Source organism: Colletotrichum destructivum, chromosome 11 (assembly GCF_034447905.1).
Source record: "Colletotrichum destructivum chromosome 11, complete sequence".
In the NCBI taxonomy this organism is placed as follows: Eukaryota; Fungi; Ascomycota; class Sordariomycetes; order Glomerellales; family Glomerellaceae; genus Colletotrichum; species Colletotrichum destructivum.
In genome coordinates this window covers 1-265744 of record NC_085906.1, presented here as the reverse complement: position 1 = coordinate 265744, position 265744 = coordinate 1, and the positions used below count along the sequence as shown (strand labels likewise).

Genomic DNA, 265744 nt, shown 5'->3' with positions numbered 1-265744 from the left:
TCAGCAAAAAAGCGAATATTTAGGACTCAGGTTCATGCACATGGTGTTCAAGCTCATGAATGCATCCGCAAAACCCGCCACCTTTTCCTGACGAAGTTTTTCTTTCCTCCCATAAGCTCATACAGATGAGTACTCGACGGTTTCTTGCATTGTCGGACATTATGTATTTCCTACTCTTTGGCGCCACTGGCGGACCTTCAAGCATGGCGTATCCTAAATACTCCTTTAAGGTCACACAGCAGTAGCCCTCGTTCGTACCTCTGACGGCCTCACTCCTCGTCCTAGCCTCACCGTCGTCATTGGCTCGCCACTATCAGAGGCCGAAATAGAAACAACACTCTCCGTGGCGTCTTACCTGACACCTTCTACTGCTATTATCACGCTGAAAACCGTGTGCAAGTCAAATAGCCCTATCGCACTTCAGATTTCACCTCCTCCGTTCCTTGCCGACTCGTACGCCAATGTTTGCGAGATTCTAGAGCATGCCGGCATTTATCGCATTGTGGTGATGTCGACAGCAGGTGTCGGGGACTTATAATCTAACCTACCGTGGCTGTCCAAGGCCTTCATAGGTTGGACAAACATCAAGTACGCATTCGAGGATCATAGCCTCGTAGACAATATATCGCAGGAGGTCCTGCACAGCCTCTGTGGCTGGTGCAATAGTGGCTGGTGGACGCAAAGCGCTTACTAAGCTTTAGTAAGCGCTCCCTATTGCACTTTGTCTGCAAGCCGGCCGGCTACAGCAGCATTTTTAGCCTTAGTTAAGCATACGCGCATAATCGACATTCTAAGTGTGTCTAGTGTGTCGAGATTCCTGGTTGAGGTTGCAGTAGAAGGACTCTTCATCAAAAGTGTAGTGAATGTCAGGAATTGATGCCGCTGACAGAGCGGTGGAATTGTAGCATTATTCTTTGGGGACTGCTGCGATGGAAAAACCTAGGGGACTTATTCGGTGAAATAGTTAACAGGAAAAACCACCAGTAGGCAACGGAATTTGAGACCTTGAAATCCTGCGCTGCTCTCCTATTCACAGAAAGTAACAACTGCTGCAGGATGTGTAGGCTTAGGGAAATATCCATGTTCAGATCAGCAAATCACCGGCAACCATTATCATGACTGTAGCAACTTTTAGACCGAAGATTCAGCTGTAAGAATGTATTCACTTAATGAGGGCTCTTTGCAAGCGTAAGCAGTCTGCTGAGCCCTGTGGAACTCGAGTTTCTTATCTAGTAAGCTTTCGTAGGGGTGGCAGAGCCGTGGCCGTGGCCGTGGCTACCACGAGTTCCGGTAGCCCGGACGCGGGTCTGGAAGCCAGAGGGAGCATTGCCACCACCGAAGCTGGGGAACCCGGTGGGAAGTATATCGTCGAGGCCAGCACCCTTGCCAACACCTGGTAGTTCGGTAGGAATCGCGTTGTTCTTTTCGCTGTCGTCGTAGGCTCTGGTAGGGTTTGCATTTCCTTTGTTGTTTCCACCCAGAAGGTCAGTTGGGAGAATGTCGTCAATCCCGTTTCCAACAGGGAGCCCGGTTGGAAGAATGTTGCCCTTGTTGCCACCCAGAAGACCGGTAGGAAGGATGCCGTCGAACCCCTTTCCAATGCCACCACCAGGGAGCCCGGTTGGGAGGATGTTGCCCTTGTCACCACCCAGAAGATCGGTGGGAAGTATGCCATCAATCTCACTTCCAAATTGACCACCAGGGAGACCAGTTGGGAGGATGTTGCCTTTGTTACCACCGCCAAGGAGTCCAGTCGGAAGGATGCCATCAAGCCCACTTCCAATGTCACCACCAGGGAGACCAGTTGGGAGGATGTTGCCCTTGTTACCACCGCCAAGAAGTCCGGTTGGGAGAACATCGCCAAACCCATCTCCGCCAGCACCACCATAGGCTTTGGTAGGGCTTGCGTCACCCTTGTTGTTTCCACCCAAGAGTCCAGTTGGGAGGATGCCTTTTATCCCTCCTCCGTTACCAATTTCAGGGAGTCCGGTGGGGAGGAAGCCGCCAATGCCGTTATCATCACCGCCGCCGCCGCCCCCGCTGGTAGGGGCTTTGTTGGGGGTTTCAAATCCGCCCCTATGGGCGAAAGCGCCAGCCGAGAAGGCAGTGAGAGCGGTAGCGAAAACGAAGACCTTCATCTTGACAGTTGTGGGGTTGAATTGATGCTGGTTGGTTGGTTGGTTTCTTGGAAGATATTGACAAGGAACGGAAAGAGTTTGGGTAAATGGAGAACTTGTTCTCAAGAATGAACGAAAGAGAAGACTTGCTTCAAAGTGACAATGATCGACTGGAGTAAGATGGGATGGAATGGTAAGAAGAAGTAACGTCTTGGACAGAGCAAAGTTTCCACCTTATATATAGTCGATGTTCATGAGCGCGCAGATTCCGACTGGTGAGCCGCCATGGTGGCGTCGACTGATTTAGCAAAACATGTCGAAATTGAAGCTGGAAAGCTTGTTTGCGCCATCAATGGGATGGCCGATATGAACATCCACCCAAAACAGAGTCAGAGAAATTCGTGTTTTGTGACTTCCCATCCCCAGGTCTATACTTCAGGGGCTTCCACCATTTTGCTCCTGTGCGAGACTCGAGGGAAGACTTTGACAGGTGAATCATCTAGCCTTACTGCATTCGACCAAGAAACATCAGTGGTGAGGAGAATGAGTGTCTGGTATAAGTGCCGTTAATCCCGTACAAGCTCCTTCTACGGATGAAAAGGGATTCAGTGGTGAGACAATGGATGTAGCGCATGTAGACGGCCCAGGTGGTGGAGCTGCGCGATTTGATCCTTTCTGCACAAATCGAGGGAACAATGAACGACGGATCGTCCCTTGAACTCGGAGTTTTGATTGACGTCTGCGTGTGGCTGAGAGTTGAGGTTTGCCCCAATTTCCCATTCAATCCACTCTCCAGCGAAAATCGCAGAGAAGAGGATCAGTGGCGGTTTCGGGACCCATGCAAGCCTAAGACGAAACCAGCAAACTGGTCCCTCACTTTCCAACCATGGGCAACTGCTGTAGAAACACTTGTGGCTGTTCATCATTAAATGATGGTCTGGGGGGCATTTATGCTTCTTGCTCTTTTGAGCTTAGTTTGTCGTCTAGTCTTATTTATCCGCTTCAAACGCTGCTAGACCTTCAATATATAACATTGGGCATTGATGTGTTGGGTGTTTTGCCTAAGCTTGCTAGATGATCGTGGCTGACACCAGAGAACCGTAGACTTACGCAGAGTTGACTATGGTATTTCAAATACAACAGCATACTATTGTCGGCTGCTTGTTTGGCTGGCTGGATGCGATAATGCAGATAATAATAGCTTGGTATTTAAGGAGTTGAATAGAGGTCGAACCACATTAGCTAGCCACAGCCCGATATATTTTCAAATGTACTACTTTTATCATTGATTCGAAACTTGCTTCGCTGAAGTAGTCGGCCAATATTCGAAGGCTCGGGTGATGGTTGGCAGGCAGATGCAACACGCGCTATATGGGCATCAGCTCTTCCGAAGGCATGCTGCAAGGTAAGATGGCAGCTTTAGGTTGGAGGTGATGAGACGCAGCGAGGTCATATGTGAGCTTTGATGCGGCTGGGACCTAGTTTGATGTCTACAATACATCTCTCGTCGTTGATCCGTCTTTTCTTACAACTGCTTCACGCGCTGCGTTGTCGGATTGACTTAGGTAGGCAACGGTGTAGGCTATCGGCTCTTTGTAGGCATGCCTCCCATCTTCAAACCCCCTCGCCGCTTCAGGCACAAGAATTCGGTTTCACCAGAATGTAACTTCAACGACATCACCAAATTTCATCATCAGCGTCGTATCCTATCCCTATCTTGCGTTTCTGCCCGCATAGGAATGTGACTCGCACGAAACGCTCTTGGAAGGTGGTTCGTATTGCAACGCAGATGTAAAGATTTAGAAACATGCTGTGTGGGTGGGATGGCTAAGGGAATCTGCAAGTTTGTCTTGGAATGTTCCAGTGGGACTGTGGCTTTGGTGTCCTCTCGAGATACGTGTACCAAAAGCCTGTCCGGGTTGCCGCCTCGAAGAGCCACAGCCGGTCCGGGTCGCTGGTGCCTTCCGGCCCCCTGAGATTTTCCCACAGACAGGGAGGAACAGAGCCGGGTCACCGTTTACTTCGTTTCGCTCACTTCGGTGCTTGTTCGTAAAGAACCGGTTTCATCTGGACCAAACACAATTCCTTTTTTCTCATAGTGAGCGGGCGGGCTCTTAATGTTCTGAGATACGGGATGGGTCTGTGGCCCTGCGGACCTAAAGGCTGGTTCGCGGTTACTTGAGCGTTAGGATGCACTGAAATCAATGGCTAATAACGGAAATCTTTTTGCAAAACCTGATTTCCCTTTCAACTTCTCCTTAAATTGCATTGCTGAGCGTCGGTGCTATGGATGCGTTAGCGCTGGATTGAGACTGCTTCTTGCTCTAGTTTTCTCCAAGTCTGCACACCAACCGGGATTGCAGGTTTTCACCATGGCCCAGGGAAAGATTGAACAGAGTATTGGTGCAATTGGATGATGAGAGTTTGAAACCTACAGTCAGTCCTCCTTATGGTTTCTAGGTCAAGGACTATAAAACTTCCCTCTATCTTGCTGTTGATATCCGGATCACCTTTGGTGAAGTACAGTACATAATATTCACATAATGTACTTCATTGTGGCAGATGAAACTATACGGATTCTCCACCAGCTCTGGAGATATACTCTCTCAACCACCCAGTCCAAATTCCACTTTATCTATCACAACAACTTCTACAAGTAATATCACCACTTTTACAATGACCGTTGCTATCGCGAGATAATTAAGTATCCCCTTATTCCCTAGTTAATGTAACACTTGCAAAGAATGGTACACTTGACGGACCGACGTGCCTTGCCTAAATTAAGCATTAGGAAGTAACTGACGAATCGTCCCTAAACTGTCTTGGGAAAGGTTACTAGGGCTGCATTCAACTTGAGGCATTCGTTTAGGCCGGCTAAATAACTATTGGGTTATTGTGTTTAAAAATGTAACTTCTTTATCTATACCTAAAGGTAAATTTTACCACATGTGACTATGAGAGCTACTCTTTTTGCGGCAGAGAAAACTAAAGCATTCCATTCCCTATTCCTACCCTATGTTATTTTAATATACACAAGGTGTTAAATTAGCAATCTACACGACAAGTTGCACTGCTATGCTTGTAGCTGTTGCAATCATATGGCCAAGCAACAACAACCATGCAGTGAGCTTGCTCTGCTCCTTTTTCTTCTTTTCAAGCTCCTCCAAAAGTTTCTTTTTTTCTTCTTCAGTGTCTTGTAGCTCCTTTTGATCCTCGTCGTTCTGTTCCGATTCTGTTTTGCCGCCTAGTTTCTTTAGTAGGCTCTCATACCTGTTTGTGTTTGCCTCAATCTCTGCCTCCTTTGTCTCCGTAGCCAGCTTCGCCCTTTCCAACTCGTCCTTAAGCCGCAAAATCTCCCGGCTGTACTTTTCCCTGTTCTCCTCGTGCAGCTCCGCGACACTCACTTGCATGGCCTTTTGTCCATCCTCGATGAGGTGTTGCTGCTTCTCGAGCTCTTTCCGTTGCTCGAGCAGGGCCGTCTGCCACTCGACGTCCTGTTCGTCCATGGCGACCCTGTTCTCGTCGCGTAAACGCTGCAGTTGCTTTTCAAACATGTCGCGAATCTTGTTCAGCTCGCGGTCCACCTCTTGACCTGCCGCAGTGCGCTCCAAACGCTTCTGTTCATCGACGAGCTCGCGCTGGATCTGCAGCGTGGCAGGACCGTGTGCCTCCTTCTCCGACATGAGCAGGTCGATAACCTCGAATGCCGAATCGCAGTTGTGCCATCGCCGAACTGGGCTCCCCCTCGTGGCCATCTCGGCCCAGAAGCCACCATCACCAATCAACTCGTGCTCCCGCCGTTTCGCCACGCCAAAGTTCTCCTTGGACCACATGCTCGTAGCCAAGACAACGTGCTTGTATGCGTTCTCGCCGCAGAGTTCTTTGAACATACGCAGGTTCCGGAGAGCGGAGCCCGTCATGCGGTTGTCGGATATGCGATGCAGGTATATGATGCCCGCAAGCTTCTTGCCGTCCTCGTACATTCTGGACATGCGGGCTGCGATCTCACGCAGCACCTCCGTATCGGCGGAAAAAGTGTCGTCGAATCCCGGCGTGTCGAGGAGCTCGATCCGACCGTGGACTTCATGATCCAAGTAGTAGGCGGCTGTGAGCTTCGTTTCTGTCTCATGATAGCCCGGAGTCAGAGTGTGCACACCAAGAAACGACAATGAGACAAGAGAAGAAACAAAAAAACCAACTTCATGGCCCTGCGCTACATACCAGACTTGAGGGTGTGGCCTATGATGATATTTTTGTTGTTGACAAGCTCGGATATGAAGGTGCTCTTCCCTGCCCCTGTCACGCCCATTACAGCAATGATGGGCCTGGTAGCGAATTAGTAAGAAATGCTGTGAGATATAAGCTGTAAGTCATTAGGAGATCAAGTCTTACCAATCCTCGCCTGTCCCCTCGAATACGACTGGAATATCGTTGCTCGCTAATTCTTGTGTTGAGCTCATGTTGACGGTTGGTGTCTAATGTTGTCTCCGTGTTGTTAAGTACTCAGCTTGCATGATGTGTCCCTCCGCGTGTGGTCTGGAGGGGCTTGCCCAATAAATAAATCAGCTTCAGCTGGCCTGATTTCCTCCGTCTGACAGCCAGTCTAACCCAGGTTCTCTTGAATTTCCATCTACGAGCCCTTGTTCCCATCAGGCTGCGCTTCCGTCCTTGCCTGCCCTGCAGGCTTACGCCAGCCTAAATCAGAACCCACCACCAATCTTTCTGGAGCCTAGTTGTTGCTACAAAAGTATGAAAATATCACATACTTACCAATCACTATTTCTCGAAGTCACTCCCTAGGTGTGCGTTACATACCTCTCCTCCTCGTTCTATCAAGGTTGCCGGTCAGCATGGAATACGGTCCGGTAATTCCTATACGAGGGCGGATGACTGCAAAGCCACCCGGAGTGCATCCGAGCCTTGTCTATTTAAAGCCCATCTAAAGTACCCCCGACCCCCGGACTGACCCTAGTGACAAGTCTTATCTGTTGGAGGGTACCAGTACTTCAGGTCAACTGCATCCTGGAGCCTTGTACAACCCTCCTGCACGCCTTTACATGGAGTCAAAGCCAGTGAGATAGGCCTGCATGGCTGTGTAGTGCTTTATCCGAAGGATTTTGAAGGCTGAGCTGGGCTGTGGTCGCAAAGCACACTAGACTCCATTAAAATTATGCGGTTGGTCTGCCCTTGCTAAGCAAATGTAAGTAGGTAATAGACAAGATTAATACATCAAGGTACGGTCTACCGTCTGCACAAGGCTGAGCAAAAAATCACACATTCACTTGAGGACGGCAGATGGAGCTGGCGGACGATTGTACAGAAATAGGACTAGCATTGCGGCTGGATTAGGCTGAATGGGCACACCTATACCACGGGCGGAACATTGTAGGGTTCTTGGCATGCATAGAGACGCGCGGAGACCCCGTTGTGCCCCCAAACCTCCGTTATTGCCTTCGGCCTTGGTAATTTCTTAGATAGGCAGGTAATTAAACACAACAAGTACTCAAGATCTCAATACTTAATGGGTACATCTGGTAAAGTGCTTGCATGGATTGTAATTCCACCAACCACTGCCTGAGCCGTACACATTCGTCTTGTCCTAGCTATCCGCCTGCTTATACACAGAAACGTCACACAATCGGACCCATCGACATTCTTATGGCTTGAAAAGAGACCACTGTTAGAGTTGCCTTGCTACATTCTGTTCTGCAAACAAGCTCTCGTCTTCATCTCTCCCGACCTGCCGCTACGAAGATGCCATCCACCACAATGCAACCAGTAGCCAGCCGTTTTCCCTTTATCGAGACATTCTCACACGCCGTCTCTTCTCAGGAGAACTCCGGGCAGCGCGCAAGCACGCTCATACCCGCAAAGGTTCTGGTCAACCTCTCTGGCAATGTACGCCGCGACCTCCACTACGTCTCCCGACTACAGGAGGACGTTGATGAGAAGCTTAAGAGCTGCTCCCAGTACCACACCACCTGGATCCAAGAGGTGCGGCGCGACGCGTCCCAGGCCTTACTCGACTTCAACTCGTACCTCGAGCACAAGATGCCTGCCAGCGGCAACGGCGGCGCGCCTCCTAAAATCAAAAAAGTCATAAAGAACAGCAGAAAAATGGCAAGTCTCGAGAGACAGCTGAATGCCGCGCATGCAGGTCTCGTTGGTATCATGGGCTTTATGCAAATGCTGGGGTTTAAGAGCGGAACCTTGCTCATCAATCCTACTCAGACTCTGTAGACAGGTTTCTTGTAGTGGAATGATATGCCAAGATTGTGTGATGTGTCAAGAATTGAAAGGCGCTGTAAAGATGTAATATTTCTTTTCCCCTAAGAGCGATCAGAGCCTACCTTTAATTCATAGTTAGTGGATAAGATCTATAATGTGCTGTCTATTCACTCTTCTCTTTTTTTCTCCCCTTTTTCTTCACGTGTCTCACACAGGCAGGCTTCTTTTTCCCCTTTGCCTCTCAATAAATCTCATAATAGGGAATATCTTTGACATTTTAGTAGTTTATCACAAAGACTAAATTAAGAAAAGTGAGGCTCATCGAATTATCTGTGCCGGATAATGACTCAGAAAGGCAAAATGTCTGCTTGTTTCATAGTCACAGTAGTGACAAGAGAAGCATTAGGCCCGTACAGGCTGGACAATGACAGACTCGTGCTTCGGCTCTCTTGACCCTGGCTGCACCCTCCGCTGTCTGATGCCGGGAAACACAATCAAGGTATTCTCGGAGGACCGATCACGCTGCTCACCACTGGGATGCCAAAAGAAGCTCGTGGGGTTGCTCTGCTCAAACATGTGCAACCCTAACAGGGTGCCCTTGGCGACAACGTCCGCCAGCGAGTTGACCTCACTGGCTACTTCGGGCTCGGAATGGCGCAGAAGTAGTGGATTGAGAGCGTCGTGGATTGTCTTTGCTGTCTCTTGAATGGATGGGAACAGAGGGCCGGCTGCTAACGAGGCGATATTGGAGGTCTGATATGTTGTGGATATCAGGTTCATTGTCATGGCACGCCAGATATTGTGCATAAGGGGCACGTTGTCTAGGTCAAGAAAAGCTTGAGGTTAGTTGAAGTAGGTATATCTGAGGATAACGGAGAAAGGCTCAAGATCTAAATGCAGCCAAAAAAACTAAAAACTTACGATTTTGCTTTCCGCTAGCCACGATGTCTTGGTATGACCGTAAGACGTTCTTTGGAAGCAGGCTTGTCTCGGCAGCGGTCTCGGGATTGACTCCGTTGGCGATGATACGAGCAATAAACATACGCAATCCACTGTAACGGCTTGTTTTGTCGCGTAGCAGGCGGTGCCAGGGCGCGTTGTGTCCAGCCAGTATATTCAGCTGCTCAGTCGCGGGAAGAATTTGGCCGCCAGCCCCTCTCAGATCACTGACTAGATCTGCATGGTTTTCGAGGTAGTTCTTGATGCTGATGTTCCACTGCAAAGCTTCTTGCTTGAACTCGGTATGCGTGATGGGCGCTGGGAGCTTTTCAAAAACACGCGTCAAACTGTTGGTTGATGAAGGCGCCAAGGGTATGGCGCCGCCGCCACCTTGGCTTCGGCTGCCAGGCTGACCTCGCGCGTATCTTCTGAAGCAGAATAACCCTAGTGCCAGAGCAAGAAGGGCACCGGCAAAGAGACAACCGAAAGCCAGACCGACCGCCGGTCCCGTGGCTAGTCCTGGATCGCCAGGATAGGGGCAGTTGGAGCCTGCGGTAGGAATGCCGGACGAGGTTGTTGATGCAGAGTCTGACCCAAGAACCAACGTGGAGCTTATAGAAGTATTTGACGTGGCGATTGACCATGAAGAACTTGATGTTGGAGTCGATGGGAGAACGATATCCAATGCAACAGAGCCACCTATTGAGCTCCAGGTAAGTGAAACTGGTTCGGCAGTGCCGCCGGCAGGTGGAACATATATCGTTCGAGTCGTATTGCTAGATGTTGCAGTATTCTCTAATTTATAGAAAAGACTGCACAATGGTATTGCCGTCGTCGTAACCGGTGTGGGAGTTGGTGGTGCAACGGCATGCAATGTCAACTGGCCAGCAGATGCAGGCCATGTTGTATCAAATGTTTTGGCATGGTCTGATATCGTGAAATTAGAAGCGGTGGATGTTAGCCCATACAACGTAAAATAAATGATGCATACTGGCGCTACCGTCGCCATTCTGACCGCTCTGCACTTTGGAATTTTGTTGTATTGATAGGATTTCGACGACGAACGCAAAGGCATGTGCAGAAGAAAACGACAAAGCCCAGATGCCAGAAGAGCACGAAGTTCGGGGGGATCCAAGACTACCCTTTCATGAGCAAAGCAAGCCCATGGTGATCAGGCTAGCCATTCACCGTCCTTACATTTTTGCGGGAAAAACGACTGCTAGGGTACATACATATATACATGCCGAGTAGCTGACATGGGCTGAATTGGGGGCGCTTCTCGATGTGACATTTGGGTCGCCGCATGCTGACCTGCGTCGGGCGAAAACACAGTTCTCACCAACCATTTGCGACTCCGGTCAAGATAACGCATTTGTAATGCACCAATAAAGCATGCAGCGCGCGCGCGTGTGTGTTCTGTGTAGGGGCCTACCTACTACTTGACGGCATCATACTATGCCAAGCTGTCCATCGCATCACACAGGTACAGCCCAGTTGCGGCTTGCCGTATATTTTTGTTTGACGCGATCCAAGAGAGCCCGAGATTCGATCGACAGCAAAAGCTCGATGTTGCATGCCAGGCCTGGCAGACGCCTGGATCTTTCCCGGTGGCAGCTTTACCAACTTGAGTAACATTTCCGCCGCCTTTCAACTCCCCTTACACCAATTTACTGTACCCAATCCTCAGCTCGACGATTATGTAGCGCCAAAAGCTATGTGTCAAGAGGAAGACCGATATCCGGACCAATGCCAGGATCCAGCCGCGCCGACTGCGGAAGGATTCTTATAAGCAGTGTAGCCCTCAAATGCGGATGGCAATCTTTCAGTCCGCCACCTCTTGACCTTTATCAGCTTCTTTTTTGAAACAACCACAGTTGTTGCAGAGACGCAGATCCATACTGAACGATGGAACGAATCCTTTGGCCGCGGCGTGTACACGGGAACCGGGCTCCCGATGTCATTATTGGCATAGATGTTGGAATGTGCTGTGCGTACTACTAAATCCCACTTCTCATCATCACGAACAAGCCAGTGCTAATTCATAGGGCTGTCGTTGCCACACCAACAGACACCAAGGTTGCCTACACTATCAGACACGATGACGATTTTGGCGTCATCAATGCGATTCAAAACTGGCCAAAAATGGGTGGTAAAGAGGATGAAGCAGACTATGTGCCTACATTGTTGGGTTACGAGAAGGGCCACGTCATCATGCAAGAGGCACCTCAATTCGTTGGTTTCCCTCGTAAGGAAGACGAAAAGAATCCAGACATGAAGTTCTACAAGTGGTTCAAGAAGGACTTCCCCGCCAACCTCTCATCCAAGGACCGGGACGCTGGACCGCTCTGGCCAAGGACTTCTGGTGACACCGAGACCTATGTTCTGTACAGAATCTTCCTTGACGAACTGTACGCGTCTATTGAGTCAGTCCTCTCCCCTATGTTGCAGAGGAATGGATTGGACTGGAACCTTGCGCAAATCGAGTTTATTTTCAGCGTACCGGCCACCTGGAACCGACCCAATGAGACCTTGGGCATGGTTGCCGACAGCCTGAAGATGGTTGCCAAAGAAGCGAGGTTCGAAGGTGATAGACGCGTTGTCAAAATTGCCATGAAAGAACCCGAGGCTGCCGCAGCGTATGCTCTCGCCACGCATGAAGATTTAGTACAGGTCAGTCGTCCCAAAACATAGACCATGACAACGTAATGAGCCAACACCAAGGGGACGTACAGAGCGGGAAAACCATCTTGATAGTCGATGCCGGTGGCGGCACCACGGTCAGTAGTCAATACCCTCTTTTTTCAGAGTTTCATTTCCGACTCTTTAAGACTCTTCTGACAGATTTCGTCATCTAGGATCTCTGCCTACTCAAGATGGGACAGTCCAGGGGCCTACAATTCGAAATGGACCCATTGAGCGCCCCGATGGGAGAAGACTTGGGCGCCACCCATATCGACCGCGGCTTTGAGGATCTGACCGTGAGAAAGCTGATATGTCTTCACGAGGAGGCGAAGATACAGAAAGAGTGGAACATTAAAGAGATGGCTCGACAGATGCGGGATTCGCCTGAATTCCAAAACTTCAAGGGGTTGTTGAACCTGGACAAGGCTAGAAGCCACCATTTCTTCACGGTACCACTACCGGAATCCTGTGCCATCGACTTGCCTCAAGACACACAAGTTTACGGGGTAGTCAATGATTCGATGAAATTCAAGTGGTTGGTGATGCCCGCTGGCGCCTCTCCAAATTTCTATTATTACTCTATTCTCCAGCTCAAGAACTAACCAGGGACGATCTTCACAGGAGCGAGCTAGCCAACATCTTCGACACAGTCATCCAAGACCGTTCCTTCATCCGAAAAGGTCGACCTGAAACTTTGCCGGGCTTGAACAAGCTGATTCAGCGAGCACGAGACGAGTTGCGGTATCGCGGCAATGGCCACGGTGGCTCCAGGTCACCAAACAATGCCACAGACGACGTTTCGGTCATACTGATGTCCGGAGGTCTTGGCCGATCCGAATACATCACGCAGAGAATCTCCGAGTACCTTGCTCAACAAGAGGACACCCTTGGCCCAGCGCCAGAAGTGCGCATAATTGACGAGCCGCAGTTGTGTGTATGCAAGGGCCTGCTGAAGAACAGGCTCTACACAATCTTTCGCACGCAGAAGTGCAACGGCAACTACGGCATCCTAGAGTACAAACCGTACAAAAAGTTTTATCTAACGCATTTTTTAGCCAACCAAGGTAACCATGTGAAGGAAATAGGCGGTAATCGATACAAGGAAGAAGTCAAGTGGTTAATACAGAAGGTAAGCGAAGAGTAATCCAAGTGTGCTTGATGCGGTGCATTTCTTGACCTTCTCTCTTGATCTCTTTTTCTTCTGCTCACATAAACTGACCGGAGCTTCAGGGTGACAAAATTCTCGAGGAGCCTGTCAGGCATACCTGTTTCCTGGAACAGTTCCGCGAAAATAGTGAAAAGCCGCACATTACGCTCATAGTCTCAGAAGACTCAAGAGGCCAACGGTTTCCCAGTCATGGCAAGACATGTCCATATCCAAGTCACATTGGGGGGTTGCAATATGCTGGAGATGATCCAATGCTAACCAACGTGTCGTTTCAACCAGATAACTTCCTCTGCAAAATCGAGTTTGATAAACCGCTGGATTACAACCCAAGAGTAAAGAAGCTTTACTGTGAGGTGGAACTGATATTCAATGTTGCTTCTCTCATGGTGAACTGCTGTGAGTAATTCCTTGCCCAGATACGGTCCATATAATTTTTGACATTGGCTAACTGAGACATACAGGGTCACCGAGTGAGCCGGGGAGGCGAACACTCGTCGGGAAGTACAACGGAGATTATGGTCACTTCAGAACGCGAGAGTCCAGATGATGGTTACTTTTGCAGATCAAGCACGGGCAAGTTTGGAGTTTATGATGCGAATAACGCTTGGCCTCTATGAACCCCGACTAACGGGCTGAGTCATCGCCTACTGGCTGCTGTAACACTCTGAAATGCGAATGGACGTGTGTGGTGCACTGAGAGCCTCATCCGCGCTTCTGCAAGACCAATGCTATTGCTGGCTAGGTGAATAATACTACAATCCGTCCTCTTGGCTGCATCGACCCCAGAGCCTAATATCCGGTAGATCATCCACTGATACATGGGGTAAGAGGCCTGGCACCGCCACTTTGAAAGTTTCTCCGATAAGTGACTACGAGGGGTGAGATTAGGGAGTTGTCTGACATCTCTTGAGGGTCCGAAAACCCTTGTCATCCAGATGCATTAACTATTGACTGTTTGGTAATGAACCGATGAGGCTTGCATCCACGCTGACAAACAAAAAAGCAAGCAAACATACCTACTTGATAAGAGGAGGCTGGCTTTGAGTGTGGCAGCCTCAACTTTCATTAGCCATGTGCAGACGGTCCCATGTGGCCTTGCTAGTCGTCTGATTGGGTTACCTACCCTCCAAGCAAGCACCGCTATCTACGGAGTACTGCGCGCATATCCTACGCATTCAACCATTGGAGGATCTGGCCCTCTCGATGTAGGTGTCACAGAGTGGATGCTGACGAAAGTGCAAAAGAGTAATTACGCTACGGCCCCTGTCTTGTTTCTCCCTACACTTCCAACGTCCCTTACGTACTTTTCACAGATGCATCGGACTCGTGTTCGGAGGTGACATATCCATGTACCTAACTACTTCTAGCAGAGTATATTTACCTGTTCACACCCTGGCCTTCGGCATATCGGGCAGACGCAGCTCCATCAGGCATGTTGATTGCTCACCCTCTATTTATGGTCTCGGACCGCATTTGGGGCCCCGTGACCCAGTCAACACCAAAATAGAATGTCTTTATCGGTATTCCGGCTATGATTGGCAAGCCTGATTTCAACAACCCTCCTTGCCCCAGATACAGAGTAAGAGCTAAGGCTTCCAGAGGGCCTGCAGGCAACTATCACTTAGCTAGCTACCTTGTTATCGGAGCAGCACATCGGCTGCATGTTTGCCGTCATGACAAAGTCTTCAACGGTGGTTTGGCCGGATATTAGCACAGAGGCAAGCGATGTTGGACATTTTCACATCACACACGTATGTACCATTCGCAATGAGGTTGGCTGGTGTTAATTTGTAATACTGGAGTCCCGCAGCTCTTTTCTTAGCACTAGACTATGCTACTGTACCCTGCAATCTAAGCTGAGAAGCTGATGAGATTTCATTTTCTTTCTTGCCTGGCAACTTGATTTCTTCTTTGCCAGCCCCGTGTGCAAACCCTCAGGAGTGTCCTATGCGCTCTTCTTTGCTCTGTCCTGGGATCCCTCTGGCGTCAAACACACACGCGCCTCCTTTGTCTCAACAAGCCAGTGTTGGTGAAATTAGGTAGTACACTAATTCTCCTAGATTTTCCTTGTTGCCCTGCTGGTTCAGAGACCCTTTTGCCCTTTTCCCCGCATAGCTTGCGACCTAGTTAATGCAATCATGGAAGAATTCAGTCCGAGAATGGAGGACGACAACCTCTCGCAATCGAGTCCGCCCACCGAAACGGATCTATCATCCGTTCGAAATGGCCATGAACCGAGAGACACAGACATATTTCTGGCCGTGTTCGGGGTGACTGGGGTCGGAAAGAGCTCCCTGGTTTCTCATCTCACCACAGACAAGAACAAGCCCGAGGTCGGACACAAACTGGATTCCTGTGAGTTCAAGCAGTCAACACAGCTCGATCACAATTCTGCCTGTATCTACAAAGATTCTGATGTGCCGTTGCCCCATATCTAGGTACCCAAGATGTGAAAGTCTACCAGTACGCCTATTCTGCCACTCGCAACATCTATATCATCGATACTCCTGGTTTCAACGACACATACAGGACAGACAAGAGTGTCCTACGATCCTTGGTGGCTTGGCTCTCTTTGACGTACAAGAACAATATTCGTCTTCATGGAATTCTTTATTTGCATCGCATCACCGATGTGCGAATGCAAGGCTCCGCCAAGAGTAGTATGACTCTGTTTCGCCAGCTGTGCGGCGCTGACAACCTCAATCGCGTCGTTCTTGTGACCACCATGTGGAACAAACTCGAAGATGACCAGATCGGTGTGTCAAGGGAAAAAGAACTCGTTGAAAACAAACAGTTTTGGGGCTGCATGGTGGAAAGAGGAAGCCAGGTCGAGCGCTTCTACGACACTGTCGAATCTGCCCAAAAGCTTATCGACATCTTCCTTCCACAAGGCCACGAACAGTCAAATGGACCCCCACCGCAAATGGAGCTGGCAATTCAACGCGAGATGGTGGATCAGCACAAGGCTCTCGAAAGCACCTCGGCCGGACAAGAAGTGTGCAACAGGTTGGACCACGAAGAAGCGGAAATCAGGACCTGCATTGCGGAATACCATGCAGAGATGCATCGGCTACGGGAGGAAAGAGGCCTCAACAAGCTCCAGGAGCTTGAAGATCTCGAGAAGCAGATCAGGATTGCAAAAAGCAATCGTGAAAGAATTTTACATCACAGGCAGGCCGAGATGAAAAAGTCAATGGAAACACTGATAAGAGATAATTTTGACAAGGATGACGTGGAGCCGGAGGAGGAAAAGAAGAAGAGGCTCGCAAAGGAATACGTCGTCGTAGGGGAGTTTGATGCGCAACCTGACTACGCCGGAGGCCTTATTTCCACAATCACAAGCACACGCAGTGGTCAAAACAGTAACCGGCCCAGCTTCCTTAGCCTTCATCAAGTCATTTCACCAGGAACTTCGCAAGTAATGGGTCAGCGATGGTCTAAAGGGGATCGGAAGGACATCAGCGTCAGCATGAGTCTACGGGGCAAATATTGCTCCCTCATTGGCCCTGCGTTCAGCAAGTCGTGAGTTCTGACCATTCTCCTCTCTCTTAGCTACTCCTCTATCCTATATTTGTTTCTTTTTCTCTTCTTTGATTTTACTTTCGTCAGTGTGTCAATGGACGGGAAAGAGCTGACAGTGTGAGGAAAGATATCTTCCACCATCCACGAGAAACAGTGTGGTGAGGTTACAAGAATCGAAGAGCATTCGAATGGTAAACGTCATCCTCGGAGAGAAGTCATCGTACTATGCCCATTACCATCAAGGACGGGTATTCAGAAAATGCTTTTGTGAGTACTGTTCAGAAGATATCTTTGTCGAACCCCTCCCTCCCTAAGCATGGATCTCGGGAGCAATCTTTTTTCCTAACCAAACCCAACTCCCATAACAGACCACGGATCTCTACGAAACACCTATCCAGAGCTCTACAGCTTCATCGGCAGGGATAGCAATACTAGTTGCCCGACTGTAATCTCACTAGGTCCGCAGGGAAGCTACTTCATCAATGTGGCCGGGAGAAAGTCCATGCAATGCCACCCCAACGCAATTCTACCCGAAAGCATTTCCACTCGAGACATTAGGCGACTATGGTGGGGTATTGACGGTTCGTATATCCTGGAACGAGAAGATGATCAGCTCCACTGGCAGTTGCGCGGAAATTACGGCGGTCTCGAGAGCGTATTGTTGGAAACAGAGCAATGCAGGGTCAAGGTGAGTACTTGCCTGACATCAGTATAACATCCATGAAGATCGTGACCATGAGAGCTGACCAAGAGCGATGGGGTATGGAAATTTATAGGAACTGGCTTTGGACATTGAAAATCCCAACGCTTTTGCTCTCATTACGACTCAGGGGTCCGTTGTTAATGAGGGCTCGGCCAACGTGGTTCACAGCTATTTTGGGGAATTTGCAACGCAGCATTTCGGATCTAGAATAACGAGTGAAGGCAGCTATCAAGTTTACAGCCAGGGCACATCAGCTGTCTACGAGTTGCCTGAATAAGTCATTTACATAGAGACGTCTCCTGTTTCTCATAGCACACAGATTTGTAGATATTTTCAGGCAGTTTCCTCTGTTTATTCACACTACAGACTCTTTCTCTAACTCTAAAGACTAGTAGAGAAATATATCAAAGAAATTTCTTATAACTATTAGTCGATTGCGGGTTGAAAAGTGGTTTCGTGATATCTTTAGTCTAGATGAGTGCAAAATCTATAGATAAGTGCAGAATCTATAGAAAAGAATGCAATTAGAGCTAATCTAATCTATTATTTCCTAGCAAAGTTATAGAAGTTTAGAGTAGTAAATAGCTTCTACAAATAAAACTCTCTAGGGCATGCAAAAATTAGCTTTTGCAGTATGCACATGGTAGACGCTTTGATAGCTAAATTAAATTTCTGCCTGCGCTTGGGATCCGACGCATCAGTCTTGAAGCCGGCGAGAGTCTGGCACAGCGCCGTTTTAATACTGTTACAGGTAATTATAATAAAAGTAAGGCGGATTGCCGACTCGGACGGTGCCGAAACGCCCTGCATCGGATGGCCGTTTTCGAGGCGGGGGTAGTAACATGTACGGAGGCACTCGTGGTGGCCGCTACCAAGCGGAGAGCGTACTGGAGCCGAGCAGAGTTGACGCGGCCCTGCAGTCGGTAGTAAAAGGCATTATTGCAGGCCGCCGGATTGTCCGAGTGCTTGTGCACGAACCAGAAGCGCGACTGCGCGACCGATATTGGGGCCTCTCTGATTATGAAAGGCTCGGGTACTATGTCTTTTGCGTCTTGAGTCGTATTCCCGGCTTCATCCCCGCCATCGTCTGAAGAGGAGGCCGTCTCCTTGGGCGACTCAAACTCGGATCCAGATTTGTCGACGACGGCGCTGCTATTGTTGCTGCTGTTGCCGCTGCTATCTGCTGAGATGGCATTCGAGTCGACAGTGATGTTGGCAGCCTGCGTGGTAGGTTTGTTGGGACATGATCAACGACCTCGCCGACCTTCTCAACCCCCTTGTTGGACGCCTTGGGCTCATCCGCCCCAGGAGGCAACTCCTTGCGGTTCGTGAGCAAATTATTGGCCGCCGTGACCGATATTTTTAACACCGTTTCGCCGCCCAAGATCTTGACGATAGACACCTCCCTGTCGAGCTGTTTGGGGAACCACGTCCGGATCTCGATCGCCACCAGCGAATCGATGCCCAGGTCGATAATAGGACGCTCCAGACCGTTGTTCTTGTGCACCACGCCGACCAGCAGCTGCAGCATCGTCTCAAGCCTGGCCCCGAAAGCCGCCGTCACGATTGCAACGGCATCGTCCTCCGTTTCAGCACTATCAACTTGCTCGCGCACGCCGGCAGTCCCAGGGCGGCCGCCGTTGGCGTGCTAGTACTGTTCCTATTGCAAGTCAGTCGACAGGGCGCTATATAGAATAAAAAGGCTAATCTAATAGGTAGTTACTCGTATTAACTTTATATTCTATAGCCCCCCATTGAGTATGTAGCAGAGGCGATGACACGGAGGCGCAGGCATAGGTCATCAGGCACTACAAAATTGAGCGATTTGCAAAGTCGGAGCACACCATGGTCAACATTTTGACTGACAATACATATGAAGTGACACGACAGCTCTAGTCCAGACTATCATGCACAGCACACTGGTATTGGCGCACCCGAGAACCTGGCACGGCCGCGCAGGCGGAGCCCCATTTAAGCGCCGAGAAGTGGGGCCGAGCCGGCAGAATGCGGCTCCGTGCTCTGCTACCATCCCGGCAACCCCCTAAAAAGGAAACCGACTATGCTCTGCGAGCCTGTCGTTTCAAAAAACACAAGAAAGCCTCCTAGTTAGAGTAGCGTTCTTGTGCAGGCAAAAGCGTGTCCTTGAGGCTGCGGGTGGCGTGCAGCACATGTTGGCTGCGATGACGCCCTGCTTAATGTCAAGTGTGTGCGGTATGCGACGCGGTCAACAGCAGCAAGCTTTCTCTGCAGCGGCTGGAAAGAAGCCAGGTGAGACTTCGGTGAAGGTATGTGCGCCGCCTAGTGCTTATACCTACAGGCTAGTGCGCAACATACGGCGTGAACCAGCCGGAACTCACCCCCCCTGTGTCAACGTATTCGCGGTCTACAGCGCAGCGACAATCTTAGAGCCGTCAAATTGACGCACCTCATACGGACGAGTATGTGCAGACCCTGCGGGTCCAGGTCGAGATGGTGCGCAAAGGCGTTGAGAAAATACGCCTGTGATGCCATGGCAAGCTGTCTGATCCCCCCGGAGGCACAGCAACACTCTCGCCTCTTCTAGAACGCGCCTGATGTACACCACAGAGCCAAACGTTCCGTTGTCGCGTTGTAGCCCGCCTGTTGACAAGCTAGAAAGATATAGGGGGTGTGAAAGCGCGCTGCTGTTGGTCTCGCCTGAACTTTCGAATTTCCACTGGGCCTGCTAACGTAATACGCACCCAGAAACCAGACCCATTCTATCCCGGTGGCAGAGCATCAAAAACCTGACGAGAAGCATTGCAGGTCCGGCCAAAGATGTGCCGCAGTTCACGCCTCGATGCTGCGTCGGAAGAACGGCGACGCGACTGCAAGCTCGCGACCCATGGTAGCCCATTGCGCGCCTTGGCCTGTGGAGATGCCAAGGATGCCCGGCGCCTCTGCTGGGTTGATGAGGTGCGGAGTGGAGCCAATATTGCTGCTGGCAGCCTTTTGTAGTGCTGCTGTGACTCAATACGAACAAGGCTATAGCGCGTAGTACATCTTGCCTAGTTCTGCCTGTGTTTATATTTAGCATAGTGTTAGATAGAGTATACTCCTCCTAAGCACAAGAGTACTCTATAAGAAAGAATAAGTAAAAAAGCTGTTATATAAGCTAAATAAAGTAAATAGTTATTTTACTACAGTTCTATCCATAATAGCAGCTGTAATTAGTCTTTCACAATATGCTTAAAAATAAAGAATTATAGTAACTAGTTTATTTAATAGGTAGTTTCCTTTAGGGTAATAGTCTATATAATATAAATCAATGTCCTAAAATAGGTAGAGATGCTAGCATTCTAAGCTGCATAAGTACTACTTTATCTTATAATCTAACTAGTAAATAGGAGATAGTCTAATTTAGTTTAGAATATCTTGTAAGTTAGGACCCCTTCTATTACAGACTATAATTAAGTATGCTGCAGACTTATTCTAAGCTCTAAGTAATTATATAAAAAAAACTTATAAATGTGTTACTATTTTGTGTGAATACTATCCTAAGACTAAGGTTTCTCTAAATAAAATTGCAGTGTGTAATAAAAGCTTCTTAGGCTCAAATTGCAGACTTATACTTCTTCTATGTACCATTTCTTAGATAAAATACCTTCTAAGCGTCTTTAACAGTAAATCTCATATTCATACTGCCAACTAACGTATTAGTTTCAGGCAAAGCAAAACCTAGTCTAAGGCCCCAGACAGCAACTTCTGTTATCTTCTTTAGGCCTAACTCCGTTTTATGCTGGATAAGCATCCAAGACAAAGCACTGCCCCAGACAGACCCAAGAATAGCTTGACCCTGCTTTGCTTCCATAGAGAAAACAATCTTCTTAGCATAGCTTGGCATCCTCTTATGCCCGGCTTCCCTTAATGCATCTACTACAATCTTGTACGTTGCGTCATGAACGACGTGAGATATAAACATAAGTTTAAGGGTTTTAGGATCGACATTTTTAGTTTTGCAGGCATCGATCCACTGGAAGAATGCGATATCCGACAGTTTGTCCAACTCAGGAACGTTACCAATGTTCCATTCCTGGTTTCTAGCCGTTGGACTGAAGTTGTCTACAAAAATAATGGCGCCGGAGGCTGGAACAAGCACGTTGGAGTAGGAAGACATCGTAGGCTGAGAGCGAAGGTCAGCAGCGGATTCGCAGCAGTCAAACCATAGGACAAACGAAAATAAGAAAAAGGCTTCTGAGTCCATTGCTCACCTTCTTCTTATCTTTCCCGAATTTTCTATCATGTCTGTAGTTGTACACGCCCGCTTTTGTCTGATCGACTTGATGGTACTTGTCCGCGAAGGCGTTGTCGAGGTCTGTGCCGTATTCGGGTACCTTGAGGATTTCAAGTTTCAGGCGCTTGACGGCGGAGTCGGTGAACTTGAAGAGTGGTTGAACATCACCGGTATTCTTCTTGTAAGGGTACCAGAATATGTATCTAGTTCAGCCGTTCGGTTTCAGGTCGCTTGGGTCCTTGAAAGGGCTTGCAACGGTAACCCCTCCATTAAACTCGGCCGCCTTCTCGTCCTCTAAGGGGAACAGTTTATTGAAATACTGGCCCTTTTTTACGCGCCCTTCGTAGCTTTGGTCGAACGTCAGGAACCTAACTCCGTTCCGCTTGGTAGGGACGAGGGCGGCGGTAGGTGAGGCGTTAATTAATAGTACGTGAAGCAAAAAGAACAAGAGCAAATATCGAATGTTCCCTAATAAAGAAGAAGAAGGAGTATTAGCCATTATAGCGGAAGTGACACTGCTAAAAGCTGGTAGGATGGATGGTGGCAGAGCAAAAACGTGTGTAAGCGTGGTTGTTACAATGTAAGTACGCGTTACTACAACGCAGACAAGAGTGTTCTTAAATGCAGACAGGGTCCACAAACGAGCCTCAAGAGTAATTAAAATTATTGATTCGCTTAATTATGTAAGACAATATTCCAGTTCAGGGACAACCGTTGTTGCATTGCAGGTAGTCGATTTCGATTCCTATTTTAAGAGAGTTTAGAGAGCGTGCATTAGAAGTGATCTTAGTCAGGAACTCTAATTGATTATCTAGGGTGGGTGCAATAAACCTGCATTAACGCTAAGCTCGGCAATATGCGATTAAAAGGGGCAAAGACACCTACCTACCCTACTGCCAGCTTTAACAATTCTGCTACTAGTTTCTACACAAACGTATAGAAAGTAACAGGATGTAGGAGTATTTTATTTACTGTGCAGCCTACTACCATCACACTCTCTAGGGCAATTAAAACCTTGCGCCAAAGTCTCTATTAGAGGCTGCAGTTACTATAAAATAGCTTTTTGTAAACATGCAATAGTGGCTTGTACAAAGCAAGTGATGGATGGATCTGCTAATTGAAACTCTAATTAAAATATTGTTGCTGACTACTACACTTTTAATTCTTGGACAGCCCTTATAAGCTGCATATAATGCGCCGCAAGGCCATCGCACCCGTGTTCGCCACCCCTCTAGTCATGTCCTGTGAACGTTTATACGAGGCCTTAGTGCAAAGACTGCTTGTGAGGTTCCGCGCTGTTAAGGGTACGAATAGCATCTTAACATGTAATTCAATTTATTTACTTATTAATTAAAGACCCTGAACCAAGCGTTCCTTTATAAGTACAGCTGACGTGTGGCTTGTCTGCGAATTTTGTTGGATCTGCTTTCCGATGTCTAGCAATCGACGTAACGTGCACTACAAACCTCGGCTACGACTTCAGGTTCGCCGACGTCAAGGACTTTGAGCATGATATGTTCATGATCGCGAGGACTCTGGGCCGCATGAAGATGGTTAGTTGCCATATCGGGCGCTGGTTCTTTGGCGTGATGCGAGCTCCCGCAAAATGGGCCAAACGCGTAGAGCTGGCCAGCCCTGGCATGATTTGTGTCTTGGTAAGTCTTGCTGTATATATTCATCTTAAGTCTCTTCTCTTAATAGCTTGTCATGATCGGTACAAGGGGGGGGGGCTGCGAGTCAGTCCTGAAACTCGGTCCGAGAGGTAGATGCCCTCAAGACGGGTATAGATACCCTGCCTTCGTCCTGTATCTCCATTCTAGAGGAATAGACGCTTCTGATCCTTGTTTCACCTACGCTATGTTCATCACATAGCTAATACGACATGTGTTTTCTTGAGTAGTTGATCGACAAGGCTATCGCGGACCAGTATCGTGCTGCAACGGCTGCCGCAACCCCAGATTAAAATGCTGCCGCCAGCGTCAGTGACAGTGGTTTTACATCGAATGTCGAGCATATTCTCAAGTCAAGTTTTCCAGCTTACCAGAAGGGGTTGACGCGAGTGGTGAACGAGGTCTAGCTCTGCATCAACACAGGAATCAACACAGACGGACACGCCATTGCATTTGCAACATTCATGTTGCTCAATCACCCCGAGAAGCTCGCACGACTCAAGAAAGAAATTTCAGAATGCGAAAAAGTCTCAGCAGACTCCTTAGCTATCAAGAGCTCAAAGAGATCAACAGATTGCACGCTGTCGTACAGGAAGCGTTCCTCATGAGCCATTCTGTTGCCGGCCGGTTGTTGGGAACAGCCCCCGACAACGAGATCAACTTCAGAGACTTGATAATTCCCAAGGGTGTAACTGTATCTTTTTCAAAGTACGACACCTACCTGGATCCCAAGATCTTCCCCAAACCGCACATCTCTAACCGGTCGCTTGACCCGAACGAGCGGAAGCGCCTACGCAAGTATGTCAACAACTCTGGACGCGGGACGCTCGCTGTGTATGGATGGACATAGCGAATATTAGATCTTACTTGACTCTAGGGCGTCTATGTTCCCCTCGGCTGGCTTTAATCTAGCATTCCATGATGCGCTGTATAAAATGATGTCGCCTTCTATACCGACTTCTTTAGGACATTCCCTAAGAGCGTTTCCAATCATATCAAGGCCACAGTAGCCTAGATTAGTTAAAGCATAGGTTTGCAGAGAATGAAATAAGGATACGTAGTCTAAAGAAATAATTTCTATAAAGTCACTACTAGTTACTAACTACAAAAGCCTCTAGATGCATTGTATAGGATAAATGCTTCTATACTTATGTAGCTACTAGTACTACTACCTGTAAAGAAGGGGCCTTACAAGCACATTACAAAATCACCACTACTACTACTACTACTACTACTACTACTACTACTACTACTACTACTACTACTACTACTACTACTACTAACATTGCGCTTTTTTCACTTTGCGCTTGCTATGCTTTGTCTGCAGCTTAAAGATTCTCTAGTTAGATAGACGTGCTGCCATCACTACTAAGTCTATGTCCTGCCGTTGCCATCCAAGTCGCCGTCCAAATCGAACTGCCAGGAGCCGTGCCGCCGCCGCCGCCTATGTGCGCACCACTGTCTGACGCCTTGGACTGAACGCAGTGCCTCCGCCGAATAGTTTACTTCTAAGAGTTCTACCTTGATATCTATGACGTAGCAGTGCGCTGTCAGCTACCAGCTAATTACACCTCTGTACCTATAGCAGATCCCTAGTAGTAAAGCTTTGAATTTTATGTCTTAGCCTTATGCCTAAGCCCAAGGGTGTTAAGGTAGCAGTATTATTGCCAACAGCAATGCGGTAGTAATACAAATCTATACTCTATAAAGAGAAAAGACGCCTAACGCCTAATGTTAGCTTTTGCCTAAGGTAAGAGGAACTTTTACTTCATGTTGACAAAGGATAAGTGGATAAAGAGGAAGCATTCTAATATAAGCTCTAAGTTAGTATTCTAATTTTATTGTAGCTTAAAGAGTAGATGCATGTACTTCTACCAGCCCTAAGAGATAAGTAGTGTTAGGAGTTAGAGGAGGAAGTTAAAATATTAGCTAGATGATGCTTGTAGCCTGATAGTAAGACAACGTAGTAGGGAGACAGACTGCTACTAGATCTTTGCTTGCTATAGAGGGAGCCTTTGCAAAGAAACATATTACGCTTAACAGCTAATGTGTTGATAACTAATATAGACCTTGAAGCTTATGCCTTAGTAGATAAAGATTGTTAGAAGCAACGTTAGACAGTAGATAAGTCTGATGGAGGATAGTGACTTAAGTTTGTCCTATTAGGGATAGGTTCTTCAGGTGTAACAGTTGTATATGCTGATGTATTCAACAGACAGCATGTTTTCTCTGCAATGGAAATTGCTGGGCGTGGGTATCGCCGAGGGCGCGCATGGTTTCGAGGCATTTGCGGCGGTGGCACCGGAAGCAAGGGGCGAACGTGTGGGGCCGGGCCGAGCCGGGCCTCCTTCCGGCTTCCGGCGATCACCATCGTTATCATTTCGCTGGTCTTTAGGTGTCGTAAGCTGTCTAAGAGGATCTCTCTCTGATCTTACATTGGAAACGGATTCGGTCCTAGCTTGCAAGTTATCTGGTCGCAAACGTTTCAACACCTCTTCATACTCTCCTTTCATCGAACTTTTCAACTCATCTCGCGAGGACGTGAGCTCTAGAACTCTCTCGCAGAGACGAGGTTAAAGATAAAGGTGCTAAATTAGATGATTAGGCTGCAATGAGATGGTTCCATCTTCGACCAACGGAGCGTTGTGACCCTTGAGGACGAGGAGGGTGTCAGCTGTCGCATCGATTTCCTTCATATTTAGTGCTGTGATTGTTCAATTAGAAAAGGAACTCAGTGAAGCCCCTGAGAGAGTTGAGCAATGCTAGAACACGGAGACATGTAATGGAATCATATTGTTACATTGTGAATACATTTTAAGGCTTAAGAGGTTCACAAAGAACCGCCGCTCTTGCCTCCACAGCTACACACCTTCCACGACACCACATAAAACACACCAAAAGGTTACTTGATAATTAATTTTTCTCTGTTCCAGATTTCTGCTTGCGGCGCCCTATCTAGGTTTTTGGTTTGGGTCTTGGAGGCAATTCTGATGAGACATTCCTAATGCTTCGCAGTTGGACCACGAGTGCGGGACAGGGAAGAATCGCAGCGTTACGCACGACTGTAAACTGTCCTGAGTCGTATCTTAGTTAAATCATGCTTGTACCTAGGCTGCGGGTGTCAGCTGCAAACACAATCGACCATACGGTTTCAGTTCAGGAGCGAGTGACGGGGAACAGGTTTACATTCTCGATGCTCCGACGAGACAAATGAATATATATATATCTCCTACAACCACATAGTAGTTTAGTTCTTTGCCAACCATCTTAGGCTATCATTCTACATTAAGCCACCAACAAAACACTTGAATGTATCGCTAAGTCTATCCTACTCATCAATATGTTTCCACGTTATATGCTAACTTATCCAACCTAGGTTTGGGCATTGGTGAGCCCTGTTGAGTCTCAATGTCGTATCCCGTTATTGGATTCCGAGTCGAATGCCATGATGAAAACTCCGGGTCTTTTAATCGCACCTTGTACGATGGGCACATGATACCGAGGACGCAATGTGAAGGCAACAATACACTTATTGACGCCCATCTCTCATGGTCTCCTGTAACCAAGCCCTAAATCTCCTCCTAGAGCTCGTGGGAAAGGGCTAAGGGTTGGCGGGAATGGTTAATACGTATCAAGTCAGCCCACCAAGTCGTTATCATCGCAGCTTGGCTAGAAAATCTCCCACACATCCACGACGCAAAAGAAAAAGCCGAGGACCACGGCTATTCTGCAGTTAGGGGTCTTAACTCAAGAAGATGTGTTTGGAATCATTGTTATGAACATCTTCTTTATGGGGGTATTTCAGCAGACGACTACAGTATTCTTGCGTGTTTTTGGGGAGATGAGACAACGACCCAGATAGTGTCATTGTCTCCTTTTCCAGGTGAAACGTCTAGATATTTAGCTGTAATTCCAACGGGAACCTCTATGAGCACCAAAAGCGGCGATTTGACAGAAGAGCTAGAGCCTGAAGTCTGCAATAATATTGGTGTGCGGAACGAGAGGAAACTTTGTTACCTCGCGCTTGTTCTTTGTGACTTTTAGGGGTCCTATAGGACGTCAGGGGAATGACTGGTTTCCAGGATCCTAATACCTTTATCAGCGTAGGAGGTCGTGCAAAATAATACATCGAACATTAGATAAAGAAAGCAATAGGGAACATTACTAAAACTAGCAAGTCTGCGACCTATACTGACATTTTTCCAGGTGACAGCTTGGCAAAGTATTCAAGTAAGCAACTGTGCGATTCAAATTAAACATGACAGCGAGTCGATGAGTGATCTAAGGTATAGTGACCCTTAGTCAAACGATCTCACTAAACGTCCGTAAATAATTCGAGGTCGGACAAGGGTATTACCTGTGTCTGATAGAAACTACTTGGGTAACTCAAAGTCGGTTGAACCGACATCTTCGGCAAGCACGAATACGGCATCGAGCGCATTCGTAGATATACAGTGGTAATGAATCATGGCACTCCTCACATCGGTGAGCGCCACCACGGCTTCTCCATGTATCGTGCCTGCACTGGTGGTTTATGACTAGGTTGTGCGCTTCTCTTTCTACTTGTCGAGCCCTTACTTCGGGATTATTGAAGTGAGCGTTGGCGTTGCGATTCACAATGGCATTAGCACGAGCATAAAGCCGCTCCTCGTTCCACTGAGCGCAGTCGCAAGACTTCCATCGATTGCCACATACGTAGCAGAACTGCGCTCCGCAGCGGCAGGCTAGGTAGTAATGTAAGCTTAACTTGTGTGTATAGATGTTCTGGGTACTATGGCTCACTCATGTGGTTACACCCATGCTCCAACTCCACGATTGTTCGGCAAGAGAAGCATCGCTGCCAGCCGTTTGCGGCGGCAATCCGGAGCAGATCCTGAGTCAAGGTGTCCTGAGCACAGTCTTGGTCCTTGTGCTCAGCGCCCTTACACATGACACAGGTCCTATGCCTGCATCGTTGACAAACTGCAGTATCGGCTTTGATGAACTCTTTCGGTATGAATGTCGAGCACGTTGGCCTATGGCAGTACGTCCGGTTGGGCGTCGAGAGTTCCTCCGCTTTGGCTTGAAATTCCCCAACTAACTTTGAGGAAAGAAACTGCCGATTATCGTTCACAGGAATGGGGCGTCCGCAGCATCTTGGAGGGTATAGCGACTCATCCGTAAGTGATGTTTCAAAGAGCGTCTGTAGGCAGTCTCGACAGTACTCGTGGCTACATGGACAGCGTGCTAGGTCGGTAGCAATGCAATTGCTGAGGCAACTGTTACATTGCCTCTTCTCCCGTTTCACTGATTTGGCTGCGTCCGTCGTTTGCCCTCTGGATGCCGCCCATGTCGATGACTCGGCCTGGTCTAACACATCATCATAGCCATCCGTAGATACAAAGAGGGATCTGAGTTTGCTCAATAATTCTTCATCTACATCCGTAGAAGGTTCCCCCTGTGTAGAATCAGTAGAGGAATCTTCATTAAGCTGCCCGCCGCGGCTGAGACGAAGGGCAACTTCTCTATCCTGTGCGGCTTGCTTCTCCTGATTTACGAGGATGGAGACAAGACGCCCGTCGAGCTGATTGGCCTTTGCCATGCTTTTACACATGCATCTATCCGAGACGAGGAGGATGTGAGATTTGAGCTCCGACTCGTAAGCCTCAGCGGCGAGTTCTGCGTCGGAAATTTTGTCTTGTCTATTTTTTCCCTTGCTACTTCTTTTAACACTCTCCAGGTCCTCGAGTTGTACCTGGAGGACGAGATGGAGTGTCTCATCATCGACGTCGCCACACAGCATTGCTGGCTGACGATCAAAATTGAGTGTACTTGAAAAAAAGTTTGGAAGTTTACTAAAACAAACAAAAATCGACTTTTGATTTCGATCAAATCTAAGTGCAGACTGTATCTGTCTACTCGCGAGGGGTGAGAACACGTTAGAACATCTACGGAAGAAGAGCGGCAGATTCGTTACTTAAATAGATTGTCTCTCCTTCGCAAGAATATAAAGAAATGGAGTTCGCCGGACCAAAAAGAACAAACCAGAGATAAGAAGGTAAAGAGTCCAAGACTGATGGCTATCAACGTTCTTATCGAGCTACATACTTTTGGCTGGTTTCAAACCTGTTTGGTACAAGTATGGCCTCCTGCATGACACCCTTCCAAGGCAAATGCAATTGCAAAGCATTTTTTATTGACAGGTACAAGGCTCTAGGGGTTTTCCCAGTACCCGATGAAGTATACTGTAAACGAACTTTGTGAATCTGACGATCTTCACAATACATGATGTAAGTTGCAACTCCGCCCTCTCGAAAAGGGCTTGGTGGTATGTAAAGTTAAGATTATGGTTTTCGTCAGCATAAATACAAAAATTTCTTTTCTCACTTTGAGTTTGAGTTCTACAAGTCAGGAGTTTTTGAATACAGTGCTTACCTAAGAGTGCGAATACCTGTACTTTAATGGATGATATCCTAGCGCAAAGGCTGCCTGGATCGAGGTGAAGATAAGGAGGAGTAAGGTTTCTTGATTTGTGATTGCCGTCCTTCTGTGTCTTGTTGGTACTGCTGGATGTGCAATACTCTAGAGCTATCACCACTGATTGTGAAAAATACAGTAAGAGATATTGTGCTTCTAGCTATTTTTGTTCAATCTTGTGATTCATTGAAATGATGTACTGTGGGCACAAATGCTGTTGCTGACGTAGGCGCCAGATCGGATTGCCTACATCGTTTTTCACAATGAATTTAACTAACGTCTGAGTAACTTGGATGTGGCAAGAGCCATCGATGCTGTTGCTTCCACCGATAAGGATAAGGGGCCACAGTCGGCCGTAACTGCATCACACTACCAGTTTAATCTTGAGGCTACTCTTATAGGCTATTTTGCAGGAGCATGGGGTAGTCATCAATACAGGCAAAGTAGATGAAAGCACAGTTGACAACTAAACATAGTCTGTTGCGCCTACCAACCTGACATGCATACATCCATCGGTATCTCAGTTGAACGTCGTGATGCACCAGAGCTGGACGCGCACGACGCGGTCACTAGCTACGAAAGCTACTAGACGCGTCGCGTGGAGTGAATGCTTCTATAGTTAGCTAATTGCCTGCACCTCCACACTGTGAAGAAGGGACCCTGAAAGCACGTCACAAATCACAAACGAATTGAACTTAGTAAATCTATTGACGGGGCTATGCGGTCTGCCAAACAACTAAAGCGTGGCCCGGCTGAGCATAGGCGGGACGACCACCGCCTAATGATCTCCCTCAACGGATATTGTCGCCCGTCCCGGCATATTCTTGCAGCTCTCGCTTATCTACTCCCCTGTCTCCGAGACTCGGACACCCTCTGGGACCTCGGCGGGTCGGGGGACGTCTTGCTTTGCCCCACGTAGACCTAGTTTTGGTGGACACTATCCCGAATACCGCTTGCTATCACCTACTGCCAACTATGAAGTAGCCAAAATGACTGTTGAGAAGTTTCTTTCGATGAAAAGCGCATCCTTTGCACAGCGTTCTCTAAGTGACTTCCAAACATTCAGATGGTGTCATCAGGTGGGTCACAAGTCTGTCTGCACAGGATGCTGAGCCATAAATAAACACGGCCGTAGTAGTAAGAATGCCTTGCGGTGTGGCACAGGCTTGCCCATCGCACGAGCTACGAGACTTTGACACAAGGTTCTTTGATGAGCTGGCCAGCAAGCGAAGCCTAGCCGGATGGAATAGATATGAATATAGATATAGAGCGCATTGTGCAGCACGTTTGAGCAACGAGAATTACTCTCCTCTCTGTAGCACGAAATCCTTCGTTGAGAACAACACATGCAAATATCCTAAAAGCTTCAACTGAGATTGTTGAGTGTCTATGTTGTTGTTGTTGTTGTATTTAACGCCATGGCGGCAAGGTTGGAACCCTTGTCGCAGACCTCCCGAAGGGTATGTGGCGTGGAGAGCCGTGGGCTAGGACTATGTACTTCATACATCGCCCTTCCTTTCGTCCTCCAAATCCTGCCTGATGGCTACTATGCCTTCTATCTGTCCCTGGTTCCCGCTGGTTCCCCAGTTTCATTGCTTCCCGTCTATTTCCCTTTAGGGGTTGAGTTGGCTGTCTAGATCCCGTGCCGAAGCCCGTTCCCTAGTAGCGTGGACAGATCTTCCGGAAGAAGTTTGTCACGTGCAGGAAGGCCTCAAAGCCTTTTGGGTCAGTCATTAGTCCCTTGAAGTATCGTTCAAGAGACCCCATAGGTCCTATGGGGTCGAGCGGACCAGTTGGGTAGAGGGTGGGCCACTGCTGCCTCCTCGCCAGGGTCGCTGGGCAGTAGACCAGATGATCTACTTCCTTTGCCTCCCCGCAGGAGCAGGTTAGCAAAGCTTCGGTGTGGTTAAAGCGTCGGTGATAGTGTTCAAAGTCCCCGTGGCCCGACCGGGCCGCTAAGAGGTGGTGAAGGGTGCTCCGTGGTAGGGCGAGTTCGGGAGGGCAGGAGAAGTGTAAGCTCAGTCCAAGCTGGGTGTAGCGTTCTGTCGCCTCTTTACCCCACCACTGTCTGTACTGGTTTCGCAATCGTTCTCTACCAAGCCTCTTGATCCCGGAGAGTGTAGCTAGTTGGCCTAGCGGGACTGGCAGCGCTGTGCCCTCCTTGGCTAGCCGGTCCGCCTCTTCGTTGCCCTTAATCCCCTCGTGCCCTGGCGCCCAGTGGGTGTGGATGTTGTATATCCTAGCAGCAGCTTGGATCTCGAGAACCGCTGCTTGCGAGGTGTCTGGGGCCTCGCCCCGTATTCCTTGGATGACACTGGTGTTGTCGATGCAGATGTGTATGGGTTGGCCTTGGGAGGTTAAGAGGGCCCGCCGGAGTCCTATCCTCGCCCCTTCAGCCTCAGCGTCGAACACCTCTGCTAGACCGAGTCGGCCGCAGCCCTGGGCCACGCGCCTGTTGCTGCGGTAGATGACAAACCCATATCCTGTGGCTCCGTTCGTCGCTTTGGAGCCATCGGAAAAGACAACCATGTGGCTGTCTGGTACGGTCTTTAGCCAGGCCTGGAAAGCTTTGGCTGCTTCTTTCTTAGTCTGCAGGACTATGAGGTCTTGTGAGCCTGGGAGGTGCTGCGGTTGGATGAGTGCTGGTCTCGGGCATTTTGGTGCAAGGTCTGCAGTCCGTTGGAGCTTCGTCTGCTGCCGCCCTCGTTGGGAGAGCCTCGGGACAAGAGGGTGTTGTAGATCGACCTTCTTTAGACGTGCTGCAAAGCGTAGGCGGACTCCTTCTAGAGCCACCTTGCTTGGTGGTAGTCCAGCATCCCTAAGGAGGCTGCGCGTTGGGGTTGTTTTCCAGGCCGGCAGGATAGCCCTTGCTGCCGTCGTGATGACCCTTTCGAGCTTGATTGCAAGACCCTTCTGGCCTGTAGTGACTTCATCTATCGGGAGAGAAACATTGCGGCCGCTATCGATGGCTCTGCCAGGGGCTGGCTTGGTCATGCCTCCATACCAGGTCTCAGCCCCGTAGAGGGCGATTGGCAGGACGCAGGAGATCACAGCCTTGCGTACAGCAGCGGCTGGGAGCCCGCCTTTTGTGTTTGTCAGGTGTCTAAGATGTTGGGCCGCCTTCGTCGCCGCAGCCAGCTTTGTTTCAACATGGTGTCGGAAAGAAAGCCTCTTGTCGAACCAGACCCCTAGCCAACGTATGGGCTTCGTTGATGCTACGATTCTAAGGTGTCTCGCCTTGATCTCTGGCAGATCTCTTTGCTGATTATGTTTCCTTGTGAAGTGGATAGCCTCGGACTTCTTTGGGTCAAAAGCGACCTTGTTCTCCGTTCCCCAGTCGAGGATACGTGTGATCTCTTGGCCGAGGCTCGCAGCATTACTCTCAAGGGAAGGGCCCATAGCCAGAAGGCCGATGTCGTCTGCGTACCCGAACCGAAGCTTCGGGTCTTCTGCTAAGATGTCTGCGATGTAAAGCAGGAAGAGAATAGGAGACAGCGGGGAGCCCTGGGGCAGCCCGCAAGCCAGGGGGAAGTCCTCTGTTGTTGCGTCCTCCAGCCTGACTCTGGCTGTTCGGTTTGAAGCAAAGTGGAATATCAGTTTGGCCAGGCTGTGAGGCCAGCCTTGTTGGCGTAGCCGGACAATCAGCCGGTTCCGAAGGACAGAGTCAAAAGCCCCTTGGACGTCCATCGTCACCAATGTAGCTGTGAGCCCTTTGTCAAGGGCCATTTCGATGTCGTGGGCGAGGCAGGTGGTTAGGTCAACCGCTGACCTGCCAAGTAGAGCCCCTATTTGTTGTGGGCTGGTCACCCCTTCTAGGATGGTAAGGTAGGACATTCTTCTGGCTATCAGCCTCTCGAGACCTTTCCCAAGACAAGATAGCAGGGCTATTGGCCGCCAAGATCCGGCTTTTGAGAAGTCTGCTTTCCCTACTTTCTGGATCATAGCGACCTCTGCTCTGCGGAAAGGCTGGGGGAAGTAACCCGTCTGTATGCAGGCCTGGAACAGTTGTCTGACAGGCTCGGATACAAGGTTCCAGCAAGCCTGAAGCAGCCGTGTTGTGATCCCGTCGATGCCAGGGGTCGTGGTCTTTGTCAGGGTAGCCTCCCTCAGCTCTTCTTTACTGATGGCATCATGCCAGGGTATCCGTCGTCGAGAGACCGTAGGGACGTCGAACGGGTCTCCGGGCAGGTCATCCTGTGCACTGAACCTCTGTAGGAGGGCTCTTCGGAGTGCCTGGGCCTTAGCCTGAGTGTCGTTGATCGTCTGGCCCTCCACTACCAGAGGGGGGGCTTTGAGCCCTAGGCTAGCCTTTCGCCAGCCCATAATCTTGTAGAGTTCTTGGTCCGAGGTAACTCCTTCGATCTTAGCAGCCCAGTAGGCCCGCTTAGCTTTCCTGACTGTACTCAAGAAGACCTTCTGCTCTTCGAGGGTAGCGAGACGTGGGGTCTGCTCTAGTTCTTGGGCTTGTCGGCAGCAGGCCTCGCGGTACGTTCGGTGGGCTTCTGCGCACTCTTGTGTCCACCAAGGGGCCCCCTTCCCATGCTTTCCTCGATTCTTTCCTACAGCCTGGACAGCCGTGGAGAGAAGGTCGACTAGTCGTTCCGCTTGGGTGTCCAACTCGGCAGGGGTAGGTGCGTTCTGGAGGGTAGGTAAGACTAAGACTCCTGCTCTGATCAGGTCTCTAAACCGGGGTAGGGCCGAGTCTGGGACTGATAGTGACCGTGGTTGATCTGTCTGTTGTTGTCGGTGCCTATGAAGCGGGATTGTTGAGACAATTGCTTGATGATCGGCCCCTGGGTGAAGGTGTGGGCTGACCACTGCGTGTGCGAGCGGAATGTTCGAGAAGGTAAGGTCAAGTACATGGCCTTGGGCATGGGTCGCAGTCCCTGTCTCGCCGATGAAAGACAGGCCGTGGCCATCTGCCCAGTCTGCTATGTCGTCCCCCCTATTCCTGTTCCTCGATCCGGGCTCCCAGGAGTAGTGATGAGCGTTCACGTCCCCTGCCACAAGGACTCTTTCTGGCGGCCTGTATCCTAGGAGGGTTGTGGTCGTGTGACTGTGGGGATCTCCTGGTTGCCTGTATACGTTAACCACAGTAATTTCGTTGTTAACTGTGATCCATAAGATGTCCCTTGTCTGTGCGGGCCTCTGCTGCTGGGCCTTCCACTTCCTCCCTTTCCGTATGTAGGTCATTACCCTAGGTCTGGTCTCCCTGTCCTTCCAGGAATCCACTGGGACGTAGGAATCGAACCCTGGGTGTGTGTTGATTTGCATTTTGTCAACATAGCCTATCCAGGGTTCCTGGACCAGTATAATGTCGATCAGCTCAGCCCAGCAGAGCTCCAGGAAAGCTGTATGTGCTGGCGACTGCTTCCCTACGTTGCACTGAGCTATGCGTAGCACCTGTGGAGAGGCCTGCTTCGGCCTACGTCTCCGAGTCGAGTTCCAGGTGGGTGTAGGCATTAGCAACGTTGTAATCCGGTTTCTGGGCTACCCTCTGACTCCTGCTCAAGAGAGGTAGGATAGCGCGGTTAGTCTGGTTAGTCTGGGGAGGACCCTCGGCATCCTCGGGCTCATCCTCACTCATGCTGCTACTATCGGTGTCCCTGTCCCCGAGGCACACAATTGAGCTCTCGGAAGGTGTCCTTTTGCGTGGCCGCTTGGAGCCGGGCGGTTGATCCTGGTCGGTGGGAGGGAGATCCCCAGGCTGTTGGGTGCTGTTCCGAGAGGCGCTTAGGCCGGCCTCATAGAGGGCGTCATAGGCCTTCTGTCCAACCTTGCGGATCCGAGCCCGCTCCTTCCGGTCTGGGAGGGCAGGGATGCCGTTCATCGTCATAGGCCTAGCTGGGCAATTCTTGTGGCTAGCCTGGAACGGGCCGCAACAGTTCGCACACTTCGGTTTAGCTGTACAGGGCCCAGTCTCGTGCGAGTCTGAAGGTCTGCTGCAGTTGTTGCAGAGCGGCTGTCGGTTGCAGTAGCTGTTTGAGTGGTAGCCCTGGCAGCCGGGGTCGTGTCTGATGAGCGTCTTCCTCTTCTGAATGAGTTGGGACCTGCTGCTTTGGTTGAACAGTCTGAAGGGCTGTACCTCTGTTAGGAATGAGATGACCCAAGAGACTTCGTTCGTAATGGGGTTCGGCCCAAGGCGGGATTGCCGGGCCCGGGTGGGCTTCAGTCTTGTCTGGGCAAAGACCTCGTCTTCGATCAAGGTGGCTGGGTCCAGGGCGTCCCCATCAACGCTCCACAGTTTGGCTGGGCAGCGCGGGACGACGTAGGTAAACCACTTTATCGGGGTCTCTATCTTGTAAGCCCCTAAGCAGCCCGCTAGTTTTTGCTTGTCCGCGAGGAGGCCTTGCTGGATCTGCTTGTTTGACGGCCTCAGTGAGTATCCGGTCGCAATGTGGTAGATATGAGGGATATCTGCCAGTTGGAGGTCGAAGGTTCGGCAAACTGTCTGGCGGAGGGCAAAGGGAGCGTTCTTTCGGGCAGCCGACAGGCCCTCCTCCGGGATGCGGGCGAAGACCCGGAGGTCCTCTTTCGGTTGAGGTTGGGGCTGGGGTGGGGCCTGGGATCTTGTCTGGGGTCTGGCCTGCGGGCGGGTCGGAGCCCGGTGGGGGTCTGGAGCTGTACCTGGTGCCGAGGCCGTGACGGCGGCCCAGCTCCGGCTCAGTGGCGGAGCATGTTCCTTGTTGATGAGCTTCTTTAGGGCTTGGATCACATAGGCCGTAGCCTCTTTCGCGATCTGCTTCCTGGGGCCCTCAAAGCTGGAGACGACATTATCAACAGACTGCGCGATGGTTAAGAAGACGTCCTTGCGGGCCTCATAGTGCCTGGCCTCCTCGTCCAGGGCGGACAAGACAGAGCCAGTGGCGGTCCTACCAGTGGCTGGAGTTGAGATCGGAGTCCCCTTTGCCGTTGGGGGGGCTGGATTGAAGGTGTTAGGCTGGCTTCCCGCGAGACTGGGCCGGAGTGGCTGAGTCTCGGTATTGCGGCGGCGTTTAGCCCTTGGTGGAGAGGTTGGCTCTGGAGGTGGCCCAGAGCCCCGATCGGGGCCGGCCGGTGAGGCCGGCAGCGGTCCGATGCCCGCCGGAGGCTGTGAGGCCATCGCGGAAGGGCTCCGGAGCAGAGAAGTGAAGAGTTTTCGGCTGTTAAGGATTCTAGTGGTTCATCACCTGATTCACTAACAGCGGATGCCAAGAAAAATTAGGCGAGAGAGAAGTTGTGTTGAGTGTCTAAGAGATGCACTAATTACTATAATTACTACTTGCATCTTGGACGTGTCTATTGCTTCGTCAGATTGCACAGCAGTGAGTCTCGACAATACAAGACAATCAGTAAAACTAAACTTAGTCAACCAATGATGTGCACAGCGAAGTGATACCGCCGAGGTTGTGGCACTAGACGCAATTGGCGCTCACAGGCCCCGGTGGACCAGATTCAACTTCCTCACAGCTGTACCTTGCGTTACTCGGTGGAGTGGGGGCACCGAACCGACGCGGAGCGGGCCCGTCTGGTGTGGGACCGGATCCCGGATCGGGCAAGGTGAACGGCTCGGCCTGCCTGAAGCCATCACGACAGACTCCACCATTTATCTTGCATCATCAAACCAACAGTTTGTTCAAATGTTCAGGGGCCAAAAAGTACTTTCTCAACAAAGAAACTCTGGTAGATTGTATTATTTATCTCAGCATCACCAGTGTCCCAACTTCCCTTCAATAGTAATTTATTCATGCTTGTGTAACATGACCGCCCCCCTCTGCAATCATTGCCAACCCACGCTGAATCAACTTCAACCCGTCTTGTTGTTTAACTTTCGCTTTTGTTGCATGTAAGCGCGCCTCGAGACTGTGAAGAGCTGCATTTGACTGTCTTGCGGCGTCTACTGCAGCTCGGTAACGTCAAGCACCCACATTTGGCCCCCCCCCACATTTAGCCCCCCCAAAAACGAGGGCATTCCTACCAACATCAGTATGTTTAATTAATTACTAACTAGGCCTAGATGCTACTATAATACAGCTTTTAGCTTTACTAGGTATATTAGACTTACTAGATCTATCTGTAATATCTTCTTTTTTGCTAGCCTTAACTTAGGCCTTCTAGATGTCCTTAATGTTGGTGAACTTAGTGTTTAGATCTAGTTAGACTACCTTTCTTTTCCTAACTGCAGTGCTTATAACCTTTGCCTGCAGAAGCTCTAGCTTATGCTAGGCAGTAGCTAGCTTATATACCTGCTTACTAAAGCCTTTTTTTACCTTTATAAACAGAAGGCATTAAGTAGAGGCATTATTATCTAGCTCTATGAATAGCTTTAGTTAGCTAGCTAGATCCTTTATCTTCCTTAGCGTTAACTATGCTACTGCAGATAATGCAGATGCCTATCCTTTAGCTTCTTTACTTCTAGACTGCCCTTTGCAGGCCTGATCTAATGGCCTTAGTGTTAATAGGAGCATTAAAGGGCTTATAAGGGGCTTAGCTATAGAGATAGGCTATAGGCTAGTATATTTCTAACTACTTTTAATGTTATCTATTATTAAGCCTGCTAGATAAGCCTTCTAATAACAGCCTATAAAGTTCCTCTTGCCTACAATAGTAGAATTATTCTACTAACTAAGGTATTTAAGCTCCTTCCTATAGGCTGCCTTTATAAGGCTAAAGACTAACTAATTAAGTAGCTAAAGGATATAGGAGGTATGTAGTAGTAGGAATAAGAGATAGATGTTATTAATATAATATATCTACATAAATTCTGTTATTATGTAACTCCTATAGCTATTAACAACTAGCAGTCTAGCCTCCTTACCTTAGGAGGTAGTCTAAGGGATAGTCTAAGGGATAAAGACCTTCTGCAGCTATTTAACTGCAGTGTTGTCTGTAGTCTATCTATTTTCTGTTGCAGTAAACTGCTATCCTTTATAAGGGCTAAGATCTAAAGGAAACTACTGCTACTAGACTATCTTACCCTTATATATAATAAGGGGATTTAGGGCATAGCCTATAGCAGAGATGCACTTAATAATAGACACCTATACCCTTAATCTAGGCTGTTTCTTGCAGACAGACTTCATCTTAGCTATCCCTAGCACCAGCCTATTAGATCCCTAGCCCTTAAGGATACTAGTCTCATCTATGTTATATCTATTAGCTAGTTTAATGCCTTTAATCTCTAGTATAGCAAGGAGTTTAAACTAGTCCTTAATAACCTTAGTAGATGCTTTATTAATACATCTAGAGTCTATAGGGCGACTTCTCTAGACCTTAATTAATAGGTTTCTTCTTTTAAAGCCTTAGATCTATTGCTTTCCTAAAGGATCTATATCCCCTATAGTATAAAGGATCCTTTCTGCAAATACCTTTACCTGCTAATAGGTTAGAGCAAGCCTAAGGGCATGCTAGATTTGCACCTATTTAGCCAGCTTAGCCTCCTAATTAGGGGAAAGCCTCTAAAGGTCAGAAAATGCAGCTACCCTTGCTTAGGTGCCTTAGAGTTGATAACGAAGTGTTAATCTTAGGATCCCCTATTTAGAGGATGCCTTGTAGATAGACTGGCTATTAGCAACAGCATCTAAGGCCTAGTTGACCTTATACTTAGTGTATTAGCCTATAAGGACTAGAAAAGGGTATATAGAAAAGATAAAGCCATTTGGTTGAGAACTGTGAATGTTGTAATGTAATGAAGTTGGAGAAAACAGGAGGCTGGTGTTACGGTCGGCTTTCTGTGGTAGTGTCTATTAGCAGAAGCTGAGGCAATAAAGCTAGGGAACAGTGCTGTAAGTTGTGCTAGAAGGATTAGGTCTTTAGAGGATACAGTAATCAGTTATATACCTAACAAAGGGCTTTGTAACGTTAGTTACTAGTAAAGGGTGCTAAGAGTATCTAAGGGGATAATTACAAAGTTAATTGCTAAAGAGCTATAGAAGTCTATCCTTAAGTTTATCTAAGTTTATCCTATATATAAGTCCTATGTACTTATTGCTAAGGTTCTAGCTTATACCTATTTACTAGTAATCTAATGTTACGACCCGTCAAACATAACAGGACCAGGGGACGCCCCCCACAGGGCACCTGGCGGTTACAAACAAGTTATACCTGCAGACACAGGAAACCAGGGTGCACTCCCCCAGCGCAGAAGAACTATAATGCAAGGTCACGTGGAGATAAGGAAGTGAGCAACTGATTATGCGTAAGCACGATTGATCACAACGTGAGCGCTTATGCGCCCTACTTTAAGTAATTACTCTATACAACACCTAGATTACTAGTAATTAGGTGTAAGCTAGAACCTTAGCAATAAGCACACAGGACTTATATATAGGATGGACTTAGACGGACTTAAGGACAGACTTCTATAGCTCTCTAGCAATCAACTTTATAATTATCCCCTTAAATACTCTTAGCACCCTTTACTAGTGACTAACGTTACAAGCCCTTTGTTAAGTATACAACTAATTACTATATCCTCTAAAGACCTAATCCTTTTAGTACAACTTACAGCACTATTCCCTAGCTTTATTGCCTCAGCTTCTGCTAATAGACACTACTACAGAAAGCCAACTGTAACACTTTAATTGCTCCTATTTAGTAAGTTAACCCTACAAAGCTAACAAACAGTATTAACAAGATGGCTACTTATTACACTCCTACCTTAAGCTCCAGCTCCTAAGGCCAGCAACAGGCTAGAAACCTTACCTAGGAGCTAGCTGAGAACCAGGCTATAGAGGACTTCTGTCTACCTAAACTCTAGCCTAACACTAACAGAAAAGTCTCTCTTACTAGCAAAGTCTACAACTAGATTTGCGCTAAGCTAGGATAAAACAACAACAACCTAGCCACTACTTAAAAGCTTATTAACAAACTTATAGAACAAACTAAGATTCTAAAGAACAAAGCAGACTAAGCTACATCCCTCTAGCAGGAGGTTTAGACCCTACAAGCTATAGCTAACATTATCTAGACCTCTGTAGATAGATGTAAGAAACTTAAGCTTAACTTACCTACTACCTATAATAGAACCTTAGGAACACTTAAGGGATTCTTTATCTAAGTTAAAAACTATTAGAATTTCTACTAAAGAAACTTTTGTAGTAGAACTAAGAAAGTCATCTACGCTACAACCTTCTTATAAGGATAAGCCCTTTAATAGTTTAAACCCTTCCTTAAAGAATACCTTAACAATAAGACCTTTAACTATTGTTCTAGCAAAGTTAGGGACATATTTGCTAATTTCTAAGGATTTAAAGATGCCTTAAAATCCCTATTCTAGGATCCTGATGAATCACAACAAGCAGAAAGAGACTTAGCTTACCTACGCTAGACTAAGTCTGCTACTACCTACGCTGCAGAATTTAGAAGACTCTGCGCTTAGCTTAAGCTTACTAAAGACACTAAGATCTTTATGTTCTACAGCAACTTAAAGGATGAAGTCAAGGATAAGATTGTTAAGCTTAATTGCCTAGAAGACTTCCTTTAGTACGCTAAACTTGCTATTAAGATTAACAACTGCCTCTATAAACAATGTAAAGAGAAAGGCAAGAAGCAAGCCCTAGCTAACTTAGCTAGAAAGTACTAATAGCAACCCTAACAACAATTCTAGCAAAATCACCCTTAATGCAACAGACAAGCTGAGCACCCTAGAGGAAACTACTGGCAGAACAACCAGAATTGCAACAGCACTGCCTACAGACACTACAGCAGGCCTATAGACCTTAGCGTAGCCTAGAAAGACAATAAGGCATAAGACTTTAAGTGCTACAACTGCAACAAGCTAGGATATATAGCTAGAGAATGCTAACAACCTAAGAAGCAGCAATTCTAACTAATACCTAAGAAAGGCTAACAAATTAACATTGCTAATAAAGACACCCCCTACGCCTTACTCTTATAGACTGCATGCTACAACAACAACTGCCTTACCTACTAAGATAGCAAAGAACAATTAAGATAGTATCCTAAGACCCCCTAGACTCTAGCTATAACTAGGTTAGGCTATAAGAAAACAGGGATATACAAAACCCCTAAGGAACACTAATAATAGTATGTTAACATCCTACAATAAGCCTGCAGGATTGCAACCTACTAAAAGATCTTTAATGTAAGGAAAGGACTTAAGAAGGATAATACCCCTAAGAAGAAGGAAGCCTAAGAACAACTAAGAACCCTTGCTATAATGCAAAAGGGCCCTAACTAAAAACTTACATGCAAAATCAATAAACAACTTAATAAGATGCTCTAGACAGAACAGCTTAAAGAAGTCAAGAGACCAGCCCTTTAAGGCCTAATAACATTAGACAGCAAGATCGACATCACTGCGCTTAACTAAGTTGCAGCAGCCAACCTAAGAGATCTACAAACATGGACCCCCCAAGAAAGGGAAGCGTACGAACGCGCTGCAAGCAACCACCTGCAAGGGTCAGACAGCTTGAACTACAATTTAGAAGAAACAACTAACTACAGAATCATCCCTAGTTAGTACTACAAGACCTACATTGCATCTAGCTCTAAAGAAGAGAACCTAGAACCCCTAAAGCAACTAGAATACTAGATTATCTACCTTAAGAATAACAACTAGTTAGTTTAGTTTTATAGGACAGCATATAAGAAGAACTACCTACCTACACTACTTATACTAGGAGACTACCTCCTACTAAACCCTAACTATAAGGACTATAAAGACCTCTTTTAGGCAGAATGTCTGGATGACAACTGCAAGATATACAGAAAGGGTAAGAAGAAGTTCTACTTCTACCCTTAATAATATACAGAAGAACCTATTTAGGATGTCTACCTATGCAGATAACTCCTATTCTAGATAATGCAATACTACAAGGAAGGAAACATTGCAACCTTCACCCTAGACCCTAAATACCCTATGTCGTGCTACAACAACAACAAGGGATAGCAGGAATGCAAACACAACAAATGCCTCATCTACTCTAAAGCCAAGGCAAAGGCCTAGCAAAAGGCACAAAAGAAAGAAGCTTAACAGTTAAAAAACTAATGACGCCTACAACAGAAGGGCAACGTACGGCAACAACCCATAAGACCCTATGTGCAACCTACAACGCAGCACATTTCGACCTGGACATCGAGATCCAAGGACAACAGACGCGCGCAATCATTGACAGCAGCGCCCAAGGAAACTTCATCTCACCCTAATTGGTGAATGAACGACAGATACCATGGCAAAAGAAAGAACGCCCGTACGCGTTACAGACGGTCGAAGGAGAACAAGTTAAGTACGGTGGCGGACTTATTGTTTTAGAGATAGTGCACCTCCCTTTGCAAGTTCATAACCAGAAAGAGGAACTCTAATTCAACATTACAGAAATAGGAGACATTAACGTTATCCTAGGAATTACATAGTTATAGAAGCACAACCTACAAATAGATTAGAGAACTAGCTAACTCTAATAGTTAGATTTAGTTACTAAGCAGCACTGCAAGAGTTAGGCCTTAAACAAATTCTTTAGAGCACCTCTTAACGACATAAGAAACACAAAGAACACACAATACATCGCCTATCTCAGGGAGATACAGCCTTCCAAGACGGTAGCCCTGGCAGCATCAGATCAGGGATCAGATCCACTCCTAGCTATTCTAGAGGAGTACCAGAAGTACGAAAAGCTGTTTGCCCCAGAATTAGAAACAGGCTTACCAGAGCATAGACCTTACAATCACAAGATCCCTCTTATTAAAGGCTCCTACCTAAAGTTCTATCTAATATATAGACTTAATAAAATAGAACGCAAGGCACTTAATAAGTACCTTAATAAGAACCTTAAGAAAGGATACATTAAGCCTTTTAAGTTATTAGTAGAATACTTTATCCTATTTGTGCTAAAAAAGAATAGTAAGTTACAATTATGCGTTGACTACTAACAGCTTAACAGCATTACAAAGAAGAATTATTATCTACTACTACTTATCTTAGAACTCTAAGATTTGCTACATAAAGCAAACTAGTTTACAGCTTTTAACCTTAAAGAAGCCTACAACTTAATTAGAATAAAGGCAGGTAAAGAATAGAAAACAGCGTTCTAAACACACAAAAGACTTTTTAAGTACCTTGTTATGCCCTTTAGACTTACTAATGCACCTGCTACCTTTTAAACAATAATTAACTACATCCTTAGCAAATTTATTAACATCTTTATTGTTATCTACCTTAACAACATCCTTATCTTCTTACCTACCCTCAAGCTACACAAGAAATACATACACAAAGTCCTTTAGAAGCTTTAAGACGCTAAGCTACTAGTAGAAGCAGAGAAATGTAAATTCCACAGCAAGAAAGTTGATTTTCTAGGATACACTATTACACTAGGACAAATTAAGATAGAAGCAAAGAAAGTACAAGCAGTCAAGGACTAGCCTACACCCTAGAACGTTAAGGACGTCTAGTTGTTCCTAGGATTTATTAACTTTTATTAATAATTCCTTAAAGGTTACGCAGGAAAAGTTTAGTGCATCTAGAACCTTACACAAAAAGACACCCTATTTAAATAGACTAAAGAACGCAACAATGCATTCAAAGGAGTCAAGCAACAAGTTACCTTAGAACCTGTTACTTAAATCCCTAACCTAAGCAAACCTTTTAAAGTCAAGACTAATGCCTTAGACTTTGCTATAGGCAGACAACTTAGACAACGCAACAAAGAAGGAAGACTACACCCTTATGCCTTCTTCTTAAAAGCATTTTACAGACTAGAATTAAACTACTAGATATACAATAAAGAACTTATAGCAATTATTAAAGCATTCTATAAGTAGAGACTACAACTATCTAGTATAAAACACAAAGTTCTTATATACACAGATCATAAGAACCTTACACATTTCACAACCTCCAAGAACCTGAACAAACGACAAGTCAGATGGTTAGAATTCCTCTTAGAATACAACTTTTAGATTATCTACAGGAAAGGAACTAATAATAGCAGAGCTAACGCTTTTAGCAGAAGGATGGATTACAAAGTTCCTATCCCTAAGGAAACACAGGTCATCCTTAAGACAGATAAGAATAAAGACCTTATCCTAGCACAAAAACTCCTTATAATCGCTAGACAAGTTATAGTTAGCACAACCAACAAAATAACGCATAAGATAATTAGAGAAATTTATAGTACTTAAGCATATAGTCACTAAGGAGTTACTAAGACCTAGAAACAAATTTAACAACACTACAACTAAAGAGTAATGCAACAAGATGTAGCAGATGCAATCTAGGATTGCAACCTCTGCAAGAAAAGCAAAAACAGTCCACACAAACCCTATAGACAGATTCAGCTACTGCTAGTACTACTAGCAGCATAGCATTTAATCTCTTTAGACTTTATCATTAAACTACCTAAGTCAAAAGAACCACTTACAAAAGTCTATTACAATAGCATTTTAGTTATTGTAGACTAACTTACTAAATACGCTTACTTTATTCTATACCTAGAAGTAAGTACAGCAGAAGACCTTGCGTACACGTTTTTAAAATACATTATTAGCAACCACAGACTACCTAACGAAATTGTATTAGACAGAGATAAGCTGTTTACTTTAAAGTTTTAGAAATCTCTAATTTTGCAACTTAGTGCAGACTACAAACTATCTACCTCTTTCTACCTACAGACTAACAGCTAGACTAAATAAATCAACTAGATACTTAAATAGTACCTATAATGCTATGTTAACTACAACTAAGACAACTAGGTACTACTATTACCTACAGCCTAGTTTGCCTACAACAGCGCAGTTAGAGAAAGCATACTATACTCCCTATTCTACCTAAACTACAGATTTAAACTTACTGCATATAGAGAACTATACAAAGGACTATAGGCCCTAAAGGCTGTAGCTAAGATTAACAAAATTTGCAAAATCTAAACAAACGTCTCCTAAAATTTAGAATTTGTTAGAGAATAAATAAGAAAGTACGCCAACACTTCAAGGATTAGAGGACCATCCTTAGAAGAGGGAGATAGCGCCTACCTTATACAACAAAATATTAAAACTAAACAACCTAGCAATAAGTTAGACTACAAAAAACTTAGACCTTTTAAAATCATCCAAAAGGTTTTAATAGTTAACTACAAACTTAAGCTACCTAATATAATAAAAATCCACCTAGTCTTTTATATTGCACTTCTTAAACTAGCACTATGCAGATTACATACTAAAGACTGCATTATTATAGAACCTAACAAACTAGAGTATAAAGTCAAACAAATTATTAACTATAGAAACAAAGATAGTTATAATAAATATCTTATTAAATAGAAAGGCTACAGATATAAAGACAACTTATAGGAACTAGTCAAGAACTTCTAACACTCCTAGGTACTGCTAAGGGAGTACTAAAATTAAAGTTAGCTAACTCTAGATCCTTAAACACTGCCTCCTAGTTAATAACCCTAAAGGCGCTACTAGCCTATGCCTCCTTAGCTACAACCAACTTAAAAGAGAATGCAGCAGAATCTACAGATTTACTATCTAGGATCTTCTAACCCTTTTTAAACACTATTTGCTTTGCTTTGTAAATACGCTCCAGTTTTGCAAGCAACTTATTTATTTTAGCCTAAGCCTAATGCAGCGCATCTGCTCTTTATTAAAAAATTAATTCCTCTAACTCCTCTTTATGCTTAAGATAATTAGACTTATTTAAAAGACAATCTACTATTACAAAACAGATTAGCATAATAAGGAAACAAGAATAAAAAGAATACTTATATTTACAAATTGCATTTGCTAACGCATTATAAGAATAACTACAGCAAACGCACTTAAAATATTTTAATTTACTAGCTAGCATCTTATAGCAACAACTAGCTAACTAACAATATAAACAAGGTATAACTTTAAAACCAAACTCCTTAATTTCAAGCGCAAGCTTTAGATAACATTGTGTAGAAGAGCCCTTAGCGTAGGAATTGCTGTGCAACATTTTGTTAGTACAAAAGAAGAACACTTGACGCCATCCTAGCCTAGACAGTAGAGGACCTAACCTACTTATGTGGTTTAGGGACCAAACCTTTGGAGGAGAGACCTAATGTTACAACCTGTTAAATATAATAGGACTGTAACGGGCTGGGCCCGTATGAGGCCTTGCTGGATATCGCGGCCACGGGCGACCCCGGGTCAGGCCCACCACGGAATCCACGATGCCGACAATCCGATGGCCAGTGCGGCATGGGCCGCATGGCCCTGATCAGGCCGCTGCGAGGCGGAGATTTGTTGTTCTTCCCTTCTAATCCTCATCTGAGGATACTCGTAGTAGTCGCCATAGCCTGTTGCAAATACACACGCCTTGGACCGTTACAAGGACTAGGGGATACCCCCTACAGGGCACCTAGCAGTTACAAACAAGTTATACCTGCAGACATAGGAAACCAGGGTGCACTCCTCTAGCGCAAAAGAACTATAATGTAAGGTTACATAGAGATAAGGAAGTAAGCAACTAATTATGCGTAAGCATAATTAATCACAACGTAAGCGCTTATACACCCTACTTTAAGTAATTACTTTATACAACACCTAGATTACTAGTAATTAGGTGTAAGCTAGAACCTTAGCAATAAGCATATAGGACTTATATATAGGATGGACTTAGATAGACTTAAGGACAGACTCCCATAGCTCTCTAGCAATTAACTTTATAATTATCCCCTTAGATACTCTTAGCACCCTTTACTAGTGACTAACGTTACAAGCCCTTTGTTAAGTATACAACTGATTACTGTATCCTCTAAAGACCTGATCCTTTCAGCACGACTTACAGCACTGTTCCCCAGCTTCATTGCCTCAGCTTCTGCTAATAGACACTACCACAGAAAGCCAACCGTAACATCTAAGTGTTATTATAAAGTAATTACTTAAAGTAGGGTGCATAAGCGCTTATATTATAATTAATTATGCTTACGCACAATTAGTTGCTTACTTCTTTATCTCTATGTAACCTTACATTATAGTTCTTCTGCGCTAGAGGAGTGCACCCTAGTTTCCTATATCTGCAGTATATAACTTATTTGTAACTATTAGGTGCCCTATAGGGGCATCCCTTAGTCCTATTATGTTTAATAGGTTGTAACATTAGGTCTCTCCTCCAAAGGTTTAGTCCCTAAACTACATAAGTAGGTTAGGTCCCCTGCTGTCTAGGCTAAGATAGCATTAAGTGTTCTTCTTTTGTACTAACAAAATGTTGTATAGCAATTCCTACGCTAAAGGCTCTTCTACACAATATTACCTAAAGCTTGCGCTTAAAATTAAAGAGCTTAGTTTTAAAGTTATACCTTATTTATATTATTAGTTAGCTAGTTGTTGCTATAAGATGCTAGCTAGAAAATTAAAATATTTTAAGTGCATTTACTATAGTTATTCCTATAATGTATTAGCAAATGTAATTTGCAAATATAAGTATTCTCTTTTATTTTTATTTCCTTATAATGCTAATCTATTTGCAATAGTAGATTATCTTTTAAATAAGTCTAATTATCTTAAGCGTAAAGAGGAGTTAAAGGAATTAATTTTTTAATAAAGAGCAGATGCGCTTTATTAGGCTTAGGCTAAAATAGATAAGTTGCTTACAAAACTAAAGCATATTTGCAAGGTAAAGCAAATAGTGTTTAAGAAGGGTTAGGAGATCCTAGATAGTAAATCTATAGATTCTGCTGCATTCTCTTCTAAGTTAGTTGTAGCTAAGGAGGCATAGGCTAGTAGCGCCTTTAGGGTTGTCAACTAGGAGGCAGTGTTTAAGGATCTAGAGTTAGCTAACTTTAATTTTAGTACTCCCTTAGTAGTACCTAGGAGTATTAAAGGTTTTTAACTAGTTCTTATAAGTTGTCTTTATGTCTATAGCCTTTCTATTTAATAAGGTATTTATTATAACTATCTTTATTCCTATAGTTAATAATTTATTTAACTTTATACTCTAGTTTATTAGGTTCTACAATAATGCAGTCTTTAGTATATAATCTGCATAGTGCTAGTTTAAGTAGTGCAATATAAAAGACTAGGTAGATTTTTATTATATTAGGTAGCTTTAGCTTATAGTTAACTAGTAAGACCTTTTTAAGGATTTTAAAAGATCTAAGTTTTTTGTAGTCTAACTTATTGCTAGGTTGCTTAGTTTTAATATTTTGTTGTATAAGGTAGGCGCTATCTCCTTCTTCTAAGGATGGTCCTCTAATCCTTAAAGTGTTAGCATACTTTTTTATTTGTTCTCTAATAAATTCTAAATCTTAGGAGACATTTATCTAGATTTTATGTATTTTGTTAATTTTAGCTACAGCTTTTAGGGCTTATAGTCCTTTGCGTAGTTCTCTATATGCTGTAGGTTTAAATCTGTAGTTTAGGTAGAATAGGGAGTAGAGAGTGCTTTCTCTAACTGCACTGTTGTAGGCAAACTAGGCTGTAGGTAATAGTAATACCTAGTTATCTTAGTTGTAGTTAATATAGCATTGTAGATACTGTTCTAGTATCTAGTTAATTTATTTAGTTTAACTATTAGTCTATAGGTAAAAAGAGGTTAACAGTTTGTAGTCTACACTAAGTTGTAAAATTAGTAATTTCTAAAACTTTAAAGTAAACAGCTTATCTCTATCTAATACAATTTCATTAGGTAGTCTGTAGTTGCTAATAATGTATTTTAAAAATGTATACATAAGGTCTTCTGCTATACTTATTTCTAGGTATAGGATAAAGTAAGCGTATTTAGTAAGTTAGTTAACTATAACTAATATATTATTATAATAGACCTTTATAAGTAGTTCTCTTAACTTTAGTAGTTTAATAATAAAGTCTAAAGAGATTAAGTACTATGCTGCTAGAGGTGCTAGCAGTAGCTGGATTAGTCTGTAGGGCTTATGCAGGCTGTTCTTACTTTTCTTATAGAGGTTGCAATCCTAGATTGTATTTACTACATCTTATTACATTACTTGTTAGTTGTAGTATTATTAAATTTGTTTCTAGGTCTTAGTAACTCCTTAGTAGCTATATGCTTAAGCACTATAAATCTCTCTAATTATCTTATGCGTTATTTTGTTAGTTATACTAACTATAACTTATCTAGCAATTATAAGGAGCTTCTGTGCTAGAACAAAGTTACTATTCTTATCTGTTTTAAGGATAACTTATGTTTCCTCTAGGATAGGAACTTTATAATCTATCCTTCTACTAAAAGCGTTAGCTCTGCTGTTGTTAGTTCCTTTTCTGTAGATAATCTAAAAGTTGTATTCTAAGAGGAATTCTAACTATCTAACTTATTATTTGTTTAGGTTTTTAGAGGTTGTAAAATGTATAAGGTTCTTATAATTTATATACACAAGAACTTTATGTTTTATACTAGATAGTTATAGTCTTTATTTGTAGAATGCTTTAATAATTACTATAAGTTCTTTATTGTAGATCTAGTAGTTTAATTCTAGTCTATAAAATGCTTTTAAGAAGAAGGCATAAGGGTGTAGTCTTCCTTCTTTATTGCATTAACTAAGTTATCTGCTTATAGCAAAGTCAGAGGCATTAGTCTTAACTTCAAAAGGTTTGTTTAGGTTAGGGATTTAAGTAACAGGTTTTAAGCTAACCTGTTGCTTAGCTTTCTTAAATGCGTTGTTGCATTCCTTTGTCTATTTAAATAGGGTGTCCTTCTGTGTAAGGTTCTAGATGCATTATACGTTTCCTATGTAATTTTTAAGGAATTATTAATAGAAATTAACAAATCCTAGGAACAATTAGACATCCTTAACGTTCTGTAGTATAGGCTAGTCCCTAACTGCTTATACTTTCTTTGTTTCTATCTTAATTTATCCTAAGGTAATAGTATATCTTAGGAAATTAACTTTCTTACTGTAGAATTTGCATTTCTCTACTTCTATTAGTAGCTTAGCGTCTTAGAGCTTCTAAAGGACTTTGTGTATGTGTTCCTTATGTAGCTTAAGGGTAGGTAAGAAGATAAGGATGTTATTAAGGTAGATAATAATAAAGATATTAATAAATTTGCTAAAGATGTAGTTAATTATTATCTAAAAGGTAGTAGGTGTATTAGTAAGTCTAAAGGGTATAATAAGGTACTTAAAAAGTCCTTTGTATGTTTAGAACGCTGTTTTCTATTCTTTACCTACCTTTATTCTAATTAAGTTGTAGGCTCCTTTAAGGTTAAGAGCTGTAAACTAGTTTGCTCTATGTAGCAAATCTCAGAGTTCTAAGATAAGTAGTAGTAGGTAATAATTCTTCTTTGTAATGCTATTAAGCTGTTAGTAGTTAATATATAGTTGTAACTTGCTATTCTTTTTTAGTATAAATAGGATAAAGTATCCTACTAATAACTTAGAGGGCCTAATATATCCTTTCTTAAGGTTCTTATTAAGGTATTTATTAAGTGCCTTACGTTCTATTTTATTAAGTTTATATATTAGATAGAACTTTAGGTAGGAGCCTTTAATAAGAGGGATCTTGTAATTATAAGGTCTATGCTCTAGTAAGCCTGTTTCTAATTCTAAGGCAAACAGCTTTTTGTACTTCTAGTACTCCTCTAGAATAGCTAGAAGTAGATCTAATCCCTGATCTAATGCTGCTAGGGCTACCGTCTTAGAAGGCTGTATCTCCTAGAGGTAGGCTACATATTGTATTTATTATATAGTGTTGTTAAGAGGTGCTCTAAAAGATTTATTTAAGGCCTAGCTCTTGTAGTGCTGCTTAGTAACTAAATCTAACTATTAGAGTTAGCTAGTTCTCTAATCTATTTGTAGGTTGTGCTTTTGTAACTATATAATTCCTAAGATAACGTTAATATCTCCTATCTCTATAATATTAAATTAGAGTTCCTCTTTCTAGTTATAAACTTACAAAAGGAGGTACACTATCTCTAAAACAATAAGTCTGCTACTATACTTAACTTATTCTCCTTTAACTATCTGTAATGCATATAAGCGTTCTTTTTTCTGCTATAGTATTTGTTATTTATTTACTAATTTAAGCAAGATAAAGTTTCCTTAGGTGCTGCTATTAATAATTGCATGCATCTGTTGTCCTTAGATCTTAATATCTAAGTTAAAATGTGCTGCATTATAAGTTGCATATAGGGTCTTATAGTTTGTTGCTATATGTTACCCTTTTGTTGTAGGCATCTTTAGTTTTTTAACTATTAAGTCCTTTTCTTTTGTACCTTCTGCTAGGCTTACGCCTTAGCTTTAGAGTAAATAAAGCATTTATTGTATTTGCATTCTTACTATCCCTTATTATTATTATAGCATAATATAAGGTATTTAGGGTCTAAGGTAAAGGTTGTAATGTTTCTTTCCTTATAGTATTGCATTATCTAGAATAGGAGTTGTCTGCATAGGTAAACATCCTAAATAGGTTTTTCTATATATTATTAAAGGTAGAAGTAGAACTTCTTCTTACCCTTTCTATATATCTTGCAGTTGTTATCTAAACATTCTACCTAAAAGAGGTCTATGTAGTCCTTATAGTTAGGGTTTAGTAGGAGGTAGTCTTTAGGTATAAGTAGTGTAAGTAGATAGTTCTTTTTATATGCTATCCTATAAAACTAGACTAACTAGTTGTTATCCTTAGGGTAGATAATCTAGTATTCTTATTGTTTTAGGGGTTTTAGGTTTTCTTCTTTAGAGCTAGATGTAATATAGGTCTTATAGTATTAACTAAGTGTAATCCTATAGTTAGGTGTATCTTCTAAATTATAGTCTAAGCTGTCTAGCCTTTGTAGGTAGTTGCTTGCAGCACGTTTGTATGCTTTTCTTTATTAGGGGGTCTATGTTTGTAGGTCTTAAGGGTTGTCTGCTGCAACTTAGTTAAGCGTAGTAATCTCAATCCCTCCTCCTGGTGTTACTAGTCCTTAGAGTGTAGGTCTCTTAACTTCTTTAAGTTGTCCTGCCTAAAGCATTTTATTAAGTTGCTTATTAATTTTGTGTGTAAGCTTCTAACTAGGGCCCCTGCACATTATTGTAAGGGTCTTTAGTTGTTCTTAGGTTTTCTTTTTCTTAGGGGTGTTATCCTTCTTAAGTCCTTTCCTTGCATTAAGGATCTTTTAGTAAATAGCAATCCTACAGGCTTGTTGTAAAACGTTAATACATTATTATTAGTGTTCCTTAGGGGTTTTATATATCCCTATCTTCTTATAGCCTAACTAGGTTATAGCTAGAGTCTAGGGGGTCTTAGGGTACTATCCTAATTGTTCTTTGCTGTCTTAGTAGGTAAGGCAGTTATTGTTATAGCATGCAGTCTATAAGAGTAAGGCGTAAGGGGTGTCTTTATTAGCAATATTAATTTATTAGCCTTTCTTAGGTACTAGTTAGAATTGCTGCTTCTTAGGTTGTTAGCATTCTCTAGCTATATATCCTAGTTTGTTGCAGTTGTAGCACTTAAAGTCTTATGCCTTATTGTCTTTCTAGGCTACACTAAGGTCTATAGGCCTGCTGTAGTGTCTATAGGTAGTGCTGTTGCAATTCTAGTTGTTCTGCTAGTAGTTTCCTCTAGGGCGCTTAGCTTGTTTGTTGCGCTAAGGGTAATTTTGCTAGAATTGTTGTTAAGGTTGCTATTAGTACTTTCTAGCTAAGTTAGCTAAAGCTTACTTCTTGCCTTTCTTTTTACGTTATTTATAGAGGCAGTTGTTAATCTTAATAGTAAGTTTAGCATACTAAAGGAAGTCTTTTAGGTAATTAAGCTTAATAATCTTATCTTTGACTTCATCCTTTAAGTTGCTGTAGAACATAAAGATCTTAGTGTCTTTAGTAAGCTTAAGCTAGGTGCAAAGTCTTCTAAATTCTGCTGCATAGGTAGTAGCAGATTTAGTCTAGCGTAAGTAGGCTAAGTCTCTTTCTACTTATTGTAATTTATTAGGATCCTAGAATAGGGATTTTAAGGCGTCTTTAAATCCTTAGAAATTAGCAAATATATCCCTAACTTTGCTAGAGCAATAGTTAAGGGTCTTATTATTAAGATACTCTTTAAGGAAGGGTTTAAACTACTAAAGGGCTTATCCTTATAAGAAGGTTGCAGCATAGATAACTCTTTTAGTTCTACTGCAAAAGTTTCTCTAGTAGAAATTCTAATAGTTCTTAACTTAGATAAGGAATCCCTTAAGTGTCCCTAAAGTTCTATTATAGGTAATAGGTAAGTTAAGCTTAAGTTTCTTACGTCTATCTACAGGGGTTTAGATAATGTTGCCTATAGCTTAGAGGGTTTAGACCTCCTGCTAAAAGGATGTAGCTTAGTCTGCTTTATTCTTTAGAATCTTAGTTTGTTCTATAAGTTTGTTAATAAGTTTCTAAGTAGTAGTTAGGTTATTGTTGTTTTATCCTAGTTTAGCGTAAATCTAGTTATAGACTTTGCTAGTAAAAAAGACTTCTCTATTAGTATTAGGTTAAAGTTTAGGTAGATAGAAGTCCTCTATAGTCTAGTTCTTAGCTAACTCCTAGGTAAGGTTCCTAGCTTATTGCTAGCCCTAAGAGCTAGGGCTAGAAGTAGGAGTATAATAAGTAGCTATTTTGTTAATACTATTTGTTAGCTTTATAAGGTTAACTTACTAAACAGGAGCAATTAAAGTGTTACAGTTAGCTTTCTATAGTAGTATCTATTAGCAGAAGCTAAGGTAATAAAGCTAGGGAATAGTGCTGTAAGTTGTGCTAAAAGGATTAGGTCTTTAGAGGATATAGTAATCAGTTATATACCTAACAAAGGGCTTTATAACATTAGTCACTAGTAAAGGGTGCTAAGAGTATCTAAGGGGATAATTACAAAGTTAATTACTAAAGAGCTATAGAAGTCTATCCTTAAGTTTATCTAAGTTTATCCTATATATAAGTCCTATATGCTTGTTGCTAAAGTTCTAGCTTACACCTGTTTACTAGTAATCTAGGTGTTGTTATAAAGTAATTACTTAAAGTAGGGCGCATAAGCGCTTACGTTATAATCAATTGTGCTTACGCACAATCAGTTGCTTACTTCTTTATCTCCACGTAACCTTACATTATAGTTCTTCTGCGCTGGAGGAGTGCACCCTGGTTTCCTGTGTCTGCGGTGTATAACTTGTTCGTAACCGCCAGGTGCCCTGTAGGGGCGTCCCCTGGTCCTGTTATGTTTGACGGGTCGTAACAGCTGGTGGTGGTGGTGAGGCATTTTTGGGGGGGCCAAATGTGGGGGGGGGCCAAATGTGGGTGCTTGACGTTATTCAGCTTTGGCGGCAGTCAGCGCAGCGCGACTTTCATCAAGAGGGACTGGACGGAATCCGGCGCCGACAAGCATCAAGGACGCAGTGTCGCTGATTTTGTTGGCCACGACGGCGAGTTCGGCCCTGTGAGCGACACGGACTGTACTTGCGGTGTCGCCATCAGCGTCAGGAACAGTCGTCTCGTTGCCTGTCGTCGTCGCCTTGTGCGCGGCCGCCATAATGGAAGCCAGAAACCCCGCAGCATCGTGCAGCGACTTTTGCTTTTCAATACTGATGTAAGCGTCTCGAACCCTGATCTCATCGTCGCGGACTTGCTATTGGTGCGCTGCTAGTTGTGACTCGGCGGCCTGGACATCTGCTCGGGCGGCCTCGAGTTCCGCTTCAGGTATCAGCTGGGAGGCACACCACGCAGCATCCCTTTCAAGTTTCGTAGTCTTGAAAGGCGGCGGCGGCGCGCTGTGGTCTGTCTCTGAGCCGGCATCGCTGCACAACCCTGCTTTTCGCTTGCGGGCTGCTACTGTCCCAACGGGTGAGCTTGGTGGATGCTCGCCACGGCGTGTGGTGTATTTTTGGCAGATAACGGCAAGCCGGCCTGGGCCAGTTACCATGTTGGCAAGTGTTTTTCGCTCGACGGCAATATAGAAGCGCTCCGGAAATGGTCGGCTGGCAGCAAGGAAACGCACCATAGCAGCCACGTGTATACCGCAGCTGTGGCCATCATTCTGACGTGGGCACGCCTGTGAGATTGGTTAGATTACCATCAACAGGGTAACTACGTGAGAGGGGCAGGGAAAGAACACTGCAGGCGGGCGCAACTTACTGCGTCAACAAACTCGAGTTGTTGAGTTGGAAAGACGCGGGGAGCAAGGGCTGTCAACAATGCGCGGGCTTGCTTGGTACGTTGCTGGTCGGGAACGGAGTCCAAGTGTGTAATATTGACCTTCGTCCGGTCGGCTTGCAAGATGGCCAAGGTCCAATGAGGGGTACCCTTTTTGTGGTGTAGTGGGATGTATATTGAATGGGACTGGATGCCAGGCTCGAGCCCGAGATGGCGCAGTAGTTTGAAGGAAGGCTCGGTGGGAGATTCAATGTCGAGGGCTAGGCTGTACATGACGGTGACTTTGTGTGAGGGCTGAGGCTTCGTGTAGTAGTTAACCACAACCCGGATCAAGGCGTCGACCACATCATCAGTGAGCCAGGCGTCCTGACTGAGCTGCTGTTGGATCTTGGTGAAGAGCTCTTGGGCCAAATGGTCGATGGTTGTTGTGTCGGCCTTCGGGGCGGGAATGTCATTCGAGTTCAGCAACTCGCCCTTTGTCGCGTCCTCGTCCTTCCTGACCTTGTCCGTCTCGGGGTGCCCTGCTACCACACTAGAGTCTTGTAGTGGATGCTGTGGTGATGGGGCTGGCGACGTGCCTTTGCCTTTGTGCTCACCTGCACTATTATTGCTTGCAAGAACGATTCTTTTCTCCTCGGCAACAACTGTGCTTTGCTGCTGACTTGAGCGGCGCAGCTTCCTAATGGCGACATCCCAATGGTGAAGGCTGGCGAGGACATCTCCCGGCCTTCTGGGCGTTTCCTTGGCATCGTCGGTGTTCTGGATAGGTGAAGGGAATGCTGGGAAGTCGTCGTCATCGTCACCGTTTGAATCACGCAACGGAGACATTTCGAAACTGTTCTCGCCACCGCTGAACAATGAGCCAGCGTCTCGAGGTGCTTCAACCGAGTCTTGATCCGAATCGGCGATACTCTGGTCATCATCTAGCAGCAAAGACCCCGTTGCGGGCGAGTCAGCCGACCCACACTTGTCCGCCTCCACGTCTTCTTGTTCTTGTTCGTCTTCGCCACGGTCCGCAACTGGGGCCATGCCATCGACCCGGAGATCCATGGCCTTCTTTGCGTCTTCGGCAGCCCGAAGGTTGAGTGTTGGAGGATCCGAAACTTTCATGGTCGCTTCGTACAACTCCCCCCCGGGTTGCCAGAGGCTATCGAGAGGGAGCCGGATGCTGAGGGCCGAGATGGTGATGCTTCGGATGCAGCCGACAAAGTTCAGCCCGGGGGGAACTGACCGTTTGTAGTATGGTGAGCGCAGCCATGCCGTCCGGCCATTCCAGGTCGCGTCAAGAAAGCTTATGTATTTCTCCCTCCGACTTGCCGCATTCATTGCTCGCTTCTGGACCTTGAGCTGCGATTCAAGGGTTGCTTTCTGATCGGCGCTCAAGGCAGCAACGGCGCAGTCGCGGGCGGCCTGGATCTTTGGAAGCTGGAGGGCAAGTTCGACTCGTACGTCAGCATGTCTCGTTCGGGGGTATCCTGCGATCGAGGTATGAACGAGACGGGCGAGCTCGTTGGAGGTGGCGACGTCTTCTTCAATGATGTTACAGACGAGATCTTGGACCTAGGAGCGATCGGTCAGTTCTCGAGCTTGAGAGAGAGTGAGAGAGAGGCATTATCGGGCAGGGAAGGCACAGGGGAAAACAATGACACAATTACTGACCAGCGGGTGTTTTGAGTCCGGAAGGGCCACAGTGTTGATGGCGTCGGCGTACCTCTCGTGAGAGTCAGGAGGGCGCGGCAGGGCCGTTGGACCAGGCGCTGGCGGAGGAGTATGTCGCGGTAATGCTGCTTGAGGGGGAGGCGATTGAAGCCGAGAAGGGGAGACGGGCATTGGCTTGGGGCAGCGGTATGCAGCGATGAATGATGGACGACGATGATGCGACGACGGCGTAGCCCGGTTGGTAGCAATGCGGTGAGGACTCGCTGGGCTTGGGAGCCTCGGCGGACGCGGTATTCATAATGACGGGTGTCCGGAGGAAGGGGCAAGCAGGGCAGGCAGGCAAGCACCGAGCTGGTGACAATTGAAGATTGACGCTGAAAGATAGACGAAGGGAATATTGGAGACTAGAGGAAAGATGGAAGCTAACAAGCACAGCAAGGCAGGTGCAGTTCAAGTCGTTGCTTGTGCAGGTGCAGAATCTCCGCATTTAAAACACATGTTGTGGCCTTAAATGCTGATTGACACTTAAGGCAGGGAACTATTGATTTAAGGCATTAATCTTAATCTTTCCCTCCCTAGTCGAATGAGAGGGCTGTTGTGAATGGCATGCATACCTTTTGGCTGGCCCTCCTGTTTCACATGGTCAACCAGCCAGTGCGATCTGCTTGACATATGTGACTTGAGTCCTCGTCTTCCGTCTTCTCTGCAGTTCCAGGACAACCGACATGGAGGACGCAGCACACCCAAATTTAGCCAAGCAGATTAGAACATGCTTCGCGCTTAGCGCAAACCCATCGCCACCTTGCCAAGTTAAGGAGAATGTCAAGCCGGCCGACCTCATCAGGCAAGCCAATCTCGAACAGGACATTCAGCCGGCCTGGTCTCAGAAGCGCGTCTTCAACCATATCCCTACGATTCATCGTTCCGATGACGAGAATGTTTCCCAGCTGATTGACGCTATCGAGAATTGGTTGACATCGAATCGCGACGTGCCCGCAATAATCGAACCCCAGATGAGCCGCCGCGTCTTCTGGTGGGTCCGCTTACACACACTCTCGACCGCGCCTGTCGGCACCGTGTGTTCGATCTCCCCTTCTCCATCCGGGACTACCAGATCACTGTCAGAATGTACACGCCAACATCAACGACCGTGACATCGCCGTCCGCTGCGCCGCCGAGTACTTGCTCGAGGAACCCGACGAGCCCCGGCCCCGATCCCGGCCTCGCCCCACCGGCGGCGTCTCCGCCGCCCTGCAGATCGTCTACTGCTGCGCCAGATCCAGTCCGAGAGATCCCCATACAACACCACACGCTCCACCACGACTTCGACACGCACATTTTGACAGCGCCCGCCCTCTCTCCCCTACTGTCACTAGCGCTGGGTGGCTATATACACACGATTTACAATTACAGCCTCGCAGTGCTGTACACCAGCCGACCAAAGAGACCGTCGCCGGCCCTGCGGGCGACTAGAAGGTGATTGTCGTGCATCGTAGCACGCTGCGCATGGTCAGAGGGACGAGTTTCTCAGTGTGTGCTTACATCAGCAAGCACCCAGAGTTTAAGAGCATTGCGGTAAGTATCTCTAGCCCCCCGTGCTGTCTTGTCGATTTGTACCTCTAGAGTCTACTTACTTGAACTAGTTATTCTGCTAGTATGCATATAGGTTTTGTGTATTAACGTTGCTTAGAGGGTCGAAAGACGTTCAGCACCCAAGCAAGGATGCGTAGTACCTGGCGCCGCAGGCGTAGAGGCCGGTCTCATTGTCACGCCGCTACTGCAGCGAAGCGGCGGTGTCTCCGGCGCGCCTCGACGTCAGACTTGCAAGCTAAAAGCACTGATACGCCGAAAAGGTTGCACTCTTTGTACGAGTTGACCTGGACCTTGCCTACCAAGGTTTTCTGCCTTTTACAACCGCATCTAGTCTGTCATCTTCCACACTTGTGCGTCGAGGGCTTGGTGGTCACTGACTATACATTCCTTGTCCGTGGCATGTCCCTGTCTGCAAGGCTCAACTGCTGAAAGTCGGTGCCTCGGCCATTGAAATGGTTGATGTTAACCATAATATCTCCTGGCTCGTCCTGGTCATCCTCCCTAGCCATGGGCATGCTGCATGCTCAGTACGAACCAAGTTTAAACGCAAAGTTTTCAGTTCCCCCTCGGACGACGGTACCCCGAATCTTGCCGGACAGATTATGATGCTCGACTACCCGATATAGGCCGACAAGGCTGGCTTCAGCCGCACAAGCCAGTCCGCAGATAAATGAAACGATTTAGCACTCACAGACGTAGTGCTTAACTCTTTGCGTCGAGTAACCCACCGACTCGCTAACCTTGCGCCCATGTTAGCTAAAGCTACTGCCTCTTCTAGGGCGTCTTAGACAACCTGAACACGGTTCTTATTGGTGTTCATCATTCAAAAACCTGCACGACGCCGTAGTCGCTCTCGGCCGTCGTGACGTTCAAGGCGGCATCTATGCTCTCGATAGGCAATAGGTTGTATATTCATCCACCTGGACCGCCAAGGTACACTCCCAGAGGCATCCCGAGACCCCTTTAGGCCAAAGAAGGTCTCGCAAGCACGCTTGAGGATATGCACGGGGGGATTAGTATTGCCTTTGTTACCATCTCTCCACAAGACCTCAGCTGACAGGATCAAGGCGCTTTGATTTTGATCCAGGTCGAAAAAGCCACAACCGCTGGGTATCATATTATCCAGGGAGCTTTTCTAGAACACGATGTCTTTCTAGATAACTAGGACCTTTCTTATGCAATTCTTTCGAGGGCAAGTTGCTATTTTTTTTTTTGAAAATGGAAAATACTTCGAACAATTCGACGGGCAGGCAATTCAAGAGCTCTCAGCTCCAGTAATACAAACCCTAGTCTGTCGTCCAGGCTGGATGGTTCCTCCTACGGCTCGCAGGCCAACACTCTTCAGCCTCAACATCAAGCACTGGTGCTGTTAGGGAGTCATCAATATGGGAAAGACATGTCGAAGCCGGGACAGGTTTGTAGTAGTTTTCAAGATTGACTTCTGCGTCAACAACCTTCATGTAGCTAGTCTCAGTGTAGATAACATAGTGTTTCTGTTCAGAGGCACAGGTCTCAGCCATGCAGCGCTAAATGCTACGCCTGCCCATATGTTGCACATGTTTAGACTTGGTGACATCTCCGGTGGGATTGATCTCTAGTATATGGTCGTGCCCAAGAGGCAGATTCTTTTGCCTTCGCTCGTGATGGGCGATGAGCGACTTGCTTGGCTGTACCCGGAAGGCCGCCGGTAGCTCGGGGGGGGGGGGCTCTTTGCGGTTCTGATGAGAATTATATTGTAAAAGATTCTTTAGGGACTGTTTACAGCGTGTTGGGGATGACTTATTGATCCTTTCCGTAAAACCTAGAATGAAGTTCTCTCCCTTACTCTTGAATTGCTCCTTTGCATTATGAAGCGGCTCTGCGAGGGTTCTCCCATTTATAATCTGCGATGCCTTTAATAGGGATTTGCTTTACCCCTAACTCTTTTGACATGTACATGCCTGAAGCGATAAGAGCCCAGTTCTCTGCATTTTCAGCAGCCTTCCGTGCCCCCTTCTTCCGATCTGACGGCTCCACCTGCTTCATTGACTTATCGTGATAACCTCGAGCCAACTTGTAGCACAGCGGTGCGTTATGAACAATGTCGTCAGTAACAAATCTAAAATTTGTTCTTAGTTAGAAACATTTGCTAAATACGCCTAAACCTTTAAGGATGTATTACTTACAGCTCTTCTTCAGCTTCTCGACCAAGCAGCTTCTTAATCGGCATTGCCACATAGGTTGTATGCGTGAGTTCATGCAGGATCACATTGGCTCTTGAGTTGCTGACGTCCTGCATGTTTACCCTTCCAGACCATCTGTCCGTATAAAGAGGGTAATTGCCTATTGCCTTTTTGTATCGTTCTAGATGGTCTTGTGTCGACCAACTAGGCTCAAAAAACAACTTGCAAAATGACACAATAGGGTCTGTAGTCCCATCCAACTTTGTGACTGTTACTGCAGCTGATGAGGCCCTTACCCTGCCGCAATATTCGCCGCCGCATCTGATAGTAAACTTGTTGTCCATGTGGAATCCATCCAGCATTGCTGCAATGCGAGTGAAGACCTCCTTGCCCGTGTTTTCAAGTTCCTTCTTATCAAAGGCAGTCGGCTCTTGGAACGCATGGAAGTAAGGATACTTGGTGAGTTTTTCAGCTGCGAATTCGGCTGCTTTCTTGGCGATGTCTATCTCTTTGAGGATGATTTCGGTTTGTGCTGCATTGCACCCGGGCATGATCTTGAACGTGCGTGGCGTAACATGGCTCTGGACTTGCCTAGCAATGACAAGTAAAAGTAACTGCTGAAGCAGTAAAAAGAGGCGCATTGTAAAAAGAGGGAAATGAAAATTAGGTTGTTGGTATTTGTCAATTGAGTGTATTTCGAAGGGGGCGAGTTGTAAGCTTTGGAATTGCTAGCTGAGCAGACAGTTTCTTCCTGTTGTCTTCTGGGCAGGTGGCTTTTATAGTAGTTATTGATTCTCTACTACTGTAGCTGCAGGGATTAATTTTTCTCGTTAGATAGACGGTTATAGTGAAGACCTAATTGAATTAGCATCAATTCTTGGGCGTATGTTGTTCGCTTTCCCGATGTGTCGTCAGTCTGATCTGACAAGGGCAGGGCTAGTCAGGCCAGCTGCGCGATCCCCGCTGAGCACTGTCATCTGTCGTCTTTAATGATCAGTAAGCTTATACTTAATTTCCGCTTCGGTGTTTCCGGAGACTGACTATTTATTTGCTGTTTGTCCGCTGTTTTTCATGCATGCAAATTAGCGAATGATAGAGGGAAACACAGACCACCATTTGAACGCTAACTTTAAGTTGATTATGTGAACAACTCACGGTAGCCCCGAGTTCGAATATCGGTGTCTGTGTCTTTTTGCTTTTCTCGTTGACTTGTATCAAAATTAAATCGACTGTCGAACAAGAGACGACTGTCCATATCGTCCCCTCCGCCCTCTCTGATGCTCCCAACGGGGCTTCTTCAATCGTTCCGTGTCTCCACTCCCCGTCGAGGCAAGCTTTTCACGTACAAGATTTAGTTCAGCTTCTGGGGCTAAGGTACTAGATAAACTCTTACTTAACTTTGCCAAGGCCTGCCCGCGCCACACCCCACTATCATGGAGCTACTCTACCGCTGCAGCACTGTATTGCCTTTCCTTGTTGTCTTCTGTTCTCTTAGGTCACTTGTGGCATCGCTAGACATCAGTCATGTCGCACCGGGTGGCTTTAATGCCTTATCCCTAGGACGTATAGTCGTATGACGAGGTTAGAAACGGGTCCATCCCTTACTTTCAACTATCTGGATGGCTGCAAACTTCGTTAAAGGCCTAACTTGTTTCAACAGAAGCTGCCAATATCCTGACATGCCTGGAACGAACTTGTGGACTGCATACAGGGATCAAGGTTACAGGCATAGGTACAAAAGCTCTGGAATCTGGGATAGTTTCGCCGAGCCAAGAAACTGTATTCTAAAGTAAGCATAATATTCAGCGTTCTTAGGGTCGGGGCCCTAACTGGATCACCAATGGCCGAGGTACTGTTATCTGATAGAGTTGGACGGTTCTTACGTTGGCGCGCAGGCATTCGCAGGTGCGAATCTCGCAGTCAGATGTGCATTTCTGTTTGCAACGAAGGAAGTTACAAGAAGAAGCATGCCTCTCTATGGACGGGAGTGTAACTATCTTGGGATGTGCTGTATCTACGCGCGCAGACTGTGGATGTCGACCCTCGCCACTGATGACCAGGGCTTTCGCGGGCATTGAAGTCCCACCGAGTGGGAATTGTGGCACTGCAAACCCCATTGGGGAGGTGTGTGATCACCTCGAAGTGGGCACACCTTGGCTTTCATGGGGCTCTGCGGACTCGATGGACTCAAATCTGACTGCGGCTTCTCTCTACATACACTGAATCCATAGACTAAGGACGCTTCACGAAGAGTCCCCTGATGAGCGGCCGTGCATGTGACAGCCATGCTCCATCTACACTGACTGTCCTCCCTTGACCCCGATGGAATCTCCATTCCCCCCATGCTCAGACTCCTGCACGCACCCCTTGTAGACATTGAAGCAATGGGCGCTCCGTTCTCGGGGTCCGTTCTCGGGGCATTCGGTCCGGCCACTATCAGGAGAAACTGCAACGATGATTCGACTTTCAGAGTAGGTCCGCGGCTTCTCGGATGCAAGACTCAATCTTGTGCAGCGGCAGCTGGATCGGGGCGGGGCGGGACCTATTAGGTTTTGGCGGTTAGCGAAAAATGCGACGCCATACAACGAACGCAGGCAATGTCTCATGAGAGAGGGGAGAGTCACGCACCTGTCGTATCTTGGGGGACGGATGTACTGCGTCGGCAGCTTCGTCGCATCGCCGACAAAGTCGGAGGGGAAAAGCTTTAGGCAAGCGTTCGGCCGGGTGACAGGGGTCCATTTCATGATCCTTTTGACGCGGATTCCATTTCCGTCGTCGTCCTCGACCGCCACCTAGGCGGCGACGACGCAGCGGTCCATGTCGTCCAGAACGGCAGCCGCCATTTGGTGCAATCGGTCTGCCGCATCCTCGGTCTGGATGTTGTGGTATGGAATCTTGATGCCGAAGGCCAATCGGACCTGGCCGCCAGGCATCCTAATGAAGCTCTGCAGCCTCTCGCGAAGCGCCTTCTCGGTTTTCGGGTTCGCGTGAGAGACCTCAAAGATGGTGTGCGGGACGACAGGTCGTTCCTGGGGCGTCGCGGCAGACCAGGAGCCGTCGGGGTAGAGGGTTTCGACAGCGCGCTGGCCGAGCGAGTAGAGCTTGTAATCAGGCAGGGCGGCGTCGAAGATGGGGTTTACCTCGTCGTACACCATGTGACCGATGTGCTCTTGTATGTAGCCGTGGATTGGACCTTGGCTCATCTTCAATCGGAGGGTCGCGAGGTTGTTTTCGGGAAGGACCTCGAGTTCGGTTCGGAGCTTTGTGAGGACGATGGTCGAGTCTTGAGCTAGGAGAGGGAGGAGTCGGCGGTAGGCGACCTGGGAGAAGGGCATGGAAGCGTTCGAGCAGCTGCAGGGAGGGCTGCTTCCATGACGGCCGGTAAGGACGCAAGCTGCAGCATTGCGAGCCATGTCGATTGCGTCGGACACGACAGGGTCGATTTCGATGCAGTGGTAGTCCATCTCTCTATAGCAGCTGAGAGTGCAGAGAGGTTAGCGCTTGGTGCATCTGCGGAAGTGAGGAGAATAGGAGGGTTCAGTGTTCTTGTACTTTGGAGTATGTGTGTTGCGCAGAGCAGCCAGCAGCCAGCAGCAGTAGCAGCAGAAGATGATTGTTTCGTTCTTGAAATGTGAAGAAGAGAGGAGAGAGCAGAGAGGGTCGCGTGGAAGAGGGAGGGCGCCTTTGGTGTGGTGTGTGGTGTGTATTGGTAATGTAGTGTGTAGTGTGTAGTGTGTAATGTGTAATGTGTAATGTGTAATGTGTAATGTGTAATGTGTAATGTGTAATGTGTAATGTGTAATGTGTAATGTATATGCACACGTGAGGTAGGTACCTAGGTACCTTAGGTAAACATAGGTAGGCAAACAAAGGAAGGTGCGTTGACTGATAGGATAAGATCTTGCACTTGCCTTCCTTGTCTTGCCTTCACTTTCAACCTCCATGTCTGCAAGAGTCTCTTGTACTGCTTTAAAAGATGCAACCAAAGGCTGCTTAAGTAAGCAAGTAGCTACCATCCATAATCCGTCCATTTGACTCACTCCTTGTGTTCTCATTTGTGTAGGATGCTTTTAAGTTCCCCTATTCCAAGGTTTACTGTTTGTTCTTACATTGGAGGTATCACCAAAGTGCTTGGAGCCTCAGTTGTACCAGGCATAAACCCTGGTCACATTGCATAGGAAACCTTGGCTTGCTTGCTTGCTTGCTTGCTTGTGTGTAACATTTAGGACATGTGTGCTTCTGCGTCCTCCTCCCCTGATTGTGGAAGATTGATTCTATTGCATACAGCCTTTGGTTGATTCTTTGGCGAAATGGGCGCCGGCCTTGGCTTGTACTCTCGTGTTGTGACCAGAGGTTGACGTGCGACATTACCAGGAAGGCCTCGGTCTACGACGTTTCTTTAAAGCTTCGTGGCCATCATGATTTGGCTGGGTCCTCTGAGGTCTTCCAAACTCATCTACATTGCAGTCATGCACTAAGTTGACAAAATTTACAATGTCGTCGTTGTGGAAGCCCTCGACCATTATGTGGTCGTAATCAACAACTTGGGTGTTTGGAGAATGTCGGCTCAATAGACGAACCTTTCAGCCGACCTTTTACGATTAGATCTCGGAAGAGATTCAAAAGGTCTTGGGCTACTCTTAATGCTTCGCCATAGCTCTCCGAGCGGACTTCGTTAAGCGACGTCTATCAACGCCACGGCTTTTTAGGTGCCGGACATCTCCCTGAGTACGCCGACTCGAAGAACGCTCGAAATTTTTCTTCTTGCCACTTCCATCAGCCAGCTTGTGCCGCACATTTGGTCCTGTAAACTGGAATAAACGCCGTAGACAGGAAAGCCTTGTCTTGTCCTATGAGAGCGTCTAGCAACAGTCCAAGGGTCGAATTTTTGCAACTTTACGTTGCTACTTGCCGCCACATCCATCAACCAAACCCGCCGCATCCTGCAGGACCCACGAGCAATGGCGTCTTCGGCTTGACGTTCGCTTCTGTGCAGCCTCAAGATGACTACGCCGTAGACATAAGATGGCAAGAAACACCACATATCCGTCACAAACCCTTTGCCAACATCAATGCCAACGACCTCTCTCCTCGGTGGCACAGCAAAGGCATTTAATGATGCTCCCGCTGCCTGCAAACACGACGACTACGACGACGACGACGACGACGACGACGATGCGCGCCTCAGGAAGCGCCTTCTGGACATGGATATGGGAAACTAGCATGGGATACGGACGTGAAGTATGAAGAGCAGTTTTAGCCATCACCACTACCTCCCGCCACCACCAGCAGCAATAGCAGCATGTAGCGCCCTACTTTGCCAAGGGGGGGGGGGGGGGGGCTGTCAAAATTCGCACAAATCCACGAAGGCTGATACCAAAGTCCGGCAGCTGTGTATTGTAAAAGGGATGATGAGGTAGACCACGGACGATTTCCACAGGGAGTTGAAAACTAAGTATCAAGTGTTGTTGCTGATTCCCTTCGCCCCTAACTGCAAAAGCTTGGGGGGTTGTTCCTTGTCCCGGTAGGATTTGGGCCGAAGGCGTTGGCTCCGAAGTGGCCCGGGCCCCACCCCGAAGGTTTCCCCGCACTAGCGCCGAAAATAGGGCCTTGACAGGACCCGAGCGGGGAGTTGACCGGAGGCAGCCCCGGAATAGAACTTGGAGGAGACACACCTATCAACGTCAACATTTTACTTCATTCGTTCGTCTTCAATTTGCACCAGTTGAATTTTCTAGTCCACCCCAAAGGTCTCATCTCCCTGCACGGACGCTGAAATTAGTTCGTCCAACATGTCCATTGGCTGAAAGAGTCTGCATGCTGGAGCTACTAACTACGCTTACCAATCCAAGGTGTTTTCAAAACGGCTTTCCTCCAAATTGCGTAGTTCAATATGTGGCATCCGTATAATGCAGCGTGGAGCAGGGGCGCCTGGACACACCTGGGGGATGACTAGTACTACGTTATACTTAGTCAGACGTAGATATCATGCCTTTTGCATGGGCTAATTAAGGGATAGGCTGCAAGCCTTGGGCGATGCTCTGGAATGCAGCGTTGGCACACAAGGGATGAAATCCTCCCTCTTGGGAAAACTCTTTAAAACCTCACTCAAAGTCCTTCGCCTTTCCCCCATGGGCCCATGAGGATCCGTTCTAGAGGCCGCTTCAGTCGCAGCCCTACTCCCACAATATAACCACATCATGGGCATCATCGGAGGGTACCCGGCACGGCGCTTCAGCCGCTTCACTAATACGGCTGCTGTGGGCGTCTTTTTCCTGTTCCTGTGGGTGTTTCGTGAAGAGCTGTGCCTCGACCGCGCTGGCATGGATTCGAGCCTTACATGGATTCCGCGACTATCCCACCAGGACGTCTATGACTTGGAGCCGATCAATTCCGACGTCATTCGGGCGGTTTGCGACAAGACAGAGTGGGATGCGGAGAAGGCGATGCGGGTTGTGTTTACATGCGACAACAACGTCGGCGGAATCGGCAACATCCGCAATTCGATCTTGAACTGCGTGCGATACACGATGCTGGCTGGGGGCTCGTTGGTCATGCCGCGCATCTTTGAGCGCAACGACTCGGACATCTCCCACATCCGGACGGGGCGGCGACAGGAGATGGAGTACCTCTTCGACAGACAGCACTTCATCGACTCGCTGCACCTCTCGTGCCCTCAGCTGCAGCTCTACAACGACACGGACGAGGTCTACGAATCCCTGGGCCCGGCGCGAACATGGTCCCTCGGCCTCTTCCCGGAATCCCTCGTCGACGAAGAGCATGTTGCCAGCACGGGTATTGCGGAACCGGAAAAGTGGCAGTCTCAGCTGTACCGGTGGCTCGACGAGATCAACAACACCACCGACGTCGCGCCGACCGGGCGTCCCACGCAGGGCCCAATGATGGTGGACCTCGGCCGGTCGTACCTCACGTACCCGATCAACAGCGACGGCGAGGTCTTCGCGACGACATTTGGCACCATCCTCGAGTTCCGCGCAGATGTCCGGCGGCTCGCGAGCGCCACGATCCTCAGCATCAACAGGCACTTTTTCGGCGCGCACCTGCGCACCGAGAAGGACGCACTCGACAGCTGGAACCCGGCCGACCCGATGTGGGAGTGGTCCGAGTACAGCAAGCAGACGGACGCCTTCTTTGACCAGGCGGGTCGGTCGGGCCTCTCGGTCATGTACGTCGCGTCCGGGAACGAGACGCAGGTGGCGATGCTCGAGGCGGACGCGGTGCCGCGTGGGGTGCGGGTCGTGACGAAGCAGGACCTGCTGACGGGGAAGAACCGCAAAAGACTAGATGCGTTGACGTGGGATCAAAAGGGCATGATTGACTTTCTGGTCATGTTGGGAGCAGCGCAATTCGGAGGCGTGGGACACTCGAGTTTTGCATGGAACGTGGCGCTGAAGAGGCATCTTTTTTCCAAAGAGACTTCCAAGGAGAAGGACGCGTTCCTAAAGGGGCCACAGATGCTCAGTGATGACTTGAGTCAGATTTATGGCGTGCCAGGGAAGTACCCCGAGTATGCGGCATGTTTGTGGCCATGATACATCCGTACTGTTGCAGCTAAGGTGTATTAGTTGAAAGAAAGACAGTTTCTTGTTCATGCATAATAACTGAAGATGCATTCTAACATTGTCAAAAAGGCTTAGCAAATGCCCGTAAACAGGAGGCTAGCGGAGAGAGGTATTTTGATCCTACCTGCCTGTATTGTCTGGGAGACGTCCACCTCGAGACCAGCCGGACCCACGGGTCGATTGCGTGCGAAGACCAGCCCTGATCGGGAAGAATTTGGCCCTGCGCACCGTCATCGCCGAGAAGGGGAGAGGCCGATCGGGAGAGCTCTTCGAGGTGAGACAGCCTGTCTTAGGTCGCCTTGCGCATGAGCTTGTTGAATTATTGATGGAGCGTCGAATGAACCACGCTCTAGGGCATTTTAAATCGAACGTGGCCCTAGTTGGGGTAGTATTCGATGCTGATTTGGGAACCAGCAAAGCCATTCGAGCGCAGCTTATTATGGATGAGCTTGAGAGAGGTTCGGGATGGCGGAAAGAGACTGTGGGACCACCGCCAGCATCACTACCAGCACCACCTGTGACCAAAGTTTGAATGGGTGAAGTCGAAGTGGTCGTGTCTCTGGAGCTGGCAGAGGAGAGCTGGGTGACGGTGTTGAGAATTTCCTCGAGACCTGCAGAGACTTCGACCTCGGTTATGCTGGTGTTGGAGGGAGGAGCAGCATCATCATTAGGTCTGCGGGAGCCCTGCATACTAGGAGCCATCCTGTCCTTGGTGGCCGATAAGAGTGCGCGCTAGACGATGAGAATAACCGTCAGCCTTCATTGCCTGCTTGCATCGTGAAGGGTGTCACCAAGGGTAAGCAGGCACCTTCCTTTATATCGAACGGATACGGATACACCGAACGGAAAAAGCCTGCTTAGTAGGACGCACCCAGAATCTCTGGGTGCGTCCTATGTATGGTACTTCCTGGGCGTCAGGTATTCTCAACAGTCTGATATACTAATCAGGAAGACCTCCTACCACCAAGTCAAATTTTACCAGTATGGGCCGTCGATCAAGTTACTAGTATTATACAGTCTCCAGCTCAAACAACAAAATCAGCTCTATTGCATTCATCCCGCTGAGCTCCCAGGTCCTTAAAACGCCTCTTGGCGTCGTATTGCTTCACATACACACGCAGGCTTTGACGTTTTCATTCTGTTATTTCCCCCTCAGCCCTATCGAATGTTCAAGTCCTATCTTCATGAAATCTTACAGGAATCTGCTTTGGAGCGCTGGTGAGATTGTAAGAGTGAATGGGCTGCGTTTCAGGATCACAGTTCTCAACTTGATCGAACCGTTGCAATAGTCTTGTCAAGACATATGCCGCCTCGGTCAGTGCGAACTGCTGTCCCAGGCAGATACGAGGGCCACCATTGAAGGGAAGGTAGTCCCATCCGGGCTTCCTGTTAGCCCAACGATCCGGGTTGAATGTTTCCGCGTCGTCACCCCAAATGTCCTTTCTACGATGCATCGCATATACAGAGTAACCGATTTCCGTGCCTTTCTTGACAAAAACGGAACCGAGGCCGTCTGTGCCACCTCCTTTAGGTAGTGTTGTATCGCGAGCAGCTTGGCGTGCGTTGAGGGGCACCGGGGGGAAAAGGCGCAGTGTTTCTTTTAGTGTATGCTGGAGATAGACGCAAGATTTTAAAGTCTCAAAAGAGATATCTCGGGGTTGCTTGTAGGTGCCAAAGGTAGTGATGATCGTCTCTCGCAATTTCCGGTAAACCTTGGGATTACGGGACAGATTCCAGAATGCCCAGCCCAGTAAGCCGGCTGTGGTGTCTCTGCCAGCAAGTAGTAAGTGCAAGAGCTGGTTTCGAACCTGAATAGGGTCGGTCATGGACTCGACGAGCTCGTACAAGAACACATATGTGTTTCTAGCCTTCCTGGTGGTGTCCTGGATGTCCTTGCGTTGCAAAGCATCGTGGACAAAGCGGTCCACGAATTTGTGAATTTCAAGGATGTCCTCTCGGAAGCTTTTGGGATTGTACAGCCAGTAGAGTCCGGATAATCGGGTGCGGATTCCCAGGACAGCCGTACAGCGATCAAACGCGTCAACAATCGAGCGCAAATCCGAGTCTCCTGTACCAGAACTAGTCTGGATCTGGGAGTGAACACTGGTACCAAAAAGGAACTCAGTGGCGGTATCAATTGTGAAGCGGAAAAAAAGAGGCTTCATGTCAATAACTGAGGTCCATCCTGAGGAGTCTGTTCTCAACGATTGCATCATAAGTTTGAAATGGGTTTCTTCGAGCTCAAGGTCTGCGACCTGCGCACGAGCAAATTGCGGTCGAAGAAGCGCTCGAGAATGTTCCCTTTTTCACTTGTTAGTATGTCACAGAGAAAGTGTCTCAAGAGAGACGTCTACCAACATACCAAAACTTGCCGTCTGCAGTAAAGATCCCGCCACCTAACAAAGGTGCAAAATTGTCCCGCCGAATTGGCCCAATCTCGAAGTCATGGAACTGGGTTGCGAGAATAGCCTGGATGTTGAGAGGATCGATTGTCATGATCTGTTTGGTGCCCAAAATGGTCTGCTCGTAGGTATGATCTTTCTGCTCTCTGTAGATCTTCAGATACTCGGTCGGAACCTGACCTTTCCAGTCTGCACTAAGCAGCCTTGCAATATGGTCGATGCCACCCAGACGTTTGTTGATTCTAACTGGCGCACGCTGACAACCGAGGCGCTTCTCACTTTGTGAATGGAGGCTGGCCGTCAGCATTCGCTGCAAAAACCAAAAAACCGCAAACGGGACCAGGAGGTAGGCTCCGAATCTCGCGAGGTACCACATTGTGCAGTGAAACAACGGTTCAAAGAGTGTGTGCACTAAATTCGTACGGATATTTGTTTGCGTGGACAGTGGTGTGAGAATATTTACATGGACTGCGGCGATGGGAGTGGTGGGGGGGTCAGTCAGGCTTTAAGTCCACTAAGCAACACTCTCCCACCCTGTAGGTTAAGTAAGTTTATCCGAGATTGCCGGAGCACGTAGGTTTGTGTGACTGAATTGGTTCGCGACCAGTTTACAGTTCGCCGAATTGGCTAGCGCCCAGCACAGCACAGCACAGCACAGCACAGCACAGCACAGCACAGCACAGCACAGCACAGCACCGCACAGCACAGCACAGCACAGCACAGCACAGCACAGCACATCGAGCACGATCGCAATCTTGGTGTCTCTTGGACTTGGCAAGAAAAACGGGCCAGGAAACTAACTTGCCGTGTTTGCCGGTCGGAAATCACGGCTCCGAAGGTTCATCGCGAATGCGCTCCGATCCACAATTCCCGGTGTCGGCGGCTGTTGAGGCCCGGCACCGACATTTTTTGAATTTCTTTAGTTACCTCATCAGCAGAGTCAAGTAAAGTCAGGTCAACCCACACGCTTTGGGACACTGTCCACACGCGCAAACACCTAAAACTCATATTCCCCTCTCATCACCATCACCACCCTCCAACTTCAACCCATCACAACAAAATAGCAGCCTTATCTTTAGTCACCGCACTACATCCTCTTGAACATCCGTCTACCGCCACCATTTTTCCCGCCCTTGCTGGAGGAGCAGGCACCACTCTTGACGGGGTTGTTAGTCTTGACGGGGGTGTTGGTCTCAACGGTGTTGTTGTTCCCTTCACTGGACGAGCCGCTGCACTGGAATGGACGCGGTCCTATATATCATTAGAACACAATGCAATCAGAGAGCGGGGACTGGATTTCAAGAGATGTCGTACCAGGAACACTATAGCTGGACGGGTATGGCTTTCCAAAATTGTTCCAGATCATGACGGTGACACCAGGGTCATTTGCCTGTCCCTTGTGTTAGTCTCGAGCGCTTCAAGTCTACAATGACCTACATACCTTATACACTCCAGGGATTGAGACAGTAGTTGGTGTTTCAGCGCCGGTGCCACCAGTTACACGGACTTGCGCGCATTCCATCTTGCATAGTAAGTCAGCACACGATGTTTTATTGATCGAAGAATATACCCACATAGAACTGTGCGTCGCCAGGCTTGGAGGCCGAATGCAAGGCGAGAATCTCGAAGCGGACAAGGTAGTCCCCGTTGGCGATGCATTTGGGAACAGTTGCCTTTTGAATCCCACCAGCAGCAATCTGCATTCGTGTTAGTAGGGTACGTACGTCGTCAGGCTAAATCTCGACCGAGATGTTGTGAATCTGGGAGCACGAGGGCGGAAAGCATACCAGATTGTCAACGCCCCATTTGCCTACACCATGGAATTAGTCAAGCCCTCCAGAGCCATATTTTCATGTCAGGAAATCACAAACCATTGGTGTAGCCATCTTCGGAGATCTTGAACCAACCATCGCCAGGGCCAGAAGATGGGTTCTTGGTTGCATCGGACACCTTCTTCATCCACACAGACACTGGTCCCTGTTTTTTTTTTTTTTTGAGGTAAGTCGTGTGGCTGAACTGAGGTCATGGGGATTCCAGTTTTAAGTACCTTGTGAGAAGAATCGATTACTTTGTTGTCGGCAAATTCATCAGGCCCAGTGCCTGATAAAGGTGGCGATTAGTAATCTCGCTTTTCTGCTTGCAGTATCGAGCACGTACTTGTCAATGTGTGAAGCCATGCTCCCGTCACTTCAGAGCCCGCCTCAACGGTGTGAACGTCTGAAGAAGATGTAAAATATCCTACGGGAGCGCCGTTACAAGCCATCGAGTTCGAATTCACGTCGGAAATAAACTGGAACATGAGGATTAGTCCTTTTTTTTTTTTTTTTTTTCGAGAAGCGCAGTGTTTTTTTTTTTTCTGGTTCATACCGAGTCATCTGCTGGCATGTAGATGCCCGATCCCTGCGGGTGTCCGTTGAATGATTGCATAATAGTATGCGCCAATGCCACGGTGGCCAGGGGGGGAAGAAGGTGTAGTCTCATCTTCAAATTCGTGCTGTAGCAAACGAGAGAGTTTTGAATGGGAAAGTTGGAATGAGAATCTTAAATAACAAACTTAACGAATGGAAATCTTGAAAGAGAATCTTAAATGAGTGTCTGAGAAGCTTCAAGCAACCGGTGCTGGCCTACAAGTAAGCTTCACTGTTGATCGATGGCAAAGGCAGGCTCTTATATAGATTGACAGAAGTGAACTCGACTTCTTTTGCAACATGTCATTGAGCTTAAGCGAGCCACAATCAAATGAAAATTTCAATGCTGTTGCAATGTGGATGGTCTTCCCCCCCTTGTTACACATCACTGGCGGCTTGAATCTGTGTTGCGGATTTATTGATGATTATGTGGCGGCCCATTGGCTTGAAACACCCTCTTTAACACATAACAGTTCACACATCGCCACCTGGCAAACTGTTAGGAAGGTGTTACTAGCTCTAATCTTGCCGTTATTATCGATAGATGGCGACCTGACGAGGTTGTAGGTAGAAAATCTTGCACCTCTGCCAGGTATCTTCCCTGCTAATTCAATCCCCTAGTGATCAAGGTACTTTGCGACATTTCACTCCAGAAGGGCGTACTACATTGACCCTCCCCATGTAACCTGGCATAAAAGTACCACACTGTAAAGTGAGATGCGTCCATTTGCCCAATCTAGACTTCGCTGCATCGCGCTCGGCTAAGGCGCGGCGAAGCATTCGAGACACGTAGTTCACCCGTGAGTAATTTCGGTTCCTGTTCATTTTGAGATGCCTGTCGTTCCCTTCTTGAACCGCACCAAGGACAGAATTCTCAATTGGCCGCGGGCCCTATCTATTGCTCACCTACACCGATTTTGCTGCCACCCCCTTATGCCTACACGGCAGCGCACAATGGCAGACATCGACACACGCGATCTATATCGATTTTGCCGACACATCACCAAATGGCCGGGAGGCGTTTCAGCCTGAGACTATTTCCACAGGGCTTTGGTTAAGGAACTGTTGTCAGGCGTCCTGCAGCTCGTCTGAGGTCACTAATGGGCGCACCGCCGACGATGAACTGCTGCTGTCACCGCCGCTCAAGCTCCCCGTGCCGGGGTTGCAAGCAGTTCACAGGGTCACTGTTACAGCAGTCACAAACTTCACCGCGACAAGGGACTTTTCAGTATCACATGGTCGACGAGGTCGGGGTTTTAGGGGCAGTTTAGGGTACCGCACTGTAAGACATTAGCAGCAGAGTATGGCTCGTGTCAATCTAGGATGCAGCTCACCTAACGTACCCTGTCCTTAGTAGCCTAACCAATATAGGGACCAGGCATACCGGGCGAAGCTTTGAGAGATTACGCGCTAAGAAGGGGGGTATTGTTAAATTGGAGGGCAAAGAAGCACACGGATATTCGGGCTTGGCTGGCTTCGGTTGTTCTCCTTAGTGTGTGAGTCAGGACTGGGGCGGCATACAAGCCGCCGTCTGTTGAGCAAGGCGCACTAACAACCTGCCAACAAGTACACATCCGACTTGGTCTTGGTCTTGTCTATATTTCTTCGTCCTTTTAACGCCTCCCTCATCACCCGCCTCAGTTGCAGCTACACTGCAGTACCCAATCCCTGCGACCCCTAGCTGAATGGCGTATCAGGTATCTCGGACTATTTCTTTTTGACTGACAGTTGTGACAGCAATCTGTACCCTATATGACTAAACTTAAGATGGCGACCACAACAACTATGCACGGTTGACTAATCATGGTCTACCTAGGGTGAAGTTGTGCTGTGGACTTGCTGAGGAGCGAGTCTGCGTATACGATGGAGCACGTGCTGATATTAACCGCTCTACCCATGTAAGTTAAGTGACAGCCGGCACGAGCACATCGCTTAGCACGCGCGCACGTAAGAACCACAAAAGGTCTGCTTCTTTTGCCGACGCTAGAATATCTCTCCACCACAGCCTTTGCGTTCACGACGGTGCACGCGGCGGCCTATAACGACTTGTCATTTTCTACAAAGGCCAATCCAGATTGTATGGTGGTGATTGGTGTAAGTCAAACCATCCACTCTCAGGCCCACCCCCCCAAAGTGTATCAACTGGAATAAGCGTATTCCCCTCAACACCATTCCCGTTCAAGTAACTATTGCCGCGGACGTAAAATCCAGCTTTAGCGACATGAGACGAGTCAGTGAGGCTGGCATTCCCATGTCCGCTACTTCTACGGACGCAATGGTTGGTCAACTTCTGACTTCCCAAGAAGCGAGACTAGAAAAGACCAAGCTTACATTGGACTAGGTGGCTCCATCGTATTCATGTCGCCTACATCATGGGGTTTGTTGCCGCTAATACTTGGACTTAACCGATGGACGTGCCGCGTTATCCTTATTCACGACGGGCCGGATCTCGGCATTCTGGGCAACGGAGTCAAGCGTTTGGCGAGCGGAAAAAAACAGAAGGAAAAAAAAAAAAAAAAAAAAAAACCGCACAACTGTCGCCAATAACAACTGACAAGGCAAACCGAAAAATCCCTTCGAGGGTCATCCCAGACTGGCCATTGTTCACTGCGGCGCTTCCAGCTGTTTCCCGCCGGGCTCCGACCTCCAGCCTGGGCCCTCAGCGTGTCTCACAACCCCTAAATCCTTACCCTGTGTGCCCCTCGCCTGGAGCCCTCCGAATGGCTAGCACAATGGCTAGGTAAAAATATTGCTGTGGCCCCTGTTACTTACACCGAAGTGTGTCAGCAGGCGCGTAATTTCCATTAACGTCAAGCACCCACATTTGGCCCCCCCCCACATTTGGCCCCCCCCCACATTTGGCCCCCCCAAAAACGAGGGCATTCCCACCAACATCAGTATGTTCAATTAATTACTGACTAGGCCTAGATGCCACTACAATACAGCTTTCAGCTTCACTAGGTATATCAGACTTGCTGGATCCATCTGTAATATCCTCTTTTTCGCCAGCCTCAACTTAGGCCTTCTAGATGTCCTTAATGTTAGCAAACTTAGTGTTTAAATCCAGCTAGACTGCCTTTCTTTTCCTAACTGCAGTGCTTGTAACCTTTACTTGCAGAAGCTCTAGCTTATGCTAGGTAGTAGCTAGCTTATATGCCTGCTTACTAAAGCCTTTTTTTACCTTTATAAACAGAAGGCGTTAAGTAGAGGCATTATTATCCAGCTCTATAAATAGCTTCAGTTAGCCAGCCAGATCCTTCATCTTCCTTAGCGTTAACTATACTACTGCAGATAACGCAGATGCCTATCCTTTAGCTTCTTTACTTCTAGACTACCTTTTGCAGGCCTAATCTAATAGCCCTAGTGTTAATAGGAGCATTAAAGGGCTTATAAGGGGCTTAGCTATAGAGACAGGCTATAGGCTAGTATATTTCTAACTACTTTTAATGTTATCTATTATTAAGCCTGCTAGATAAGCCTTCTAATAACAGCCTATAAAGTTCCTCTTACCTATAATAGTAGAATTATTCCACTAACTAAAGTATCTAAGCTCCTTCCTATAAACTGCCTTCACAAAGCTAAAGACTAACTAGTTAAGTAGCTAAAGGATATAGGAGGTATATAGTAGTAAAAATAAGAGATAGACGTTATTAATATAACATATCTATATAAATTCTATTGTTATGTAACTCCTATAGCTATTAATAACTAGCAGTCTAGCCTCCTTACCCTAGGAGGCAGTCTAAAGGATAGTCTAAGGGATAAAGACCTTCTGCAGCCATTTAACTATAGTATTGTCTGTAGTCTATCTATTTTCTATTGCAGTAAACTACTATCCTTTATAAAGGCTAAGATCTAGAGGAAACTACTACTGCTAGACTATCTTACCCTTATATATAATAAGGGGATTTAAGGTATAGCCTATAGCAGAGATGCACTTAATAATAGATACCTATACCCTTAATCTAGGCTGTTTCTTATAGACAGACTTTATCTCAGCTATCCCTAGCACTAGCCCATTAGATCCCTAGCCCTTAAGGATACTAGTCTTATCTATGTTATATCTGTTAGCTAGTTTAATACCCTTAATCTCTAGTATAGCAAGGAGTTTAAACTAGTCCTTAATAACCTTAGTAGATGCTCTATTAATACATCTAAAGTCTATAGGGCAACTTCTTTAGACCTTAATTAATAGGTTTCTTCTTTTAAAGCCTTAGATCTATTGCTTTCCTAAAGGATCTATATCCCCTATAGTATAAAGGATCCTTTCTACAAATACCTTTACCTGCTAATAGGTTAGAGCAAGCCTAAGGGCATGCTGGATTTGCACCTATTCAGCTAGCTTAGCCTCCTAATTAAAGGAAAGCCTCTAAAGGTCAGAAAATGCAGCTACCCTTGCTTAGGTGCCTTAAAGTTAATAACAAAGTGTTAATCTTAGGATCCCCTATTTAGAGGATGCCTTATAGATAGACTAGCCATTAGCAACAGCATCTAAAGCCTAGTTAACCTCATACTTAGTGTATTAGCCTATAAAGACTAGAAAAGGGTATATAGAAAAGATAAAGCCATTTGGTTAAGAACTGTGAATGTTGTAATGTGATGAAGTTGGAGAAAACAGGAGGCTGGTGGTGGTGGTGAGGCATTTTTGGGGGGGCCAAATGTGGGGGGGGGCCAAATGTGGGTGCTTGACGTTAGAGCCTGAAAGCAGTTTAGGGCTGGCAAGCAGCTTGGAAGTGGTTTGAGCCGTGCATGAACGGACGATCTCCATCTGGTCTCTGAACGTTTGTAGAGAGAGGGAATCGCTGCTGGGGGAGCTCCCTCGCTTCGGGAGAGGACCATCTTGGCTTTATAGATAAAGTGGGATAGGAAGCGGACGAACATGAACGGCAGGGGCATATCTTTTGGTGCTCTGAAGTCATCATTCGAGCCGATGGGCCAACTATCATTCCATGCATGCAATGACGCCTGGTTGCTTTGAGTCGGTGGACAAAACTTCCGAGGGGCGGTTCTTCCGTGGGTTCTTCCGTCAGAGGAGCAGGGTCGCATCCAACATCACGAACCATGGTACATTACAGATTGTCAGAGTTTTAACAATAGCTCATCAAGAGGTATATGTATTTGGTCTCGAGTGGAGTCATGGACTAAGAACAAAAAAGAAAAAAAGTGTACAGAGTGAAGTTGTCAAGCAAACTTGACATTAGAGACATCAGACCCGGCATGAGTGCGTTGTGTTTGGCATCAGAGTCCCCGCGGCGAGGGACGGAATACGAGCCTCGCTTAGATGCGGACGGAGAGGCGAGCAATACGGCTTATGCGTTTCATGGCCCTGAGAGCCCTCTTCCTGTAGCAATCGTTGTCCTCCTCGGTGGTGGCGGAAGTGGCGGGAGTGGCGGGAGTCTCCTTAGCCTCAACCGCAGGGACGCTGGGTGCCAGCGCGTTGTTACCCGCGCCCTCCATGGCGCGAACACTTTCTGCCCAGTCCGAGGTGCCGTTCTCCGGGTCGGGGTCGGCGGGAGTGCAGGCCTGGGCGCGGCCTGGGCCGCCGACGGGCTGCCACTCGCGCTTGTCAGTGGCGGCCATGAGGTTCTCGGCGGCTTCGGGGAGCCAGCCGTTGATGAAGTCGCCGTGGAAGCTGTACGAGGGCCCGCTGGCGAGTTCCAGGGGCGCGACACCGTTCCAGCTGCCGGCGGCGGACACGTCGTAGCGAACGGAGAAGCGCAGCTGGGGGATGCGCTTCATGCCGGTTGGGCACCAGTTGCTGTTTTGGCGGTGCTCGCCGCCAGAGTAGGCGGTCGCCATGGTGGCTGGGTTGAAGCAGTCTTGGAAGGTCAGGATGGCCTGGAGGCGGCCGCGGTCGCAGGTGGACGTGGGGAAGGCCGAGGCGTCCTTGGTGCCTTGGCCGCCGCCGACATTGCAGAACCATTCGAGCCTAGAGCGGGCGTCGACGTCGGCCTGGGAGTTGGCGTCGGCGTTGCCGGCGACGACCTTGAAGTCTTGGGGGAAGGTGACCTCAGCATCGCCAATGTTGTTGTAGTAGGCCTTGAAGGAGAGGGGCTCGATGGGGATGCGGTTCTCGTTCTTGACGCCGTACAGGGTCGGGATCCAGTAGATGGACAAGTCGTTGGGATTGTCGTTGGTATTGCAGCCCGTCTGTGCCTCGGCGCTGGTCTTTGTATTGACAGTGACCTGGTCCGAGCCGAAGAAGGTGTGCATGTGGCTGGTATACTGGCCGGGCTGGACGATAGGGTCGATGTTCTTGCGAAAGGCGACCTTGGCGTTGATCTGGTGGTACGCCTGGGCGGTGCTCGCGAGGGCGAGAGCGGTGATGAGGAAAGACATTGTCATCATGGAATGGGGTCTGGTGTTATTGGGAGCTTGGGAAGGATTGTGTCGACAAAGTGTTCAACTGTATTTTCGAGGGTTCAATAGTATGTTGCACAGCAACGAGTAAAAAGAAGCGAATGAATGAGAGAAAAAGATCCAGAGAGTGAAAGATTCTCTGGTAGGAAAAAGAATGATAGAAAGATGGAACGGGAGATCTCGACTCTGTTGCGACGGCTGAAGCCGCCTCCTGTACTTTTGTATTCCACGATGATGGCCCCCAACATGGCCGGACCGCCTTTGACGATGCCCATCTCCTCGCCTCCCCAGGGTGTCTTTGGGAAGCCTGTAGTCACCCTACTGTAGATTCGGAATTCGCGGCACAAGGCCAACGCTGGGTTTTGATGGCCAAGACATAGCTGGATATTAGGAACCGAGCCTCCAGTCTCACATAGGCGACACTTAGGTCGGCTTTCTCGGGTTCATGTACTACCTATGGGTATAGTGCATTAGCGCACTCTATCCAAACCGCCGAAGCGGCTTTGCGAGGAGAGGGCCGGCCTACTAAGGCTTAGTTTATCCCGAGTGTGTAGCTTGTCGTGCCGCGCACTATATACTCGAAACGCCAACAACGACCTAGAACTAGAGCTAGTCCTCGGACATCTGTCGAAAGGCTTTAGCGCCCCCGCTCTAAAAGACTTGGCGGCGCTCGGCTGCAATCATAATAGGAGGTAGGTTCCCAGATCCGGCTTGGCCCCAAGTTTAGCACGTGGGGCCCCTTAGAGCTTATATAGGTAAGTAAAAGCCTCTTATTGTGTCTACCCCCGCATATAACCTTATGACTTATAGAATTACAGTAATCCCACTAAGGGAAATTGACTATCAGGCCACAGCAGGCTGCTAGAAGTACTCTCAGCGGGGATGTGAGGGTTGGGGTGGGCAGAAAATACCTGGCAGGGAGCTTTTTCTTTTGTCGGATACCATCGTATGTACCTGCAGAACAGATCATCCACATCCTTAGGGCCCAGTGACGGATGTGGGTGAGCTTCCCTTCATCTGGATGGCGGGTCAGCTACCCATGCGGCAGGGTTTCCAGGTCGATGACCAGGAACTGTAAAGAGGCATGAGGCTCCTCTCACTTCGCCGCCTTTGAGCTGCCATTTGAATGCCAGAGGTAAAAAATACACAGTTCCAGAAAAGGGAAGTTTACCAAGGTGTAAAGAAACTCAAGAATGCCATATTAAGCGATGAAACATTTATGTGGGTTTAAATACAAGGCGGTTGGATTGGAAAAAAAAAAAGAAAAACAAAAAGAAGAGAACGCAAGATATCTCAGACTCGGGAGCTTTACAGGTGGCAGCTACAGCACAATAAACGGTACGTGTGCGTTTTTGTTACTCCTTTACCTCAAACTTTAATCTCAAGAGCTCCTTCGAATTCTTCCACGCAATCTTCTCCCAATCTTCGTCACTAACAAGCCCACTCGCCTTCAACCGCTCCATAAACCCCCTTGCCACCCCGTACTCGGCAAACGGATAGTCGCAGCTGAACAAGATTCTCTCGATCTTGGTCTCTTGCAACAGACAGGCCATCGGCGCAAGCGAAAACATCCCGCTCGTCGTAATCCAAATGTTCCCATCCCAAACCTCTCTCAGCCCGCGCTTAGGTGTCTCGGAGGCAGGCCACAGCCTGATGATGCGGTCAAGCATGAAAGGTAACATCTCACCCATATGTCCGATGATGATCTTGACCTTGGGGAATTTGTCGAATATGCCGGCCGCATACAGACGGAGGATGTGGACGCCTATACGGGAATGCCAGCCCCAGCACCCTAACCCTATGGCCTTCTCAAATTTGGCGTCATAAGGTCCTTTGAAGTTGACTTCCGTTTCGGCCTCGGGTGAAAAGGTTGGGTGAATATAGATGGGCACATCTAGCTCCTGAGCCGCTTCCCATAACGGATAGAACTGCGGCGAATCAAAGAAGCTTCCATCATCAAGGTGGTTTGGCGTCAACGCGCCTACAAAGCCCAGATCCTGCACGCATCGGCGCAATTCAGTTGCCGCCTTGGAAGGGTCGTTGAGGGGCAAAAGCGCAAAGGCAGCGTAGCGGTCGAGATGCTGGACGATCTTGGAGTAGGTATCATCGTTGATAGCTTTGCAGGCTTCCGGCTCAGGAATCACCTGCAGATGGGAAAGGACTGTCATAGCGACGGATGCACTGGCCATGTCTTGAAGTCGTGCTGGACCAATGTCGGCGAGCTTCTTTGGTATAATAGGACCGTATTCCTGGGAGCTAGGACGAACGTATATGCCCCGTCGCTCAGGAGCGAGGGGCGAAAAGAAATGCTCTTCAATTCCGATAAGAGGCGTCATCATGTAAATTTGAGTAAGATTGTCTTTGTGAGGGTGTGACTGAGTCGGTGTGTGAGTGAAAATGGTTTTCAAGCGGTTGTCTGTAGACTCTTTTATACCAAAGGATAGTAGGAAACTCCTGGGAATGCATCACAAGTGTTCGGTGTCGGCTCATTAATCGGCTCTGTTGTGTGATAACGTCGATGAGTATATACTAAAGCGACTAGGAGTATTTACTTCATAGAACTCCAGTGCCTCTATGCCAGGCCCGGGGCGGTAGTTATAGTTGGGCCGAGCCCGTGCCGACAGCCATCAACATACCGGGCCCGAGGAGGTAGCAGTTGTGTTAAGCAACAGCTTGACAACCATCAATGTTCCTAATAGGTTCATGGTCCCCGTGAGTGCCACTGACCAAAAACATTCCTCTGACGCGTCGCCGCATCGTACACCAGACTAATTTCATACATTTTGATGGAGATAGCCCTTCAGTTATGTTTGCCAGAACAAGATGAATTTAGCCTCACAGAGCCACCAGACATATCCTCGGACGGCTGTCTTTCTCCTGAATACGACAATGAATCACATGATACCCGTATTCTGTCAATTGCTATGCTTGATGAATGAATTTCCCCCATTCCAGTCAAGCGGGATTCTGTCTTGTATTTACTACTCATCGACAGCTCGTGCATATCGCTGTGGCTAGGAAATGCAGTTCCAGCACCCTTTTACCCAGAAGCTGGCGTCAATCCAACAAGTACTGCTAGCACCCACACTGTAAGGAGGTGTAGCCTGCGTCCACTTGACTTTGAAGCTACAGTTGTCTTCACAGCTTAATTAGTGCGAGTATCTTGGGAAACCTGGGTAAATGCCCAGGCAAGAAAGTTTAGACAGCCACGTACTTCCCGGACTCTCCGAGACAAAAGCGGATATCACGGCCCGTCCTATACCATCAAAGCTTGACTTCTTGCTTGACCCAACCTAGCGGCCACATCTGAGCACGCACGCACAACCTAGCACAGCAAAAGTCCGTCTGCCGGCCCTCCCTCCTTCTTTGCACAATCGTGGATGGGACCCGATGCGGGCTTTTCATTCGCAGTCGCACTTTTTCATGGAAGAAAATAGAGACCAGGGGCTTGTAATCCAAAGGCCGAATTTCCATCTTTTACTTTCGGACTTTGCTCTTTTACCATCTCTCCGCCCCAAACAGCCCAACTGCGCTTTAAACCCCCTTTGGTGGATAAGCACTTTGAAGCTTGCCCAACCCATGTTACTAGTTTATGAGATTCTTCCGTGATGTCCATGTTGAAGATCTGTCGGCCAGCTATAACAAATGAACTTCGGACAAACCCTCCTGCATTCGCGCCCCATATCGGCCTCGGCGCACCATTGAGCGCCGACCGGCTGCTAATGACTCGGTAGGTTCAGACGCCTTGGTGCAGAGCGTTGAAACTGCCGACGATGCGGGCACATGACGTCATTCTCATCACCATATTTCCTAAGTTGCGGCTCGATGAACGGACTTGGATGTTAAAGAAAAACGCCGCTTCCGTTTTGCATTACCTCTGGCTGATGGCGACGGATATGAATAAAGGTTTTCCTCTTCATCGAGTATATAAACCATTTGATCCAGTCTCTCTCACCTGTGACATGAGTAGCTGTCTCTAACACTCTTCACTGAATCAAAACCAAACCATCATCGGATTCCAACATACCCGTAAACTGAATACCACTGTCGCATGACACCAATATCTACTTCTCAACAACACACCATGAACGCGCCGCAATACGGAAAGCGCTTGATTCCCCAAGTACTTGACGAGATCGCCAACACAGATCCCGACGCGGAAATCTTCTCGGTGCCTCGCTCATCCGACCCCAAGGATGGATGGAAGAAAGTGACCTACTGGCAGGTTGCGAACGCGGTAAACCGCATAGCTCAGCTGATTGTCGGCAAAAGGGGCAGGCCTGAACCGGGGACCTTTCCCACGCTCACCTATATCGGACCCAGCGATGTGCGCTACGCAATTTTCACAATCGCCTGTATCAAGGCAGGGTACAAGGTGGGTGCGCTCCTTATGAGAACGTACTCAAGCTGACCATATGCAGGCCTTGTTAATCTCACCCAGAAATTCTCACAAGGGTCAGATGAATCTTTTGGAGCAGACAGACTGCAACATCATCTGCTGCGACTCATCCTTCGACGATGTTGTCCAGCCTCTGGCAAAAGAGCGTCAAATGGACATAATTGTGGTCAGCTCTGCTGAAGCTTGGCTTGAAGACACTGAGGTGTACACGCATTTCCCTTACATCAAGACCTTTGAAGAGGCCAAGATGGACCCAGTTGTTGTGCTCCATACAAGCGGTAGTACTGGCCTGCCGAAGCCTGTTGTTCTCCGCGTTGCTATGATTGCTGTTGGCGATGCTTTTCACAACCTCGCAGACTTTATGGGTTCCATGAACTGCATCAAGTCCATCACGCTTGGCGAGCGCCTCTTCCTGCCAATGCCTCTATTTCACGCTGCTGGGTGCTGCATGTCAATCTTGGCCGCCATCTACTGGAAACACCCTGTTGCCCTTGGCTTTACAAATCGTCCTTTAACACCGCAGACTGTTCTCGACGCTCTTCAGTACGCCCATGTCGACAATGTTATATTGCCCCCCTCGATATTAGAAGAGATGGCTAGCATGCCTGAGGGCGTTGACTGGTTGAAAAAGATGAAGAGGGTGCATTTTGGCGGCGGTAACCTCGCCCGTGATGCTGGGAACCTGCTTACCAAGGCCGAAGTCCCTGTATCCAGCCTTATTGCGTCCACTGAGTACCTGTCCTTCCCAGAATCCTTGGAAAAAAACTTATCTAACCATTAATTAGGACCGGTGTTCTGCCGTATTTCTTCCAGAAGAACCTAAGTCTCTGGCAATGGTTCATTATTGACTCAGACTGCATGGGAGTCAACTGGCGCCGAGTTACCGAAGAGGAAGATATCTACGAACAAATTATCGTGCGCAAGGATAAAGAGGACCCTCTTCAGGGTATCTTTTACACTTTTCCTGAGGCTAGGGAGTATAGTACGAAGGATCTGTACTGCAAGCATCCCACGCTGCCTAACCACTGGAGGTACTATGGTCGAGCTGATAACATTATCATCTTATCCAACGGTGAGAAGTTAAACCCTTTAACTATTGAGGAAATTGTTACAGGTCATCCGAGAGTCAAAGGCGCCATCGTTGCTGGAGCTATGCGCTTCCAGCCTCTCCTCATTATTGAGCCTATGGAGGGCATCAAGTCTGGGGAGGAGGAGAAGCTCATTGACGATATCTGGCCACTGGTTGTTAAGGCCAACAAAGAGACTGTTGCTCATGGCCAGATTAGTCGCCAGTTCATCATCGTCACCTCCGCCAAGAAACCCTTTCCCCGCGCTGGAAAGGGTACTATACAGCGACAAATGGCTTTGAAACTTTACAATGATGAGATCAATGAATGGTATGAGAAAGCTGAGGATAACACGGAATTTGTTCCAGTCGATGTCGATATCGACATCACCTCTCAGCAGGCTCTGACCAGCTCTATCGAGAAACTCTTCCAGCACAGCCTTGGTAGCAGAGCCTTGTCTGCCGACACCGATTTCTTCAATGCTGGAATCGACTCTATGCAAATAATCAACGCCTCCCGTATCCTCCGCCATGGACTCAAGGCTGCCGGTGCCAACATCTCCGCGGACACAATCGCCACCCGTGTTATATACGGGCACCCAACCCCTAGACAGTTGTCCGCCTACCTTATCGACTGCATCAGAAAACAAGCTGACGACAATACTACGACGACAGCCGAGGATGGTTCCGGCCGCCCCAACCACGATGTGGCCGTCATGGAGTCGCTGATTCAGGAGTACACCCGCGATTTGCCCCAGATGCACGACAGCAAGCCCGCGCCCAACGACCAGGGCCAGACCATTCTTATCACTGGTACAACAGGTTCTCTCGGGTCTTACATGCTCGACTTCATGGAGTCCAACCCTGCAGTAACAAAAGTTATCTGTCTCAACCGCCGGAACGATGGCTACGAACGCCAGATGAAGATAAGTGCCGAGCGTGGACTCAACACCAACTGGAAAAAGACCGAATTCCTCTGCGCAGACTTGTCAAAGAGCAATCTTGGCCTCAAGCCCGATGTTTACAATAGACTTCTAAAAGAAGCCGACCGCATTATCCACAACGCCTGGCCTGTCAACTTCAATATCTCCTTGGAATCCTTCACGCCGCATATTCGCGGCGTCCGCCACTTTATCGACTTCTCCCTCCATGCCACCAAGAATGTGCCTATTATATTCATCAGTAGTATTGGCACTGTTAACTGTTGGGCTGGACCTAGCCCAGTTCCTGAGGAGAAGCTTGTGGACTTGTCTCTGCCAACAGGCGGCTATGGACGCTCTAAGCTAGTCAGCTCTCTGATTCTCGATGAGGCAACTCAGCGTTCTGGCGTTCCAACCGCCATCATTCGTGTTGGTCAAATTGCTGGTCCTCAGTCCAAGTCCGGTTGCTGGAATCGTCAAGAATGGCTGCCGTCCATTGTCGCTAGTTCAGTCTATCTTGGAATCTTACCCAAGGACCTTGGCGACGAGAGCATGGTCAACTGGACGCCGGTTGAGGGCATTGCCAACTTGATACTCGAAGTCTCGGGAATTGCTACGCCCACCCCTCTACAGAAAATCAACGGGTACTTTCACGGCGTCAATCCCCGCACTATCGAATGGGAGAAGCTTGCAGTCGCGATCAAGTCCTTTTACGGTGACCGCATAAAGAACCTTGTCTCATTCAAGGAGTGGTCTAAAGCCTTGGAGGAGAGTGCGTCCTTGGCAAAAGATGTTGAAAAGAACCCTGGGATAAAGTTGCTCGATTTCTACCAAGATTTAGCTTCTGGCGGGGGGTCTGTTAAGTTGTCGATGGAGCGTACTATGGAACAGAGCAGAACGATGAAGGAGATGCAGGCTGTAACTCCAGAGCTGGTGCAGAACTGGTGTAGACAGTGGGGATTCTAATTGACGAAAGGGTGTATGTAGGCTGCATTGTGTGCAATGGATCTGCGTCTAACATAATTGAGGCTGAGAAAATAACTTGAGAAGTTCCGAAATCCAGTAAGCTCCTCACATCTGCGTAGTAGCAAAAATGCCAACAGTAAAAAGTGGAAGGGTGTTTGGTTTGCATTAGCTCAACGACAGCAAAATCCAGACTCAACTCGCTCTGCCATGATACGTTATTCTGACTCCTTGTGAAAATCTCCTATTTTTTGTATGCTTGTTGTACAAATCGCGAGGATAGTATGTCTATCAGAAGTGAAGTAGCTATTCTAAAGATGAACTATACAGTCATACTTTGTTTCATCTTCACATACACGAGATGTCTCTACAACGACCAAATCATCAGATCCCTCTTTCAGCGAAGCAATTAAACCATCTATGCTTTCATCAACGCTTCCCACCACTTCATCCAAGAGTATAATTTTGGGTGACTGTAGCAACACTCTTGCTACGCTTAGCAGTACTGTTTGATGCCGGGACAAGAAGTCTGACGACAGGTCGCTATCAATCCCCTCTTCATCTAATTGGCCCTCCCACAGACCTACCTGGCGCAACTTGTCCTTGATCTGTTCATCGGTCGCCTGATGCATGGGATCCACGTGATCTCGAACCGTTCTGCCCGGAAGAAATAGCGGCTCCTGCGGTACAACTCCTATGCGCGCATGGAGCTCACAGTCGTCAAGTGTCCGGATGTCCTTACCGCCCACGAGCACGGAGCCTTTCTCGATGTGTAGTAGACCCAGTAGGGCTAGTAAAACAGTTGACTTGCCACTGCCGCTGGCACCACAAATACCAACCGTCTGACCATCACGGGCCATGAGAGAAAAGTCCTTCAGCACAGCAGGTCCTCCCTGAACGTATGAGGCCGTGACTCCGCGAAACTCCACAGCTGCACCGTTGTGCTCCACTTTCTCTTCGTGGATGGCCTGCCGCGATGTGTCTGAGACGCTGCGAGACTCAGGCGCCCACATCGCTTCGCTGGCGTGCTTAATGCGAACAAGTGATCCCATGGCTGATCCCAACTCTGTCCAGGCCATAGTGAAGCTCCGCATCGTGACGCTGAGGCTCATGACGTTGATTAGCGCTACCGCTATGAACCCGCTCCCGGTACTGCCACGTGTTGCCATCGCCGTTGCCACGATGATGACCGCTATGGCAGCAACGCAGAGGTCCAAGACAAGGGCGAGCCATCGCTTCAGGCAGAAGAAAAGGTACATTGGTCGTTGGGTCCCTTCGATTAGACCGCTGGCCACCTCCTCAGCTTTCTCCCGGGCCCTAAAGGCGCGGATGGTTACAAGGCCGTCCAGAGTCTCTATCACGTGCAAGCAAAGATATGCTCTAGATGATAGCTCAAGAAGACGAAGCTGACGAGCTGTGCGAAGGTAGACCATTTGTATTAGCCAAAGAAGGATCATCGTTGCCAGAACAACAATCACAAAGTAATAGTTTGCCGCCATGACGAAGCCCAGTTGCGCCAACATCGATGCTAGTTCTGAGTAAGATAGTTAGATTTCCCCAACTAATGACAATTCCGACCGAGTACCACTGACCTTGCACCATGTTGCTGAGGTGTCTTGTCAATTCGCCATCAATGATGGTGAAGTCCTGGGTAAATCTTCACATGTGTCAGCACCGACAATGTAGGTGATTTTTTTTGCATGGTGCCTTCTGCGTACCGATTGATAATCGAGTTACTACTCGTCCTAGTCAGGATCCCGAAAGGAGCTTTACATAGTGCCGTCAACAACTGATGATGGAGTGATGATCCGGCTACTGGAACACATCTTTGCAGAAGAACCCAGGTGGAAACAGCCAAGCCGACGAGGGCCAATGCACTGAGGCCCCAGTACTCCGCCAAGTGAACCTTGGACTCGCCACCGTCGTGGTCTCGGATGGCCTCGCTTTCAGACCATTGTTTGAGAACAACGTCTTTTAAGTTTTGTAAGCTAGGATCAATAATAAAAAGGAGGAAAACATAAGGCAGGGGGACATGTGTGGAGCTAAACTTACCAGTGAAGCGATGCCCAAGAGTGAACGCAATTGCGGCCGTTAAAAACGGGATCAGATATTGCAAACCGGCAGCGCGGAAATAGAACTTTCCGATAACCCACTCTCCAATCTTGAGCATCTCAATGTGTGTTTTAGCTTCCTCTTCCGCTTCTGATTCTTGGGGATTCGTCTCCTGTTCGATGCGGATGGGCTGGTGCGTTTTAGTCTCGCCCGGCCGGGATAAGTGCTGCGCGGTTGGAGGCGCCGTTTCGCCCCGATGCAGTTGATCCTCATCTGTGTTCCCGAGATGGATGACACGGTCCGCACGCTGCGAAAGTTGATCTGGGAACATGTTGAATAAGCGGCACCGGCGCAGCTAGATGTAGCACGAGTTTTTGCTTACCGGTGGCGCAAGTGACAATGACGATGCAGCCTCGCTTACAGAGTAACCCGTCCCGTCCCAGCAACGCAGAGGAAACCAGAGCTCGGGACTGTTGATCTAGCCCTGCGAGGGGGTCGTCTAGTAGTAGTATAGGCTTTTGCGAATAGACAGCTCGCGCCAAAGCAATTGACTTTTTCTGACTTAAACTCAGGTGAACTCCAGCCGCGTTGGTTGCAGTCATGTCATTTGATGGCAAGGTGTTCAATACGGCCTCGAGCCCGCAGGTATTCAGAACAGTTGTATACCACTCAGCATCAAAGTCGTGAGATCCAACAATGATGTCACAGATCATTTGGTTGGGGAGCCAGGGTGTCTGCGAGCAGAACGCAAGGCTACCCCTCTCCACCACCATCTCTTCCGCCTCACATACAGCAGTTTCGCCAAGAAGGCCAAGAAGAAACGTTGATTTCCCAGACCCAGGTGGCCCAACGACGGCGAGAAATTGGTTGGGATGGAGCGTTACGTTGTCAATACGGACAGTAAACGTCCCGTCGGCTGGTCCCCACCCAAACCGCCCATTCCGCACGTAGAGTCGTTGATGGCGAGGCGCTTTAGGAGTGGAGACAGGGCGGGGTGGATCCTCTTTTGCGCGAGAACCCGGGTCTGAAAGGAAGTCTTCGATCCGACCAAGACAAACAAAGGAGAAGGCAAGATACGGAGCAAGCTGATAGAGATAGATAAGAGGCTCCGATAAGAGGGAAAGGAGCCCAAGGGTTTCGAAAACGCGTGAAAGATTGGCCAATGAAGCCTTGTCGGACACATAAATCACTGTGAAAGTAATGGCCGGGGTCAATATCATCGGTACGAACGCTATTGTGGGGGGTTAACCATATATAAGGCAGTGAGTGTACCGGTAAAGGAGTAGTACTCACAAACAATAACTGCGGCAATCGTCATCCACCGGTACTGTTTCAACAAGAACAGCTCCTTGTCACGCCATTCTTGTACGCGCGCGGCGATAACCTCCAAGCAGCCGGTCATGCGTAGCGCCCTGAGGTTCTGTAGCACGCCTGCAGTTGCATCGAGTCGAGACTCCATGGCCGCCATGCACAGCGCCTGGCGCGTTCGTGACAACCTCGAGATGCCGAAGGAAGCTGTTCCGGCTACCGCGGCCACCGCCAACGGGATCACAAACACAACCCCCAGGTTGCGATACAGCAGCCATAGAGCGATGGCGGCCTGCAAAGCGTTGGCCCAAAGCTCGTGGCACGATTCCAGTCCGGCAATGGCCTTCTCGACGTCACCGCTCACGAGCGTGATTATCCGCCCCTTGGTGGTGGTGGCCTTGTCTGCATCGAGGAATAGGGCCTTTTGGAAAATGGCTCCTATAAGCACACCGCGCGTCTGGAATATGCTTCGGTCAACCCAATGCCAGTACCATCCCGTGGAGATGGCGATGCCGACATAGACGGCAACGTACGCCGCAATAATAGGACCACGGAGCTCGTCGGGTGCGGCCGGATCCGACGAGTGTCTGGAAAGAAAAGTGGTTACAACATTGAGAAGAAGAGGTTGGCAAACGACGAAGAGGATTTGCAAGGTTCGAGGCAAGACGGGTTTGACAAAGGACCAGGTAAGTGATGACAAGAGAAGCTTGGGTAGGGAAAATGTCTTGTTGTTGTTGTTGTTGTTGTTGTTGTTGTTGTTGTTGTTGCTGTTGTTGTCGGGAGGACGACGACCTTCAACATGGGCCGACGCAAGAGCATTATTGAACTTGGCCATCACATGTGTCTGGCTCATCCGACTGTCCAGGTAAAACAAGTCGTTCATCGAAAGGGCATGGCGGTAGCCTTGCCTAAGTAACGGAGTTAACCAGGCGAAGAGACGTTGGCTGAAGACGCTGTTGAGGTCCTGCGGCGATTTGTGGCCCTCGTGGAGTTCGCCAGCCGTTGGAAGGCGTTGCGCTTCAACAAACAGGAGAATTAGTTGGGTCAACAATGTCGCCATCAGGATGGCCGGAAGGGCGACTTGATAGTAAGACCGCACCATCCACAGGGTTCTTGCTCGCACAGCGTCCGTGATGACAGACGCGGACAGGTACACAAGCAAGACATTGCAAGGCCTCGTACGTGAGCGCTGCGTGTGGAAGGAGAAGCCAGCACAGAGCACTGCGCACACGAGGTAAACAACACCCGCAAAAGTTGTGCCGCGGGTTCTTGCAATAACCAAGGCTCTCCAGGTGGAGAAGAATGCCACGCGAAGGCAAATGTGTAGAGCATGAAGCACCTGGACTGGTCAGTCTGGGCAAGTAAAAATTGGTCTCCTGGCAGCAGAAACCCGGTGCTTACAGCTTTGACGGGCGAGGGCGGTCGATGGGGTGGCTGTTTTCTCTCGTTTTTGGGTAGCCGGAATAAACTTGCGTGGAGGACTTGCAATAGGGTGCTGAGAATGAAAACGATACCGGGCAGTGCGGTCAGAAACATTTCCTCAAACAGAATAGTAAAGTCCCCAGATCTTGTCGCCAAGTGTAGCTTCACATCAAGCGTGTTGTCCTCTTCGGGTCTATACTGCGACATCTTGCTCACGAGGCTGGCTGGTGGGCTATAACGTTTGAAAGTTTTTGCTGCAGTAGACGATGCAAGAATTGATGGGTATTGCAAATCAAGAGCATGGGGGGCAAGGTCAGGAAGGCCTGCAAGCCGTCTTGAATTTTGGATCAAGCTTGACTGATATGACAACATGAGCAGGACAACAAAGTCGCCTGACTCAACCAATCTCTTGCTAGTGCGAACTATATTACATATCATGGTTGCGTATGAAACTTTCATGCCCCTGTTCTGTGTGACTGCCGATATCCAAAAGGAACCTGGTCTGAGATATTTTCAGGTTAGGTGGGATGCCCCATAAAGCTGGACATGGGTCAAGCTTCTGTCAATGAATGGTGCTTGTAAATCATGCATTCTTGCCCAGTATAAAGTCATCATGGTAGGCCCCGGAACATCTACATCAAGCACTTCAGTGGTCTGTCTACATTCACAAAATGACTCTGCTTGAACCTCTTTTCTTGGCACTCTCAATTGGGTTAGCACACTTTAGCAGCGCGGGTGTTGTCAATCGAGATGGTGAACTACATATCAAATGGGGCGCTGACGTACGGGCTCCCTCTCATCTCTCACCACTTCCTTTGCTGACGAGAATGGGTGTTGTGTTTCTAGTGGGGGTTTTCAGGGATATCAACATTTGGTCAGCTCCCTTATACGAAATGTCTAACAGACTCACGAGAGGCATTTGATATTGCTGTCATCGGCCTGCCTTTCGACACTGGAACGACATACCGACCTGGTAAGCGAATACGTTTGTCACTCTGATGTTGGGCTCCGCCAGCTTTAATTAACTCTCGTGAAGGTGCCCGTTTTGGCCCTCGTGCGATTCGTGCAGCTTCGGGACGACATATGATCAGTCGAGGGTTTAATCCCAGCACCGGGAACAACCCATACACGTCATGGGCAACGATATTAGACTGTACGTTCGCTGTTCTACTGGGGGTTAGATAGATGCCCTAGCTGATGACTTTCTCGAGATACTAGGCGGTGACATTGCGGTGACGCCGACCGATAACGTCGTCGCAGTGCAACAAATGACAGAAGGGTTGACGGAGCTCCTTCAACGCCAGCCCGTGTCGGGGAAGCTCGAGCATCCCCTCTTGGTTCTTCTCGGCGGCGACCACCTCATTGCTTTGCCAGCGCTTCGCGCACTTCGCGCTACCTATGGCACCCCCGTGACCCTTCTGCATTTCGACTCGCACCTGGACACGCTCAACCCGTCCGTCTATCCCCAGGCTTGGACTTCGGACGTGTCGGCTGTCAATCACGGTACTGTGTTCTACCACGCCGCCAAAGAGGGCCTGTTGGTAAACGGCTCCATGCACGTCGGCGTCAATACGCGTCTCAGTGGCTCCACCTGGAGTGACTACGAGTCCGACGCGGACAGCGGCTTCTTGCGAATCCCAGCGAGCGACATTGATGACATCGGCACTAGAGGCGTAATCGCCAAGATTCAAGACGCCATCAAGCCCGGCACACGGGTCTACCTGAGCATCGACATCGATGTCCTGGACCCGTCGTTCGCACCAGGGACCGGGGCGCCGGAACCGGGGGGGTGGACCACGCGCGAGCTTTTGACCATTCTACGAGGTTGTCGCAACTTTGACATTGTTGGAGCCGATGTTGTCGAGGTTGTTCCCGCCTACGACACACCTGGCGGCGACACGGCTTTCGTGGCTGCCGCGTTGGTTTATGAGATAATATCCGGCATGGTCCAATATCGTCTGCAGCCTGTCGAACAGGCAGTTGACCCAACGGCAAGTTCGCCTTTGGAAACCAGCAACGATGAGGGCCATGGTGGTTTCCATACGGATTTAGGGGCAATTAGTATACTCGAGCTATAAGCCGGTTCTCCTCCCCTGCCACACACCTATAGAGTCAATACTAACTACTACTATCATCACTTCCTTTCTTTCCCATTGCAAGCGATCTGTAGATAGCTACATGGAGTACTTCTTCTCACTCTGCAAACTTCTTTCATCATCGGGATTTGGAAAATAATCATCACGTAACGTTCTTGACGCCAACAAAACCCCGCCCAAACACTCCAAGGCGTGACGGGTGCGATGCGCCACATCAACACAGCACATGTTTTTCAGCCCACAGATGATGCGGCCATCACTCACACAAAAACCAACCCAGGCATCAAAAGTGTATTGTCAAAAAGTATTGATGTATCTGACGCGCAAAGAAGCCAATCCCTATCAAGTACACACAAGGTTCGACATTGAACATGTCCATGGGAATGAGTGGACGGACGTATTTCGAATCATCACACCTGGGCTGGACTTTCAAACCCGTAGGTGAGCTTCAGCTTCATCTGGTTGTACTGCAGCGACGTCATCTGCTCGTACCTATGCTCGCCGTTTTCGAATCCGGGCAGTGACCCAACCTTGGCTTCGCGGTCAGCCTTTGCAAAGAAGGCGACGGACGTGCGCTCCGGAACGAACTCGTCTCGGTCGCCTTCACCGTCATCCTTCTTCAGGGCCGGCGGTAGGGTAACGAGGTGGTTGACGGAGCGGAAATAGTTGTTGGACCAGCGCTGCAGGACATCGCCGGCGTTGACAAGCAGCTCGTGGGGGGAATCGCAAGTGACGGGGAAGAATTGTCCCAGATCACTCTGGTCCTCAATCTCCAAGCCCCCAACGCCATCCTGGAACAGCAGGGTCAACGTGCCGAAGTCGGAGTGGGGTGAGATGCGGTTGCAGTGGCCCCCGGGCGGACGCAAGAGGGATGCTTTCGTGGCCGGATAGTAGTTGATGCGGCACTCGGAAACGCTGTCCTGGCAGAATCGCCTAAAGTCGGGGTTGAACCCAAGCAAGGCGCTACAACCGAGCTCAAGCGCCTCGAGCAAGATCAGGTGCTCTCTTCTGCACTCATCATAGAAGCGCTCCATGTCATCTTTGAAGCCCGGAAGATCCTCTTCTGGCAGCCACATGTTTTCGAACAAAGGGTCATGGGGATTGCCCATATCGAACGCTTCCTAATGCAAGTCAGCGGTCATGTCCTCAGGAGCACGACTGTAGTCGGGTGACAAAGCACAACCTTGATGTCGAGAACAGCTGGCTTGTCGGTCACCGGCATAGCTCCTTTCTCATGGTCCGTGATGGTGGAAACAGTCTCTCTGCCGACTTCACTCCAGCCCTGTTGTATCTGTGAGACCAAGTCTGAAGCATGCCCTTGGAAAACGGCTCGTGTTTCCACTACTCACGCGGTGCGGGTTATGTTGTGGTGGGTGTTTAATCTTGGACTTAACAGCTACGGGAAGCTTGAAGAATTTGTCACACTGCGCGATAAGTCGTCAGCAATGGACACCATTGGGTGCCGTATACTGGCCAAAATACCTGACCAAATACACGATCCAATGTATCTATCGAGATGTTGTGCTTAGGAAGCCTGCAGAAGCCGGTTTCGTGGATGGATTGGACCAACTCGCACGCAACTTGTCGTCTCTGTGACTGATCTCCCGTAGTGAAGATGGTGAGATCCACGCTACGCGGGTGCTTGCGTGACTTGATTCCGGTGATTGCCATTGTTAGTGGGTTGACTCGTTGATGTGAGTGGTGGTAAACCGGCTGGAGGCGGGGACCATCGACATTGAATCAACCAATGTTTCTGTAATGGTCTATGGACAAGTTCGTTTTATTTCTACTGCCGCCATGCCGGCCCAGAGGACGAAGCACTAATCTTCTCGGTGGGTAATCATTTGCTTGATGGCACCCTACCGGCGGTCTGAACACTATGTAGGTCAGGCTTTTTGGGAAACTCTAACAAATACCGCGCGTCACAGATCAGCGACGAGAGGGTTCGACGAAGCAGAAACCTTCCTTCGGTATTACAAGGTACGGTACATCGTAGGTTTTGCCTGCGGGTCACGTATCGCGCAGGATTCGCCTGACTCGCCTTGCCCTTGTCGGATCGGACTGGCGGCACGTCCGTCTAGGAAGCAAACAGCATACGTCTGTTAGTAGCTTAATATACTGATGCCGAGTCAAGTGTGGCTGCACCTTTACAGTCTACTTGACCCACGGGGAAAACTTTTGCCTGCAACCACAGTAGGCACTAGCTAGTTGTCTAGTGAGGCATTTTTAGGTTGCCCGGTCCTGAGTGCTCAACGGGGAAGAAGCATGGATGCATCGGAAGGAAACATGAACTTGAAAAATGCTTGGCATACTTCAAAGAGGAGATTCCCACTCTGTTAGGTATGCATGTAGGCCTGGGCGGGGTCTCCCTGCGCAAGCACGAGACGAGAGAGAAAGTCTAGTAAGGTCTCCGCAAGTGATCGAAAGGTTTCTCCTTTCGCCTGTCATATTTCGGCGAAGAGCAATGGTGGTTGATATAACACACCTCACACCGCCTCACAGTACTAACTGCTTCTTCACTTATTCACCAAGCAAAGGGAACAACCCGTGAGAACCATTCTAGCCAGCAAGTTGTACAGTCATGCCCCCCAACCGCGAGCCGTTGGCCCGCTCAGGAGCACTCGATGACCTGGAATGGCGTGATTTGACACCCGTGATCGGAAGGGAGTTCCCCAAAGCACAACTCAAGGACATCATGACTAGCGACGCAATGCTCCGCGACCTCGCTATCAATGTCTCGGAGAGAAATGTGGTGTTTTTCCGGAATCAGACGATCAACGCCAGCGACATGAAAATAATCGCTCAAAAACTCGGGGAACTAACAGGGAAGCCCCCGACGTCCAAGGTGAGTGAGTGTGCCTGTCACCAACTGCTCATTTTCAACCCCAGTTGCACTAAGCGCGAACAGTTGCACCGCCATACCCTCTCCAACAGCAAGAGGGGCGACGAGACAGACGAAGGCACCGTGGACGACGAGGTTACCGTCATCTCCAACAAGGTTAGCACTTCTGTTCAGTACAGTTATTCCCTCACAGCACACCTCGGCCTAACTCACCATCCTCTCTAGACCGGAGCCGAGTTCTTCCACGAAGAGCCGGATCGTCTTGCTAGCGAGGGCTGGCATTCGGACATTAGCACGGAAAGGATCCCTTCCGACTATGCCATATTCAAAATGCGCAAGCTTCCCAATGATTCGGGTGCAGGGGGCGACACCCTGTGGGCGTCGGGGTATGAGGCCTTTGACCGTCTCTCAAAGCCTTTGAAGCGTCTCGCCGAGGGCCTGACAGCTACGCATTTCGACGACGTTTTATGCGACATCGGCCGCAAGACCCCAGAGAAGATGTTATCAGAGAACAGAGGATCCCCTGAGAACCATGGTCTGGACTTTGAGGTGTCCCAGTAAGACCCTCCCCCCCCCCCCCCCCCCCTTTTCCTCCCTCTCAGCCCACCAAGAACTCCGAATAACCGCAGATCCTAGCCCCGTTGTCAGAACGAATCCAGTAACGAACTGGAAGTCACTTTATGGGGCTTGTGGACAGATCGCACCTGGCAAGATCGATGGAGTTCCCAGCCGCGAAAGCGATATGTTGAAGCAATTCTGTAAGAGGACTCTGGCAGACGAAAGCGAGAATATGAGCAGAGAGCGAGCTACATACTAATGTCCTCTTCTTTTTTCCTCCACAGTTCTCGACCTCATTGCCATGAATCACGACCTCCAAGTTCGGTGGCGTTGGTCCGAGAATGATGTGGCTATTTGGGACAAGTAAGACCTCACCCCCCACCATCAAATGAGTCTCTGTAACAATGACTAAAAAACTTCAATCAGTCGTTCCACATTTCATACCGCCACGTTGTATGTCAATAGAATTAGGTATTTCTTGTATCCGTTGCTGACGATGCCAGTGATTACTGCGGCTTGCGGTTGGCACAGAGGGTCGCCTCTGTTGGAGAGAAACCCTACTATGACCCATCGTCTGTCTCGCGTAGGGAACATCTCAGACGACAATCCGAGGCAGAGAAAACAAAGGTTTGAAAGGGTTCATAGGAGACTTGACAGGTCGGTGCAAAGCAACATTTTTTCACGCGAGTGTCATTGACCTCTTGTCTAGACTTGTAAGGAGGCAAAATCTACATCGGGATGTTGGGCTTCCAGAGCAGTTTCACGAGCAGTGACAGAAAAGCGGGTAATGCGGCTAGCTGGATCCGCCCTGGATGCTATCATGAGTTCACTGGAATTGCCGAACAGCCGTATAGAGTGTTACGCAGGCACGTCGCTATCCCACATAAAGTACCTGATTTTTAAACACGGGGGTAGACCAATTAGGTAATTACGTTGTACCTAGAAACTTTGGTCCGGTGTTCAGCAGTAGTCGAACTCTATTAATCAGGGGTATGATTGACTTCTCTGATAGGCAGTAAGTTTTAAATTCTGAACACCGTAAAGATGTTCTATAACGGCATAATTGCCGCACTTAGGGTTGTGTATCCACTTTTGCGGCAAGATTACAACTCCAAGTGTACAGCTGCGGAGGCAAGTGATGCTGCACCTTTACGTTCTACCCAACATAATGATGAACTTTAACTTACGGTAACACCAATCTCGGCTAGACCAAGATACGAGTATGCATGTAGAAGTCTACTCTTCAGAACCTTTAATCTTGAAAGATTAAATGAACCTTGACTCGGCTCTTTGAAAGTCTATTGTACCACCACTCAGCTCCAAGACCCTTGCACAGAGTTGGGTAGGGCTGGGGAACAAGAAGCTTCTTAGTTCCGGATATCCGGATAAAGTTTAGCGTGAAGTAGTGTGAAACAAACAAGGTTCTGGATCCCGGTTGGTGGGGCTAAATTGCCCGATTTGGAACTATTCGCTCGACCTCCTTTTTAGAATCACACGCCCCCAAAGCCAGCGTCGGGTACCGAGACAATACATCCATTACTTGCTCGGATTTGACTTGCTTCCATTCCCACATGCGCACAAACTTTCTATCAGGAAGAATTTCACCCTACTTGCTACAGGCGCGGCACTAACCTGAACTGGCGGCGGGGCAGATCGTTGCTCCCCGGTTTTATTGGTTGAGATTAGTCAACATCCTGTCTAAAGCAAGGCAGGTTGAGGTGATTGAGATCAAGCTTGCAGGATGCAAGCAAGGTACTGATTTGGACGGGCCAGGGATGTTCCATTCTGATATTTCTATTAGATGAGGACCTCTTACGATGCCTAAAAGCAACTTAAGCTCTTATCTTTGTATTCTTATATCAACTATAGCAGATATTTCTGACTTTCTATCTTTTATAGCTTTACTAATATTCCGCCCTATTATTTAGAGCCTATAAAGGTAAAAACACTAATAATAGTAGGTTTACTCTTATTTACTAGCTACTTATGATAGGCTATACTTCTTTAGACTATTTCAATGAATTATTAATTATAAGGACTAGACAACTATTATAGAAAAGGGACGTCTTAGGTCTAAAATGTATATTTAAGCCTTAGAGCTTTTAGCAATACATTTCTAAAATATTAATATTACAGTAAGGAGGTATTATTCTATAATAAACCACTGTAAGTAATAAACACAGCAATTTGTATAAATTCTACATAGATGTACAGGTTTATACTAAGCTTTAAAATTAATTTAAAAAGAACCTATCTGTATACTAATATTAGCATAATCTACTACATTAGCTAAAAGTTATTTTTAAATGTATACTAGTATACTTAAGTTAGTAAGACTTATAAGCTTTAGAGTAGTAGGTTTAGTAGTCTTCAGGTAACGTACCGTAATATATCTATAGACTAGTTGTCTCTTACTGTATGTTTTTAAAATGTTTACTAGTTTAGGGCTAGTTATAGTTAGTTATAGTTAGAGATACATATCTTATAATACTAGACACTTAAGGTTTTCTTAAAATTACCTTAACCTCCCTGTCTTTTTATAAAAAAAGCTCTGGGGCCTGTCTGGTTTGTATAATTAAAAAGGGAAGGGCAGGTTGAGCTGATAAAAACTTCCTGTGCATGCATTCTTAAACTGCTGAAGCTGGTAGTTCACCTGCCTCATTGCTTTAAATGCATAAAACAGAGCTCCTAGCCTGTCAAATAGAGAGAAACACAATTGCCAAGCTTGGTTCCTAGCATCTAGGTTGACTATTTCAGTAGCTGCCACTGCTAGCAAACAACTCATCTGTCTCCAACGCTTGTCACAAGAACTCATTATAGATGCCTCGACCCAACATGAGCTTCTCAATTTCTCATCAGACGCAATCATCTTCTAAAACTCACCCACATGTTGACCGGTTGGAAGCATGCTCCGCTGCGGCGTGGGAAATACTCGCCTCTCTATACAACGGCCTGCCCGAGGCCAACGGCTCACCGCTGCCGAGAGAGACGGGGCCTTTGGACATGGACTCGGTCACCGCGTTCTCGACGGACTTGAATACAAGAGGACTGTCTCTTGGGGGCAGAAGCGGCAAAGACCGCATTGCTTCACAGTTTGACCATATTTTGCGCCAACTGCTTGCCGGGACCTCGCCCACGTCGGACCAGTTTACTCTTCTCTGCGAAGAAGACAGGCGCCTCATCGCGGCACTGAACCGTGATGCTCCGCCGCAGACTTGTAGCACGATCCCCGCCAGCATCTCTCGGCGCGCAAACCTCGACCCTCGAGCAACGGCGGTCGAAGGACCGGATGCCGTGCTCACGTTCGCCGAGCTCGAAGCCGCTAGCACACATCTCTCCCTGATCCTTCGAGGCCGCGGCGTGGGACCAGAGACGGCCGTCCTGTTCTACTGCGCCAAGGAAGCCCGCTCCGTTGTGGGCTTTGCTGCCGTCTTGAAGCTTGGGGCCATCGCCGTGCCACTCGACCCGTCGTATCCGCCGAGTCGACAAGCCGCCATTGCCGAACGGGTTGGTGCCACGCTGGCCTTGGTTGCGCCGGCATACCTCGATCAATTCCTCAAGAACCTGCCGAGTGTCCAGAATCTAGTCATCCCAGACTGTGCGAGTCTGCTTGTAGCAGAAGTTGCGTCGCTGGAAGGCGTCTCGTCGCTTCCAGAGCCCACCGATACGGCCTTTATCCTGTTCACGTCTGGCAGCACCGGAGCTCCCAAGGGCGTTGTTCTGGACCACTGTGCCATATGCACCTCGGCCAGCACCCACGCCGCCGTCCAGAAGATATCCACGAAAACCCGCGCTCTGCAGTTCTCGGCATTCACTTTCGACGTGAGCGTCTACGACATCTGGTCGACGCTGATCCGCGGGGGATGCGTCTGTCTCGTCCCCGTGGCGGAATGCCTCAACAATCTGGCCGGCGTTATCAACTCGCACCGCATCAGCTTCGCCGCGTTGACGCCGGCTCTGATCTCAACGCTATCTCCCCTCGACGTGCCCGGCCTTGAGGCGATGACTGTGGTGGGTGAGGGTCCGACGAGGGATCTCATTGAGACGTGGGCTCCCAAGCTGCATCTCGTCAACGGATACGGGTCCACCGAGGCCTCGACCTGCGCCCCGGCCGTCATGATGCCCGGCACCCGTGCTGACTGGATAGGGTGCGCCGTGGGTGCGCGGGCATGGATCGTCGACCCCGAAGACCACCGGAAGCTTGTTCCTCTTGGTGCCGTTGGTGAGCTTGTCATCGAAGGCTCCATTGTCGCAAGGGGATACCTCGATGACGAGGCCGAGACCTCGGCCAAGTTCATCAAGCCCCCCGCGTGGTGCCCTAGGTCCACGTCTCGCATGTATCTGACCGGAGATCTGGTGAGATGCTACGACGAAACCGACGGAGGCATGGTGTTCTGCGGCCGCAAAGACCACATGCTGAAATTGAACGGCAGGAGGATCGAGCCCGGCGAGGTCGAGTACAGGGTCCGCAACAGCGTTCAATACCCGGCTCTCGCCGCGGCGCAAGTCATCGGCGAGGACCAACCGCGTCTTGCAGTGTTCATGACCAAGGGCACTTCGACGAGTATCAACCCAGGCGAGGAAATCGTGCTGCCGATGACCAGTGATCTCCGGCTCGGGTTCCTGCGCCTCCGCCAACGCCTCCGAGAAAGCCTACCATCGTACATGGTTCCCTCCGTCTACGTGCCCCTGTCCAGCATGCCGGTGCTTCTCTCTCGCAAAACCGATCGGAGGACTCTCGTGGCGCTCGGAAGCAGCCTGACGCCCGAGCAGCTTCATGCGTACTCCCTGGGAGGGGAGCGCAAGGGGTCGAAGAACCTGGAGAGCGCGGAGCAACTTCTACTGGCGGCGCTTTGGGCCAAGGTCCTGGGCGCTCCGGACCCTCCCCAGCATACGGAGGACGATTTCTTTGCCTTTGGAGGAGACTCGATTGCCGCTATTCGCCTGGTGGCGGAGGCGTCCAAGGCGAACAAGATGATGTCGGTCGAGGATGTCTTCCTGAACCCGAGCCTAGGGTCGATGGCGAGCGCCATCCGCCCACTGTCGGAGCAGGATGAACCGAAAGGTAGAGGGGGCACCGATACCGGCGGCAGCTGCTCGGATGGTGTGCATCGGGAGACTCTCCTCGCAGAGGCCGCTGTTGCGTGCGACGTCTCCTTGGACAAGGTCCAAGACGTGTATGCTGCCACGCCTTTCCAGGAGGCCATGTTGGCCATCTCCGCCCATCGACCGGGGTCATACGTTCGTAGCGCCGTCTTTGAGTTGCCGGACTCGATTGATCTCGACCGGTTCATCCTGGCGTGGCAAGTGGCGTACGAGAGATATCCGATCCTGAGAACGAGGATCTTCCAGGTCGGCGAGACAAGGTCGTTTTCCGCCGTCGTCCAAGAACCGTTCGCCGTCACTTATTTTGACAGCCTCCAAGACGTTCCGTCGCTTCCAACAACGGGATCGAACATGCCGCTTGTGAAGTTTGGAGTCTCCAAGAGGGCTCGGCTTTTCGCGTGGATATCACATCATGCCACCCACGACGGTAAGTCATGTGTCTCTAGCTATTTTTGTTTTTTGTTTTTTGTCATTCATGCCTTTTTACACTCGCAGGCGCCATGGGCATTAACTAATATGGATAACCTTGTTGTCGTTGTTGCTCTCCAGGCTGGTCTGATGCTCTCATTCTGGAGACGGTAGCGAGCGCCTACCGTGATCCCTCAAGTGTAGAGGCCTTGCCGGCACCGCCGTCAGCCAAGGGATTTGCCGATCATTGCGTCGAGGTCGCGCTTCGGCCTCAAACGGCCGCGTTCTGGGAGAAGCAGCTACAACGGCGACCGGGAGAGGAGCCATGTCACTATCCCCGGATGCGCCAGAACGCGGCGACACGTCCCGACGGACTGCTCACTTACACCATCAGGACGCCGCCGCCGCCGCCGCCGCCGCAGCAGCAGCAGCAGCAGCAGCAGCAGCAGTCCGGCATCCCGGGATCCGAGAGAACCGAGGGCATCACCGCCGCCAACTTGATCAAGGCCGCGTGGGCCCTCGTGCTGTCCTGCTACACGGGCAGCAACGATGTCGTCTACGGTTCCGTGACCAACGGCCGCACGGCTCCCATTCGCGATATCCAACGGCTGGCGACCCCTACGCTGGCCACCGTACCGTTGCGCTTTCGGCTCAACACCGATCAACGGGTCTCGTCCTTCCTGAAGGCGACCCAGAGGGACTCGGCACGCATGATGCCGTTCGAGCAAACGGGGATGCAGAACATCAAGAGAATGTGCGACGACCCGGGCGCCGGGGAGTACACCAGCTTGCTGGTTATCCATCCGGACCAGCAGGATTCTCTCAAGGCCTTTGCCAGCTCGCTGGGCATTGCCCGGGTGCACGACGACACCACCAGCCGGCCCGGTTTCCACTCTCATCCCATCACCATCGACTGCTTTCTACGGGCCCACGGCGCGGCGGACCTCCGCGTGTCCTACGACTCGACCATGACGTCTCCCGCTCAGATGACGCGCCTCCTGGAGGTTCTCGACGGGGTGGTATGTCAGTTCCGCCGAGCCGCCTGCGTCCCCGGCTCAGACTCGGACTTGTTGCTCGGCGAGGTGGACCTCCTGCCGGCCTGTCATGCCGAAACCATCTGGCGCTGGAACGCAGACGTGCCGCCGGCCGAGAAGACGACCCTGCATGAGATGGTGGCCGCCCAGTCGCGCGCGCGGCCGCCGGATAGCCTCGCCCTGGTCGGCCCGGACAAGTCGTACACGTTCGCCGAGTTGGATCTGGCTTCCACCCGCCTGGCCGGGCGCCTCCGGGACCGCGTGGGAGTGCGACCCGGGACCGTCGTGCCCCTCTGCTTCGAGAAGAGCGCCCTCGCCGTCGTTTCCATGCTCACCGTGCTGAAGTGCGGCGCAACGTTCGTGTCCGTATCGCATCCCGCCGCTGAAACCGGCGCGTATCCGGCGCGGCGGGTGAAGGCCATCCTGGACTCGGTCGCGTCTGACTTTGTCTTGTGCTGCGACGAGCCGGACGCCGAGTTCTGTGCGGAGGTCCTCGGAGTGAAGGGGGTCAAGATGGCCGCTGAGTTGGCCGAGGGCTCGAAGCCGGACCCCAATCCACCAGCAGCATCTGATCGTCTGGTCAATGTCTCACCGGAGGATATCGCGTACATCATGACAACATCAGTAAGAAGACCCCCCCCCCCCCCCCCCCCTCCGTCTCCCTCTCCGTCTCCGTCTCCGTCTCCCTCCGTCTCCCTCCCTCTCCCCTTACTTATCCAAGGTCTGCCGTCTGCGACGGTTCAAAGATGGAAACAACCAAACGTTGATTCTCATTCGTTTTGCCTAGGGTTCGACCGGTGTTCCCAAATGCTGCCGCGTGAGCCATCGGGCCATATGCACCAGCATCCTCGCCCAGGGCCGCGCCATGGACGTTGGGCCTGGTACGCGCGGGTACCAGTTCAGTGCCTACACGTTCGACACCAGCATCGCCGACATCTTCACCCCGCTCGCAAACGGCGGCTGTGTCGTGATCCCGTCCGAGTCCGAACGTCTCGGCGACCTGGCCGGGAGCATCGTCCGGCTCGACGCCAACTTCGCCTTCCTCACGCCCACCGTCATCGGGCTCCTGGCCCCCGGCGACGTCCCGTGCCTCAAGACGCTCGCCCCGACGGGCGAGGCCATCAACCGCTCCGTCATATCCCGGTGGACCGGCAGGGCGGCGGTCCGGCTGGTGAATGCCTACGGGCCCGCCGAGACGGCCGTGATATGCAGCGCCGGGGATGTGACGCGGGATCCCGGAAAGGTCAACTCCATTGGCCGGGCCGTCGGGTCGGCGCTATGGCTGGCGTCCCCGAGCAACCCCGACGCTCTCGTGCCGATCGGGTGTGTGGGAGAGATTCTGGTCGAAGGGCCGATCGTGGCCAGCGGCTACCTCAACGAGCCGGACAAGACAGCGGCCGTCTTCCTCCCCGGCACGCGGTGGTTGTCGGAGGGGGTCGCCTCGGGCCGCCGTCGCAGGGACAACGGGGACATGGTCTACCGGACCGGGGACTTGGCCACGTACAACGATGACGGGTCCATCAGCTACATTGGTCGAAAGGACTCCCAGGTGAAGATCAACGGGCAGCGCGTGGAGCTTGGCGAGATCGAGCATCATCTCGGAACCCTGGTCAAAGGGCGACCCGTCGCCGTGGTTGCCGTGAAACGGGGGGTTGATGCTAGTGCCTCGTTGAGGATAGTGGCCTTCATCCCACGAGCGGGCGCGGCGCCTATCGATGGGCAGGACGAAGAAGCCCTCGTACTCCCCATGACCCCGGCTTTCGCCGCTGAAGCCCGGGATCTCTCCAGCCGGCTGATGGGGACCCTGCCGGCGTACATGGTGCCCTCGAGCTTCATCCCCCTGTCCTACATGCCCAAGGCAGAGGCATCCCAGAAGATGGACCGCAAAACGCTCCAGCAGCACGCGATGGCCCTCTCGGAGGAGAGCTTCATGCAGTATTACTGCGAGCTGGAAGGGGAGGAGGGCTGCTCCGAGCCCCCACTGGGAGAGGCAGAACGCCAGCTCTCATCCATGTGGGAGACTGTCCTAGGCAAGAAGACGTTTGGTTCTTTCAGACGACAAGACTCTTTTCTCCGTGCCGGCGGCGATTCCATCTCGGCCATGAAGCTGTCTCGAATGGCTCGCGCCCGAGGCTACCGCCTGGACGTCCGAGATATCCTGGTCAGCAACAGACTCTGCGACATGGCTTCGCTGCTGTCGTCGTCGTCGTCGTCGTCGTCGAAGAAACCGTTGCCTCCTCGACGGGATTCGTCGGCGCCGAGCCTGGCGACCAAGGAGCTCCGTTCCGAGGCGGCTCGGCAGTGCCGTGTGCCGGTCGACCGGATCCGGAGCATCTGCGCTTGCTCGGCCCTGCAGGCGTCCATGTTCGCCTCTTCCGTCGGGAAATCGTCCACCTACGTCAGCCGGAACGTCTTCAAGCGCATCAGAGGAGGAGGAGCCGGCGGCGGCGACTTCTCCACGGGGCGGTTCGTCGCTGCGTGGGACACGGCCGTGGCGGCCATGCCCATCCTGTCGACGCGCATCGTCGAGGACGAGTCGGGGCTGTTCCGCCAGGTCGTGCTGGCTCCGGCTCCCGTCGAGATCTCGAGGTACTCTGGCAGTCTCGCGGAGTGGCTGGCCGAGGACGGCAAAGTCGTCGTCGCGGCCGGGGCGCCTCTCTCCAGGTATGCCTTGGTCCAGCAACAACAAGCCGACGACGACATGTACTTTGTCTGGACGTTGCACCACTGCCTCTATGACGGTCCGACGTACGAGATGATGCTCGCCGTCGTGAACGAGGCATATCAAGGTCGCATAGTCACCAGGACATCGCCCTTTTCGCGCTTCATCGAATACGTCTCGGGGAGTGCAGCAAAGGAGAGGGCGGCCCTCTTTTGGCGGAAACGACTGTATAATTCCAGTGCCACAACCATACGCCGCCGAAGAGGGGGGACGGGGACCCCAGAGCAGCCGGGTCGTGCCTCGGGGGGCTATTCTCACTTGGACGTTGACCTTGATACGTCGTCACCGTTGTCCTCGTCATCCTCGTCATCCTCGTCATCATCCTCATCGGACATCCTCCCATCCACTTTGCTCAGCGCCGGTCTCGCCCTCGTCCTCTCCCGCTACACCACCGCATCGGATGTGACCTTTGGGACGGTCCGGAGTGGTCGAGACATTGCCCTGGACGACGTCGAGACCATCCTCGGCCCCACCATCGCCACCGTGCCGACCAGGATCCGATGGTCCCCGGGTGAAGCCGTCGAGAGCTTCCTGCGCCGCGTCCAACACGAGGCCGCCGAGGTCATCCCGCATCAGCACCTGGGACTGCAGGAGATCGGCAGCGTCGCCGGCTACGGGGCATGCGCATTCGACGTATTGCTGGTGGTGCAGCAGCAGAAGGCCGAGGCGCATGATGGCCGCCGCCAGGCTCCGTCCCCGCCGCCGCCGCCGCAGCTCGTCGGCCACGAGCAGATGACGACCGCCTTGACGGACTTTCACACACACCCGTTGAACCTCGAGTGCTTCGTCGGCCCGGGTCGTCGGACACGCGTGGCCGCGCAGTACCAAGCCGATGTCATCCCGCACGAGGAGCTGCGGCTCCTCTTGCACCAGCTCGACTTCGTAGTCCAACAACTGCGTGACCGTGACGGCCCGAGACAAGGTCGCAGCGTGGGCGACGTCCATCTGACGAGTCCGCACGAGAGGGAGAGGATAGTGGCCTTGAGCGGAGGACAGGTTGCCCCCGTCGAGGTGACGACGGCGGACATGTTTCGCCTACAAGCGTTACGCCTCCCAAGGTCCCCGGCTGTCCTGGGCCACGGATGCTCCTTGACGTACGCAGAGCTCGACAGACGGAGCGATGCCCTGTCGCAGCATCTCATCAACACCACCACCACCACCACCACCAACACTGGGGGGGCAGCGTGTCCAGACGACGGCGACGGACACCAGCGCTATATCGGGCTTCTGTTTGAGAAATCCCCCCTGTACGTCCTCGCCCTGCTGGCCGTGCTCAAGACGCCACGGACGGCCTTCGTCCCGCTGGACGTTGCCTGGCCGGACGCCAGAGTCTTGGCCGTGACGGGACGGCTGGGCATGGAGCATGTACTGGTCTCCGAGGCCCAGCTGGATCGCATCTCCTCTCTAGACCCGGGACGAGGACGACGACTACGCCCGATCGTCGTGTCGGCTTCGTCTTTCGGGGGGAGCCCCAAGTCGTCGTCGTCATCGTCGTCGTCGTTGTCCGAGGAGGGCTTACCTAGTGGTCGGCGGCGGGTGCCTCCATCACCGGCCCCGAACGATGTTTCGTACCTCTTGTTCACCTCGGGCAGCACCGGGGACCCCAAAGGCGTCGTCATCGAGGAGGCCAGTCTGGCGACCAGCCTGGCGAGCCGCAGCAAGGCCATGGACGTGTCTCGGCACACGCGCACCCTGCAGTATGCGAGCCACGGCTTCGACGCCTCGCTGGATGAGATACTGCTGCCCCTGGTCGCCGGCGGCAGCGTTGTGGTCCCGACGCTCGATGACGTCCGGGACGACATAGCCGCCGTCATCCGCGCGTGGCACGTCAACTTTGCCCTTCTCACGCCCACGGTGGCGCGGTTCATGTCGCCCGCCGACGTCGCGGGGTCTCTCCGCAGTCTCGTCCTGCTCGGCGAGCCGATGACGGCCGAGATCATGGATACGTGGCGGGACGCGGTGAAGGCGCTCTTCAACGGGTACGGGCCGAGCGAGTGTTCCATCGCCGCGACCGTCCAGCGGCACTCGTCCGCCAACGCCGACTTGGACGTGAACAACATCGGGAGACCGTACGGGTGCCGCGTGTGGATCACGGACGCCAAAGACAACCACCACGGGCGGCTAGTACCGTTCGGGTGCGTCGGCCAGATCTGCATCGAGGGTCCCATCGTGGGCCGGGGATACTTTGGCGAGGCGGGAGACCGTGGTGACAACCACGCTGACGCCTTTGTCGAGGAGGACGGCGTCCAGTTGGGGGGCCATGGCCACCGTGTAGGCCGTCTGTACAGGACGGGCGATCTCGGAACGCTGAACCTCGACGGCTCCGTCACCATTGTTGGGAGAATGGACAGGCAGGCAAAGCTGAGGGGCCAACGGCTCGAGCTGGACGAAATCACGGCCCAAATCAGAGCGAGCAAGGAGGTCCCGGAGCATTGCGGTCTGGTCGTCGACGTCGTCAGGGTCGGAGGACAAGGAGGAGGAGGAGGAGGCGCCGGCTCCTCTGACATGCTGGCCACCTTTTTCTGCCTCGAGAACCGCCGCCAAAGAACAGACAGCCCTCTGCTTCTCGCTTGTTCCGACACCTTCACCTCGTCCATGAGACGCCTCCAGAGCCATCTCAAGGGCGTCCTCGTCGAGTACATGGTCCCGGCCTTGTACGTGCCCGTTTCACACATCCCCGTCAACTCAAGCGGCAAGACGGACCGGAAAGGCCTCGGCCGTCTCGTTGCCGACTTGGCCCCACGCGACCTAACCCCCTATTTCCTGGGCGAATCACGACCGAAACAGCTTCCTCGTACCGCAGAGGAATCCAAGCTGCGGCGACTGTGGTCCCGTGTCCTTGCCGTCCCGGAACAAGACATTGGCGTAGAGGACGACTGGTTCAAACTCGGTGGTCACTCGGTGAACGCGGTCCAGCTGGCGTCTCTGGCGCGTTCGGACGAGGGGTGGACCTTGGGTGTTCGTGCCATCTTCCGTTGTCCGAAGCTCGAGGACATGGCCTCGGCCTTGACCATGCCGTCGACATCGCACGCATCGTCCAAGCAAGATACGTCCAAGCAAGACATGACGACGACGACGACGATGACGACGAGGGGGCCGCCGCCGCCGCCGCCGCCGTTCTCCCTCCTCGACTCCACGACGGCCCAGACGGCAAAGCTGGCGGCGGCTCGGCACTGCGCCGGCGTGGGCATCGACATGGTGCAGGATGTGTTGCCCTGCAGCCCCCTCCAGGAAGCCATGTTGACCACGTCCCTACGGAAGACGGGTTCCTATACGAACGTGTTTGCGTTCCGGATGCCCGCGCATGTCCAAGCCGGCCGGCTCCAGGCCGCCTGCCGGGCCCTCGTGGCAACACATGAGATATTGAGAACCCGCTTCTTCCTCTTGGACGACGACGACGACGACAGACTGGCCCAGGCTGTCGTGAGCCCCGAAGCCGCATTCTCGTGGACGCAAATCGAAGCCCGGAGCCTGCGAGATGTGCTGGCGCGGCAACGCAGTGTTACTGCTGCTGCTGGTGGTGCTGCCACCGGCGACGTCTTCGGGGTTCTCCTGTCTCGTTTCCTCGAGGTGCGCTCCAAAGACGACGGCAACTTCTTTTGCTGGGTCATCCACCACGCGCTGTACGACGGCCGTTCCATGTCCATCATGCTCCGTCAGCTCGAATGGGCTTACAACGGGCGTGGACTCGGCCCGTCGCTCTCCTTCTCCCACTACATCTCATGGTGCCGGCGGCGTGACGCCGTCACGGCCGGAGACGACGGGGCCGGCCCCGGAGGTAGCCAGCGGTTCTGGGCGTCGTATCTCCGAGGCGCCAAGACGTGCCGTCTTCTCCTCTCGGGCGACGACGACGACGACGACGACGACGACGACGCGGGGCCCGAACCCAACAGCACGCTATACCGCTCCGTATCACTTCGCCACGGCGGCAACGTCTTCCTCCCCCACGGTGTCACTGATGCGACCGTCCTCCGCGCGGCCTGGGGACTGGTCCTCTCCGTCTATACCAACTCTCTCGACGTCTGCTGGGGCATGACGCTGTCGGGCCGCGACGGCGACCTCGACGGCCTCGTAGACATGGTCGCTCCTACGCTTGCCACCGTCCCCGTCCGCGTCGTCATCTCCCCAGACGAAGCCCTTGAGGATTTCCTGGGCCGCATCCAACGGGAGGCGGGTGATATGATGGGCTTCGAGCACGAGGGCGTCCAGAACATTGCCAAGATGTCGTCAGACGCGGCGACGGCATGCCGTTTCGACACGCGGCAAGTCATCACACTCCAGGCCGCCGCCGCCGAGGGCACAGCGGAGCATCTGCTGCTGGGGATGACGCCCGTTCCCGAAAGCGAGCTGGGGACTGAGAGGGTGAATCACATGGACTCGGCTCTAGTCCTCGAGTGCACCGTCGCAGCGGCGGCGGCAGACGCGGCGGAGGACCTCCATCTGAGCTTGACGTTTGACGACAAGCTCCTCTCCCGCGAGGACGTGGAGGCCCTGATGGACACCTTTGAGTTTGTCGTGCGGCAGCTGGGCGAGAGCAGCAGCGGCACCAAGACCGTGGGAGACGTCGAGTTTGTCCCACCGCACCTGCGAGTTCCTCAAGTGGTGAGGGAGGAGGCAGCGGCGGCGGCGGTGGCGGCGGCGGCGCTCTGTGACTATCGTGAGGTCCGGGGTCCCGAGACGGCCGACTGGGAGAAGGTTTGGCGCAACCTGCTCACAACAACAACAGCAACATCAACAACAACAGCAACAACAACAACAACAACAACAACAGCACCGTCCTTGGTCATCGTCTCGCCGAGCAACAAGAAGAAGATGGTGCCGCGAGGCGCTGTCGGACAGCTCTGCATCATACTCCAAGAGGGAAAGGAAGTCAAGATGATGAAGGAGGAGGATCTAACACCCGTCGAGAACGGTCCCTGGGCAGCTGGGCCATGCTTCGCCACCGGATATCTGGCACGCACCGTCTTCGGGGGTCGTCAACTGCACGTCCTCGGATTGGCAGAGAACCAGCGTCATGTTGACGGCCATCTCGTGGTTCTTGACGAGGTCGAAGACGCCGTGAGGAAGCATCTGCCCGGCGGCGCAACAGTCACGGCGGAAGTCGTCCTCCCAGGCGGCCCGAAACAAGGGCAAAGAAAACCCATGCTCGTTGCTTTTATTGGAAAAGGCCTCATCCGTAACGGAGACTACTACGACGACGACGAGGCACGCAGCCTCGCTCTCAGGGCCAAGGAAGAGATGCTCCTGGGACGTATACCCCGTCGTCTTGTTCCTTCGGCCTTTGTTCTTCTCGATGACTTGGCTTACCTGGCGTGCGGGCACAAGGAACAACAACAACAACAACAAGAGCAGCCCGACAGACGTAAGCTGCGAGAATACGCAGGCGGTCTACCGCGGTCCAGCTTTCTGGGCTTGACACCAAGCAACAACGACGACGACGACGACGACGACGACGACGACGACGACGCCGAGATACCAAAAGGTGGAAGGGTGCTTGACGACGACGCCGAACGTCTTCTTGCCGGAGTGTGGGCCGAGGTCCTCGGTGTCGAACCGAGCAGAATCAGCAGCTCTTCGACCTTCATGGGCTTGGGCGGCGATTCTATTGCTGCCATGCGCATGATGGCCCGTTTGCAGACAAGAGGCTTCCGGCTCGCGATGAGGGACATAATGCGGCGCCAGACTCTGTCTGCTCTCGCCGCGTTGATGCAAAAGGCCACGGCCGCGGTCGTCGTTCAGCAAGACTCGCAGAATGGTGGTGCTAGGGGGAACGACGACGACGACGACGACGACAACGACAACAACACTCAGGTAGCGGCGGTGATGCCGGTGCCGGTGCCGGTGCCGCTATCGCCAATGCAGAGGCTCTTCTTCTCACTTTCGCCTCCGGGATGTCACCATTTCAACCAGAGCCTCCTGCTTCATCTTCCCGGATCGGTGAGCCTGCCGAAACTCCAACAGGCGTTGGAGAGCCTCGTTGCCCGTCACGACTCTCTGCGAGCCCGGTTCCGACGAGACGAGGCCGGGAGCTGGCGGCAAGATATCACCCGGGCGCCGCAACTGTCGATGGACGTCGCAGTCTCCAAGATGGCCGATGAAGACGACGGTGGCGTACTGCAGAACGAGCTGGCAAGTGTACAGCAGGGCTTGGATATACAGAACGGACCCGTGTTCTCGGCACGCGTGCTGGAGAAGCCGGACGGGAAACGACTGTTCTTCCTGGTGGCCCATCATCTCGTCGTTGATCTCGTTTCCTGGCGTGTCATCGTCGATGACCTGCAGCTGCTCCTCGCCGGAGAGCCCATCATCATCACTGCTCCAACAACATCCCTCTCATGGGGTGCCTGGTGCCGCGCTCAGGCGGTCCAACTGTCGGCCGGCGGCGGCGGCGGCGAGACACTGCTTCGACGACACGAGGCCCAGGTGCTGGAGGCGTTGCGGTTCTGGGGGATGCAGGACAATCCCAACGTGTTTGCCGACGTCCAGTCGAGCTCGGTGACGATGGACAAGGCGTTGACAGACGTGTTCCTCGACGCCGCGAACCGGCCCTTGCGGACGGAGCCGGTCGAGATACTGGCCACCTCGCTCATGGCATCGTTCCTCGACGTCTTTCAACAGCAGCGGCGGCAGCGGCAGCAGGAAGTCACCATCTTTCTCGAAGGCCACGGGCGCGATCTGTTCCCCGAGCTGGACGTATCCCAGACGGTGGGATGGTTCACCACGTTGTTCCCGCTCAGGCTACACGCAGCCGTCGGCGGCTCGTTCACCGAGCGCCTCCGCCGAGTCAAGGACGACCGGCGGATGAAGTCGCGTGCGGCAATGCTCGACTGGGCTCGGATCCTCTTCCGAGAGAACAACAACAACAACAGCAGTGGTGGTGGTGGTGGTGATGATGGTGGTTTTGCGATGCCAATAGAAATCCTGCTCAACTACGGAGGAAAGGTTACGAGTCTCGACCAGACGACGGGGCCACTCCTGAGCGTCACGGATCCGACGACCGACTTCTCTCTGGGCGACGTTAGCCCCGACATGGCGCGCATGGCCCTCATTGAGATATCTGCCGTGGTCGAGGGGGACCAGCTGCGCCTGTCGATGCGGCACAACCGCCGCATGAATCGCCAGGACGGGGTGAGACGCTGGTTCCGGGAATGGATCAACACGCTGGAGACGCAGCTACGCGTGCTGGCGGGAGGTCTAGAGGAGAGCATGACGCTGGCGGACGTGCCTCTGCTATCACTCGACTACGACGATCTCGCCCGGCTCGAACTCGCCGAGCTGCCGGCGCGCGGGCTCTCCGTCGCCGACATCGAAGACATGTACCCGTGCTCGGCCTTGCAGCAGGGCATCTTGATGAGCCAGGACAAGGGCGTCGGCGACTACATGACACGGGTGGCGTGGGAGGTGCGTGGAGTCGCTGCTCGGCCGGACGAGGGGGACTTGGAGCGCGCATGGCTGGCGGTTGTCGACCGGCACGATTCCCTACGCACCGTCTTCCTCGATAACCCGCCCTACTACACCCAGGCGGTTCTCAAGACGACGAGGACAAGACCCGAGATTCGCCATGTCCGTCTCCAGAGCAACGACGACGACGACAACAACAACAACGTGTTCACCAAACAAAACCTGCTGGCCTTGGCCCCCTCGGCACTCGACATGAAGAAAGGCCGGGGCGTCACGCCTCCGCACTGTCTCTCCATCGTCACGACTTCGGACGACGACGACGACGACGACGACGACGACGACGTGAACCGCCGCCGTGTAGGCCTCGTGCTCAGCATCAGCCACGCCGTCGCCGACGGGGACTCGATAGACGTCCTCGTCCGGGAGCTGGAGCTCGCGTGCGCCGGCAAGCTTCCCCACGGCCCGGGGCCGTCCTACAGGGACTTCATCGCCCTCCACATGCAAGGCAGGGAGGCATCCGCCGCGTACTGGAGAAGCTACCTCCAGTCCGCGACGCCCTGCCTGTTTCCGGGCCGGTCCGACGGGTCGAACGATGCCTCCTCGCCGGGGGCGCGGCCGGACGAGACGCCCGTCCCCGCCGCCGTCATCGACGCCGACCTGGACTTCTCTGCCGCCTTACACGGCTTCTGCCGGCGCAGCGCCGTGACCCTCAGCGACGTGGCGCATGTTGCCTGGGCCGCCGTGCTCCGCGTCTACACGGGCTGTGAGGCCCCGACGTTCGGCTACCTCTACTCGGGCCGCGGGGCGGACCTGGCCGGTGTCGAGCACGCGGTGGGCGCCTACGTCGCCATGCTGGTGAGCCGCGTTCCGCTCGACGACGACCTGCCGCTCGACGAGGCGGCGCAGCGCGCGCACGACGCGTCGATCCAGGCCCTGCAGCACGCCCACTGCTCGCTGGCCGGCATCCAGCACGAACTCGGCCTCGGGGCGCTCTTCAACACGGGCATCTCCCTCCGGCGAAGGAACACGGCCGAGGGTTCCGGGACGACGACGACGACGACGACGACGACGACGACGACTGCCGTCTCCCTGCAACTGATGGAATCCCTGGATGCTACCGAGTACGACATGGCCATCACGGTGGCTGTCGACGACGACGACGACGACGCCGTGTCCGTCTCGCTCGCGTACCGGGCCGAAGCCGTGGCCTGGTTCCAGGCCGACAAAGCCCTCGCCTTGTTCGTCCGCGCCCTGGGAATCATCGCCCTCGAACCACCCTCGGACGGCGGCGTGCGGCACCTCGTCGCACGTCTCGCGAGGGAGGCATCGGGCGCCGATGGCTGGCGGCACGTCGTCCCCGGCAAGCCGACGGGCCACTCCGTCGCCAGCCTCTTCGCGTCCCAGGCGGAGGCGGCCGCCCCGGACGCCCCTGCAGTGCACGCCTGGGACGGCCTGTTGACGTACGCCGAGCTGCGTCGTGTTTGCCACGGCGTCGCCGCGCAGCTGGTGTCCCGCGGGGTCCGGCCCGGCAATACGGTGCCCGTCTGCTTCGACAAGTCGCTGTGGTATGTCGTGGCGGTGCTCGGAGTCTTGCTATCGGGTGCCGGGTTCGTCCCGTTGGATCCGGCGCTGCCGCAGGCGGCCGTGGATCACATCCTACGGTCCGTCTCGGCCGGCGTTGCCATCACGTCCCCCCGATACGAGTCCAGAGTACGCTCCGGGCTCGCCGACCAAAGCGGCGGCGGCGGCGGCGGCGTCATCGTTCTCCCGGACATGCTCCCTGCAGGGAACGACGACGACGACGACGACGACGACGACGACATGCCACCGTCAACGCGTGGCATAGACCTCGACGCCACCGCCTATGTCATCTTCACCTCCGGCAGCACCGGGTCTCCGAAGGGAGTGGCCGTCAGCCACGGCGCCCTGGCGAGCAGCTGCGCCGCGCGCCGTGCGCCCATGGGGTTCACTCCGGACAGCCGCGTGCTGCAGTTCGCGTCGAGCGCCTTCGACGTCTCGGTCGACGAGATCGTCTTGACCCTCACCTCGGGCGGCTGCGTGTGCGTGCCGTCCGATGAGGCGCGCAGCGATGACCTCGCCGGCGCCATGGCGGCCATGAAGGTCAACACGGCCATGCTGACGCCGTCCGTGGCGCGGCTGTTGCTTCACCTCGCCCCCGACGCGATCCCTACGCTCCGACATGTCATCCTCGGCGGCGAAAAGGTCGCCCGTCAGGACCTCGCCGCCTGGTCCGGTCGCGTGGCCAGGCTCGACATCGTCTACGGTCTGACCGAGTGCGCCGTGGCTTCGGTGCTCATGCCCTTCGTCAAGGGGCCGGAGGCGGCCGGTTGCCTCGGGAGGCCCGTCGGCTGCGCCGTGTGGCTCGTCGATCCCGCCGACGAGCATCGGCTGGTGCCCGACGGGTGTACCGGCGAGATGCTGATCGAGGGCCCGGTGCTTGCATCGGGGTACCTGGGAGATCCCGAAAGGACGGCGTCCGCCTTCATATCCGGTCCCGGCTGGGCTACCGATGATAGCAGCAGCAGCAGCAGCAGCAGCAGCAGCAGCAGCCGTCGCCGCCGCCGCTTCTTCCGCACCGGCGATCTGGCCTGGCGAGACGGCGGCGGAGTGCTGCACTTTGAGGGTCGCAGAGATCACCAGATGAAGCTCCGCGGACTGCGCATCGAGGCCGAGGATATCGAAGGACACGTTGCGCGGAGCTGGCCGCGACCCGGGCGCCGGGCCTTTGTTGACGTTGTAATATCGCGTGACGACGGATCAGGCCGTCTCCGGGATATGCTGGTCGCCCTGATAGACGACGGCGGTTCTCCGACCGGGTCGGACTTGGAAGAGTCGGCTGCGCTGCACACGAGCCCCTTGACAGAAGAGTTTCGACAGGCGGCCAAAGAGACGCGGAGACGGCTGCTCGAGGTGGTTTCCGCCTACATGGTTCCGACTCTCTTCATCCCCATCAACCACATGCCCATGTCGGTCTCAGGCAAGACGGATAGAAAACGGCTGAAGAAACTGTTACAGACGCTCTCGATGGATGAACAAATGCGTGCTCTCCATCTCCTCCCGAAGAAACGGAATCGCCCCGGACTCGAACCGCTCAACGATGGCGTCGGGACGGAGACGAGGACGGAGACGGAGACGGAGACGGAGACGGAGACCGAAGGCTGTCTGAAAGCCACGTGGGCTCGTGTGCTTGGCTCCGGCTCCGGCTCCGGCTCCGGCGGCGGCGGCGAGGAGATTGATTTGGACTCCCATTTCTTCCAGATTGGCGGCGATTCCATGACGGCATTGCGGTTGTCGTCCGCTTTACGCGCCGACGGGTTCCGTCTGCCAGTCTCTGCCATCTTCAAGACGCCGGTGCTTCGAGATATGGCCGAGGCGATGACGAGGTGGGAAAGCCCGGCAAAGGCCGAGCAGCCCATGCCGGAGGAGGAGGTGGAGGAGGAGGAGGACTACGGGTGGTCCGGAACTGCAACTGCAACTGCACCGACATCTCTGCTTGACCCACGCTTCGAAGACGTCTTCCCGACGACCGAGTTCCAGTCCTGGTGCGTCAACTGCTGTCTCGCCGATCCGCGGGCCTACATGACATACTTCGCCATGGATGTCCTGGGCCCGCTTGACCCTGTCCGCCTAAGAGCTGCTATCCAGAAAACCGTCCTTCACTTGCCCATTCTCCGGACCGTCTTCCTTTCGAAGAACGGCGATATCTTCCAAGCCGTCCTTCGTAGCCAAGAAACCCCGATCCTTGCCCTTGCGGAACTTGATCGTCACTTCCAGGCCGAGTTGCAAACCATGGCGGCTAAGGACCTGGCAGTCGCCGACGCAGCAAAGTCACCGTTTCGACTCGGTACTCCCGTCACGGGGTTCACCCTCATATCCGATCCCGTCCGTCAAACCGCCTGCCTGGTCATGCGTCTCTCTCACGCCCAATACGACGCGTCGTCCTTCTCCGCCATGCTCGAAACCTTGCGTTGCGCTTACTCCGGCACTCCGCTGCCGGCAGCCTCGAGCCTCAGACACCACGTTGTCGGCGAAACAAGAGGGTCCAGCGGTCGGCGGGCGCGTGAGCACTGGCGTTCCCTCCTGGGTGGCGGTGGTGGTGGTGGTAGCAAACCGACGAGGGTTCTCCGCAACCGCCAGTCTCTCGCGGCTTCTTATCCGGATCGTCTGTTCACCTGCACCATCCCGCTAAGAATACCCCTTACCGGCTATCCAACGTCCTCACCGGCCGGTTTCACTACGGCAACCCTTCTCAACGCCGCCTGGGCTCTCGTTCTGGCCCGGCTTTCGGCCTCGTCTGATGTGCTCTTCGGTCTCGTCGTTTCCGGCCGCGACGGCGCCACATTGCCGCCCGTCGCCGGACCCGTCATGAACTACGTGCCCATGCGCGTGCGGTTGCGGCGCGGGTGGACGGCGGCCGACGTCCTGCTTGCGGTGCAGCGTCAGTTCGCGGATGGGCTGCCTTTCCACGGCGGGCCGGTGTTCGGGCCCGAGGACGACTCGGACGCGCGCCGCGACGTGTTCAGTTCGGTCCTGCAGTTCCAAAACAGCGAGGTCGAGGCGGCCGTGGCAGGCGACGTCGCGCTCGGCGACGACGTGGTGGTCAGGGCCGTCCGCGCCATCGGGAACGAAGCCTTCCTCGGCTGCGCGGACGTTTTTGTTTTTGCCGAGGCTCGCAAGGGCTCCTTGAAAGTGTCCTTCTCATACGCGGGTCGTGTCGTGCCCAAAGACATAGTGGAGAGAATGGCGGAGGAGTTGGAGAGCGCTGTTGGCTTGATCGTGGCCGAACACACCAGATGCCAACCGATTCCTGACGTTGCTAGCTTGGATCCAATCTTGCCTTGCTAAGAGCACCCATTACCAGAAGAAGGGGGGGTTTTTTCAGTCTGCTTAGGTAGGTTCGAGGGTTAAGGGGGAAAGATGGATAGTTTAGTCAAGGTAAAAAGGGCAAACTATGGACAGTCGGTGTTTATTCTGTTTCCAAGGACCGCGACTCCGGAGCCGGCAACATAACCCCACCACTGCAAGAGGCCGAAACCCGGGACGGGCCGGACCCGGTCCGACTGGGCTACTTGGAGACGCTGGCAAAGGAAAAAAAGCAGTAGACAGGCGCCTGGCCCAATGAAATCGATGCGGACATAACATGGAGTCCACATCATCATGCAGCGCGTTGTAAGAGATGAGAGTTGTTGCTTCTCTCCTAGCATAGCATGAACGCGTCCTCACCGTGGATGACATGGATGTCGACATCCTCCCGGCTTCCATTATAAAAGTCAAAAATCCAAAGAAATACGCTACTACTTGTGCCAGGTAGGCGATTCAAACGTCCTTTTACAAGGAGGTGGGAACAAAAGATGCTCGCCCAAATGCTCGAGATATCCGACAACAGTGGCGGTTAGAAAGGGGGACCCTCGCCGATCTCGCCACCAGCTTCAAACCACACAAACAGTGCCTGCCAAAGGACCAGCGCGACAAATTCGTCAAAGACGAGGCACCCGACAACCTTGACGACAAGTTGAAGTACGAGGTTGGAGAGGCCCTCGCCAAGGCGCGCAGCAGCAAGGGCCCTTCGAAGCTCACCAACGTGCTTGCGGACTACGCCACCGAGGGCAAAAGGGACCTTTCCAAGCTCACCAGCCGTCTCAGGCCAAGGGCGGGCAAGATCTCTGTCCTTTTCGAGGCTGACGAAGATTTAGAACGCTATCGACTAACTTTTTCTCGTGGTTACCTACCGCCTCCACCAGCGGCTACCGAAATCATTCCGACACTGAAAAGCGCGGGTTTGAACAGCGCGAAATTCGTCAAATGTCAATAAACAGTGTCTCTAATTGTCTGTTATGTCAATCTTAAAAGTCGTAGGTGAGTCAAGATCTGTAGATAATCTTTGGTAGATACTGTTACGCATTTCGTGCTCGGTCTCGGTCAAATACCAACTGAAAGGTTTAAATTAATTAACACTATAACAAGCTTCATTATAGTTGCAGGGAAAAGTGTTTTCCCGTATGAAACCCTGTAGAACAGGTCGTTTGTAAAGATGCAGCCACACTCAACTTAGTATTAGGACATCCGGAGCATATTGACACAAATTGTCCGGATCCCTCCGGGTTATGGTCTGCAATATGTCTCTAAACTTTCACCTACAGTAGTATTTAAGAGATCAAGGTCCGGTCCTTTTTCAACTTTTTAGAAGCTCAACAGACACAGAAAAACATTCGTCACTCTCAAAATCAACAAAGTCTTCAGTCTTACCACCTACCTATTTTTCCTTCTTTTCAAGACGCAAAAATGAACTTCAAGGTCGCTCTTACCCTACTCTTCACCTCTGTAGCCCTGGCGGTTCCAGGCAATATTCATCACGTCGGCAACGTCCTTGCTCGTGATCCTCAAATGGATACCAGAAGTCCTCCTGCACCGAGCTGCTGTTCGTTAATTCCTGGTCTTTGCCAAGTTAGCTGCGTAAGTTCCTACTACTCTAAGCTTGCTATACTACTAAGACTATGCTAATTGGTGTGTTGCAGTGCCCTGGAGTATGTAAAGCTCTTATTTCAAGCTTTAGGTTACTTACTAATGTATTTTGATTTAGGGCTGTCCCTAAATTGGCTGCTAGCCTGCCTACTCTAAGATAGATGTTTTGTAGAGTACTCTTATATTTAGGAGGAGCATACTCTATCATACACTATGCTATTTACAATGTGTAGAAGCTTTCTATATAGGTTGTAGGCTACTTGGAACACAGTGTATCCAATCGAATGCTACTGCAGAATCTACGTAACGCCCCTAAAAGCATACGTTTCCAATAAAGCCCTTATTAAAGCAACAGCTTAAGAATTTATCGTTGTTGGCTGCGATACTAGGAACGCACTCAAGGTTGGAGTCACCACCCATTGTCCCTAATCCATTACAACAGTCTCGAGTGGCAGCTCCGCTATCACAATAGCATTGGGACCGTTTCGTTCTGTACCACGTGGTGATTAGTACTTCTGAGATAAACTCAAGCTGGATAGGGAATAGAATAAGGAAAGCCTACATACAGATTGTGAGAAGACCTTGCAGTAACCAAGCTGTCAGGTACAGCAGCTGCAGCTGCACTCAAGAAAAACAGAGACGTAGTAAGGCCTGTAGAGATCTTCATAGTGACAGTTGGGAGTGTAAGATAGAAGGCTGCAAGAAGCAGATAAGTGTGTAACCGAAAGAGTTTGTAAAAAGGCGTAGGACTAAGGACGTTTAGAAACCTCTGCTAGGAGAGATGAACAAGTAAAAGAGGGGGTAAACATTAGTTATATATACCACAATATCAACAAAACTGTTGAAACTACAATTGCTAGAAAGGGAAATTACCAATCCTACTTGTGCGTATCACTTAGTCCCAGAACTGGACTAGGACAAAAAAAAAAGATGTAATAGGTTGCTCTACCTTGCATTTGTTACCTAAGTCATCCTAGGTTAGTGAATTGATTTCGTAAGATAGGGGGTTTAATTCGTTTCTGCAGTCTGGCGACCCTGCTGGGGTCGTCCGCCTGATCGTGTGGTTTCCGCGGCTTCCGTGGCTAGGCCTGCCTGCGCTGCAGCCCGAGGTCCAAACGTGCCGGCATAAGATGTAGGATCGGCGACATTCGCATGAACCGGATCCGGGCTAGACCGGGGCCAGTCCAGCGGGCGGCATCTCCACTCGGCCCGTACAGCCTTCAGTGTCCCGTTCGTCAGATTTCAGACACCATAGAATAACCTGTTGTCTTGACTTGACAGAGGGAATGTTAGCGCCTGCTTGTTATCTGTAATCCCACTAGACCGTTTTTTCTTTCAAAAACGGGGTCACCAGGCATTAATAATTTCGACTGGCTTTAGTTACCTTCACTTCCACTTTTACCGTCCAGTGGGGCCGAATATCAATCGACTGAGAACTTGTAAACTTAAACTTCAATATCGCGAGTCAGTTACTGTGTCTTTGTGCGGTTGGAATATTGTCGTACTGAAGCGAGTCAATAACCTAAAGGCGGGGCCTAAAAAAGTAAAACAATGGTATGACGACGATAAAAAAGACCTGTTTACTAATCTCATAAAAAGGTTTACACCTGCATTTAGGTTCCACCTACGTCCCGCTTGTTTCCAGTGTGTAGGACCCTCTCCTGAGTCCCGAGTGAGTTGTTCAGTCTCCCCAGTCCATCTTAGGTAAACAATGTCTTTCCCTATTTCTCTTGAAGCCAATATTGTCTTGATCTCGTCGATATCAGACGTAGATATAGCCTAAATAACATCCTCTGTTACATAAAACCAAGGTTAAGCAAAACTTTGCCACGCATTGTATCCTATCTGTAACCGTCTCTGTTATAAAGGATATTTTAATGAAAGCAGATACTGCAACGTAAAGCAAAGAACTGCTCCTACTGAAATTGGGTCTCTTAACAATCTTAGAAGAGGTACACTAGTGTAACATAGCAGCAGAGACCTACTCATTGCTGTCGTCAACAGGAAGCCTCCGACCAGCGGCGGAAGGTCTCGACTGTCACATCAGTGCGCGGAGAGTCCGTCTCGAGTCAGCGCTGAAGGGCACTAAGGCCCTTGTTCAAACGCTTGTGGACATGACTGGCACCGGCACGGGCGGAAACCGGAATCGGCTCTCGGAAATTATTCTGGTCCCCGCTGTCCCGTCGGACATTGGGCAGAGGCCCCTCGCAGACCAGGAGAGGCATCTCGCTCGCCAACAGCATCCGTTCTCGCCTTCTCGACCTCGGCCGCCAAAGCCGCCGGCCGCCAGCCACAACACGCAATAATTCCACATCTTTTCATCTCCGCAACCCGCTGGGCTTGGGGACATGCCGCCTTGCCCCCGCTGCAAGCCAAGAGTCCGTCGCCATCTCCACACACAGCCGTGTCATCAACCTACGCTCTGAAAGTTCCTGCTAGTCCGTTTTTACAATCCCACGCCCACGGTTCTACACCTATAATTAATTTCTTCACACATGCCCATGAGCACCATATTGTCTTGAATATGTCCCCAGAACACTTGCTTATGAGCATGTGCTTAAATCTAGATAGAAGGGAGATGGACCTGCGTGATCTCATCGGCTCAGCCATTTCGCTGTTTTTACGTTCCCATCAGAATCCGGCTGGGCACCTAACAGTCAGCATTCAGGTCTTGCCTGTCCAGAATCTCATAGTACAGCGCGACAACGTGCAGATTACAGTCGAATAAGACGAGGTGATTGACCCGATTGACAGTGAAAGCAAGAAGTCTAACGACACCGGGTGCGTCTACACATTATCTCGGACTGGAATGCTAACATTGCGGTCCAGTTGGTAAGGACAAAGACCTCGAATAAGATGTTTTACTTGCCTACAGTTGACAAGTCTGACCACAGACCCATTATAGACTCCCAATGCACAGTTAGAATCTCCAGCACCATCAACGTCGTCAGGTCCGTCACCCTCGACAAATTGCAGCTTCTTGACCCTCTTCTCCATGTCTTGATTCTCCACCATCAACCAGATCAACTGGTTCTTCAGCTCTGCGGTCGTGTTGGTCTTCAACAATTCTATCGCAAGGTTCGCCATCACCTTCTCAATGCACGTCTGTCTTGTCCACCTCAACGTACTTATTCTCCTTCGTCTCCATATTGGACACATCTATTTCGTTTGCCTACGTGAAGTTCCCACGAGATCTTCTGACGGCTGCAGAATAAGCTTTGCTACACGCCAAGAGACTACATCAAGGATCTAGTTTATGCAAAACTTGCCGGCTTCAGCTGTTGCGCCCGTGCAGGTTACAGGACTGACTAGTAATAAGCTTTAAAACCTCAATCGGTCTATCAATTTCAAGCCGTTAAACAAATATAAATTCAACAATAACTCTCACTTGGAATAGCAGATTTTGCATTACTTATCATTTGTGCACATTGATCTACTATTCTTTTCTAAAAGCTTCTTAGTACTACTGCCTTATTGTATGTAGATCTTTAAGGTGTAAGCATGGCTAGAACCATTGACTAACTGTTGCGCTAGGAACGAACCTATCAAGACACCAGCAGCACTACAGAAACGCATTCTTTAACCATGCAGTTCTCTAAAATTACTATCGCTCTCGCCTCTGCCGTCATGTACGCTGCTGCTGTCAGCGCGGCTTGCGAACAGATCAAGTGCGACGGAACATGCGGCCAAGGCGGTGCTAAGGCAAACTTTTGCGGTTCTATTCAATGCAACGATCTAAGCAAGGGCACAATCACATGCTGCGACAATGTGCGGTGTGATCAGTAGAGTTGTTCAATTGGAGGTCATAACACACACGAAGGGCGCTACAGAGACCCTCAGAGATAGGATTTATCGGCTGGATCGGCCGGCTGCTCGGCGGCAGCGAAGGGCCTGCCTCGGGCTTCTCATCCCGGGCAGTGGGCTTCGTAGGGGCCGAGGGCTTAGTCGGACGGCATGGCGCAGCCAAAGCGCACGAGAATGGGTACGCAGATAACACACTCAATATACGCACAATTGACCCATTACTATTATTCTCACGAACGTGCCTAGGTTGTGGGCCGACTGGGTTCCTCTGACGCGCCCAAACACCCTGCTGCTCCTCCCGGCACATTTCCCACCCAGTCCACATCTCACAGTCGGTCCATCATTCCCCGACAAGGCGAAAGGAACATCAGCAGAGCATCGTTATCGACAGCATCCATAATCACTGCAACGACATAATCGACCATGCTCAAGAAGCAGTCGTCGAAAAGGAGATGAAGAAGTAGGCGGGGATGTTGAGCACCTCAGGCGTCATCGACAAGCAGATGAAGTAGGAGTACATTGCCGTCGTTGAGGAGTACATAGAGAGATGTAGCTTAGGGTTACCATCACAATGACAGAAAGGTTCGCCTCCTAGATCAAGGGCATGCTGGTGGTGATAAATGGCGACATTAGGGGTCTACGCTAAGGAGACCGTCCTAGTTGGCTTGTTGACGGTGAGGAACCACGGCACCAGGATTAACTAGAAGACGTACATGTTGTTGACGTCCAGCGCTGCCTCGACCAAGCAAAACAACAAGATCACTTTTATCTCCATGGGAGTGGCGGCGGAGCAAGAAGTCGGAGATTGCCTCCAGGGTTTCCCAGACGCAGGGGAAGATCTAGCCTACAGGGGTTTGGGGCCCAAAGACAACAACAGAGACCCCCAAGGGCTGCCTCAAGACCTCGAGCTGCCCCAACAGGGGAGCACTAGCCGTCCAAGTTGACCGGACAATCGTCTGATCGGCGTCCTGAATGTGTAGGCTGAGTTCGCCCACAAGACGAGCAATGTTTTTCTCATTCGCGCAAGTCGAGTACTCTGTGTGGCAAGACGTCGATGAGGTCAGGAGCAAAACTCCAGAGAAGGGCATCATGACCATGGGACAGGTCTCGGGAGAGAGAGAGAGAGAGAGAGAAATAGAGAGACCTACCGCTGGAAGCGTGTTTTGCGAGCTCATCTCTGTTGTCAAGGATGAGATGGTACAGACCGTGTAGTTGCTTCAGGCTCCACCGAGCATCATTTCGCATGTAGTTGCATTGCCACAACGTGCGCGCCTCAGTCACGGCGTCGTGGAGCTTCTTCGACATGTCTGATTCAACAAAGAAGTTGTAAGATTTATAGAGTGTACGTTACGTTGAGTAGCAGCTTTGAGCTGGTATAAAGAGTAGACACTGGGCGTCTCTCTCTGACATGACATCTAGGCTCTGCCGTCGAATCTGCCCGTAACCCTTTAGAGCCATGGCATATTATTGATTCGAGTTTGCACTGGGCCCCTCCCACCAATGATGATGTCTATGGAAAGATGATGGCTCAGACTTGGGAACTCTCCCACATGTGCAACAATCAATTCGTTTGGGGGTCTTGGAGGATATAAAGCGAAAGCTGTTAAAGGCTTGATGAGGATTCCTACATAGATTACAGATTGTTCTCACCTTCATATAAATAAAACTTTGAATCACTTAGTTAGGGTTTTGACCACAACTACTATTAAAGCGAGTGATTATTACTACTTATAGCCTCTCTCCTCCCTTACGCATCATTGCTGCTTGATGGAAGCCCTTCAACGCCCCTTCCAAGATCCTCCTCTAGAGCTTGTCTGCCAAGGCTGATCTTTTGGCAGTCCTGCAGAACAAACACCATGCGAGCCCATTTATTTTCACTCGGGTTCCTCCATGCATGCATAGTGCTTCTCTGCACAGCCACGTCTCCGCGGTGCATGAGCTCGGTGTCGCCCGAGTCCATCACCAGCTCGATGGAACCTTCAAGAACCACGCCGTAATCCACACTCTGAGTCCGGTGCATCATACAATCGAACACGGGGGCGAAATCGGCAATACGGCAGACGGTGTCGTTCTGGTTGACGAGGCCTAGAGTGTTACTACCCATGAGATGGTCATGCTTTTTGATGTCGAAGTCGTGATCCAAGGACGCCGGGAACTCCGAGGTTGTATAAGCAACGTTAAAGGCCATGGTCTTGTCGTCGTAGACGGTCCATGGGGGCTGGCGTTTTTCCTGGATGACGGCCTTGCCGCTGGTTTGGTCATGTCCTGTCAAGTAGACACTCGGCTTGCGAAGGTCAGAAATAGAGTCGGCCTGGGTGTTGCTCGATGGCGCCATTGTTTGATATGATGCGGACGGATGCAGAAAGAAGTGTTGAGAGGGGGGGGGGGGGGGGTCAAAGCATATGTCTCTGGGCGCAAGCAGACTCAACTACGGTGTGTGTGTGACGTACGGTGCCGTTGGGAGGAAGGACATGATACGCAGGGAGAGAGATATATAAGCATAGAAGGGGCATTTATCGTGCCGCAGGTTGAAATGAACTTGAAAAGCCGGCAATTTGGGGCGTCCCATATAGCAAAACGTGATTCAAGCAATAATGTTGCGAACGGCCATCTCCAGCCGGGAACATCCATATGGATTGGACCACTATCTGTTTGATAGGGTCCCCCCTTCCCCCTCTCCCCCCCGCGTCTGCCCCAGCGAGCTAAATAAACCCCCGCCCGAGCCGAACCCGGCTTTCTCCGGTCCCCGGGCCCCGCCACACGTCCGAGGCACCGTCTAACCTTTTTCAAGTTTCGGGCCTCCACTAGTGGCAACACTCACAGAAGAGGGATCTAAACGCGTGCCCCAGATTCAATCAAGTACAAAGAAGCACCCACCACGTCGCCAATCCATGACTTTCGATTGATAAGTACAAGTTTGGATCGCCAGGACGACTTGTTCTTTTGAGTGGCCTATAGGTTCTAGCAATCCTCTGTGGCTTTTGTGTATCCAAATATGGCTCTGATTCCAGATCTTTTGGCGTCCTCCGGCGATACACCCTTTACCATTCACAACATTCCCTTCGGCGTCATCTCTTCCAACAGCCAGACAACCCCCAGGTGTGCAACTGCCATTGGCGAATACGCTATCGACTTGGTTGCCTTTGCCGCCGAGGGTCGCCTTGGCCATGTCCTGGGACCAGCTGCCGAGACCATATTTTCTCAGGTACGCGAAGAGGAGAGGAGAGAGAGAGAAATAGGCAAAATAGGAGAGAGATTTGCCCGCTTTCCCCTCTCCAGAACTGCCTCAAATCAGAGTCCAACAGATCATTCCAATTCTGACTATGCTCTTACAAGCCGTGCTTGAACACTTTTGCCGCGTTGGGCCGCGCGACCCGCCGCGCCGTCCGCGACGTTCTGATCCAAAGCATAAGAGCGAATGATGTCCCATCACAATGTCTAATCCCACTGGCCAACATCACCATGCATTTGCCGTTTCAGATTGGGGGATTCTCGGATTTTTACTGCTCTCTGGAGCACGTGCAGAATGTAAGCTGGCCGGGCCACCTTCCCTTTCTCTCTGTGGCATTTACAGGACCCCAGGAAGCATTCCATGGTAAAAAGTGCTCGCTGACAACACCAAGTGTTCGCCCATGGCAGCTGGTGTGGCCATCCCTGATAACTGGTTCTACGCGCCCTCTGTGTATAACTCACGGGTGTCTAGTGTCGTCCCGTCTCCGCAACCCATCCGGAGACCCAGGGGCGTGTACTACGACGGCGACGGCAACCCCACATATGGCCCCTCGCGAGAAGTTGACTACGAGCTTGAGATGGGCGTCTTTGTCTCGAAACCGGTCAAGCATGGGGAGGAACTTGCCATCGAACACGTTGAGGAGCACATCTTTGGCTTCGTGCTGCTGAACGACTGGTCCTCGCGAGACCTTCAGATCTTTGAGATGAAGCCGCTTGGACCTTTCCACAGCAAGGGTTCGTCATGTCCCAGACTGCTGCTTCAGAAGCAAATTATTGACTTGGCAAACCGCCTTCCAGGTTTCGGGACCTCAATCTCGCCATGGGTAATCACCTTGGAGGCCCTAGAACCGTTCAGATGCCCCCCAAAGACAACACAAAGCCCGGCCCCGTTTGATCACCTCAAGTGGCCAGGATCGAACGGAACATTCGACGTTCATCTCGAGGTTGACCTGATTCGGAAGTTACGCTCTACATCTCTCCAACGACATTGATAAAAAATTGCACGGCTGAGGCAAAATGATGATCCAGGCAGCGGCAAGACGCATCACATGGCATCCAGCAATCTTCGTTATCTTTACTGGACGCCCTTCCAACAGCTCGCGCACCATGCATCCGCGGCGTGCGGTCTTGGCTCGGGAGACTTAATCGGCACCGGAACGATTTCTGGCGACGTAAGTATTGCCACCTCCGCTGACTTCACACTGTGGCCTCTCTCTCCTTGCCGAATGCTGACTAGAGGGCTCGACTGTCGGGCCACTCCAGCATGTTGACTCTGGCGGAAAGAAGACCGAGCTGGGCTGTCTATATGAAGCAACCCAGGCAGGGTCAAAGGATGTCGAGCTAGCCGACGGCACCCGCATGCAGTACTTGCAGGACGGTGATGAGATAGTACTGAGAGGCTTCTGCGGGCAGCGAGATGGTAACAGGCCCTACATTGGTTTTGGTGAGTGCCGAGGAATACTTCTGCCTGCACGTAAGCAGAAGGTAGGTTAGATGTAAGCACAAAAGTGATGGCTATACTGTCGTGATGGGTGCAGACGCCCTAGATAAGCCGAATTCGTTTCACTGCAAGTGTAGTTTCACTTTTGCGCCATTCATCACATATACAAAACAGTAGAAGAGTTAGATAGAGCAGTTACTAGAGTTTGGATTGCTCTAGCTATTTTTAAGATTTCTTTTGTCTTCGATCTTTAGCACTATTATTAATAGTACAGAAAGGCCTTAAAGTAGTTATAGGAAACGCATGTACATACTTGCGCGTCCACTCTAAAAATCATTTACAAGAATGTATATTGTAGACTTAGTATCTTAATATTCCTTACCTGCTGTAACCAGGGCATTCTATGTCTTACAAGGGCATAAGTAAGTTACTTACAGCGCTATTAGAGGTTAGTACCTCTTACCTCTAGTAGAGTGTTCTTAATATCCCTATCTAACTACCTAACTCTAGGTTAGACGATATCAATGCTTTAGTCTAGGTGGAGGCAGGGGAGGGGAGGCGAGTTCATTGTGCGAATTAAAACAATAGGGGAGGGGGGTTGTTTAGCATTTCCCTGCACAATACTTCGGATCCTTAGGGAGTAGAAGGAGAAAAGGAGGAGGGGGTTGTTTATAGGCTTCTTACTGTAACTACAAGACAGTTACAAGATCTACTAGTATAGTAAAGGGTTATACTACTACTCTATTGTTACTTATTTCTATACTGCTTACTATAACGTGGTTGATAAGCTCGGCGATCAGACAAGCTCGGCGATCACCCAACCGCAACCACAGCACATTTCCAACTAATAAGCAACACCCAGGAAATCAATTGAATTCCAACTAATGGAGGTCCTCTTCCTCAGATATTTCTTCGACAAATTGACATGTTCGCGCATTATGACCGGTGTTCCCACAGACGCCACACCGCCGTTGGCCCGTCTCAGTCCTCGGTCGGCGACCACTACTCCGGCGCGTTTCCTCCTCAATCTGAGCTGTCGCCTCTCTCTGTGATTGAAGGTCCTCTGCCTCAGCTATAGTAAGACTTCCTCCTTGTTTGAGACGGGTTTTCTTAGCCCTCCTGCGTCGGCTAAGCAGGTTATTCTCCTCTCGAAGGATCTGGACCTCCGACCTTAATAAGGCAATCTGGTGCATAAATCCTCGCGCTCCCTTTGATAAATGCTCTACAGCTTCAATAATTGAAGTTGGGGAGCTATTCTGATGGCGGGATATCCTCCTTTTAATGAGTTCAGACTGAGAAGATGCTTCTGTTGGGTTGTTTGGCGTCTGAGAAGTCCACGCAGGGGGTGTTGTTGGGAGGGACCCTGGAGGTGTTGGAGTGTGTAACTTGACATCAAGCTTTGAAAGCACACTTTCTGCGCTTAGAGGGACAAGCCCTGCTCCTCTGAATCCTCCCTGAATGTTATTTTCCGTGATAGCTTGCGTGAAAGCCTTACGAAACGCAGGGAAGAAGTCTTCTTTCGCAATATGCGTATTACCCCGGCGTATCTTATCCTCAATTTGTCGACCGTATGCCGTCTTTAGTGGCCCAAAACACCCAACGTCCAAGGGCTGAAGCAAGTGAGACGAATGAGCCGGCATGCAGAGTGTGACGATACTGTTTTTCTTGCAATATATCTCAAAGTCGGCGGCGTGGTGACTTTCGTGCCCATCGACGATAAGGAGGCGATGACTACCACTTGCACGCAGTTTTGAATGCCGATCAAAGTGCCGTAGCCAATCTAGGCCTCTTTCGTTTGTTGTCCACCCATTTTCAGACGTTGCAATGACCCAGTCGCGTGGGAGACCGGTTTCAGTATACCAGGTGGAGAGGTGATATTGGCCCGCAACGATGATGTACGGCGGAACGCTGTAGCCTGACGAACTAATGGCCTGAATGACTGTAACCCATTCACGATTGCCAGGCTGCATCATTCTCGTATTTGACCGCCTTTCGGCACTAGTGACGACCATTCCGGATGCAATCTGGCCCATCATAAAACCAGTCTCGTCAAAGTTGTAGATGTCGGAGTCCACGATGCCGTATTTCGCGATTGTGTTCGCCACAAGGCGAAACCACGCGTTTATCGCGCCTGCATCTTCGCATTGGGCCCTCTTATAGTCGTACTTACGAAAAAAGCGCGTCCGAAGCTGTGGTTGTCGCTTGACGAAGTTTGAAGCCCAGCGCTTCCCAACTGGGGGTGCGTCGCGGTCGGCAAGCAGTCGATTAGCCATATCTTCCACACCACTGAGGCGAGGAGGAAACGATCGGGAATCCAGGTCTAGAATGTACTCAACTAGCTTCTCCTCTTCAAGCGCAGTCAAATTTCGTAAGCTAGGCAATACGTCGCGTCGTGACAGCTTTCCCTTAATTCGGTCGCGTAACGTTGAGTAGGGTACTGAGTAGATCCGGCATGCGGCTCTTATACTAAGATTTTCAGTTTGTTTGATTGCCTGGATAGCTAAGTTCAATTAAGCTTCTTTATTCATAAGGGACATTGCTGAGTATAGTGTGATGTGTACGTAAAGGTGAAAGATTAGTTTATCCGGTCGGGTGATCGCCGAGCTTGTCTGATCGCCGAGCTTATCAACCACGTTATATGTAAATACATATTACACTAATGTCGTGAAGCAGAACTGCTTCGTAGGTCATGTTGGATAACACGAGTCACGCGAAGGTGTCACGTGACTGATCTCACGGGTATTTCAACCCGAACCAACAGGTAGGATAGATCTTAGAAAGATCAACCACTGTTCACTCTCTCATTCCTAGACGTATAGTGCTCATCACAACTAATTCACGCACTAAAGCTACAGTAAAATCTTAAGCTGTCAGCTCCAGGGGCCTTAAAGACTTGGTATTCTTTCTGGAAATTTAGGTAAGCAATATAGGCCTGCTCTTATTAGTTACTACTGTAAAACATAGCCTTCAGTATTTAAGGGGGTAATAACTACGTTGTCTGCTATACCTACATTTACAGCTTCCTGTCAGAGAAGCTATAACATTAGTCACAGGGAAAGTCCCCCTATTTATGGCTCTCTAAAACAGTCCTCACACGTGCCTATCCACGTGCCTATATGTATATATAGGCTATATCTCACTCACTTCATACTTCCTAGAATTAAGCATCTTTTACTCCTTTTCTCCGATGGCTACAGTGTGCTCTACCTCATGATGTCTCGTGACAACATCCTCCCTCTTCCTTCTTGTACAGTCTTCTATATTACATCTTTTTCTTCGATAGCACTCTTTGTTGCCGTCGGCAAATGTCTAGCTAGGAGTCTTTTAACCCTACCACTGCAACTCATTCAGGTATTTTCTTTCTTTTCTTGATCTAATCAATAAATACTCAACCTTGAAATCCCTATCTACTTCCACCCTTTCCACACCCCTTCCACGATCCATATTGCCAGCCACGAAGCGGCCTGCGACGCATCAGTTCGAAAAATGTTTCGGAATCGTTTTGGATATCGGCATCGTTGGCGCAGGCATCGCCGGGCTGACGGCGGCGGCCATGTTGATCCGATTGAGACAGAGTGTCCGCAAGTACACCATCACCAATCGATTACCTTCCATCATAATTCCTTGACAGGAAAGCATCGATAGTACTAGCCATGCTAATCTATACATGTCGGCCTCACAGGTGTACGAGCGATCTCGCTTCGCAAACGAGCTGGGAGCCGCCGTCAACGTCAGCCCCAATGCTGCCCCGGTCCTGGACGCCATCGGCTTTGACCGGAAAAGGGCCAGACTGGTGAAAGTGATGGAGGGGAAGCAGTTTGATGGTGCCACCCTAGAGACGAATTCGAGCGGTAGATACGACGACTTCAAGTCCAGGTTCCACGCCCCGTGGTATTTTTCTTTCTCACCGGGTTGATTTACACAACGAACTCAAAAGACTCGCCCTGGATCCCCCCGACGGCGTTACCCCCGCCACTCTGCACCTGTCTTCGCCCGTCGCGTCCATCGACTGTGAGGCCGGCCTCTTGAAGCTTCAAGATGGGACCGAGCTACAGAAAGACCTCATTGTAGGCACTGGTGGTCTTCACGTAAGTATATACCCAGTCAGCAGTCACCACCTACCGTCATAAACCAGACCACCTGTGGAAAAACCCTTCTGACAAATATTATGCACCCGCCTTTAGTCCGTCGTGGCCCGTAGCGTTCTCGGCACCGACTTCCCTGTCGGCGTCGTAAACGAGTGCGCGTATCGGTTCCTCATTCCAACCTCCAAGCTTCTCGGCAACCCAATCACCAAGCCTCTCTTCCAGGAAGACGTGGAGACCTTTCATGTTGTCACGGGTTCCGACAGGAGGCTGGTTTGATATCCGTGCAGAGAGTCAATAGTCCCACCCCACAACCATCACGAAGTATAGTCAGCTGCTTTCGGCGCCGTGTACTCTTGATTTTGACTGATAGGCTTGAGCCTTCCACCAGTAGCCATGTACAAAACTTTGTTGCCTTGCACCAGAGTTCTGTGTACAAAAAGGGCCTGGCTGCAAATGAAGGTAGGAAGATGTGACACAGTCCCGAGGGTGTGCGGTTGATGTTGTTTTGGCGAGCCGGGGGGCTAACACGCTTTGCTCACAGACTGGCACGGAGGAGGCAATGTCGACGACTTGTTGGAGACATACTCTGGGTTCCACCCTTCCCTGGTTGAGATTTGCCGGTGAGTAGAGGGATATAGCCACTCGCCCGACTACGCAAGCTTGTGGCTCAAAACCCTACGTGATTTGTCTGACATGGCCGCGGGATGGATTAGCAACGCCGAGGATCTGAAGCTGTGGCGGCATGCGTACCGTGGGCCCATTCGTCAGTGGGCCCGCGGCAAGGCAATTCTCATCGGAGACGCTGCTCATCCGATGCTTCCACGTAAGTTGGATATTGGTTCCCGGTTTGTTTTCGTATCACGAGAGATACCCGGTTGTCGTATGTGGTTCGTCATCTTCACAGTATCCTCCATTCTCTGAAGAATGTGATGTGCACCTTTAAGATTTGATAAGTTGAGCAGCCTTCGAAGAGTGATGCGTTGCAAGCGTTTCTCTTGCCTGCCCCAAGTTGCAGTCCTGACTCCCGTGAAGATGCAAGGTAGGTACCGAGACTTTGGCAATATCACCGCCCTCCGACTTTCAGCGGATGTAGTCTGTTGTGACATCACTATAAGCGCAGCAGACCAACACTCCAAATACCAGTTGCGGAAGACACGACAACAGTCTCATTTCCTCCCCCCACAGCAATACCGTACTCGCCAGCCCGCCCTGCGAAAAGCCTAAGACTCCAACTATTTTGACGTGCTAGCTCTCCAGCTGCCAGTCCTGCACCGCCATCTTGATGGCTTCGTTGAACACAGCAATTTCACCTCCGGTGTCGGTTGCTCCCTTGCGAAAGCAAGAGTAAAACGACTTCATTCCGGCAAAGAAGGGGAGAACATCTGGACCGGGGACGGCAACGTGGATTCCGGTGGCGAACACGAACTCAAAATCCTTCTTGAGAGCTGCATGGAAACCACGGAGCTGGAAACGGGATATATCGGGGGAAGCACCGCCGCTATGAATGCAGAGGATGGCCCGCGACGGCGACCCTTTCAGTGATGTAGACCATTGCGACTGTGTTTTTACGGGTATTTCTCTGCGCGTAGGTAGAAATTTAAGATGGAGATGAAACCCTGCTTCAGAATGGACAAGATTTATAAAAACAATGCAGTGAGTAAGTGGTGGGTAAGTTTTTTTGGGGCTGGAAGTCTGGGTGGACAGGTGAGGAGAGCAATGCTCGAGAGATGTTTATGTGCGTCGATGAGTGTATTGTATCGGATGAAAGAGAGTACAAGCCTACGGAGGCTTTAAACAAGGTACCTGGACCGATTGCAGTGGGGCAAGATAGATTCAAGGAAGAGAGCACCGTATTACTTTCACCCAAGTCCTTCATTCCCCGGCTTTTTCCCGATCATTATCAGCGTCATGTCGCCTAACGAGCCCATTGTTGTTGTTTGAAGTGCTTGCAGGTTTCCGGTAGGTGTTGATATCCCAGCGAAGTTATGAGAACTCCTGAAAGAACCGAAGGACTTGCAATCTGAAGTTCCGGAGGAGAGATCCAACATCGATGCACTTCACCATTCCGATAGCTCTCACCACGACAGGACCAATGCCCGTCACGGATACTTTCTCAATGAGACACCCCAGGCTTTTAATGCTTCATTCTTCAACATTTAAACTGGCGAGGCGGAGAGCATAGATCTGGAGCAGCAGTTGCTCCTAGAAACCACCTATGATGCTGTGGCCGCGGCTGGATACAGAGTACACGATCTTTGCAGGTCAGATACCGCAGTGTACGTCGGCGTTATGACTCACGACTTCGAGCTCGTTAAAGTCAAAGACACAAGCTACAGCCTAACGTACTTCGCAATGGGTGCCGCCACAAGTATCGCGTCGCACCGTCTATTATACTTTTTTGACTGGCACGGTCCAAGTGTAAGTAATGCTGCTTGGTTGAATACAACACGGCTACCGTATCAATGTTTTCAAGGTGATCATAACAACCATAGATGACGCATCGATACTGCATGCAGTTCCTCTCTGGTTGCGGTGCATCTCGCGGTGCAACAGCTAAGGAGCGGATCGAGCAAGACAGCCATCACAGCTGACTCCAATTCGATATTATCTCTAAGTAGGTCCACAGCCTTTCCTGGAAGTGGGATGACTCGGCAAGACTTACACTGCATCTTTCATAGTGAGTCACATCACGGAGAGCAAGCTGAATATGCTTTCACCTACGGGCAGATTCCGAATTTGGGATACTGCAGCCGATGGGTACGCGAGAGGTGTAAATCTTGTCCCTCTCATTCATTGCCTGTTGTATATGACCTACGAGGCTACCCTACCACAGCGGAGTAACCATAATATTGACTCCACCATCGAACTTTCACTGACCAAGTATGCGATGTTCTGTCAACAGGAAAGTGTCGTCACTGTGGTTCTGAAGACGCTTAGCCAAGCACTGCTTGATGACGACTCCATTGGATGTGTCATCCGTGAAACGGGCATCAACCAAGACGGACGCACACAACCGTCATCACAATGCCGAGCCATGTTGCGCTGGAGGTCCTAATTCGCGAGACCCATGCCCGGGCTGGTGTAGACGTCGCGCAAGCTGAAGACCGCTGCCAATTCTTTGAAGCTCATGGTAGGTATCAAGCACGAGCGTGGAACTGGAACGTCTACTTACCTTGGACTCACAGGAACTGGATGGCTGGCAGGTGATCCTCAGGAAGCTAAAGCCATCTCAAGAGCTTTTTTTAGCAGCCAGGTTAAAAAAACGCCATGTCAGAAAACGCCAGCTCAGAACCCAACTTACGCTCCTCCACCATAACCAGACAGGAGAGGCCCCTTCTCCTAGGTGTGTTCACTGGCCAGGGCGCTCAATGGCCTGGCATGATAATATCGCTGATCTTGGCGATACCCCATGTCCGCGACATCGTGGTTGAGCTTGCCCACTCGCTTCAGACATTGCCTGTTGGATTCCTCGCTCAAGGACGAGGCCTCTAATCAACACGGCGAACACGTACGACAAGGGTAACGTTTTGGCTGGAGATGCCACTGTCTTCTCCACGCGACGACAAGCAAGTCTTCTATTGCATTGAGAATTTGTTCTTGCAGCCACTGTCCAAGCCGTCCGAGGCTGACGACCATAAAGCTTTCATCAAGACGGTATGGGGCCCCTTGAAGCCTGAGGCACTCCTGGGCAATCTGGAACTCTAGGTTACTGAGCAGGACAAGCAAGTGATTCCTATTGTTGAGCGTATCTGCTACTTCTACATGAAGGACTGAGTCAGCCAGTTCACAGAAGAAGATCGCGCCACCGCTACGCTGCCTCACCAGAGGTATCTCTACTGGAATGGGCACGTCTTGGTCAAGGTGAGCGAGGGAACCTGGCACGACTGGCACAATCCATCTTGGGAGTCAGATACTCGCAGAGGGATCGAGTAGCTGGTTGTAGAGTAAGTTATGGAACTTTTCCCTGTCCGGTGTTGGCACTGATTGTTGCTAACGACACACGTATGCCGCAGGAACTCCTACCACCCTCACGTCAAGATGGTCAAGAGGGAGAGCGAGAACACTCTGTCGACCATTCGGGATAAGAGCAACCCGTTCCTATGAATGGACCATGACGGACTACTGACGGAGTTCTACACGAGCTACTTGACTAGTGGTCCTGGCTGGCTGGCTATACGGTCAGGAACCTGTCGGCCAGTTTTGTTATTGCTATCAGACGATGGACTTCTTTGAGATTGGTAGGTTCGTCCTTGGAAACCTACCGTGTTATTACTGGTTCATTCTTCTGTGCCAAGTAAGCTCTTACCTATACAAAGGTGGCGGTACTGCTTTGGCAACGAAGTACATCTTGGACATTCTGCAGCTGGGTTTCAACAGCTACACATTCATCGATATTTTTCTAGCGTCTTTTCTTCTTCTTTTTTTCTTTTTTGTTTTGGATTGAGAAGGCCTAAGAGCAACTTTCAGCACACAAGGACCGCATAATCTTCTAGAAGCTTGACATTACAAAGAAGCCTGAATAGAAAAGCTTCAAGCTACACTCATACAACTTAATCATTGTCTCCTCTTTCCTCCATGCTACCCCGAGCCTGGCGCAGACAATGACGAACGTGCAGCCTCTTCTAAAGCCTGGCGGCCATGTTGTTCTGCTTAAAGCCACTCACTGTAACAGCACTTGTGTTGGCTCCCTGTTTAGTTTATTCTTGGACTAGTGGGCTGGAATTGACGAGGGCTGTGATGTAGACCCCTTTGCGGATATCAACCAGTGGGACGTCATCTTAAAGCAAACTTAGGCGACGGCTCGACCACGCAGAACTTCCTCGACAAGGTTGGCCAGCTATACGACGGTAAGCAACTTGCAGCGCCGCCGCAGTACTCCAACTTCGACGCGCGGCAGCGATCCGACGTTCAAAGCGGCCAGATGGACGCCGACCCCAACCGTGCTAGCATCCAGGACGTCTCGACCATGGGCTTCTTCGCCATCCTACTCCCCGTCCGTCTGGCGCCCTTCGAGCCCGCGCAGACCCTTGCTGACGAACTCGAAGCCGTTAAGGAGCGCCTGCGGCAGGCAATGCAGCACGCACGCGTCCCCTACGCCGTCGAGCAGGGACGCCTCGGCCTCGTGTCCTCGTCGGCGGATCTATCCCATGCGTCGCTGTTCCAGGTCGTCTTCGACTACAGACAAAAGCTGCTGCGGATACTTGACGGCTGGGTGTTATTTCAGCACACGGAGCTGCCATTCACTATCTGCACTCCGCAGCCCGAATACGCTCTCAGAGTCCGGGTTGCCATCGTCCCTCGGGCCGGGAACGTAGTGGCTCCACTTGATCTTCGGTTTGCCCGTGCAACGCGAAGACGATTGGAGTGAAACTCCCGGGCAATCACACCTCGCCTAGGAGCGCCTACCAATACTGTGTAGGTAGTCATGAAGGGTTGGTGAAGTGTTACTTTCTTAACCCAAAATTGGAACATAAAGCATATCGCACTACATTGCATTGTAACCTGACACTGCAATTATCATAAGCGATAGCTTGATGTCTAAAACGTGTGCCTCGCACAAGAGACGGGAGGAATGGGTGAGCGGCCGTGGGTGGGCCGAGTAAGCGCTCTCAGAATCGCAATCTTCTCGGTGCCCAACCTCTCCGGGCCTCCGGGCCTCCGGGAAGCTCATTCGAGATGACAACTCCCTGCGCCCCCTCATCCCAAGGCGCAACGACACGGACTCGGAGCGCCAAGATCGGGCATTGGAGCACTCTTCGGACATTTGTCTAATATTCTTGCAAACTTGGTGCCTTATCACATAAACCCGGCGGTCATCAGCAGAAGTCCTGTTCCGAATCGGCTGCGTAAACAGGCCCAGCTCGCAATGCCAAACACCGGCAAACCAAACTCCAATTGCTATCTCAGTCGCCAGAGGAGGGCCAAAGTAAGGAATCACACCCCCCCCACCCCCCCCCCCCCCCCCGGACCCCTCGTCGGCGGCGAAACCTGTTCTCCGTCTCCGTTCCGGCTAACACCGGTTTAAAGTGCGATCTGGCTCGACCTAGGTGCCAGAGATGTGTCAAATACGGGGTTGAGTGCCGAAGTGTCACAGACCCTGAATTCGGTCTTTCAGCAGCCGCCGCGAAGTACCAATCAATGCACCGGAAACGGATGCCCTCCGACGGCAAATCGAACGCGAAATGACGATTTTACGCTAGAAAATGTAGTTTGAGAAACGCACTTCTGTCTGAACTCTGTATGTCGGTATATGATGCCACAAACCGGGGTTGGGCGCGGAGCTTTCGGCCTAACGGCCGAGCTCGTGCTGAGCAACGCGGAGGTCGCGGATGCCGCAGCAACTCAACGCCACGCGGTATATCTCAAGCGAAGAAAGAAAATGGTCAGTGCACAATTTCTTCTTACTAATGAGAACCTAATCCTAAATCAAATCTGTTCCTAATATCAGGTTCCCAATAGTTAGGAGGCTTCGCTCTACCGCGGATTCCGATTCTGATGAGTTTTTTACGACCAAGGCAGTAGGCAGGGTGCTAGCCGATACAACCGAAGTACGCAGAAGAGGAGATCATAAGGCAGAGATTCCTAGACTAAAGCTTTTACGTTGTGGCGCAGCTGGTTGTCCTGATCTATTCGTAGCGTAAGGAGGAGGGTCAGCCTACTGCGGACTCCGCGGAGTCTCGGCGCTGGATCTGACATACAGAAGCCGGCGTAGCTATAGAGCATAAAACAGGGGATGGCCATGCAGATGCATCATTACTGAAGCATTTGCTTCGTGGCGCAGTCGGTTGCCCTAACCTGCTCGTAGTAAGAACGTAACACCTAGGACTTCTTGAGAAATCTCTAGTGGAGGCTTACCGTGATTTTCTACCATATTCGAGTCGGGACAGAAGGCTTTTCTTACGATCCGTAATTAAATAGACTTAGTTATCTATGCCTAGATAGCTAAATTGCAATTTAATAAACTTCTGCCTGAGTAATGTGTGGTTCAATAGGAGTTTGCAGAGACAGAAAGAAAATTATATAAACCCTAACTATTTGGTTTTTAATGTTGAGCAGATATTTTTTTTCACTACCACTTTTACACCAAATACCAACCCTTATCCTATCTGCTTAGCTTCACAGATTTTCTCTGCGTTAGTACTTCAAAACATTAAAATACATTGTAAGCTTCTTACTAACTTAAAATACTTAGCAAAATGGTTAACCCTACCGTCCTTGTCACTACGATCCTTGCTACCGCCGCACATGCGTGGACATGGGGTAAATGTACCGGAACCCAACAGTGCACACCGGCTCACGCAGCTGGACCTTACTCTCCCAACTACGCCGACCTCCAGCGTGCCGACAATGGTTACTGGTACTCCCAACAGACCGACGGTGTCATTATCGACCCTAATGGATGGTATGACCCTGCAAACGGGTTTTGGGTGCTCAGTGTGTGGAATGGCCCTGCGACCCAGAGCTATTGGTCATCGCCTGATCAAAAGCCCTGCTGCCTCCCCAACGAGGTTGGCACTGGAATCACCGGGGCCTCAGTTACAGGTTCGGCCGCTTGAAGACGCAACTACATTCTACAGTACCGAACCAGTAGTCTGAATTCACCGCTGCCTACATTCTCACCACATCAGATGCAAAGTATCTTCAGACCTGCAAGCCAGCACTGTGGCTACCACCTTGTATCCAAGATGAAATAGATCCTACTACTCTTCCGCCTAGTATCTAGAACAGGGCTAAGGTCAAATTTTATCAAATGCAAATTAAAAGCTGTTGCAAGAGGAGATGAGCTCGCAGGAAACTGGACGCTGCAATATCCGTGTGTTCACGTTCAGAATCAGACTCGTGCCAAACGACAGTTGGCTTCTGTAACCCTAACCCTAAGGCCTCTACAGGCACAATGTCATCTTCAGCATGAACTTTTCGACCAAATAGACCTATGTGCAGCCGCAAAGCAGGCCTTAAATGCAAAATGTCTAAAAGCAAGCCACAAACAATATCGTGTTAAATAGACAACACTTTTGCCACTACTACAGGCAAGCCCTAATCCACTAGACAAAGTACAGCAACCGCGCCTGAATAACTAACACTAACAATACTACTGTTAGCACCTCCTAGGTTTACTATTACCTATATCAAAGTTTCCTCGACATCCGAGTCCTGAACTATGTTGGCGGGTTGGCTACTACTAAATTTAGAAAAGAATACACACTTGGCAGGAGAGAGGTTCACTTGAACCGCACAACATCACTAAAGCTTTGCTCCAGCTAGGACAGTTCTAGGTAGTTTTCCATGCTTTAACCGGTCGCCACAGTCTTAAATATGTGTTTAGTGTCAGATTCCTACGACCTAGGAGGTACTCCTCTATTGACGGATATTTTCGCGTCAGGAACATCTTGCAACCGAGTTCCATCATCTATGACCTCAATCATGCATGATAAGCTTGGAATTAATTATTACCATACTCCAGCGGCAGCCGTTTTTAGCTGCATGGCCTGTAGTTACTAGATAGTTAGGAATTTCAAGAGAGAGAGAGAGAGAGAGGGGTGGTTTGAAATACTGGCTATCAAGCGAATCGAGACGTATGGCCTAAAGGATATTGGAACATTACTGCCCTCTGTTGGTTTTCCTTTTGCGACGATTGCTTCAGTGTCCTATGTAGGCACAAACGTATATCTTCCCCAAATCCTGACAATTCAAATCACCTCAAGGAGCGTGGTGCTGGCCTCGATATTCCTCTAGCGTTGAGTATATCCGTCATAGTATGAGCTCCCTCTGGTGTAGGTAGTTGGCTGGATGCCAAAAGTTAGCCTTTAACGGAGTTACGCTGTGAACACGTTAATGTCGGTACTTGAGGTAGAAAGTCAGTTCCAGGAGACAGCATACCTTGTGTAACCCTCCTGGACAGTCCAAGCATCGTTTCCGGGTGCCGCTTCCTCAACTTGTCGATGCACATCAGCTAACCGGGGCATCCATTTGAAGTACCTATTCAGATGTCCCCTGCTGCCCGCAACCTGGTTATACTTTTCGTTGCCGCTGCACAGCTCCTCATTGACCCCCTCACCAACCTTCTTCTCGTTATCCTCGTTACATATCTCTCCATGAACCTCCTGAAAAGAGCTACCGTCGCCCCAGTAATTTTGAAAGATCCCCGTGTAAAGCGTCTTATGGTTCTCTATGCCTTCGACAAGCGGCACGTTGACGCTGTAAAGATCCACTTCATCCCCTAAGGGCCACGAATGGTAGAGTTTCTCGATGACTTTGACCGAGTGCCTTGCCGCCCCGTCAATGACCTCAGGATTATGATTTTGTGATGACGAGGCAAAACTGATGGCGATTGCTTTCCGCTTGCACATTGCGGCTTCGAGCGCGGCCCCTAGTGTCCCTGAGCTAAGCCCAAAAACGGCAGTTGTATTACCCCCGTAATTAGGCCCGCTAACCACGATATCAATGGGCCCTCGCCCCTGAAAGAAGTGGTATAGACCGATCTGTACACACGAAGCTGGTGTCCCGTCGATGAGGGTCCACTCATCAGCGCTGACTAGAGACAATTCACTTGAGGCGGTATCCTCAGTAGCGTGAAGGTCCGCGGAAGGGTAGTAACTGGATGTCTCGACTATTTTCCCGATCATATGAGCCTTGCCAATCCAGGAGCGTTGGGTATGTGGTAGGCAGACGGAGACCACGTGACCGGCTTTTTGGAGATAATGGACGAGGGAACGAATATAGGGGGAAGAATTCGGCGACGGAGGACCGTCGTCGTTCGTGACGAGAATATGCATCTTGGATGCGAGAAGCGTATCTATTGTTGGGCTAAAAGCGTTGACGAGGGTTGATGAGAGAAGGTCAAGCCTTCATAAGTTATGAGTGTGAAAAAAGTAATTAGCTACTTGATAAGGCAGTGGTGGGATCTGGCTATAAATAATGCTCGGAGTTTCTCCAAATTCTGGCCAAAAACCGGATGAGTCAAGGAGCGCCTTGTTAACCCTAAGGGGCTTCGTTTCTGGCCCATGAGGCGGCCTTCAGTGATGTACGTGTCATATGAGGATAGTGAATAAAGCTGAAGTTTACATCTGGTACCTAAGGGTAAAATCGGGCATTTACGCGTTTAGCGGTCATGTACGCGTTTACGAGAAAGAGGGTATCCCATCAAGTGCGAATGGACCTCATTTTTGCCAAGGTCGGGATCGACCAATTGGATTCATGGATTAGCACTTTCAACCTAACAAAGAGCTTAGAAAACAAGGCTTTCAGAGTAAAAGTGGATACAAAACTGGAGATTCTCGGTCTCGAGGTCCATTCGCATTCGATGGGATATGTCATAGGACAAAACTGAGTGGACGCGGCTGCGCGCGGCTCCCGGGAAAGTTGGGGCTTTGGATTAGCATGCAGGAGCCTGCATCCGAGCGGTTGATGCACGAGGAAAGTGTCCTTTTACTAGTTGCTGACTAGGACTTCTGACACGCTTGTGAAAGGAGGACTTAGTCATACTACACTGAACCTGTGTTAAAGTAGGCGTTGTTCTCGGCCCGTGGTTAGACAGGTTCGAAACCTTGGCACTGAGTAGGTGACGTAATGAAGGGAAGCAGGAAAACACACCAGCAATTATGCCTGTGCAGAGCATCGGTGTGTCTTGGTCTTTTTCGCCGGTAGGCATAGGATGGGTTCCTTGGCCTTGCCGCAGGAAACCAAGTAGTATCTATCACCAACCTAGGTTCGTTGCAAACATCGATCTTATGAGTGAGAAGAAAACACATTGTTTGGAAAGTCATTTGTACTTCAAGCGCATGACAGACGACCATTTGTTGTGATTAGCCATGCTCTGATCACAACCTCCACGAAACATCTCTCCGGCTTGGCACGGGCTGTTAGTGTCATGCTAAGGAGGGGCCCCAGTTCCCGCGGTTTGCCGCCGCGCGCTGGGGCAGATTAGCTATACGCTAATCAAACCCTTAACAACGCACATTTTCCCCTCGATTCGAGCCGACGATTATTCAACCTAACGAGCCGCCGCCGACTTGACATCGCCTTCCGCAGGCTAGATGAAGTCTTCCTGGTAGGGCAGGAAGCAGAGGTTCCATCTAGCCTCCCGAAGGAGCCGGGCGAACTTCATTCCCGGCGCAAGCGGCACTTCCGGGCCCAAATTGAACACCACCGATCGACTTTTCGACTTCGCTCCCTCAACACCTTTTCCCCTCAAACGATCGAAGACCCCCTCGAAAAGACAAACAGACACTAGGGTTGCTGTGTATAGCCACGGTAATACACGGCTGTGCTTGTTACAGAGCCTAACAGCAAACCCTACAACCTATCCTCACGAGGTTTCGCCCCTTGTGGTTTCCCTCGTGGCGGTATAACCTATCACGATATGCTTCGGACGGCTACTGGGACGTTGTGTAAACCAGCAGCCTGCGGGCTCTGGGTCGAAGGAGAGGAAATACCGGCGGAATCGCGGTTTAGGGACGACCAGAGCACTGTCTCGGGCAAGCCAGCGGCACCCAGAGACAGCTCGAACACATAGTTGCCTCTAGGCACGACTTGGAGGACGATTTGGACTGTATCTAGTGGTAGTTATAGGCCTACGGCTCTCCACGCCACATACCCTTCGGGAGGTCTGCCGCAAGGGCGGTTGCGCTCTTGCCGCCATGGCGTAAAATACAACAACAACAACAACAACAACAACATGCTCTGATCAAAACGTGCTAGGAATCAGAGAAAAATTGGAAAACGCACAGGAGATTACCAGTATGCTGCGCTAGTATCCAATTGAATCACCCTGCTCCTCCGCACGAAACTAACTAGCCGCACGAGAACCCTTAGGTTCATGATTCTTCTATCGCTTTGACTGCGCAAGACGGAATAAAGAAATGAAAAATGCATATTGGTCACGAAGAAGGGGAAATGGGAACCGTTGTTCCGTCGGTTTCCCCCTAGAACGTCAGGACAACTACTATCTTGTATTTCTTTAACTCTTTTTGAATGTTTTCGAAAACCAATCCAGGACATTCCTTTTGCTTTCAGCACTAGCAGATGTTACAAACTTGCCCAACACTGAAAGCCTCTCTTGGTTAACCTCATGATCCCTCTTCGACACGATCGACTTGTATATGCCTTGTGCCGGGTAAGCAAATATACCGATTGTGGCTGCAAAATGTTAGTCCTTTTTCGAACCTCTGGATCCCGGGCAATACTGGCCTGTTCCCGACTTGGTAACGAGGCCAATGCTTCCTTTACCAAGACCTTTCATGAAGCCTACGGCACCTTCAGCCTTTGCTCCCTTGTACGGCTCTGTAACCAGTCCTGAAACTCCGTTGTACAGCCCCAATCCCAGTGCCTGGCATTATATCTAGATGTTAGTAACTGCAACTTAATGAGGAGGTGAAAGACTAAGACCAAGACTAAGGATCAATGCATAACTAACCTTTCCGCCAACCACGGCGCCACTTTTCCAGTCCTTCACCTTACCATAGTCATCGGCTTCCTCTCCGTAAAGCTTTGGGACATTCCTCAACCCTTCCGCAAACGCCAGCGGCATGTCCAGTAGCGCTCCCTTGGTCATTGCTCCATATACTTTACCAAGACTCTTCCCGGCTGCCAGAGCCGCAGCTCCGCTAGCACTTGCCTTCGAGCCTTGTGCTCCATCTGTTTGCGATTGCTCACGATGCTTCTTGTACTCCTTGAAGGGATCAATGAAGGTACCCCCAAAGGCAACTGTCATATCTGTCAGAGTTCCAAGCACGGATGAGGCGCCTCCCGTCAACGGATCCCAACGCTGGACGTCGGTGTCATAGAATCGGACGCGTAGGCTGCAAAGGGGCAAGTAGTCAGCTATTGTAATTACAGGGTACACTGTTATAGAATTCGCCCCAACTTACGGCTCCAGGTCTGACTTCTTCATCTTCTTTTCAGAGAGGAGCGTCGCTGCTGCTTGGTCGGATAGCTTCACAACGTGCCCCTTCTTTTTGTACAACCAGGTGGCAGACAGGTGCGGTAACGCATCACATATCAAAGCGTTGACTGGCAGGTTACGATGAAGGGACTGGACAGCGCTGTCGACCCCATTTTCGATACGCATCTTCAGTGCAACCTCTTCAGCGGCGCGATGGGCTTGATCTGAGAGACAGTACCGCAAAGCATCGACAAGTTTGTCGGTGGAGAGTGTCTTATGTTGGATTGGTTTCGAACCGGCTCCAATAGAGGCTACTACTCCTCCCCAAAAAGGCTGGCTAGCAGGGGATTTTTCATCAGCACACGACATCGGCTGTCTTTACATGTGATTTTGATTGACTTACTCCCCAAAAAAGGGTACAATGATTGTTGGTCGGGCATTGATCAAGCCACAAGCAGTCGTGCCGGCGCCACCATGGTGCACTACCACCGATACCCTTTTGAAGAGCCATTCTAGTGTGTGCGTTAATCATTAGTGATAGTCAATTTGTGGAATGAGTTGGTTTGCTTACCATGCGGGCAATCCCCAAGATAGAATACTTGGGGTGTGTTTGGATTATTGCCTCCAAGTTTGCTCCAGCCCCTAGAGATAATGACACGGACACCGCATCTACTAGCCGCCTCGAGTATGACATTGGTCAACCTTTGTGGATCATCAATGACGATACTTCCAAAGCCTACATAAACCGGAGTAGTTCCAGCGCGTAGGAAGGTGTCTAGATCCGATGGAGGGTTGTAGATAGGTTCATCCCGCAGAAAGAAGCCACAGACGTCTGTTCCACCGCAAACCGTCAGTTATTGCCTCTAAAACTACCTCATTCTACTTTTCCATAGACTTACCGATCTCTTGGCCCCAATCTGCAGGTTTTGGAATAATCGCAGGAGACCAACAATATGTGTGAGGAATTTTCAGGTAGGTCGTGATACCGGGCCCCATGCTTGCCTGGATGCTGTCTAGACCTAAACTTCTTCGACGCCAATCATTTATGACGTCGCCTAGCCTGTGATTGTGCAACTATCAGTAAGATGAGCTTCAAGTTCCACATACCATACAGACATACCCTTGCCATGTCATCGTCTCAACCACTCCATACGAAAGCCAATTTGCTGTGGACGGTTCCGTATTGTTGTTCTGCAGGTTGGCTAGTGGATGAGGGAAAGCCCTGGTGGCTGACCAAGGCATTGTGAACATGATGTGAACTGGAACTCCAAGTGCTTGAGCGCAGTGAACATGCGCAAAGCTGGGAGGGTTGGCGATGATAGCATTGGCTACAAAGGGCTCGTTGGTCAAAGGGTCTGGACGGAAACATGCCTCCCAGCACCCCTGTAGCATTTCTCCCATCATTCGACGCTTTCTACCGATGTCCCCGCCACGAAGTGACTCTAAAGACGGAATGAGACCGGGATTACGAACCATGTACTGCTCGAGTTAGGATGATTGATGCTTCCCCATTCGAAGGACCGCCAACGTTACTTACCGCCATCAAATCAGCCGGATCACCCCCGATAGGATAGAACTCTAAACCGGAGTCTCTCACGAAGCCAGCAAAATTGTCGTGCGTCGCAAGGCGAACACGGTGACCATACCGACGCAAAGCCGAACCATAGGCGATAAAAGGCTGGACGTCGCCTGTTATTCAACGTTAGAGAAGTGGGTTTTAGACAACGCTTTATCTGGTTTCCATGTACTAAGACAACCACTGTCGAGCAGTTGTTTACTAAGCGCGATGGCTTGCCTCATGTGCAAAGTTCTGAAATTGCTCCAAGCTGTAGACAGCTGCAGCATAGCAGGCCACATTGTGATGCAGAGGAAGTTGTTGAAAAGGGATTGTAACGAACCTCGACTTCCCACTACCTGTATAACCAAATTGAGACGCGGACATGCTGGCCCTGGCTTTTGAGAGTGGGACTCCGGATCCTCTTGCACAATCGGCGGGGATGGAGAATATCGTGGAAGGAGAGAAGCTAGTTGCTCAGGGTTCTTGGATGAAAACGAGATGGATATCCTTCCGTCGCCTATAGTTCGTAAGCAAAATCTGACTACTTCACAACACTTCTGCTTGCGGTTGGAATGTATACCTGTGATAGCCGCTGAACTGTCGACAGATTCGCCAGCGAAGTGAAGCTCGTAGGGAGGCGGCGGGGCATCGTATGCATCTTGGTAGTCGTGATCGTATGATGTGCTGCTTAATTCAGCTGTTCTGGGACCCCCGCCAGCTTTTGACGTAGGTGACATATTCGAGTCGTTGCAGTTCACCGTCGTCTGGCAAGTAGAACAACTTAGCTTCAGCAAGACCATAGGAAACGTCAGCAATTTTAATACCACTCTAACGACATGTCTCACCCTTTGCCTGTATACGAAACCGCGTATTCGTTGCCCGCGGATTCCAGTCCCCATATTTCTGGAACTCCCGAATGCAGAGCAAATTTCTAATTGTCCAGATGCAGAACCTACGGGAGGCTGAAGCAAAAACAATGATTGGCATCAATAAGCTGATTGGTTATCGCGCTACAATGGTCGCTGCATTCTGAATCTAGTTTTTCTTGGCTGCCGAAGTCTGGAGATAATTTCATAGTGGCGGGCTTTCGCTAAGCCCTAGCGACGAAAAAAATAAAAGCACAGGAAAAAGGAGGCATGATGGGTTTCAATTTGCACTTATCGTGGCTGCGTTTGTCCAAAAGGCTCTTGAGGTCGTTTGAGCAAAAATGCTTCCGACAATCAATGACCAACTGAACTGGCTATCTCAGCAATATCATCTTCGTCTTTGTAGTCACTTCCTTAAGCTTTTGGTTCAAGCCTTGCATATTTGTATGCTCTTTTAGTGCTCTTTTTGAGACAATTAGTTTTTTGCACAAACATGATATATAGCAGCCAATTTAGCACATTAATCATTTGGATAAGTAACAGAAAGACAACAAGGTCTACATAATTATTTAAAGAATCTGTATTCTTCCCTTTCGAAATACATTGCGCACTTGAGCGCTTTGACCAGCGTGCCGGGTTCAAACTGAGAAGCGGTTGTCTGAATGCTATGTGGTTTGCAAGTGCGAAATGAATGGCACATCTCCTCTGGTTGTACGTAGAAGCAGATGTTTTGGGTGAGAACAAGGGGAGGCACTTTTCGATTACGGATTATTGAATGAACAGGAAGAGACCCGTGACAATTTTGACATTTGTCCGCAAAGAAGTCAAGGCTTACGTTTGTTTTCCGAATGAACCAGATTAGTGACGCCGGTTTTGGGGCTCAGCAAGTCCATCAGGCGCCTCAAATTTTGCATGGGCTGTAAAAGCCACCAATCAAATAGGTCATTGGATGGCAGGAACCATCCAGATAAGTATACGAAACCGCGTACACGAGATGCAAGGGTACACCATACCCTACAACACCAGACGAAACGCGATGACCCTCCTGCCGGGGTTCGTTACGAAGGCTTGATCCGACAGGGATTTTGGGAATCTCAAATCTGGCCAGAATTTCCAATGGAGATGGCACTGGCACCCAACATACCGATGGCCTCTACTTACAAATCCCAAACGGCTGAGCCGAAACCCAGGCTCATGAACCCCGCTATGGCTCTCTGCACCCCTTGCGCAGCCACATGGAGTCTCTTGGCTATCCGAAGGCAGAAACAAACAACGGCAACATAGAAAGAACATTCTGCATATACGAAGGACGCGTATTCGGAGGTAAGAGAGTGATGAGAAAACTCTGTTTTCGACTACGCGGAGTCGCCAGTCCTACTCGGGCATTAAGTAACATTGCCCTACAATGTCGCAGGCGCAACTCATCTTCTTACCACCCCTAAGCTCTCCCTGGGAAAGATGTTCCATTCAAGGTCCAGTACAAATATGTGAATGACCCTCGCCTGAGTACAACTTCTCTTCCAACTTCTCTCTCGCCTAATTTTTCTTGGCATCCGCTGTTAGTGAATCAGGTGATGAACCACTAGAATCCTTAACAGCCGAAAACTCTTCACTTCTCTGCTCCGGAGCCCTTCCGCGATGGCCTCACAGCCTCCGGCGGGCATCGGACCGCTGCCGGCCTCACCGGCCGGCCCCGATCGGGGCTCTGGGCCACCTCCAGAGCCAACCTCTCCACCAAGGGCTAAACGCCGCCGCAATACCGAGACTCAGCCACTCCGGCCCAGTCTCGCGGGAAGCCAGCCTAACACCTTCAATCCAGCCCCCCCAACGGCAAAGGGGACTCCGATCTCAACTCCAGCCACTGGTAGGACCGCCACTGGCTCTGTCTTGTCCGCCCTGGACGAGGAGGCCAGGCACTATGAGGCCCGCAAGGACGTCTTCTTAACCATCGCGCAGTCTGTTGATAATGTCGTCTCCAGCTTTGAGGGCCCCAGGAAGCAGATCGCGAAAGAGGCTACGGCCTATGTGATCCAAGCCCTAAAGAAGCTCATCAACAAGGAACATGCTCCGCCACTGAGCCGGAGCTGGGCCGCCGTCACGGCCTCGGCACCAGGTACAGCTCCAGACCCCCACCGGGCTCCGACCCGCCCGCAGGCCAGACCCCAGACAAGATCCCAGGCCCCACCCCAGCCCCAACCTCAACCGAAAGAGGACCTCCGGGTCTTCGCCCGCATCCCGGAGGAGGGCCTGTCGGCTGCCCGAAAGAACGCTCCCTTTGCCCTCCGCCAGACAGTTTGCCGAACCTTCGACCTCCAACTGGCAGATATCCCTCATATCTACCACATTGCGACCGGATACTCACTGAGGCCGTCAAACAAGCAGATCCAGCAAGGCCTCCTCGCGGACAAGCAAAAACTAGCGGGCTGCTTAGGGGCTTACAAGATAGAGACCCCGATAAAGTGGTTTACCTACGTCGTCCCGCGCTGCCCAGCCAAACTGTGGAGCGTTGATGGGGACGCCCTGGACCCAGCCACCTTGATCGAAGACGAGGTCTTTGCCCAGACAAGACTGAAGCCCACCCGGGCCCGGCAATCCCGCCTTGGGCCGAACCCCATTACGAACGAAGTCTCTTGGGTCATCTCATTCCTAACAGAGGTACAGCCCTTCAGACTGTTCAACCAAAGCAGCAGGTCCCAACTCATTCAGAAGAGGAAGACGCTCATCAGACACGACCCCGGCTGCCAGGGCTACCACTCAAACAGCTACTGCAACCGACAGCCGCTCTGCAACAACTGCAGCAGACCTTCAGACTCGCACGAGACTGGGCCCTGTACAGCTAAACCGAAGTGTGCGAACTGTTGCGGCCCGTTCCAGGCTAGCCACAAGAATTGCCCAGCCAGGCCTATGACGATGAACGGCATCCCTGCCCTCCCAGACCGGAAGGAGCGGGCTCGGATCCGCAAGGTTGGACAGAAGGCCTATGACGCCCTCTATGAGGCCGGCCTAAGCGCCTCTCGGAACAGCACCCAACAGCCTGGGGATCTCCCTCCCACCGACCAGGATCAACCGCCCGGCTCCAAGCGGCCACGCAAAAGGACACCTTCCGAGAGCTCAATTGTGTGCCTCGGGGACAGGGACACCGATAGTAGCAGCATGAGTGAGGATGAGCCCGAGGATGCCGAGGGTCCTCCCCAGACTAACCAGACTAACCGCGCTATCCTACCTCTCTTGAGCAGGAGTCAGAGGGTAGCCCAGAAACCGGATTACAACGTTGCTAATGCCTACACCCACCTGGAACTCGACTCGGAGACGTAGGCCGAAGCAGGCCTCTCCACAGGTGCTACGCATAGCTCAGTGCAACGTAGGGAAGCAGTCGCCAGCACATACAGCTTTCCTGGAGCTCTGCTGGGCTGAGCTGATCGACATTATACTGGTCCAGGAACCCTGGATAGGCTATGTTGACAAAATGCAAATCAACACACACCCAGGGTTCGATTCCTACGTCCCAGTGGATTCCTGGAAGGACAGGGAGACCAGACCTAGGGTAATGACCTACATACGGAAAGGGAGGAAGTGGAAGGCCCAGCAGCAGAGGCCCGCACAGACAAGGGACATCTTATGGATCACAGTTAACAACGAAATTACTGTGGTTAACGTATACAGGCAACCAGGAGATCCCCACAGTCACACGACCACAACCCTCCTAGGATACAGGCCGCCAGAAAGAGTCCTTGTGGCAGGGGACGTGAACGCTCATCACTACTCCTGGGAGCCCGGATCGAGGAACAGGAATAGGGGGGACGACATAGCAGACTGGGCAGATGGCCACGGCCTGTCTTTCATCGGCGAGACAGGGACTGCGACCCATGCCCAAGGCCATGTACTTGACCTTACCTTCTCGAACATTCCGCTCGCACACGCAGTGGTCAGCCCACACCTTCACCCAGGGGCCGATCATCAAGCAATTGTCTCAACAATCCCGCTTCATAGGCACCGACAACAACAGACAGATCAACCACGGTCACTATCAGTCCCAGACTCGGCCCTACCCCGGTTTAGAGACCTGATCAGAGCAGGAGTCTTAGTCTTACCTACCCTCCAGAACGCACCTACCCCTGCCGAGTTGGACACCCAAGCGGAACGACTAGTCGACCTTCTCTCCACGGCTGTCCAGGCTGTAGGAAAGAATCGAGGAAAGCATGGGAAGGGGGCCCCTTGGTGGACACAAGAGTGCGCAGAAGCCCACCGAACGTACCGCGAGGCCTGCTGCCGACAAGCCCAAGAACTAGAGCAGACCCCACGTCTCGCTACCCTCGAAGAGCAGAAGGTCTTCTTGAGTACAGTCAGGAAAGCTAAGCGGGCCTACTGGGCTGCTAAGATCGAAGGAGTTACCTCGGACCAAGAACTCTACAAGATTATGGGCTGGCGAAAGGCTAGCCTAGGGCTCAAAGCCCCCCCTCTGGTAGTGGAGGGCCAGACGATCAACGACACTCAGGCTAAGGCCCAGGCACTCCGAAGAGCCCTCCTACAGAGGTTCAGTGCACAGGATGACCTGCCCGGAGACCCGTTCGACGTCCCTACGGTCTCTCGACGACGGATACCCTGGCATGATGCCATCAGTAAAGAAGAGCTGAGGGAGGCTACCCTGACAAAGACCACGACCCCTGGCATCGACGGGATCACAACACGGCTGCTTCAGGCTTGCTGGAACCTTGTATCCGAGCCTGTCAGACAACTGTTCCAGGCCTGCATACAGACGGGTTACTTCCCCCAGCCTTTCCGCAGAGCAGAGGTCGCTATGATCCAGAAAGTAGGGAAAGCAGACTTCTCAAAAGCCGGATCTTGGCGGCCAATAGCCCTGCTATCTTGTCTTGGGAAAGGTCTCGAGAGGCTGATAGCCAGAAGAATGTCCTACCTTACCATCCTAGAAGGGGTGACCAGCCCACAACAAATAGGGGCTCTACTTGGCAGGTCAGCGGTTGACCTAACCACCTGCCTCGCCCACGACATCGAAATGGCCCTTGACAAAGGGCTCACAGCTACATTGGTGACGATGGACGTCCAAGGGGCTTTTGACTCTGTCCTTCGGAACCGGCTGATTGTCCGGCTACGCCAACAAGGCTGGCCTCACAGCCTGGCCAAACTGATATTCCACTTTGCTTCAAACCGAACAGCCAGAGTCAGGCTGGAGGACGCAACAACAGAGGACTTCCCCCTGGCTTGCGGGCTGCCCCAGGGCTCCCCGCTGTCTCCTATTCTCTTCCTGCTTTACATCGCAGACATCTTAGCAGAAGACCCGAAGCTTCGGTTCGGGTACGCAGACGACATCGGCCTTCTGGCTATGGGCCCTTCCCTTGAGAGTAATGCTGCGAGCCTCGGCCAAGAGATCACACGTATCCTCGACTGGGGAACGGAGAACAAGGTCGCTTTTGACCCAAAGAAGTCCGAGGCTATCCACTTCACAAGGAAACATAATCAGCAAAGAGATCTGCCAGAGATCAAGGCGAGACACCTTAGAATCGTAGCATCAACGAAGCCCATACGTTGGCTAGGGGTCTGGTTCGACAAGAGGCTTTCTTTCCGACACCATGTTGAAACAAAGCTGGCTGCGGCGACGAAGGCGGCCCAACATCTTAGACACCTGACAAACACAAAAGGCGGGCTCCCAGCCGCTGCTGTACGCAAGGCTGTGATCTCCTGCGTCCTGCCAATCGCCCTCTACGGGGCTGAGACCTGGTATGGAGGCATGACCAAGCCAGCCCCTGGCAGAGCCATCGATAGCGGCCGCAATGTTTCTCTCCCGATAGATGAAGTCACTACAGGCCAGAAGGGTCTTGCAATCAAGCTCGAAAGGGTCATCACGACGGCAGCAAGGGCTATCCTGCCGGCCTGGAAAACAACCCCAACGCGCAGCCTCCTTAGGGATGCTGGACTACCACCAAGCAAGGTGGCTCTAGAAGGAGTCCGCCTACGCTTTGCAGCACGTCTAAAGAAGGTCGATCTACAACACCCTCTTGTCCCGAGGCTCTCCCAACGAGGGCGGCAGCAGACGAAGCTCCAACGGACTGCAGACCTTGCACCAAAATGCCCGAGACCAGCACTCATCCAACCGCAGCACCTCCCAGGCTCACAAGACCTCATAGTCCTGCAGACTAAGAAAGAAGCAGCCAAAGCTTTCCAGGCCTGGCTAAAGACCGTACCAGACAGCCACATGGTTGTCTTTTCCGATGGCTCCAAAGCGACGAACGGAGCCACAGGATATGGGTTTGTCATCTACCGCAGCAACAGGCGCGTGGCCCAGGGCTGCGGCCGACTCGGTCTAGCAGAGGTGTTCGACGCTGAGGCTGAAGGGGCGAGGATAGGACTCCGGCGGGCCCTCTTAACCTCCCAAGGCCAACCCATACACATCTGCATCGACAACACCAGTGTCATCCAAGGAATACGGGGCGAGGCCCCAGACACCTCGCAAGCAGCGGTTCTCGAGATCCAAGCTGCTGCTAGGATATACAACATCCACACCCACTGGGCGCCAGGGCACGAGGGGATTAAGGGCAACGAAGAGGCGGACCGGCTAGCCAAGGAGGGCACAGCGCTGCCAGTCCCGCTAGGCCAACTAGCTACACTCTCCGGGATCAAGAGGCTTGGTAGAGAACGATTGCGAAACCAGTACAGACAGTGGTGGGGTAAAGAGGCGACAGAACGCTACACCCAGCTTGGACTGAGCTTACACTTCTCCTGCCCTCCCGAACTCGCCCTACCACGGAGCACCCTTCACCACCTCTTAGCGGCCCGGTCGGGCCACGGGGACTTTGAACACTATCACCGACGCTTTAACCACACCGAAGCTTTGCTAACCTGCTCCTGCGGGGAGGCAAAGGAAGTAGATCATCTGGTCTACTGCCCAGCGACCCTGGCGAGGAGGCAGCAGTGGCCCACCCTCTACCCAACTGGTCCGCTCGACCCCATAGGACCTATGGGGTCTCTTGAACGATACTTCAAGGGACTAATGACTGACCCAAAAGGCTTTGAGGCCTTCCTGCACGTGACAAACTTCTTCCGGAAGATCTGTCCACGCTACTAGGGAACGGGCTTCGGCACGGGATCTAGACAGCCAACTCAACCCCTAAAGGGAAATAGACGGGAAGCAATGAAACTGGGGAACCAGCGGGAACCAGGGACAGATAGAAGGCATAGTAGCCATCAGGCAGGATTTGGAGGACGAAAGGAAGGGCGATGTATGAAGTACATAGTCCTAGCCCACGGCTCTCCACGCCACATACCCTTCGGGAGGTCTGCGACAAGGGTTCCAACCTTGCCGCCATGGCGTTAAATACAACAACAACAACAACAACAACAACAACTACAACTTCTCTTCCTCTACTGAAATTTTTCTCTCTCGCCAACTTCTGCTGCGACTCTTGCATGCTTCTTCGTCTTTGTTTAGCTCCTTCTATATCTAGGCAACCAACAGCATTAGAGGGAACTCTTCGCGTTCTTAGCAGCTTGGATTCGAAAACTTCCCGACCAAAGGAAACACCCTAGTTGTCTCGACAGAAAATCATCAAGTCAACGAGCTTCATTACCTGTAGCAACATGTACGACTTTGGCCACCATTCGTCCTTGATGATGGAAGCAAGAGCTTCCGCCGCACAAGACGAACCTATTTTCAAACTATACCATTACAATCCAACCATTGCTGGTGCCATCATTTTCGTTGTTTTATTCGTCGGAACAACAGGATTTCACTTCTATCAACTTTCACGGTCTCGTTGCTGGTTCATGATCCCTTTCGCCCTTGGGGGAATCCGTGTGTTTTCTCATCTCCAATACACCTTAACCAAGCCTGAAATCCGCTAATCTCTCCCCTTATAGTGGAACTAATTGGCTACGCGGCCCGCGCCCGCTCCGGCCAAGAGTCACCAGACTGGACACTAGTCCCTTACATTATCCAGGCTCTCCTCATTCTCGTCGCTCCAGCCTTATTCGCCGCTACGATTTATATGGAGCTTGGCCGTATTGTAACTTTGATAGACGGGGAAGACCTGACTCTCATTCGCAAGGCATGGATGACCAAGCTTTTTGTGTGCGGCGACATACTGTCATTCATGGTCCAAAGTTCAGGTATGTGAGACAAGTAGCCATTTCCTAGCCTGGCAAATCTCAGACTTTGCGTATAACTAACAGTTTTTGACTAGGCGGTGGCCTTCAGGCCACTGGTGGAGCGTCAATGATGACCACTGGCGCAAACATCACCGTCGCGGGCCTCTTTATTCAGCTTCTTTTCTTCGGCCTTTTCATCGTTGTCGCTGTTGCTTTCTATGTGAAAGTCTGTCAATATCCTACAGCTTCGTCTCACAAAGTCGCCTGGAAGAAGCACATGGTAGCTCTCTTCATTGCCAGCTTGCTTATCATGGTGCGCTCTGTGTTTAGGGTGGCTGAATACCTGCAGGGCTTTGATGGTTACTTGCTCAGTCACGAAGCATACCTATATGGTTTTGATGCTTTGCTGATGTGGCTCACCATGGTACTTCTCAACTGGATTCATCCTGCCGAGATCCTTGCTTTACGTTTGCGGCACATAAGAAAACAGGCTGATTACGTCATGGACGACGTTCCCAGCGGACACCACAGACTGAGGTCGGATCTGGCGTAGCGGCGATCGTTGAACTTTCTTGCTTAGCCTATGTAAAATGGACTTTTCTACTTACAATGATACAAAGTAAGGCAAACATTTGCGTCAATTCGATGCGTGGGTGAAGTAGGTAGGTACTACTTTGATATTGGGCTAGATAATCCAGCACATAATGCTTTGCTCAAGCACCTCCTAAGATCATGAAGAGTTTTCTCTAATCCGCGTCGACTTATACCGTCCTAATTCCACGTCATCCAAATTCGTCCCATTGTTCACAGACTAGGCTTGGATATAATACTCACAAGAAAAGCTTGGCCGAGGCTGGACCCACAGAGAAACAGGGATGACCAGGCAAGGGAAATGTGAGCGTTTTGAGACTAGTAGTAGCCGGCTCCGCCACGTCAGACACGCGGCATTTACACGGGGGGGGGTTCCGATGCGAGCTGGATCCGTCAAATTCTAGAGGCTTTAAATCTGCCCCTCTCGCTAGAAACGCTTACTTTTCGGAAACCAAAAATTGTCCGCGTTTAAATGGTGACCAGTGGTAATCAGAAACCCATTCTCGTGGAAAAGATTGCCCGAATAAAAAACAGCAGCTTTGCGGTTGTATCCTTTCCACCAATGGTCGGCCTACGGCGTCATCACAAAAAATCTCGCAATGGTTGTCATGAATGCAAACGAAGGAAAGTCAAGGTACATTTCGCCCTCTCGCTCACCTTTTCATCTTTCTTTTCGGCCGCATAAACGTCGAGAACGCAAAAAAAAAAAATTCTCACCCCAGCTCACCGAGTAACGCAGTGCGATGAAAAACGACCGTCCTGCTTCCACTGCTCGAGGCTTCACCTTCCTTGTAGTTTAGCAACGACAGGCACGTCGTCAGCTGCTACGACTTCACAAAGCCCTTCTGAAGGGTTCCTCACATCATTCGACAGGACAGGCATATCTCAAGATGCCGTGAATACAGCTATTGACGACGACTTTCTAAGTTTCGGTGTTGCGGTCGACGCTGGAAGGGTTCCTCTTTGGCCTCTCAACGAGTCGAAGGGCCGGGAATTAGAACTCATGCACCATTACTCTACCTATACCTGCAATACTCTTGCTCTGCGAGAGGACATGAAGCACGTCTGGAGAGTTGTTATTCCTCGAGAAGGTTATTCTCATCCCTTCGTCATGGATGGCATTCTTGCGTTATCTGCATTGCATAAAGCCTATCTGATCCCGAGCGACCGAGAAGCATACCTTACAATTGCTGCACATCACCAATCGTTGGGTCTGGAGGGTTTCAGACCGCTTTTGACCAATGTCACGGAGCAAAATTGGAAGCCCGTGTTCTGCTACGCTACTGTTGTAGCACTCTATGTTTGCTTACTCCCTGCAAGATCAGACAAGGGACAATTGTCAGCTCCGGTTGCCAATACCCTAGAAATGATCCGCTTTGTAAGAGGCATTCGATCTGTTCTCCAGCCGTTTATCGAACACCTTCCACGGTCAAATTTTGCTCCGCTGGCTCAGGGCGTCTGGATAGTCCAATCATGTGAGATATCAGACTAGTAGGTTACAATGCTACCGCCTATTTATCTTAACTAACATCGAGTACCAGTGATCCGCCCTTGGAGCAATCCCTTTTGCCGCGAGATACATTTGACGCTTTGAGACGCCTTGGATCCTTCTTCCGCCACGACCCACAGTTGACAGCCCCTCAGGACTACGAAGCGGCCGTGTCTGAGCTGATGTTCTCAGCCAAGCTTATGGCCAGCGCCGGTCTGCATATTGAATGTGGCATGGTCTTATCCTGGCCCTATGTCTTGCCTGCAAGTATACTAGCTGACATCCAAGAGCTCAACCCTTACGCGTTGGTCCTCCTGTCCTACTTCTCTGCTTTCTTGGCTATCATGGGAACTAGATTCTGGGTCCTTGAGGGATGGGGAACGCAGCTTCTTAAAGATATCGAGGCTTTACTAAAGGATCTTCCGCCGTTTCATGAGATCTTGACGTGGCCAAAAGAGCAGGTATCAAGGCTGAACGGAATCTCTTGATCAACAACTTCAGTGTAAAAAGAAGAAGAACGAGACAGGATCCTCATTATTGCAGCTTTCCCTTTGTGCTGCGATTAGGAACCATGACCCGCTCCTGACAGATCCACCGTACTTGACTCGTAGTAGCTGTTGGTCTCTCTGCGCCCTGGAAAGTATTGTCTGAGGGCATAGTTTTCTGTGGTGCGTTTTTTCCCCCTTCCCAGGTGATACAGGAGTATTTGAACGGAACGAAACAAAAGTCGATGTTAATGTCTTCGGCAAAGCCCTTAGCCTGGGTGTAACGAGAATAATTTCAAGGACTAAGTTGTTTCAAAGATAGATCACTAAGTATTGTATAATTCACAAAATTTATTACCAGTTGAGCATCCAATCTGTGTAAACTGTAAAAGTCTGAGGAGCATACTTCCCCGAGCTTCAGCGGCGTGACTTACATGCCGATTGAAGATCTCTACAATACTAAGGACGGAAAAAATAGTGGACCTCCTACCATGCCAGAGAAAATTTGGAGGAAGGTCTACACTGAGCCGATCCAGGAAATGGTCGATGCGGTGCAGTCTTGTAGCTGGTGGGTAAGGTAGTATTCCTCAAACAGACCAAACGTGTTGGAAAGTCCAAGAGTGCAAAAGAAGATGCTGGCAGCGCCGGCCGCGACCATCCGGGCTCGTGAACCGCCATCAAGTGTCACTCCAAAAGCCGGTGAGGCTTTCTCAGTGTCATTGATGGGAGACCTTAGTCCTCGCCCAGGCACTCTGACATGTCGACGCAACTCGCGGGCCGGCAGAGACGGACGTCTTCACCTCCTGAATACGCGCCTACGCCATCTCCGACCAGGACAACACCGGTGCCTGGATCCGCCGCCACTGGCTGCGCCTCTTCTACACCGCCTCGGTGCGCCCCTTCAACCGATACGCCCTTGCTGCTCGGAGCGGCATCTCGGGAGAGCAGTAATACAACTTCCCCTGTCTCGCCGACGGCCACGTCGTGTCCCCGTCCTGGATCGCCGCCAACATCCAGTTCGCCGGCGCCCTCGGGGCCGTGTATCCCGACACCGACTTCATCGTCGAGGGCGACACCCCGTCCCTGCTCTATCTCATCCCCAACGGCCTGTCCGATCCAGAGTATCCCGAGTGGGGTTCCTGGGGCAGCCGATACGGCCCAGTCAACTACGGCGAAGGCCATTATGCCGAGTTCGTCGACGCGGTCCGGTCCGACGACGGCAAAGTCGTCATGGGCTCGCACCTCACCATCTGGCGCTGGCGTGGTGCCTTCCAGAACGACTTCGCAGCCCGCATGAACTGGGGAGTAGCCGATTCCTTCGCCCGGGGCCGACACCCACCAATGGCCGTCGTCAACGGCGACCGGTCGCGTGACGTGCTGAAGATGGATGTCGTCGCGGGGCAGAAGATTGTTCTCGATGCCTCCGAATCCTGTGACCCGGACGGCGAGCGGCTGACGTACAAATGGTGGCAATATCTCGATCCGACGTCGACGCAGAACAAGCCCTTCAAGACCGTGCCGCGGCTTGGGCTGAGCGGGATCAATGTAACCAAGATTACGGTGACGATACCGGAGGAGAAGGACTTGAGGAAACAAGGGAGAAACCAGCATCCAGAGGAGGATAAACACTTGCACCTGATTCTTGAGGTTTTGAACGGGAGCTGGTTGCGTATCGGCGGGTTGTCTTCACCAAAGTCGCTTCAGCCGTCGAGACGACAAGGCACGATGAATTGTAAAAAGTCTTAAGCATGGGAAAACCTCGGATGGGAAAGTGTTTACATCTTCTGTTGTACGTATAGACTGTCAAAACAGCTTAAAAATATGACATTTAATAAACACCAAGTCACAAGGCGACTCGCAAATCCTGCCTCCGAGGGCCTCCGAGGGCCTCCGTAGTGTCTTTCACGTGCGTGATAGCCTCTAATTCAATATGACCTAACCGCTGAAAGCTCGGAGGTCCTTAATGTTGGTGCCAACTTCGTCAGGCAGGCAGCATGCAGAGCCGGTGTTTGCGATCCAGGAAGTTTGCGCGTAAGCGTCATTCTTGCTAAAAACGTCGAGGTATTTTTTGTCATGAGCGTATTGGTAGTATCCCTGAGGCGACACAAAGATCCCGGTTTCTTTGTGAGCGTACCAATACCCGTCGCTACTATCGAAGATGAAATCGACTTGACCGCTAGTGTAGAGTTGGCCAGACATGATGACCTTATTTTGAAGGCAAGGGTCGGCGTTGCGGCAATTGTTCCAGGTGAACCCGTAAGAGGTAGTAGCCAGAGCGGCTGTAATGAGAAGAGTAAGATTGACCATTGTGCTGGAGTGCTTTTCTAGACTCTTAGTTAAGACCTTCAATTTGTATTTAAAGTTGCACTTACGTTGCACAAAGTAGCAGGAGACTTTGCAGTATTTAAGGTAGTATGTAAAGTTAGTTGTTGTGATGGAATAATTTCCTCTGTAGAAAGCGCTGTTGAGTTACATTTTATAAGTTTCCCTACTGTTCAGTTGTCTCCTTAGAGAGCTTGGACTAGGTCATCTCAACAATGATTGGCTCCGACGGACTTTAGGAATATTTCTAGTTCTCCGTTCATATTGACTCCAGAAAGTCTATGTTCCACGGCAATCTATATCCGGCTAAGCCTTAGAAGCAAAACTGCTCCGCCCCACGTCGCTTTGTTGTTAGAATAGAACCAAATGTTCCTAAATTACGCACTAAGCTATTTATCTATTTCAAACAGGTCAAGATAGCCAACTTCGCCACGAAGCAAAAGCTTCAATAATACAAAGTCTAACTTATTTTCTCATTTTCTGCAATGTATTGTCACGCCAGAAAATACCTAAACTAGTTAAGGCTGTAACACTGCCTTGTAGGGTTATTCTGTCTAATGTAAATTTCTCTTCTGCTCTCCTTGTTTCATCTTCTGGTCTCCGCCCCTTGTGTCTCATAGTCCAGCTGTGTCGTTACAGATCACTATGCATGGTTTGCATAGTTACCTACTCTCTCCACCTGGTACCTAACAACTCAGCGATTCCGGCGATGCCGACAGATCCCGGGTTGCCCGGCAAAGCTCAACGGTTCCAGAGATCCAGCTGCCCAGCCGTCCAGCCAGTTAGAACAACTCCGACGATTCCGGCAGAGCCCAGGAATGGTCTGCTATGCCCCGGCACGGATTTCGGGGCCAGATAGGTTGAAAAGAAAGGGGGGCGATGGCGCGATATTAAGTCCGACGAGACAATCATGAAATCATTTTTGTAGCCTTCTAAACACTCTCTCTACATAAAACACGAAAAATATAAATGCTAACGATAGGAAAGAAAATGCAATTACTAGCTTAAAGGTAGAGCGCTCCTCTAGCCAAGGAGAAGATCTAGCTAGAAGTGTCTATTAGTAAAAGTTAAGCTAAGTTAGTCTTGTCCACTACTCCCTATCTGCCCGCTTGTACTAAGGCCGCGCATCACCCATCTCTCCTGCTCCCGAAATCGATTCCCCTACATTTCCTTAAAAATTACACAATCTCCTACCCTGTCATCAATATGTAGGCGATAGCTTTCATGATTATGTCAGGCCTTATAATTACCGGCATCGTCATTGAGGCCACCGCGCTCAAGTCCTTCTGGCAGCTGGTCTTAGGCCACATTGTCGTCTACTCGGGCATTAGTTTAGCCTCCAACTGTGTGCCTATGTACATTTCCGAGACCTCCCCGGGCTGGGTGCGAGGCACGTTGCGACAGTTACTCGTTATGCTGACCCTTTATATGTTAACCTATCCTTAAGAAGCCTTCCTAGCTCTTTACAATTTCTTCACGTTATTTAGTACATCCCTGGCCATTCTTGTGTTGTATGCGTTGAATAGCCGCAGCGACCCGTACCAATACCTGTAAGTTAGAACTTACCAACATTAACATTAAACACCTGTAGTACTATTTATATAACAGCCTCTCCTAATAGTCTAGCCGGTTCACAGTATCGTCATTCTCTGCCAACTTATCGTTCCTAGTAGATATATCCCCTTCTAGTTCTTTCTCCCTAAGTTGCCCTGCTACCTTATCTACTGCAGCCGTTTTGATAAAGCTGAGGTGGTCCTCCGCTCCCTCTCCAACCACCCGGAAACGGTTCCTCAAGACATTAAGTTTCTCAAGGCCCAGATCGAGGAGCAACGCGAGAATTACGCCGTCGTGACGGTCCTCTACTGCATCCGCGGAACCAACCTCCGCCGCACCGTCATCGCCATGAGCGTGCAGATCCTCCAGTAGGCCCAGGGTGTTTATTTGACACAAACCTTCATCGTGACGTTCATCCAGAAGCTGGTCTTTCCCGACGCCCTTCGCGCCAATGGCATGGTCACCGGCTGCGGCTCCTCCGTACACATCATCTTCTTGACTTTTAATAAGATAGATCGTCACAAGTCGCTGTCGTAGGGCGCCATTGGTTTCGCAGCGTGCATGATTGCCACAGGCGCCGCCGCGACCCAAGACCTCTCGGGGAAGTGCCCAGCTACCGTGACCAACGCCTCGGTCTCTCTGTTGATTTTGTGGTATTGAATTTTCGGCTTCACCTGGGGCCCCGGTGCGTGGGTCACCGCCGCCGAGGCTGGCACTGGCCAGCTATGAGAACGCATGCTGTTCCATGCATCTAGTTATTTCCCAAGTAGCACCTTGCAACTATTGCATTTAAGCTACCTCCCTTTGCTGCATTATATAGCTGACTTGTAGCTACCACTTTCAACATCTATCATCCCAGGTGTATGTCCACCGTCGCCTCTAGTGCGAAGATGATCTCGCCTCTTCCTTGCCATCTCTAAACGTTCTTCCCACCCCTCCGCTGTGTCTGGGCATCCATCCCCTGTCTCGGGGTTCCACGGCATCTGCTCTCCAGATCCAATCCCACCCTGACGGACAACATCCGTCCCCCAAAGACCAGACACCCAGAACTTCGTATCCTTTGGTAGTAGTGGCGTCTGGCAACCCCAACTATCGCCATCCCACAACGCGGTCTCGGCGATGAGGATCTCCTCCTGCAAGGCAAGAAGCCACTCGTGGATGGCACACACGGCCTCGCCAAGGGTGACACAGGGCTTCTCCTGCACTTGAATGAAGAGCTTCGGCTCCTTGGTCATGAACAAGTACGGCTGACGCCTGCACTTCTCGTAGCGGCAGCGGAACTTCGTGACGCCTGCGCGCTTAGCCTCGTCGACCTCGGCCCAGTCAAAGTCGTGCAGCTCCGTCATCCTTTCGCTAACCGCAAGGAAATCGTCAAAGATGCCAACGGATGCCGTGATGTGGGAGAGGAGTGGGTAGGTGGCAGGCAGCGAGGCCACGGGGTGGAACGTCTTGGAACCGTCGGGGTTCTCAGTCACGAACGGTTCCCGGTTCTCGAACGCCTCGCCTGGTGTAGCCGTGCTGTCGAGGACGGTGATGTCCTTGAGGGGTCCGAAGATCGGCCAGACAAGGAGCAGGGCTTCGAGGCATTCAAAGGCGGCGGACTGGACTTTGTTCCAAAAGTCTTCAGAATGCTCGTCAGACTGGGGGAGCACTGTGCGTTCAGTTATGTTCTTTGGTGAGTAGACGATGTCGAAACGGGCCTCTCCTGTAGAAGACATAGTATGATTCCTGTCGACTGCGACGTCTCTGAAAGGATAATTAGAAAAGAAGGCAAGAAAATCAAAAAAATGCTAACAGGATGACTGTCTAAGAGGAAGAGGGGAAGGCACCTGGAGAAGAATTATGCCCCTTCCTATTCCACACCCCTAGTACTGATAGATCGTTTTTAGTAGAGTACTGATAACTTAGCTATAAACACTAGGCGCCCCATAAAGTATGCCCTAATGCTATCATATTCATTAGATTTTAACAATAGACTTGGATTTCATTCTGTGGGTTGAATCGCTCGTACATCTTCTATAAATGTAAATAGGTACTGTAGATCTTATATTACCAATGTATATAATTATCTTCTAACCTAATATGCCATAAAATAAGATTCCTGACATCCCTGACGAAAATCCCCAGGTGAAGTCAATTACTTGTGCCTTTTTAAAGTCAAAGCTACCTGTAGGCGTGCACATTCCTGAGTTATCTCCCCCTGAAGTCTGCTTGCAAACATTCTCCGTAAATCCGCGAAGATTTGCAGTTAGAATGCGAGGTGGTTCGATAACATATGTTCTACTAGTGCCTGATACCCCAGTTTTAGTTAGAATAAACATGTAAGTAAAATCTAAAGAAACAGGAGAAGAGACGAATAAAGCTTACTCCGAAGTTCACCAGATACAGAACTACCCTTAAAGTTCTGCAAGAGTGATATTGAAGCACTAAAGTCTTCGACCCCTGTAAAGAACCTATAGCCGATATTTCTGTATCCGTATTGGCCTCTAGTCCCGATGTTGTCCTCCCTCGGGGGTGTAGAAGGTGCGCAGAGAGCTGAGGGAATATCGGCATTATTTTCACGCACTCTTATAGGGAGGCAAGTAGTCAGGTCAGGACAAAGTCCAAATCTAATGTAGAGTTGCCCGAAGTGAGGTGGCCCTTGGGGAAATTGACAGTTGTCGCGGAATGCTCTGGGCCCGATGTGTGCTCGGCACACACGACCTCTCCAGTGCTCCCTAGCATCGCATGCGACGACATCTGGGGCCACAATACGTCGTTGTAATATACCATCGCGCTTGTTGAGGGCTTCAAGCTGACTAGACAAGTTGCTAAAATAAAAGAGAACACTGTCAACAAAATCTTTAGGTATAGAGGGGGTAGAGGTAGAGGTAGAGGGCAGAGTGAAATTAGTAGGTAAGAGAACTAGTACGTGAGTACTGAGAATAATGAATGTAATGAGTAGCGAGAGAATGCTAGCAGGAGGAGGATAAAAGTAGGTTACAGACAGCATATTGTATTACTAGTTGAGCTTTATATTCCTGCAGTATGGATATTTAGGCTTAAGAGGAGAGAAATCTTCTAAGGAAGCAGAAAAGGATTAATATGTATATAAAAGATTTTGAAAATTAGAGTTCATATCTTAAGAGTATAAGTTGAAACTAAGTGAACTTTCAGCACAATAAAGCAAAAGAAATTTTATGTTTCCCCTAGTTTTTGCATTAATAATATAAAAAGGGTTGAAACTATAAAAGAACGCGTAATCTCACACACCCCAATAGCAGTCGAGCAACTTTGCTGCACTCTACGATTACTCGTGCGTTAGAGGGCGCATGGGCCCACAACACACTCTTCGCCCTGGTGTAGGTTTTGTTGTGTGGCCCATGCGCCACTCTAACGAACGGGTACGCATTCTGCCATGCATGTTCCAGTAAAACGCTGCTATTTAGTCTACGGCAGATGGGAATCCTGTGCCGCGGGTTAATGCTGCGTTAGAGGAGAAGATGCCTTGCCTGCAGTTACCCGGATATGCAGGTCTCAGCCTTCACATGCTACAGCAAACTAACTTTCATAAGCTGAACGCGCGTCCCTCTAATCTCCTTCCTGCCACCGTCTTTAGTTCACGTATATCCATGCTAAACTATCTAGATTGCTAACTATCCCATCGGCGAGAAGGCTTCAAAATGCGAGGAAACCAATCAAAATAAGCCAAGGTACCGAAAGTCTAACTATTATCACAACTAAGATATCCTAATAGCTCTTAAGGCTTTGAGTGCCTGATGCTCTAGCAGCCTTAGTAGTGCAGTTTAGTGGCCTCAGGTGAGTAGCTGAAGTGCAGAGAAAAAATGGAGATTGGAGCCTTCTCGCCGTTGAGGGGATACTCGAAATCAATTGCTGAAGCCCTGTTTTTGCAGCCACGATGTAGTGCTCTAGCAGTAGAAGCAGACTAATAACCTAGGTTGCTCTTAGATGCATTATATCCATGGGTGTCAGCTTGCTGTCAACTCCGCGCTTACATTAAGGCACAATCTAGTAACGATACATTGACAGGCAACTGCTGCCCCTGTTTCCGCACCATTGCGTGCATGGTCCCGTTATGTAACTGAAGTTCGGTAGAATCTGTGTTGTCGCTAGAGAGAAGCTGCGCTATGGCGACGTTGTTAGCCCATTTCATGAACTCGAAGATGCCGAAATCCATGTTCGCCGCCGAGCGGCGCCTCGGAATGGAATTTGGTGTGACCTTTTTGTCCACGCCCTCTCAACCCCGGCGTCGTTGATAAGCAAGCGCGCAGCAGGCTCTGAGAAGCCGCTGTAAGATAACCGCAGGAAGAAAAGACCCTCCTTGCTTGCACTCGCTCGCTTGTCTGCGTCTTTCTTTCTACTCGGGATGCCGTTTGCCTTGACAATGATCAGGCGCAGCTGGTTGTGGATGAGGCCCTGCCAGTTCTGCTCGCTGGCCACGCTAACGCATTCCCCGGTGGGCGCGCACCGCGTCAGCGCCGCGTCGCCGTCGCCATTGATGCCCGCACCACCTTCAACCCATAATACATAAAGGAACTCGTCGCAGCTGTACCGCAGTCCCAAAGGGATAGCTGCGCTGCCGTCGGCCGGCCAGTAACTCTTAATCGTCTGTTCGCCAGGGACAAGAGGGTGTTTGAGCTCTATATAGTACTACTTGCCTTAGCAGGCATCAAGCAGGAAGCGCATACGAGTTAGCTATCTCTATTCCAGACACAAGTAGAAGAACCTCTACTGTTTAGAGGTGTCTGCAGGTAAGGACTTACTGTTCAAGCAGACATAGTAGTACCAGCCTTTACCCTCCTTCTTATAGCGTATGTTCTCAAAGTCAAAGGTGAAAACCGCAAGCCAGTTGCAATCTTGGCCCGCCAGCGTGTTGAAGTAGTTGCGGGCGTTCTGTCAGATAGCGGACATCCAGTAGCAGTTGTAGTTTAATCAGACCACCTTAGTGCCGAGCCCAACAACGTTTAACTATGCACCGGAGTCAAGGGGCCGCCACTTGGTGGTGGGATTGCGTTTGCACTGGCGTTCTATGTCCACTTTTGGTTGAACTGGGCATTAGCTGACGCAAGAAAAGATGCAGCTGCAAGAAAGAAGATGACATTTCTGGAAGAACATGGTGCGGTGCTCTTGGAGTGTGAGGGGGAAGAAACAGAAGGACTTCTTAGAGATAACTATCCACTTGTAACTAACTGGATATCCTAAGGGCTGCAGGCAGAGTAGACAGACAAACAGTGTCATTAAAGCTAGAGATGCTTAGTTTAAGCTCATTAGAGTATTATAAGAATATATCTAGGAAGACTTATTCAAGAGTCGCTAGACTGAAGATGCATAATCTTCGCTTCATAAGCTAAGCATGGCAATTTCCTTAAGAAGAGTTTATCCCCGTGCCAGCCTTCTAATTTGGCGAAAATTACATCTCCTAAACGAACGAAGGCGAGCGAGGGAGCTTTGTATTAGTGTGAAGGAACTGCTAACAACAAAGGCCATGCGGTGGATTCCCTGGTCCTACTAACAAGTCAGCTGAGACCAGCTGTGTTGACTAGGGTAGAAGGATGGCATGAAATGGATTACAAGAATGTCCCAACATCATTCACCAGATTCGGAATTGTCGACTACAGTCAGGGCATCTGCGAGTTTTATGCAAGGGGTAGAAGAGGTAGTAAGGCGCATTTGGTTGTCTCATCTTCCATCCGACTCTCTCCTTATCTCTTCTCACCCTTGGGTGAATTCTGACTGAGGCTAAAGAAGTCCTCAAAGCCGAGATAACTTTGATTCTTCACCTTGTCCACTTCAGTCAACTGGTAGACGTCCACAACATCTTCACGTGCTTCACTGCTCGGAACGCCAAAGCCATACATTACTCCTCAACGCCGAAAGCATTCCTCCTTGCTAACCCTAAGCTCATCTACCCTATTGCGCTGTCGCAGATGATTTCCAGCCCATGACCTGGCAACGAAGCGCTCAGGGTGATATGACTTGTCGTTACGAAATTGAGACATCTGCTGATATCAGCGCTGCTTCATGCGCGATGTACGCAGCCACGTACGGCGTCAATACCGACACGTTCATGTGGAGGAACTTGAGCTTGACAGCGTCTGCCCCAACATCCAGCCGAACACCAAGTATTGTGTCAATGGCTGTGCGTTTCTCCTTTAACAGTCCTCCATCTCCTCCTCCTCCTCTTATTCTTCCTCTTTTTCCTCTTCTTCTTCTTCATCACGGCGGAATTCTCACAGTGGGGTCTCTCAGTCAGGGTCTAGTCTAGGTTAGTTAGAAAGGCACAGCAGGCCCGGCGGCTTCTAAAGTAGCCTTTAAGTACATTACACTCTCTAATTCAATATAACATACTACTTTTAACAGTGGTTACACCCCCTCTACGGCAGTACGCGCCTTACATGCGCGGGGTGCCTGTTCGTTAGAGTTACACACGTGCCACAACAAACACTGCGCCACTGCGCCTCAGTACCACAGCGTGTTGTTTGCTGGGCGGAGAGTGTGTTGTGTGGCCCCTGCGCCCTGTTACGCACGAGTACATACGCTGAAACTTTCAACTCCCTCCTACAATCTTTCTTGCCGGGCTTTTGGGCGGTTCTTGAACATCGATTAGCCCTCTACACATTATATTACCCACAATGCTGCCAATCCAACTCCTAGGCATTTACAGGCAGTACAAGCAGGATACTGACTCGGTTGCCTTATGGCTTGCCTCTACTGCCAAGGCCTGCGGCTATGCCAACCTCTATCAGGTACAGGCACCAAAGAGCGGACGATTGAAGGGCAAGCAAAGAACCAAGGCTCGTGGTGACGACAAGGCCAAGCAAGGACCCAGGCCGGCGGACAAGAAGACTACAAGGCATGTCATTGCCATCAAGGACTTCCTGCCACTCGCCGAGTTCATCGCTAGTCGCTAAGATCCGGCCGTGTCGGTGCCGGCTGTCTTTTTCACCACGATTGACCGCCTTATTCAACTCCGGTCTGGATTCGGCGGCAGGTTGAGCGAGAACGGACTTGACCTGGATCCCGAGTCCGATGAACGGCATGGATACTTTGTTAGTATTTTGATGGCGGTCAGAGAGGCGTTGCGGCCGGAAACTGCGTTTGCAACGACATCTACGACGGAGACCGATGCTGCCGTAGAAACCGGCAATACTGCACCGAATGATTCATCCAAGGATCTCAGCAACCGGTTTGCCGCCCTGTCCGTCGACAAGCCGTCCCAGGCTTTCCTTGAAGCATTTTGCAATGCGCCTCATGAGAGACCGGCACCGCGCGATGAAGACCCAGCGTCTTACAAAGCCGAACCCCAGACTTCCATCAAGGATGTTTTGTTTGCCTTTAATGTTCTAGTCAACAACCTGCACAGGATTTGGTCTCAGATCAAGCAGATCTGGTCCAATTACTGCGACGGCAAGTGTGATCTTGCTGCTGCTGCTGTTGCTACAAATACGGCTATCTCTGTTGCTTGCAGGATGATTAAAGAAGTTGCTCCTCTTTTGGACGCGCAGGACAAAGGCGTTTCAGGTGTTCTTAACATATTCTATCTTATAATCTGCCTCTAGAACGTATATACAGCAGAACAGGTCTACCTTGCTAATAGTAAGGATAATTTTAACTACAACACATACGACATAGCTAACTAATGCTACATAGTCGCCTTTTAACTCTTATAAGGCTTTACTAACGTCCTTAAACCTCACTATATTCCCTTAGTTAATAAAGGCATGTTAGCAAATACAACACTAATAGTGATTGTGCCTTAAAGACAGGCTAAGAAAAGTTTTAGGAAGATATAGTACTTTTACTAGAATTCTTTACAGAACTTGTTACTGTTATTTGATTAATCCCTAACTACCTAGTTGAGGACGAGTTTCTGCGCGAAATAAGAAGATTTAATAAGGCGCCTGTTGTTTCTTTCTTGCTTATCTTTACTGCCTAGGTCTTTCTAGACATTTATTACACGATGTGTGCTGCTACTTGACGCAGCTTTAAGGAAATAATTTAAGAGGCCACTGTAATAGATAACTTGTTGGGATGCTACCTGAAGTTTTACAAACGTTTAAAGATCGACTATTAGCTGGCCTCTAATGACCACGCGCTGCAAGAGCTTAGTTGTTGGATAAAATGGATGGGTAAAGACCTGGTACACGGCGCTAAGGCGAGAGAGTATACACAAATGGGCAGGCCTGTGCCCCCTGAGATGGAGGCTCATTGTATCTTAATCTACTTCTCTGTTTTAAGCAGTCTTTTCCTCTTCTGTCTTTGCAATAAGATGTACAAAGTTGGTCTTGCCGTCGCTAATGCTTAGGGTTCCATTACATACACCGCTTACCTATATAATGCCTTGCAGCGGAGCTGCCTGTTGAACGGCCTGTGGCCTAATATAGAGGTCATGCTCTCTATGCTTAGCGACTCCAGTTTCTAGGTGGGGGGTGAGCGCCTAGAGACGATTGAGGACTGTTTTCGGAAATTCTGTCTCTAGATGGGTGTTTCGGCTGCCTCCTTCACAAAGAACTGCTGACGAAATGCTGCCGCTGCCTTGCGCGCTGGTCTACAAGGTATCAAGGACGGTGCCCCTGTGTCGTCCATGTTCAAGACCCAGGTCTGCTCTAAGGCTGATGTTGAGTGGACGCCTGAGCTGCTTGATGACATTGTCGCGCGCAGCGCCTATCAGCAGGAGGGCTTGGTTGACAACGGAGATCTGATTATGACGCAAATCGACGATCCACAAGAGCTCAGGGCGAGGAATCAACTTTGGCAGCAAAAGGCCAACGCTGGGTCCGCCAGGAAAGACTGGGCTGCCAGTGGCCTTGCCCCTGAGGAACTTATTACTACACTTGTTAAGGCACTGAACTGCAAGTCTTACAAGATAGCGTCCCCCTACCTAGTAATGCATTGCTGGTGCTGGAGCCTCCTTTGATCGGTTAAAGATGCCTGCAACCCTGTTTTAAGAGAGCTGCATACAGCAGCTTATATAGATAAGGAGAGTGAGTTGCCTTCGGTGGTTGGTTATATTCTTATGGCTGCGGCTGGTGATGGCAGGGAATCTGACTTGAGACTACTGAATCTTGCGGCAGTGCCCTGCAATGGTATGGTCGGTACTGGGGCTGGCAGGTTAGCGATGTCAGTCTCGCGCATCGTCGGCAAAGACATCCAGTTCAAGGAAGAGGAACCGTAGGTACTTTTGGTGGGAGACATAGCAACTGATGTTATTACGTACCAATTGATCTGATAAACCAGGGAGATCTCGCACTCCGTCGTCTCTGCTGTGTACGACCTTGTCAAAGACCCTGCAGCCTAACAGTGAGTACGCCTATACGGATAGGTAGAGATTTAAATGTATCAGGTACTACTGTTGCATAGAGTGAAAGAGATAATAATAATGATTTGAATTTAGCATCCTTAAGCCTCTAGCTTAACAGATGCCCTATGAACGCCTTGTGACTTGCCAAACTGTAGATATGCCAGCCTATCCCTGCATCTGGGGCCCCTCCGGTGCCCCCCTAAAGGCCCCTTAGTCATCCCTTCTCCTTGGCCCCTGACATCTAAGAAGAGCAGCATTGCCACTAGGTAGCTATGTAAGCAGACGTTAAAGGAGGGCCACATCTGTACTCTGAACTTACATTCTGGTATCCAGTGCATTCGAATTGGTTGTTGCCTAGGCCGGCGGCGCTTATCATCGTATTTTGCTTTACGACAAGAGTCTTGAGATCGGTTCTCAGATCACAAGTCATAGCAGGGCCTCCGTCAATGGAGCACGTCCCAGTCATCCTAGCTGTCCAAGTGTTCTCGTTTATTGAGCATACAGTTTGCCGGGCTTGGAGCTGCTCAGCAGGCAACCCTACGGCAGGCTGGATCATGGCAGCTACAGTAGCGGCTACGGAAAAAAGAGTGTGAGAAAGCATTGTGCAGGATGTATTGTAGTCGGTTGGAGATAGTGCGTTGAGTGCGGGATGTGTGTGAGGTTGCTTCATAGGAACGATGGAATATTGTCACTCCTTTAAATAGTCTATGTATGTTGCAGCTGTCTATGATTGCAGCGTAGAGCCATAGTAATCACCTTTCTGCCTGGCGTACAAGGCGAGTCATGATAAACCTTATGTAGATTTGGATTTAGTGCCAAGCGGAGGCGGTGTTCGTAGTATTGTTAGAAGTCTCAACTAAATGGAAGTATGATAAATTAGTTCTCGGGACCCGGGCCGCCTTACGGTCCTATGTGTGGATCTATTTTGCGACAAATCCTGACACAGGCGCCGATCCCCTAACCGGTAGTTCCGTTTGCTTGAATTGTGTACCACAGCCAGGACATTCACTGCATAATTTAGAATTGAAACTAGGGAGGGATACTTTCTTTTACCTGATATTTTTGCTAGATTAGCATGAGTAAATGGGATGGGTCGATCGTACGTATGTTTGAGTGCGATGTATGCGTGACTATTTTCGTGCGCAGCGGCCGCGCCCTACCGCCCGACTAGGCCTTCGGCAGCCTATATCCCAGTCGCCTCAGGCCCCTACAAAGCCTACTGCCTGGGATGAAGCCTGCGGCAGGCCCTTTGTTGCTGCTGAGCGGCCGGTCGAGCCGGCTGATAAGTCCTCTCTCTAACGTCCTCTGTAGTGCCCGTTGTAAGCGTTATGCACTCTAATTTGACAGGCTAACGAAGAAGCAGGCGAGATTACAGAGTGCGCTGACTAATGTAAGGGGGGCAGCCTATGACGGCTGTACACTTTATAACCGAAGAGCTGAAGGAGTCCAAGAGCCCTTGAGGCTCTACAGTTGTAAAGCCTGTCTAGCTGCCTTAAGTGTAATACAAAGCAGCTCTACTAAGCCCTTTAGGCTGACGCTACATATTATAGTTACATATCTAATAGTAAAAACGTGCCGAAACAATGCGTCTTATAAGTAGTCAGCTTGTGCTAGTAGTTGCAACTACAATTCTCACTAAATATTACCTAATAATTTTGAAGTTGCCAACAACATTCCATCTCCTACTTTTAGCGGACACAATAACGATGCTGTCTGTATCTACTTCTCTGAAACTTAAGGCAACACCTATGCCTAGCTCCAACCGTAGGAGCGTGCGGACGGACGATACAAGCAGAGCTGTGTCTCTCGACAATCTGCTTGTGTCGCCGGACGGCAGACAAAGCCATTCTGAGCCGCAGCGATATCAGTGAGACTGGAGATAGGCGAGAAGAATTATTCTGGCTACTTGATGCTGAACTCAAGACAGTGGAGCCTTTACTTGCACATTCGGACATCAGCTGTCGAAGGTGGTCTCCTGCCACCAGCGACACCACCGCCTTCATCCGATCGAACAATGATCTGGCTCAGCTATATCACGTATCAGGACGTTGTACCGAACAACAAGCACCTATATCTCTACCCGATGACGTCGAAGACTTTCTCTAGGACCTGTCTGGAGGAAAAGTCGCCGTGTTTTCTGTAATGATAGACGCTAAGCCTCTTCCTGATGGAGTTACCATATCCACTAGGGCCGACTTTCGCTCCAGACCACAGCACAGCCCATCAAAGGTTCATCTATCTAGATTATCGATTACAAACAACGAAACCCTTAGAAAACTGATGACTACCTCCTCGTCAGTCACCTTAAGCTTCTGGCTTAGTGATGGGAGGGGTTTATTCTTCACCGTCGAGGAGAACAATGAGTCTTACTATAGTGACGTAGAATCTGGTTTAAGGAACATCAACATCACCAATGGCCTACAGCGAACGGTGGGTCGGACGACCAACATTTCTGTGATCAAAAACCAGCATTCAGTGCCGTTTCAAGACGAAATCTTTGTAATGGATTTGAGCACTCAAGTCACTGAAGTAATTATCGAAGATTAAGACTGCAAAATCGAGGATAACGAATTCCGGTGGCTAGGCAACAGTCGACTTATAGCAACCAGTGCAGATCACGGAAACGCCAGTATTGTTCAGATTGACTCTTGGGACCAGCAACACCCTGGTGAAACGGTCAGAGAGTTGTTGAGCGCATCTCTTGTTCCCGTCAATGTAATTGGCCTCTTACGATTGCGTCAGACTTCGTCACACCTCCAGAGGTTTACAATGCCAGGGTGCCTGGAAAATCAACGGTTCTTACTGCTATCAACAAAGTTCTTACTGATGAGCTTTTGTTAACCAAACCGGAGGAGATACTCTACCCCAATCCATCGGGAGTCACCATCCAAGCCTACCTTCACAAACCTCCACACTTCAATCCTGCTTAAAAATACCCGATGATTACCTTGGCACACGGAGGACCTTATGCCTGGTGGAGCAGTGCTTTCAATGGTGACATGCAAGCTATTGCAGAAGAACCTCCACATGCCGACGATCGGACTGGTGACGGCCCACACCACAGGTGCATACAAGGCGAAGCCAACGCCGAAGACGACGACGGTCACCACCATCTAGAGTCTGGCACGCCTGACGAAACCTCGCGACACATACCGCGCTGCCCCGAACACGTAGTACGTCACGTTGCCAAAGAACCAGAGTATATAAATGGTGGGAGACCACTTTGCCAATGTATCACCATCATCATCACCATTATCACCATCGTCAGTGCTGTCGTTTCCTGCTTCTTCCTGCTCCGGGGGGGTATCTGCCAGCCGTCCCCGCCCCGTCAGGTATCTAGCGTGTCTGTTTCTGAACGCCGCCGTGGATCCGTCGCTTCTCTGAGACGAGCCCTGCTGATGACGGTGGAACGGGGGCATTCTGGGCGGCACACAACCACCGGTGGAGCGAGAGTCCGAGCTTGCTGTGCCTGTGCTCCTTGCACTGGCATTTTCGACATGCCGTGCTGGGATGATGACGCTAAAGATGACGCGTGCTAGGAGGGAATGCAGCCATCCTGTGGAAGGTGGTTTGTGCTTGGGAGAGAGGGCGTGTGTGTGTAGATAGGAGATGCCGATTCAGAGAGATGCGTAATAAGTGTGGATACGTGATGTGATAACAGATACAGGTGTGTTAGCTGTGCATTTCTATCTGGAGAGGAACAAAAGCAGTAAGTATGTCTTGTCTTGCAAACGAGGGCGCGAAATATGGCTTGAAGTATCAGGACAGACCCGTATGCGCGCTTCATCAAGGTGTGCGACTCAGGTACCGGTAAAGTCTTTGGGTATGCCCGGTGGCAAGTCCCCTTGAGTTTTCCTCCAGCATCTTTACCCACTCAGCTTGATGAAACGGCGGGAGAAGAAGGAGACGCGGAGACTCCCGAGGAAAGGGCTGCTGCCCTGATCGCGTCGGTAACCAGTATAGACCTGTGGAATCACATCATACGTGCTCTGCAAGAAAAGAGGGATGGATACTTTGACTCGCAAGAATGCCTCGATGAGTAACTTACGGATGTACATTTTGAGTCTTCGCTTCTTGGGATCACGATTCCGCGTCTATTTCTAGGGTCGCTCAACCTCTACACGGGAGTCCGGGGCCGAGGTGCTGTGAGGAAACTCCCTAAGTAGGGGTTGCAGCAGGCTAACGAGACAGGCTCTTCAGCATATCTGGAGACTGCTATGGTTCTGCAACCGCTTTTTAAGAAGCTTGGATAGGTTACCGTAGATGAAAACGCCATTGACTTTGACAAGTTTGATAACGTGTTAGAAAGCAGTGTATGGAAACAGGCATGTATGCTTCACCATCCGTGCACAACTTGTATCAATCAAGAAGACGGCTTGGCTGCATTATCACAATAAATCAACTTATCATAACGAAATCGGAGTGGTTTAAACTTATTTGTCCTTCAATTAAGTTGTTGTTCTGAAGTAACACATGCCAAATCACCTTTGCTAGTATTCCTACTAGAGAACGTAATAGATCAATGATGGTTTCAATTTTCAAGTTGAAAAGCTATTACTAAGGCCACTGAAGTCCTTTACATCAATATTCCAATGGAAGTGGAGCTTGGTTATTATTTGTAACTACACAGTCCAGAAACAGAATGTTTTCTGAGGTCCTTGAAGCTGAGATTCTTCATGTGAGCGGTCTAACAGTCTGACCCTTGCTCGTTATCCATGTCAACCTCCCTAGGCTGCAGCCGCGACAGGTTCGTGGAACACACAACCATCGTCGCCACCGCCAACAGAAAGCCGGCTGACATGTATGGCAACCTAATCCAAGGACCACCCCAGCCCATGCCAGTGCGGAACGACGCTGCAAGCAAAGGCCCCGCTACCAGGGCCCCTATTGTTTCAGAGATGCTCATCATGGTATACAGCATGCCGATGTTGTCCTTATCAACGACAGATGCTAACAGGCTGCGGATGAGAATATTATAGCCTGAACCAAGAGCGAAGATGCCGAGGCCAAATACCATTGTGACAGATGTATCCGAGCAGCCGATAGTGAAGGCGCCTAAAGTGAGCAGGGCAGCACTCGCTCGTGCCAGTACGAGGTTTGTATACTGAGCTGACTTTGACCACCTGTGGATGAGAAGATAGCTCGTCGACGGAATGACAACGGTGAGGAGTACAAGGTTGAAGAAGGCTCTGACAGAAAGCAGAAGACCAGCTTACATAGGCAGAGTTCTCTTGTTAACAACGAACACTTGGAACGGAAATTATTAGGAGGAACGGGATTCTCTTACCTGCGACCATGACCAGCCGTATCTTTTCGTTACGTACTGCAAAAGTATCTCTTGCGCAAAGCGGCCCAGTGTCGTCAATAGGAAAGTAAAGAGCAGTACGAGGACGTAATAATCTCTCCACATCATCCATAATACAGCCTTGCCCAGTTTTACTAGCTCTGACCGGATTGGATAGTACCATGGAAGCGACTGGGTAGTCTCAGCAGAGCAATGGCCTGGTCCTCTAGGATGCGTTTCTGGGAGCATGAGAGACACAAGAGTACCTAAGACAAGGCAGCCTAAGCCTGTGTAGATAGAGAGCCAAGCATCTTTGCCCATGAGAAAATAAACCAGAGGACTAGCAAGTAACTCGCCTCCGACTACAGCGGCAGCAAGATAGGAGAATATGGTAGATCTTGCGAGACAGTAAGCAGGCTAGCTATAACATGCTAGAAAGAACAAGAGAAATACCTGCGCTCTACGCTTACAACATCGCCGGCAATAGTAAATATCATAGCGTTGAAGACGGCCGGACCACCACCAATAAAGGTGAAGACAGCAGAGAGCCATGTTGCACGGGTAGAGAACACACTAGGCAGAGCACCTTTTTCTGAGGTTAATTACAACGATCAAATGCTAGCATGGGGGAGAAACAGCTTTCAGGGAGACTCAACGTACAAACGAGAATGTAGAAGGCACTGGACATAGTGATTCCTAACAGAGACAGGCTGAGCACCTGCTCCCGCCCCCGTCTGTCGGCGAGAAAGCCGTACGGAACAGCTGTCAAAAGGCCTGGGATGTAATCCAGCGTGCTCTGCCACCCTCTGATAATTGACAACTCGTCCTGGACGGTCTTGTCCTTGCATCCCAAGTCATTGACGTTGGGTTGCAGACGCTGAAGATTGTGGCATATGATTTCCTCGAGCACCTGATTGAGTGGGATCGTAGCGAGATAAGCGCCCAACTCGATGAGGATAATCAGAAAGATGCAAGTAGCGACGATGCTGAAACGTGCTCGTGGTGTGGACTCCGTTGTATGGGCGTCTGGTGACGTTGGGCGGGACTCGCCGGGAGGGGCCGAGACTGCGATCAGTCGGGTTCTCTCGTTCTCGGCATCATTCTCAGGTCGGCTTTCGTGATGATCTTGAGCCATTGCGGCAACGTGTGGTGTGGTGTATGGTCTGCAGGTTGTTGTTGGTTGTGTTGAAAGTTGAACGGAAGCACAAGGTCAAGGACACTTGGCTTCGCATACATCCCTGGAATTTATGGACCCGTCAAGACTCAAATCATGCCTTATCTACCTTGGTGTGGTTCGAGTAAGATTACGGTTACTCCATTGACATAAAAGGTGACCCGCTTTATGCCACATCCTGCGCATGTGGGCAGATCTGTATTATATTGGCCAATCGGGGAACTCGGGTGTAAGAATTTACTCCATCTTTGAGGCAGCACGGATAACGGCTCACCAACGACCCATGTGCTGCAGTAAGAACCACCCACAAGAGTTCCAAGGCACAATCAACCAATAGAATGGATAACGACAATGGGTTTATTCGCACATAGGTGGGGGGGCAGGCAACAGGGTTAAATTGTGCGTTAGGACTTTTACGACCTGCCTTGTTGGCAAAGTACTCTGTAGTTCCTAAGCAGCAAACGTGTGAGAGCAGATGATCACAAATCTATCCCATCGGGTGCTGCTTGACCCCATTTTCGCCAAGCCCGGAAATACCCACTAATTATCCACTTTTACTCCGCATTCAAAGGGATACATGACAGTACGTCATGTACCCCTATGATTTCCGACCTACTTTCACCACTAAAACCACCATTTTGGTTAATGCTGTGATGTCTTCTAGCGATTCTGATGCTTCTGACGCTTCTATTACTTCTATACGCAGCTGTATAGTAGTTGAGGTCCTTCCGGAAGACCTTACTACTGCCTGTAATACAGACTGTACGCTAGAGCGCTGTGACGCAGCAACAGTCTGGCCCCACGAACCTCCAGCTGCCGAGCATGGTCTTCCGGGCTCCTTCCGGCCCTTCAACGTGCCGGCCCGGGCCCAAGAGGTACGGCAGCTACCTGCAAGCCCGCTAGAACTATTCATCCAATACGTTCTGCAGGGCCTTGTGGAGCAGTGGGCCTAGTGGACGAATGCGGCGCCGTTATCTAAGGAGGGCCCTAGGGCCAGAACGTCTAGAGTGTATAAGTGGAGGAAGACTTTAGTAGAAGAGATCTACCTCTTCCTAGGGATCCTATTATATATAGGAATTCATAGGGAATCTAGATTATTAACCTACTGGTCGACCCAGCAGCAAAAGGAGGATCCTATCCACCTATTTACGCAGTTTATATCCTAGGACTGTTTTTAACTACTACTCTAGCGACTACGGATATTTAACACTGCTGAATTCCAGCCTAGCCAGCCAGCCCAGCCCAGCTAGGGCTGGGGTTGGGGCTGGGGTCAGACCTAAGATCAAATGCCAGATGTATACCGGAAGGTTAACTAGTGGTCATCCCACATCCAAGAGACTGGGGATTCCCTTTATATACCTGGTTTAGACCTTACAGTTGATGAGGCTATGGTCTGATTTACAGGTCGATCTCTTGAGACGACAACAATTCCAACAAAACCTATCCCAACTGGCTATAAGATCTGGATCCTTGCCTAGTCTGGCTACTGTGTACGGTGGCTGTAGCACGTCCATAGAAAGGGCCCATACGCATTAGTCCCCTAGGCCCAGCCCGCCCAGCCTAGCCCAGCTCAGCCTGGGTGGGCAGCCCGGTCGACTGGGACAGCTGCTGGAAAGCTGGCTCTGTTGACACCAACGCAGCAGGTAGTAACTACCCTTATCTCCCTACTTCCAGCTGCAACCTACCACGTCTTTCTTGACAACCTCTTTGCCTCTATACGTCTCTTTTGTACCCTACAGAATCAACAGGTTGGAGCTTCTGGTACCTGCCGGAAGGATAGTGGGATAGATGAGATCCTAGTTGCTGAGAAAGAGACTAAAGGACGGGGTATCCCCTGGGGCGAAATACACTGTATCCCTACTTTAGATGGAGAGGTAAGCTGCCAGCCAGCCAGCCTAGCCCTGTCCTACCCTGCCTAGTCTAGCCAGCCTACTTACCTAACTAGCAAATAGGTCAACCAGTTCACCTGGAAGGATAATGCCCTTGTGCTCTTCCTGTCAACTGTCTTCCAGGACGGCCAGGAAGTTATCCGCAGCCGCCGTCGCCCAGCTGGGAATTCCGCTGCTAAGAAGGCTGCCCGACAAGTCTTTGGCCCAGACGTCCGCAAGGACCTTCCAGTCCCTAGGGCAATCGATGAATACAACCATAAGATGAATGGGGTTGATGTAAGTGACCAGATGAGGTCCTATTACTAATACAGCCACCCTATTCGTCGAGGGGGCTGGCAGTCAATTGCCTGGAATTTCCTACTAGAAGTGGTAGTTGTGAATAGCTTCCTACTGCAGCTCTGGGGCAGCCCTAGGTGGCAGAAGGTGAAATCACACCACCAATGGCGGCAATTGCTTGCAGCCCAGCTTATTCAGCAGTTCGGACTATTAGCACAAGGGCGGCAGAGGTCACGGCCTAGACGGACTATAGATAAAAGGAATACCTCTATTCCATGGGAACAACATAGAAAGGGGTCGAGGAAGGTTAATTCGCCTTGCTCTTATTGTAGTAATCTAAGGGCAGTAAGAGCCCGCCAGACCCTAGGCGAGATCTCTGGGAATAACCTCACTCGAAAAAAAACACGGAAGGGCTGCTTAGACTGTAATGTACCATTATGTATTGATAGAGATTGCTGGTACCTCTGGCACACTTAGAATCTATAGGCAACAGAGGTATTTTAACCCTATTGGTTAACTTAATAGATTTACAACCCCTTATTGGCTCTACCCTGCTCTTGGCGAAAATGGGGTCAAGCAGCACCCGATGGGATAACGTGTATAGTTTCTAAAATTACACCTTATTTCTATCCCCTATGACATACGCAATCTGGTAGGGCATTGCACTCATGTTGACATTCAGAACATCAACTAGACCTCAATGCGGTTTGAAATATACTCGTGTAGCCTAAGACATAAGGAACAAAAATCTACTTGCCACTAAACGGAAGAGACGCGCATATTTTGGACCATGGAAGACGAGCGATGTAAGCTTAAGCATTGTTCAAGGTATCATTGCATGCTCCTCCCACCCAATTTACAAATATTGCAAGGGAAACTAGTAATTGGTTGGACTTTTCACTTCCTGGCGTACTGTGAATGATCCTCGGCAAGGACGAGTCTGACGAGCTGCTCCACCTCCTTGCTGTCATAGCGCTTGCCGGTGCCCAGGGTGACCTTATCCGCGCCGTTAGGAGGGCGTAGGTGCGGGTAGTCGCCGCCGACGTTAGGCTTTGCATCGCCGTAGGCCCACACAACCTTGACTACGATAGCTTCATCCAAGGCAGTATCGCGCTTAGCCAATATCGATACAGCCGCTAGTAGTAACACCTCTCAGTCTATGTTCAAGGTTGCAAATAGCGTCTGGATTTGCCTAGAGAAAGACTTACGAACAGGAGTAGCGGCAGCCGTAATGGTGACGAGAGCTACCTGGAAGACCTAGGAGAACTTCAATTTGGGTATCGAGTGCAAAAATTGTGATTGGGATGAGTGAGGCGTGTATATATAGTAGCAAGATGGTGATGATGAATGGCACAGAGCGTAAAATGATTATCGTCTACAAGGGCGGAACGGAACACTTAATTTACAATTTTCTGCGCCTGCTTGGCTTTTTTTTAAGTCAGACACTATCTAAAGATAAGGTATCTAGTAATCAATCCCTTACTACAGGCGGTAGACAATGTCTTTAACCTTCTTGAAGGAGTTACAGAGTTGACTCTGCAGAGAAAAAGGCAAACTCCACAGGCTGAAAGTATCTGGTGAAACCTTCCATGCACTTCAGGCCACTTAAAGAAGTCATGGTTTAACCCTTACATAATGTAAAGTGACTAAAGGCTAGGTGTAATAGCAAGTCTTTGGCCGCTGACTTTTCCCTCCTTCAACAGATTCCATGCCTCCTGCACCTTGTCTAGGCCCCCTAGAATTCGAATTGGTACGTGCTGCAGCCGCATAGACGTAAGCTCGCTTTCCAAGAACTCCCACCACACCCACTCAGTAAACTCCCGTTTCTTTGGGTTAAGGTAGGGCTCCATGACGGCCGTAAAGGCTCCGTTCACTCCTGGCGGCAACTCCACACCCGCTCGCAAACCCATTGTCGACAGAAAGGTGCCCCCGCCATGCGCAGCCAAGACAGCCCCCAACACAGGCTGATCAGGGGCTGCGTCAGCAGCCGCCAAGACGGCCTCAAAAGGTCCAAGGTCTATGAGCTCTTGCTTCACAGTTGGTGATTTCCTGTCGACAAAGTGCGCACAGCCGCAAGACTTCACAAGCTGAGCATTCTGAGAAGACGCAACGCCAACCACAGTGTAGCCTGCTCGAGCAGCCAGCTGGCTAGCGTAAGCGCCAAAAGAAGAAGAAGCACCCCAGATAAGCACCTTCTTGTTCTTGTTCTGGGGATGTTGTTGTTGTTGTTGTTGTTGTTGTTGTATTTAACGCCATGGCGGCAAGGGTGGAACCCTTGTCGCAGACCTCCTAAAGGGTATGTGGCGTAGAGAGCCGTAGGCTAGGACTATGTACTTTATACATCGCCCTTCCTTTCGTCCTCTAAATCCTGCCTGATGGCTACTATGCCTTCTATCTGTCCCTAGTTCCTGCTGGTTCCCTAGTTTTATTGCTTCCCATCTATTTCCCTTTAGGGGTTAAGTTAGCTGTCTAGATCCTATGCTAAAGCCTGTTCCCTAGTAGCGTGGATATATCTTCTGGAAGAAGTTTGTTACGTGCAGGAAGGCCTTAAAGCCTTTTAGGTTAGTCATTAGTCCCTTGAAGTATCGTTCAAGAGACCCTATAGGTCCTATAGGGTCAAGCAGACCAGTTAGGTAGAGGGTAGGCTACTGCTGCCTCCTCACCAGGGTCGCTAGGCAGTAGACCAGATAATCTACTTCCTTTACCTCCCTGCAGGAGCAGGTTAGCAAAGCTTTAGTGTAGTTAAAGCGTTAGTAATAGTATTTAAAGTCCCTGTAGCCTAACTAGGCTGCTAAGAGGTAGTAAAGGGTGCTCTGTAGTAGGGCAAGTTTAGGAGGGTAGGAGAAGTGTAAGCTTAGTCTAAGCTAGGTGTAGCGTTCTATTGCCTCTTTACCCTACTACTGTCTGTACTAGTTTTGCAATTATTCTCTACTAAGCCTCTTAATCCTAGAGAGTGTAGCTAGTTAGCCTAGCAGGACTAGCAGCGCTGTGCCCTCCTTAGCTAGCTAGTCTACCTCTTTGTTGCCCTTAATCCCCTGGTGCCCTAGCGCCTAGTAGGTGTAGATGTTGTATATCCTAGCAGCAGCTTAGATCTTAAGAACTGCTGCTTGCAAGGTGTCTAGGGCCTTACCCTGTATTCCTTGGATGACACTGGTGTTGTTAATGCAGATGTGTATAGGTTGGCCTTAGGAGGTTAAGAGGGCCTGCTGGAGTCCTATCCTCACCCCTTCAGCCTTAGCGTTAAACACCTCTGCTAGACTAAGTTAGCTGCAGCCCTAGGTAACGCGCCTGTTGCTGCAGTAGATAACAAACCTATATCCTGTAGCTCTATTTGTTGCTTTAGAGCTATCTAAAAAGACAACTATATAGCTGTCTAGTATAGTCTTTAGCTAGGCCTAGAAAGCTTTAGCTGCCTCTTTCTTAGTCTGCAGGACTATTAGGTCTTATAAGCCTAGGAGGTACTGTAGTTAGATGAGTGCTAGTCTTAGGCATTTTAGTGCAAGGTCTGCAGTCTGTTGGAGCTTTATCTGCTGCTGCCCTTATTAGGAGAGCCTTAGTACAAGAGGGTGTTGTAGATCAACCTTCTTTAGATGTGCTGCAAAGCAGAGGCAGACTCCTTCTAGAGCTACCTTACTTAGTAGTAGTCTAGCATCCCTAAAGAGGCTGTATGTTGGAGTTGTTTTCTAGGCTGGCAGGATAGCCCTTGCTGCTGTTGTAATGACCCTTTTAAGCTTAATTGCAAGACCCTTCTAGCCTGTACTGACTTTATCTATTAGGAGAGAAACATTGCAGCCAGTATCAATAGCTCTGCCAGGGGCTGGCTTGGTCATGCCTCTATACTAGGTCTTAGCCCTGTAGAGAGCAATTAGCAGGATGCAGGAGATTACAGCCTTACGTACAGCAGCAGCCAGGAGCCCACCTTTTGTGTTTATTAGGTGTCTAAGATGTTAGGCTGCCTTTATTACTACAGCTAGCTTTGTTTTAACATAGTGTTAGAAAGAAAGCCTCTTGTTAAACTAGACCCCTAGCCAACAGATGGGCTTTATTAATGCTACAATTCTAAGGTGTCTTACCTTAATCTCTAGCAGATCTCTTTGCTAATTATATTTCCTTATAAAGTAGATAGCCTTAGACTTCTTTAGGTTAAAAGCAACCTTATTCTCTGTTCTCTAGTTAAGGATATGTGTAATCTCTTAGCTAAGGGTTGCAGCATTACTCTTAAGGGAGGGTCCTATAGCTAGAAGGCTAATGTTGTCTGCATACCTAAACCAAAGCTTCAGGTCTTCTGCTAAAATGTCTGCAATATAAAGCAGGAAAAGAATAGGAGACAGCAGGGAGCCCTAGGGCAGCCTGCAAACTAGGGGGAAGTCCTCTGTTGTTGCATCCTCCAGCCTGACTCTAGCTGTTTGGTTTAAAGCAAAGTGGAATATCAGTTTGGCCAGGCTGTAAGGCCAGCCTTGTTGGCGTAGCTAGACAATTAGCTGGTTCTAAAGGACAGAGTCAAAAGCCCCTTAGACGTCTATTATCACTAATGTAGCTGTAAGCCCTTTGTTAAGGGCTATTTTAATGTTGTAGGCAAGGCAGGTAGTTAGGTTAACTGCTAACCTGCTAAGTAGAGCCCCTATTTGCTGTAGGCTGGTTACCCCTTCTAGGATAGTAAGGTAGGATATTCTTCTAGCTATTAGCCTCTTAAGACCTTTCCTAAGACAAGATAGCAGGGCTATTAGCTGCTAAGATCCAGCTTTTAAGAAGTCTGCTTTCCCTACTTTCTGGATTATAGCGACCTCTGCTCTGCAGAAAGGCTAGGGGAAGTAACCTGTCTGTATGCAGGCCTGGAACAGTTGTCTAACAGGCTTAGATACAAGGTTCCAGTAAGCCTAAAGCAGCTGTGTTGTGATCCCGTCAATGCTAGGGGTTGTAGTCTTTGTCAGGGTAGCCTCCCTCAGCTCTTCTTTACTAATAGCATCATACTAGGGTATCTGTCGTCAAGAGACTGTAGGGACGTTAAATAGGTCTCTAAGCAGGTCATCCTGTGCACTAAACCTCTGTAGGAGGGCTCTTTGGAGTGCCTAGGCCTTGGCCTGAGTGTCGTTGATCGTCTGGCCCTCCACTACCAGAGGGGGGGCTTTAAGCCCTAGGCTAGCCTTTTGCTAGCCTATAATCTTGTAGAGTTCTTAGTCTAAGGTAACTCCTTTAATCTTAGCAGCCTAGTAGGCCTGCTTAGCTTTCCTGACTGTACTTAAGAAGACCTTCTGCTCTTTAAGGGTAGCAAGACGTAGGGTCTGCTCTAGTTCTTAGGCTTGTTGGCAGCAGGCCTTGCAGTACGTTCGGTAGGCTTCTGCGCACTCTTGTGTCCACCAAGGGGCCCCCTTCTTATGCTTTCTTTGTTTCTTTCCTACAGCCTGGACAGCTGTAGAGAGAAGGTTGACTAGTTGTTCTGCTTAGGTGTCTAACTTAGCAGGGGTAGGTGCGTTCTAGAGGGTAGGTAAGACTAAGACTCCTGCTCTAATCAGGTCTCTAAACCAGGGTAGGGCTAAGTCTAGGACTGATAGTAACTGTAGTTGATCTATCTGTTGTTGTTGTTGCTTTTGAAGCAGGATTGTTAAGATAATTACTTAATAATTAGCCCCTAGGTGTAGGTATAGGCTGACTACTGCGTGTGCAAGGGGAATATTCAAGAAGGTAAGATCAAGTACATGGCCTTAGGCATAAGTTGCAGTCCCTGTCTTGCTAATAAATGCCAGGCTGTGGCTATCTGCTTAGTCTGCTATGTCGCCCCCCCTATTCCTGTTCCTTGATCCAGGCTCCTAGGAGTAATAATAAGCATTAAGGTCCCCTGCTACAAGGGCTCTTTCTGGCAGCCTGTATTCTAGTAGGGTTGTAGTTGTGTGATTATGTAGGTCTCCTGGTTGTCTGTATACGTTAACTATAGTAGTTGCGTTGTTAACTGTGATCCATAGGATGTCCCTTGTTTGGATGGGCCTTTGCTGCTGGGCCTTCTACTTTATCCCTTTCTGTATGTAGGTTATAACCCTAGGTCTGGTTTCCCTGTCCTTCTAGAAGTCTACTGGGACGTAGGAGTTAAAACCTGGATGTATGTTGATTTGCATTTTGTCAATATAGCCTATCTAGGGTTCCTGGACTAGTACAATGTCAATTAGCTTAGCCTAGCAGAGCTCTAGGAAAGCTGTATGTGCTAGCAACTGCTTCCTTACGTTGCACTAAGCTATGCGTAGCACCTATAGAGAGGCCTGCTTTAGCCTACGTCTCTAAGTTAAGTTCTAGGTAGGTGTAGGCATTAGCAACGTTGTAATCTGGTTTCTGGGCTACTTTTTGACTCCTGTTTAAGAGAGGTAGAATAGCGCAGTTAGTCTAGGGAGGACCCTTAGCATCCTCAGGCTTATCCTTACTTATGCTGCTACTATTAGTGTCCCTGTCCCTAAGGCACACAATTAAGCTCTTAGAAGGTGTCTATTTGTGTGGCTGCTTGGAGCCAGGCAGTTGATCCTGGTTGGAGGGAGGGAGGTCCCTAGGCTGTTAGGTGCTGCTCCAAGAGGCGCTTAGACTGGCCTTATAGAGGGCGTCATAGACCTTCTGTCCAACTTTGCGGATCTAGGCCTGCTCCTTCCGGTCTGGGAGGGCAGGGATGCTGTTTATTGTCATAGGCCTAGCTGGACAATTCTTGTGGCTAGCCTGGAACAGGCTGCAACAGTTTGCACACTTCGGTTTAGCTATACAGGGCCTAGTCTTATGCAAGTCTGAAGGTCTGCTGCAGTTGTTGCAGAGCGGCTGTTAGTTGCAGTAGCTGTTTAAGTGGTAGCCCTAGCAGCTAGGGTTGTGTCTAATAAGCGTCTTCCTCTTCTAAATAAGTTAGGACCTGCTGCTTTGGTTGAACAGTCTAAAGGGCTGTACCTCTATTAGGAATAAGATGACCTAAGAGACTTTATTTGTAATAGGGTTTAGCCTAAGGTAGGATTGCTAGGCCTAGGTAGGCTTCAGTCTTATCTAGGTAAAGACCTCATCTTTAATCAAGGTAGCTAGGTCTAGGGCGTCCTTATTAATGCTTTACAAATTAGCTAGGCAGCGCAGGACAATGTAGGTAAACCACTTTATAGGGGTCTCTATCTTGTAAGCCCCTAAGCAGGCTGCTAGTTTTTGCTTATCTGCTAGGAGGCCTTACTAGATCTACTTGTTTAATAGCTTTAGTAAGTATTTAGTTGCAATGTAGTAGATGTAAGGGATATCTGCTAGTTAGAGGCTAAAGGTCTAGCAAACTGTCTAGCGGAGGGCAAAAGGGGCGTTCTTTTAGGCAGCCAACAGGCCCTCCTCTAAGATGCAGGCAAAGACCTAGAGGTCCTCTTTCGGCTGGGGTTAGGGCTGGGGTAGGGCCTGGGATTTTGTCTGGGGTCTGGCTTGCAGGCAGGTCAGAGCCCAGTGGGGGTCTAGAGCTGTACCTGGTGCCAAGGCCGTGACGGCGGCCCAGCTCTAGGTCAGTGTCGGAGCATGTTCCTTGTTAATAAGCTTCTTTAGGGCTTAGATCACATAGGCTGTAGCCTCTTTTGCAATCTGCTTCCTAGGGCCCTTAAAGCTGGAGACGACATTATCCACAGACTGCGCGATAGTCAAGAAGACATCCTTGCAGGCCTCATAGTGCCTAGCCTCCTCATCCAGGGCAGACAAGACAGACCCAGTGGCAGTCCTACTAGTAGCTGGAGTTAAAATTGGAGGCCCTATTGCCGTTAGGGGAGCTGGATTAAAGGTGTTAGGCTGGCTTCCCGCAAGACTGGGCTGGAGTGGCTGAGTCTCGGTATTGCGGCGGCGTTTAGCCCTTAATGGAGAGGTTGGCTCTGGAGGTGGCCCAGGGCCCCGATCGGGGCCAGCCGGTGAGGCCGGCAGCGGTCTGATGCCCGCCGGAGGCTGTGAGGCCATCGCAGGAGGGCTCCGGAGCAGAGAAGTGAAGAGTTTTCGGCTGTTAAGGATTCTAGTGGTTCATCACCTGATTCACTAATAGCGGATGCCAAGAAAAATTAGGCGAGAGGGAAGCTGTACGGGGATAGTGCCGCCTCATTCCTAAGCGGAAGAAGGTTCGGATCTCGGGTTTGCGTTGTTCTGGGGATTAGGATGGTCAGATGGCTTGTCAAGGTGCAGGGTCTGGATAAGTGCACTGGCAGGATAGCACAGGCTGGACAATGAAACTGCAGTCTCAAAAGAGGCTACTCCAATCTACAAGGACATGTTAACACACAGTTGGTTTCAGCTGTTAGTCTCATTGCAGCGAGACAAAGTGTGGAAACCGTTCACTTACCTTTGCTGTCATCTCTTGTTTGGTGAGCGCGTACTTCTGGTAAGCTCCAAATCGAGCATCATTGCGGAGACTTCCACAATTGTTGGTGACAACGCGGTCGCCCGGCTTGAAGCGGCTGACCTCCGTTCCGACCTTGACGATTGTGCCAGAAAAAGACACTGCATAATCAGCTTTGCACCTGTAGCATGTAGCAAAGGCCACCTTGCAGGAACTACTTACATCCAATGACGGTGGGGAAATTCAGCTGATACGGGAGGGTTCCCTCTTGGATCTTGTACTCTGCTGGCTGCGCAGCGACCACTTGGACCTAAAATCAACACATCAGTTATCAAAGACCCTGCGCTGAGAAGTGAATGCAAGCACAAAGAGACCGGCTGCTTTGTTTACTTTCCTTACCTTAATGAGCAGCTCCCCTGGGCCAGGGTCTGGAATATCGGCAGGACCAATTTCGACCTGTTTTCCTACGCCTGGCAGCCATGCCGCTATGTTCTGATGAGTCGCCATTGAGATGTTGGTGTGAGTGGTTAGAAACTGCTGAAGTTGCAATGCGTAAGGCGGCACAGGCACAGCCTTTATATAACCTATCTGAAGATGTGGCTAGGAACGATCCGTATACATGCTTGTCTGCGCCTCAAATGCTCCTGCACTGGCTTTGTAATACTGCTTGCTAAGTAACTGCAAGAAGATGCGTCACTGTGACGTTGGTGTCAGGAGACAGCCTTGCTAATGCTAGTGATTAGTGTACATCCTTGAGGGAAAAGGCTAAAGATGAGGCGTCCCACAATCACACATGGTCTTCTAACCTACAATTCTTACAAATACAGCAGAATGCGTAGTAAGCAAAACATAAGCAGAGTCTATAGCATTAGGAGAGACAGCCTTGCTAATGCTAGTGATTAGTGTACATCCATGAGGAAAAGGGCTAAAGATGAAGCGTCCCGCAATCACACAGGGTCTTCTAACCCACAATTAATACAAACACAGCGGAATGTATAGTGATCAAGGCACATACAAAGTCTCCTGGCCTATAGTTCTTACAGATGCATGTAAATCAAAACATGACGTTGAAAACTGTAGATGTAAGATGTAGGCCTGACTTTAAAGGGAGACATTGGGGCGGCACCCGACGCTGAGCGAGCGAAACTGCGCCGCCCAGCGGTCCCCGGCGCGCAAGGCCTCGTGGACGGACAGGGCGAAGGACTTGACGGCATGCTCGGGGAGCCCGTGGTTCTGGTACGAGCGGCCGATGGCCTCGGTGGCGGTCAAGGTACCGTGCGAGTCTGGGATGGGTTCTGTGCACCAGATACGGGCAATGCAGCCGCGCAGGCCGCGCGTGTCGGTAGGATGCGGCTCGGCAATGACGTAGACGCGGAACTCAACCCCCGCGAGGGTTTCGACGTACTTTTGGAGGAACCAGTGGCCGTTGGGATCGCTGGAGGGCGTCGCGCGGCGGACGCACTGCCTCTTCCGTGGTGGCGGCTTTCTCAAGGTGGCGGTGGTGGTGCAGGTGAGTCTGACGGCTTTGCTGTCGTCGATGGTCGCGTGGCCCGAGGAGCTGCTCCACGAGCGCTTCTTGAAGTCACGGGCGACGTCTGCGAGCGTGCACGGTCCTGCGCTGAAGCACGTCTTGGGCCGCCACGTGTGCTGGGCCTGGGAGACGCGGTCAAGGGCGCGGATTTCGTCAAGCTTGTTGCCTTCGGCGTAGGCCTCATCCCTGGCTGGGTAGATGGTGGTGGTGCAGGTAGCGTTGGCGTCGACGAGGTAGGTCTCGAGATAATTGTAGCGGCTGACAACGGCGCGCTTCGAGCCGAGGCTGGTGTCGACGAGGACGATGTCGAGCTTGTCGGACTGCGAGTCGAGGTTGATGTCGGGGTGGGAGTGGAGCGCGTTTGCGCGGAGCAGGGCGCTGACCGTCTTACGGGTGTAGAGGACGAAGCCCGGCGGGGGCTTAGTCGATGTCGATGCAAGGTCGAGCTGGAGGTTGCAAGCGAAGAGGCCAGCGAGCAGCGACTGGTCGAAGGCTGTAATGCCTTTTCTCGTGTCGGGCGCAATGAGCCCGCCGAATTCCTTCTTCAGCCGAAGCAGGATTTCCGGGCTTGTGAGCTACGGGCTATTAGCGAGGAGATGGTTGAGCGTGACGGCGCAGAAGGGGGCCTCGACTGGATTGTATGGCGGCGATGTAGCGGCCGGGGCGCTGCGTACGTCTTCTCCTTCTCCATCTTGTTTGTACGTGTCATCATCGTCCCCCTCTACGACGCACCACATCGTGAAGGGGAGGGTGCCGCCGCCCTGAAAGTCTGCCGGCACGGGTTCGGGCTCGGGCCCGTGCTCCGGCTCCGGCTCCGGCTCCGGATCCGGCCCCGTAAGGTTGGGTGTTAAGGTCCCGCGGTGGTGGTCTGGAATACCGGCGGCTGCACGATGAAGAGTGCCGGGGATGACCGGGTGGCGTTCCGACTCGTGCTGCTTAACAAGCACGACCCTGTCACAAACGGTGCAAAAGCCGTGGGGCTGCTTCAGGTGGCTTGAGTAATGTCACTTTGTAAGACTAGTTGTTCCGTGAGTTCAAGCAGTGGTTATTCCTTCCAGCTGCACGCACTCATTGATTATCTCGACATATGCTTAGCTTACCTCATAGCCTGCAGTCTCCAGGTCTCTCAGTTATCCTGCAAACGCAAACGCAAAAGCACACAGACGGGATCATGCCTCCAGCCGAAGCACAGGATGTTGGCTTTGAGACCGCCCTTGCCTTGGCGCGTTGTGTTGCTTAGGGCCGACACGGCTCTACAGCCTATGTATGCGGCTCTAGTTAAAGAGACTTAGGTGAAGATGACGACAAGAATAAGAGCCTTCTCTACTTGAAGCCCTCTTCCTACCAATCTCTTCTTGTGCGCTTGCAGAGTGAGATATGCTTTGGACTCGACCTCGACCTCGGCAACTCCGACTCCGACTCCGACTCCGACTCGGAACCAGAGTACGATGCTGACACCGACCCCGAGTCCCTCCTTGACAAGCTTCGGATCGAATACGACCCCATCAATGGCCTTCTGAGCTTCAAAATGCCCGAGTCGCGGATCCACTCCGCCTTTGCTGCCCAGGTCTCCCACAGCATCACTGCTGCCACTTGCCCTTTCCTTCCAGTCTTCCAGGCCCTCGGCGCACCCAATATCACTCTCATGCCCGGTAGCAGCACGAACAACAAGATCAGGGGCAACAGGTATCCTGATATTTCTTGGGGCCGCCTCTGTCTGGAAACAAACCCGCCCGTTGTCGCCAAAGTCGCCTACACCGACCCGACCAAACTCTCCAGACTGCAAAGGAGGTGCGAGGGCTTCCTCAAAGGCACGCATGGCCTCCGCCAGGTCCGTACCGTCATTGCTTTCAATATTTACAATCCCACCGCGCCGTCCAACTTGGTGGCCATCATGCATCACCTCAACCAGTGCTCCGTTGGCGTCTAGGTTACGCACAACGGCATAGTGTCTAAAGCGATGGACTGGACTCCGTTTGACGCCGACCTCGATTTGTGTCTGTACACCTCGGACATGGTCCTGGACGTGGCAAATCTTCCTGATGATTAGGTTTGCCGGACTTTACAAATGAGGTTCAAGCCCCCCCTTATTTAACCTGTTCCTTTCCTTGCTGCCCTCTGCTTTTCTCTGCTACGAGATATTACTGTACTAAGTAGGATGAAACTTGTTGACTTCCCGTTTTTACAGTTCTAAAGAGGATTCCGGACTCGACGAACTTGCCAACATCCGTATTCCTTTCAGCGACCTCCGAGGTTTTCTTCGAGTTGCCGGGCAGAACGCCATTTGAGACTGAGACATCCCTGAGGACGACATCCTGGAGGAAGAGAATGAGCTGGAGACTAGCGGTCATACACGGGCCCCGTCCTTACCAGAGCATCACCTTCTCCTCCTCCATTCATCTTCTTCCATTCCATTGCTGTTCCGTCCTCCCCCGACTCATCCTGCCGCAAGCCCTGACGCAACCAAGGGTATCCTGCGGTCTCTTTTCTTTCCTGCGCATGCAAAGCAGCACTTTAATACACCACCTAGACCACACCATCATACGCTAGTCTAGCTTCGGACACTCCCTTTACCCCAGTCAACATCACCTAAGCCTTCAACATCTCTAACAAAGAGCAGGTTCATTACAGTACGTCAGAATGCTTGACCAGCTTAGGGCCTGCAAACACATGTTCCTGCACTTGGAAACGGCAGTGTTCAAGTGTAGGTTTATATTCATGATCGAGGACACGAAAATGAACATGGTCAGAGCTGCCTGCAGAGATGGACGAGGACGCATTCAGGATGATGCCAATGCACAGGGACTCGGTAAAGCCAATGACCCGGTACATGAGGTGATACGTGAATGGAATAAGATACAAGACAATACGCAGGATCTGTCACGCCTGCATGATAATTTACAAGCTCCAAACTCCTCATCCGCGAATGCGGTTTTCAATACGACTCTGAAGGCCTTTGCTTCGCCGGTCACGTCATGGGCCTTGTGATCGATCAAAGGCGAGAACCTGGTCATCAACGATGGCAATGGCACGTGTTGTCTTATTCCCAAGACGCAGTTGAGGACCACGAGCATGTCCTGCTTCTGCACCTAGGCGGCTCTATGTCACAGGACTTCATCGACCTCAGGAGGTGTACATGATCATGACACAAGCCGCAGTGCGCGGTCAGGACCACATTCCCATCGTCACTCAAGAACGTGTTGTCATAGTTCTGCTTATTCACTTACGTAGAAAAGCGACTGAACATGCCCTTGGGCTCAGACGCCAACATGATGTAGATCGTACGCAGGATCTGCTTCACAACCCAGCTGGTGTTCGACCAACAGGAGCAGGGAAGAAATCGCCCGTGGCCGCGCATGAAGCCAACTGCTTGATGTTACACAGACTGCTAATGTGCCACCCTGATTGATTCATAGACTTGCGAATCCTTCATGCATCCACGCCTCCTGAAATATAACTACCAAGCCGATGCCCCCTTGAGTCCACTAGAAGGACCTTGCCTGGAATGCTTACCTCAATTATCAGCTCCGGTACATGTCTAATGCTAGCCTGACCAAGTTCTTGCTGCCATTCCTAGTTCTTTTGCTTTCTACACCTCCAATATTTACCGGCACCATCTTTCCACGCCGTGGATTCTTGTCAAAATCGGGTTTTGCGGTCATCTCTCCCTCCAGGCCCTTTGTATACCTGGTTCTTGTCATGCTCAATACTCGGCCTGAGGACCATCACTAACGTCGGCGCGACAAGTAGGGCACTTGTCGAAAATGTGCCAGCATTGCAAGCACAACACGTGTCCTGCGTCATCGTTCGCGGTCAGACCAAGGTTACCCAAGGTGGGAAACAGGAATAGAAAAGCAGGGATAAGGAAAAGTTTACCACAACTCATGAGATGGAAAAGCTCCTCTTCCATACAACAAGGGCATTCCCTGTGTTGAGGGGCAAAACATTTGACCGCCTTTTGGGTCCTCTGGCAGCATTGTGACGATCTTTGAAGGCAACATTTGTAGGACATCTAGAGACATGGCGGGACCCACTCAGTGAAATGGTCATGAAGAGAGAGAGAGAGGAAGAGGAAGAGGTGATGCCGACTTACATGGCGGCATTCCGTGAACATTTCAGTTTTGATTACGTCGTCGCTGCATTGACAGTTCCGAAGGTCTGGGGGAACGGGCAGAACAGGTCTGCCACTTGTGTGGTTTTGGAGCCAAGCCAACACCTTTTCGTGGATCGCGATGCCCTCCATCAGCTTGAACCTCAACCTCAAGGGCGGAAATAGACTTGACCACGTGCAATATTGTATCAAAGTAGATGTCATTCGCTCGGGGCGGTGGTTTTTTGAGTTGCTCCTGATTTTTCGGTTGAGATGCAGAGAGGGTTCGGAACGACAACAGGTCTTGGTTGTTCGGTGGCGGTAGTGGTGAGGGTGATCTGGCTGAAGGCGGTTGAAGGTCTGGTTGGTTGTTTGTCAGGCGCATGTCGACTCGGTTATTCGTAGAGGTTCTCGTTCTCGTTCTCGTTCGACGGCTGGGCGGGGAGGAAGGTATCTCAGCATCGCGTCTCCGCCTTCTACGTTGAGAGCGGCGGCCTGATTCAGATGCCATCGCATCGGGTTCGATCACAATCGGTTCTCGTGAAGAGTTGCCAGGTACAGACCCAAAGTCAGGGCTCGCCATGGTGGACAGTCATAGGTTGCAAAAATGATGCGTGTAACCCACAGCGGACAGGAGCAAATGCGAAAGACGGGAGGAACAGACAAGCACAAGATAAACAGGAGGACAAAAGATCAGAAGGAGAACAGACAAGCTTGCCAGCAAGCGAGTGTCATCCAGAGTGTGTGGATTCCTAGACACTCTCCCGTTTGTTCCCACAAGACTCAAGCCTCCCGTGCCTGATACACAGGACCGAAGAACCGGCCAATGCCCCACAGCATGTGAAATGTTTCTGTTTGTGCACACGGCAGATACCTACGTATTCGTCTCAAGCAAATGTGCCTAGGTAGGTAGGGCTGATCTGGAACAGAACAGTCTTCTTTCCATTGTTCTGTGATCCAAGCCAGGCTGTCTTCAATACTGATGCACCTGGAGTCTGTGAAGACTGTGGAAAGTAACGGGCCAACTGATTGTGTGTATGTGTGTAACTAGGATCATATCGCCAACTGGTGGAATCCACGGTCCCATTTCTCACGAAGGCTGTTCATCCCCTGAGCACCATGCGTTTCTGGTCCCTACAGAGTTCTGTTCACAAATAAACAGGTGGTTCACGCATGCCGCAGGTGCGTGTGGACACGCGCAGCCTCTATCAGATGACGGAAGCTAGTGGGAGCTAACGGGAGCTAGTAGGGATTGGCAGACGCTAGCGGCAGCTAGCGCGATCTACTCACCAGATGCCTGGCCTGGCTGCTTCCTAAAAATAATGATGGACGTGTTCCTTGGTTGATGCTGTTAGGCCTGCATAAATAAGAGATAGAGAATACCAAGAAACGTAACTTAACCAAAGAGGGAGATGCCCCCTATCACATATTACATTAATTGGGCACATGCACGCCTATTTGGACAGAATCCAAGCAGAACTACAGAACTCAAGAACCGTGGTTGTGAGGTGTTGTTGGTGGAGCCGAGTCGCAGCTGTGGGGCCGCTGTGGGAGAGAGCGAGGAGCGAGCGAGGGAGGAGAGAGGGGACAAGATGTCATGTCAACCTGCGGTAGAGGACTTCGCGATAAGCAATGATGGTGTTTGGGAAGGATCAACTCCGAATTCCGTTAAGGAAAGCTTGGGTCTGAGAGTCGAAATTGCCTGATTTGGAAGACCAGTGCGGAAGTGGGTTCGCAGACAAAGCACATTGCCTATTACGTGACAGCGCGACGCGACCAATCCAATCAACGCGTCGCCCACTACCTACCCGTACCCGTTCCTTTCTGTCCATACCTTCAACACTACCTTACCTACCTGCTTCCCTCCTTTGTCTTATCTTCTCATAAATCAGGCTTCTTTCCGCTGCCAATTGACATCCCCTGGCCCGCTCTCGTCCATGTCTTTTGCCCCCCTCAACACACAGCAGCTTTTTCTCGTCTCAACGACACGCTTACGCGCCTCAATTTCCTTGCGCCCGGTTTGCGCTCGACAACGACAATGGCATCCTCGTTAGTCTTTAGGTAGTACTCCAAGATGACTTCGCACGCGAGAAGTAACCTGCTAATTAGTCTTAGTCTTTCCCCTAGTGGGCCCCCCACTTGAGGTGTCAGACTTCGATGGTCGCTTCGACTCTTAAACGCAAACCTGCACGACTCCTTATGGAACCAGACTGTGATAGTCCCTTGCAAAGCCCTCTGCGTCTTGAAGGAAGCGGTCGCTTCTTGTATGTTTTACACTTTTTGCGCACTACTATTCGCTTCTCCCCCTTGCTGCTGCTGCTGCACGTTCTGGTTAATTGACTCTTATGCCAGTGCAAAATTGTCATGTGCCGGCGATGTCCTCGGTAGGTCGAGAGCATGATGAGGCGTCTACGATACCAAAGTCTTACTGTGGTCCACTCCCGCTGGCAGCGTCGACAGCTCCCCACTCGTCGCTGTCGTCGTCGTCCACGGCCCAGTGTTGCCGCAGCAGGCCTCCCCCGATATCACGATTCAAGCTGTCAACGAGAGCGTCGCCAATGACAGGGCTGACGCGCCCAGGGGTCCCCAGACGGACGGCAGCCAGAAGGGCGACCCCTCTGGACGATTCACGCGGCGACGTGGTTGCTGCTGGAGCAGGGAGGAGGATGAAGAGGGTGCGGTATGACAGCTGGGGGGGAACTATGAATGCGGCTGTATCTCGGTTCAGGTGTCGAGCCGGCAGTTCTGTGATTACTACTGATGAATTTATTAGAAGCACTAGAGGAGCAGGAGGAGGCATTACTGTTAATTCCACAATCTCTTGGTCCGGGTTCTGAACTGGTGGCATGTTTATCTCTGCCGTCATTTTGATGTGGGTCTGATGGAGCGACAGTGCTTGTTTTTATCAGTTTGGGGGCTATGATCCTGGTAGAATCGTCTTTGTTGATGGCGAGACTTGTCTGAGCTGGCGGAGAATCTCTCAACCGTGGCAGCTATTGCGGGAGCACCCCCAAAAGCATCCTAGGCAGCGTTGTCAGGACGGAGCTGTCCAAGTGCATTCAAAGCAGGGAGTTTGCCTAGAGTAGGCGGCACAATCTTTTCATCCACGATGTCCCTTGCGCCCCATCATTAGGTCTTTGAAGTGCCCTAACATCGTCTCTCTAACATGCTGTCTTTGCGACCTCAGCTTTAGGAGAAAGGCCCCGAGATCGATGGCGAGACTTTGAAGCGTTATTCCCTAATTAACTATGGCATCTATGCCCAAGTCGTCGTCGTCGTCGTCGTCATCGCCACCACTACCACCTTCAGGGCATCGTGCTCGCCTGCCATGGTGTTGGTTTACAGGGATCGGCGTTAGTGGATGATTTCGGAATTAAGTTCCACGGCCTCCCGCCATCACCGGCCATCGAGTTCTTGCCCGGCATCATCGTCCACGGTCACCAGTGGCAATTCGTGGCCACGGTTCGGCAAGGATCCAAGGCAGTGTTGCTGACCGAAATCGACATTGGGACGACGTCAACCGAGTTTGGCGTCATACAGATCGTCATTGCGCTGGAGATTCTCAAGCGGTGGTCTGCCGAGGTCTTCTGGCCGGCTTTCAAGAGCGACGTGGTACATCATGGGCTTTCGATTGTAGGGGAATAACCTGGCCGTCACCTCGGAGCAACGCACTGGGTGTGGGGTCCGCCAATGTCGCATTCCTATGTATGGCCAGGCGTACGAGTTAGACGAGGGCGATGCGATTTCTCAGCATTGGTCTCTCGTGAGGGGTATTCTTGTGGAGGCTTAAGGACAAGGATTGTATAGATAGACGACGAGTTGTGTTCTCATTAATGCCTAGAGCGTGCTATCACATTGAGTCAGCAGCCCTTCTCTTCTGCAACTTGATGTCAAGTTGTCATTCAACAATATATTTTATGCTTAATGACCTCCTTCTCATGGCTTGTGAAAATAAGTTTGGAATGGCTTTAGAAGTATGCGTAGGAAGTCATCTTGATCATTGATCATACCTATTCTATACGCCCTCTTGTTATTACTGTATTAAGTCTTGTATTATTGAACTACACCCTGAGACAGATAAACAATATTCCAAGTTAGCTCTTGTATTTGTGGTTATTAGCGACGCAAGTGGCGGGTAGCCCCTAGCCGATATCGCAGGCCTACACCTGAGAGGCTAAATAAGGCCACTTGGCTTCGAAGACCCCAATAGAGGGTAGCTAAGTTGCGATTCATAATACGTTTTGACACAAAGTTTGAAAACAAGCAGCTTGTCTATTTTCTAGCCTATAGGTATGCAGTAGCTAGTGCCCTTTTCCCTATGTCTTCTCTCTCTTAAGAAAATCCCTTGTAGATGCAAAACCTAGTAGTCGAAGCTCATTTAAGGCTGTTTTCCAAGGTTTTCGAATTTTTCAAAGGGCTTAACAGGTAATGGTGTTTCGAATCCGGCAGTTCTCTGCGCAGTCTACATTTTCGGCAAATGGTCCAATACACTTGCAAACGTGGCCGGGTTGAAGGACGCAGCAGCATTCCTACTCGGTCAGATGATAAGCTTGGATCAGGGTGGCTTAAAACAAGAGGCAAGGGTCAACCTACTTTAGCAACAACGCCGCTAGCGATAGCAAATGCCGTAGCGAGAATTGCGAATCTCATATTGGATTGATGTTGGTTTTTAGTGTCTGGAAGATCTTGAGTTTTCAAACTGAAGAGGTGAGGTGTTGGCATGCTGGTAGACAAGCTTTGACTGAAGGGATAAAAGCTCTATTTATGTACAGATCCCTAACCTGGGAGAGTGTCCCAAAACAAAGAAGCTGCCAAGTCAAATTTACTGATCAGTCCGCGCTGGTTACTCATCTTGCGTGCTGATTCATTTAATATGGTTTAATACTCTACATAAGAGCAAAAAGGATGCGTTGCTGGACATCATTTGTGACAAAACCTAGAATGCCATCGCTTGAGTTGGCCCGACTCACTGTGTTCATGACTCGCTGAAATTAACGGTTAGGCCAGGGTTGACATGCATGGAAGGGACAGATGCCAATTGCTGGTAACCACACTGGAGATCTGTCAAGATGTCTAATGTTTTTAAGTCAGCAAAATACAGTAGACGTTGCTGATAAACTAAAGAATGGTGAGTGCATGGATCCATGAACCTTTTGGGAGCCCAGCCGGTCTCGCTACGGCTACAACACTTATTCCTACACAACTTCGAGCACTTCTATATCCTAGATTCCTATCCGCATGTTCCTAGTCTGCCAAATCGTCTTATACCTCTTACTTTTGCTTTCGCAACGAAACTAGACAAGAATCGGCAAGGGGCAATAAGCTGTCACACTGCAGGCTGAGAGCGGGATGTGATGCATGCAAAGAGATTACACTTCGCCAGAAGGGGGTTTGCTCGCCATAAGGAGTAAGCATCAGACAAACCCTAAAGCAGAAAAGAGACCAATGCGGTCGCAATGTGTACGAAGGGCCACACTCTTCTCAATCCTCAAGACCCGCTCCAGCTGTCTGAACAGACAAGCCGGAAGGAGAACACCTATCCAACTTACATGGAGTATGTGTACCTAGCAGGCTTTGAAGACACGATCTGTTTCCAAGCGCTCACAGGATCACCTGTCAGCTGCTTGAAGACCTGTTAAGCGGGTCAATTATGTGGCCTGTACCTTTTTTTTCCATGTTCAAGGTTTCATCCATCTGGTCCTTCCCTCTTTAACAAACAAAGTCTGTGCCGCTTGCGATAGGTGCTGGGGTGTCCTGCAGCCTTTCATTCTGTTAAGTCGCAATAGCCGCCTTGCTGACAGAAGGAAGGAGATAGAGGTGACGTGGGCGACTGACGCTAAAACAACTTGGAAAGCGGAAGCTTCGGAACCATCGGAGGCGTTTCCAAGTGTCTGTTGCAACTTTAGAATTGTTGTTTTGTTAGGGAAATGATTTGCTGTAAGTAGTGCAAGATAAGGGGGAGAAAAAATTCAATGTTAATCTAGTGATAGCCAAAAGACGACTCAAATACTAGCTTCTTTCAGCATGTTGCATCTAGGGGTACTTGTGAATGGACTTGAGGCTTAGGCACAAGGAGCGGACATAAGCTCTACTTGTTGCTGGAAAGGAAAATTGAAGTTGTCTTTGCAGCTTGGCTTGTTCACAGAACCCACTCTGTTCAGGGGCGAGCGGTGTGAAAACCTTTCACCCTTGCGACTTTCCCTTGAGCAGATTAGTGAAAACTCCCGAACGATGCGGCCAGCGGAGGAACAGACACCTCCTTGGCAATATAGGACCTTTGTGTTCGATAGTGGAGACACGCAAGTCTCCACAAGAAGAAAATACCATCCTAGGCCAAGCTGCTTGATTCTGGACCTGTGGGGAGCTGTTCCTGGTAAAAGTTAAAAGCTTCCTAAAACGCCTGCTCTGCTCCACACATAGAGAAACAGTGTTGTTGCAACCGTGACACTGTTATGAATATAATCGATAAGATACACACAATGTTCAATAGCTAATATTCTCTCTTACTTTAAGCTCAGGAGGGTACTATCTTAACCCTAATCGGCGAACTTGGGCGGGACGACGATAAGCTCGCCAGAATCAGACGTAACTCGCCAGCTCTTGTCTGGGGACTGTGGGAGCAAGAAACACCTTGCTGTAGGTTTATCGCTTGATGTCCAGGGGACAGGAGAAAAACTTACCATGCGAGACCCGGTGCCAAACAAGTCCCAGGTATGCGTCATAAAATGCTGCCTTCGTTTGTATTCCCCGCCAACCTCGCTGCCCACGAGCGAAGATTTGACGGTACCGAATCTGACGACCCAGACATGGTGGCCGAAAACGGCTGCTGAGAGCATCACCGCCGCCGCAAGTGTCCACAGCCATGATGTGATGAGGCCTCTGGGTCCTGCGACTGGAGATTGGTGCGCCTGAGGCCATCCGCGAAGGCGGCCTCACTGATGACAAGACGGTGTGGATCGAAATCGGCCCTGACGCCGTCAACACAGCCATGGTGCGCAAGACCCTGGCCTTTCGAGAAGCGGACCGCCTGCTGCCCACCCTCGGCTCGGGCGAGGAGAACTAGTTGCTTCTGGCCAAGCTCTTCGCCTCTGTGTACATCCGCGGGGTAAATATCGACTGGAAACACCTACCACCGGGATTACGAGTCGACGTTGCGGCTTGTTGGGCTGCAGGAATACGCGTTTGATCCGGAAGACTACTGGCGATTCTACGTAAATCCGAAGCCGCAGGAGATCGTCGTCGATAATACTATCACCAGCAGCAGCACGGCCGGCAAAGGCGTGCTGGATATGTCTTATTTGACGCCGTATCTGCAGTACCTCGCTCGCGAATCTGTCCAAGTTGACGACGACGGCGGATGCTCCATCGCTGCCGGGTTCTTCAAGATGATAGCCGCCTTCCAAGGACACCTGGTTGATGGAACGCCCATGTTCCTTGGATCGGCGTTTTGCGAAATGGCCTACGCGGCAGAGAACTACCTTATCCCCAAGCACCAGCGACTGGCCAAGAAGCCTCACGTCTCGTCGTTAGTCATGCACGGTCTCGAGATGAACCGGCCACTCATCATCAGCACGTCGACCGACGACTCTATGGTCTAGACTACGGCGGTCTGCGACAGACACGGCGTCCAGGTCGAGTTCAGTGTAACATCCGGCCAGGATGCCTATCCTTTGGGACGGGTTTCGATTTGGTTTGATTGTGGGGCCGCTCTGCAGACCAAGATTGGCCTCACGTCCCCTTTCCTCGTGAGGGCGCGGATGGATGCGCTTATTCAAGCCGTCAAGGGCGGACAAGGTCATGCTCTGCGCAAATCGGTCATCTATCAGCTCTTCGAGAGGTACATCGGGTACAGCCCCGGGTTCCAGGAGATCCAAGAATGCTTCCTCAGCCCGGAACGTAGCGAGGCCGCTTGCACCGTCCGGCTCCCGGCCTGCTCGTCTGCCACCGGTGACCGCGGCGCCTTCAACTTAGGTTGGCGAGACTGCGTATTCCACCTTGCAGGTCACATGCTCAACTGCCACCCAGACGGCCCATCAGCCGAGGCAAACATTGCCGTTGCCGTCCAGGGTTATGCCTCCCCTGCCACAGATCTCCGCCGCAGCCGCCCAAGTGGGCAGAATGTAGGGCATGCGCCATAATCTGCGATGTCTGGAGTAGAAGAAACCGTGTCTGTTTCGTAGCCAAGCGCAGGAAGTTAATGAGCTTTTCGGGTTGCTGCTAAGTCTCCTTGCTCGACTGTAGTGTCCCGAATCCAGCGATTTCAGTCTGTAAAGTTAGGCTGCGGCTCAGGATATTCAGGGCTGATGACGAGTGGCCATTGGTCGAAACTTCGACTTGAATGGGACATGTTGTTTGCATGGCCTTCCCGTGAGACGTGATATTGATCGAGAATATGAACCGGATCGGTTCATAGCCTTAATTTAATACTCTCAGGCAGCTGACTGTCGTAGATTTGTCTAGCGAGCTGCACATGGTCGGACCTAATGCTCGTTTGAAAGGTACATCTCGATATTCCTAGCTAAACGCTAGACTAGAACTCCCATGAGAGTGTCTAAATTGAACGTTAAAGATGGAGGAACTTTACCCATGACACATAAGGCTACCTAACACTTGTGATTGAGTTGGGCGGCGGCTGCTTGAATCCAGTAAGCGCAGAGCTGCGATGACGAAGTGGTTGCTAACAGCGCGTCACTGTGAAGATCCTGGGCACGCCAGACACCGCGCAGACTACGGAATCATGAGCCAAATCAAAATTTCATCTCGGCATCTTCATAGGGGAGGGTATTGTTTCCAGGGCGGTGTAGACGCTGCAAGGGGTGCGGCGGTGCCGCCCGGAACTCGGAGCCGCTGCCCCACCCCGGCGACTAAGGAGCAGATGATTCTCGGGATACGGCACTGACTAAATAAAACAGCTGCATCGCTGGCTAGTGTGTCCTGCCTAGCAGCACTTTGTGCTAGGCTGCGACCAGAGTTCAAGTGAACATGCACGGCGCGGCTGGACACAGCTGGTACTATACCACTCAATTAGAACAAGTAGGACAATTCTAGGACGAACTACATAAGGAAAAATTCTTCTGATTTTCATTCTCCATACTAATGCATGCAGTTGTATTGTATCTCAACAACAAAGAAACCCACTGTCGATTAGAGAGCCCCAAAGTGGATTAAGATTCCATTACGCCTTGACGGCAGGAATCCATTCAACTGTTGGGTAAGCGTAAGAACCATCCTTCATTGCCTCTGCGGGTCCGTACATGCGGACTAAAGTTCAATCAATTAGTGTAAGACTCCAGTATTAGAGAAGGATGCAGGGGGGTTGATGTCTAACTTACAGGTGACTTGACCAGACTCCGCTACAGGTAACCAATTTCCAGTCCAGTTCGCTGGCGGAGGCAGGCTTGAGACTTGCAACAGGACCTGGAAAGCACCGTCCCCAAAAGTGGCATTGGACCCATAAACCTGCCCGCCGTTGGTATATTGAATGTCTGGCGAACTGGAACTAATTGCGTATCTATCAATCTCGTTTGGAACAAGTTGTAGATTATCGTCATAGGTTCCGATATTCCAGAAACCGGACCCAATGATTGATGGCTTGGAATCGAAGGTGATCAATACGGACGTGCTGGTATTAAACCTGACGGTACCACTCAAGGGTCCGTCGGGCAGTATAGCTAGCGCTTGAGTCTGAAGGTAGTAGACAGACTTTGACACCAGACTGTCGTAGTTGGTCCCGAAGTTGCCTTGGAACGAAGGCTTTGGTATGGTCCAGTTCTTGCCAAGCTCCACCATATTAGCAAGATTTGCACTGGCTGCTGTAACAGAGTTGTTGGCAATTGTGGATGCTTCTTCCAAATCGATACCAGTCTGAGGAAGATAAGTGCCATTGATGAGACCAGCTTTGGATAGGATCCCACCAACGCGCTCGCGGTCCGAGATCGTCTGGGGGGGGTTGAAAGGGAAGAGTCTGGCTGCGAGCCTGAACTGTTCGTCGACACCAGAGACGGAGTCGGGTATCTCCATCTTTTCCAAAGACGGTACGGCGGTAGAGGCAGTTATTTCGACTTTGGCGAGCGCCATGGCATCCTGGTAAGAGCGGAGAGTGTTCAGATCTTCCGTGGTGACTTCCAAAATACCAAGCCTGGCAGCAATAGTGGCATAGGCCGTTGAGACTCGAATGGTTCCCTGGTAGTTGGAATTATTTTCGTTGGAAAGCCCGACTGGATTATCGTAGTCCCGTAGTAGACGATACTTGCCAGCCTGATGACCAAGAAGATTACTGATCTCGCCAACAGAATTTCCATACCTGGAGAAGAATCTCTGGCGTAAGTTTTGGAAGTGAAATCAATGAAAACTATGTTGCAAAACTTGAGGGGGAAAAAGAAAAAAAGAAAAGAAAAAACGTACAAGTCATAAACCACAAAGCTCCAGAATCGTTTCTGTTCAATCTCAGGAACAGTGAGAACTACGTCCGTTTCTGACAAGTCCAGAACACCATAAGAATAGAGAACATCAAGATTTGGCGCGGAAACACTGTTAGTTTCCACTGTTGGAAAGTCCCGAACGTTGTGAAACTCATTGACAGGGGTTGAGGAATTGAGTAACTTCATGATTCTTGCGTTGAAAATCATGGGATAGGTAAACTGTAGCCCAAGTTAGAATCATTGAAATCCGGTGCTAGGAACAACTCAGGCTACAATGATTGACCAAGCAGCTGCTTCAAGCTCGGTCTCGACCGGTGCATTTATGTCCAGGGTGACGGGCGACCTAGCATTGAGGGTAGTTCCACTGAGTTCGCGTGGCAGGTATGTTGCGACTTCACCAAAGGCGGCGGCCGGAGCAATTCCCAAGGACAAGAGTGAACCTAGGGCCACCCTAACAACCGATGCTCGTACCATTGCGTTGGAATAGAAATGACAAGCTGTAGAAGTAGTAGAAGAATTGAATAACGATGGACTTGTTGAGATAGATATTATGAGTTGAATCGAATTGTATTTCTAGTTCTTGCGACTTACAATGTATGATTTATATACTTACCTTTCTATCATTGTCCTCGGCTGTGGTGGAGTGGTCAACGATCAATTTAGCTAGCCAGTGGCTATATGAACCCGAACCCGAGGAAAACTGGGTCGCCTGAAATGATTGAAAGGGTTTACGACATGGAGTCTTACTAGGTTTTGGAGTTCTGTTAAGCCCCACCCCCCCCATTTCAAACAGGATTTCGATTAAAGTCCGGCCAGGAACACAAGGATAATTTTCAGGCTTGATGCGTACTTGCTTGTAGAAGAAACCTACTGCGTATAGGCAGCACCAGGCTCGGATTCCAACCCAGGTACGCCAGTGCACCATGCGTGTTTGATGCTCCACAGCGCAGAGAGGGCGTAGTTCTGTAAGCATCCATTCTTCTTTAGCCGGGAGAGAAGACTTGGAGAACCGCCGCACAGGACAAATTCAATGGATGCATGGGCCATTTGAGCTTTCTTTCCCTTGCTAGTGCCCGGCAACTAAGCTGTTTAAACTGCGGGGGGGAGAGGGTATGTGCCGCTCGGCTTGGCTCTTCTTGGCTCTTGGCTCGCGGCTCAACTGGGGACTTCCCTACGTATGACAGAAGCAGGCCATTCCAACAATGTTGACCAGACAGACCCTTTCAACCTCTCCTCGACAGTAGTCATCACAACATCTGCCCATCCCCTCAGAAACCAGAAGCTTTTTGACGCGTAAAAAAGCAGTACGCTGTAATGGGCAAGAATAACCAGAGCCAGACAATGGTTTTTGCGGACAAGATCAGGAAACGCTCTGGGGGCTCGCAGTGCCCAAAGAAACACGGCAAGAATTTCTGCCGGGACAAGAATTCCCGACATACGAGAAGCTTCAGGACCGCAGTCCTTGAAACTCTCGAGTAGTGTGGCTGAACTATGCCGAGTCTCTTGTCGTTGATGGGTAGTCTCTCGAACCTGCTCTATGTTCGCCAGCTGTCCCCGAAGTCTGGTAAGTCGATCGACGAGCTCATATAGGTCATGATGATGATGATGTAAGCCCGGAGTGTTTTTGTCTGATCCAGCAAAAAGCCCTCTCAGGGTCGGTAGGCTGCTGTCTGCGTTTGAAGCCGATAAGATGGCACCCAGGCCGGTTATGAGAGGGAAGATGTTGAGCAAACGATCAAAAGCTTGGGGGATGGAATTGCCGTCTTGGCCGCTTGGAAGCGAGGCAAATGCGCAAATGACGACGAGTATTGACGAGGCATATACGGCCTTGCAGTTTTTCGGGGTTAGTGTATTAAGGAGCGCCTCCCGTAAGCCTGCGACTGCTTGATCTTGGTGCCATGCGGCTTGGTGAAGATATACCTGTCGTCGGCCCAGGTGAACATGGCCAAGGTGGAGGGCAGAAAACGCCAAAAGCTCATGCATCAAGAACTCGCTAGAGAGCGCCAACTGAGGCACGAGGGTCCGTAGCCTTTCGGTCGTTTGAGGGGAGTAGGAAAACGTGCGATACGCGTCGGTAGTCCAGTGAACCATGAGTTCGACGGCAGGCAACCAATATCCAGGTTGCACTGAGGCGTTTCCAAAAGCAGTGATGTGCCACGGCTCCGATCTTAACGAGAACTGTTCATCAAAGCGCCGTGTTGCACTGCCAACAACAGACGACGGAGATGTCGAGATTTCTCCAACGGATGCCAAACTCACGTGGGTCATTGCCATTCCCCAGTCCCGGCTGTCCCGTCTGTCCTTCTCTTCTGTTGACTGCACCGTTTCGCGGGGTGATTCTTCTCCCTTGTGCTCCCCGCCTCCTGGCACCTTGTGGCTGACATGTGCATCTGTTTCTGCAACTGACACCACTTCAAGGCTACAACGGACGGCATGGCGTCTGCATGCGGTGCACGGAACCTTTTCATCGCACTGGGTAGGATATATATATGGATTAATTGAAGAAATGAATCACGACAGAGGTGGGAGGGTGTCTGTTCAAGAACCCACCTTGACTTTCCGCTTTTTGCATCTCCAACAACCATTTCGGGACTTGGTGTGCCCTAGCCTTGCCATTTTGCAACACCGACAACAGGTGATTGATTGTGTTACCAGAGTGTGTGCCGCCAGCCGCAGCCGTTGCCGGAGAACAATATGACCCCTGCCTCGGGCCTCAGAGGGAAACTCAAGCCGTTGTAGGCTATTGGATGAAATGACAGGGTTCAGGAAAGGAATGTGAGCGCGTATATGCAGTAAGTGTAGCTTTGGCGTGCAGTCATCGTAGACGAGACCTTTGAGGGCTAGGGATCTCTGAGGGATGCAAGAAGCTGTTTACTATCATGCGAGAGGAGGAAATCAGGGGCTGAAAGAATTGTGGCAGCTGACGTGTCTTGTGTAGTTACAAGCCTAACGCACAGGCCACACATTGGGCTGATCCCGAACCCGAGCTCAATATTGGGGAAATCTAGTACAGGTAAAGGAGGAAAAGGAGGCGGAGTAAAAGACGGATTTCTATAAAGTTTGTTTTCATTAACAGGGATCGACTCCCATTGCGCAGGAGTAAGTGCGGCTGCAGAGAGTGGCTGAGGCTTCACACTAGTCATACGGTGGAGCTACTAAACCAAGCTAAAAGAAAGAGTCTAGCATAACCGCCACCCTTTGCGTTAATTGCTAACTAACATTTAATACGCATAATTTATAGCTGCTGCACGCATTTACCTGCTTGTCACAGTTAGATATCTGACAGTGGTGTTTTCTGCAGATAGGCAGCTAAGGTTAATACCTAATAAACAGTAATTTAGTCTCATTAGTTTGTTAGGAATATTGCTGTATCTATTAGGTGCACAGTAATCAATTGTATATTTAGTAGGTGAAGACAACTCGTCTGCCTTCACAACCGAAGGATAATTCTTGCTAATGCATGGTCCTAATTAAGGACCACCCTTTTTTGTATATTTATTTATAATGCTGCGGCCTAGGCCTGCCGTGTCTTAGGACAGGAACCGTTTGGAGCGTTTGCTCCCCTTTACCCAAGTCTCTAACCGGTCGTAATCCCCCGTCCTACCTCCGCCGAATCCAAGCCCAAGTATTAGCACCTCCACCCTCTTCATTTCTACAGACAAGACGCACTTACTATTATCCTTACTGCCTGCGTCTGCGCTACGTTCGCTATTATAAGAAATGCCGACAAGGCGCAGAGCGACATGTGTGTGACGTGCGTATGGACTTGATTCAGGTTCCCTTTATCACTGTCTCGCCCTTTAGTGTCGACAGGCTGAGGGCGGCTGTAAACAATGGCTACCCGGTTGGTACAGCAAGTGATATAAGAGCTTACAAGCGCTGTCCAAATACAACCGAGTGACCTTCGGCACTTGCTGCACGGAGCGGGCTCATCTCTTCAGAAACAATGTGCCTCCCTGCAACTGCGTCGTTTCCTTTCTCTCACGATGACCAAAGCACGGAAGCAACTAGCCTCTTGACGATATTGAGGTTCAGGGGATCTCTCAGAAAGAATATACGACAACACTCTGACCGTAATGTCTCGAGCCATTTCCACAGTCTCAAAGATGTGATTTAAAGACTTTTGGTAAATGATGTCGATGTCCTGCAGAAGCTTATCTTGAAAGGCTGTCACAATATCATCTTGCACAATTTCCCGGCATATTTTGTCGTCGAGCTGAAGTTTTGCCCTCAGAAACCCTAACCTCGACGCCACACACGGCTGCACCTTGATGACAGCCGAGCCGACACGGCCGCCCCACCTCGGCCCCACCTCGGCGCCTGCAGACACGGATCGGCAGGAACCCCGACCGACGGCGTGGTCGTCGCTCGTCCACACCCCTAGCGGCACCACGACGACAGCCGAGTGCGTACGGCCGACCGCCTCGGCGCTTCCACCTGCCGTGGGACTCACCAGGCTGCATCGCCGCGCCGGCCTAACACGCTGCCGGACGCGCGTGCAGCTCGAGTGTCCATAAACTCGTCCAGTTCAAAACACTGCGGGTGCCTGCCGTTGTTGCCACGTGCAGGCTGCGCGAGAAGTCGCTTCGTGAGGGGATCTATGAATTCGATGATGAGGGCATTATCGACGACGACGAGATCATCCACGGCAGCCATGTGTCCCAGGTGTCCCAAACCACGTGATTCCGAAGGACCATTACCAGGGAGGGAGGAGATGGGACCAATGGAACGCAGTGGAATGGCTCAGAGGGTAGCGGCTGGAGGTGAGTCATCACTGCAATATGGAGGATCATTAGGTCGGGAGCAGCGGGAGGGCGTCTGCCGTATGGGAGGAGGAGCGCAGCGACGGACTGGCTGACACATAGTAGAGTGCGCCAAGGGGCTTGTGGAGCTAGCGTAAACAGGTGAACGAATGAGGCCAACGCAGTGAGGCACCAGGCCCTCCAGGCCGTCAACAAGTGGAGGCGGGCGGGGGACCAGGGGTCCCGCACATGAGTGCGGGCCAGACGAAGTGGGGGCATTAGCTCAGCATGGGGTACCGCACCAACGAGAGCAGAGACGAATATTAAAGGGCGAGTGCCCGCCATTTGTAGAGGCGCATTTTTTGTCGCTGCAATAACCACAGCTGCATCTGTTTGCATACTATTATTCGGCATGGATCACGACACATTTTGTGAGGTGCTGTATGAGGACACAGTTCCGAAGACGGGCGAGGATGACAAGAGTTCATCGAAATCTTCTACCTTGGAGGGGATCGATACATCGGATGGCAAGGAGTCTGACGGACAAGACCACCGCCTTGAATTCCGTGCAAAGTACGCATTGGTTACGTACAACCGTAGTCGTGTAGTTGATCACATGAAGTTCTATGAGTATCTTCAGTCTTCGATCAACGCACGGCTTTTGTCCCAAGGAAAGGGTGCTAGCACGAGAAAGTTGTTTCTTTATGGCGGACAGGAGTTGCATCAGGATGTTACGTCCCACTACCATGTTGTCATGGCTTTCAGTGAGAGACCGCACTGGAGAAACGCTCGAGAGAAGTTTGCAGTGAGTGTACCCGTCAACGGAGGGTCTGAGGTCGACACTCTGTCCATTCGCATTCAGCCTCTGAAGCGTGGTGAGACGCCGTCGCATTTCCTCGACTGGACGCAAGCGTATGTGTGCAAGGAAGGGAACAAGATGTTTGGCGAGCGCATTTATGCGGAGAATACGGTGTCGTCGAAGCGGAAGCGAGATGGTGAGATATGGTCTCAGGCCATTGAAATGGAGGATGAGGATGGTACTAGAAAGCTGCTCAAGAAGCACTTTCCGCAAAAGTACATCCAGTGCTACATCAAGACGGAGAAGTTTATTCAGAGTAAGAAGCGCAAGGTAGCAGTGGAGCATGTCCCGGATTTCCCTGTCAAGGGCTGGGTCGTACCTCCGGAGTTGCTGCAGTGGCGGAAGGAGAACTTCGGCATCGGGCGTGTTGGTAGGCCTATCAGTCTCATTCTCATAGGCCCTCCGAGGTGCGGCAAGACTCAGTGGGCGCTGTCGTTTGGCAGACCGGTGGAGATGTCAAACATGTTTTGTTTTGATGCCTTGACAGAGGATTGTACGCACCTTGTTGTAAACGATATGGTGGTGAAGAATTTCAAGCCGTGGGAAGAGTTTATGGGAGGGCAGATGAGGGTTAACGCAAAGGGTAAGTACAGAGCAAAGAAAGTGGTGGAGTGGGGGAAGCCCACTATCTGGACCTGTAATAAGGATAATGATCTGAGGAAGGACCCAGCGGTGAAGAGGTTTCTTGCGAGCTCGTCAGTTTTAGTGGTGGAAATTGATAAGAACCTATGGTGTGAAGATGAGATTTAGATAGCAACGGATGTAATCCTTTTGAAAATGAGAGTGATTCTTGAAAGATGGCGATGATTGTAAGATCCAGGTACAAACGGAGTCCGTAACAATGTGGAGTGAAGCGAATTTGTTCAGACGGGAAATGCCTAACCAATAGCGGGTTGCTGACAGACGCAAGGTGGCACAGCCGCCGAACACCAGCGACGGAGGAGCGGTCCCTGGACACTCCCCTTTTGCTGTGGCGCCGAAGTAAAGTGAAGTCTGTCTCAGCCGCTTTTGAGTGCCTGTAATTTCTTTGGAGGGTGTTCCAGGTGTCCCAAACCACGTCCTTATAGCTTGCGGAGGTGGTGCGGGTCGCAAGAGACTGCAAGATGCAGCCGACACTGCCATGACCCTCCATTGCGAGGTCAGGATGGCCCTCGCCTCCCGAGATGACGGCGCGGGAGCACAAAGCTGTTGCTCTATTGTGTCTCCTAATCGTTAGTATGTGGTAAGCCGCTGGCCTGCGAAGTCTGACGGAGAGGAAAGTCTTATTAGGTGATGAACGTATTGCTATTTCGGGCCCTGGCGGGTATAACAAAAGTGGTTATCCTGCGCCCTGGACAAGTTTTCAACTAAGAGGCAGTCCCTGATGAGCGGGATCGTTGCATTGTCGAAGCCGAGGTTCGTCTCGCAACACGGAGGAAGCATCATCAAAATTCTGCCTAGGCGTCAGCACTGACGAAGAGCGTGGGACGCCCATACACCACGAGGCCGCGTCAACCACTCGCACGGCACCAACGACGATCTTGCCTGCCTCCAGGGCGACTTTGGGCTCGGTCAGGTAGGCCCGAGGTCCCCGGTGCATCGCAAGCACTGCCGGGAACAACACCCACGAAGAAAATGGATGCTTCAAGGCAGTATGCAGCGTTGTCGATCGAAAGAAGATGGCGGCGAGGAAAATACGCGGCACGCGCGACTAAGACAGCGGCGTTGGTTGTTGTCGACGGGCGAGTGGGATTTGAAAAGCTAAATGCAAATGTGCGAGGTTTGCATGCTGTGTCTTTGACTTGCCGCGGTGCTCAGCTCCTAGTAGATTACTCTTACAAATTTTGCTAAGTGGAATCTCGATATTAGAAATGAATGTAAGCTGATTGATATATATATATTTATACAAACACAAAGCAATTGCTTTATAATTGTTCTAGCAATTATTACTGCAGTATTTCTCTTCATGATGATATCCATTAAGCTGTATAGTTTGTAATACTTTCTTTCTGGCACTAACAAACATTAATAAGGCTCTTTTGTAGCTGCTAGAATTCTAATGGCAGTGGATTTTATCAGTAGTATCAGAAATATGACTCCCATAACTGCACTGTAATACTGAAATTCTTTACTAAGTAGTTGATTCTTTTCAATTTGCAACGGCTCTCTAAAATGAGATGCTGTCTACTATTTAACAGGACTTACCTAGCCCCAAATGTAGAGAATGAAGCTTCGTACTTCGATGCCTCATACTCAATAAGGGACGCGTGCTTAGCGCTGCGAACAGTGGCCTTGATAGAAAATGGCTCACTGAGACTTTGGTGATTAAGTCTTTCGTCGTCAATGGGTCCGTTCTAAACGTCTTAGATGTTAATGACTAGTCGCCTGTAGCCGTGATATGAGATTTGGGGGGAAAGGAAATCAAACGAACCGGGGTAATCTCGAAACATAAAAGCAAACGGGCGAATGCGATGAACAGAGCCTGCTCCGCAACTTTCCAGCCAACGCAGATCCGACGTCCGCCACCAAAGCCCCAGAAGTTGGGTGTCTTGTCGACTCCAGGAGCGTCGATCCATCTCTCTGGTTGGAACTCGTGGGCGTTGTCAAACTCACTCGATACCCCGATCGAGTTGATTAGGAAACTTGTGCCGGCGGGGATGGAGTATCCGTCGAACTCGAGGTCCTGGGTGAGTTGGTGGGGAGGGATTACGGGGACAGTCGGTCGCCAGCGCAGAACCTCCTTGATCATGGCGGCTACATAGGGCATCGCCGACATGTCAGACATGCGTGGAAGCCTGATCGAGTCGCCTTGGGCGCATACTCGATCGACCTCTTGGCGTGCCCTTGCCTGGGCCTCGGGGCGCGTGGCCATGGCCATGATGAAGACGTTGATGGTCATGCGCGTGTTGTCGCCACCGGCGGCCATGACAGAGGTGGCCAGGTACATTGCCTCTTCGTCGTCTCCGGAGAACCTCATGTCTGGATGGAGAAGAACGTCGCGGACGAAGGAAGGGGGGGCAGAGCCGCTGGTCACGGCGGCCTTGATGGGCTCCCACCATTCCTGGAAAACACGGCGATGGAACAGGCCCATCCGAGTCCAGAAACGCCGCCAGGGCTGCAGAGCATGGGGGAGTTTGCTGAAGACGGGGAAAAAGTCGACGTAGCTCCGGTTGATGCTCGTGACGAACTCCATCGTCACCCTCTGATAGTCGTCGAGCTGCGCTCTGGTCTTGTTCAGGGGGTAGCCCATGACGATCCGGTAGAGGACGGACGTGGCGTATCGAAAGTTGTGTGCAAACCACAAATCGGGCTCCCGGAGATATCGTCGCAGCATGTCTACGCTCTCGAGCTCCTGCATGCCAGCGTAGACTTTGAGACTCGAGCCACTGAGCAAATGGTGCATCACACGGCGTCCCTCTTTCCATTCTTCTTCCTGCCGTATCACCGTGCGCTTTCCGTTGCTCACAAGGTCACTCGCGACGGGCATGTAGGGCCTCTCGTTGGTGATTTTACCTCGCTTGGCTATGAGTTCCGAGACGACGCGGTCCGAGTTGAGCACAACCCACGTCCTCGATCCCATGTGCAGCGTCACCATTTCGCCATACGGTACCAAAGAGGCCAGCTGCCGAATGAATTAGCTAACAGCACTTTCTATCAGTATGATAAAGGCCGGAGACCTACCCAATTATTGAAAGAAAGGGGTTCGCGGCGGGCTTGCATCATCTGAGACAGGTTTCCCAAGACTGGTACGCCTGGCGGCCCCGGGGGCATTGCCCACTTCTTCTTTCCAAGCGACCATTTCAAGTCGATGGGTCTCAAGAAGTGAACAAGCACTACGCAGCTGCTGCATAGAAGGAAAAGCACACCCATATAGGGGTAGAAGAAGATTTCGACCAAGTACATGGTTGAATCCAACAGACAGTAAACGAGATAGGATCCAACTGTATTCGGAATACGAAAAGTTGGGAACGAAGAATGTCTGATGCAAGCACAGTTTTACCAGCTGAAAAAGAGACAAGAGAAGGAAGCCAAGAAGCAAGGATATCATTCAATAGGTACGCGGATGACCGGATCAAAAAGAAAAGAAGGAAATGAAGAAGGTAGGATTATAATTGCGAGAATACAAGCGATTGTTGACAAGCTTGTAAGTACTGAGGCAGGAATAAATACAATAACGGCTAACATGCTCATTAATCAACCTTTTTGTAAGGCTGTTTAACTTCTTTATTCTTTATGTTTACGAGATAAGCGAGACTGAATACGCGCACCCCTCTCAGCCCCCTGTCACAACCCCTACACATCCAGGAGAGGTGCTGGTAATAGTATATGAAACCTAATTCCATCATCTCCCTCGCAGGTATGCCAAGAATCTTTTCTCCCGCTGTAATCTACGCTGCATATTGCCGTGAAGTTAGAGCCTTCTGATATGCTTGACAAAAGTATCCTGTTGTTATTTAATATACAAAATCAGCGTTCCTTCATCGCGATGTCCTGCAGACTAAGGAATCCCCATGTTCCTATTTCGGATATGCCGAGCAGTTTACACCGTAATTTCTACCGCGAAAAATGTCGTGAAGTCGGGGTCTCTCGGTGGTCCATCAAATAAGTAGAATATCAAGATATCCCTGCAGGATGAGTTGAATTCTCAAGTCTTTCAATTCCTTTTCAAAGACCACGCGTCACCTACTTGAAGCGAAAAAGATCCAAGACCAAAGACAACTTAGTCAACACATCTCTTCATCATCTTTATTTTTCATTCCAGCAGACATGTTCACACGACTAGTTCTTTCACAGCGGCACGACCCTTCGTCGTCCACCGAGGCACCGCTGTTAGTCAACGGAGGGGACCTCACCATCGCCGGCGTTGTGGCAGTCTCAAGACATCTGGCGCCCATAGAACTCACAAGCGCCTCCATCAACGCCATTGAAGCATGCAGTAAGATCATCCCGGAGAAGATCGACAAGGGGGATGTCATCTACGGCGTCAACACGGGGTTCGGCGGCAGCGCGGACGCCAGGTCCAACGACGTCGAGAGGGTCCAGCAGAGCCTGATCAGCCACCTGACGTGTGGGATCGTGTCAGATGCCAGGCAGAAGAAGCTCGCTCTGACGAACAAGGCGTATTCAAGGCAGAACCCTACCACCAACGGGCACTCAAGCCATTCCAACGGTGAAGAGGCTGCTCATCCCGCCACGAACGGCAAAACTTGCAACGGGACAAAACGACAATGGTTTTCGGGTGAAAGCCGAAGCGCGCTTCCGCTGAACGATCCTCTCGCCGCCACCTGCATGCCCGAGTCATGGGCGAGGGCGTCGATGCTCGTCCGCCTCAACTCCCTAGCCGGCGGTGCGTCAGGCATCCGCGTAGATATCGCGGAATCCCTGAAGAACCTCTTGAACAAGGATGTCGTGCCGCGAATCCCCGTCCGCGGGAGCATTTCAGCATCGGGAGACCTCAGCGCGCTCGCGTGGATCGGCGCCCTGATGCAAGGCAAAACATGTGCCACGGCTTTCAGCGGCCCGCGAAACGTCGAGGGCACAGCGGCCAGGAGGGTAATGAGGGCGGACCTGGCCTTGTCGGAAGCCGGCATCGCGCCCGTCAGCTTGCACGCCAAGGAGGGCCTCGCCATCGTCAACGGCACCTCCGTGTCGGCCGGAGTGGCGGCTCTCGCGGCCTACGAGTCCCTCAACCTTGCGGCCCTGTCGCAGGTGTTGACCGCCATGAGCGTCGAGGCCCTCCGGGGCAGCGATGAGAGCTTCGAGCCCTTCATCGCCCGGATTCGTCCGCACCCCGGGCAGGTGGACAGCGCACGGAACATCAAGGCGTTCTTGAACGGGTCGCGGCTGCTCAACCGGCACGACAGCCGGGATGCGGCGACGCTGCGACAAGATCGGTACTCGCTGCGGACGGCCAGCCAGTGGATCGGCCCCGTGCTGGAGGACTTTTGCCTGGCGTACCAACAGCTGACGGTCGAGCTCAATTCGGTGACGGACAACCCGCTGATCGACGTGGAGACGGGCCGCGTGTTTCATGGGGGCAACTTCCAGGCGCGCGCCGTCACATCGGCGGTCGAGAAGCTTCGTCAGGGCTTGCAGACCATCGGCCGCATGCTCTTCACCCAGTGTACCGAGATGATCAACCCGGCCACCAGCTGGGGCCTGCCGCCCAACCTGTGCTCCGAGGACCCCAACGATTCGTTCCTGTTCAAGGGGCTTGACGTTGTCATTGCCGCCCTGACCTCCGAGCTCGGCTTCCTGGCCAACCCCGTCGGGTCGCATGTCCAGACCGCCGAGATGGGCAACCAGTCCCTCAACTCCCTGGCGCTGGTGTCGGCCCGATACACCCTTGACGCCGTCGACGTGCTGTCCCAGATCGCGTCGGCGCATCTTCTGGCTGTGTGTCAAGCTTTGGACCTGCGCGCAAGAGAGATGGAGGGGGCCGGTCGAGACGACGACGACGACGACGCGGCGCCGGACGCGACGCCGTACATCGGCCAGGCATCGAGACGCATGTACCGTTTCATACGGCACGACCTTGGCGTCCCGTTCCTTGGCGAGGAGCACCTGGCCTCGACCGATCCCGTGGTCGTGGACGGCGTCTCGCCGAGCATGGGACTGTATAACACGCGTGTCTACGAGTCCATCCGGTCAGGACGCCTGTACGAGGTCGTTCTGGACTGTCTTGAAGAGGTGGAGGAGCAACGAAATGTCAATGGGAGCCATGCTTAGAACTAACTACATACACTCTCATTTTCTTCTTGGACAACTCTTCACAACGGACACATGGTTCCCCTGTCATGTTGTCAAAGAAGACTTTGAGGGATGTTCTTCCCTTAGTCTTGGAAGAGACAGATCGATCGGTTATATAGAATGTCACATCGTTCAAAATAAATTTTGCCTTTCGAGAGATGGCCATGTGATTTGCTTGGGATCCCCCGGTCCGGTGATTTCCACTCTGCTTGGCCTCGGCGCGAGGTGTGGTGGCTACAAGTACACACCCACAATACAGAATGCCAGGAGACCCTTGGAGCAGAGTCTCGTCTACTAGCTTTTCGAAATGCTCACTGTGTGGATAGCTCTTGATAATCATCAATAATTATCCCTGTCATCTACACACCACGTCATCTGCGATTCGATTGGGAACATCAGAGGCGACTATTTTGCTTCCGTCTGATACAGACAGGCAAGTTATCCATTTTTTGTTCTCGTGCTAAGATGCGATCGACTTTTCTCTTAGATAGATTCATGGGTTATGTTGTGTTCAACTCTATATAACGAATGGGGATTAATCGGTCCTTATCCTTTATTCTTCAAGCACCCCCCCTTGTGCATACATCTACACTCCGTTCTGAATGTGTCTGGGCGGTTAGAAACCTTTTCCAGGCCTCTTGCCCATCTTGAACGGCATTATAATCCCAAAGCCGCTCAAACAGCCTATAATCGGCACCCGAACGAAGTTTTTTATCACGTTCTTCCTGTTCTGGTCCATCTGCAAGAGCAAACATGGCCTTCTGGTCTAATGTGCGACGTCTGACATGCGACGCTCGCGGCCTGCGCACCTCCTCGAACACCCTAAGGGCATCCGGGATTTGATCAGGCCTCAACGGCTGGCTAAATATCGCTCCGAGGACTCCGGCATCCTCGAAGGCTTGTGCAGCACCCTGGGCGCTGAAGAGGGTCAGCATGTTTCCAAAATAAAAGAATAAAAAATTGCAGCGCAGAGACTGGGCCGTTCAACACTTACAGGCATGGCAGTATCGCGTGGGCGGCATCGCCAATCAACGTAAACCGTCCGCTCTCATGGCGCCATTGGTTCAGTTCTTGGATCTGGAACAGAGTCCACTTGGTGCAAACAGATCCTTCCACGTCGAGAAGCCGATGAAGAATCGGGTCCCAGCCCGAGATTTTACTCCTGAACTCTTCCATGTCTGCTCGCTGCGGCCCGTACATGGCCTCGCAGGTCTCACCCTCGGCGTATATCAGAACCAAGTTGAGCATGTCGTGTTGGATCAGGTACGAGACCACATGTCCGCCCTGACCCATCCAGAAATTGACGCTGGATTGTTCTTTCAGGTCCCAGGCTGGATGGTTTTCGTTCACGTCCTTCATAGGGACGGAGACCCTGTAAACGACGTCGCCAGGGCTGAAGGGAGGATCTTCACGACCGAGCATGCCACTTCTGCAGTAGGATCTTTGCCCGTCGGCACCCAAGATGAGGTCCGCTTCGTAGACCTCGCCAGTGGAGAGGCGCAGGGAGGGCTTGTTGAAGTCGATCTCGCTGACGCTGCTGCCCAGTTTGATTTCTACTTCTACTCCACGCCTCTCGATTCCGGAGAGCAACGCTTTCAGGAGGTCCGCGCGATGAATGACGACGTAAGGAGCTTCGCAAACCAATTTGGGATGAGTCACGGGCGGCGAATGCGAGAGCACGTCTCCCCGATAGGAACGGAAAGTCCCGGCCTCTGGTCGGTCAGCATATTTAAGCACCTCTTCCAAGACGCCCCAGTGCTGCAACAGACGCGTGGCATTGGGGGACAGTTGTATGCCGGCACCAATCTGTTCAGTCGTGTGTTAGAAAAGCCTTGAGTGCGTGTTCTTGCGGAAGTTGTGAGATTACCTCTTGGAGTTTGGCACAACGCTCAAACACTGTCACACGGTGACCGGCTTGAGCAAGCGCCAGCGCAGAAGCAAGGCCACTAAGACCGCAGCCCACAACTAAGACGGAAAATTCTGGAGGTGAAATGCTTGTGTCAGTCATCATTGTGATGCGACAGGGTTTGTCTCGTGCGATACTGTCTGTTCTTTGGAATTCATGAACAGGTTGGAGGGTACCATGACGGTTTGGATTCCGGCATCAATTTAATGACCCCAAAAGCACTCAGGACACGGCAGGGTTCATCCAACTTGCCATTCTCCAGCACTGGACCTCTAGAAACACTTGCAGTCATTCTCATTGTTGCTGTATTCTAGCGGGATTAAATAGCCGAATAATACTGCATTGCACATTATGGACAGCAAACGAGAATGGGCAAGGTTTTGGCGGCGCCAGATGGCGGAAATTCGCCAACTTAAAAAGGAAGTCCCTCAAGGAGGAAGACAACCTCTCCATGTACAAATCGCTTTATCTCAGAGGTCTACCCAAAGCGAAGACGAGTTTCAAGGTTCCATCAGCTATTATCATTCAGTAAAAATGAAGCCAAGTGCTTTATCAGCTCATTTCCTCGGCGCCTTATGTCGAAAGTGGTGGTTACAGGCCACACATGTGACAAAGAAAAGGTGGGATCATCGCCGCATTTGCGCAGACTTTCTCGGTATATTTTGGAAACGTTAATTTGAATGGATCTGGCAACCGAAAAGTAGGGTTATCCATGTCGAGGGACATAGCCTAGGTGGGACAAGGCCACTACTAATAGGTAGGATTTTCCCAGCTGCATATTGTGTACGCACAGCTAAATATACACATCATTAACCTAATTCTTTTCACACCTTGGGTTCCCACAAAGCCTACTGCTGTACAATGTAGTAATGCATGCAGCAGACTTATCGTTGCCGCCAAGCAGCTGGGTCAAGTCAGGCCAACATGTCCCATCTCCAAGCACCTCCAAAGTGCCATCCATTTTCATCATTTTATTCAACAAGATCCTTCCTGTTTAACACTATGTATTATTTAACTATCAGTCAAGTCACTTAAATAAGCACAATCAGGCGTAACGGAATCAGAATAGACATAAATACCTCGACGAAGAGTCCTCCCGGGATTCATTGTCAGTTTTTAACTCAACCAACCTCTCTTTTACTATCTGCTCTTCAAATATCCTTTAGAATGGTGTGGGCGTGGCAAAACTGGCTCTCGCCGCGACCACAGCATCGCACAAAAAACAACGCCCATCCTTCATTCCCTCATCTCGGCAATGCTGCGCTGTACGAGCCACTCTCAAACCCCGGCGGCCTATGGTACGTCAGGGAGACGCATTACATAGAAAACACGCTCGTTCGTGCCGGACTATCCGGGCCCCCGCTGTAAGTGAGAATGAAGGGATCAATCAAGTCACAGAAGGAACCTAATGAGCGGTGCGGCAGGCACATACATCGCTTGCAAGACGAATACTTCAAGGTCGAGCAGGGCGTGTTAGGTGTAGTCAAGAACGGTGTGGAATACGCCGTCACCAAGGACGATGGGAACTTCTACATACCCGCCGGCACGCGGTAAGTGGTGAAACAGGGAGAACCCTCAAACATGACAATTGCTCGTTGAAAACCAATGTTACTGACCAAGCGCCCCGGACGTGCAGCCACCGGTTCTGGGCTCACAAGTCAGGCACAGAAAATCTTGTCTTCACTGTCTGGCTGGACCCCTGCAAGGACGTTGACTTTCTGCTTGACGTAAACTTCCTCCGCAATCTTTCAGGTTATGTCGACGATTGTCTCAAGGCCGGCATCAAACCATCCGTTTTCCAAATCATCCTGTTCACCGAAAATGCTACATCTCTCCTATGCCCACCGTTCTTGAACTGGATGCCGACATGGTTGCTGGTTTGGGCACACTGCGGGCTCGCCTGGATCTCAGAGACTGTATTAGGGTTAGTATCTTGTTAACCTTTGGTAATGCTGCCGTAGTGTCTATTCTTTTTCTTTTTTCTCTCGGCGCCTTGGAGCTAGCTAACCACCCTCTATAAACTAGGTATAAGAGATCCTACCCTGAATACACACGAGAATTCTAAAGCAACTATCTATATTGCATTGAAGTCGTCCCTAAGTAAAGTAGAGTGCATTAGGGTTATCTCTTTTGAGTAGCAATAGTTTAGATGTCTAAGAAGAAAAAAGATTTTTTTGGAAGGATATTTCGTTAGAAGTAATCATAAGATAAGAAAAAGTAAATCATAGCTATTGATTATTTAGTTTCTAGTGTAAAGTAGTATACTTAAAAGTAAATTCTACGTTTAAAGAAAGAGAGAGAATTCCTAACTGCAAGAGAAAGAAAATTTTATATAAAAACCTTTAAGTCCTTAACAAATCTCTACTAATAATACAGTTTTAGATGTATTAGTTAAAGTTAATAAGTTAACTCATAACTTATGTTATAGATCTAAATGCAGTTTGTAGTAATTAAAGTAGATTAGAGTAAAAGTCTAGTAAAGATAGATCTTTTTGCTTTCTATTTTCCTTTTATTTTAGTATTAAATCTCTTGGCAACTAGAATACTACAGATTAAAGGTAGATGTAGAGGTAGTTAAACGCATTATTGTATCTTATAACGTATATGATAAGCGAGTGAAACAGACAAGCGAGTGAAACACTCCTTATCGTACCTTAAAGCCTCTATCTTTAAGAAGTTATTCTAGCTAAACTTATAGACTAGTACTTATAAGACTTAGTAAGTAAGTTTTGATAGGACTTTGAAAATAGCAAACAATTCTAAAATAATTATTTATTAGCTACTTGTAGCTATACTATAAGTGTCTTTTATTAATGCCCTACTTTAACGTTTTTTCAAGTTTACACCCTAAATAAAGGAAATAAAATTACATAGAGATTTTACTTTAGTAAAACTAAAGCTGTTTTATATAATAATAGAGTTTTTTGTATTCTAGACTAGTAGATAAATTCTAATTAAAATACAAAGAATAGCTCTTTACGGTACGATAAGGACTGTTTCACTCGCTTGTCTGTTTCACTCGCTTATCATGCACGTTAGTATAAAGTTAATAATTACTTAATATTTGAAATAAGGAATAATTAGTATAACACCTTTAATAGAAAGCTGTAAAGAAAGATTCTAAAGCTATTTTCACTCTTATAAAGCTTTTTATTAAAGGCTTAGATGTCTCCTAACTCTACAGGACTAGTTTTACACTTAGTATCCTTCTAGCTAACATAGGTGTTAGAGGTTTTTAAGACACAGATTAGTTTTATTGTAGACCAAAAAAATGGGCGCATTACAATGCAAGCTGCATTCTTCATGCTTAGCTACAGCAAGATTTGTTGCGAAGGTACAAGCGAAGCTTGTCCCGGCCGTCTACTAACAAATTATCAGATATATAAATCCAATTTGACCTTTTACTCCAGCGTTCAAGCACGCAACGAAGCTACCGCACCTTTCACATACCTGAAGATTTCAATCCCCTTTTTATCTTGCACTGATGCGTACTATGGCTCTTTCAGTCGACCAGTATGCGATTCCTAAAGGATCAATGGTGCTTATCACGGGGGTTAACGGTTTCATTGGATCCCACGTCGCCAACGAGTTTCTCCGATTCGGCTTCAAAGTACGCGGTACCACGCGTAACCCGGAGAGGAACGCCTGGATGAGCGCCTTGTTCGACAAAAAGTATGGTTCGGGCCAATTCGACCTGGTAGCCGTGCCCGACATGGTGGCACCGGGTGCATTTTCCAAGGCTGTCGAGGGGGTCTCGGCTGTCGTGCACACAGCAGCAAACTTTTCCTTGGACCCCAATCCTCACAACGTGATCCCGGAGACCGTCTCGGGAACGGTCAACGCGCTCGAAGCAGCCGCCCAGGAGCCAAGCGTGAGGCGCTTCGTTCTCACCTCTTCCTCGACCGCAGCGCTGATCCCGAAGCCCAACAACCGTGTGACGGTCACGACCGATACGTGGAATGACGAAGCAGTGAATCTGGCGTACCGCGACCCGCCGTACGAACCAGAGCGGGCGCTGCCCGTTTACGCTGCCAGCAAGACCCTGTCTGAAAAGGAGGCATGGAAGTTCGTGGGCGAGAAAAGGCCCAGCTTCATCCTGAACGCCGTCCTGCCGAACATCAACTTCGGCGCGAGCCTCGACGTTGCGAACCAAGGTCATCCCTCCACCTCTGGCGTGATTGCCGCGCTGTTCAAAGGAAACGCCGACTCCATGGCCGGGGTAGCCCCTCGTAAGTCACGCAAACTTTGCACCACAAAAGTTTAAAGCACAGCAAGCGCTTACGCAAGTCCACACAGAATACTTTGTGGATGTGCAGGACGACGCCTTACTGCACGTCGCTGCCGCCATTCACCCCGGCGTACAGTCAGAGCGTATCTTCGCCTTTGCGGAGCCCATGAACGCAGATGGAATCTTGGCCATCTTCCGCCAGCTATATCCGAGCCGGAGCTTCCCATCCAACCTCCAGGCTGACGAAGACCTGAGTGATATCGTGCCACGCCAGCGAGCCGAGGCCCTGTTGCGTGACATGGGCAAGGACGGATGGACGAGCTTAGAGGAAAGTATCAAGATAAACACTGAAGATCTATTGTAGGATATACTAGCAGAGTCTGTTGGAAGGCCAATGGGAAAGCCTTTGCTGGGGTCTGGCGCCCCCCGCCCCCCCAACTTCAAACGCGTTCATGTTTCGAAAGGAGAAACCCGTCGACCAGCATTCACTGTAAAAAGCCGTTGAACTCACTTGAAACTTAGAATTACATGGTATCTATCAAGGTGTTAAAGCAGAATGTAACTGCTAGTGAAGTTCGTAAAAGAAATAGGTAATTTCTTTCGTCAATGTCTCGGCCCGTTAGTTGGTTGGGGCCTGTAAAAGTAAAGCGAAGCCATTGGTTACTTGAAAACAGCTCGTGCCATTACTGACTTGGAATGAGTCAATCTAAAAGAAGATCTACGTGTCCTGAAAACGGGACGGCCTGCTTGCGAGCGAAGCCTATCGGACGACGTCAAAAGGAGGTGCCAGAGGGTATCCCTGCAGGATCGACGTCTACGATGTACTGCATACCCACCCCCATATCACCACCTGTTCATTCTGCAATATGGAAGTAAATATTGATTTTTGATACAAGTGGGGAGAGATTGATGACTTGCGAACTTCCTCTACCCTGTACCTGTGCTACATCGTACGCCCCTACACTTACGCGGGTTCGGGCAGCACCTTACCCGCGATTTCACCCTCTTACACGTGTAAGCGAACCCGAATAGGTGTGGGGGCGTGGATCGGATAACACGGGGCAGAAGATGGGTTCGATGCACGGATATTTATTTCGGCAAGACGACCGGCCCAACGATCAAGGGTTGATGGCTTAACTTTGGAGGTGAAAACTATGCTCTGCATCTAGACCTTTAGGTCTCCACATTGTACTGCGTGTTGACACGGAGCATTCCTAAGCAAGCATCTCCATTCCACAAGCCTTATCAACATGGATCCCGAGCCTAAATAGACAGGCCTTTGTAATACACTTAGAAATTCAACGTCGGGTCCCTAGACAAGGCATTTTTGTCGCGTTTTTCTTTTCATTGCGTACCTTTGCTACCTTGAGAGTGACCGCCTCGGCAACGTACTTTAGTCTTCCGTCGGTCGGCGAAGCCGGATGGCCATCTGGTCTGTCAAGTGATATGCACGTTGAAAATACGCTGGAACAAGCGACGGCTATGTTATTGCGCGCTATCGCGCGGTTGCCTACCTCCTGACCAGGCATCGGTTGTCCAGAAGATGTGGTACTAGAGACTGGGGCATCTGACTCGGATTGAGAACCCTACGCCTGCTTATTGTTCCTATTATGTCTAATTACGCACAGAGCTATGGCTCTAACCTGTGGTTGCGCCCAGCTTGTACCAGATCATTGCCAGGATCATCACAAAGTCACTTTGATAGAGGATCCCAGAATCAACTTCAGCTTGGAGGGAAGGTAAACCGAAATTGAAGTTTTGCACCTAGATCTACTGCGTTGATGGACATTTGCAATCGATTTTGTCCTTCATCCGCTTCTTCTGTCTTTATATGTGACTGCACACTCATCTGTGCGTGACATAGCTACCATGTACATCAACAAGTCTATCTATCTACTCTAGTGAGGATTGAGCTCCGGGGTCTACACCCACTGCTTGTTTCCAAGATGCGAGACGAAGGCACCAGCAAACCCATTGTCGATGCTAGCCTTCTTCCAGGTTGACCTGACGTGGCGAACAGATTCTTCCGGAGTGATTGCGCCTTTGAAGTGGGGCGCATACCTTGCAAGATTGCCAATGAATCCCATCATGCCCTGCATCTCCTCCGGTGAGGCTGTGGTCAAAAAGTTAGTAAAGAAACTTTACAGGTTTCGCTTCTCACAAGGGGGTCTCATACTGTCATCATAGCGGCCGACCTCCACGAGGCCCGGGCTGATGCCCAGAAAGAGCAAGCCCTCTTTCTTGTATTGCGCGCTGAACTTGGCTACAATGATGTTCAGGGCTGCCTTGGAAGCAGCATACAAGGAGCCGACATCGACCTCGCATTCGTTGGTCAAGTCGAGGTCGGCAACACCGGTGGTGATGGCAATAACCTTCTTGACCTTGCCCTTCTTGACGAGAGGGACGAAGAGGTTGAAAAAATGGATATTGCCGACGACGTTGGTCTTGAAAACGTCCGAGGCACAAGCCTCGAGTTCCTCGACCTTGTCGCCCCTTTTTGGGAACACAAAGCATCAGTCATAGACCAACCAGAGCCCAAAAGGCAGTCAGAGAGGAAAGATGGACTTACAGTACACCGATCGGGGCATAGGCATCGAAGTGGGGGACCAAAGCCCCGTTGGCGACGAGGTAGTCGATGCCACGGTCACCAACTATCTCGGCAGTTTCGGCGGCCGCTTGTTTGAGAGTCTCGTACTTGGTGAGGTCTGCGTGGACGATGTGGACGTTGGGCCGGTCGCCCAGCTCCGCCGCCACCTTCTCCTCGGTGGCAGCCTTGTCGCGGACCAGACCGACAAACAGGTTGTTGGGGTTCTCCGAGAGCTGCTTCAAGAACTCGAACTGGGGACGGATCAGGTAAAGGCAGCGTGTTGTGAGGCGTAACGAGGCAGACTTACGCCGATTCCCCTGGAAACGCCGGTAACAACGTAGACGGACATGTTGAGTGAGCTGAAGGATTGGGTATGGGTGTGTGTGTGGGTGTGTGTGTGTGTGTAAGTGTCTTGCGAATTCAATTCCGAAGCTAGATGAGTCAGTCTGTTGGTAGTTTTGCGACGGGAAGCAGGGCTATAGATACATCCTAAATGGCTAACAGCTCGGTTTCGGCTTTTTTGACAGAAACTTTGATCGGCAACTTATGAACACGTTGTATGCTTGCGTGCGAGGAGATGATACAAGGTTATAGCGGTAAGTAAAAATCCCCTTTTATTCGAATGGGGTAAGTAAAAGATTCCTTTTGTGCCTATCCCTGCATATAAACGTATAATTTGAGGGGAAATTCACTACAGGTATTATGCCAGCAAGCTGCTTGAAGTACTGGCAGTTGGGGTGTGAAGGTTGGGGCGGATTGTTCCGCCGGCTTTGAACACAATAGAACAGAAGCGATAACCCTAACCTTGCTACATGCTGGGGGAGAGGTGCTCTTCTCACGTCCCGGCGTGTGGCCAACGAATTTCTCTGCATCCCCCGTCGAATCAAGAGTGGCAGCAAACGACTTGGGGAATCGACTCGGTCGTTAATTTCCTATGAGCCAGCCAGATCGACATTGAACATGCCAAGCTGGCTAAGCCTGGTAATACTCGAAGGCCCGTTTTACCGAAAAGAACGGCCAGCCCGGCAAAGGTTTGTATGGGCGACGGGGGAGCATAATCCCTCTCAAGGTTTAACAGGGGTAGGAAGTAGGTGTACACCCTGCAAAGGACAACACAGCAACAAACACCGTGTAAGTGTGTAAGTAATATGCCCAGCAACAAGCACATTACAAGGTTTCTTTACTGCACCTTTACAGTCTACCTGCAGTACTCTACAGAATAAACTTTTCCCTGTAACCACATTGTATTGTAAGCCGAGTTGATGTTATATAATAAGGAGAATTTCTACCCTAATAATCTTTTCTAACCTAATAACCTTCCCCCTTAACCTTCCCCCTTTACCCCTTTACCTACACACCCTCCCCCTAACCCCCCTTCCCCTAACCCCCCTTCCCCTAACCCCCCTTGACGCCCTCCCTTCACCAATTTTCTCCAACAGGTAAAACAAAGCTAATATCTAACTTCTAGTTTTTATGGGCCTGAACGGTCTCCGATTTTGTCCGTTTGCGGCTGCAGACCTAAGCTCATGATTCAGAGTCCATACTTGTTGAACAAGAAGTCGGCAAAAAGCCCACTGCAGATTGCGGTGCCAACTTGACCACTTCCAGGTCCGAATGCCCAAGCGCAGCTGTCACCATCTTCCAAGTCGACAATGCAAATCATCCTCATCAGCAAGAAAGCCGTGGCGCCGCACGAGATGGTGTAATACGGCACACCAAACCCAGCCAGGCGGCCTGCCATCACCAGAAAGTAGACCTGCACGGCGGCCGCCAGCACGCAGGCCGGCTTCGTGCCTTTCCTTCCGAGCCGTACGGCAAGCCCCTTGACACCGGCTTTCAGATCATCGAGGTAGTCCTGGTGGGCGTAGATTGTGTCAAAGATGATGGTCCACATGATGCCGGCAAAGTATAGGTACGCGACCGACTGGGCCAGGGGTGACTTGGCGACCTTGAGCACGCGGGCCGGGATGTCCAGCGACGGATCCCAGAGAGGCGCCAACGGGTCCTTGTCGAACATGGCAGCCACCATGAACACGGCCCAAGACAGCCCGAATCCCAGCTCGACCTGGGGAAAATTCGTGCAGCGCTTCAGGAAGGGGTAGATGAACAGGAGGACGCCGCCGACGCCGGCGTGAATCAGCGTCGAGTTGCCAAAGGGCCACAAGATGCAGGCTCCAACGGCGATCTGCAACGCTGTGAAGAAATGCGCCTGCGAAGTGGAGACGGCGCCGCGTGGGATGGGCCGCACGCGACAGCGAGCGACCTGGCGGTCAAAGTCCTGGTCCAGATTGTCATTCCACGTACACGTGATGCCGCGGAAGATGGTGGCCCAGAGATATAGGTACGCCGCGTGGAGCGCGAGAGTTCTCAGGTCTACGTCGGCGGACACGGGTCGGATGTTGATGGCGAAGCCGAGCCCGATCAGGTAGTGCCAGTAAAAGGCCCAGAACCCTCCCTGACGGTCGAGACGCATGAGTTCAGCATAGGGAACCCATGATTCTGGCATAAAGCCAAAGAGGCCATGGCTTGGTTTGATGTAGCCTTTGACTTCACCCATGGCGGAGGGAGAGAATGAATGAGAACCGGTTTGGGCTTTATGATGGTAATGGTTGTGTAAATACGACTTTTAGTGTTTGCCAGTTGCCAGCAAACCAAAACGCAGTTTGATAGTAGGCGATGTGTGTGAGATTCCCGAAAGATAGATCAAGAGACCGAAGGATAAGGATCAGAGGGACCAGATGATGCAGTGAGTCCTGACGGCCGATTCCATGTGGCTCGAACAATTATCTTATTTATCTTCTGTCAAATGATTCCCTTCTCCCCAGGAGAACCAAAAGACTTCCAAGCCCGGATATCAGCGAGAATAACAGACCAGGTAAATTGAAACCAAAGCTGACTGTAATTGCAGGCCAAAGCTTTTTACCCCTGTTAGCTATCTTCTGGTTTGCAACCAAGCTGGTTTAAGCATTAGTGCTTCTTACACTTACCAAAGTGCCTAGGCAATCGCGATATACATCCACGCCAGCTGTGGTCATAAGCTAAGAACGACACGGTTTAGGCACTAAACTTACCCATCATAACATAGTATGCCAGCTGTAGTCATAATCTAAGAGCTATATGATATCGGTACTAAACTTACCTATTATACCATATTACATCGCATAATAGCGGTGATTCCTTCGCAAATTCGTAGTTGCTTAACAAAGCTTTGTTTATCTTACCTCCAGAGGAATGAGGCAAGGCCAAAGCTTGTTGCCGCCTGAACCTTGTACAACAACCTCACTGGAAGCATTCATCCTTCGCTCTATAGCCCGGACTTGGACGGTCAGGATTTCATAACCTAACCATGGTCGTCTAGTGGTCGCGGCCTAAGATTCTTCATTGCCCTGCACAGCTTCTTCGGTCTCGCTTTCATGAAATGCAAACGGGCAGGTCGGAATTGCCGGCTGGGCATTCAAAATTACCTTTTGAGTGATCAGATGGGATCAAATGACCTAGCCTGCAGGTGATGGAGGCTCCTGCTTCCAGCTGGGATGCATGTTTTCGTTTGGCAGGTTCCCGTAATCTCGCGACCATCAAATGTACAAACTGGAAAACGCCTTTCGTATAAGCCTACGATGCCGGTATCCATATCTGTACGACCCACGTTGAATGGAAAGCCTACCCTTATCACCGAATAAGATTACCTTCCAGTTACAGGTAAAGATCGCCTACAAGAAATTTACTCACTAAGCTTCTCAAACCCCTGCTGCAGTCACCTTCAAGGCTAACGCAGATTTCATCGGTGCCTATTCTCAGCCTATCGTACAACATCCATGGATATCGTAGCGAATTCTGTTCCCTTCGGCGTTTTGATCCTTTGGAGTAGTTTCTGGCTTGCATTTTCATTCTTTGGAGTGACATGACACACGATTTTGCGGGACTAGCAATCGAGCAGCTATTTTCAGCCTGTTGTCAATGCTTATAAGGCTATGGGGGCTCCTCCGTGCTCAGTGAAGCAATTGGCCAAACAACTCGTACCAACTTATCCCCTGCCACCCTTTCAAGGGTTCTTTTACCTAGAAGTGTTTACAATGAGAGCGGCCGTGCTTTACTGCTGCTCTGGGTTCATCTGGACCCTCTCGGCTGGTGCCTCCATCCCCAGGTACTTTGAGGAACAACCAAACACCCGCCGTAGCTTGACTAGCACGCAAGTTCAACAAGAGCTCGGTGGCTGGGTATCAAACACTACGTCAATCTTCGGACCGGATGATGGCCGTTTTGATGACGTGACCTCGAGATGGACTGACTTTTCCAAGCCCAACGTCCAAGTTGTGATCGAGCCAGGTACCGAATCTGACGTCCAGGCAATCGTAAGACCTCATGACCCTTGTCTGAGTATGAACAGATCGATCTTGCCTGCTGACACTGACTTTACAGGTCGAATACTGTAACGCAAACAGCATCAACTTCCTGGCCATCAACGGCGGGCACGGCCTTTCCGCAACGCTTAGCACATTCAACGGAATCCAGATCAACATGCGGCAGCTCGACAACATCGACATCCAACCCAGTCACAAGTCAGCCTGGTTCGGCGGCGGCACCATCGTGGGCCAAGTGATACAAACTCTCTGGGATAAGGGTTTCGTCACCACTACCGGCGGGTGTGAGTGCGTCGGCATGCTCGGCGCCGGTCTTGGAGGTGGCCACGGCCGTTATGAAGGTCTGTACGGCATGATCAGCGACAACATGCTGCAGCTCAACGTTGTCTTGGCCAACGGTTCGGCCATTCGCGTCAACACGACGAGCCACAGCGACCTTTTTTGGGCCATGAGAGGTGCTGGACACAACTTTGGCATCGTCACGAGCTACGAAATGAACATCTGGCCCTCGGGACCAAAGACCTGGCACTTCCACAACTACGTCTGGCGTGGTGAGCACTTGGAGCTCGTATTTGATGCTCTCAACAAGTTTCACAACAACGGCTCGACTCCCGTCAACATGGCCTTCAACGCTGGGAGCTTTGTTATGAACACCACCATAACCAACGAAGAGCCCATCATCATGTGGTCATTCGCCTACCGCGGACCTGCCGAGGAAGCTGAGAGACACCTCGCCCCCTTCAATGCCATAGAATCAGTCTTTGAGGTAAGCGGCGATGTGCCCTACTCGAAGATACCTAGCGTGCAGGGCACCGGCTATTCCGACCCCATCTGCCAGCATGGCAGTGTGCACAGCACGTCGACTGCAGGCCTGCAGGTTTACAACCTGACGGCAGAGCGTCTTATTTACAACGGATTTAAGCGGCGCATAGCCCAAGATTCGGACCTCGCGGCCGGGACGGTGATCATCCACGAAGGCTACTCGACCGAGGGAGTTGACGCCGTCGACCCCGACAGCTCGGCGTATCCGTTCCGCGCCGATCACCACCTGATGCTTTTCGACGCCGCCGTGCCGCATGGACAAACGGCCCGTTTAGAAGCGGCCTGGGCCTGGGCCGCCGAGGTGCGCGACCAGTGGAACGAAGGCCAGCCGGACCGGGCTGTACACGCCTATGTCAACTATGCCACCGGCATGGAGACTCTCGAAGAGCGGTACGGCCATGATGGCTGGCGCCTAGAGAGGCTGAGGGACCTCAAAGTGCGCTACGACCCTAACAACCGCTTTCGCTACTACAACCCCATCATCGTCGGGTAAATAGGGAAAGGTGAACGATGCAACGAGAAAAGGCTAATAGACAATGTGTTTTAAGTCTAGTAGAGCGCTAATAGAACCTCTGTCTATGAGAACAAAAGGCTATTATGGTACAAAGAAGGTCGATTAGTAATAGTGTAATACTAAACACTTATTGTCAAATCCTAATAGGAAAGCCAAATGCGAATGTGCGAGGTCTGCATGCCGGCTTCGCCCTGCCGCGGGGCTGCACATCTCCGTGCCATGGCCCCATTTATTCGGGTACCGATTTTAGGTCACCCGGCTTGCCCGAATCCGAAGAGTAGGGCCGTGGCACGGGGCAGGCGAGGATCACCCCCGTGACTCCTGTTTCCTGGATTCCAGTTGTAGAAGACTTGTTACCTTTACGAGGGCCGCTGCCTGCACCGATCGCACCCTCAAAGTACGAGACAGCTAATAGGCAATCAGCTCACCCCAACGGCGCCAGGGCAGGACGCGGGACCATAAGGCCATGCACCACTTCGCCGCAGTAGGAGAGGCCCATGGTAAGTTTAATATAGTGCCATCATTGCCGAAAACGAGAAGCTGTGTATTATAATGCCTTTCCGCATTACTTATATATCTAGAAGCTTGAGGGACAAACTTCGTGAGTTGTATCACAGCTTTTGTTTCCTCGATAGTGGGACAGTGTCCATCGTCGGACTACTCACTTGTCTGAATGTTCGCCACACGCCAACTCGTAACCCAACCATACGAGACAGTCCCAAGTCGCTACTTCCTCCTCTAGTCAAAGTAATGTAGGTAGCCGCCCCCCTCCTTCCAACTATTCAAGCTGTAAACTACATTAGTCTTGCAGTGTGCAAGAATACCGACAGCCTTACTTTGGAAGACGACAGTGAACGGAACGATGGCCGAGCGGTTTGCTGAAACTAGGCCTAAACTATGCAGTCAATTTGGTTAATCTCAAGTGACTGTCTGTAACCCAACTATCTAGTACGTGATAATCCTCGCACTGGTGTGCCCAAAACCAGCTATCGAAAGCCTATATGGCATACAACTATTGGGACGTCCAAGTCTTTCCCAACCGAGCTGAAGTCTGGTGCGGCTGGGATTGCCTGTTCATCACTAGGCTTAAAATATACTCTAGCCGCAAGTAGCCGCCAAGGGACGGATGGGTCCCGCAGGAGATGGCGAGATAGTTCGAGGTCGCGTCACGAGGCAGTTTTCGCGATATGATTCAGACTTCGGCAGTCAGACTTGTATCACCCCAAATCTCCTTGAGAAACAAGAGTTCTGTCTACAAATTCAAACCTGGTGAGTACCTCTCCGCACCATTCAACCCACAAGCTTGATTCCAAGCTCAACTCCTTTGACAGACAGAATCGTCAGTGTTTTCCTATGTCTAGTACCCTGTGACTGCCCGCAATCTCGCAACCTTCATACTTTGGATGGTGGCGCTCTTCTTCTAAACTTTTCTTTCTGTCTATTTATAGCTCTTGAAACTGGTCTCATCTCGGCCACGATGAAGGCACCCCAGATCCTTGTTGACACTGTCGACTGAAACATAGTCACATGGCGGACCAATTTTGACGAAGGAACATTGGTCACAACCGAGGATGGGGACAGAGGAAGACCCCGATCAACGAATGGTCTATAGACGTCCAGGCTCCCCTGAGTACGTTTTTTACACTATGATGACATCAAAATGATCTCTTTGCCGGCGTGGGAATCTTTGCCACATGGTTGTCGACACAGTTATGAAGACCTCCAAGGACAAGGGTAGAACGATTCGCGAGAGACAAAATACGACAATGGGAAGCAAAGAAACTGGATAGAAATTAAAGATGAAAAAAGATGCAGCGTAAGACTAACATGAAAGTACAGCATATACCGGAGTATAGGCTGAAAGATGGAGACCAATGCCCAAGCCAAGGACGGTACAATCCACTTAGATCCCAGGCAGTAGACGACATGGTCGAGGTCGTCTCCAAGCCCGACCCCGACCAGAACGGCTGGCACTGAGAGGTGGCCGGCACCACTGAGAACATCAGCGGCGAGATCCAGTCCCGCGTGCCGAAGCAGCTCATCGTCTTCAAGCCGATCCTAAAGCAGGGATTCGAAGGTCAGCTCAACTTCCACTACCCCGGCAACGGCCAACTCAAGTTCGGCAGAAGCGTCTTCAACGAGCGCGGCGACTTCATTGCCTCTATGGATTACGCAGAGTACGCCAATCTCCCTTCTCCCCCGTCTGGTGACGTTTCATAAGGCATATTTCGCGCCATTTACACATTCCGTGTGCTGACTCATTTGGATCCTTGGAAGTATGCCTCCGTCAAGGGCATCAACACGACCGAGAAGACGCAATACTTCTCCAATGTGCGGCTTAATTACAGCGGCAACGCGCGGTGCAAGTACATGCTGTTCCGGACGGTACAGTTCATGCTGAGGGGCATCAACACGGACCAGGACGCCGTGCAGTTCAGCGTGGTGACGTCCGAGGGGGTCACGAAGCTCAAGAACCCGCAGCTCCAGCCGCTGAAGCTGAGCCTGCAATCGGCCACGTGCACTGTGCTTCCCAACCCTGAAGACGGCAGCCTCATCGCCGTGCCCCTCGGGACCTCGTGGGTCTCCGTCACCGTCACAGCAAAGGGCGTCAGCGGTTCCAAGGGATCGAAAAACCGCTACTCCGGCACCATTGCTAGGCTTAGAGCGAGAGTGCCGTTCAAACTTGAGTGAGCGAGGCGCCTGGTGATTTAAGATTATAGGGGGTTGCAAGGAGGTTTTAGCAGCTTCGCCTTGTTCGAGTCGTCATGTAATGACGTTTCCACCCAAGGGTATTCTTGTAGGGTAGGGTACTAGCTGGCACATTATTGCATACACTTTATATGCACTAATCGAACAGCCGTGCATGACAGCATTTAGGCCCCCCTCCCCCCCCTAGTCTGATAGACTAGTGACGATAGTGGGGGGGACTTGAGCCTGTTAGCCGGCAGAACTTCGGTAAGCCCTCAGCTTCTTTCCTCTGAGGGAGGGAAAGCATATCAAGAGGGTAGGTGTGCTTATTTCTAAGCATGGTTACTACAAGTTTATGCTGGTATGACTAAGCAGTGGAAGTACCTATGTGTCTCAAAAGTTATTCCCAACTGAAGTCGCCTGTCACGCCACAAATTGACCCCGCCATTTTATTTCGCAACACTTCATCCGACAGAATCTCTTCACAGCACTCCACGATGAAGGAAATCAAGTCCATCTCGCAGTTCAACACCCTCAAGCTGAACGACCTCCTCGTAATCGACTTCTACGCAACATGGTGCGGTCCCTGCAAGGCAATCTCGCCTGTTTTCTCCAAGCTCGCAAAGCAGCATGAAGCCTCCTCGACGACCATCGTCTTCGCGCAAGTCGACGTCGACAAGGCCAAAGATGTTGCGCAGGCCTGCGGCATCACTGCGATGCCCACCTTCCAGTTCTTCCGCTCGGGCAAAAAGATCGACGAGGTCAAGGGCGCCGACGTGCAGCAGCTCACCACCAAGATCGGATACTACACATCGCTGACGCTGAAAGAGGCTGCTGCGGCGGGAGGGAGCAAGAGTGGCGAAAAAGCAGCGGCTGCTCCCAAGAGCGGCGAGTCGGGGTCGCTGCGGTCACTGATTGATCTGGGGCCGTCGAGAGTGTTGGGATCGAACCTGAGTTCAGTGCGCAACATCGTCAGTCCTCCGCCTGCTGGCTACACGGCGGCTTCTGCGGCGTTGCAGTCGCAGCTCTTGATCCATTTGGTTTTTACAAAGAGTGTCAGCCCTAGCCAGCTGAGGATCACGATTGCCAAGGATGCGATTTCAAAGGCACCAAGCAGGATTCAGGTCGGCACCAATGTTCCAGTCATCTTTACCAAGAACAAGGACGGCGTCGAGTCGAACGACTTGACTGTGGCTTCGATCACCAAGGCGGAGAACTCGCAGTCTTTCAACGTTTTCTCTGACGAGTACGTGAATGGTGTTGCAGTGTTGAAGCTCAAGGCGTCAAAGTTCACGGGCATCAAAAGCTTGACAATCAGGATTGATGCCAATATGAGCGGCGAAAAGACGTCAGTCACTGAGATTCATGAGCTAGATATTATTGGCACATCCTAAGAGTCAGGACAAGTTTGTTAATTCCGCTTGTAAATATCATAATGCATAATGGAATTATGAACTATAAGCACTGCATCCACACATGCTTAGTAGATGAAACAGCTTGATGTTAGTTGTAATTTACTGTAGCGTTGGCAGCATACAATGTCGAACTACTAAAAGAACCATTTCAAACTTCACTAGAAGTATGTCTAATTAAACTTTCTATTACTATTTGCAGTCTTGATGGCATGTTTCATTAACATCAAGTCTCCTTACAAATCTGTTCATCGACTCTGATGTTCCTCCGCCAGCTTAGGGCTTCTCGTCTAGTGTTTTCCCAAGGTGTTTTGCAGCTCCAAGTCAAACACCCTTTGAGGACTTTTGCATAAACCGTCTCTGCTCTTCACTGTCTACTCCTAAGCCGCAATGATGCGCTTCGACAAACCTCGGCAAGAATACCCGTAGATTCCTCCCTTTGCTGGGAAAGTTGAATTTACTTTAGACTAATAAGATTTATTCTACACGAGGGTTTAGATTGAAACACCCGTAAGATCGGTCACGTGACACCTCCTTGTGGCTCGCGTCATGCAACGTGACTTACGGAGCAGTTCTGCTTTACGACACCCTTATTCTTTTCAACGGCCTTGAGACACGTATAAGAAACGCTGACGCCTTAGATGCAGAAGTTAAAAGCAACTTCATATGCCTACTACAAACAATCCCCGTCGCCACAAACGTTCCTCGAGATGGCGTCACAGCTGCCGATGCGAAAGAGCTCACTTACTCCGGCTTCCTCACGCGACCGGAACCCCAGACCGAGCTTCGTCTGATGTCTCTCTCCCGCCCCCGCGACGGCGCACGGGGTACAATGACATCGCTGAACAGCATCTCCAAAGCAGCACCTGGATCTCTCGCTGTAGATGGGAGTATCAGGTGCTGTTCATGCAGCCGAGGCAGAAGCCGCAAGGGCAAGAAACCAGCACTTCCTGGAATCACAGCACGAAGGCCGTAATGTGGCTGTGGCTAGACGGACCTTTACTCCGACGGAGGTGAATCTGTGCGATCTAATTGGCCCAGCCAGGCCGTCGCTTCCACTTTCCCATCGAGATAGTATCCCACCGGTATTCCAACATTAAGATTAAACCTTCCTAGATACCATATATATATCTCCACGGCTGTCCAGGCTGTAGGAAAGAATCGAGGAAAGCATGGGAAGGGGGCCCCTTGGTGGACACAAGAGTGCGCAGAAGCCCACCGAACGTACCGCGAGGCCTGCTGCCGACAAGCCCAAGAACTAGAGCAGACCCCACGTCTCGCTACCCTCGAAGAGCAGAAGGTCTTCTTGAGTACAGTCAGGAAAGCTAAGCGGGCCTACTGGGCTGCTAAGATCGAAGGAGTTACCTCGGACCAAGAACTCTACAAGATTATGGGCTGGCGAAAGGCTAGCCTAGGGCTCAAAGCCCCCCCTCTGGTAGTGGAGGGCCAGACGATCAACGACACTCAGGCTAAGGCCCAGGCACTCCGAAGAGCCCTCCTACAGAGGTTCAGTGCACAGGATGACCTGCCCGGAGACCCGTTCGACGTCCCTACGGTCTCTCGACGACGGATACCCTGGCATGATGCCATCAGTAAAGAAGAGCTGAGGGAGGCTACCCTGACAAAGACCACGACCCCTGGCATCGACGGGATCACAACACGGCTGCTTCAGGCTTGCTGGAACCTTGTATCCGAGCCTGTCAGACAACTGTTCCAGGCCTGCATACAGACGGGTTACTTCCCCCAGCCTTTCCGCAGAGCAGAGGTCGCTATGATCCAGAAAGTAGGGAAAGCAGACTTCTCAAAAGCCGGATCTTGGCGGCCAATAGCCCTGCTATCTTGTCTTGGGAAAGGTCTCGAGAGGCTGATAGCCAGAAGAATGTCCTACCTTACCATCCTAGAAGGGGTGACCAGCCCACAACAAATAGGGGCTCTACTTGGCAGGTCAGCGGTTGACCTAACCACCTGCCTCGCCCACGACATCGAAATGGCCCTTGACAAAGGGCTCACAGCTACATTGGTGACGATGGACGTCCAAGGGGCTTTTGACTCTGTCCTTCGGAACCGGCTGATTGTCCGGCTACGCCAACAAGGCTGGCCTCACAGCCTGGCCAAACTGATATTCCACTTTGCTTCAAACCGAACAGCCAGAGTCAGGCTGGAGGACGCAACAACAGAGGACTTCCCCCTGGCTTGCGGGCTGCCCCAGGGCTCCCCGCTGTCTCCTATTCTCTTCCTGCTTTACATCGCAGACATCTTAGCAGAAGACCCGAAGCTTCGGTTCGGGTACGCAGACGACATCGGCCTTCTGGCTATGGGCCCTTCCCTTGAGAGTAATGCTGCGAGCCTCGGCCAAGAGATCACACGTATCCTCGACTGGGGAACGGAGAACAAGGTCGCTTTTGACCCAAAGAAGTCCGAGGCTATCCACTTCACAAGGAAACATAATCAGCAAAGAGATCTGCCAGAGATCAAGGCGAGACACCTTAGAATCGTAGCATCAACGAAGCCCATACGTTGGCTAGGGGTCTGGTTCGACAAGAGGCTTTCTTTCCGACACCATGTTGAAACAAAGCTGGCTGCGGCGACGAAGGCGGCCCAACATCTTAGACACCTGACAAACACAAAAGGCGGGCTCCCAGCCGCTGCTGTACGCAAGGCTGTGATCTCCTGCGTCCTGCCAATCGCCCTCTACGGGGCTGAGACCTGGTATGGAGGCATGACCAAGCCAGCCCCTGGCAGAGCCATCGATAGCGGCCGCAATGTTTCTCTCCCGATAGATGAAGTCACTACAGGCCAGAAGGGTCTTGCAATCAAGCTCGAAAGGGTCATCACGACGGCAGCAAGGGCTATCCTGCCGGCCTGGAAAACAACCCCAACGCGCAGCCTCCTTAGGGATGCTGGACTACCACCAAGCAAGGTGGCTCTAGAAGGAGTCCGCCTACGCTTTGCAGCACGTCTAAAGAAGGTCGATCTACAACACCCTCTTGTCCCGAGGCTCTCCCAACGAGGGCGGCAGCAGACGAAGCTCCAACGGACTGCAGACCTTGCACCAAAATGCCCGAGACCAGCACTCATCCAACCGCAGCACCTCCCAGGCTCACAAGACCTCATAGTCCTGCAGACTAAGAAAGAAGCAGCCAAAGCTTTCCAGGCCTGGCTAAAGACCGTACCAGACAGCCACATGGTTGTCTTTTCCGATGGCTCCAAAGCGACGAACGGAGCCACAGGATATGGGTTTGTCATCTACCGCAGCAACAGGCGCGTGGCCCAGGGCTGCGGCCGACTCGGTCTAGCAGAGGTGTTCGACGCTGAGGCTGAAGGGGCGAGGATAGGACTCCGGCGGGCCCTCTTAACCTCCCAAGGCCAACCCATACACATCTGCATCGACAACACCAGTGTCATCCAAGGAATACGGGGCGAGGCCCCAGACACCTCGCAAGCAGCGGTTCTCGAGATCCAAGCTGCTGCTAGGATATACAACATCCACACCCACTGGGCGCCAGGGCACGAGGGGATTAAGGGCAACGAAGAGGCGGACCGGCTAGCCAAGGAGGGCACAGCGCTGCCAGTCCCGCTAGGCCAACTAGCTACACTCTCCGGGATCAAGAGGCTTGGTAGAGAACGATTGCGAAACCAGTACAGACAGTGGTGGGGTAAAGAGGCGACAGAACGCTACACCCAGCTTGGACTGAGCTTACACTTCTCCTGCCCTCCCGAACTCGCCCTACCACGGAGCACCCTTCACCACCTCTTAGCGGCCCGGTCGGGCCACGGGGACTTTGAACACTATCACCGACGCTTTAACCACACCGAAGCTTTGCTAACCTGCTCCTGCGGGGAGGCAAAGGAAGTAGATCATCTGGTCTACTGCCCAGCGACCCTGGCGAGGAGGCAGCAGTGGCCCACCCTCTACCCAACTGGTCCGCTCGACCCCATAGGACCTATGGGGTCTCTTGAACGATACTTCAAGGGACTAATGACTGACCCAAAAGGCTTTGAGGCCTTCCTGCACGTGACAAACTTCTTCCGGAAGATCTGTCCACGCTACTAGGGAACGGGCTTCGGCACGGGATCTAGACAGCCAACTCAACCCCTAAAGGGAAATAGACGGGAAGCAATGAAACTGGGGAACCAGCGGGAACCAGGGACAGATAGAAGGCATAGTAGCCATCAGGCAGGATTTGGAGGACGAAAGGAAGGGCGATGTATGAAGTACATAGTCCTAGCCCACGGCTCTCCACGCCACATACCCTTCGGGAGGTCTGCGACAAGGGTTCCAACCTTGCCGCCATGGCGTTAAATACAACAACAACAACAACAACAACAACAACATACCATATATATATATATATTTCAAGGGAGGCGACAGACATTGAGGCTAAATCAAAACCTTCATATCCTCTTCTTACCCCCTCGTCGACGACGAAGATGGGGCTCTTTGTGCTCTACACTTCACGGCGCTTCGCCCGGTACATTGCGGCGACGGGGGCAGTCGTTATCTTCCTGATTGTGGGCGTCCAGACTCGGGTCCAGCAGGTCGATTTTAGCCTGCCGATTCAAGCAACCTCGGAAGTGAACGACATCTTTGACTTTCCCCCGATCGAGTCCGAAGCCATAAAGTCGGTGTGCGCGGCCACGGAGTGGGACACGAGGACGGAGATGGAGGTGGTCTTCACATGCGAGAACTCCGTTGGCGGCGTAGGAAACGTTCGCAACTCGGTGCTTAATTGCGTGCGGTACGCAATGTTGGCGGGGGGTTCTCTAGTCATGCCCAGAATCGTCGCGCGCGACGACTCGGACATCAACGTCATACGAACAGGCGAAAGACGAGAACTGGGCTACATGTTTGACGTGGAGCACTTTGTCAAGTCACTGCGTCTATCATGTCCGCAACTGCGCCTATACAACAATACTGACGCCGCTTTCAAGGTCCTCGGTCAACCGAGAACATTCACAATGGGGCTAACTCCTGAATTGTTGGTTAACGAAAACGGAACACCCAATACTGGTATCTCGCACCCAGAACAGTGGAAAGAAAAGCTCTACGAGTGGCTTGGGCAGGTCGACACCGGAATGGGACCTACCGGACGGCCAACCCAAGGCCCCTTCGTCGTAGAGCTTGGACGTTCTTATTTGTCGTTCCCGATATACAGCGACGGCGACGGCTTTGCTACGTCTTTTGGAGATATATTGAAGTTTAGAGCCGATACACGACAGCTTGCGACAAAAACGCTGCGCCGCATGGCTGAACAGTTCAACTTCGAGTCCACGCTCCTGAAAGCTGTCTCAACCGCCAACACAAGCTCCCCTATGAATCCCATTCTCGAGAATGCCTACTTCGGAGCCCATCTTCGTGTAGAGAGAGATGCCCTACTTAATTGGACCCCGACCGACGAAATGTGGGCGTGGTCCGACTACGGCAAGCAGACGGCGGCGTACATGGAGCAAGCCATGAGCGCAAATCTCTCCCTAATCTACGTGGCGTCCGGCGAAACGGCTCATATCGAGACGTTCAAACAGGAGGCTGCGACCAAAGAGATCACCGTCGTCAAGAAGCAGGATGTCCTCGGCAAGGACTTGGAAAAGCTGGACAAGCTGGCTTGGGACCAGCAGGCCCTAGTGGATTGTCTGGTGATGCTCAGGGCCTCGCAGTTCGGCGGGGTAGCTCATTCGAGCTTTGCGTGGAACGTCGCCTTGAAGAGGCATCTTTTTGTCAAAGACCCGAAGAAGAGCTACCTCGATGGGCCTCAGATGTTGAGCGATGAGTTCAGCCAGGTGTATGGCGAACCAAGGAAGTACCCCGAGTATGCTTTTTGTTTGTGGCCATAGAGATCTGCAGGTCGAACTGTAGGGTAATTTATATCCTGAAGTAACGCACCTAGGAAGCAACACTACTCTCAAAGCAATGTAAAAGGAATAAACTAGCTTATAAAGTAACTTAGAAAAAAAAGAGAAGCATTATTTTAAGGAGCAACCTCGCGTCTCCTGTACATTGTGTGTTGTCAAGTACCTACAAACTGCTGGGTGTAAGACGGTTGTTGATGTTTGAAATTTCTACACTAAAGCCCGCATGCGTTTCGGCTGTGCCTGGAACCAAAACTATGTGTCGGTTAACGAAAGGCTTTTACTTCCTGTAATGCAGCCCACGGTTCTGATGACGTTGAAATAAAGCCACCAAAGATGGCAGGCGACGCAGTGTACCAGATTCGTTCTAGGTGTAAGTCAGAGCACCCACTTCCTGGCCCCCCCCACTTCCTGGCCACCCAAAAATCCCTCATTTCCCCTCAACACCATGACTGCCCTCCAGCTTCTAACTATCACAACATTTACAACCCTCATCCAAATCACTTCATTTTTTGCATACGCCTTCCTTTATACCTTATGGTCCGATATTCCGAAGATGAGCTCAATCAAGCGCTGGAGGCCATCAGCAACGGTCTTAGCCTAAGGAAGGCATCATTGCAGTATGGTGTACCAAGGTCAACACTTCAGCTTCGATTGCAGGGCAGCCAGGCAAGGAGCATTGCCTTTTCTGACCTTCAGAGGCTTTCCCCTAGTCAGGAGGCTAAGCTGGCTGAATGGGTGCGGATTCAGCATGCTCTTGGGCTCCCTCCTTCACATCAACAAGTCAAGGAGTTCGCTGGACGAATCCTCCATGCAATGGGGGATACCCAGCCTGTTGGAAGGGGCTGGATCCAGGCCTTTATAAGGAGGAATCCATCAGTCAAGGTCCAGAGAAGTCGCTCTATTGATTCTAGACGTGTTAATGGGGCATCTACTGAGGTCATTAGGGACTGGTTCAAGCATCTCGCCATACCAGAGATCATCAGCATTAAACCAGCCAACAGATACAATATGGATGAGACTGGTATCCTTGAGGGCTAGGGCTCTAATGGGCTGGTGCTGGGGATGTCTGAGACGAAGTCTGTTCGCAAGAAACAGCCTGGATCAAGGGCATGGGTATCCATCATCGAATGCATCTCTGCCCTGGGCTATGTTCTGAATCCCTTCGTTATATATAAGGGCAAGGCAGTCTAGCAATAGTGGTTTCCTCTGGACCTTAGCCCTTATGAAGGATGGCAATTTACTGCAACAGAGAATGGATGGACTTCAGATGCTACTGCAGTTGAATGGCTGCAGAAGGTCTTCATCCCTCAGACCCTTCCTCAGGGCAAGGAGGTCAGGCTGCTGATCATGGATGGACATGGGAGTCACACAACGACTGACTTTATGTGGTTATGCTATATAAACAACATCCATCTACTATTCTTACCGCCACACACCTCCCATGTCCTCCAGCCACTTGATCAGTCAGTCTTCAGCCCTGTCAAGTCAGCCTATAGAAAGGAGCTTGGGTACCTTAGTCAGTGGAATGACTCTACTATTGTAGGCAAGAGGAACTTTATAGGCTGTTATCAGAAGGCTCGTACTGCAGGTATGACAATGCAGAACATCAGAAGTGGTTGGAAATGGACAGGGTTATGGCCTGTCTCTATGGCGAAGCCTCTGATGAGCTCCCTCCTACTCCCAACAACACCAAAGCCATCAGCATCATCAGATCAGGTCAGCAAAGGGCATTCTGGAGGCAAGGAAGGCAGGGAAGCTGAAGGATGGGCATCTGCGTCGTCTGCAGTAGTGTGGTCGACGCCAAGGAAGATGAAGGATCTGGCTGGCCAACTGAAGCTATTCACAGAGCTGGATAATGACGCCAGTACTCAACGCCTCCTTTTTATGAAGGTGAAAAAAGGCTTCAGCGAGCAGTCCTATAGCCTGGCTACTGCCCAGCACAAGCTGGAGCTTCTGCAGGCCCAAATCAACAATACTGCAGTGAGGAAAAGAAGGACAGTCCAGATCGATCCAAACACCAAGTTCGCCAACATCAAGGACATCCAGCGGGCGCAAATTGAGGCTGGTGATAAAGAGGATGATGCAGCTGAATCCAGCGCCTCTGATAACCCTAGTGAAGCTGGAAGCTGTATTGTAGTGGCATCTAGACGAAGTCAATAATTAATTGAACATACTGGTGCTGGTGGGAATACCCTCATTTTGGGGTGGCCAGGAAGTGGGGGGGGCCAGGAAGTGGGTGCTCTGACTTACGAAAGACGATTCCCACCTTGGAAAAATAGGTCTCGGGGAAACCCCGGGTGTTCAGATCCTGTTGCATCAGCAACGGGTTTCTCCGCCGAAGATTTATCGCAGTTGGTCCTCTCCCCAAGCCTCAGCCCACAATGCACCAGGATACATCTAAATACACATACAATTGACCTATCATAGGTACTTTCCACACCTTCAGCAGCCCCTTTTTCTAGGCTTCTCAGGCCCCTACAAAGCCTACTGCCCGGGACGAAGCCTGCAGCAGGCCCTTCATTGCCGCCAAGCGGCCGGCCGAGCCGGCTAATAAGTCCTATCTCCGACGTCCTTCATAGTGCCCTTCGTGTGCGTTATACTATTCAATTCAACAGATATCTCCTATCTCTGTTGTCCTTCAAGCGCGTTTACCCTCCAATTCAACAGATCTACCTTCATATTGTCACGTAGGCGGCCTAGTGCCACCACTTTTGACAGCTGCAATCCAGTAGACCCCGCTTCACCAGTCCCAACTAACTGCAGCAGAGTCAAGTAGAGTGCAGTCTGCGTGCCTCGACCATAACGGATCTAATTATTGCCCAAACAGGCAATAGACACCCCCGACCAACTCACTAATGCACTACATACAGGCACGAGAACTGATGCTTGGGACATAATGATGCTTGGGACATAATGATGCTTGGGACATAATGATGCATATGAATGGGCTGTTTTGGGTACTGACGATATCGACGGGACTTTTTTGAAGTCCGAGAGCTCCGTATAAAGAAGCCGCTTGTAAGTTTTAGTAACCTGCCTGTATTTAGCAGCCTGTCCTTAGCAGTTACTGAGTCTCGCCTCTACGCCTACATCATCACCTTCTTTCACAATGTCAGACCTAACCATCCCCAATACCACCATTGCGCTCGTTCTCCCCGCTTTCAACGAGCCGCTCAACTTGGAAAAGACCCCAACACCAAAGACTACACCTGTCGGGTGGGCTCTGGTTCGCGTCTTGAGCACTTCCGTCCGGCCACACAATCGTGCCGGCTTTTCGGGAAAGAGTCCTCTCTCCCTCCCCGTCCCGTACAACCCGGGGGACAGCGGCCTCGGACGCGTCATCACCGTTAGACCCGATGCCGTAGCCATGAAGCCGGGCCAGCTCGTGTATCTCAACGGCTTTTACCTCGCACGAGACGACCCAGAGGGCACCCGAGTTCTCACCGGCCTTCATGATGGCTTTGGCGACCCAGGTCAGGCCAAGCTGTTCAAGAAGCTGGGCGGGCTTTGGAGGAATGTGGCCACCGTCCCGCTGGAGAACGCCATTCCCCTCAACGAGAAGCTTTTGGTTGATGAGCTGGGCTACTCATTCGGAGATCTGAACTACATCCAGCGCCTTTCTGTTGCCTACGGCGGCGTCAGCGCTGCCGAACTCCGCGCCGGGGAAACCATCATCGTGGCACCGGCTACTGGTCACTTTTCCGGTGCCGTCGCTGAGATTGCCGCCCAGATCGGCTGCAAGGTCATTGCGCTCTCGCGATCGGCCTCCAAGCTGGAGCCGCTCACGAGTTGCCATCCCCGCATCGCCGCTCTTCAACTTAGCGGCGACGAAAAGAAGGATATTGCCGCCATCCGAGCACTTGCTCCCAGCGGTGCGGATGCCTACATCGACGTTTCGCCGCCTTCCGCCACCGCTTCGCTCCATAAATCGACGGTATCTCTCGCCTCTCTCCGTTCTTTCGGCCGCGCCGTTTTCCTAGGCATGATGTTCGACGTAAAGGTTAACTACATGAGCCTGATGGCCCGCAACATTACTATCAAGGGGCAGCATATGTATACTCGCCTGGAGCTGGTCTCTCTGGTCAAGATGGTCGAGACTGGAGTTCTCAAGCTGAGTAAAGATGCTGGGCATGAGATTGTTGACAGGGGGTTTTCTCTAGAGGAATGGGAGGAAGCTGTCATTGTTGCAGAGAAGGCTACGGCCTGTGGACAACGAGTGCTGATCTACCCCTAGGAGTTTTACATAGCAGACGCTATATTTCAAGCGTTAATGTAACTGTCAAATGTGGTGGCGCCAGGCCGCCTGCGTGACAATGGGAAGGTAGATTCTAGTGGCAAATGCGCAGCCTTGCTTAGGTAGCGTTGGAAACATTGAATAGATGTCCATCAAGTATGATAGGTCAATTATTTGTATTCGGATGTGTGTATTCAATGGTTGATTGGTGGGGTGTACAAGGAAGAGGCCCCGGGAAAACAATAGGACGAGATTGAGCGTTGTGAGTCCTACATATGAGGCATTTGTGCCTATCTCACGACCTCAGGTCAGATCATGGCTGTGAATCTCCTTCCATCACAACATCTTGCCTTGACTCGTCTTGCCTATCTCTAATGCTTTGTCAAGTCGATTGGAAGCAAACCACTCGAGCTGCAACGTGCCTTACTTAACATGACGAACCAAGATATGTCGCACTGCACTACCATATTTCGAGTATCCCGGCCCCATCGAATCACCCGCAACCGGCCAACCGTGTCTTGCTCCACCTGTCGGGCTCGGAAGTTGAAATGCGATAGGCAACAGCCTTGCGGAGCATGCCAGAAACGAGGCCACGAGGACTTATGTCGCTTCGAGACTGCCCCAAAGCAGCAGCTCGCCATCTCTTCATCGGCGGCAATGATAATCAAATTAGAATCGAGCTGAGGCAGATGCAGCATGTGCTTCAAGGTCTTCTCAACCAATCTGGTCAAACCCAAGCCAAAGCCCAACCAATCCAACCCGGTAGCCAGGTGGAGATTCCTTGCCGTCAGCTGATGGAGAGTATCAACCGCATTCAGAACACGTTGGAAGACGACGCCGCACTAGAGCCCTAACCACTGCCCTGAACGAACAACATCCTCCGGACCTGGTATTTGCATGCTTCAGTAAAGCTACTCTGGGAGAGATCATGACGGCCTTGCCGTCCCGCCAAGTTGCCGACAGAACAATATCTGCCTACTTCAACCCCAAGCATGTAACCGTTCCATTCATCCACACACATCAATTCAGAAGAGAATATGAGGCCTTCTGGAGTGACCCCGACGCTGCGAACCTCTTGTGGGTCAGCATCCTCTTCTCATTTCTGGCCACTGGAGCTGTCGTCCTAGGTGCAAAGGCAGCATCTACCTTTGATCCACATCACCCTTCGGCCTACGTTACTATGTCAGCACGGTGTCTCGTCGCAGGCCAGTACCAGAAAGCTGCGGAGTTCTCGGTTGAAGCCTTGGTCATGCACGCTCACTCGCGTTCTTTCCAAAGAAGCAACAAAGGCGTCGACATGTCTCAACTGCAAGCATTGGCTCTCCGCTTAGCACAACGGCGATGCTATCATCGAGAGGTAGACAGACTACTGCCGACTGTCACACCTTTCGAAGCAGAGATGAGACGCCGAGTGTGGTATGTGATTCAATACTACGATGTACTGTTCTCCCTCGAGCAGGGGCTGCCACCACTTATTCACGAGGATACATTTTCTACCCATCACCCGACGAATGTCACGGACGATGACTTTGACGAACATATCGACTACTTGACGCCTCTACCGATAGCAGAAGCTCAACCCATGCTTCCCTGTGTCTGTATCTCGCATGTATTACCAATACTCCGACGCATTATTCGCCATGCTATGGGTTTCAAGGCATGCACCTACTCAGACGCCATGTCTCTCCAAGCCGAACTGGAGATGTGGCACGCATCGATCCCGCCTTGCTTACGTATACGCGCCATTAAAGATACCTCGTTCACGGACCCGAACCACACTGTCATGCAACGTATCATGCTCGAACTCATCTACATCATGGGAACCGTCCTCCTGTACCGTCCGTTCCTCGACCAGATTAAATTGAAGAACTACGAGTGTCAAATGGCGCTCAAAGTCTGTCGGAGGCTGGCTGTGAGATATGTCGGGGTCTATGCTGAGGTTAATCGTGAAATGCAGGAAGGCGGAAGACTATACGAGGATCAGCCCATCGCCTTGGGCTTGTCGGTGAATGACTTCTTGATAACGACGATCGTGGCACCCCTCGAATTCTTCGACTGTCTAAACCTACCGTAGGTGAAACACCTGCAAGGCTCTTTGATGGTTGGAAAACTAAACTTCTCAAAGGCCAGGTGAAGAAGCTTACATCATCAACTTGCTTCAAACAGTAACGCAGCTGTGGTCCAAGAGATCGGATGCGTCTACTCATGCGCGTGAAAGCACGAGGCTGCTCCGGCTCCTTGCATCAAAGACTCAAACGGCAAGCGAAGGACGACGCCAAGTCCCAGGTCCGGTTTCAAGCACGTCCATCGCTGCCGAAAGAGAGACGGAGCAATGTATGCAGTTGGCGCCGCAGCAATATTCCAGCGGCGACGCAGGATCTGCCGAATCGGACACTTCTTTAGAAGTCGGCCTCATTGACTGGAACAACGCTGCGGCAATCGACTGGGTCAGTTGACAGCTCAGCCAAACTACAAGAGGTCTTGCAAACAGAGCTATAGGACGCAGTCAACTTTTGTGTCAACTTTGAGACGGTCAATCAAAAAATGTCAAGCAATCTGTTCCTTGACACTTATTGAGATAAACAGCGCAATATCAAGGAAAAGAACATAGTCGACGCCCATGACGACCTGGACCGCGAGCAAGGGGCCTTCGAAGTTGAAGCCGACGCCGGTGCCGACGACGATCCGGTAGCCGATGACCTTGGCCCATTCGGGCTCCGGGACCAGACTGACGAGGAGCCCGGCACCGACGCAGAGCAACACACGCCTCCTGAGTAGACGGACGGCATGTACTTGCCGGTACATTGGATGAAAGCGCCGGTGAAGGCGGCCGAGATGGAGACGGAAAGGATGTAGGGCTGCTTAGTGACAGTGTCTTGCTGGCCGACCATACCGGCGGTGCACTGAGCACCTACAGACAGTACTAGCTTAAGTGTGTGCGGTTGAATCTGACATTTGTATAGTGTGGGAAGGGTTCAAGCGGCTAGACAATTGACCATTCCTGGTTTAGATAAGCTTGTCTTATCACTACGTTAAGTTGATTACTAGAAAACCTTTATTAGATATCTCCTTATTTCATTCAAGACACTTGAGTTGCTGTTTTACTAGTTGAAGCATCTTGTTACGCCTGGTATAATAAATTTATTTAGCTGAATCTTCGCGATGTTGTCAAACAAAATGAAAAATACGATTACAACTATATCTGTTTAATACTGTGTCCTGACTTAATTACATGTACCTGACAATAGTTGGTAAACTAAACTGCCTAAACAATTCTAATTCTCTGCATCTGGACGTTTTCGAACCACATTTTGTTATGCACATACTCTGTCCAGCCGTAGCCTATGCGGCGGAACTCACTTTCTTTCCCGGTAGGCTCCAGAAACAATCCATACCAGCGGCTACGGGCGGTCGGGGACCCAGTCCGATAAGTCATCTGCAGACAATACAATGGATGGTTGTTAGACTTGAACGCCTCGTCGAAGACGACTTGTCCTACAAGCTCCCTATTGTCGAAAAAATAGTCGATACCTGCATTCTTCTCATAAGTGCTGTTGAGTTCCACGACTGGCTGGTAGCCCTTGTCGTTAGGGTCCATCCGTCTGTCGAATGTCCTGACCCTTCCAGTCAGCTCTAGGTGGCCGGACTTTAGGTTTCCTTTCGGGTCCAGGCCGCACGGCAGAAGCTCCGTCTGGACGTCTTCCACAGCAACCTCCATGTCGCCACCCAAAATCTCCGATCGCCCAGTGATGGAGATACCACCTTCAAGAGACGCCCAGCTCCAACTCGGTGCCCGATAGCCATCTGCTGGTGGCACAAGCCAGCGGCGTTTCCGTTGCCATAAAAGCCCAAAGCACAAGTTACTTTTCCATAGTCCTGCAACGTACTCTACGCCAGTCCTCTGTTCCATAACCTTTGCTAAACCCGAAAGAGCCGGAAGTTTATCGGATGACTTGGTGATGCCCCGATGTGTGTATGGCCCAATCATCGAGTACCAATCAAGCTCCCATTCGAAGGAACGGTGACCGCCTTCATACCTAGCCAAAGACTGGGACATGTCTGGGCCATCGTGGAGAGAAGTTGACTCGGAAGTGATACCGTCTTCTGCGAGCCTGGCCTCTTGGCACTTCCAAAGGAGCTGGTCGACGTCAAAGTTGATCATGCGAGCCGACAAGACTTGTTCCTGGAGAACCCAAGCGCGTGTATGCAAGGTCCTCTCGTCGAGATTGCTAAAGTCGCCGGGTCGTGATCGGATATAGATCTTACTGCGATGACCGGTGCGTATCTGCCAGTGTTCTAGTTGAGCGTGACTCAAAGTAGCTTCCCGAGGAACGAAGCAGCCGCCCCTCGAATCACCAGACGCGGATGCTGCTATTGTCAGAAACGACGAAAAGTAAATCATCCCCATCTTAGCACTTTCGCGTTCCCAATCTTCCTTGGAGTCCTGGACGATGCACAGAGAGTCGATCCACAGATATTGCACTCCCATCGCCCTGGTAATGATGACCGCATCGCGGAAGGTTTTCGGTAGTCGTATGAGCGGTAAAGCTTGGAGGTGATCATTGATTGTGTGACTGGTTGTCTGAATCACTGGATGGCGGCCCCAGCAGTGACTAAGCGTCATGTAGAGATCGGCTTTCCCATCTGTCTCAACAAGTCGCGGCTCAACCTGGCCCTCTCTGCCTACATCGATGACTCGTGTCGGCAGAGGGCCGATGCCTCGACGACATTGCGCATGGTTCTTGTTGCAGTTTCTGGCCCATTCCCTCAACAGCCCCAGTTGCTGTGCAGGGGGTTTGATTTGGCGGCCCAAAATGATTCCCTTGAGCTGCCGTATCGGTTCGACTCCTTCTTCTTCCTCGGCGTACAGGCTGAAGTCACAGGATACTCGGAGGGGATCGCATCGAACTTTGAGATGATAGATGTCGCCCGGCTCCCAGTCGGGACTGATGCCGCAATCCCGGCGACCTCTCATCAGAACAGGAGAGACTGACTGCGCGATGGAGCCCATCTCTGTTTGGATATCCCGGCCAAATTGACCAAGGTTATTAACAAAGGATGTCCATATCAACCTGCAGAGGTCGCAGATAGATGCGTTCTTCTCGAGAACGACGATTGACTTTTGCATGACGATATCCTGCAGATCGTTTTCTTCATCAATAAGGTCGGCTAGGTCGAGAGACTGGCATGGTGTGCAAAGCGGCATATTTATCGTAAAGCCCTGAGAAAGAGGCAGCCCTGTAAACAGGTGTTAAGATTTAACTCAGTGTAACATAGCGTAGCTAGAGGAGGTCGCACAAAGATTAAATAAGAAGGCAGCTAGGTGGCATTGCTGAGTCTATTGCATATTGAGGCCCTCGGCTTACTCTTGAGTAGGTAGAGGATAAGAAGCGGGGTAAATTTGTTGAAATTAGTGGGACTAGGCTGTTTACGTAATGTTAGGAAAGCAGATTCCCGTTGCAAATGCGCAGCCTTACTTAGGTAATATTAGAAATTTGCTAAATTGAAGCTATTATTAACTATCTACCGTATAATATACCCAGAGCCTATTTAGAAAATATCTACATATATTAGTAATTCTAAAAAGAAACCCTACTATCAAGTTCTTATTAACTTTACTATAAAAAAAAAAGAATTGCTACCCTGTCCGGTATTCCCTCATCTTAGCTTAATGCTGCAGCAAGGCACATTTCTCCACACGTCCATGCCTGAGAATAAAGCCAGTCCAACACGCCGATAGAAGCCATCTTCATGACTAACAACCATAAGCCCGACTGCTAAGGCTTGATGTTCGTGCGCCACAGTTCCCAGTAGAGAATACTCTACCTCTGAGGCCTTCTCAATCTCTAAGGAGTCTTTGCAGTCTAGGTATTCAGTCACCCAGTCTTCTGTCCTTTCCCCCTCACCTGGTTCAACTTTAGCCTCGTCCTTAAGAAGACGACCGTTTAGCTCCACGTGTCTGACGCCATATGCCCCCCATACATCTAGCGATACAACCTTGCTCTCATCTCTTGTGAACAATCCAATGAACTTGATCTGGCGATTCAAAGATCCCCAAGACCAAGTTGGTGCTCGATCTGATCTCGAAAGCTTAACGTCTGCGTCTCTGGGCTTGTACCACGCGAGCATCTCCATAAACCATTTCTTCCATACTCCGTGTACGTTTTGATCTTCCCACATGACCTCCAGCTTCTGGATGATGCCTCACACGGCATGCATCCTGTCATCCCAATTGCCTAGCTGTCGTCGAGTATACTGCTCTATGACCGTCTTCCAGATATACCGTCTTTCGATGTCAGCATTACCGAATGTAAGCATATGTGATCCAAGGTTGGGGCTAGGTCTTTCCATGTTGCTCTGTGAAGCTTTGCCCATACTGTTGACCGAACAGGTTAGATTTGCAATGCAGCACTAGGGAGTGGTTTGGCGGGCAGCGTACGACCAACTCGAAGAGAGAAGACGCTGTAAGCTGCTGAATGGAACTCAAGGACGTCATCGTATGTGTGTATCAGGCACCTGATGCTGTTTTGCGATACCCCAAAAAAGGTCACGTAATCGTTGTAGGGCAGAATACAGAGACCAAAGCGGTGATAGACATCAAGGACATTGTCGAAGGCCCGGTCGAGCACGTGGGCTACCTAGGGACAAAATGTATCAGTGCCTATTTGACTAATCGACAGTCACAAAGGGGCACATGGATCGGACAAACCTTAAGGAAGAACCTCATAGGGCCCCAAATGCATGCCATAACACTGTCCACGGCTGGGAACCCCAGTGTTTCTAGTACAGTTTGCAGGTCATTCATCCTATCGAGAAATCTCTGCACCCTTGTCATGTTCTGTAGATTTTTCGTCACCTGTTGCTGGTTCTGCAGGAGATTGATTTCTCGGCGAACGAGATCTAGCCCACCGTTTTCAAAGTCCTCGGCATCTTTGGTATTGAGAGTTGCCTTGAAGTTTTCGGCCAACTTTGCGAAAAAGTCGGCTTCCGCTCCGTAGCGGAAGCTGACGGATCCGGGGCTGTTGGACATGGCTGTTTCGCCGGTGGGATTCCGGGGGTATTTATCTGCTGACTCGGGGCCCGTAGATTGCACCCAATACCGCCGCTGTGGGTTCAATGTTATCGGTCGAGTTCACCAGCCGACCTAACAAAGAGCTAGCAAGGAGAGATTGCAGAATCTAAGAAAGGAAGCGATGAAAGAGGGAAACTATACGAAACTGGGCTGGAAAAAGAGGTTCATGAGAAACCCGCAATCCCACCCAACGTGACCTTCCGAGGCAGTCGATATCATTAAGGATGATGTGTTTCTTAAAGAAAAAGAGAGAGAGGCAGCCAGTCAGGCGGTAACTAGAAACGTGTTACCCTGTGTCTAAGCAAACCCTGTCACCTTTGCGCTAAGGACACGCAGTAGCCTATTTGTAGAAGGTGTAGGTAAGCTGACCGTTAGGTAGGGGGGGGGTAAGGGGGGAGAGAGGGTAGGGTTAGATAACTATTGTAAGTAATTAGAGGCAGAAAGTAATATAGAGGTTATATTACTTTACTTCTAAACTCTCTTATAACTAATTATAAGGCAGTTTTAAATTAAATTAATTATGTTTAAGTAATTATAACGTACTCGCATAGCGAGTGGGCCAACATAGCGAGCGGGCCACTCCTTATCGCTAGAAAAAGGCCCTTTTCTAACTATTTATTAAAAAGCAGGTTCTTAACTAAAAAAGACCTAGTTTTAAGCATTAGATAACGATAAGAGTTAGATTTTAAGAAATAATAGTGTAGAAATTATTGTCCCCTTCTAACCCTAGGTTCTTAGTAATCCTCTTATCTAAAGGCCTACGGCACTAAGCGTCATTGACGGTGGTATTCTGGCCGAATACCAGGGTTGGGGTGCAGGGTTGCGCGCAAGAAGGGGAGGGCTGGTCCGTGCGTTTTGCCGATTGTTTTTTCAGCCGATTACCGTAGGGGGTTACCAAGACCCGTTCCCCCCCTCCGCAACCCTTTGTTCCCCTCACTTACTCACTAACCCTTAACCCCCTCCGCAACCCTTACCCCATGCATGCACGCGCAGTCGCCGCAAGACGCACGGACCAGGCATGGTCAGCCAACCGTCGTCGTCGCCTGGAACGTCAATCAACAATCCCCTATCCCTCCCCTAGATAGATAGATAGAATGGATAGAATAGATAAAGACATATAGGATAGTATTACACCTACATATCTGCATATATACGCACATGCATGCAGGTCCTAACTGCTAGGTTGTAAAGTATACTACTATCTAACAACTACGCAGATCTATATTAAGGATAGTCCTAACGTTAGAGCTGGCTTTTATTATGTAGTGTGTTTTAGTTTAGATTTAGAATCTTTTTTAGAAATGTAATAAAAGTACTAAAAAAGGAGATAATTGCAGCGCTTTGTTTGCGTTTCTATGAAAATAGAAAGCAAGATAGGGATTAATTTGTATTTCTATACATATAGAAAGTAAGTTAGAGGTTAGTTTGCATTTCTATAAGAATAGGAAGAAATATAAATACAAATACATCAAAACTTATACAAACACTATAATATCATTCAGTATTAATATAGAAAACTTTACATTAGTAAATTTAGTACCTAAAGGGTTAGTTAGTAAAGAAGGTATTCTCATACTAACTAATAGGTATCTTAGTAGATTAAGAATAAAGAATAAGAGATTAGAGGCCATTTAGCTTAGGGTTAGACTCTTAAGAAAGATTAACAAGGTAAGGTAGTAGTTAGTAAGGTAAAGACAGCCTATAAAATCCTGCAGTACATACAGTTAATCTAGGTAACAAACATGTTGAGATCTTGCGTCTTGCTGTTGTAGCTGGTGTCTTGCCTTGGCGTCGTCCATTGTTAATATTGATAGGCAGGGTCAACAAGGTCGCCAGGGACAGGCACGGATCGGACGGTAGAGGCCTTAGGAGCAAGGGACCAGACCAAGGACAGGACTACAGGGCCGGTCGGTCAGAGATCGGACTAAAGGTGGGATCGCCCGAGACAGGCCAGCAGCCTATAAAACCATGCAGGGCCTAAGGCCAAGATAACATTGCATACCTAACCCCAGCAGGGTCTTGGTAGTGTACTCGACACTCGCCATGGACTGCAGAGCTCGAAGGCCCGGGCCGGGCGAGGTCAACAAGGCCGCCGGAGCCGGCCAGGGATCAGACCAGAGTCCGGATCGTACGAGGCGACCTGGGCCGCCTCTGTTGCAGCCTCCCAGGGGAAGGAAGGCCCGAACCCCTCCCCCTTCCAGGGGTAAGTCATTTGACCTCACAGGGTGGGGAGAAGGGAAGGAGGGGGGTGATGGAGGGGGGGAAGCTGCGTTTATAACCCCCCCCCCCCCCCCCCTTATTCCTTCCTAAAGGGAAGGTGCAGACAGCCTGTTCCATCCGTTTTCAAACAACTAAAAAGGGGATGATTTTCCTGCAGCCTATAAAACCGGATGAATCATCCCCCCTGATAAGGCTGCTGCACTGCCTGCCCAGCCTGCTTTGAGGCTGGTACTCATGAACCCGACGTTCAAAGTCGGCAGCGCATCGATCTCCCTCTGAAAACGCGGGCCCGTCATCTTCCAGGTCGACGGCGCCTCAGCGACGGCGCGCCATCCTAGGACTTGTACGAAGGCCACGGTACGCCAACCCGGAGGTTCGGGCCAAGGGCAGGATCGCTAGGCCAGGATCGGACCAGGGACAGGATCACAAGGCCGGCCGGTCACAGATCAGACCAAAGGAGGGATTGCACAGGGAGATACAATAACCCCTAGGGCCGCCCTAGCGTAAGTGCAGGGTTAGACCTCTAGATTAACGTAAGTTAAAGCACCTACTTTTTTACCTATTTACACCTATTCGTATAAAAAGTGCTACTTTTTACCTTCCTATTAGATAGCTAGCTTTAGTAGTTTAAAAAAACATAAAAGTACTACTAAGTTTAACTTTCCTAAAACATTATATATAAGTATAAAAATTAAGCGTTTATCTAGTTTTTATTAACCTAATCTACAATAAGTATAATTGATAAATTTAATGTAGTATTACTACAGCTACATTAAGGTTATAGTAAAGTTAGGCTTTGTTTTAATATTATTAATTTATTTAATAACTATGGGATAGAATATTAAAAGACTAGTAGTATTCGCTTTTAAAATATAGTAGACTAAGTAGAAGTAGTCTTATTCTTTTAAAGCCTTTCTATAAGTATTAAATTAGTAGAATAGAAAAGATATTATAGAATACTCTATTATATAATGTTAACTATAGCATAAAACTTAAGTAGTCTTTATAGTACTATCTATAAAGTATATTACATATACATATATATAATTAGAGAAGTAAGTAATAAGTCTAGTTTACTTTAATTAATAGTAAGATTAAAATACTAATAAAATGTATATAAGCCCTACTACTTTAATAGTTAGTACTATTATTTACATATAGGATTATATCTTATTTATAATCTAATAGCTAGTTTTATTAGAGATAGGGTTAAAAGTAGCACCTTTAGTCTATAGTCTAAATAGGGGGTTGAAATAGGGGGGGTAGGTAAAAGGTAGGTGCTTTAACTCAACCCTTGCAATTAGCTGCCTGCAATAAATAGACAGATTGTCCCTAGCAACAATACATACAATGCGTAACCAGTACATTATCTAGTATAAAAGCCTACCTACTCTCAACAAGGCTGCCCTCGTCAACCTCAAGCCACCATCGTGGGGCCAAGACAATCACAATCCACGATGTACTGCACGCTCTCAGATGGAGAGGCACGCCGATTGTGGAAGGGCTGACAACAAGGCCGCCAGAGCCGGCCAGGGATCGGACCAGGGGCAGGATTGCAAGGCCAGGATCGGACCAAGGCTAAGACCGCAAGGCCAGCCGGCCACGGATCGGATCAAAGGAGGGATCGCCCGAGGCAGGCCAGCAGGCGGCAAGGCCGGCCCCTTCTTCCGTGCCTGGCTCGGCCGCAGGTCCAGATCTCCGGATCCGATCAGAATTAAACGCGAAGCGCCTGTATCGGGGCCACAGAGACGTTTGCTACTGTGTGAAGAATCCAGCAAAAGAGGGCAGGCAGGGTTATAATAGGGATTTATATATTGCTAACTAAGGTAGGCCAAAGGCAGCCTATAAAACCCTGCAGCACGTACAGTTAATCCAGTCAACAAACATGTTGAGATCTTGCGCCTCGCCGTCGTGGCTGGTCTCTCGCCTTGGCGTCGTCTATTATCAACATTGCCAGGCAAGGTCAACAGGGTCGCCAGGGCCGGCCAAGGATCGGACGGCCGAGGCCTCTAGAGCAAGGGATCAGACTAAGGACAGGACTGCCAGGCCGGACAGCTACAGATCGGACCAAAGGAGGGATCGCCCGAGGCAGGCCAGCAGGCGGCAAGGCCGCCCTTGTTTCCATGCCTGGCTCAGCCGCAGGTCCAGATCTCCGGATCCAATCAGACTTAAACGCGAAGCGCCTGTATCAGGGCCACAAAGACGTTTGCTACCGTCTAAAGAATCCAGCAAAAGAGGACAGGCAGGGTTATTATAGGTATTTATTGATCACTCACTAAGGCGGGGCCGAAGGCAGCCGTTAAAATACTGCAGGGCTGAAGGCCGGAAACCCTAAGCAGAGATCCGACTGCTGGGCCCGGGCGAGGAGTGGGCCGCCTCGAATCGGACCAAAGTCCGGACTGCCCGCACAGAGCCGGCCACGGATCGGACCAGAGACCGGACTGCGCAGCGGAGGCCGGGCCCAGGAACAAGGCCGGCCGGCGAGGGCAGGCCCCAGGTGGCCTCCAACACCAGTCACAGAAGATCAGCTTCGGCTGAGAGGGCTGGCCTGTGTAGCTGAAGGAGGAAGGAAAAGAGGGGGTGAGGGAGGGGGTGTTGGCTGTTTTTCTATCCCCCTTTTTTTTATAGAAACCCCTCTGAAGGGAAGGTGCAGACGGCCCGTTCCTTCCCTTTCGAAACAACCAAGCAGGGGATTGTTTTCCTGCAGCCTATAAAACCTGACGAATTGACCCCCCTGATAAAGCCGTTGCACTGCCTGCCCAGCCTGCTTTGAGGCTGGTACTCATGGACCCGACGTTCAAAGTCGGCAGCGCATCGATCTCTCTCTGAAAACGCAGGCCCGTCACCTTCAAGGTCGACGGCGTCTCGGCGACGGCGCGCCATCCTCAGCCCCGCACGAAGGCCACCCTACGCCAACCCGGAGGTTCGGACCAAAGTCCGGACCGCCTGGGGGCCTCACAGGAGCCAGGGTTCGCATCAAGGGCAGGATCGCAAGGCCAGCCGGCCACAGACCAGACTAGAGGAGGGATCGCCCGCAGCAGGCCAGCAGGCGGCAAGGCCGTCCCTAGTTCGAAGCCCGGCTCTGCTGCAAGTCCAGACCCCCAGATCCAATTGTTATAGATCTCTCTCGCCAAGGCTATAAGGGCAGGAAGGCAATCCTTCCACCTTAGTTGTGTTGCAAATTATTAGAAGATAAACCCTAGAATAAGCGGCATGTAGAAGAGTAGACTGCCTATAGAGGACTAAGTCCTATCCTAGGTAAAGATGTCCTAATTCCTATTTGTAGTTACCTTATTGCTATCTACAATCTATAGTACTAGTGCCTACTAGGGCTAGTTATTAGCCCTAGGGTAGTATACTAACCTTAGTTAAGTTGTAGTAGGCTTACTCTATGTAAATGTAGTTTAGTAAAGGCTATAGGTTAAAGTAGCTCTATTATAGAACCCTAAACTAATAAACCTTAGAAACTCCTTTATAGTAAGTAAGTAAGGCTAGACTACTTAGGGCTAGCTACTAAGAAGGGAATTAGGGAGATTAATAGATATAATTAAAAGTACTTCTAGTAGTTACTATAGTAATAAAAGCAAAGCTATTTCAAGCTTATAGAAGCTATTATAAATTTTATACTTATAATCTTAGTTACTATAACGTTGTTTAAGAGGGATTAGTTTGCGTTTCTACAAAAATAGACCTGTAGGCTAAAGACGGAGTAATGTAGAAAAGAACAGAAGAACAACCTCTGCCTGCAGTAGATAGGGGAGGTAAGGTGTAGTCTAGCTAAACAAGGGGATAAGCAACATTTGCATAAGGTAGGGAAGAGTAATAGATTAGTAATCTATAAAGAAGACAGCAGCTAAAGAGACTATAAACCCTGCAAATGTAAGTAGTAAGGATAGAAGGAGGACTTTATCTTTTATACCCCCTTAAGTTACTTAGTAGGCCTACAGTAGTGTACAGCTTAACCCTTTCCCTATTCTTCTTACTTTTCATTTCTTCTTATTCTTATACCTTACAATATTGTAGATAGAAAACACTAGTATTTCTTACAATACTATAAATAACATAATTTAGCCTTCCTAGCTAGTAATACTATTTATTCTTTTTACTTAAAAATCTTTTATTTTCCTTTTTAAACTTATCTAGGTTTTTTTTCTTCTTATTCTTTACCTCCTCCCCCCTATCCCCTCTCTGCTTACTACACTATAAAGGCTGCTAGTCTCTCTAGCAACGCCAGACCCACTATGCAACATGGCATGTAAAGATAATTAAAGCAACTACCTACTTAATAAACATAGTCTTGTTTACTATGCCTACCTAACCCTTTATACTATAACCACCTGTGTTTTTCTAAAGAGAGCCTATGCTGAATAGGCTGATGTTTAGTAATTCAACACTGCAGACTAAGACGACAATGGGCGGAAGCAGCTGTACAAGCGGCAGAGGCAGTCCACCCTGTGCAGACGTCAACGCCAGTCTGTACCTCACCTTTGTAGAGCGGCCTCGGGTTGCTGTCTGCACGCACTGCAAGCAGGCGGTCCGACCGGACGGTGGCGTCGAGGGCCACTTCCGGCAGACTCACCAGCTCAAGGGAGCAACGCTCCGTGCAGTGGTCGACCTAGCCTGGGCGGCCGCCTATGACAGCCCTCTTGAGGACCCCCACACATGCGAACTACCACCGGACGGCAGCCTGCCACTTGAGCAGCTAACTGTGCTAGACGGATATGGATGCAGGCGGTGCGACTTCCGGACAAGCAGCCGGAAGCTAGTGAAGCTGCACGTACAGCAAGGGACACACAGCACAGGCAGGCCGGCAGTCGGCCCCAGGGCTACCAACAGCAAAGAAGCCGAGCCCATCGACTGGGGGGCAGTAAGGCTGCAGTCGCTATCGCAAGGCCGCTACGCACGGTACTGGATCGTCCGCGACCCCGGGACGAACGAGGGAGGGCCGCTGTCGCAGTCACCCCGGCAGGGGAGCAACGACGTATTCGCCGAGCGGCTGGCGAGACGGCAGGAGCTTATGACAGCCGAGGACGAGCACTGGGAGCGGACAGTCGTCGCCACCTCCGACGTCAACCGACAGTCGGCCTGGGTGAGGGAGATGGGTTGGGCCGTACACCTCGACGGGCGCAACCTGGTGGACCTGTACGAGGCCGGGAAGGCGCCCCTGTCGGCGGCAGCGCGGGACACGGTCCGGGACGAGGAGGGCCGGGAGGAGCAGCGACGGCTGGCCCTCCTGCAGGAGAGCTTCCGCCACGAGGTGGCCAGGTGCTCCCTCCGGCTCGACAAGGTGCCCCACGAGACAAAGAGGTGGCTGAAGAGCGTCGATCCGGCCAAGCCCCACGGACGGCCGTTCGCGCTCGAGCAAATGGAATCAACAGTCCGGAACTACCAGGCGGTGTGGGAGAGGTATCTCTGTTACTGCCTACGGGCGCATCAGCTAGGCCGGACAGAGGCACAACAGCAGCGCAGGATCCGCTTCACAGACGAGCAGTGGACGGCACTGGACGCAATGGCCGAGGCCCTCGCCGTAGCAGGCGACGCCAGTGCAAGCCGTCAAGGTCGGGGCAGCTGGTGCTACAGCCAGACACAGCCGACCAGGGCGAGTACCGAGAGCGAGGACGACGACAACAACGGTCACTACTACGACGACGACAGCGACAACGACAGCAGCTACGCAGCCGGCCGGCTTGCCACCAGCAGCAGGAGCAACACCCTCAGCATGGAGGGTCAACAAATCCTCCGCCGTGGGTCTGGGGCTGCCGGGGCCAGCCAAGCGGCCGACGGCGGCCGCCCAGAGCACAGCAGGGCGCTAGATCGACGGGTGTACCAGTTCTGCATTGTGTCCCTAAAGCAGAAGGTTGCCGTGGACACTTTTGCGAACCCGCTCATCCACTTCACCGCCGTGCTCGGGGTCATGAACCCGGCAAAGAGGAGTGGGGGGACGGCCGGCAGCGGTAGCGGAAGCGGTCAGAGCAGCGGGGTTGGGTGGAGCCCGGCATCCCGGTTCACCCAGCGGCTCGCGGGGCTCCTGTGGTGCGGGCGCATATTGATGCTGGAACACTTCTTCGAGAAGGAGGCAATCGACGGGGACCCCAACGAGATGAGCGCGGAGGTAGTGGACGGCTTTGTAGAGCAGTACCGGCACTGGCTCGCCGACGGGTCGCACACGCCCTTCAGCGCCATCATCCGCATGATGGCGTACGGCAAGGGCCACCGGAACAGGGAGGGCGGCACGCCTCGGGTGATGTGGGAGAAGAGCGGGCAGGCACTCCGCTACCTCGGGCAGCGGGTGGCCATCGACGACTTCCGACGGGCGGCGCAGCAGCCCAGGGCCGAGGCCGAGGCAACGCTGCACGAGCTCATGCGCGGGGGGTGGGCGGAGGCGGGCGGGCAGCTGGCGCTGGACGGCGTCGTCGACACGCTCGTGTTCGAAGGCGCCGGGCGGTCCTTCGCGACGCACGAGAAGAACGCCTGGCTCCGGCCGGGGCCCGGGACGCTGGCCGAGCTCTGCCGCGGCAGCATGTGGGACGCGAGGCTGCAGCAGTGGCGGCGCGACGGCGTGCTCGGCTGGCTGGCCAGGGCGCAGTCCTTCAAGCGGTCGCTTCTCGCGTCGGCCCACATATGGGGGGGCCAGCCCGGGCGGGGGCCGGAGATGACGACGATGCGGTACTGCGACACGCAGGACATGGCGCGGAACGTCTTCGTCTTCGACGGGCAGGTGATGCTCGTCACGGACCGGGACAAGAACCGGGCGATCCGGGGCCTCAGCCGGAAGGTGGCCCGTTTCCTGCCCGAGGCGGTCGGCAAGATGATGGTGGCCTACGTCGCCTGGCTGCTGCCCTTCGAGAGGCTCCTCCAGGCCGAGGCCGGCATACAGGGCCCGCCGGCCTCGCTCCACCCGTGGCTCTGGAAGGACGGGCGCCGGGGCCTGTGGGACACGACGGAGCTCAGCAAGGAGCTCGACGCGGCGACGTCGGCGGCGATAGGCGTCCGCCTCACGGTGTCGAGCTACCGGCACGTAGCCATCGAGCTGGGCAGGAGGATCCGCGGCCTCGTGGTGAAGCAGGCGGAGGTCGAGATGGCCGAGGAGGACGATGGGGCCGGGCCGGGCGCGGGCGGCGCAGGCGGCGGGACGACGGGAACAGACCCCCTGACGGGCGAGGTGCGGAGGAAGTCCCGGCTGGAGTTCGTATGGGACCTGCAGGCAACGCACGCCGGGGTCACGGCCAGGCGGCACTACGCCATCGACGTGCAGTTCCCCAACCAGCTGCAGCCGGAGATGGTGGCCAACTTCCGCGAGATCAGCCGGCTGTGGCACGCCTTCCTCGAGTTGCCGCCGCCGTCGGGAGGGCAGGGGGGGCAGCAGAGGCAAGCCGAGCGACAGGGACAGCTGGCCGCCGGCGACGCCGGCGCCACGTACCCAGTCGGCACACCAGCAGCACCTGCGTCGTTGTCCAGGAAGCGGAGGGCATCAGGCCAGCCGGCGGAGGCAGCAGCACCGGCCAACCCCATAGCCACCCCCACGAGGCCGGCCACCAGCCGAGAGCAGCAGGCCACGCACTCGGGCCGCCGGAAGCGAGCCGCCAACGACGCCATGCTGGCACGGAGAAGCGCGCCGGAGGAGGCGGAGCTGGACAGGCGGCTCGAGGCCGGGCTGCGCGTGCTCTTCGGGGACGAGGCGGGCTGGAGGACGGCGGAGCAGCACGAGGCGGCGCGCAGGGTCATGTCGCTGCGGCAGGGCGACGTCCTCATCGTGGTGCTGCCGACGGGGGCAGGCAAAAGCGCGCTCTTCCAGCTGCCGGCGGTGCGGGAGGTGCACGGCGGGGTCAGCATCGTGGTCGTGCCGTTCGCGGCGCTCCTCAACAGCCTCGTCGAGGGGGCCAGGACAGCCGGGGTCGACGTGCTCCACTGGCAGCCGAGGGCGGTGACAGGCCGGCGGGAGGGGGAACGGGTGGCGTCGATCGTGTTCGTCAGCGCGGAGCACTCCCAGTTCGCCGAGTTCCTGTCCTACGGCGAAGGACTCCGGGCGCGCAGGGTGCTCAAGCGCATCTTCGTGGACGAGTGTCACACGATGCTCCTCGACGGCGGGTACCGCCCCCAGCTGGCGGAGGTCAAGGGCCTCTACCGGTTCGGGGTGCCGATGATCCTGCTGACGGCAACGCTGCCGGTCCGGATGGAGGCGTGGTTCCGGCGGCTGATGCTGGCGGAGGACGCAACGACGGTGCGGGCCAGCACGGCGCGGGTCAACATCCGATACCGCGTAGCAGGGGTGGTGCCCGGGGGGTTCCCCGCGATCATGACGGCGGTCGTGGACGAGGTCGGGCGACTCGGGCGGCAGATGGCAGCAGGTCAGAAGGGGGTGGTCTACTGCCGGTCCAAGGCCAAATGCAAGCAGGTGGCGACGGCGATCGGATGCGCGGCGTACCACGGGTCCCTGAGCGCGGAGGGGCGATGGGAGGCGCTCGAGGCGTGGTCCAAGGGGCGGTCCGGAAGCCGGTGGATGGCAGCAACAACGGGACTCGGGTCGGGGGTAGACATCCGGGGCGTGGTGGCGGTGATCCACGCAGAGGCGCCGTACGGGCTCGTGGACTTCGCGCAGCAGACGGGGCGAGGGGGCCGGGACAAGGGCGAGACGGTGGAGTCGGTGATCTTCCGGGACGGAGAGAGGGGGCCGCAGCGGGACGCGTTCGCGGCGGACGTGAACCAGGTGGACCAGCAGGGGATGCAGGCGCTCATGGAGACGGAGGGGTGCCGGCGGGCGGTACTCGGGGAGTTTATGGACGGAGACGGCAGAGACTGCCGGCAGCTCGGGGCGGAGGCATGCGACCACTGCCAGGGGGTTGCGGAAGAAGAGGCAGGCAGCAGCGGGGACGGGGACGGGGAGGAGGTTAGGGTTAGCCGGGCAGCACAGGACACCAAGGCAAGGCAGGCGTTGTCGAAGGGCCTGCAGGAGTGGCTGAGGGAGGTGGAGGGCGGATGCGCAGTGTGTTACATGGCGTGGTGCAACGGGAAGAGGATTGAGTGGAAGCGTGGTCGGTTCCAGGGACACAAGACAGGATGCTGCCCGCGGCTGGAGGGCGGGCGATTCCTCCGGTGGCGGGCGAAGGTGCGGTTCGAGCGGTTTGCGTGCTGCTGGCTGTGCGGGCTCCCGCAGACGGTGTGCGAGGAGGGGTGGGCGGGAAGGGGGGGCGGGGGAGGGTCAGGGCAGGAGGGGAGCCGGAGGGGGGCAGGGGCGGGGGCGGGACACGGGGGCCGGGGCCGGGGCCGGGGCCGGGGCCGGGGCCGGGCCCGGGGCTGGGGGCGGGGCTGGGGGCGGGTGCCGGTGGATGGACGCGGTGCTGCCGGCGATCCAGTGGACGAGCCAATTCAGCGCGGCGCAGCGGTGGCTGTTTGAGGCGTTCGAGGTGGACGCGGGCGACGAGGAGGAATTCACAGGGTGGCTGGGGCGGTCACGGCATGTGGACGGGGAGGAGACGTCAACGAACGCGCTGGCGGCGTGGGAGGTGCTGGTGCAGCGGCACTGCCTCGGTAGGGATAGGGGGGCTTAGGGTTAGGGTTAGGGTAGGACCTAAGGAGGGTTAGGGAGCAGGGTTAGGGTTAATTGACATGGTTAACAGACATGGTTAAGAGACAAAGGCCTTCTCTTTAGACAGTCAGGCGTAGCCGCAAGAAGGAGAAGACATAGTAGGAGGGAAGGGAGGCGCAGACAGTGTAAATGGATATCACACGGCTTTCTGCACTGTGCACGGGTAGGGGACGGCAGTCGAGGGTTAGGGTTAACGTAGACGACGTAGACAAGGCAGAACGGTGGCTTAGGCGGCTACGGGGAGGGTCCCAATAAGCGTCGGAACGGCAGACGACTGTTGCAACGTGGTAGGAACCCAGGAACCCAGGAACCCAGGCGTCTAGCCAGCCCCCGCTAAGCTTGTGAGTTGTTGGAAGAGTAGGTTCGTCGACGCGTGAGTAAGGATTGTGGAAGGTGGAAGGTGGATGGCGGGGTTGTAGGGGTTCGTCGACGCGTGAGTAAGGATTGTGGAAGGATTGTGGAAGGGTTAGGGTTAGGGTTAGGGTTAGGGTTAGGGTTAGGGTTAGGGTTAGGGTTAGGGTTAGGGTTAGGGTTAGGGTTAGGGTTAGGGTTAGGGTTAGGGTTAGGAGG

At 50.6% G+C, this 265744-nt stretch overlaps 78 protein-coding genes across 78 annotated transcripts; 39 read left to right on the top strand and 39 right to left on the bottom strand.

Moving 5' to 3' along the window:
* Positions 1 to 1229: 1229 nt before the first annotated feature.
* On the bottom strand, positions 1230 to 2138 carry CDEST_15260 (uncharacterized protein; the record flags this gene model as incomplete). Its single annotated transcript, XM_062931416.1, has 1 exon — positions 1230 to 2138. The coding sequence occupies one exon, from the start codon at positions 2136 to 2138 to the stop codon at positions 1230 to 1232; it is 909 nt and encodes a 302-aa protein (XP_062787467.1).
* Positions 2139 to 5170: 3032 nt separating this feature from the next.
* CDEST_15259 (Putative GTP binding domain, P-loop containing nucleoside triphosphate hydrolase) lies at positions 5171 to 6577 on the bottom strand (the record flags this gene model as incomplete). The annotated part of the gene is made up of 3 exons (XM_062931415.1): positions 5171 to 6237; positions 6339 to 6442; positions 6510 to 6577. The coding sequence occupies 3 exons, from the start codon at positions 6575 to 6577 to the stop codon at positions 5171 to 5173; spliced, it is 1239 nt and encodes a 412-aa protein (XP_062787466.1).
* Positions 6578 to 7886: 1309 nt separating this feature from the next.
* CDEST_15258 (uncharacterized protein) lies at positions 7887 to 8357 on the top strand (the record flags this gene model as incomplete). The annotated part of the gene is made up of 1 exon (XM_062931414.1): positions 7887 to 8357. The coding sequence occupies one exon, from the start codon at positions 7887 to 7889 to the stop codon at positions 8355 to 8357; it is 471 nt and encodes a 156-aa protein (XP_062787465.1).
* Positions 8358 to 8747: 390 nt separating this feature from the next.
* Positions 8748 to 10293, bottom strand: CDEST_15257 (uncharacterized protein; the record flags this gene model as incomplete). The annotated part of the gene is made up of 2 exons (XM_062931413.1): positions 8748 to 9166; positions 9267 to 10293. The coding sequence occupies 2 exons, from the start codon at positions 10291 to 10293 to the stop codon at positions 8748 to 8750; spliced, it is 1446 nt and encodes a 481-aa protein (XP_062787464.1).
* An 896-nt stretch (positions 10294 to 11189) lies between these two features.
* Positions 11190 to 13110, top strand: CDEST_15256 (uncharacterized protein; the record flags this gene model as incomplete). The annotated part of the gene is made up of 4 exons (XM_062931412.1): positions 11190 to 11271; positions 11317 to 11954; positions 12140 to 12501; positions 12588 to 13110. 4 exons carry the CDS (start codon positions 11190 to 11192, stop codon positions 13108 to 13110), a joined length of 1605 nt encoding a protein of 534 aa, XP_062787463.1.
* A 2162-nt stretch (positions 13111 to 15272) lies between these two features.
* Positions 15273 to 17636, top strand: CDEST_15255 (Putative GTP binding domain, P-loop containing nucleoside triphosphate hydrolase; the record flags this gene model as incomplete). Its single annotated transcript, XM_062931411.1, has 4 exons — positions 15273 to 15489; positions 15573 to 16656; positions 17065 to 17344; positions 17433 to 17636. The coding sequence occupies 4 exons, from the start codon at positions 15273 to 15275 to the stop codon at positions 17634 to 17636; spliced, it is 1785 nt and encodes a 594-aa protein (XP_062787462.1).
* A 478-nt stretch (positions 17637 to 18114) lies between these two features.
* CDEST_15254 (Putative phosphopantetheine binding ACP domain, ACP-like superfamily) lies at positions 18115 to 19215 on the bottom strand (the record flags this gene model as incomplete). Its single annotated transcript, XM_062931410.1, has 3 exons — positions 18115 to 18579; positions 18624 to 19007; positions 19204 to 19215. The coding sequence occupies 3 exons, from the start codon at positions 19213 to 19215 to the stop codon at positions 18115 to 18117; spliced, it is 861 nt and encodes a 286-aa protein (XP_062787461.1).
* Positions 19216 to 20167: 952 nt separating this feature from the next.
* Positions 20168 to 20414, bottom strand: CDEST_15253 (Putative Acyl transferase domain superfamily, Acyl transferase/acyl hydrolase/lysophospholipase; the record flags this gene model as incomplete). The annotated part of the gene is made up of 2 exons (XM_062931409.1): positions 20168 to 20326; positions 20379 to 20414. 2 exons carry the CDS (start codon positions 20412 to 20414, stop codon positions 20168 to 20170), a joined length of 195 nt encoding a protein of 64 aa, XP_062787460.1.
* A 570-nt stretch (positions 20415 to 20984) lies between these two features.
* CDEST_15252 (uncharacterized protein) lies at positions 20985 to 22110 on the bottom strand (the record flags this gene model as incomplete). The annotated part of the gene is made up of 3 exons (XM_062931408.1): positions 20985 to 21500; positions 21589 to 21814; positions 21887 to 22110. 3 exons carry the CDS (start codon positions 22108 to 22110, stop codon positions 20985 to 20987), a joined length of 966 nt encoding a protein of 321 aa, XP_062787459.1.
* Positions 22111 to 22803: 693 nt separating this feature from the next.
* Positions 22804 to 24131, top strand: CDEST_15251 (Putative cytochrome P450; the record flags this gene model as incomplete). Its single annotated transcript, XM_062931407.1, has 3 exons — positions 22804 to 22915; positions 23052 to 23266; positions 23601 to 24131. 3 exons carry the CDS (start codon positions 22804 to 22806, stop codon positions 24129 to 24131), a joined length of 858 nt encoding a protein of 285 aa, XP_062787458.1.
* A 3536-nt stretch (positions 24132 to 27667) lies between these two features.
* On the bottom strand, positions 27668 to 29063 carry CDEST_15250 (Putative IBR domain, Zinc finger, RING/FYVE/PHD-type, E3 ubiquitin ligase RBR family; the record flags this gene model as incomplete). The annotated part of the gene is made up of 2 exons (XM_062931406.1): positions 27668 to 28005; positions 28064 to 29063. 2 exons carry the CDS (start codon positions 29061 to 29063, stop codon positions 27668 to 27670), a joined length of 1338 nt encoding a protein of 445 aa, XP_062787457.1.
* A 25832-nt stretch (positions 29064 to 54895) lies between these two features.
* On the bottom strand, positions 54896 to 57694 carry CDEST_15249 (Putative Ulp1 protease family catalytic domain, papain-like cysteine peptidase superfamily; the record flags this gene model as incomplete). The annotated part of the gene is made up of 5 exons (XM_062931405.1): positions 54896 to 55213; positions 55505 to 55636; positions 55720 to 57297; positions 57397 to 57494; positions 57562 to 57694. 5 exons carry the CDS (start codon positions 57692 to 57694, stop codon positions 54896 to 54898), a joined length of 2259 nt encoding a protein of 752 aa, XP_062787456.1.
* Positions 57695 to 58121: 427 nt separating this feature from the next.
* CDEST_15248 (uncharacterized protein) lies at positions 58122 to 58550 on the top strand (the record flags this gene model as incomplete). Its single annotated transcript, XM_062931404.1, has 1 exon — positions 58122 to 58550. One exon carries the CDS (start codon positions 58122 to 58124, stop codon positions 58548 to 58550), a length of 429 nt encoding a protein of 142 aa, XP_062787455.1.
* Positions 58551 to 60742: 2192 nt separating this feature from the next.
* CDEST_15247 (Putative metallopeptidase, catalytic domain superfamily) lies at positions 60743 to 61901 on the bottom strand. The gene is made up of 2 exons (XM_062931403.1): positions 61155 to 61901; positions 60743 to 61087 (listed from the first exon to the last, which is right to left on the bottom strand). The coding sequence occupies exons 1-2, from the start codon at positions 61790 to 61792 to the stop codon at positions 60835 to 60837; spliced, it is 891 nt and encodes a 296-aa protein (XP_062787454.1). The 5' UTR covers positions 61793 to 61901; the 3' UTR covers positions 60743 to 60834.
* A 2042-nt stretch (positions 61902 to 63943) lies between these two features.
* On the bottom strand, positions 63944 to 64615 carry CDEST_15246 (uncharacterized protein; the record flags this gene model as incomplete). Its single annotated transcript, XM_062931402.1, has 1 exon — positions 63944 to 64615. One exon carries the CDS (start codon positions 64613 to 64615, stop codon positions 63944 to 63946), a length of 672 nt encoding a protein of 223 aa, XP_062787453.1.
* Positions 64616 to 67351: 2736 nt separating this feature from the next.
* Positions 67352 to 68704, top strand: CDEST_15245 (Putative GDP-fucose protein O-fucosyltransferase; the record flags this gene model as incomplete). The annotated part of the gene is made up of 1 exon (XM_062931401.1): positions 67352 to 68704. One exon carries the CDS (start codon positions 67352 to 67354, stop codon positions 68702 to 68704), a length of 1353 nt encoding a protein of 450 aa, XP_062787452.1.
* Positions 68705 to 69647: 943 nt separating this feature from the next.
* On the bottom strand, positions 69648 to 71599 carry CDEST_15244 (Putative cytochrome P450). Its single transcript, XM_062931400.1, has 2 exons — positions 71097 to 71599; positions 69648 to 71035 (listed from the first exon to the last, which is right to left on the bottom strand). Exons 1-2 carry the CDS (start codon positions 71510 to 71512, stop codon positions 69904 to 69906), a joined length of 1548 nt encoding a protein of 515 aa, XP_062787451.1. The 5' UTR covers positions 71513 to 71599; the 3' UTR covers positions 69648 to 69903.
* Positions 71600 to 71899: 300 nt separating this feature from the next.
* CDEST_15243 (Putative auxiliary Activity family 9) lies at positions 71900 to 73851 on the bottom strand. Its single transcript, XM_062931399.1, has 9 exons — positions 73504 to 73851; positions 73294 to 73426; positions 73184 to 73236; positions 73008 to 73113; positions 72924 to 72946; positions 72711 to 72833; positions 72578 to 72658; positions 72451 to 72526; positions 71900 to 72387 (listed from the first exon to the last, which is right to left on the bottom strand). The coding sequence occupies exons 1-9, from the start codon at positions 73615 to 73617 to the stop codon at positions 72224 to 72226; spliced, it is 873 nt and encodes a 290-aa protein (XP_062787450.1). The 5' UTR covers positions 73618 to 73851; the 3' UTR covers positions 71900 to 72223.
* A 4970-nt stretch (positions 73852 to 78821) lies between these two features.
* Positions 78822 to 80055, bottom strand: CDEST_15242 (uncharacterized protein; the record flags this gene model as incomplete). The annotated part of the gene is made up of 1 exon (XM_062931398.1): positions 78822 to 80055. Exon 1 carries the CDS (start codon positions 79890 to 79892, stop codon positions 78822 to 78824), a length of 1071 nt encoding a protein of 356 aa, XP_062787449.1. The 5' UTR covers positions 79893 to 80055.
* A 1204-nt stretch (positions 80056 to 81259) lies between these two features.
* Positions 81260 to 82243, bottom strand: CDEST_15241 (Putative 2-amino-3-carboxymuconate-6-semialdehyde decarboxylase, metal-dependent hydrolase; the record flags this gene model as incomplete). Its single annotated transcript, XM_062931397.1, has 1 exon — positions 81260 to 82243. One exon carries the CDS (start codon positions 82241 to 82243, stop codon positions 81260 to 81262), a length of 984 nt encoding a protein of 327 aa, XP_062787448.1.
* Positions 82244 to 83988: 1745 nt separating this feature from the next.
* CDEST_15240 (Putative AMP-dependent synthetase/ligase domain, phosphopantetheine binding ACP domain, AMP-binding) lies at positions 83989 to 87255 on the top strand (the record flags this gene model as incomplete). Its single annotated transcript, XM_062931396.1, has 3 exons — positions 83989 to 84279; positions 84326 to 85035; positions 85089 to 87255. 3 exons carry the CDS (start codon positions 83989 to 83991, stop codon positions 87253 to 87255), a joined length of 3168 nt encoding a protein of 1055 aa, XP_062787447.1.
* Positions 87256 to 87563: 308 nt separating this feature from the next.
* Positions 87564 to 92241, bottom strand: CDEST_15239 (Putative AAA+ ATPase domain, ABC transporter type 1, transmembrane domain-containing protein; the record flags this gene model as incomplete). Its single annotated transcript, XM_062931395.1, has 6 exons — positions 87564 to 88786; positions 88845 to 88909; positions 88971 to 89625; positions 89687 to 90535; positions 90598 to 91951; positions 92014 to 92241. The coding sequence occupies 6 exons, from the start codon at positions 92239 to 92241 to the stop codon at positions 87564 to 87566; spliced, it is 4374 nt and encodes a 1457-aa protein (XP_062787446.1).
* Positions 92242 to 93302: 1061 nt separating this feature from the next.
* Positions 93303 to 94112, top strand: CDEST_15238 (Putative ureohydrolase; the record flags this gene model as incomplete). The annotated part of the gene is made up of 1 exon (XM_062931394.1): positions 93303 to 94112. The coding sequence occupies one exon, from the start codon at positions 93303 to 93305 to the stop codon at positions 94110 to 94112; it is 810 nt and encodes a 269-aa protein (XP_062787445.1).
* A 428-nt stretch (positions 94113 to 94540) lies between these two features.
* Positions 94541 to 95801, bottom strand: CDEST_15237 (Putative oxoglutarate/iron-dependent dioxygenase, non-hem dioxygenase domain-containing protein; the record flags this gene model as incomplete). The annotated part of the gene is made up of 4 exons (XM_062931393.1): positions 94541 to 95251; positions 95314 to 95421; positions 95480 to 95554; positions 95613 to 95801. The coding sequence occupies 4 exons, from the start codon at positions 95799 to 95801 to the stop codon at positions 94541 to 94543; spliced, it is 1083 nt and encodes a 360-aa protein (XP_062787444.1).
* An 866-nt stretch (positions 95802 to 96667) lies between these two features.
* CDEST_15236 (Putative TauD/TfdA-like domain, taurine dioxygenase TauD-like superfamily) lies at positions 96668 to 98163 on the top strand (the record flags this gene model as incomplete). The annotated part of the gene is made up of 5 exons (XM_062931392.1): positions 96668 to 97128; positions 97198 to 97529; positions 97609 to 97730; positions 97815 to 97893; positions 98034 to 98163. The coding sequence occupies exons 1-5, from the start codon at positions 96712 to 96714 to the stop codon at positions 98161 to 98163; spliced, it is 1080 nt and encodes a 359-aa protein (XP_062787443.1). The 5' UTR covers positions 96668 to 96711.
* Positions 98164 to 100365: 2202 nt separating this feature from the next.
* On the top strand, positions 100366 to 119067 carry CDEST_15235 (Putative AMP-dependent synthetase/ligase domain, Condensation domain, AMP-binding, ANL; the record flags this gene model as incomplete). Its single annotated transcript, XM_062931391.1, has 3 exons — positions 100366 to 103063; positions 103186 to 104702; positions 104866 to 119067. 3 exons carry the CDS (start codon positions 100366 to 100368, stop codon positions 119065 to 119067), a joined length of 18417 nt encoding a protein of 6138 aa, XP_062787442.1.
* Positions 119068 to 120418: 1351 nt separating this feature from the next.
* CDEST_15234 (uncharacterized protein) lies at positions 120419 to 120839 on the top strand. The gene is made up of 2 exons (XM_062931390.1): positions 120419 to 120675; positions 120738 to 120839. The coding sequence occupies exons 1-2, from the start codon at positions 120505 to 120507 to the stop codon at positions 120795 to 120797; spliced, it is 231 nt and encodes a 76-aa protein (XP_062787441.1). The 5' UTR covers positions 120419 to 120504; the 3' UTR covers positions 120798 to 120839.
* A 1-nt stretch (position 120840) lies between these two features.
* Positions 120841 to 121453, bottom strand: CDEST_15233 (uncharacterized protein). Its single transcript, XM_062931389.1, has 2 exons — positions 121251 to 121453; positions 120841 to 121174 (listed from the first exon to the last, which is right to left on the bottom strand). The coding sequence occupies exons 1-2, from the start codon at positions 121349 to 121351 to the stop codon at positions 120997 to 120999; spliced, it is 279 nt and encodes a 92-aa protein (XP_062787440.1). The 5' UTR covers positions 121352 to 121453; the 3' UTR covers positions 120841 to 120996.
* A 2609-nt stretch (positions 121454 to 124062) lies between these two features.
* On the top strand, positions 124063 to 124704 carry CDEST_15232 (uncharacterized protein). The gene is made up of 2 exons (XM_062931388.1): positions 124063 to 124160; positions 124219 to 124704. The coding sequence occupies exon 2, from the start codon at positions 124270 to 124272 to the stop codon at positions 124468 to 124470; it is 201 nt and encodes a 66-aa protein (XP_062787439.1). The 5' UTR covers positions 124063 to 124160; positions 124219 to 124269; the 3' UTR covers positions 124471 to 124704.
* Positions 124705 to 125327: 623 nt separating this feature from the next.
* Positions 125328 to 125793, bottom strand: CDEST_15231 (uncharacterized protein; the record flags this gene model as incomplete). Its single annotated transcript, XM_062931387.1, has 2 exons — positions 125328 to 125560; positions 125637 to 125793. 2 exons carry the CDS (start codon positions 125791 to 125793, stop codon positions 125328 to 125330), a joined length of 390 nt encoding a protein of 129 aa, XP_062787438.1.
* Positions 125794 to 126235: 442 nt separating this feature from the next.
* On the bottom strand, positions 126236 to 126823 carry CDEST_15230 (Putative oryzine biosynthesis cluster protein J/Cupin-domain-containing oxidoreductase virC; the record flags this gene model as incomplete). Its single annotated transcript, XM_062931386.1, has 1 exon — positions 126236 to 126823. One exon carries the CDS (start codon positions 126821 to 126823, stop codon positions 126236 to 126238), a length of 588 nt encoding a protein of 195 aa, XP_062787437.1.
* A 660-nt stretch (positions 126824 to 127483) lies between these two features.
* CDEST_15229 (Putative fumarylacetoacetase) lies at positions 127484 to 128711 on the top strand (the record flags this gene model as incomplete). Its single annotated transcript, XM_062931385.1, has 3 exons — positions 127484 to 127693; positions 127825 to 128016; positions 128112 to 128711. The coding sequence occupies 3 exons, from the start codon at positions 127484 to 127486 to the stop codon at positions 128709 to 128711; spliced, it is 1002 nt and encodes a 333-aa protein (XP_062787436.1).
* A 57-nt stretch (positions 128712 to 128768) lies between these two features.
* CDEST_15228 (Putative fumarylacetoacetase) lies at positions 128769 to 129213 on the top strand (the record flags this gene model as incomplete). Its single annotated transcript, XM_062931384.1, has 2 exons — positions 128769 to 128891; positions 128959 to 129213. The coding sequence occupies 2 exons, from the start codon at positions 128769 to 128771 to the stop codon at positions 129211 to 129213; spliced, it is 378 nt and encodes a 125-aa protein (XP_062787435.1).
* Positions 129214 to 132827: 3614 nt separating this feature from the next.
* On the top strand, positions 132828 to 134169 carry CDEST_15227 (Putative FAD/NAD(P)-binding domain superfamily; the record flags this gene model as incomplete). The annotated part of the gene is given in 7 exon segments (XM_062931383.1): positions 132828 to 133048; positions 133098 to 133248; positions 133345 to 133518; positions 133536 to 133707; positions 133790 to 133868; positions 133887 to 134071; positions 134153 to 134169. The coding sequence occupies 7 exon segments, from the start codon at positions 132828 to 132830 to the stop codon at positions 134167 to 134169; spliced, it is 999 nt and encodes a 332-aa protein (XP_062787434.1).
* A 324-nt stretch (positions 134170 to 134493) lies between these two features.
* CDEST_15226 (uncharacterized protein) lies at positions 134494 to 134800 on the bottom strand (the record flags this gene model as incomplete). Its single annotated transcript, XM_062931382.1, has 2 exons — positions 134494 to 134712; positions 134798 to 134800. 2 exons carry the CDS (start codon positions 134798 to 134800, stop codon positions 134494 to 134496), a joined length of 222 nt encoding a protein of 73 aa, XP_062787433.1.
* Positions 134801 to 135466: 666 nt separating this feature from the next.
* CDEST_15225 (Putative thiolase, polyketide synthase, beta-ketoacyl synthase domain-containing protein) lies at positions 135467 to 136455 on the top strand (the record flags this gene model as incomplete). Its single annotated transcript, XM_062931381.1, is given in 5 exon segments — positions 135467 to 135509; positions 135524 to 135666; positions 135802 to 135862; positions 135927 to 136263; positions 136281 to 136455. The coding sequence occupies 5 exon segments, from the start codon at positions 135467 to 135469 to the stop codon at positions 136453 to 136455; spliced, it is 759 nt and encodes a 252-aa protein (XP_062787432.1).
* Positions 136456 to 136515: 60 nt separating this feature from the next.
* On the top strand, positions 136516 to 136740 carry CDEST_15224 (Putative Acyl transferase domain superfamily, Acyl transferase/acyl hydrolase/lysophospholipase; the record flags this gene model as incomplete). The annotated part of the gene is made up of 1 exon (XM_062931380.1): positions 136516 to 136740. One exon carries the CDS (start codon positions 136516 to 136518, stop codon positions 136738 to 136740), a length of 225 nt encoding a protein of 74 aa, XP_062787431.1.
* A 727-nt stretch (positions 136741 to 137467) lies between these two features.
* CDEST_15223 (uncharacterized protein) lies at positions 137468 to 138616 on the top strand (the record flags this gene model as incomplete). The annotated part of the gene is made up of 2 exons (XM_062931379.1): positions 137468 to 137486; positions 138042 to 138616. The coding sequence occupies 2 exons, from the start codon at positions 137468 to 137470 to the stop codon at positions 138614 to 138616; spliced, it is 594 nt and encodes a 197-aa protein (XP_062787430.1).
* Positions 138617 to 139114: 498 nt separating this feature from the next.
* CDEST_15222 (Putative zn(2)Cys(6) fungal-type DNA-binding domain-containing protein) lies at positions 139115 to 139614 on the top strand (the record flags this gene model as incomplete). The annotated part of the gene is made up of 2 exons (XM_062931378.1): positions 139115 to 139174; positions 139276 to 139614. 2 exons carry the CDS (start codon positions 139115 to 139117, stop codon positions 139432 to 139434), a joined length of 219 nt encoding a protein of 72 aa, XP_062787429.1. The 3' UTR covers positions 139435 to 139614.
* An 830-nt stretch (positions 139615 to 140444) lies between these two features.
* On the top strand, positions 140445 to 140981 carry CDEST_15221 (uncharacterized protein; the record flags this gene model as incomplete). The annotated part of the gene is made up of 1 exon (XM_062931377.1): positions 140445 to 140981. The coding sequence occupies one exon, from the start codon at positions 140445 to 140447 to the stop codon at positions 140802 to 140804; it is 360 nt and encodes a 119-aa protein (XP_062787428.1). The 3' UTR covers positions 140805 to 140981.
* A 1083-nt stretch (positions 140982 to 142064) lies between these two features.
* Positions 142065 to 143296, bottom strand: CDEST_15220 (Putative survival protein SurE-like phosphatase/nucleotidase; the record flags this gene model as incomplete). The annotated part of the gene is made up of 2 exons (XM_062931376.1): positions 142129 to 143296; positions 142065 to 142092 (listed from the first exon to the last, which is right to left on the bottom strand). The coding sequence occupies exons 1-2, from the start codon at positions 143022 to 143024 to the stop codon at positions 142065 to 142067; spliced, it is 924 nt and encodes a 307-aa protein (XP_062787427.1). The 5' UTR covers positions 143025 to 143296.
* A 2100-nt stretch (positions 143297 to 145396) lies between these two features.
* CDEST_15219 (Putative UDP-glucuronosyl/UDP-glucosyltransferase, Glycosyltransferase family 28) lies at positions 145397 to 148489 on the bottom strand (the record flags this gene model as incomplete). Its single annotated transcript, XM_062931375.1, has 9 exons — positions 145397 to 145576; positions 145664 to 146048; positions 146118 to 146468; positions 146535 to 146643; positions 146703 to 146963; positions 147031 to 147191; positions 147252 to 147610; positions 147669 to 147820; positions 148030 to 148489. The coding sequence occupies 9 exons, from the start codon at positions 148487 to 148489 to the stop codon at positions 145397 to 145399; spliced, it is 2418 nt and encodes an 805-aa protein (XP_062787426.1).
* Positions 148490 to 156148: 7659 nt separating this feature from the next.
* On the top strand, positions 156149 to 157208 carry CDEST_15218 (Putative RTA-like protein; the record flags this gene model as incomplete). The annotated part of the gene is made up of 3 exons (XM_062931374.1): positions 156149 to 156362; positions 156428 to 156676; positions 156751 to 157208. The coding sequence occupies 3 exons, from the start codon at positions 156149 to 156151 to the stop codon at positions 157206 to 157208; spliced, it is 921 nt and encodes a 306-aa protein (XP_062787425.1).
* Positions 157209 to 157712: 504 nt separating this feature from the next.
* On the top strand, positions 157713 to 159316 carry CDEST_15217 (Putative fungal transcription factor). Its single transcript, XM_062931373.1, has 3 exons — positions 157713 to 157880; positions 158042 to 158737; positions 158788 to 159316. Exons 1-3 carry the CDS (start codon positions 157846 to 157848, stop codon positions 159221 to 159223), a joined length of 1167 nt encoding a protein of 388 aa, XP_062787424.1. The 5' UTR covers positions 157713 to 157845; the 3' UTR covers positions 159224 to 159316.
* Positions 159317 to 159852: 536 nt separating this feature from the next.
* CDEST_15216 (uncharacterized protein) lies at positions 159853 to 160966 on the top strand (the record flags this gene model as incomplete). The annotated part of the gene is made up of 2 exons (XM_062931372.1): positions 159853 to 160167; positions 160238 to 160966. The coding sequence occupies 2 exons, from the start codon at positions 159853 to 159855 to the stop codon at positions 160964 to 160966; spliced, it is 1044 nt and encodes a 347-aa protein (XP_062787423.1).
* Positions 160967 to 162766: 1800 nt separating this feature from the next.
* CDEST_15215 (Putative major facilitator, sugar transporter, MFS transporter superfamily) lies at positions 162767 to 163468 on the top strand (the record flags this gene model as incomplete). The annotated part of the gene is made up of 2 exons (XM_062931371.1): positions 162767 to 162925; positions 163232 to 163468. 2 exons carry the CDS (start codon positions 162767 to 162769, stop codon positions 163466 to 163468), a joined length of 396 nt encoding a protein of 131 aa, XP_062787422.1.
* A 440-nt stretch (positions 163469 to 163908) lies between these two features.
* CDEST_15214 (uncharacterized protein) lies at positions 163909 to 164814 on the bottom strand (the record flags this gene model as incomplete). The annotated part of the gene is made up of 1 exon (XM_062931370.1): positions 163909 to 164814. The coding sequence occupies one exon, from the start codon at positions 164812 to 164814 to the stop codon at positions 163909 to 163911; it is 906 nt and encodes a 301-aa protein (XP_062787421.1).
* Positions 164815 to 167245: 2431 nt separating this feature from the next.
* CDEST_15213 (uncharacterized protein) lies at positions 167246 to 168334 on the bottom strand (the record flags this gene model as incomplete). The annotated part of the gene is made up of 3 exons (XM_062931369.1): positions 167246 to 167736; positions 167860 to 167989; positions 168323 to 168334. 3 exons carry the CDS (start codon positions 168332 to 168334, stop codon positions 167246 to 167248), a joined length of 633 nt encoding a protein of 210 aa, XP_062787420.1.
* A 703-nt stretch (positions 168335 to 169037) lies between these two features.
* CDEST_15212 (uncharacterized protein) lies at positions 169038 to 170655 on the top strand (the record flags this gene model as incomplete). The annotated part of the gene is made up of 4 exons (XM_062931368.1): positions 169038 to 169235; positions 169457 to 169506; positions 169704 to 169988; positions 170088 to 170655. 4 exons carry the CDS (start codon positions 169038 to 169040, stop codon positions 170653 to 170655), a joined length of 1101 nt encoding a protein of 366 aa, XP_062787419.1.
* A 1025-nt stretch (positions 170656 to 171680) lies between these two features.
* CDEST_15211 (uncharacterized protein) lies at positions 171681 to 172013 on the top strand (the record flags this gene model as incomplete). The annotated part of the gene is made up of 1 exon (XM_062931367.1): positions 171681 to 172013. One exon carries the CDS (start codon positions 171681 to 171683, stop codon positions 172011 to 172013), a length of 333 nt encoding a protein of 110 aa, XP_062787418.1.
* A 99-nt stretch (positions 172014 to 172112) lies between these two features.
* CDEST_15210 (uncharacterized protein) lies at positions 172113 to 172271 on the top strand (the record flags this gene model as incomplete). The annotated part of the gene is made up of 1 exon (XM_062931366.1): positions 172113 to 172271. One exon carries the CDS (start codon positions 172113 to 172115, stop codon positions 172269 to 172271), a length of 159 nt encoding a protein of 52 aa, XP_062787417.1.
* Positions 172272 to 172496: 225 nt separating this feature from the next.
* Positions 172497 to 173067, bottom strand: CDEST_15209 (uncharacterized protein; the record flags this gene model as incomplete). The annotated part of the gene is made up of 2 exons (XM_062931365.1): positions 172497 to 172659; positions 172717 to 173067. The coding sequence occupies 2 exons, from the start codon at positions 173065 to 173067 to the stop codon at positions 172639 to 172641; spliced, it is 372 nt and encodes a 123-aa protein (XP_062787416.1). The 3' UTR covers positions 172497 to 172638.
* A 3930-nt stretch (positions 173068 to 176997) lies between these two features.
* CDEST_15208 (Putative major facilitator superfamily, MFS transporter superfamily) lies at positions 176998 to 178917 on the bottom strand. The gene is made up of 4 exons (XM_062931364.1): positions 178342 to 178917; positions 178135 to 178267; positions 177672 to 178078; positions 176998 to 177608 (listed from the first exon to the last, which is right to left on the bottom strand). Exons 1-4 carry the CDS (start codon positions 178814 to 178816, stop codon positions 177085 to 177087), a joined length of 1539 nt encoding a protein of 512 aa, XP_062787415.1. The 5' UTR covers positions 178817 to 178917; the 3' UTR covers positions 176998 to 177084.
* A 3749-nt stretch (positions 178918 to 182666) lies between these two features.
* On the bottom strand, positions 182667 to 183276 carry CDEST_15207 (Putative NAD(P)-binding domain superfamily, trans-enoyl reductase; the record flags this gene model as incomplete). The annotated part of the gene is made up of 2 exons (XM_062931363.1): positions 182667 to 183148; positions 183213 to 183276. The coding sequence occupies 2 exons, from the start codon at positions 183274 to 183276 to the stop codon at positions 182667 to 182669; spliced, it is 546 nt and encodes a 181-aa protein (XP_062787414.1).
* Positions 183277 to 189017: 5741 nt separating this feature from the next.
* CDEST_15206 (Putative GroES-like superfamily, alcohol dehydrogenase-like, trans-enoyl reductase) lies at positions 189018 to 189850 on the bottom strand. Its single transcript, XM_062931362.1, has 4 exons — positions 189722 to 189850; positions 189545 to 189632; positions 189326 to 189483; positions 189018 to 189243 (listed from the first exon to the last, which is right to left on the bottom strand). The coding sequence occupies exons 1-4, from the start codon at positions 189827 to 189829 to the stop codon at positions 189091 to 189093; spliced, it is 507 nt and encodes a 168-aa protein (XP_062787413.1). The 5' UTR covers positions 189830 to 189850; the 3' UTR covers positions 189018 to 189090.
* Positions 189851 to 190423: 573 nt separating this feature from the next.
* CDEST_15205 (uncharacterized protein) lies at positions 190424 to 191590 on the bottom strand (the record flags this gene model as incomplete). Its single annotated transcript, XM_062931361.1, has 2 exons — positions 190424 to 191428; positions 191486 to 191590. 2 exons carry the CDS (start codon positions 191588 to 191590, stop codon positions 190424 to 190426), a joined length of 1110 nt encoding a protein of 369 aa, XP_062787412.1.
* A 434-nt stretch (positions 191591 to 192024) lies between these two features.
* CDEST_15204 (uncharacterized protein) lies at positions 192025 to 192783 on the top strand (the record flags this gene model as incomplete). Its single annotated transcript, XM_062931360.1, has 2 exons — positions 192025 to 192079; positions 192146 to 192783. 2 exons carry the CDS (start codon positions 192025 to 192027, stop codon positions 192781 to 192783), a joined length of 693 nt encoding a protein of 230 aa, XP_062787411.1.
* A 6445-nt stretch (positions 192784 to 199228) lies between these two features.
* CDEST_15203 (uncharacterized protein) lies at positions 199229 to 199665 on the bottom strand (the record flags this gene model as incomplete). Its single annotated transcript, XM_062931359.1, has 2 exons — positions 199229 to 199472; positions 199537 to 199665. 2 exons carry the CDS (start codon positions 199663 to 199665, stop codon positions 199362 to 199364), a joined length of 240 nt encoding a protein of 79 aa, XP_062787410.1. The 3' UTR covers positions 199229 to 199361.
* Positions 199666 to 204118: 4453 nt separating this feature from the next.
* On the bottom strand, positions 204119 to 205571 carry CDEST_15202 (uncharacterized protein; the record flags this gene model as incomplete). The annotated part of the gene is made up of 3 exons (XM_062931358.1): positions 204119 to 204204; positions 204276 to 205246; positions 205348 to 205571. 3 exons carry the CDS (start codon positions 205569 to 205571, stop codon positions 204119 to 204121), a joined length of 1281 nt encoding a protein of 426 aa, XP_062787409.1.
* A 948-nt stretch (positions 205572 to 206519) lies between these two features.
* CDEST_15201 (Putative zn(2)Cys(6) fungal-type DNA-binding domain, fungal transcription factor) lies at positions 206520 to 207980 on the bottom strand (the record flags this gene model as incomplete). Its single annotated transcript, XM_062931357.1, has 2 exons — positions 206520 to 207836; positions 207915 to 207980. The coding sequence occupies 2 exons, from the start codon at positions 207978 to 207980 to the stop codon at positions 206520 to 206522; spliced, it is 1383 nt and encodes a 460-aa protein (XP_062787408.1).
* A 2508-nt stretch (positions 207981 to 210488) lies between these two features.
* Positions 210489 to 211715, top strand: CDEST_15200 (Putative geminivirus AL1 replication-associated protein, CLV type; the record flags this gene model as incomplete). The annotated part of the gene is made up of 1 exon (XM_062931356.1): positions 210489 to 211715. The coding sequence occupies exon 1, from the start codon at positions 210519 to 210521 to the stop codon at positions 211713 to 211715; it is 1197 nt and encodes a 398-aa protein (XP_062787407.1). The 5' UTR covers positions 210489 to 210518.
* Positions 211716 to 212904: 1189 nt separating this feature from the next.
* Positions 212905 to 214964, bottom strand: CDEST_15199 (Putative cytochrome P450). Its single transcript, XM_062931355.1, has 3 exons — positions 214626 to 214964; positions 213376 to 214566; positions 212905 to 213298 (listed from the first exon to the last, which is right to left on the bottom strand). The coding sequence occupies exons 1-3, from the start codon at positions 214845 to 214847 to the stop codon at positions 213146 to 213148; spliced, it is 1566 nt and encodes a 521-aa protein (XP_062787406.1). The 5' UTR covers positions 214848 to 214964; the 3' UTR covers positions 212905 to 213145.
* A 486-nt stretch (positions 214965 to 215450) lies between these two features.
* CDEST_15198 (Putative aromatic amino acid lyase, L-Aspartase, fumarase/histidase) lies at positions 215451 to 217816 on the top strand. The gene has a single exon (XM_062931354.1). It carries the CDS (start codon positions 215712 to 215714, stop codon positions 217671 to 217673), a length of 1962 nt encoding a protein of 653 aa, XP_062787405.1. The 5' UTR covers positions 215451 to 215711; the 3' UTR covers positions 217674 to 217816.
* A 360-nt stretch (positions 217817 to 218176) lies between these two features.
* CDEST_15197 (Putative FAD-binding domain, FAD/NAD(P)-binding domain superfamily) lies at positions 218177 to 219770 on the bottom strand. Its single transcript, XM_062931353.1, has 3 exons — positions 219562 to 219770; positions 218689 to 219500; positions 218177 to 218612 (listed from the first exon to the last, which is right to left on the bottom strand). The coding sequence occupies exons 1-3, from the start codon at positions 219703 to 219705 to the stop codon at positions 218255 to 218257; spliced, it is 1314 nt and encodes a 437-aa protein (XP_062787404.1). The 5' UTR covers positions 219706 to 219770; the 3' UTR covers positions 218177 to 218254.
* A 955-nt stretch (positions 219771 to 220725) lies between these two features.
* Positions 220726 to 221847, top strand: CDEST_15196 (Putative rmlC-like cupin domain superfamily, rmlC-like jelly roll protein). Its single transcript, XM_062931352.1, has 4 exons — positions 220726 to 220964; positions 221025 to 221150; positions 221237 to 221524; positions 221626 to 221847. The coding sequence occupies exons 1-4, from the start codon at positions 220768 to 220770 to the stop codon at positions 221663 to 221665; spliced, it is 651 nt and encodes a 216-aa protein (XP_062787403.1). The 5' UTR covers positions 220726 to 220767; the 3' UTR covers positions 221666 to 221847.
* Positions 221848 to 222955: 1108 nt separating this feature from the next.
* Positions 222956 to 224405, top strand: CDEST_15195 (Putative NAD-dependent epimerase/dehydratase, NAD(P)-binding domain superfamily). The gene is made up of 2 exons (XM_062931351.1): positions 222956 to 223829; positions 223897 to 224405. The coding sequence occupies exons 1-2, from the start codon at positions 223085 to 223087 to the stop codon at positions 224190 to 224192; spliced, it is 1041 nt and encodes a 346-aa protein (XP_062787402.1). The 5' UTR covers positions 222956 to 223084; the 3' UTR covers positions 224193 to 224405.
* A 1152-nt stretch (positions 224406 to 225557) lies between these two features.
* Positions 225558 to 226857, bottom strand: CDEST_15194 (Putative short-chain dehydrogenase/reductase SDR, NAD(P)-binding domain superfamily). Its single transcript, XM_062931350.1, has 4 exons — positions 226723 to 226857; positions 226398 to 226666; positions 226005 to 226321; positions 225558 to 225941 (listed from the first exon to the last, which is right to left on the bottom strand). Exons 1-4 carry the CDS (start codon positions 226762 to 226764, stop codon positions 225751 to 225753), a joined length of 819 nt encoding a protein of 272 aa, XP_062787401.1. The 5' UTR covers positions 226765 to 226857; the 3' UTR covers positions 225558 to 225750.
* A 976-nt stretch (positions 226858 to 227833) lies between these two features.
* Positions 227834 to 229156, bottom strand: CDEST_15193 (Putative UbiA prenyltransferase family). The gene has a single exon (XM_062931349.1). It carries the CDS (start codon positions 228970 to 228972, stop codon positions 227947 to 227949), a length of 1026 nt encoding a protein of 341 aa, XP_062787400.1. The 5' UTR covers positions 228973 to 229156; the 3' UTR covers positions 227834 to 227946.
* Positions 229157 to 230488: 1332 nt separating this feature from the next.
* Positions 230489 to 232091, top strand: CDEST_15192 (Putative berberine/berberine, FAD-binding domain, PCMH-type, FAD-binding, type PCMH, subdomain 2; the record flags this gene model as incomplete). Its single annotated transcript, XM_062931348.1, has 2 exons — positions 230489 to 230767; positions 230835 to 232091. The coding sequence occupies 2 exons, from the start codon at positions 230489 to 230491 to the stop codon at positions 232089 to 232091; spliced, it is 1536 nt and encodes a 511-aa protein (XP_062787399.1).
* A 177-nt stretch (positions 232092 to 232268) lies between these two features.
* On the top strand, positions 232269 to 234803 carry CDEST_15191 (uncharacterized protein; the record flags this gene model as incomplete). The annotated part of the gene is made up of 6 exons (XM_062931347.1): positions 232269 to 232283; positions 232528 to 232612; positions 233561 to 233610; positions 233952 to 234047; positions 234111 to 234323; positions 234390 to 234803. 6 exons carry the CDS (start codon positions 232269 to 232271, stop codon positions 234801 to 234803), a joined length of 873 nt encoding a protein of 290 aa, XP_062787398.1.
* A 494-nt stretch (positions 234804 to 235297) lies between these two features.
* On the top strand, positions 235298 to 236194 carry CDEST_15190 (Putative Galactose-binding-like domain superfamily, PITH domain, Thioredoxin; the record flags this gene model as incomplete). The annotated part of the gene is made up of 1 exon (XM_062931346.1): positions 235298 to 236194. One exon carries the CDS (start codon positions 235298 to 235300, stop codon positions 236192 to 236194), a length of 897 nt encoding a protein of 298 aa, XP_062787397.1.
* Positions 236195 to 240643: 4449 nt separating this feature from the next.
* CDEST_15189 (Putative GDP-fucose protein O-fucosyltransferase) lies at positions 240644 to 242044 on the top strand (the record flags this gene model as incomplete). The annotated part of the gene is made up of 1 exon (XM_062931345.1): positions 240644 to 242044. The coding sequence occupies one exon, from the start codon at positions 240644 to 240646 to the stop codon at positions 242042 to 242044; it is 1401 nt and encodes a 466-aa protein (XP_062787396.1).
* A 3127-nt stretch (positions 242045 to 245171) lies between these two features.
* On the top strand, positions 245172 to 246296 carry CDEST_15188 (Putative GroES-like superfamily, NAD(P)-binding domain superfamily; the record flags this gene model as incomplete). The annotated part of the gene is made up of 1 exon (XM_062931344.1): positions 245172 to 246296. One exon carries the CDS (start codon positions 245172 to 245174, stop codon positions 246294 to 246296), a length of 1125 nt encoding a protein of 374 aa, XP_062787395.1.
* Positions 246297 to 246728: 432 nt separating this feature from the next.
* Positions 246729 to 246980, top strand: CDEST_15187 (Putative zn(2)Cys(6) fungal-type DNA-binding domain-containing protein; the record flags this gene model as incomplete). The annotated part of the gene is made up of 1 exon (XM_062931343.1): positions 246729 to 246980. The coding sequence occupies one exon, from the start codon at positions 246729 to 246731 to the stop codon at positions 246978 to 246980; it is 252 nt and encodes an 83-aa protein (XP_062787394.1).
* Positions 246981 to 247224: 244 nt separating this feature from the next.
* On the top strand, positions 247225 to 248752 carry CDEST_15186 (uncharacterized protein; the record flags this gene model as incomplete). The annotated part of the gene is made up of 2 exons (XM_062931342.1): positions 247225 to 248366; positions 248422 to 248752. 2 exons carry the CDS (start codon positions 247225 to 247227, stop codon positions 248750 to 248752), a joined length of 1473 nt encoding a protein of 490 aa, XP_062787393.1.
* A 673-nt stretch (positions 248753 to 249425) lies between these two features.
* On the bottom strand, positions 249426 to 251650 carry CDEST_15185 (Putative heterokaryon incompatibility). The gene has a single exon (XM_062931341.1). The coding sequence runs from the start codon at positions 251500 to 251502 to the stop codon at positions 249562 to 249564; it is 1941 nt and encodes a 646-aa protein (XP_062787392.1). The 5' UTR covers positions 251503 to 251650; the 3' UTR covers positions 249426 to 249561.
* Positions 251651 to 251954: 304 nt separating this feature from the next.
* Positions 251955 to 252476, bottom strand: CDEST_15184 (uncharacterized protein; the record flags this gene model as incomplete). Its single annotated transcript, XM_062931340.1, has 1 exon — positions 251955 to 252476. The coding sequence occupies one exon, from the start codon at positions 252474 to 252476 to the stop codon at positions 251955 to 251957; it is 522 nt and encodes a 173-aa protein (XP_062787391.1).
* Positions 252477 to 252688: 212 nt separating this feature from the next.
* On the bottom strand, positions 252689 to 253326 carry CDEST_15183 (uncharacterized protein; the record flags this gene model as incomplete). Its single annotated transcript, XM_062931339.1, has 2 exons — positions 252689 to 252934; positions 253006 to 253326. The coding sequence occupies 2 exons, from the start codon at positions 253324 to 253326 to the stop codon at positions 252689 to 252691; spliced, it is 567 nt and encodes a 188-aa protein (XP_062787390.1).
* Positions 253327 to 265744: the final 12418 nt, after the last annotated feature.

Coding starts and splice junctions, on each gene's coding strand:
- CDEST_15247 (XM_062931403.1), bottom strand. CDS start 61,792: ATGCGCCTCTTTTTACTGCTTCAGCAGTTACTTTTACTTGTCATTGCT. Junction 61,088..61,154: donor CGAGAAGCTGAAGAAGAGCT/GTAAGTAATACA, acceptor AACAAATTTTAG/ATTTGTTACTGACGACATTG.
- CDEST_15244 (XM_062931400.1), bottom strand. CDS start 71,512: ATGTGGTACCTCGCGAGATTCGGAGCCTACCTCCTGGTCCCGTTTGCG. Junction 71,036..71,096: donor ACTGCAGACGGCAAGTTTTG/GTATGTTGGTAG, acceptor CAAGTGAAAAAG/GGAACATTCTCGAGCGCTTC.
- CDEST_15243 (XM_062931399.1), bottom strand. CDS start 73,617: ATGAGACTACACCTTCTTCCCCCCCTGGCCACCGTGGCATTGGCGCAT. Junction 73,427..73,503: donor ACATGCCAGCAGATGACTCG/GTATGAACCAGA, acceptor CTCATGTTCCAG/TTTATTTCCGACGTGAATTC. Junction 73,237..73,293: donor ATGGCTTCACACATTGACAA/GTACGTGCTCGA, acceptor CACCTTTATCAG/GCACTGGGCCTGATGAATTT.
- CDEST_15234 (XM_062931390.1), top strand. CDS start 120,505: ATGAACTTCAAGGTCGCTCTTACCCTACTCTTCACCTCTGTAGCCCTG. Junction 120,676..120,737: donor GTCTTTGCCAAGTTAGCTGC/GTAAGTTCCTAC, acceptor GGTGTGTTGCAG/TGCCCTGGAGTATGTAAAGC.
- CDEST_15233 (XM_062931389.1), bottom strand. CDS start 121,351: ATGAAGATCTCTACAGGCCTTACTACGTCTCTGTTTTTCTTGAGTGCA. Junction 121,175..121,250: donor GCAAGGTCTTCTCACAATCT/GTATGTAGGCTT, acceptor CACGTGGTACAG/AACGAAACGGTCCCAATGCT.
- CDEST_15232 (XM_062931388.1), top strand. CDS start 124,270: ATGCAGTTCTCTAAAATTACTATCGCTCTCGCCTCTGCCGTCATGTAC.
- CDEST_15217 (XM_062931373.1), top strand. CDS start 157,846: ATGGTTGTCATGAATGCAAACGAAGGAAAGTCAAG. Junction 157,881..158,041: donor GCAAACGAAGGAAAGTCAAG/GTACATTTCGCC, acceptor CCTTCCTTGTAG/TTTAGCAACGACAGGCACGT. Junction 158,738..158,787: donor TCATGTGAGATATCAGACTA/GTAGGTTACAAT, acceptor ATCGAGTACCAG/TGATCCGCCCTTGGAGCAAT.
- CDEST_15208 (XM_062931364.1), bottom strand. CDS start 178,816: ATGGCTCAAGATCATCACGAAAGCCGACCTGAGAATGATGCCGAGAAC. Junction 178,268..178,341: donor TGCCTTCTACATTCTCGTTT/GTACGTTGAGTC, acceptor CCTCAGAAAAAG/GTGCTCTGCCTAGTGTGTTC. Junction 178,079..178,134: donor GTTGTAAGCGTAGAGCGCAG/GTATTTCTCTTG, acceptor CTGTCTCGCAAG/ATCTACCATATTCTCCTATC.
- CDEST_15206 (XM_062931362.1), bottom strand. CDS start 189,829: ATGGCGACTCATCAGAACATAGCGGCATGGCTGCCAGGCGTAGGAAAA. Junction 189,484..189,544: donor TTTCCCCACCGTCATTGGAT/GTAAGTAGTTCC, acceptor CTGATTATGCAG/TGTCTTTTTCTGGCACAATC. Junction 189,244..189,325: donor AACAAGAGATGACAGCAAAG/GTAAGTGAACGG, acceptor ATGTCCTTGTAG/ATTGGAGTAGCCTCTTTTGA.
- CDEST_15199 (XM_062931355.1), bottom strand. CDS start 214,847: ATGTACTTGGTCGAAATCTTCTTCTACCCCTATATGGGTGTGCTTTTC. Junction 214,567..214,625: donor CCCTTTCTTTCAATAATTGG/GTAGGTCTCCGG, acceptor TTCATTCGGCAG/CTGGCCTCTTTGGTACCGTA. Junction 213,299..213,375: donor TATGTTTCGAGATTACCCCG/GTTCGTTTGATT, acceptor TAAGACGTTTAG/AACGGACCCATTGACGACGA.
- CDEST_15198 (XM_062931354.1), top strand. CDS start 215,712: ATGTTCACACGACTAGTTCTTTCACAGCGGCACGACCCTTCGTCGTCC.
- CDEST_15197 (XM_062931353.1), bottom strand. CDS start 219,705: ATGATGACTGACACAAGCATTTCACCTCCAGAATTTTCCGTCTTAGTT. Junction 219,501..219,561: donor GTTGTGCCAAACTCCAAGAG/GTAATCTCACAA, acceptor ACGACTGAACAG/ATTGGTGCCGGCATACAACT. Junction 218,613..218,688: donor CACGCGATACTGCCATGCCT/GTAAGTGTTGAA, acceptor GACCCTCTTCAG/CGCCCAGGGTGCTGCACAAG.
- CDEST_15196 (XM_062931352.1), top strand. CDS start 220,768: ATGGTGTGGGCGTGGCAAAACTGGCTCTCGCCGCGACCACAGCATCGC. Junction 220,965..221,024: donor GGACTATCCGGGCCCCCGCT/GTAAGTGAGAAT, acceptor GCGGTGCGGCAG/GCACATACATCGCTTGCAAG. Junction 221,525..221,625: donor ATCTCAGAGACTGTATTAGG/GTTAGTATCTTG, acceptor TCTATAAACTAG/GTATAAGAGATCCTACCCTG.
- CDEST_15195 (XM_062931351.1), top strand. CDS start 223,085: ATGCGTACTATGGCTCTTTCAGTCGACCAGTATGCGATTCCTAAAGGA. Junction 223,830..223,896: donor CATGGCCGGGGTAGCCCCTC/GTAAGTCACGCA, acceptor AAGTCCACACAG/AATACTTTGTGGATGTGCAG.
- CDEST_15194 (XM_062931350.1), bottom strand. CDS start 226,764: ATGTCCGTCTACGTTGTTACCGGCGTTTCCAGGGGAATCGGC. Junction 226,667..226,722: donor GCGTTTCCAGGGGAATCGGC/GTAAGTCTGCCT, acceptor ATCCGTCCCCAG/TTCGAGTTCTTGAAGCAGCT. Junction 226,322..226,397: donor TATGCCCCGATCGGTGTACT/GTAAGTCCATCT, acceptor GTTCCCAAAAAG/GGGCGACAAGGTCGAGGAAC.
- CDEST_15193 (XM_062931349.1), bottom strand. CDS start 228,972: ATGGGTGAAGTCAAAGGCTACATCAAACCAAGCCATGGCCTCTTTGGC.
- CDEST_15185 (XM_062931341.1), bottom strand. CDS start 251,502: ATGCCGCTTTGCACACCATGCCAGTCTCTCGACCTAGCCGACCTTATT.